The sequence below is a fragment of the Bos indicus genome, chromosome 2 (assembly GCF_029378745.1).
Source record: "Bos indicus isolate NIAB-ARS_2022 breed Sahiwal x Tharparkar chromosome 2, NIAB-ARS_B.indTharparkar_mat_pri_1.0, whole genome shotgun sequence".
Lineage (NCBI taxonomy): Eukaryota > Metazoa > Chordata > Mammalia > Artiodactyla > Bovidae > Bos > Bos indicus.
Genome location: NC_091761.1, coordinates 118,140,824 through 118,413,837, shown reverse-complemented (window position 1 = coordinate 118,413,837; position 273,014 = coordinate 118,140,824). Strand labels below are relative to the sequence as shown.

General features: G+C 42.6%; 3 protein-coding genes across 52 annotated transcripts; 1 reads left to right on the top strand and 2 right to left on the bottom strand.

The window, feature by feature from the left end:
• Window positions 1-1,115: 1,115 nt before the first annotated feature.
• On the bottom strand, window positions 1,116-128,814 carry SP100 (SP100 nuclear antigen). Of its 20 annotated transcripts, none has more exons than XR_011562107.1 (22): window positions 128,582-128,812; window positions 119,549-119,708; window positions 118,287-118,455; window positions 116,065-116,139; window positions 114,631-114,690; window positions 112,061-112,210; window positions 110,239-110,379; window positions 109,450-109,533; window positions 108,784-108,939; window positions 107,513-107,602; window positions 106,258-106,311; window positions 42,945-43,028; window positions 36,184-36,237; window positions 23,355-23,402; window positions 21,992-22,096; window positions 19,136-19,278; window positions 16,191-16,225; window positions 9,543-9,658; window positions 3,937-4,057; window positions 3,596-3,667; window positions 2,940-3,083; window positions 1,116-1,409 (listed from the first exon to the last, which is right to left on the bottom strand). XR_011562107.1 is itself a non-coding variant. In XM_070773644.1 (22 exons), exons 1-22 carry the CDS (start codon window positions 128,611-128,613, stop codon window positions 1,308-1,310), a joined length of 2,157 nt encoding a protein of 718 aa, XP_070629745.1. In that variant the 5' UTR covers window positions 128,614-128,814; the 3' UTR covers window positions 1,116-1,307. The 20 variants fall into 20 exon arrangements, 19 of the variants coding, with proteins under 19 accessions (XP_070629745.1, XP_070629740.1, XP_019833917.2 ...); XM_070773644.1 differs by having other exon boundaries at window positions 16,191-16,229; window positions 22,034-22,096; window positions 128,582-128,814; XM_070773639.1 differs by having other exon boundaries at window positions 16,191-16,229.
• Window positions 128,815-140,990: 12,176 nt separating this feature from the next.
• LOC109571642 (nuclear body protein SP140-like protein) lies at window positions 140,991-222,184 on the bottom strand. Of its 25 annotated transcripts, XM_070773563.1 has the most exons (31): window positions 222,063-222,154; window positions 220,294-220,417; window positions 217,366-217,517; window positions 206,669-206,846; window positions 205,137-205,305; window positions 202,799-202,882; window positions 200,497-200,580; window positions 200,018-200,101; window positions 196,922-196,990; window positions 195,822-195,893; window positions 190,855-190,938; window positions 189,792-189,872; window positions 185,322-185,405; window positions 184,160-184,240; window positions 181,893-181,973; window positions 181,413-181,500; window positions 173,685-173,800; window positions 172,647-172,700; window positions 162,196-162,252; window positions 160,364-160,450; window positions 156,454-156,522; window positions 154,952-155,053; window positions 154,738-154,842; window positions 152,638-152,780; window positions 151,453-151,500; window positions 147,871-147,915; window positions 143,942-144,057; window positions 142,937-143,045; window positions 142,596-142,673; window positions 142,005-142,148; window positions 140,991-141,407 (listed from the first exon to the last, which is right to left on the bottom strand). In XM_070773563.1, exons 3-31 carry the CDS (start codon window positions 217,395-217,397, stop codon window positions 141,315-141,317), a joined length of 2,637 nt encoding a protein of 878 aa, XP_070629664.1. In that variant the 5' UTR covers window positions 217,398-217,517; window positions 220,294-220,417; window positions 222,063-222,154; the 3' UTR covers window positions 140,991-141,314. The 25 variants fall into 25 exon arrangements, 23 of the variants coding, with proteins under 23 accessions (XP_070629664.1, XP_070629672.1, XP_070629578.1 ...); XM_070773571.1 differs by lacking the exon at window positions 220,294-220,417 and having other exon boundaries at window positions 222,063-222,184; XM_070773477.1 differs by lacking the exons at window positions 220,294-220,417; window positions 222,063-222,154 and adding an exon at window positions 217,623-217,832.
• SP110 (SP110 nuclear body protein) lies at window positions 222,165-271,809 on the top strand. 7 transcript variants are annotated; one of them, XM_070773599.1, is made up of 20 exons: window positions 222,165-222,296; window positions 224,310-224,457; window positions 230,795-230,963; window positions 234,273-234,539; window positions 236,384-236,467; window positions 239,031-239,108; window positions 242,151-242,279; window positions 244,556-244,705; window positions 246,683-246,769; window positions 247,838-247,891; window positions 250,192-250,257; window positions 252,078-252,296; window positions 259,946-260,044; window positions 260,506-260,648; window positions 261,411-261,455; window positions 267,953-268,065; window positions 268,775-268,883; window positions 269,166-269,237; window positions 270,027-270,167; window positions 271,463-271,809. In XM_070773599.1, the coding sequence occupies exons 2-20, from the start codon at window positions 224,320-224,322 to the stop codon at window positions 271,574-271,576; spliced, it is 2,277 nt and encodes a 758-aa protein (XP_070629700.1). In that variant the 5' UTR covers window positions 222,165-222,296; window positions 224,310-224,319; the 3' UTR covers window positions 271,577-271,809. The 7 variants fall into 7 exon arrangements, with proteins under 7 accessions (XP_070629700.1, XP_019833867.2, XP_019833888.2 ...); XM_019978308.2 differs by having other exon boundaries at window positions 267,950-268,065; XM_019978329.2 differs by lacking the exon at window positions 244,556-244,705 and having other exon boundaries at window positions 267,950-268,065.
• Window positions 271,810-273,014: the final 1,205 nt, after the last annotated feature.

Sequence of the window (273,014 nt, the reverse complement as noted above, 5' to 3'; positions counted from 1 at the left end):
TGATGAAAGTGAAAGAGAAGAGGGAAAAGTTGCCTAAAACTCAACATTCAGAAAACTAAGATCATGGCATCCAGTCCCATAACTTCATGGCAAATAGATGGGGAAATAGTGGAAACAGTGACAGATTTTATTTTGGGGGGTTCCAAAATCACTGCAGATGGTGACTGCAGCCATGAAATTAAAAGACACTTGCTCCTTGGAAGAAAAGTTATGACCAACCTAGACAGCATATTAAAAAGCGGAGACATTATTTTACCAATAAAGGTCCATCTAGTCAAGGCTATGGTTTTTCCAGTAGTCATGTATGGATGTGAGAGTTGGACTATAAAGAAAGCTGAATGCTGAAGAATTGATGCTTTTGAGCTGTAGTGTTGGAGAAGACTCTTGAGAGTCCCTTGGATTGCAAGGAGATCCAACCAGTCCATCCTAAAGGAAATCAGTCCTGAATATTCATTGGAAGGACTGATGTTGAAGCTGAAACTCCAATACTTTGGCCACCTGCTGTGAAGAACTGACTCATTGGAAAAGACCCTTATTATGGGAAAAATTGAAGGCAGGAGAAGGGGATGGCAGAGGATGAGATGGTTGGATGGCATCACCACCGACTCAATGGACACGAGTTTGAGTAAACTCTGGGAGTTGGCGATGGACAGGGAGGCCTGGTGTGCTGCAGTCCACGGGGTCGTGAAGAGTTGGACACGACTGAGCAACTGAACTGAACTGAACTGAAAATAAGAAATGACTAGGTCCTGTGTGGTCTTTCCTGGTGGCTCACTGGTAAAGAATCTGCCTGCCAATGCCCAAGATGCAGATCCGATCTCTGGGTCAGGAAGAACCTTGGAGGAGGAAATGGCAACCCATTCCAGTATTCTTGCTGGGAAATTCCATGGACAGAAGGAGCCTGGTGGGCTATAGTCTATGGGGCTGCAAAAGAGTCGGACACAATGACTAAACAATACCAACAAGTCCTGTGTGGGGAGGAGAAAAGAAGAGAAAAGTTTACTTAAGAACCTAATAAAGATTTAAGTGAATGGAAGCACAAAATATGATCCTTTATAGAAAGACTTGACATTTCCCTTTGTGAATTTCACCCCTTATTACCCAGTAAGAGAATCTGAAAATTTTTAATTTTATTTAGAAAAATAAATGAGCAGGAATGTCAACAACAACAAGTTTGAAAAAGAAATGTGTTATTTGCACGGAAACAGGCAGATGGTCAGTGAGGCCACAGGTACAGTCTTGTGTAGCTGCTGGAGGCTCTGGAGGGACGACTAGAATTGGGCTCCATTATAAAAGAACGGCTCAAACTAAGTGCTGTTTGTACTTATTTCCTGGATGCCAAAAATGTCTTTGAAATCATTCTCAAATTGGGTCTCTAGTTGAAGTCCCAGACCGATGAACTTACTGTCCTGAAAAAGCAAAGACAGAAATAATAATAGTCATAGACGGCTAATGAGCTTAGACACCTGATGTTTCGGTTAATCCAGAGCTTTATTTTAGACTCCCAAATGTCAAGTAAGAATTGATCCCGCTGAGAGTAGTTTATGTTCCCTGATAGCTGGATTGTTTCTCTTTATCTGGAAGATGTAGGAACAAAAACGGCACTGTATTGCAATCTAATTCTTCATCAGAAATTTGTTGATTAATTAAAAAAATTCTAGCTATTTGATTTTGAACATAGCCCATATTCCACGTGACAGTATGAAAGTACAGAAAGGTCTAAGGTCAGTTTATGGTGTCTTCCTTTATTATTCATTCCCACCCCTTGAGATAATTCCTATTAACTTTTAGATACAGCAGTAGGAAATGTGAATATAAAAAGATCCAAGATTTTTAAATTTGAGAAAAGTGATCTGCTATCTTCCTTTAGAGGAGAGAGGCACAAGTTGCCTTTAAAACGTGCTTCTAGGGACATTCCTGATGGTCCAGTGGTTAAGACTTTGCTTTCCAATGAAGGGTGTGTGGGTTTGATCCCTGGTAGGGGAACTAAGATCCTAGATGCCTTGAGGCCAAAAAATCAATACACAAAACAGAAACAATATTGTAAGAAATTCAATAAAAACTTTAAAAATGGTCCGTGTAAAAAAACATCAAAAAATATTTGCTTCTTGCTGATGAGAGACCTGACCCCACTTCTGTATGAGCACCAAGGCCATGAGAGTTCTGTTTTCCATCCAGAAATGCTGGAAATAGGGAGATGCCCAGGTGTTGGGGGGAGGCCCCTATACACACATTTCTGAGGGCCCAGATGCCAGAGGGCAAGTGCACAGCAGCAAACTGCTCATGGTCCTAGGATGCCTCAGCATCGAGACTCCCCAGGATGGTCTCCAAGTCTGGGATGAGTGAGGATAGAAGGGACTATGAGGATGACAGGGACTTCTGAGGCGCACACAGTACTGCCAGGTCCAATTAAAAAAAAAAAAAGTACTTCCATTTCCTGTGGAAGGTACTGGGTCTGCAGTCAACTTTTGCTTGGGCTTCCCAGGTGGCACCTTGGTAAAGAATCCGTCTGCTGATGCAGGAGACACAGGAGTCTTGGGTTTGATTCCTGGGTCGGGAAGATGCCCTGGAGTAGGAAATGGCAACCCACTCCAGTATTCTTGCCTGGAAAATCCCATGGACAGAGGAGCCTGGCAGACTGCAGTCCATGGGGTCACAAAGAGTCAGACATGATTGAGCAGAGCACCAGTGTTCTTTATGGGCAAACTGAAGAAGGAGCTATGGAGAAGAAGTCAACTCTGAGGTCCAAGGGTCATGCTTCCAGTGATCCCTTCTGATCTGTTATTATGTTCCCTACCATTGCCCACAGGGCTTGTAGAATACTGCCAGACTTTTTACTTGGGTGAGCTTGAGGGAAATTGTAACATTTACTTGATACAAGAAGTTGAAAGGCAAAATGACTTAACTGAAGAAGAATAGAAGCAGGAAGAGCCACTTACCCTGTAAACCATGTTGTGGTTCTGGAAAATGAGACGCATGTCCCGCACAAACTCCCACACTTGGTAGTACAAGGTCATCATCAGCTTGTCCTTGATTTTGTTTAACCACATGGGCTCCTCAAGGTCCTGAGAGGCGTCTCTAGTCTGTTGACAAAAGTGCCAAATGGTAGGCATGGTTCCAAGTTTCCCTTCTATCGATTCCCACTGCTAAGGACCGAGTGCTTGTATCCCCAAATTCATATGCTGAAATCCTCACCCTCTACTTAGGATGGTCTTAGGAGGTGGGACCACTGGGAGATAATTAGGTAATTGTGAGGATGGGGCCCTCCAAATAGGATTAGTGCCTTTACACAAGGGATCCCAGGGACTTCTCTCTCCCTTTCCACCATATGAGGAGGACAAGATGAGAAGTGGCTGGCTGCAACCTGAAAGCAAGCCCTCACTATGGCCTGACCATGCTGACACCCTGATCTTGACCTTTCAGCCTCCAGCCACCCAATCTATGGTAGTTTGTTATAACAGCCTAAGCTTCTAAGGGCTGACTGAGCTGACTAAGACATCCATCAACAAGGCAAAGAGATTGGCGATGTGTGCCCATTGATTCATATCACAAATTTGACAAATACCAGTTTGCAGTTTTTCTTGCTGTTACTTACATAATGTGGTTCTGAGACAAAAAAGGAGCTTTTTGGAGAGCAATAGACCTTCAAGAGGAGAAATTCACATTTCTGCCAAAGATAGACAAGGTTTTTAAGTGATGAGCAGTTTGGAAAGAATGATCAGATCAATGCACAACCCCCAAACCTGCAGACCTCCCAAACAAACACAGAATGGGAATTTTCTGTGGCTTATGGATTTTGGTGTCAGGTAATGTGATCAGAACACATCAAGACACAGCAGTTTGCCTTGGGCACTCCTCCTCCTGCTCCCTGCAAGATGGTGCTCCTTCTCTTGTGTAAACAGAAAGGAGGGGGCTTAGGTTTACATTTCAACTCACCAACTGCTCTCTAGGCAGCATCCGCTTCTGCAGGATCTCAGATTCCTGATAAATTGGCTGGCTTTCTGGGCAACATTTTTTAAGATCCTTTATCTGGCAGAAGATGCAACTCCATGGGTTCCTGAGAAGTCAAATATAAGGTCAACAAAGCCAGGTTCTCTATGACTCAACCATTGTCTCCATAGCTGCTAAAGTCCTCTGTTCAGGAGTAATTGGTAGTTTCCACTTGGACACAACTTCTCTCTGACATCCTTCTGTGCTGAAGCCCCATTTGGGCTTAACTGCCAAAAACAGCTCTCCCATCAGCAGTGGTAGAAGACTGATGGTCTAAGTGCAGTACCACAGTGGGTCAGGACTCTCATTCTCCTCAAAACTTAGGGTTCCTGTCTGAGCTACTGTGAGTTTGGTCATGAACTCTGCCTTTCAGAAGTAAAGAACTGGAAATTGGTATGTTAAGCACTGGAGTCTTGGGCCTTGATGATCCATCAACTCACAGTAAAAATCATTAAATCAGCCCTTCTTCTCAGCTTTGCTGAATAAGCTCAGAGCATAAACCATAGGCATTTTTTTCAGTCATTGCTATCTTTGTGTCTAGAATCTACACTGCGGAAACTTCTTGGAAGGGAAATCTACCAAGAGAAGGCCACATGTTTTTCACGCGCCCCTAGATTTGTTCTCTACTTTCCTCTACAAGGTTCTCTGTCCCGGGGCACTCTTGATAATCTGAGAGGAAGAGAGAGTGATCCAACCTAGAGATGTCATTTAGCATCTCTCCTGGGCCACCCTGGAGGTTGCTCAAGGGGGCCGTTACAGTGCCCATGGTGCAAGGGTGGCCTGACGATACAGAGCTCCACAGAAAAGTGAATTCTTCTACCTCTGCAGAATGCCCAGCTGCAGACATTTATGCTGAATTCCTGTCAGTTCAGTTCACTTCAGTCGCTCATTGTGTCTGACTCTTTGCAACCCCATGGACTGACTGCAGCACAGCCAGGCCTCCGTGTCCATCACCAACTCATGTCCATCGAGTCGGTGATGCCATCCAACCATCTCATCCTTTGTCGTGAGCTTCTCCTTCCGCCTCAATCTTTCCCAGCATCAGGGTCTTTTCCAATGAGTCAGTTCCTCACATCAGGTGGCCGAAGTATTGGAGTTTCAGCTTCAGCATCAGTCCTTCCAATGAAAATTCAGGACTGATTTCCTTTAGGATGGACTGGTTGGGTCTTCTTGCAGTCCAAGGGACTCTCAAGAGTCTTCTCCAACACCACAGCTCAAAAGCATCAATTCTTCAGTGCTCAGCTTTCTTTATAGTCCAACTCTCACATCCATACATGACCACTGGAAAAACCATAGCCTTGACTCGGACCTTTGTTGGCAAAGTAATGTCCCTGCTTTTGAATATGCTGTTTAGGTTGGTCATAACTTTCCTTCCAAGGAGTAAGCATCTTTTAATTTCATGGCTGCAATCACTGTCTGCAGTGATTTTGGAGCCCAAGAAAATAAAGTCTGCCACTGTTTCCCCATCTATTTGCTATGAAGTGATGGGACTGGATGCCATGATCTTAGTTTTCTGAATGTTGACCTTTAAGCCAACGTTTTCACTCTTCTCTTTCACTTTCATCAAGAGGCTCTTTAGTTCCTCTTCACTTTCTGCCATAAGTGTGGTGTCATCTGCATATCTGAGGCTATTGATATTTCTCCTGGCAATCTTGATTCCAGCTTGTGCTTCATCCAGCCTGGCATTTCACATGATGTACTCTGCATATAAATTAAATAAGCAGGGTGACAATGTACAGCTTTGACGTATTCCTTTTCCTATTTGGAACCAGTCTGTTGTTCCATGTCCAGTTTTAACTGTAGCTTCCTGACCTGCATACAGGTTTCTCAAGAGGCAGGTCAGGTGGTCTGGTATTCCCATCTCTTGAAGAATTTTCCACAGTTTGTTGTGATCCATACAGTCAAGGCTTTGGCATAATCAATACAACAGAAATAGACATTTTTCTGGAAGTCTCTTGCTTTTTCAATGATCCAACAGATGTTGGAAATTTGATCTCTGCTTCCTCTGCCTTTTCTAAAACCAACTTGTACATCTGGAAGTTCACGGTTCATGTATTGTTGAAGCCTGGCTTGGAGAATTTGGAGCATTACTTTACTAGCATGTGAGATGAGTGCAAATGTGCAGTAGTTTGACTATTCTTTGGCATTGCCTCTCTTTGCTGAATTCCTGAGGTGGCACAATCTCTGGAAGCTTCATGGGAGCAGATGAGCTACATTAGACTCCTCCCATTTTGGAGGGAAAGTGCTCTGTCCTCATAGGCACGGACATAATCCTGGTAGAGATTCTCCTCCTTGGCCACAGGAATTCTACTACTTCTAGAATGCCTTCGCCTTCTATGTGTTATCTCACATGTCATCACCTCCGACCACAGATACACTTTATCACAAAGGAAATGCAGCAGTGGATTCACACCCACAGAAGTCAGGCATCTTATCCTGAACCCTGAGATTCCAGATCAGCTGACTTGATAAAACTGCGATGATCATCTTCTGAAGGCTCAGAACAGTCCCAGCTTTGTCAGCTTTGTGATATTCCCATTTTGTTGTTGTTCAGTCGCTCAGTCAAGTCCAACTCTTTGCGACCCCATGGACTGTTGCATGCTAGGCTCCTATGTCCATCACTATCTCCCGGAGTTGTCTCAAACTCATGTCCATTGAGTTGGTGATGCCATCCAACCATCTCATCCTCTGTCATCCCTTTCTCCTCCTGCCTTCAGTCTTTCCCAGCATCAGGGTCTTTTCCAGTGAATTGGCTCTTTGCATCAGGTGGCCAAAGTATTGGAGCCTCAGCTTCAGCCTCAGTCCTTGCAATGAATATTCAGGACTGATTTCCTTTAGGATTGACTGGTTTGATCTCCTTTCAGTCCAAGGAACTCTCAGGAATCTTCTCCAGCACCACAATTCAAAAGGATCAATTCTTTGATGCTCAGTTTTCTTTATGGTTCAACTCTCACATCCGTGCATGATTACAGGCAAAATCATAATTTTGACTATATGGACCTTTGTCAGCAAAGTGATGTCTCTGCTTTTTAATATGATGTATAGGTTTGTCATAGCTTTTCTTCCAAGGAGCAAGCATCTTTTAATTTCATGGCTGCAGTCACCATCTGCAGTGATTTTGGAGCCCAAGAAAATAAAATCTGTCACTGTTTCCACTGGGACCAGATGCCATGATCTTAGTTTTAGGAATGTTGGGTTTTAAGTCACCTTTTCCACTCTCTTCTTCCCCCCTCATCAGGAGGCTCTTTAGTTTCTCTTCGATTTCTGCCATTAGAGTGGTATCATGTGCATATCTGAGGTTGTTGACACTTCTCCTAGCAATCTTGATTCCAGCTTGTGGTTTAGCCAGTCCAGCATTTTCCGTATGTACTCTGCATACAAGTTAAATACAAAGAGTGACAATATACAACCTGGTAGGAATCCTTTCCCAATTTTAGACCAGTCAGTTTTTCCATGTCCGGTTACAACTGTTGCTTCTTGACCCGCATACAGGTTTCTCAGGAGACAGGTAAGGTGGTCCAGTATTCCCATCTCTTTGAGAATTTTCCAGGTTTTTTTTTTGGTGATCCACACAGTCAAAGGCTTTCGTGTCATCAATAAAGCAGAAGTAAATGCTTTTTCCTGGAACTCTCTTGCTTTTCCCATGATCCAATGAATGTTGGCAACTTGATTTCTTTTTCCTCTGCCTTTTCTAAATCCAGCTTGTACATGTGGAAGTTCTTGATTCATGTACTGCTGAAGCCTAGCTTGAAGTATTTTGAGCGTTACCTTGCTAGCATATGAAATGAGCACAATTGTACAGTAGTTTGAATGTTCTTTGGTACTGGAATGGAAACTGACATTTTCCAGTCCTGTGGCCACTGCTGGATTTTCCAAATTTGTGGCCATGTTGAGTGCAGCAGTTTCACAGCATTGTCTTTTAGAATTTGAAATAGCTCAACTGGAATTCCATCACCTCCACTAGCTTTGTTCATATTAATGCTTCCTAAGGCTCACTTGACTTCACACTCTAGGATGTTTGGCTCTAGGTGAGTGACCAGACCATGGCGGTTATTTGGTCCATAAGATCTTTTTTGTATAGTTCTTCTGTGTATTCCTGCCACCTCTTTTTAATTTCTCCTCTTCTGTTAGGTTCTTACCATTTCTGTCCTTTATTGTGCCCATCCTTGCATAAAATGTTCCCTTAATATCTCCAATTTATTTGAAGAAATCTCTAGTCTTTCTGATTCTATTGTTTTCCCCTATTTCTTTGCATTGTTCATTGAAGAAGACCTTCTTAGCCCTCATTGCTATTCTCCGAAACTCTGCTTTCAGTTGGGTATATCTTTCCCTTTCTCCTTTGCCTTTCACTTCTCTTCTTTCCCCAGCTGTTTGTAAGGCCTCCTCAGACAACCATTTTGCCTTTTTGCATTTCTTTTTCTTTGGGATGATTTTGGTCACTGCTTCCTGTACAGTGTTACAAACCTTTGTCCATAGTTCTTTGTCCATAGTAGGCACTCTGCATACTGGATCTAATCCCTTGAATCAATTTGTCACCTCCACTGTGTATTTGTAAGGGGTTTGATTTAGGTCATACCTGAATGGTCTAGTGGTTTTCCCTTCTTTCTTCAATTTAAGCCCAAATTTATTCAGATGACCATTATATCTACCACTGTGAGCAAAATTCCCTTAGGAGGAACGGAGTAGGACTCATAGTCAATCAAAGGGTACAGAATACAATATTTGGCTCAATCTCAAAAACAACAGAATGTTCTTGGTTTGTTTCCAAAGCAAGCCATTCAATATCATAGTAATCCAAGTCTATGCCCCAACCATTGATGCCAAAGAATCTGAAGCTGATTAGTTCTATGAAGACTTACAACATCTAGAATGAACAACAAAAAGGGGCGTCCTTTTCATTATATTGGATTGGAATGCAAAATTAGAAAGTCAAGAGATACCCAGAATAACAGGCAAGTTTGGTCTTGGAGTACAAAATGAAGAACAGCAGAGCCTAACAGTTTTGTCAAGAGAACATGCTGGTCAAAGCAAACACCCTTTTCCAACAACCCAGGAGATGACTGCACCCAGACATCACCAGATGGTCAATACTGAAATCAGATTATGTTCTTTGCAGCCAAAGATGGAGAAGCTCCTATTATATCATCAGCAAAAGCAAGAGCTGGAGCTGACTGTGGCTCAGATCATCGGTTCTTTATTGCAAAATTCAGCCTCAGATTGATGTTTCCACAGCAGTGGTACATGTTTTAAACCAGCAGCTAATATAGGGTGTCATCACCCCATCAAAATGCATGGGTCCAGGAATCAAGTGAGGGAAGCGAGGGTAATTCCTTTCTCTATTATACCTAATCACCACTTGAAGAGTTTTCTTCTCGTTAATCTACTGCTACTAGCACTGTTAAACAGCTATGTATCTTATTTCTGAATCCGGATACATAAGGACTCTGCTTCTGAATCAAGACACATACAACAAGAGACAACTTTGCAGTCTGAGTGTGCATGATGGGAGAAACATAAGAAGGAAGGGCAGGAGGGAGCCAGGTCTCACTCACTTGGTAGCAAGTTTAGGTGGAATGTGGCAGTTCCCATGAAAGAACCTTGGACACGTATCACAGGATAACAGCGCTTTCTCTCTACTGCACACCTCGCATTTATTTGAGTCTTCTGGCTAGAAGAGGAAATGATGTAGACATCATTGGGATCAGCAAGACTCTGGAAAGTCAACCCTGTGGTTGGCACTGTAGACACACAGCCTTTACTCGTACCCAGGCGCTACTTGGAAACCATTCTCAAAATGGTTTACAAGAGTTCAGGGAGAAGACAGTCTGGTCTGCAGTGAAGTTCAGGAGGAAGTGGCTCTGTGTTAAACTTTCAAAGTTTTCTTTATAGAGACAGATATTCTGAAAAGTCTTTCAACAACCACATAAAAGGATAAATTAAAGATAATCTGAGAAATTTATTATTCTGAAGGCAAAATCTGTCTCAGGAATACAGTGTCTCATCTAGTTGTCTACACTGCATCATTTACATTGACTCATTGAAGAGTGATTTACTGAGATTTTTTTTTTTTTTTTTTGTCTTTTGGTCGTGTTGGGAATCTTAGTTCTCTGACCAGGGGCCGCACCGGCACCACCCGCTCTGGTAGCAGTGTCGTAAGCCAGGAAAGTCCCAACTGAGACTTTACATGGTAGGATAAACATCTGAGAGATCACTGCATCCCACTTTCCTTGCTCTAAGTTCTCTGTGAATTGAAGGACATTCCTGGGCTATGGATTTTGTGCTGGAGAGCCCCTGAGCCTGCAACAGTGCCTCTGGTTGGAAAGACAATGGGCACAGGTAATCAGGTGTATGCCAGGGCAGACAGACCTCTCTGGTTCTGAAGCCTAGGGAAAGCCATCCTTAGCTTGGCATCTAGGTGTGGAGGTGCCATCTCTCAATGGCTGGGAACTGTGGTAATGGCAACCACTGGAGTTGAAGGCCAAGGTCTTACCCTAATTTTTTGAGCCCATGGAAGACCTGATGCTTTGCCTGTGTAAGGAAGATGGAAGGGCCCACAGTCAACTGGTGTGGGATTTTTCACCAGGCTCAGTATGTGGGGCCTTTAGCCAGATTTTATTTCATTCAGTGACATACTAAAGGGGTGGGATGGAGTGGGAGGTGAGAGGGAGAGTCAAGAGGGAGGGGACATGTGTATAGCTATGGCTGACATATATAGACCTATGACTGACTCATGCTGATGTATGGCAGAAACTAACACAATATTGTAAAGCAATTACCCTTCAATTAAAAATAAATAAAATTTATTTTTTAAAAGAAAAAATTGACAGTGTTTGCATCTAAGTATTGTGGAGTAACAAGTAGCACATGTTAAAACTACAGAATTTATGAGGACTTCCTTGGCATCCTAGTGGTTAAGACTTCCCCTTCCAATGCAGGGGGTGCAGGTTCAACCCCTGGTTGAGGAACTAAGATCCCATATGCCTCACGGTCAAAAAACCAAAACATAAAACAGAACCAATATTGTAACAAACTCAATAAAGACTTTAAAAGTGGTCCACATAAAAAAAAATCTTAAAAAAAAAAAAACCTATAGAATTTATAGACCAAAATAAGAATGATCAAGGAAGGAGCCCATTGGTGGGCAAGAAGAATTAAATTTCTTCCTTTTAATTTTCGGTGATAATCTATGTGGCAATAACATGTGAATCTCTATATACTATGATTTCTATGTATGAGGGTCATGTGTCTGTTCTGCAGAAATGCCCAGAGAATGGGCACCTGGTCCCTCTCCTGGGCCACCCTAGTGGTGGGAAGCAATTCATCTAATGGATAGCACCTCTTCATCTAGATGAAGCTACCCTTTCTACACCACGGGCTAGAAGAAGAAATTCACACGACAGTGCTTGCATGACAGTCTAGGTACAAAACAATCACAGATTTGGGGACCGGCCCACCTGGTGATGGGTAGCTGGGACTCTGGTGGGTGTTGAGGAAGTGGGGAGGTGGTGGGGAGGGCCATTCACCTCTTCCTTCTAGAAACACTCTTTATGATTTGTTCTATGACACTCCACTCTCTTTGATTTTTCTAACATGTTTCTTCTTTCTTTTCAGCTTCCAAACCTGGAATGTTGGAATTCTGCAGGGCTCTGTCCTATTGTCCCCTGCCCATTTTCCTCTCCTCAATTCGGTTCAGTTCAGTCACTCAGTCGTGTCCGACTCTTTGCGACCCCATGAATCGCAGCACACCAGGCCTCCCTGTCCATCACCATCTCCCGGAGTTTACTCAAACTCACGTCCATCGAGTCGGTGATGCCATCCAGCCATCTCATCCTCTGTCATCCCCTTCTCCTCCTGCCCCCAATCCCTCCCAGCATCAGAGTCTTTTCCAATGAGTCAACTCTTCGCATGAGGTGGCCAAAGTATTGGAGTTTCAGCTTCAGCATCATTCCTTCCAAAGAACACCCAGGACTGATCTCCTTTAGGATGGACTGGTTGGATCTCCTTGCAGTCTAAGGGACTCTGAAGAGTCTTCTCCAACACCACAGTTCAAAAGCATCAATTCTTCGGCACTCAGCTTTCTTCACAGTCCAACTCTCACATCCATACATTGACTACTGGAAAAACCATAGCCTTGACTAGATGGACCTTTGTTGGCAAAGAAATGTCTCCGCTTTTGAATACGCTATCTAGGTTGGTCATAACTTTCCTTCCAAGGAGTAAGCATCTTTTAATTTCATGGCTGCAGTCACCATCTGCAGTGATTTTGGAGCCCCCCAAAATAAAGTCTGACACTGTTTCCACTGTTTTCCCATCTATTTCCCATGAAGTGATGGGACCAGATGCCATGATCTTAGTTTTCTGAATGTTGAGCTTTAAGTCAACTTTTTCACTCTCCTCTTTAACTTTCATTAAGAGGCTTTTTAGTTCCTCTTCACTTTCTGCCATAAGGGTGGTGTCATCTGCATATTCCTCTCCTAGATGATCACAACTACTCCCATGACCTACCACATTCATCCCTGGGCTTTAAGACCTGTGTCTCTGGTCTCCTGGTCTTTTTTTGAGTACCCAAGTATCCAAATGCTACTTTTTTTTAAATCATAAAATTACATGTCTTTCATCATGTCTAAAACCCACTGTGCCCCAGACCACAGTCCTTGTCTTTCTGTCTTGAATGTGCTCCTCTTCTGGTGCCCCCTCATCTCATTAAGAACCCAGGAGACTGGAAGTGGACATGGATTCCTTCCCTTACCCCATCCCAGACATTCAACCCATTACCAGTCCTGCCAATCTGAATTTTTAAATACTTCATCTCATTCTCAGTGCTTCTTTGAGGTCTGTTGCTACAAGAATGCAGAGCCTCTACTTATAATATAGTATTATGAGCCAAAGCAAAATGGCCTGATATTTCCAAAGCATAACAGTCAGAATATTATCCTTGAGCCCAATGAGCTGAGGTGAATTGGAGCACATGTTGACTGGTAGATTCTTTGCATGTATAACTTCAATATAAGAAAAAGAGACACAAAATTCACACATTGGAAAGGCTGCAAGGCATGTCTTGCCCATGTGCTCCCTGTCAACAGGAGAGCTTGAGGAATGGCCTGTTAAGGACATCCTTGGGGACATCCCTACCTGTGTTTGAGAGGTCCTGGCTTGGGGCCATGTAACCACATTTCCTTCTTCTCAGCCTCATGGATGCTGACCATTATTTTTAGGCTACTGGGTCAGGCTTTCTTATGTCGTTTGGTGCTAAGAAGACACAAGCAGCAGAAGCCAAGGGGCTAGAGAAGGAAGAGATGCTCTAGAGAGACCCTTCAAGAATTGAGGCGGTGACACCCTCTGAGCTGTAAGCCCAGAGGAAACCAAGAGAGGGCATCCGTGATGAAGGGTGGGAGAAGATCAACTAATTGATTAACCCAGACTGAATTATCCTTGACCCCCTATGACTACGGCTTCCCCAGTGGCTTAGTGGTAAAGAATCTGCTGGCCAATGCAGGAGCCAAGGAGACATGGGTTCGATCCTGTGATCAGGAAGATCCCCTGGAGGAGGAAATAGCAACCCACCCCAGTATTCTTGCCTGGGATAATCCCATGGGCAGGGGAGCCAGGTGGGCTGTCATCCATGGGGTTGCAAAAAGTCGGACACAACTGAGCATGCGTGCATAGCCTAGCATTCACTCCCTAGGACTAGGTGGAAACACTTGGTCTTAATGAACAGTGCAAATAGCATCTCTTTCTCCAGAAAACCCAGTGGATGCAGATCCTAGTTACTGAATCTTTAGCGTATAGTCAGTGGAGCAGGTATCCCCAGAAACCAGCTTTGTGAAGATCATGACTTCCTGGTTTGGCAGAGATGGCCAAGGTTACCTCTGCTGGAAGTTAGGAAAATGGAAGCTTTTCTATTTCATTTTTTTCACCTCTTAGCTTCTCTCTCACACACTGTCTTAGAGAGGAAGACATCAACTATCTGATGCCTTCCCCAGAATCCACACAACACAGACAGTGCTGGTCCGTGAATGTCACGTTACTTTGTTTTTTAAATTTAAATTTATTTATTTTAATTGGAGGCTAATTACTTTACAATATTATATTGGTTTTGCCATACATCAACATGAATCCACCACGGGTGTACACGTGCTCCCCATCCTGAACCCCCCTCCCACCTCCCTCCCCGTACCATCCCTCTGGGTCATCCCAGTGCACCAGCCCCAAGCATCCTGTATCCTGCATTGAACCTGGACTGGCAATTCGTTTCTTATATGATGAATGTCACATGTTACTTTGAAGAACAGAATTTGCCTTCATAGGCGGCACTAAGGTCTGCAAAGCCCCTCTCTGATGGGGTTGAAGGGCCTCTCCACAAAGGAAAAGATTTTCCAAGTTAGCAGCCTCTTCTAAAGGGCACCCCTGCGTCCCAATCACTCTATTCTTTAAAGTGTCATCTCCATGAAAGAAATAACATTTACCTTGAAAACAAACCCCCTGAGGCAGGACTCAGTGTGAGTGGCTGTGTGCATGTGAAGAAGAGGTTTTGTTTTGTTTTTGCTTTACCAGGTGACATATGGCTATATATTCATTCCAGAGGGGATTTTTACATTAGGTCTATACTAGGTCAGCTAGAGTGACAATGAGATGTTTCTATTTTGCTCAATCCTTATTTCATTAAAGCCAGAACCCAGAAAAGCCAATGAAAATACAGTCAATGTTGCAAAAGCAACCATCATTAAACACACTTTTTCTGTGCCTTCCCAAATCATGCTTTTCCACCTCTAGCTCCATCTTTTATGTCTAATTTTAAGACAGTATGCCCACTGCAGTGGCCTATATGGGAAAAGAATCTAAAAAAATAAAACAGTGTATATATGTATATATATAACTGACTCACTTTGCTGTATACCTGAAACTAATACAACATTTAAGTCGACTGTACTCCAATAAAAACTTTTTTAAGAAAGACAGTACAGAAACTCGCCTGTCTCCTAATGAGCTCCACTCCGAGAGCATGTTGAAAGTCCAATTTGTTGGTTAGTCCAACAAAGTTAGGCTAGGTACCCAGCTAACACAATCAACTCTATGGTACTGTACTGTAATAAACTTGTAACACTTCACACAAATAATACAGAAAAAGCAAACAAACACAAAGAGTAAAGTAAACATTTTTAATGTACAGTTAGAGTACCTTGAGAAGTGCAGGAGTACAGTACAACAGCTGGCATCGAGTGAACAGGCAAGAAGGGTTACTGGCTGGCGGAGGGACAGGAGGTGGACGACGGTAGAGCTGAAGGATTGTCAGCAACAGGAGACAGAGGGCAAGCTGCAGTTTCACTCACGCCTGACATTGATGACACCGGTTCCAGTTCTTTGCTGGATTCAATTCTGTCTACTCTCTTTAAAAAATGGTCCAGTGATGTCTGGGTAGTGACTCTTTTTTCTCATCGTGATGACACGGTAGCACCCGACCGCATTCTGAACAGCTGCTACAACCTTCATGTACCGTTCCATGTCCGAGTCCTGTGCCTCAGACACCAAGGCTGCCTCTTCAGATAAATAAAATCCCCTTGCCATTTCCCGCCTCGTGAATCTCTTCAGTTCTGCAGTTACTTCCTCTTGTCCCTCTTCATCCTTCCTCTGGGCCTCCAATTCCTGGAGTTTCTTAGCCGTACCAGCTACATCACTGCCACTTTTACAGTTGCTTCCAGACACCCTGGATTTGAAATAAAGATACTGTACTACTCTCCTCTATACTGCACTGTACAGTAAAGTACAGTATCTTTATTTCAAATCCAGGATGTCTGGAAGCAACTGTGAATCAGCTGTGGAGGATTCACATACATGACAACACATGCCAGACACGTGAACTAACTTATGTGACTGACCATGCGAATGCATATTCGCATCTTTGAAAGCTTGCAACTTTAACATTCATATATAGGGGACTTACTCATTTATTTTTCTAAAACAAATGTACAAGGTCAGTTCTGCCTCGTTATCTATTTTTAAGGATTATCTCCACCCTCTATCTCAAATATTTTAAAACTCAAAGACGTTCCAGTTTCACATACATAAAGGTTTGGAAGTAGCAAAAACACCATACTATAATGTCAAGCTTCATTATAAATGGTTAATTTAGAAACTATGAAATAAAGCCAGAGAGATGGAAAATCAACAATATGGTAGGTGAGACAGAAGATAATAGTTACCTTTTTCCTTTTTCTTGATGGGTTTGGTAGGAATCCTTTCTGAAAGAAAAATGAGATTCATGCTGTGATGGGTCCTTGTTTCTGCTTTGTGAGCTCAGTAATTCCAACTGCCTTTCATTCATGTTCCACTCTCAACACAAGTTCGAGGGATCTTCATGGGAAATAATCTCCCTCTCCAAGTCTGTAACACGCTGCTCTCTTTTACCCAGCCTCAGATTTAAAGTCGGCTTTAAAAACTGCATCCTCAGTCTTGCTCTCCTTATAAAGTCTTGCCAGAATTTCCTTTACAACCACTTCTGCATCTGTCACTTCCTTTCCATCCCCCAGTATCCCTCTAACTTGTGTATTTATACCTCGAGTACTATAGCTACTCCATTGGTACATATCTAGTGAGTGATTGACAAGTGACAGGCCTTATCAGTGGCCTTGAACACACACTCTCTTTGGGGAGACAAGTGGGAAAAGCTGGCACAGAATCAGTAAGAATGATAAAGTTTAAACCGTGCTCTCAGAATATTTCAGGATCCAGAGACGGGTAAGTGTAGTAGGCTAAATAATGTCCGTTGTTCCCCACACTCCCCCACCCCCACCAAGATGTTCACATCCCAGTCCCCAGACCCATGAATGTGCTAACTTATACAGTAAAAGGGACTTTGGTCCCTATTAGAGGGGACAGGAGGACCAGAGTCAGTAGTAGGAGATGTGATGACAGAACAAGAGCTGGAGTGATGTGAGGAAGGGGCCACAAGCCAAGGAATGAAGGCTGCTCCCAAAAGCTGAAAAAAGCAAGGGACAGATTCTCCCTGGAAGGCTCCAGGAAGAATCAGGCCTGCTGAACCTTGACTTGAGTCCTGTGAAATGGATTTCATGCTTCTGATCAGCATAACTGTGTGATAATAGATATACGTTGTCTTAAGGCACTAAGTTTGTGGGGAATTGTTACAGCTGCAATAGGAAGCAAGCTCAGGGAATTTCCAAGGATTCCAGCGGAGTGTGCTGTTTGAGCTGGGCCTTGTAGGGTGAGTGGGGTTGATCAGGTGGGAAGGTAATGGAGGTCATTTGACGTCTCCATGGGTTAAAGTTCCCCACTCTGTAATCTATCTTGCATTCCCTGATCAGATTCTTACCTCTTACAACACTCTTTCAACTTAGTCAGTCCCAAACCCAAACCTCCCACGATTGCCCCATGATTAAATGAAGGGCTCACTCTTTTGTCTTGGGCCTCAAGGCCTCTACAATCAGCCCTGTTCATGTAGGAAGACTTATCACCCACAACTTCTCGACGAGTCATACCATCCTTTCTATGCAGAGTTTCTCAGTCCTACCTTTATGCTTGTTGGAACTAGTCTTCTTTTAAGACCTAGCTCAGTGCAAACTGTTCCGTGAAACTGGCCTCAACTTCAAAGACAGAAACAACCTTCCCTCCCCTGAGCTACCGTGTCTCTTCCTGCCAGTGAATCTCATTCTCCTACCCTTGAGCTGTGCCGACCTGTGCTTATAAATGAGTAGTTGTCTTCCTGGTTAGGGGCTGGGGGCCACACTTTGCAGTGGCTTTAGACGTATTCAATAACTATCTTCTCATCATTAGAGTGGCACAAGGAAGGACCATCTGGGGCATGTGGTACAGAGCCAGGAGGCACGAGTTCATCTGTGACAGAGATCTGGCCTGTTTTGTTCACATCAGGGGCTGATATGAGGATCAAAGAGATATTTTATTTTAAAATACCCTTTTTCAAGAATGAACTTAATAAATCTATCTAGAAAACACTCACTCTGATGCATTATTTTCAGATACGCAGTTCTATTTGTTATTTTAAACATTCCCCCTACAAAGTCTAAGATCTTCCCTTACCAAATTAAATTCATTAAATTTAATTTACTTTCTTGTGACCAAATTACACAATGGCAATTATTAGTGGCAGCGCCAAGGTCACAATTTTTACTGTTTTACCTCCAAAATTGTAAGAGTTTGAATACTACATAGAAAAGAACAAAATTTTGCCATTTGCAGCAACATAGATGAACTTGAAGGGCATTATGCTAAGTAAGCCAATGTCAGACAGAGAAAGACAAATGTAAGCGTGGTATCACTTATATGTGGAATCTAAAATATATATATATAACAAACTAGTGAATATAACATAAAAAAAGCAGACTCAGAGATATAGAGAACAAAACAGTGGTTAACAGTGAAGTGGGGAGGGGAACGACATAGAGGTAGCGAAGTGGGAGATACAACTAGTGGGTATAAGACAGGCTCAAGGATGCATTGCACAATATGGGGAATATAGCCAATATTTTGTAATAATTGTAAGTGGAAAGTAACTTGTGAAGTAAGCCAGAAAGAAAAACACCAATACAGTATACTAACGCATATATATGGAATTTAGAAAGATGGTAACAATAACCCTGTATATGAGACAGCAAAAGAGACACTGATGTATAGAACAGTCTTTTGGACTCTGTGGGAGAGGGAGAGGGTGGGATGATTTGGGAGAATGGCATTGAAACATGTATAATATCATATATTAAACGAGTCGCCAGTCCAGGTTCGATGCACGATACTGGATGCTTGGGGCTGGTGCACTGGAACGACCCAGAGGGATGGTACAGGGAGGGAGGAGGGAGGAGGATTCAGGATGGGGAACATGTGTATACCTGTGGCGGATTCATGTTGATATATGGCAAAACCAAGACAATATTGTAAAGTTAAAAAATAAAATAAAAAAAGAAAAAATAATTTAAAAATTTAAGTGTAAAAGTTTACACACTTACAGGATTGAGTTGTAATGAAAACCAGAGAAGATAGCACCCACATGAACTATTAGGGATAATATATGCATTGTGACCTAGGCATTGTGATTTTCTGGAAGTGTCCTGCTAAAGCTTGAAACCGGTGACCCATGGCACAAAACTCTTGATGCAGCGCTTTGACGCTAAAATACCTGAATCAAGATTTTCAGGGGCCATCCCCCACAGCGCACACTCTGCTTCCAGTTCTTGGAGGCTTTGTGGTCTCCTTCATCTTCAAACTCCTTGAGGGTGAACCACTTTCCATTCTTATCCTTTATACACTTTTCTGAGGAGCCTGTGAGACCAAGACAAGGTGAGCTCCTTTTCTTGCCAGGGCATGCACCAGACTGTGAAAACCCCAAGACTTGACCTCCCACCGCATGAATCTGGGCCACCCATTTTGGGTTCAGAATTGGCAAGAGGAGAGCAGAGTCCCCTCTTGGGGACCCAGAGCAGTCTGAAAGGCAAGGGTAGGAGCCAACTTCCTGTCCAGTGTGCATACTTTGACCTTCATGCAATGAGAAGGACAGTAATTACTACCCGGGAGCGCGTTCTAACTCACTTCAGGCGTGTCCGACTCTTTGGGACCCTATGGACTGTAGCCTGCCAGGCTCCTCTGTCCATGGGATTCTCCAGGCAAGAATACGGGAGTGGGTTGCCGTTCCCTCCTTCAGGGGATCTTTCTGACCCAGGGACTGAACCCTCATCTCTTATGTCTCCTGCATTGGCAGGCAGCTTCTTTACCACCAGTGCCACCTGGGAAGCCCCCAGTTACTACTCACATTTACTGAAAAAAATATTTCATTATGTTCAAAAGAGAAAAAAAAAAGAATGAAGCTAAAGATGAGTGGGGAAGATTCTTTCTCTTCCCTTCTCTGAGACCTGAGATACAACCAGGCTGAGTTTCTGAGGGGGCAAGTGAGGTCACACTGGGGTCACCACAGCTACATCTGCCTTGTCTTGTACAAAAGTTGATCATTTCAGCTAACAGCAAGCACCTATTTCTCATATTTTGAACTCAAGCTATTTTATGTTAAAAGAAATTAGGAAATGCTATAAAGTGGGAAAAGTTAAATTATGTATGTGCTATGGCCACCTGATGCGAAGAACTGACTCATTGGAAAAGACTCTGATGCTGGGAAAGATTGAAGGCGGGAGGAGAAGGGGATGACAGAGGATGAGATGGTTGGATGGCATCACTGACTCAATGGACATGAGTTTGACTAAACTCCAGGAGTTGGTGATGGACACGGAGGTCTGGCGTGCTGTAGTCCATGGGGTCACAGAGTCGGATGCAACTGAGCGACTGAACTGAACTGATATGGTCATTAGGCAAACATTTATATATGGACTTCCCTGGTGGCTCAGACGGTAAAGAAGCTGCCTGCAATGAGGGAGACCCGAGTCTGATCCCGGGGCCAGGAAGATTCTGTGGAGAAGGGAATGGTTTACCCACTCCAATATTCTTGCGTGATGAATCCCACAGACAGAGGAACCTGGCAGGCTACAGTCCATAGGGTGGCAAAGAGTTGGACATGACTGAGCAGCTAACATGAACATAAAAGCAAAAAATCCATTTATATTGGATTGGCCAAAAAGTTCATTTGGAGTTTTCTGTAAAATATGGAAAACTTGCCTAGTGGCTCAGATGGTAAAGCGTCTGCCTGCAATGCAGGAGACCCAGGTTTGATCCCTGGGCTGGGAAGATCCCCTGGAGAAGGAAATGGCAGCCCACTCCAGTATTCTTGCCTGGAAAATCCCATGGACTGCACAGCCTGGTAGGTTACCGTCCATGGGGTCGCAAAGAGTCGGACACGACTGAGAGACTTCATTTTCACTTTCTTTTCATGGAAAACTTGAACAAACTTTTTGCCCAACCCAATACTTGTTGGTACCGAATGAACTATATTTTGGGAGGAGGGAATCAGTTATGATAGATGAGCAAGATGAGCATTTGTACTATAACAATTGTAATTTACAAGCTATTACATCTATTATCTCGCTTTTTTCTCATAATATGGTGAGGCAAGTTTTATTATTATTCCCATTTGGGTGAAGACTAAGTTCAGTATGAGAGATACTACGTTGACCCACACAAAATAGACACTCTTGGTACAGCTGAAACTCGAATCCAGGTCTTCTGAGCCTAAAGGCTGTGCTCTCTTTCAGTGAGCAAAAGGCCAGACAAACATTACAGGGAATTGTCTGTGAAGGTTGTTGTTGGGCTTCTCAAACGTGTACATCTTCCATCCTGTTATTGAACCACGTGCCCTTGTATTGGGTGCAGATGGGAACCTGTCGGCACTTTCTATGGCAGGAGAGGAGACGGCCTCGTTACCTAATGTTCATTAACTTAAAAAGTGTGGAAATGCCATCTTTCCTCCAGCCTCTCTGGGATGCTGTGTGGAAAAGAGCCAACAGAGAATAATTGAGCCTGCTCTCTTCAGAAAGTCTGTTTGCCAGATGGCCCTTGCTGGCATCTGGGAATGTGGTCTTGGGAAGGGGTCTCACTATTCCCAGAACTTAAGTGGCTCACTGTGCCTGAACTGTTGGTATAAACGATATTGAGTGTGCGGAATGCCTGCTTTCCTTCCAAGAGTTTGGAATTTTGGCATGTGCTAGTCAGAGGGCACTTATGTAACTAACCCTTGATAAAAACCCTGGACGCTTAGGCTCGGGGCAGCTTCCCTGGCAGACAACACTGCATATCGTTGTTGGAGAATTAAGTGCGTCACGGTGACCCCTCTGGGAGTGGACTTTGGAAACTGACATCTGTACTGCGTGCTTTTTCCCCTTGCTGATTTTTTTGGTGTGCTTTTTCAATAGAATAAATAACAGCCGTAAGTTCAACAATATGCTGAGTCCTTTCAGTCTTCCTAGTGAACCACCAGACCTGGGGACAGTCTTAGAAACATGTTCCTCCCCTCAACAAGGGTCCACGACCTGTACAATATATTATTCACATGGGAGTTTTCTAACTGAAAAGTGTAGAATATTGTGAAGCCCACCTTTTATCATTTTCTCCTTATATAAAATCCCCTTCGCCTCACCACAAGTCACGGGAAGCTGATCACGTCGAAAATCCATATTTGTATCTCTGGGAACTCTTGGACCTGCAAGGAAGCATGTGGTTTTTTCATTCCATCTTGCTCTAACATGGTCTCTCCTCCCCCATCTTGAGATCCTTCTTTATAACTTGAAATGTAATGGGAGGATTTCTCCCATGAATTTAGATACATATCTAGGTCTTTCTTTTATGGCAGGTTAGGTCCATAAAGCTAATATCACTTTATATCCCAATCCTCTGAAATCCTATACACACACCTCTTGAGGAAGGATATGAATTCCCAAGCTTGCCAGCCCTAGCTACCTATTGCACGATCATTTTCTTCCTGCTGTTTTGAAGGAAGATTTATAGTCATATCATTGCTTTGAAGTTATACAGATGGAGAAAAAGCCTCAATTTTTCATTTTTTCTCCCTGTTTGAGGGCTCAACTGAGGCAATAAAGCAGGATTGCAATGGGCCCCCAGAGGGTCAGTTCCATCTTCCTGCTTTGGTTTCTGCTTTGCTTCACTTCTCCTTCATGCGACCTTTCTCTGTGGCTAGAATGTAACTTGCTCTAGAAGAAACCACAAATTGCTCAGGGAGAGGGCCTCTGTACGCCCTTGGGTGAGGGTGCTGAAGTCTGATTCCTCTGAAGCAGGTGCTGAAAATCTTAGAAAGAATGTCAGTAGTAGGAACACTTTCTCTTGCCCTCTGGCTAGCATTGAAGGGGATCCATTAAAGACTGATGTTGGGGCTTCTCTCTGGATGGGGAGGGTAGGCTGTGGACAGTCCTTCCAGAGTCAGTTCTATTAGAGTTGGGTGGGCATAGGAGGCCAGTCAAATTCACCTGCCACCCACCAATTTACAGAGGAGGAAATTGAGGCCAAAAAAATGAGTGACAAGCCAAAGTTATACAATCAAAGAAATTTTAGGAATTTCTTTGGTAACAGGTCTCATTACCACTCAGAGTCCCCTTTGGTGGCTAGCCTATGGCTCTCTATGTAGGCAAGAGAAGAATGAGCTAAATATTACATGAGTCATACTCTTTAGATACATTTCTTCATATTTCCCTCCTCAAAAGTTATCACTGTGGTGAGGGGAGACGTGCTCAGGAAGCCTGGGGTCTCTCACAGATCAATTGACTAATCAATGAAGTGGGTGCCTGTCATGTTGTTGAAACTGACCAGGACCAAGGACTATCCTAATGTTTGTTACTGGCTCTATAAGTCCATTAAGAAAATTGATTGATCACTAAAAACATGAATTATAAAATAGAAATTTGCATTATTTTAGTTAAAAATACATTAATCATTTATTTTTTTACCTCTTTTTCTGCCTCTTTTCAAAGGCTCAGTGCAGACTGTTTCTATCCCTGGGAGAAAGTAGAAAAATAACATAAATGTGTCTTTTTACAACATTATATTGCAAATAGTGTTTTGCAAAAATACCATTCAAATGTCACTTTTCAGGAATCTGTCTAGTACATCAAGAAAAATGTTAAATGCCTTGATAAGGAGTTAGGAGTTTTTTCTGTAAAGGGCCAGGGAGGAAAATATTTAAGGTGCTATGGACCACAGTTCCTTTTGTGATTACTCAGCTCTACTATTTTATTGTGAAGGCATCCATAGACGATTCATAAATGGTAAGATGTGGCTCTGGCTGTGTTCCACTAAAAATGTATTTATGAAACAGTTCATGGATTGAATTTGCCCTGTGGATCTTCGTTTGGGGGAACTGTGGTCTAGACTTAGTTACAAAGATGAGGCCTATCTGAGATATATCCTGTGTTTCTTTTACTAACATTTCCTAGTCATTCCAAATAAAATTGAAACCACGCCTTACACATTTCCCAAGTAACAGAGCAGCAACGTGAGTAGAATAATGAAGCTGGACATCTGTCAATCTTTATTGTGCGCCAGGAACGATCCTTAGAACCTGTCTCTATTGATTTACTTTATCCTTAGAGCAAAATTATCAAATAAGAACTAATACTATCCTCATCTTACAGATGAGAAAATTGATGTGCACAACTAAAAATACAAATTAAAAGCACTGAAGATTTACTTTTACAAAGAGGCAGCAATGAAAGGCAGCAATATTAGGTCTCAAGGAAAACTTTACGCTCAATTGTGTAGGTCAGATAACTGCCACAAAACTAAACTTGAAAAGTTTTTGACCAAAAATGGTGGCAAAAATGAGCAAGGACTGAAAAAAAACTAGTTCAATGGCCCAAAGAAGGGAAGCTTATAACACTGATTGTTGTTTTTGTTGCTGTTTTTCCATCACTAGGTCATGTCTGACTTCGTGACCTCATGGACTGTAGCATGCCAGGCTCCTCTGTCCTCCACTATCTCCCAGAGTTTGCTCAGAATCATGTCCATTGAATCATTGATGCTGTCTAACCATCTCATCCTCTGCTGCCTCCTTCTCCTTTTGCCGTCAATGTAAAATTGATGCCTAAGTTCCTGAAGTTGTAGGTAGGGTTAAATATAGCACAGAATGTTGACTTGGATATTTCAGAACAATGTAGTATCTGATTCAGTTGCTGACTGCATCCAAAGAGCTGAGGCATGTCCACGTGCACGTGTAAGTCTGTATCATTCAGCAGTGTCTGAATGTTGAAGTCAGGGATGCTTTCTAGCTAAATGTCTGTGCCCATCATTCAGTTCCCATGGCTAGAATCCTAGAGTACTAATTTGATAATGCTGGTTCCAGGAGAAAACAGCTCATAGATGAAGCTGAGGTGGGCCTTGCTGGCCAGTTAGTCTCTATTATTATTTCACTTTACAGAGGAACAAACTCAGGCAGAAGAGGCAATGTGACAGACCCAAGTCCACAGGATCACCTCAAGGGGGTGGGATGTGGGGCAGGACAGTTTCATCACTTGTGAGTTACACAATGTTTTATAGCTACAACTATTTCCAGCCTCAAAAGTTATCAGTTCAGCACCGCAGAAGCCCTTGGGCTTTGGGTTCTGGTTGCAGATTCCACCACCATGCTACTTGTTTGAGATATCATCTTTGTCTCCCTGTCATGTTTTAGAAGTTGACTAAATCTGGTATATTTCTCAATGGTTAGTAGCTACAGAAAGTAATTAGAGAAATAAGTCTATCAATAAAAGTGTAGAATAAAACATAAGAATTTAGACATTTAGTTATTAAACATTTATTTATATATTTATTTCCTCTTGGTTTGCCTCTTTGAGGCTCTGTTACTCAGAATCTCAATTCTATGTCTTCCCCCTCTTTCTGAGAAAATAGAAAAATATAAAACAGATGCAGCTGAAAAGTTGCATTGCATGTAATAATACTTTAAAAAATTCCATTTTACTGTAAATTGTCAAGATCCTGCTGCATAAAGAAAAATAAATACTCCATAGCCTTGCACTTACCAAGCCTTTGATGGTTAACCTGGGTTCCTAGATTTTATGTTGTTTACTCTCACACTAATCCAGATACATTTACATCTACATTTAAAAGAACTTAAGGCAAGTTTTATTTCTTGTATCTAAAGGAACACTTTGAGAATGATAATAATGAAAGCTGAAAATGAAGGAGAGTAAAAAAAACTGGCTTAAAACTCCACATCCAAAAAACTAAAATTATGGCACCCAGTCCCATTACTTCATGGCAAATAGATGTGGAAACAATGGAAACAGTGAGAGACTTTATTTTTTGGTGCTCCAAAATCACTGCAGATGGTGATTGCCACCATGAAATTAAAAGATGCTTGCTCCTTGGAAGAAAAGCTATGACCAACCCAGATGGCTTATTAAAAAGTAGAGACATTATTTTGCCAGCAAAGGTCCATCTAGTCAAGGCTATGGTTTTTCCAGTGGTCATGTATGGATGTGAGAGTTGGACTATAAAAAAAGCTGAGCCCCAAAGAATTGATGCTTTTGAACTATGGTGTTGGAGAAGAGTCTTTAGAGTCCCTTGGACTGCAAGGAGTTCAAACCACTCAATCCTAAAGGAAATCAGTCCTGAATATTCATTGGAAGGACTGATGCTGAAGCTGAAACTCCCATACTTTGGCCACCTGATGCAAAGAGCTGACTAATTGGAAAAGACCCTGATGCTGGGAAAGACTGAAGGCAGGAGGAGAAAGAGACAACAGAGGATGAGATGGTTGGGTGGCATCACTGACTCAATGGACATGAGTTTGATCAAACTCCGAGAGTTGGTGATGGACAGGGAATCCTGCTGTGCTGCAGTCCACGGGGTCGCAAAGAGTTGGACACGACTGAGCCACTGAACTTAACAGTTGTTACATGCTTATTATATGCTAGACACGGATTAAGATCCTTACATTTACTAATTTATCTTAGGGAGTTTTACTATCCCCGTTACCTATAAAGAAACTGAAGCATCCTGAAATTAAAAAAATTAAGTTTAGCAATCCAGATTTCCTTTGCTTGAGAGGCAGAATCAATGCAGCAATGCAAGAATTTGAATTATCTAGGGATATGTGATGGTGACCTACACAAATAATACATTGGCCATCATCTTAACCCTGAGTGAAAGCTTTTGGGCTGAAAATATGAAAGAAGCAGAAGAGCTTGTTCACATGGGTTTGGGCAAAAAATGATCTAAAGAATTAACCAAGAGAAATTGCCCAAGTGGAATTTGTAGAAATATAATTTCAAGTCATAGAAAACCTTAGGGTGAGAGATATCAAAAAAGGTTGATTGAAACCCTATCTCAGGCGAATAGGCTCTCAGATATAAGAGGTGATGGGTTGTGAGAGGACAGATGAGGGGGCTTGTGTCCGTGAATTTCTTGAATGCCGTGTTCAAACATGTTGATTCCCAAGGCAGGGCCATGGAATGTGCACCTGTCCTTCCCTTCTTCTTTTATTCTTTGTTTCCATTTCTTCCCTTCATTCTTTCCCCTTTTCTCTCTTCCTTCCTTTGTTCCTTTCTCTTTCTTGCACTGGACTACAGTTGGGGCCTGTTTAACCATAGGCTCTTAGGCAAATGAAAAATATTTTCTGTTCCTCTATGTTTTTCTCTGGCACTGCTTGATTAACCTTCCTTCAAACCTGTTAGGCCAAAAAAATTAAAGATACAAAAGTAGTCTGGTTTAGCTTAAGAGTTCTCCTTACTGGGAGAGTTGGGGTTTAAGTCCAGGTAATAATTGTTCTTTGTGAAGTTTCTCTCTCAATATACCACAGGAAGTAGAGTGGTTGTTCTTGGGTTTCCTATTCAAATAGACTATCTATTGGCACCAGAGACTTGCTATAGAAGTTCAGTGTTCCCCTGCCCTCAAGGCAAGTGAGGAAGCTTCCAAGATAATTAATCTGTGTCTCCAAGGGCTTAAGGGAGGCAGAGGTGTTTAAAGACTCAAACCTGGAAAGTCTAGAGAGGGGTCTAGAAAGTCTGAAGACCATGAAGAGGCATGAGCCTTCCCTGGAAAGGGAGAGGTTCAGTTAATTCTTGAGAGATACTGTGTCCAGGAGGCCGTTTTGGATGAAAGAGGTGACCCTAGGAGGGGTGTGGACCTCCTGGAAGCTGAGAGACTAGGAAGGAAGTGGTAAGCCATCGGTTGGATTTCCTGCATCAGGGGAACTTCAGTTGAGAAATTCTCCCTGAAAGGGGAGGATCTCTGAAGAACCCACAAATGTGACTCATGCATCTGCCATTTCTGGGAGAAGTGAAGGGTTTATTGCTGGAGGGCCATTCCTGGTCTCGACTACTTCCTTCTCTCCTTCCTCCCCAATTTGAATTAGCCAAAAGCAGTAGATAGTGAATGGCATTAGAGAGGATGTGTAGATGGTCGAAGAGGCTGGTCTTACCCAATTTCCCCCCTACCTATTTTACAGTTTTAATATTATATCAGCTCAGTCTTTTTAATGTTGAGTGAGAATATCACTGCTGCTGAAAAGGATTAACACAACTCTGGGGCTTATTTAAGACTTCATCCTGTGGCATAGAAAGAACTATTTAAGAGAACAGGTTTGATAAGGAAGGAAGTAGGAGAAGGAACAAATATGATCTGTGCTTAGACTTCTCATTCCAACTATTAAGTTAAATATGGCAGTGAGATTTCACAAAAACTCAGAGGACAAAATTCTTAGACCAGATAAGTATAACCTGGGAAATAAACAAGATGCTAAAGATAAGTATGGGGGGCTTCCCTGGTGGTGCAGTGGTTGAGAATTGGCCTGCCAATGAAGGAGACATGGGTTTGATCCCTGGTTGGGGAAGAAGATCCCACATCCTGTGGAGTCACTAAGCCATGCGTCAAAACTACTGAGCCTGTGCTCTCGAGCCTGGGAACTGAAACTTCTGAGCCCACACGCTGTAACTGCTGAAGCGTGCACAACCCAATCCAGTTTTCTTGCCTGGAGAATTCCATGGACAGAGGAGTGTGGCAGGCTACAGTCCATGGGATCACAAAGAGACATGACTGAGTGATGAATACTACCACTACATTGTAAAATATATTTAATATATAATAATACTATATTCAAATATATATACAGTATTAGAAACAATCAGAAGAAATTGAAAGGATTTCTTCCAAATGAAAGAAATGTATATCCAAATATATTTTCAGCTCCAGAAGAAAAATCTTGTCATCTCTACAGTGCCATGTAAACCCAACAGCAGTGTTTTATATGATATGATTTTAAAGAATGACCAAAAGAAATAAAGTAGAGAAGAAAAACATTAGTAGAATGGGAAAGGAGCAGGAAAAAGAAGGGAGATAAAGAAGAGAATATAAGGAATGAGGTAGAAACGAAAATCACAGAACTCAGTTCAGACAATGGGGTGTCGCTTGTCTCTACGGCACCAACAGTGTGGTGTGTGCTCTGAGTTTGGTTTAAGTAATTGTGTGTATATTGGGCATAGATCTGATGTGATACCAGTCTGGCTTCTGCTTAATTGATTAAATTCTCTCTTGTCTGTTTCTCCTCATTCCGTTGAGAGCTGTGTTCATCAGTTACAACAGAATTTTCTAACACTTTCTTCCTTATTTTCCACTCAACGCTAACTTGTCTCTGGCCACCAAAGCTCTGGGTTGCATCCACATTCCAGCTCCTTTTATTGCCAAAGTGCCTCAGGTAACAACAAGGCCAGCCTTGAACCAACAGAGTTTGACTTTGCCTCTTTGAGGAAATCAGGGACTTGGGAGGAAAACGTGGAGAACAAGTAAGCAGATTGCTGTTTGTCACCCATAAGTATTCTCTCTTTTCTTTCATAGGACGCTTGGCTGCCTGTAGCCTCCCCTAGCACTTAGCTCTGGCCATGTGAGTAAGTGTGGGCTAATGGGATGTGAGAAGAATAGTCTGGGTCTTTCCATTAAAAGAAAAATGTGGGTGATATCCCTATCAACAGAAAACAGTGAACAAATCCTTAGCATTCTTGAAAAAGAGAACCAAAGTAACAGAAGACATAATTGAAGGTAAGTTCAAGAAAAAATTTTCCGAAATTATTAAAAAAAAATGAAATATATTTTGCGTAAGTACATGTATTTTCACTCTATAGCAGAGAAAATAGATTCCAGTCAACCCTGAAATATATTCCAGCAAACTTACTGGACTTTAAAGATAAAGAATTGAATGGGCAGCCTGGGCTGAAAGACCAAGTCATTTTCAAGGGAGAGGAATCTCTGGCTGTAGAATTTTCTATAGCAACACTGAATGCCACAGAAGGTTTCAGGAAAATCCTACAAGACAGTTCTAGAAGTAAAGAACAAGCAAATTATTTTCAGGTATAAATAATAAAAGCAAGTACTTTTGAATAGGGACATTTTGGAAATATTGGTCCTATGAGTACTTATTGAGAAAACTGCTAGAGGGTCCACTTTAGCAAACCAAGACAGGACTGAGACATTTTGGCAAGAAGATTAAAATAAAAATGTAAATGAGGTGAAAGACCAGAGTTTTAAGTGTATATGTCCTGAAAATATAGATATAATGTAATACCAAAAAAATTGCAGAGGAAGGCAGAAATACGAGTGGTAGAGCAAGGTCATTATTTTACTGTTGGGAGTCAAGGGGTATTATTTGGATAAATAAAGGATAAATATAAAGCACTTTTTATATATGAGAGGTAAAAAATAAAGGGAATGTGCGGCCTAAATTGGGTGGGAGAGGAAAGAGACTGGACAGAGAAATATAGGACACATACTAATTTTGCAAATCTACCAGGGTGAGGGGGAAATTAATGGGATCTGTCTACAGAGAGGATCAAAGGTGTCATATAAAGGTAATTCTAAGAGTAATTACTACAACAAAAGAATAAACCTTTGTAAATATCATAAGTATATACTCCCAACCAAAGGAAATACGGGAAATGAACAAGAACTCAATTCAATTTCTTTTAAAGGAAAAACCCAGAAGTGGCTCATGTTTCTCCTACTCAGGAGAAATGTGGCAGAGCTAACTGCAAGACCAGTTGGGAGGGTTAGTCTCAGCTAAGCAATCCTATGCTCAGCTTTAACCACTACAACCAAAATGCAAACCTTCCTAAGTATCACAAGTACACAGATGCACATAAATGCATTGAAGACAGAATGCAGAGTGTTGACATTTTTAATATCCAAGACACTAGAACAAGATGAATCATCAGTACAAATTAACATGACAGAAACAAGTTCAAACATTTTGGTCCTAACAATAACAGGACATGACTTAACTCACTTATTTAAATAATATATTTTGTAATTAAATTACAAAGTAAATCCCAACTTTTAACCATATACAAAAGACTGAAGTAAAAACACATTTTTAAATGCTGAAAATCAATGTACAGGCAAAGGTAATTTTGGCATACATCAACAAAAAGAAACCAGGGAATCCTGATCTGATTATCAAACAAAGTATAATCCAGGACAAAATGTTTTAAGCAAATAGAAATTACAGGAAATATCATAAGAGGTAAAAACAGTCTACTAGTAGACACTCTTATTTTTTATTACCCTCAGTCCACAGATGATCAAGTGGACAAAATGAAAAGGCTCTGAAAGACCCAAATAATACGTTTTAACAAGGTTGATATTATTGATACACATTCAACTTCATATCTAGAAAATGGAAATAGAGAATGTACATTTTCTCCCATGCTCTCTTAAGCAACTCTTGGGTCAGAGAGTAAATATAAATCCAAATTGCAGGCTGTCTGGCAAGCAACAATAATAAAATATTGCCTATGAGAACCTATGTATTATTTAATTTAAAAAACTAATTCTAGAAAGAATGAAAATGTGTATATATACAGCCAATCTTCATTACTCACATATTCCACATTTGTGAAGTCACCCACTCTCTAAAATTTATTTGAAACTCCCGAGTCAGTTCTCATGGCGCTTCCATGGTCATTCATGATGGTGCGCACAGCAGTGAAAAATTTGTGTTGCCAGACACACGTGTTCCCAGCAGAGGTTGAACAAGACAAAGCTCTGCCTCCTTGTTTCAGCTTATTTTGTAAACAAGCATCCTTTTGCCATCTACTTAATTCCATGTTGTTCTCATTTTGTGCTTTTTGTTGGTAATTATGCTGCTTAAAATGGCCTCAAGCCTAGTGCTGAAGTGCTCTCTAGTGTTCTTAAGACTGTGACGTGTCTTATGGAGAAAACACATGTGTTAGATGAGCTCCAATCAGGCATGAGTTATAACGCCATTGGATGTGAGTTCAGCATTAATGAATCAACATGTATAATAAATTAGGTGTCTTTAAACAGAAACATTCATGAAACAAAGATCTATGTTTATTGGTTTACAAAAAGGACCAGAGGCTCACAAGAACCAAACCCTCTATTTCTTTTGGAAGCAAAGTTTTACTATTCGCTACTTTGTGTTTGGGGTGACTTCATACAACCTCTATACCATGAATAATGAGAACTGGCTGTATTTGTATACACATGCACACACACACAATGTATTTTCAGAGTCCACCCAATTTTTCCATTGTTTTTGATTTCAGATATTATACTTATTTCTATTTGGTTCTTTTTTTTTTCTTAAATATATATAGTTTTGAAACATTTTGTGAATGGATGTGGAGGGACTAGGGAAAAAAAGAGGAATCAAGCACATTTTTCTATATTTTTGACTCAAGCAACCGAGTAGAAATAATGTCATTTAGTGAGAGAAAGGTGGTGGATGACAGGTTTGGGAGTGAAATAAAGAAATGGGTTTCATGTGTCAAATCTGAGACTCCAAGTGGAAGTTTGGAGTCAGAAGTTGAACTTATGACTTGGCAGTTCAATAGAAGGACCAAAGGAGGTGAAATAAAATTGGTGGTCATTAACATATGGATAGAATTTATGGCTACCAGACTGGATGAAATATCTAGGGATGCGATCTCAGCTACACTTCAACATGTAGATACAGGAAGCCATGAAGGGACCATCACCACCAACAGTACCACAGCTATCAACTCTCTGATCAACATTACCAACAAATGACCAGGAAGGAGCTATAAGCAAGTAGGAGATCATGATACTTAAGCAGACAAGAGAGTGCATCAAATTCTCCCAGCTTACTCACCTGATCACAGTGATGCCAAGACCCACCAGGTGTTAGGAAGCAAGAAGCAGCCAACAACCTCCCAGTCAGAAAGACTATGATCAGATCTCCCTCTGATAGGCCAACCGGCTTCATCCTCTTGACTGGAGAAACCAGCTTGTTAGAAAAAGATTCCTTCAGGTCTAAAGCCCAGGCTCTTGGGAGGAGGTCTGCCTCCTCATCCTCAATGCTCCCCACGCCTGCTGCCTACTCCCGCCTCACCCATGAGGTCAGCAGAGCTGCTTATCTGTGGTCAATCTGTATAGTCTTCTTGGGAGCATGTGGTGTAGAGGCATCCTTACTATCGCAATGAGATCTACAGAGAATCTTCCTTAGCCAACAACACTGATTACATCACTGTACATGACAAAGAACCAACAATGAAAACTGACCAACCTTCTAATTTGTGGTTTCCTAACATGTCCTTATCCCTCCCTTTATTTCAATATTTTTACCCCCAGATTTAAGTATACAATTATATACTTGGATTAAACTTTTCACAGACTGATAGAATTAGTCATTTAAATTACTCTTCCAACACATTCTTGGATGCATCAGTATACAGAAGCTTAACTAGTTCTAATGCAGAGTTTCTTCTCACCAGCCACATGGCGCTAGTACTTTTAACCTGGGCCAAGGATGGTTGGAGGCATAAATCACTCCAAGTATTTGGGGTATGGCACTGGCTTAATCTTGTGGAATTAGCCCTTCTTGGTTTCATCATGGTGGAAAAATATGGAGGTTCCCACCTTACATTTAGCACCTAAGGTTGCTGGATTGTGAGGCTGTGTCAATATGTATATTTGTCACTGGGAACCTCTATTGTGACCAGACCACGGGCTATGTTGCAAATGAGACTCCTGACTCTTTGCCTCTGGGTGAAACTCAGACTTTTTTTTAAAAAGGGAAGCTCTGAGTTCACTTCTTTATTCTGTGGAAGTAGGGAATCATTGTAAATTATCCTGCCATGTTCTATAGGATGAGCTATAGGAATTTTATCTACAGCCAACAGCAACTCAGTCGTTAGCATGAGTGCAAGCTTGGCCAAAGTCTTTCAAAATCTTGGAAGCCTTCTATACCTTTGTTTTTGGGGACACCTCAAATCTGGCTTTTCCTTCACTTTTGCTAAATTCCCACACAACACCAGTAATAATGCTCACTTTTGAAGTCTGTTTATATATCTTTACCCAAAATGAGTACCATGAGGAAAGAATGAGTTTCAGCAGCCATTAGTAGAGATGTGGTCTGATTTTTCAGGAAGGAGAAGTTGTAGAAGGGTTGAGAGTGTGAAATTGATAAGTTGACAGGTGTGGAAATGGGACAAGGCCCATAAGGATGAGGTCTGATAAATAGAAGGTGTATAAAGAAGGGTCCTCAGTATTTGGAGATCAAAGAACATTACAGAAAATATTTTGACAATGCTGAGAATAATAACTAACCTGTAAGCAGTAAATACTTATTAAATACTATATGAGAGAGAGAGTCTTAAAAAGGATGTTGCATATATCCTCACTTAAATCACTGAACAAATCATTTACGTTATATATTTAGGTGAAGACAAGAAAGGAAATCTGAACAGAAAAAAGATAAAGGATCTCAAACTAGTTCAGATTTAGCAACAAGATTGGAGACTGTCGTAGAAAAATCTATATTCATCATATTTTACTGTTTTTAGGTAAGATTCTTTCCAAATACTTTCTCTATTTCTGCCAACAAAATCCAACTCTGTGGGTCTGTGTTTTGTATAAGGCTAACTAATCAAATTCCCGAGACCAGACTTTTTAAATGTAAGTCTTCGTACCTCACAAAGAATTAGACAAAGAGAACGAGGGGAAGTCCTCTCAACCCACAGCTTTAGAAGGAGAGACAGAATTCTCTACCATAAAACTAACGCAAAGAATTGCCTTACATGGGAGACATGTCCCACATAAAGCATATGAATGGAGGGGACATATGTATATCTATGGCTGATTCATATTGATGTATGGCAAAGACATCATAATATTGTAAAGTAATTGTCCTTCAATTAAAATAAATAAATAAATTCAAAACAAGAATTGCCTTGACAGTATTAAATTGAGAATTTTCATAAGAAGGTAAGACATGTCTGTTTGTAACCATTACCAATTTGTTCTGTTCTCTGTAATACAAATTTGCCTTGAAAGAGTTATTTGGAAGGGTCTTGTAATACTCCCCTCATTAGAAACTATTGTCACTTATTACAAATTTCTTAAGAAACTTAATTCTGGTTGGTTGTCTTGATAATTTGGAGGCCTGGCCCTAATATTTTAAGTGACAGGTGGATCCTTAAACTATTATATAGATGCTCCTAAGATTTTATATTAAATCAGAAAAAGATCCCTGGCATTCTGATTTCCTCATATGCAATAAAATGACCATAGATTTCCTACTTAAAAAGATTTTGAGAGTCTTATCTCATTTAAATTTATTCCAGCTCTTTTGTAATGGGAAAAAGATATTCATAGATGGAAACAAATGTGTACAGTATATAATTTTTTTTAAAGTGTAAGAAAATTCATAGTGGAAGAACATCAAATAAGACATAAACAAATGGGTATGTCTCTGTTCTCCCTAAACTATTCTGCAAAATCAATGTATTTCTAATTAGAGTTTCCAAAGAACTTGGGAAGGAGATGGGGAGGGAATCTTCTTGAGCTAATTCAAAAATTCACCCCTAGCATCAGTCTGTTGCTACTTCTGAGCTCTCCCTTTTCTCCTGCAATGTTTTTATAAAATAAAAACTAATATTCAGACAAGTAAAAGGTGCTGTGTGATCAAAGTGCCTATATACAAATAGGCAAAACTCATGGGATTTTGACGGAAATATTAAAAATTATCAGGTACTTCAAATATTCTAGAATCAAATATAGAGCAATATTTTGAAAAATCTAGAAATGGCTATTATAAATATGATAGGAAACCAAAGAACTAGAGAGAAAAAGGCTAACAAATTTGATCTCCTAAAAATTTATAACTTCTTTAACACAAAGTATTCCGTTAACAAACCTAAAAGAAAAACAACAAATGGGACAAAATATTAGGAACATATAGGACCAAGATTTAGTGTGCATGTATCTGATACAAAGATTTCTATAGTCATGCAGTATAGTAAGAAAAAGAAAAACACCACAACAGCAGACACTGACCGAGCATCCCATGACAAAGCATTCTGTGAGGAAGGAAAACAAATGACCAATAACAAACGGAAAATACTCAACCACACTAAAAATGAAAAGAGTGCATGTTAAGGCATCCTTTAAAAAAGGTTTTTTGTAGTTCAATTTAAAATGTTATGTATTTTAATTTTCTAGGTCTGATATAATTTTTAAGAGAGAGATATGCATAGAATTACTCTATTTAGATAAAACTGTATTACAAAAGGTGTTAACGCATGCACAGAAAAATTCTGGAAATGTATATGTTAATATTTATAAGAAACATTTTAAAGCAAGAATAAAAAGCAAGATATTCACATGAAGATATGAGCATTTTGAAAAACAATTAGTTTAAAAGGCATTAATCTTTTTCTTATTAAAGGTACGGAAAATATAATAAATTTTAGCATTAAAAAATCGTTCATTTGTAACATGAAAATCGAGTAAATTCTTATGCAGTCTTACTTCTTTTCCCACTGTGTTTTCCCAAAGTAGAATTGCTTCCAATATCCGTGGAATCTAGAAAGTAACAGGTGGTGGTCAGAAACTTAAAAAAACTGTAAACCTGAAAAATCTCTTCACTACTTATGTGCATTGGTTTCCTCATTTATGAAACAGGGATAGCAACACGTATGCCACTCAGGTTTTACATTTTTTGTGAAGATTAAATAAGATCTTATTTGCAAAAGCTAATGAGAAATCACTATATAAATCAGCAACATGTTAGAAGGCCTCCTCCAAAACTATCTAATGAGTTTACAAATAGTTGTCTGAGGTCTTTTTTTTCTGATAGGGTAAAGGATTGTTTGTCTTTTGAGGTCTTTCCAAGGTTGTGACAAAATGACGCTATTATCTTCCAGCAGAAGAACACATTTCTTTGCCCCATGATATTGTCAATTTCACCAGTGATTTCAACTACATCATCCAGGTATAATCAGTTGGCCATTCTGTTAAATAGAATTCTTTCCTCCCTGCAGTTCCCCGAAGGGTCAGGTCAGGTAAGTGCAAAGAATAGGGTTGTGACGTGGACTGAGTGCACTCCCTGTCAAAGTGTGTTTACACTCGAGTGCATCAGGAGTGGGAGCTCTGATTTCAGACTCCTGACACCCTGCAGCCCAAGGTCCTGTGACCTGCACCTTCTGTAACTGGTCCACCCCCTGTTGGGAGCTGCTTGAGGTTCTCCTTGAACACTGATCACCTTCCACAGCTACTCCTGGGTCTGGGGTATCTATTCAACCACCTCTATCCCGACCTTGGGTGGCCTTACCCATCCTATCAATGCTTGGTGACTTTCAGTCATTGCTTCTTGGCCTCTTGAACACTTTTTGAAGAATACATGACACAGGAGCACTTCTAAGTCCTTGGAGCTCTGCTCCTAAGTTATGGCTTGTAAAGAAATTTTCACTTACACCTCCTCCCCTCCTCTTTCCCTGACTCCTACATCACAGGGTGACTCTGCCTCTGACATCTCTTTCTCTTGTTGCTGCTCCTCACTGTCCTTGTCCCTTCCTTTTAGTCTGTTTTTACTCTTCACCCAAAATACGCATTTTTATTTTTCTATTTTTTTCTTTATATACTTCTCCAATCCACTCATTGATGACATTTTTACATACATTTGTACTTACTTTTATGTGACATTATTCTTTTCTAAAAATACTGTTTGTTACATTAATATGTATTCAGTTCAGTTCAGTTCAGTTGCTCAGTCGTGTCCGACTCTTTGCGACCCCATGAATCTCAGCACACCAGGCCTCCCTGTCCATCACCAACTCCTGGAGTTCACTCAGACTCACATTCATCGAGTCGGTGATGCCATCCAGCCATCTCATCCTCTGTCGTCCCCTTCCTCTCCTGCCCCCAATCCCTCAATCAGAGTCTTTTCCAATGAGTCAACTCTTCACATTGAGGTGGCCAAAGTATTGGAGTTTCAGCTTTAGCATCAGTCCTTCCAAAGAACACCCAGGACCGATCTCCTTCAGAATGGACTGGTTGGATCTCCTTGCAGTCCAAGGGACTCTCAAGAGTCTTCTCCAACACCACAGTTCAAAAGCATCAATTCTTTGGCGCTCAGCTTTCCCCACAGTCCAACTCTCACATACATACATGACCACTGGAAAAACCATAGCCTTGACTAGACGGACCTTTGTTGGCAAAGAAATGTCTCTGCTTTTTAATATGCTATCTAGGTTGGTCATAACTTTCCTTCCAAGGAGTAAGTGTCTTTTAATTTCATGACTGCAATCACCATCTGCAGTGATTTTGGAGGCCCCCAAAATAAAGTCTACCGCTGTTTCCACTGTTTCCCCATCTATTTCCCATGAAGTAATGGGACCAGATGCCATGATCTTCGTTTTCTGAATCTTGAGCTTTAAGCCAACTTTTTCACTCTCCTCTTTCACTTTCATCAAGAGGCTTTTTAGTTCCTCTATACACATATTCAATTGTTAAAGTAACTTTAGTATTCTTATATAAATACTGTAATAAATGAATTTTTGCCAGACAAATGTCCAAATGTTGAAACCCAGAAGGTAGACTTTTTTTTTCTGTTCACTCAACAAGGTTGCTGAGCATCTCTCACATGTCAGATGCTGAGGTGAATGATGGTGATGATGCAGGGCAGAAGACTACTGAAGCATCAGTGCTTATCAATCTTATGAGCAACCAGGGAACTGATGCATAAAGAGGGATGCACACTGGTACACAGAGACTGTTAAGACACAGTATACAGTCTACTTTGGGGATGCAGAAGGCAAGAAGAACTAGCCTGGTTTGAAATGAGGGACCTTTTCTAGTGGAAGAATCATGGAAGCAGTAGGTAAACAGATTAGGGAGAAAGGTGACTAAGATAAAAGCCCCAAATGGATGGAAGCGCACATACAAAAGTCTGGATTCAGCAAATGCAGGACACCAAGAAGAGTTCAGTGGGTCTGAACACTGAGTGAGACAATGAGAGGCAATGATGAGGATGGAGAAAGATGCAGGGGCCTCAGGCAGGGAGTTTGGAAGTCACTCAAAGAAGAATTAATTTATTCCAAAGGAAAATTAAAGGACATTCGGCTATTACATAGGACAGCAGCATGAACACATTTGCTTTTTTGAAAGATCAGCTTAGCTAAATCACTTAGACTGTGTTTGGTGGGAACAATGTTGGAAGAAGGAGAACAAACAGGAGCCTGTAGAACTAGATCAAGTGAGAAGTGATACAGACACGGATAAGGGTACTGACATGGAGATGGAAACAAGTGGACAGGCTGGAGACATTTAAAAGGAATAACTGATAGAGTTAGGTGACAGACTGTTGTTGTTTAGTTGCTAAGTCATGTCTGATTGTTTTGTGACCCCCATGAACTGTAGCCCACCAGCCTCGTCTGTCCATGGGATTTCCCAGGCAAGAATACTGGAGTGGGTTGCCATTTCCTTCTCCAGGGGATCTTCTTGACCCAGAGATCAAACCTGCATCTCCTGTCTTGGCAGGCGAATTCTTGTGATCCCTGAGCCACCAGGGAAGCTCAGGTGACTAGATGGGTTATGTCAATTGAGATGTCTCTGTCATGGATGACTGAGAAGTTCAAGTTGAAAGAATGAGTCAGTAAGTGTTTTAGAGGTACAGAACATTGGAGGAGCAGATACTGGTTTTCAGGGGAAAGATGATGTGCTCAGTTTTGAGTATTGAGTCTGAAGGTCTTTGAGAGATAAGTGGAGAAGTCTAAAACCTTAGGACTTTGGCCAGGTCTTTCTGATACTTGGATAATTGAGTTTGAAAGCACAGAAGACAGAGTCAGGCTGGGCTGGAAATGTGGGTTGAGGAACAATTTGATTGTAGATGGTAATTGAAGCTCTAAGAGTACGTGAAACTCCATTGGCGAAGTCTCTTACGAACTGCGTGAGTTACAGGAGCCATTTTGATACCTGGGGATAACTTACCCTAAAAACTCACTGCCATTGTGAACAATGTTGCTTTGGTCTCATGAGCCTCTCAGATCCACAACTTCTCCATTTCTCTCCTCTCTTTCTTTTGCACTGTCCCGCTTCTCTCTCTACCATTTTTTTCCCCTCATCTTTTAACCGTTTATCTCTTTGTTCAGTTCAGTTCAGTCGCTCAGTCATGTCTGACTCTTTGCGACCCCATGGACTGCAGCACGCCAGGCTTGCCTGTCCATCACCAACTCCTGGAGCTTACTCAAACGCATGCCCATTGAGTCAGTGATGCCATCCAACCACCTCTCTGTGCCTCATCTTTATCCCCTCCACTGGTTACTTCCTGTATGTATCTCATTCCATCTGGTTTTCTATGCTTCTGTCTCTGGAGCTAGTGTTATTATTGAAGTGATCCCCTCTAATCTGGCACATCCCTTTCTAATTTTTCTTTTCTTTCAATTTTACCTTGATCTTTGGCTTTAAAATATTACAGTCTTTGCATTTATCTATTTTTTCTTCAATGACATTTAGCTTCATCTCGCAGTTTACCACTTTCATTGTCACCATTTGCTTGCTTTTTGGACACTGGCCACTCTATTGATTATTATTACTTCTGCCAGTTCTCTACGAGTTTCCTACATCAAAGGCCTATCAATCACAGACTTTATTATCATGTTTATGGTAAAGTTCCTAGAGATACCTTGAAAATTACCCATCTTCCTCTATAAAACTTCCCGATCTGGTGACATTTGGATCTTGTGAAACTTGAAACATACTCAAACATCCACAACTCAGATGGGCTGAGGAGAAACACACCTGCTCCAATGACCACTCTTCATATCCAACAGAGATTTGCTCTCTTTCTACCTAGCCACACCTCCTCTTTCTCTTCCTCTTTATGGTCTCCTTAGAAAATTTATCTCCATCACTTTGATTCTGTGAGCTTCTCTGCCCCTGATTTCTCTTGTCTTCTGTGTTGATTTCTCTCATTTCATCAGTTATACTCTTTTTTTAAAGAATTATTCATTGTTTATTTGAAATTCAAATTTGATTGCAGGTCCTGTATTTTTAATGTTTATTTATTTGGCTGCATTGGGTGTTAACTGTGGCACATGGGCTCCAGAGTGCCTGGGCTCAGTAGTTACAGCACGCAGACTTGGTTGTTCCACGTCATGTGGGATCTTCCTGGATCAGGGATCGAGCCTGTGTCTCCTGCATTGCAAGGCAGACTCTTAACCACTGGACCACCAGGGAAGTCCAGTTATATTGTTAACATCTGTTTTTTAAAAAAATTTCTCTGTTCATCCTTTTTTGTCTTATCTTTTTAGGTGTTTTGTATGCCATATAGCTGGTTCCATTCCCACCCAATTTGTTTATGGTTTTTGCTTTTTGCCTCTCAATCTGGATATACATATTTCAATATTCACACTAATAGTGGTGGTTAAATATATTCATCAATATATACATATATATTCATATATGTGTGTATATGTGACATATACACACATACATATATACATATGCATTTATTTGTTGTTCAGTTGCTCGGTCATGTCTGACTCTGCAACCCCATGGACTGCAGCACACCAGGCTTCCCTGTCCATCAGCAACTCCCGGAGTTTGCTCAAACTCCTGTCCATCGAGTCAGTGATGCCATCCAACCATCTCATCCTCTTTCGTCCCCTTCTCCTCCTGCCTTCAATCTTTCCTGGCATTGGAGTCTTTTCTAATGAGCCAGATCTTCACATCAGGTGGCCTAAGTATCAGAGCTTCAGCTCCAGCATCAGTCCTTCCAATGAACATTCAGGGTTGATTCCTTTTGGATTGACTGGTTTGATCTCCTTGCAGTCCAAAGGACTCTCAAAGAGTCTTCTCCAACACCACAGTTCAAAAGCATCAGTCCTTCCATGCTCAGCCTTCTTTATGGTCCAACTCTCACATACATACATAACTACTGGAAAAACCATCAGTTCAGTTCAGTTCAGTTCAGTCGCTCAGTCGTGTCCGACTCTTTGCGACCCCATGAATCGCAGCACGCCAGGCCTCCCTGTCCATCACCAACTCCCGGAGTTCACCCAGATTCACATCCATCGAGTCAGTGATGCCATCCAGCTTTGACTATATGGACCTTTGCTGGCAAAGTAATGTCTCTGCTTTTTAATATGCTATCTAGGCTTGTCATAGCTTTTTTTCCAAGGAGCAAGTGTCATTTAATTTCATGGCCACAGTCACCATCTGCAGTGATTTTGGAGCCCAAGAAAATAAAGTCTCTCACTGTTTCCATTGTTTCTCCATCTATTTGCCATGAAGTAATGGGACTAGAAGACATGCATTTATTATTGTTAAATATACTTTCTTGCATCAGACACTGATACACTCCCTTGTGACTATGCCAGATCCCTGTATCTCCTCTTTGGACTCTGATCATGCAACACAGCTCTTATCTTTCTGTTACATAAAATAGTCACTCCTTTTTATCCTTAAACATTTGTACATCCATTAATATTTCCTCATCCCAAAATGGGGAAGCAATAGCTAGCCTGCCTAAGTCTTAAAGACTTTGTGATGGCAGAGTAAGATCTTATTTGCCAAGGGAATTTAAAATACCATCAGACAATCTAAACACAATATGTTGAATATCTGACAAAATCTATACTAAAGTTTTAGAATGGTTGCTCTTAAGCTTTTATTTCTGTCTATAATTACACAGCAGGACCAGTTGTCTTTTGATGTGTTTATAATTACAAATGGCATTAGTGTCAACCAGTATACCACTATAGAAATCTAGGATCTTGGTGTTAGTAGACATGACAGTAAGTGCTTAAAAAGATACCATCATTGTGGTAATTGTTTCTGCTAAACTAGGAATATAAAAGTACACATTTAGTTACTAGGGGTTCCCAGGTGGTGCAGTGGGAAAGAATCCACCTGCCAGTGCAGGAAATGTGGGTTCAATCCCTGAATCGGGAAGTTCCCTTGGAGTAGGAAATGGCAAACCAGTCCAGTATTCTTGCCTGGGAAATCCCATGGACAGAGGAACGTGGCAGGCTACAGTTCATGGGGTCACAGAGTTGGACATGACTGAGCACACACACATTATTATATTATTATACTCATTTTGTTAAGCGTGAATTTATAATAATTCCCTGCCTCCTTCCATTTTCTAAAAATCCCAGAAGTAGTTTCCAGGATTAACTGGATACAAGGTAGTCAGGGAGCTCAGAATGAAATGCATCTGGAAGCAGTAGCTTTAAATTCAGACTCCTGACATGCTGCAGGCCAAGGCTGGACATCCTAATCTTCTTTACCTGACCCATTTATTAGGGCTGAACTAGATGTTGCCTGAGGCTCTCCTTCGTTACTCAAGTCTGAAGAGTCACCACCGCTCATCCCTGCAGAAAGAAATAAAAGTCCTTTACAATCTCAGTCTGTGTCCTAGGACCAACCAATACAGCATGGAATTCTTTAAAAGGAAATTTGGAAAAGGGAAGCTTGTGTAAGAGGGTTAAGGATAATTCTCCCACCAGGCACCCCCCGTGGCTCCATCTGATCTGGTGGTCAAGGTTGCTCCAGGAACCACCCCCAAGGCTGGGAGTGGCCAGGACTTTGCTAAGGAAGGCACTCCCTTTGGTCACTAGCTTTTACCCTTTCCTCTTGTCTGCACATATTAACATTCCTGCTTTCTCTCTGTTTCTTATCCAGAGAGACCGTGGAAGCAACAATTTCAACATCAGAGCCTCCATCAGCTGGGCCCTCAGTGAGCACCCCTCCAACCTGGGAACCACTTTATCCTTTTATATGAGTGAAGAATAAACTTGTATTGCACTGCAACCCTCAACTTCTTGAGGTCTTTGTGTTACATCAATTAGCCCAGCTCACCTAATTCAAAACAAATGTGAATCGTCTAAAATACTTATAAATTTATCGCTTCATTTTCAATGATATAACCAAAAAGTTGAAGGGGGGTTTTGTAGCAAAGAAAGATATTTGTTACTGCAAGAGTTTTAATTGTTCTTACGTCTCTTCCTACTGCTCGTTCTGAAAATAGATGTGCTTCCAATGGCTGATGGATCTAGTAAGCAAAGGAAAATACAACCAGTAATCTATATCGAAAAGAGTTATGAACTTATGAATACTCACATTACAGACAGGATGTAGGCTATAAAGATGCAATGATGAACATTACTGTCTCTTCTCATCTAAGGGAAAAAGATCACTACCAAATGGAGTGAAGACCCCCAATCCTTCAATCTTAGTTGCAAAGTCAAAGAAGTTTTGAAAACCAGTATTTTTTCATAGGCTTGCAGCTAACTAATTTGGCAACGAACCTGGACTTTGGCAGCCACGAGTTCAATAAAATATTTATCACAGTTGATGTGAATTCACACAATTTGCTGCAGGAACACTAACACAGTCTATTTGAGAATGAGATTCTGTCCCAAACTTATTGGGTTGTCTTGTAAGCTATAGGATATACACCACACTGCCTTTCTAAAATAATGAAGCATTATTATTTTACATCTGGCTTTAAAATTTTTATCAGTTTTTATTGGGGTATAGTTGCTTTATAACGTTGTGTTAAAGATTTTGAATAAAGGATTACAAATGTTTCCTAAGAGTCCAGATTGTTAGTTCTGTCCTTCTGGTAAGTTTCTGTAAGTTTCCATGTATGATGTGTAATGGGCTTCCCTGGTGGCTCAGATGGTAAAGAATCCACCTGCCAAGGAGGAGATGTGGATTCAATCCCTGGGTTGAGAAGATCCCCTGGGGAAGCGAATGGCTACCCACTTCAGTATTCTTGGGGCTTCCCCGGCGGCTCAGGATGATAAAGAATCTGCCTGTAATGTGGTAGACCTGGCTTTGATCCCTAGGTCAGGAAGATCCCCTGGAGAAGGGAATGGCCACCCACTCCAATAGTCTTGCCTGGAGAATTCCATGGAGTGAAGAGCCTGGTGGGCTACAGTCGTTGGGTTCATACAGAGTTGGACATGACTGAGCAACTAACACTTTCACTTTTATCCATATGTGTAAAAGACCCTTAAATGTTTATGTGCTGGAGTTTTCTCATCTGTGAAATGAGGGAACAGCAGTCTTCTGACTGATATTTTAGGCTGTTATGAACATAAAATGATACTTCATTTCTGAAGATATTTTGAATATGACTATAGGTCAGTGTCACGTTGCAGGTATGTCATGTCGGAGTCCTGCCCAGTCCGGCCTTGTACTCTCCATGTGAATTCATAAAAAATAACTTGTGAGTGCTTGCATGCGTGCTAAGTCACTTCAGTCTTGTCTGACTCTATGTGACCCTGTGGACCATAGCCCACCAGGCTCCTCTGTCCATGGCATTCTCCAGGCAAGAATGCTGGAGTGGGTTGCCATGCCCTCCTCCAGGAGATCTTTCCTGAACCTGAGTCTCTCATATCTCCCCCATTAGCACGTGGGTTCTTTACCACTAGGGCCAACTGGGAAGACCAAAAGACCCTCAAACATTACCAATTCCAGTTGCCTCATCTATAAACCTGGGAGAACCTGGTTACCCTCACTCTCTGTTAAGGTTTTTGTAAAAACAAAATGAAGCTTTATTTACAAAAACCCTATGAGAAATCACTGTTGGCCAATGGTTTAACTATAATTAGGGTTTGAGAGTATTTGGTCTGAAGCCATTTTCCATCAATAATTTAACAGAAGCACAAATTACTCTGTGAAGACTTTCTAAGTTGGGGACTAAAGATAATATTAACAACGAATAGAGGAATACTGTGCTTGGTATGCTCTATAGAATAAAAGCATGCTGGAGAACAAGTATACTATTTCCACTCTTTAGCATTAATAGCTGTTATAGTGTGTACTAAAAATATCATTTTACTAGCATATTTTTACTACAGTTTCAATATAGCAACTGATTGGGCTCACCCAGTTAAAAAACAATTTATATATAATACCTTCTTGCCTCTTTCCACTTCCCAACATAGCCAGAGAAGTTAAATGTGGAAAATGATATCCTAGAAGTAATTAAATCAAGGCATATGGAGAATGGTCAGAATAAGATTCATCAGGAAAACAGAACTCTGATTTAGACTCTGGATATTTGTGGTCCAGGGCTGCAATCCTGATCTTCCTACTTGAGCCATCTGGGATGGAGAGACAGTGGCTTATTGGGCTTCTCCTCCCTCACTTGATCCTAAAGACTAAAGGTTATTGGCCTCTGCACAAAGGAACTTCTTGAGGAGTCTGGGTGTGTGACCAAGGAACCCACGGAGCAGGAAATTCCCTAACAAGAAAACTCACAAAGTCTTGAAAAGCCAAGGGAAGTGTGGTGTGTTCATGTAAGTCACCCGCCATTTAGGTTAGTGATGCTCCATCCCCTATCCCCACAGCAGAGACAATTCAAATGTAAGGGGAGACTTCGCTCTGCTTGAAACTTAACCATCCTACCCTTCTCTGTCTTCTACTTCTGACCCCTTCTATTGTCTTTTTCACACGTCACTCATCTGCTGTTTCCCTGTTCAAGACTGAGTCTCCTCTTCTCACCTCCTCCCACCCCCTGCCAACCTGGTGTCCTTGAACTATTTGCAAGCCTGGAAAATAATCTTCTCATGCGTTTGAACCATAGATATGTTTTGGGACTATCTTTTAGAGCCATTTACCTACTCAACTAAGATGAAAGTAGAAGGTGGACTCCCCAAAAACTGAAGTCAATTTATATTTCACTTGGGCTTCCCTGGTGGCTCAGATGGTAAAGACTCTAATTGCAATGCGGGAGATCCCTGGGTTGGGAAGATTCCCTGGAGAAGGGAATGGCAACCCACTCCAGTATTCTTGCCTAGAGAATTCCATGGACAGAGGAGCCTGGCAGGCTACAGTCCATGGAGTTGCACAGAGTTGGACACAACTGAGCAACTGAACATATACTTGATAAATCTAGTGAGTAAATAGATTGAATGTTTTATTTAAAATATTACTCTTTTGCAGTATCAAGATCAAGGAATATTTTTGCTTCTTTTTAGGACTTTTCCTAGTGTGTTTCTATAAATAGGTACGTTTCTAATATTGTCTGGGTCTAGAAAGTAGAAAGGGAGGAAAAAAATCACTGATTTGTACACTACAGAGATACAGATCTTATGGCAACACTGGCTGCCGCCAGGACTGAGGAAACAACATTTAGATAATCATTTGGAGCTCCAGTTTTACAAAGGAAATAATGTAGAATCCAGAACGCCAGCTTTGTTATTCCCTTTCATCTCTCATGAGACTTATTAGAGACCTTGAAACATTTATATGATTGTGTTTTCTCATCTAGAAACAACGATAGCAATGTCTGTCCTGCTCACCCTTTAAGGTTGTAAGATTGTTTGCAAAGGTCCTTTGAAAAATCACTGTATATGCCATGACTTGCTGAAGAATTGTCAAAAACACTTTGGGTTTCAGAATACCTTATCTGAAGTCTTTATTTCTGGTAATAATAGATAGCTAGATGAGTTATCTGTGACACGGTAACTCATCAAGTTTGTGATCAGATAATAACATGAAAGTGAAAGTGAAGTCACTCAGTCATGTCCGACTCTTTGTGACCCCATGGACTACCAGGTTCCTCTGTCCATGGGATTTTCTAGGCAAGAATACTGGAGTGGGTTGCCATTTCCTTCTCCAGATAATAATATGAATTTCCAATAAAGGAATACAGTTCATACTTGAACGATATGGATTTGAGCAACACAGTTCCAGATGAGACTCAGATTTTTTTTTTCATAGTAAACACTAGTTTACTACATCACTTGACAATCCACAGTTGGTGGAATTCATGGATTGAGAAACTGAAACTCGAGTACTTCGGCCACCTGATGTGAAGCGCTGACTGATTAGAAAAGGCCCTGATGCTGGGAAAGATTGAAGGCAGGAGGAGAAGGGGACGACAGGGGATGAGATGGTTGGAGGGCATCACCACTGATTCAATGGACATGAGTTTGAGCAAGCTCTGGGAGTTGGTGATGGACAGGGAAGCCTGGTGTGCTGCAGTCCAAGGGGTCACAAAGAGTCGGACACGACTGAGTAACTGAACAACAACAACGTGGATGAGGACCTGCGTATGTGGAGGCTGAGTGTAAGTGAGAAGGAGATTTTCAACTGCACTGAGAGTTGGTGCACTTAACCCGTGCACTGCCAACCATATTAAACTTTCTGTTCTTGGTAGAAATCACCATATAAATCCAACATTTTGGGGCTTCCCTGGTGGCTCAGTGGTAAAGAATCCATCTGCCAAGCAGGAGACTTGGGTTCAGTCCCTGATCCAGAAAGATCCCAAATGCAGCAGAGCAACTGAGTCCACGTGCTACAGTTGCTGAGCCCGTGCTCTAGAGGAGCCTTAACTACTGAGCCCCTGTGCCACAATTACTGAAGCCCACATGTCCTAGAGCCTGTGCTCCCCAACAAGAGAAGCCACTGCAATGAGAGAAGCCTAAGGACCATCACTAGAGAGTAGCCCCTGCTCGCTACGACTAGAGAAAAGCCAAGGCAGCAATGAAGACCCAGCACAGCCAGGAATAAATAAGTAAATAAATAAAATTATCGAAAAAAATCAGGCAGCAATGAAGACCCAGCACAGCCAGGAATAAATAAGTAAATAAACAAAATCATTGAAAAAAATCTAACATTTTATAGATACAGCAACTAGTAGTTTTAAACACACTCATTACTTTTAAAATTTATTCCTTTATATAATAAAATAGAAAACACGTATTAATTAATGGAACCCATCAATTAATAGTGGAGAAAGAAATAGCAACCCATTCCAGTATTCTTGGCTGGGAAATCCCATGGACAGAAGAGCCTGATGGACTAAAGTCCTTGGAATCACAAAAGTGTTGGACACGACTGAGCAACTAAATGGCAACAACCATCAGTTAATAGACCTCATCCTCAGATAGAGATTTCATATCATCCTGCATTTCCCATAACAGTAAAATTTAGAGGATACGATTCCAAGAAAAATTGGGTCCATGGTTCATAAGGGGCTCCGAGTAAGATGCTCCAGAAACAGTAGCTCTCGTGCAGATTCCTGCAGCCCTGGCCTTGCTCTCCCACTTCCTTACCAGTTATCCTTCCTGGTGTTGACGTGGAGGGTTCTGGGAACTCGTCTCCATCACTGGATTCTGCAGAGTCCTCACTGCTGATCACTGCACAGAGGAACAACTCCCCCTTAGGATCTCAGGGTGGAGCCCACGCAGCAGGAAACCCCAGAATGAGAGCACCGGGGAGACCTAGAAGCTAAGTTAATTCAAGGCACGTGGTCTGTGCTTGAATGTGGGTGAGCTGCAGGTTGCTCCCGGTCCTGCATGAAAGATGATGACGCTCACACGCAGAGGGCGGCTCCGCCCATCCTGCCCGCACTCCCCTCCCCCACCCTCCTGCTACCCCTCACCCCCACCCTAGATCTACCTCTGACCCTCTACTCCATTCTACCTCTTTCTTTCATTCTCATTTTACTTCTTCACTTTCCTCTTGGCCCCTTTTCCTTACTTATGCCTCTCATTCCAGGGACGGTATCTCTTGATACCTCACTTTGTCTTCATGTGTTTCTTTTCCATCTACTCTCTTGAATATCTTGGCTCTCTATTTTTACCCCCATTTTCTTTCTTTCTTATACTTTCCTCTCTTACTTTGGAAATAGTCTCCTGGACATCAATATTTATTACCCATCATCTGTCTTCTGATATTTTTCGGGTCCCTGGGGAATCTCTTCTGCTAAACTCACAGCACAGGGTGCTGGTTCCCTGCCCTTCTTTCCTCTGCCCAAAGCCACCTGAACTGGCTGGCTGGACCCTGATGCCCCAGCCTCTTGCCTGGTTCCCGTGACCCCCGCTCCACTTTATCTCTGTCAACCTTACCTATTATGTCAGACACTCGGTTATAGCCAGTCCTTGCTCGGGCTTGCAATTGAACTTCTGAGTTAAAAAATGGCTTTTCCTTCTTTATATCCACTAGATGGACAGAACAGGAATTGATCTGTAGTCCATGGTTGGATGGCTTTGCTCCTGGATCAAATTTTAATGAATGAAAAATTTTAATTTGTCTCCCCAAAAAGGAGCTCACTAGCATTAAGAAGTCTTCTTCCTGTCATCTTACTGCAGAGGGAGGCTCCACCCCACCCTTTTCCCGTTTGCTGCTCAACTCTGTCCCTTCCTTCATGCCCCTCTCAACTCTAAGTGGAATCAGAGCTTCCCTAGTGGCTCAGATGATAAAGAATGTGCCTGCAATGCAGGAGTCTCCTGGAAGGTCCCCTGGAGAAGGGAATGACAGCCCACTCTAGTATTCTTGCCTAGGAAGTCCCTTGGAGAGAGGAACCTGGTGGGCTACAGTCCAAGTGGTTGCAGAGTCCGACATGACTGAGTGACTAACACTCTTAAGTGGAATCATTCACTCTCGTTCTGTCTGTTCTTTTGGGGGCAGGGTGGATATGGATTTAGCTTCTTTTATCAACATTATGTGTGCAATAGTCATCTGTATCCAGTTATATACATTTTCTCACTGCTGTATAACATTCATTACAGAAATTATCCATTAAAAAATAAAACTAAAAAATCTCCATTTGTGCTGGCTCAAGTTTTAGACTATGACAAATAATGCTATGGTGAACAATCTTTTGTGTGTGTGGTGATAATATACATTTCTATTGATTTGTTGAAGAGTGTAATTGCTAAGTTATAAGCTACCTGTATTTTCTACTTTGGAAGATTATACAAAACTGTTTTCCAAAGGCATATGAAAAGGCAGGGATGGTTGAGAGAGCTTGTCAAATTTAAGTAACTAAAAGGAGTTTGGTGTGATGGGAATGTAGTATGATGGGGAAATACACATCTGGTAGGTATGTGTCAGTACTCCACACCTGCAGCTTTGACTTCATGCCGAGGGCCACAAGAAGGTGCGTGCGTGCATGCTAAGTCATGTCTGACTCTTTGCAATCCCAGGATCCTCTGTCCATGGGATTTCCCAGGCAAGAATACTGGGGTGGGTTGCCATGCCTTCCCCCAGGAGATCTTCCCAACCCAGGGATGGTATTGGGCTTTAAACAGGAAAACCTTATGAACTGGTCTGCATTTTGGAAAGGTCTACTGAGCTAAAATGCAGAGAGTGAATCTGAAGGAAGTGAGACAGGAGGGAAGAAATGAGCAGGAGACTGTTCTATTTGAAGTGAGAAGTGGCAGGACGTGGATTATAGCAAGCCTTGTGGTAAAGAACTCGCCTGCCAATGCAGGAGACTTATAAAAGACACTGATTCAATCCCTGCGTTGGGAAGGTCCCCTGGAGGAGGGCATGGCCACCTACTCCAGTGTTCTTGCCTGGGAAATCCCAGGGACAGAGAAGTCTGGCAGGCTACAGTCCATGGGGTAGCACAGAGTCGGACATGACTGAAGCAACTTAGCATGGGCACAGCAAAGACTGGAGAACAATTGGACAAGCTGGAAAGATTTTAAAGTTAGAATTGATGGAAGTGAGAAGGAAAACCATGATTGGTTTAATCCGCTCAGTTTTGTGACTGTTAGTTACACAGCAATAGATAGTTACACATATGGCCTCCGAATTGAGATGTCCAACAGACCTTTTTTTTTTTTTTTGGCCATGCTGTGTGGCAGGTGGGATCTCAATTCCCCAACCAGGGATCTAACCTTCGCCCCCTGCAATGGAAGCACAGAGCCCTAACCACTGGACTATAGGGAAATCCTTCTAACAGATCTTTGAATAAAGATCTCCAGGCACTTGGTGGAATGAGTCTAGAGATCAAGTGTAGGGTGAAGATGTACGTCCAGGAAACAAGAGCTCATGGGTGTTATGGAGACCGTGGGGAGGGTGAAGATGACTGGGGAGACGTCTGTTTTTATCTGGGGGGTTCCAGGGATATTTTGATCATTACAGACTCTTTGTGCCTCCTTTTTGATGACAGTCTCCTCTAATGGGATAGCGTCTTGATTTGTCTCCTCTCTCTGTATGGTCCACTCTCTACCAATTTTTCATTTGTTATCAAGTTATCCTCTTTGTGCCTCTCCCACCTCCAGTTTTCTGTTTTTTTGGTATTCTTTTTCATTGGTATCTTCCTCTATTCATCTCTTTTCCTCTGCATTTTAAAAATCACTGTCCCCAAGACCTAGCAGTGTCTAGGATGAGGCAAAGGAGGTGCCCAGGACTCACGAAGGTGCCAACAGTAAGACAGTCCTTAGGTGTGCCCCAGGGTCTCACCCTTGGCCTGACCCTGCAGTCCTCTACTTGCTTTTTCAATGTATCCATTCTCTATTATGTTCCCTACTTTCTCCTATTCTCCTATTCTCAGAGGTCATATTAATATGACCTCTGTATGTCTCCTCTGTGTCAATTTTGTCATTCTATATATTTTCCTCATTTAAGCTCTCAGATCATCACCAAAGTTCTCCCTGTTTCGCCAGTGTTCAGCGCACCACATCCCTCTACCTGTCACTTTCTTTCTAGCCCTTCATCTGAGCTTCCTTTCATGCAAATCTGACCTGCAGCATCTTGTGTGATTTCCGTGTTTTTGCTATAACCTCTGAAAAGGAAGTTGCAACTTAATTCTTTTCATCAACTCCACAACATGGCATTATTTGGATTCCATGTCAATGTATCTAAAATCTATCTCATTCTTGTACTTTGTTATTTGATGCTCCCCAGTCCACCTTTTCCTATTCTTCCTTTTTGCACCTTCTTCCCAGGGACACCCTGTCCACCAAAGAGTTCAGCTTTCCTTCTCCATTGCAATTTACACCTGCTAAGTCAGCTAGAGTTTGTGGGTAAGGCTGCATTGTCTTGGATGGTGTTAGGATCTTGAAGGGGTGAGGTAGTATGGGATAGCAAAGGAAAACAAAGATGTAATTAGAAAATTGGTAAGATACGACACTTCCCTGGCAATTCAATGGTTAAGACTGCATTTCCAATGCAGGGGACATGGGCTCAATCCTTGTCCAGGAAACTAAGATCTCACATGCATGTAACATGGCCATTAAAAAAAAAAAAAAGGATGAAATAAAAGTTAAAAAAAGAAAGAAAATAGGTAAGGTAAGTAATAATTACTGTCTTTGTTAGAAGGCAACAGGTCGGGTGTCTCCTCCCCGTCATCTGAATTATTTGATTGAATAGGTGCTGGTTCACAGAACTCTGAAGATAAAAAAGACCACAGCTGACACACAGCAGAGCTTTGCTTTGCCCTATTTCCATTTTCTCGCCTCTTCCCCGACTTCTCTTCCCTTCTTATGTGTCTACTTTCAGCCTGTCTGCACTTATTGCTACCTTCACCCCATGAAAGTGCCGCGCTGCACTGATTCTGGAGCCAATCTCTCCCTGACTCTTGTTTCTGTTTCTCTTCCTCGCTGGGTCTGGGACACTTCACCCTCTTAGTTTTTCTTTTTTCACTTTCTTCCTCCAGGTCTTTCCCATCAGTACATTAGGCTCAGTTCCTGCCCTCAGTGTCTGTGTAATTTCCCCTTTCTTTGTTAATAGATGTTTCCTTGAGTGGTGCATGAATTCATTCTCTGTCACCAGTCAGGCCCTCTTGACCCCTTTAAGAGGGTAAGGACTGAATCCCTGGGCAAACCACTCAGGACCAGCATGTCCTGGACGTACCCTTCCCCCGTGGTAAGCATCTCTACTCCCCAGGCAAAGCCAGACAGCCAGCCTTACCTGCTGGTTCAGATTCTTGGTCACATTGTTCATTTGCTTGTTGGCTTTCCAGTGCATCGTTCTGGTTGCTGGGTGTATCATTCCTCTTTGCATTTATCTCTTCTGTTTCACTGAGGTGATCTGAGAGTCTGTTTTCAGGGGAGGCTGTACCTAAACCACATTTTGATTTATAAATATTTTATAAATATTTTATTTTCCTCCAACATCCAGCAGAATCCAACAGGAAAATACAAAGCACTCTAAGTTTTTAGAGCAGAGGATATTTAACCCAGGGATTGGCTACACAGCTGATGGAAGAGCACAGAAGATCAAGTGGAAAAATGTGGCAACATAAAGAAGGGTCAACAGGAAGCTATGGGAGGGATAGAGGATGAGATCACGGGCTGAGGTCGCTGGGCAGGCAGAGGCTAAGCCATGATTTGCCTGCTTTGTGGAAGGTGCAGTCGAGGCTGAGCTGCGGCTGCTGCCAGAATTGCGGCTGGAGGCAGTGATGGAGAAACACCCGGCTCCTCCCTTACTCCCACTCTCCTGCCAGGGTCTCCATGCTAGGAACCCAGCAGGGAGTCAGCAGCAAGGGGAGCTGACAAACAAGTCTGCAGGGGCCAGTGGCCAGAGACAGAGGGCCGAGCAGAGCAGGGGAGGGGAAGGACTGAATCCCCGGGCAAACCACCCAGGACCAGCACACACGCCCTTCCTCCATGGCAACCATCTCTGGTCCTCACTGATTCCATCAACCCCTCCCACTCTGTTCCCACCAGCCTCAATAATGTATGAACACATAGACATATTTTTCACTGCAGTTTGGATTTTTCTCTCTTAGTGTTATTTTTCTGAACAAAGTAATTAACATGAAGCATGATTTAAAATTATTTCCCAAAGTTTTAGTATGGAATGTGGCTCCTGGGTTTGTTTTGTGCCTCTTCCTCAGGACTGGGAGCCTCCCCTTGGGGTGGGGGCCGGGCGTGAGACACAGCGCTCCTCTCACCTGGGCACGTCAGCCCACCTTGTCAGGTCAGACACTCAAACACATTTACTGGTGACTTGCTGTGTATCATTTGAGTCCTAGCTTGAAGTTTCTCTCTTTATTCCTTGCTCCCCACCATCAAGATGCTCTGGGATTTCATTTTCTGGTAAGGGTGCTCCCAGACCACGCTGTGAATTTCAGAGAACTTCATTGCCTCCTCCCTCCATATCCCCCCCCCCACATGCACACATACACTGAATCCTTTCTCTTCTGCTCATTGCTTGTCACAATTCCATCCGCTTATCCTTTCCTGTTTCCATCAGCTGTACTAGCAGATGAATGGCTAATATATATTCATCCATATGTATTTTTAACTCTTAACGTTTTGAATAAATGTGATTTGTTAAAAGTATTACTGTGTTTTTCAGCAAAGGAAACTATAAACAAGAATGGGAGAAAATAATCTCAAAGGAAACAACTGACAAAGAATTAATTTCCAAAATGTACAAGCGGACTTGTATACAACTCAATACCAGAAAAGAAAACCCAATCAAAAAATGGGAATAAGACAGAAACGGACACTTCTCCAAAGAAGACATGCAAATGGCTAACAAACATATGAAAATATGCTCAACATTGCTCATTATTAGAGAAATGCACATTGAAACTACAATGAGATACCACCTTACACCAGTCAGAATGGCCAACATCAGAAAGTCTACAAACGATAAATGCTGGAGTGGGTGTGGAGAAAAGGGAACCCTCTCCCATTGCTGGTGGGAATGTAAATTGATACAGCCACTATGGAAGACGGTATGGAGATTCCTGAAAAAGCTAGGAATGAAACCATCATATGACCCAGCAATCCCATTCCTAGGCATATACCCTGAGAAAACCAAAATTGAAAAAGACACATGTATCCCAATGTTCATTGTGTCATTTTTTACAATAGCTAGAACATGGAAGCAACCTAGATGTCCATCTACAGATGAATGGAAAGAAGCTGCGGTACATATATACAGTGGAATATTACTTGGCCATAAAAAGAAATGCATTTGAGTCAGTTCTAATGAGGTGGATGAACCCAGGGCCTATTATACAGAGTGAAGTAAGTCAGAAAGAGAAATATAAATATTGTATACTGACACATACATATGGAATCTAGAAAGATTGTACTGATCAATTAATTTTCAGGGCAGCAAGGGAGAAACAGACATATGGACATGGAGTGAGGAGGAGGGAAAGGATGAGATAAAAGAGAGAGTAAAATGGAAACTTACAATACCATATATAAAATAGATAGCCAATGGGAATTTGCTGTATAACTCAGGGAACTCAAATGGGCTCTGTGACAATCTAGAAGAGTGGGATGGGGAGGGAGATGGGAGGGAGATTTGGGAGGGAGGGGACATGGGTGTACCTATGGCTGATTCTTGTTGGTATTTGACAGAAAACCACAAAATTCTGTAAAGCAAATACCCTTCAATTAAAAAAAGCTAAAGTAGCAAAAAAGTATTACTGTGCTTTCAAAAATCACTTTGAAAGTTCTTCTTTTATAAAAGCATATTACTAATTTAGAACATTCTTTTTAAAATAATACATCCCTAAGGGAAGCTACATATAAGAGCCTTTCATGTTGTAGGTAGTTCCCTGAGACTCCTCTATGTTCCTTCCTTACTAAGGTGAGTCATGGAATAAAGACTTAAAATGTGTTATAGAGTAGTGTGCTGTAAGCAGGGAAAACTATGACCTTCAATTTATCTTCCTGGGCCAGAAGGTGGCATTGCTATTCTCACTGCTTTTCCAGCTGGGGAATCAGTAAATCCAATGAACACCTATGAGAGAAAAAAATCTCAAACTGTACTACGAATGTAACAGTTAGAAGCATGGACTCTGGCAGTAGACACAAATAAAGATGATGATTAAAGGTAGTAATAACAACAAATGCGTGGAACACCGATACAGCCCCAGACAAGGCTGTGAAGGCTTTACATGATGTAACTTGTTTAAAATCCATCACCCTCTGAAATAGGTGCTATTATCATGTCCATTTTACAGATGATGAAACTGAGGAACAAAGAGGGCTAGTCACTACCCCAAGATCTTGAGGCAGAAGCTGAGGCCAGGCTGTGGGCCCCTGAATTCCTGCTGTGACACTGCGTAGAGCAGCGCTCAGTCCTGATTTTCAGCTGGGTGAACTTGTACAAATAACCGAATTCTCAAAGCTGATTCTTTTTTGTCTGAAAAACAGGGATAATATACACACATTTTCAGGTTTGGGGGAAGATTAAATAAACTACTGGCTGCATCAATATGTGGGATGAAAGTGAAAGTGAAAGTGAAGTTGCTCAGTCGTGTCTGACTCTTGGTGACCCCATGAACTGTAGCCTACCAGGTTCCTCTGTCCATGGGATTCTCCAGGGAAGAATACTGGAGTGGGTTGCCATTTCCTTCTCCAGGGGATCTTCCCAACCCAGGGATCGAACACGGGTCTCCCTCATTGCAGGCAGACGCTTCACCCTCTGAGCCACCAGGATACCATGACCAAAAAAATCAAATCGTTATGACTAATGTTTTCAATGAACAGTATATTTTTGGTACCAGTACTTTTTATTCAGGGAACAAACATGTACTGAGTACCTTGTTGTTGTTTAGTTGCTAAGGTGTGTCCTACTCATTTGCAACCCCATGGACTGTAGCCTGCCAGGCTTCTCTGTCCATGGGATTTACCAGGCAAGAACACTGGAGTGGGTAGTCATTCCCTTCTCCAGAGGATCTTCCTGACCCAGGGACTGAACCTGGGTCTCCGGAATTGCAGGCAGATTCTTTTTTTTTTTTTAATTAATTTATTAACTTTAATTGGAGGCTAATTACTTTACAATATTGTGATGTTTTTTGCCATACATTGACATGAATCAACCATGGGTGTACATGTGTCCACGATCCTGAACCCCCCTCCCACCTTCCTCCCCACTCCATCCCTCTGGGTTGTCTCAGAGCACCAGCTTTGAGTGCCCTGCTTCATCATTGAACTTGCACTGGTCATCTGTTTTACATACGGTAATACACATGTTTCAATGCTATTCTCTCATACTGTCCCACCCTTGCCTTCTCCTCCATGGTCCAAAAGTCTGTTCTCTACATCTGTGTCTCTTTTGCTGTCTTGCATATAGGTCATCGTTACCCTCTTTCTAAATTCCATATATATGCATTAATATACTGTATTGGTGTTTCTCTTTCTGGCTTTCTTCACTCTGTATAATAGGCTCCAGTTTCATCCAACTCATTAAAACTGACTCAGATGTGTTCTTTTTTTATAGCTGAGCAATATTTCATTGTGTATTTGTACCACAACTTCCTTATCCATTCATCTGCCGGTGGACATCTAGGTTGTTTCCATGTCCTAGCTATTGTCAGCAGTGCTACTGAGCCACCAGGGAAGCCCAGTGAATACCTAGTGACTGTTAAATGCACTCCCATCCTTGTTCCATTTCATAGCCTCATGACAATCTGCCTGTAATATCCCTATATTACAAATGAGAACGCTGAGCAATAAAATTTAAATAATAAGAATGTTAAGAATTAAGAATATCATTAAGAATGTTATGGGTTAATTGAAGTTATGGGAGGACTCCCCCTCCCCCCCGACCCCCACCCCCTACCCTGAGGAATGCCCATCACCTGCTTCTTCCACCACTCTGGTTGTAGCACTGGTCTCTGCCAGACATGACATCGAAGCACCAAGATCACTGCCTGACCAAAAAAACAGAACAGAAAACAGTGAAGCCAGATGCTGGGGCAAAACAATCAGGCCCAGAGTCTTTGGGGACTGGCAGCAAGTGCATTTAAGGAGCCCAGAAGCAGCGACCTTCCCAGCTACTCAGAGCACTGACCCTTGGAGAAACTGCAGATGCAAAGACTGACAAATTTCTGACACAAAGAAGCAGCCGCTCTGCGCCCCGCACAGCCTAGAAGGGGACACAAGCTTAGCAAAGCATCACAGAACAGAGTCAACAACAGACCATCATAAGATGAGGATTCTCCACCAGACCAAGTCAGGCCTCTAGAAGTTCCTAGGGGGGAAAATTAAAAATTTATTTCAGAAATTGAAGTAGGGACTGTGCCACCCTCCCCTAATTCCCCTTTTCTTTCTTTTCTTTCTTTCTTTTTTTTTTTTTAATAAATAAGAAGCTTGAGACCCCCAGTAGACAACAATACAAAGACCATCTGAGCCTGATGGATCTCATCCAACTCTTACAGCCTGACCCCAAATTCTCAAGTGGAAGGTAGGTCAGGGGCACTCCTGGCTGAGAGGGCTTTGGCCAGGCCATCTCACTGCATGATCTCCACCAGCCATTCAGTACCTAGCAATGGCTTATCTTGACTTCCACAGCCATGGTGAACCGGCCTTGGTCCCTAGAGTTGCCCTGACTGGTGACCTTACCTTACTTCCTACAAAGTCCCCACCCCCTCTTCATCTACTCCCTCCCTGTACAGGTCTGTTTAATCTGTCTTGTTAGCCTCTCCCTGAGGATTCAACGTCTGATTCTCCTCCACTTTCTCCAGAATGGCAACCCTCTCCAGTATTCTTGCTTGGGAAATCCCATGGATAGAGGAGCCTGGTGGGCTACAGACCATGGAGTCGAAAAGAGTCGGACATGACAGAGTGACTTTCACTTCACTTCCCTCTTTGTATATTTCCCTCCTTTTGTTTCTGGGTTTTGTCTGTCCCATTAGGCTACCAGGGAGTATCCAGGGTTGAACACACAGGCTCTGGGTTCAGAGTGCCTGGTTCCATCCTTGCTCATTTGATCCCAGGCCAACTACATACAAGGTCTTTCTAGATTTCAGCTTCCTTATCTGCAAAATGGGCCCATGAGTGATAATACCGTCCAATGGCAATAAACCCACAACTGCCAGAAGAAACTTTCAATCAAGTGAGCTGTTATTAACTTGCTTGTTTTTGTTGTGTCCTTAGACTGCAAGGAGATCCAACCAGTCCATTCTGAAGGAGATCAGCCCTGGGATTTCTTTGGAAGGAATGATGCTAAAGCTGAAACTCCAGTACTTTGGCCACCTCATGCGAAGAGTTGACTCATTGGAAAAGACTCTGATGCTGGGAGGGATTGGGGTCAGGAGGAGAAGGGGATGACAGAGGATGAGATGGCTGGATGGCATCACTGATTCGATGGACGTGAGTCTGAGTGAACTCCGGGAGTTGGTGATGGACAGGGAGGCCTGGCGTGCTTAGATTCATGGGGTTGCAAAGAGTCGGACACAACTGAGCAACTGAACTGAACTGAACTGAACTGACCTCTTTCTCCTTTCATTTCTTCTTTTTCCTCTCCCCTCTCTCTCAAATACCCACATCTTCTCCTCTGCATCTCTACCATTCCTCACCACTGAATCCATATGACCACCTTTCTCCTTGAATATTCCTGCTCTTGAACAACCTCCCCCACATTTAAATCAGTCCTTTCTTCTGCCATCATCAACGGCCTCCTCTTTGACATTGACCTTGGGCCCATAGTGATTAGCCCATCACAACTTCACATTGATCTTCTCCTATAGGATTCTTTCTAAATCACAATGACTTCCAGGCAGCCATTCTCTTTAAATCTGGTTACTGACACCTTGGGTTCCTCTTCCTTTGTCTTGGTATTTGGGGCAAAAGCCTCTTGTCATAGCCACTCCTCCAGGACTTAGCCTCTGCTTAGATGTTCATACAAATATCCCTGCCTAACTTCTCCGTGGTCCTTCATCGTTTCTTCCCTGATTCTCAATCTTTGCTCAGGACTCGGGCCTCTGCCTCCCCTTCTCTTTTTCCTCTTAGCAAGGGAGAATTGGTTTGTTCTTGGTCTCAATCACCTTGCTCAAGGCTCAGTTGGATGGCAGGCCTCTCCTCCCTCTCTTCTCCATCAGTTTCTTCATAACTAAGTCTCTCTTGGATTGCTGAAGAGAAAACACAATTAAAGTTCTCCACCAGAGACCAGGAACATCATCTCAGAATTACACATTTAGGTATTTCCAGCTCTCGGGTCACTCAGAGCTCAGTGGATCCCAACCTGCATGGTAAAGTTCCCCCATCTTCCTTGGACAGAAAAGAGAAACCCCAGCAAGGGAGCAGCTATGTTCCCTGCATAGAAATGAGCCACTCAAATATAAGGACAAAGGAGTCCTGGGAACATCCTGAGGCTGTCAGTCATGTACAATAAAGGTCACACCATGTGGACAACACATGTCAAAATAAATAAGGGGAGTGAAATGTGTTAACTGCATTGTTCAAAATGTAAGAAAGAAACAAATTTCTTCTGAAGCACGACTAGGATCCTAGAGAGGGGTGTGTGTGTGTGTGTGTGTGTGTGTAAAAGAGAAAGCCCAAAGGCTTTAAAGAAGGCTCTAGATAAGAGGAGGTTTGGGCTTAATTGTGTTGGGGAGGATGCTCATCTTCCAAAGAGACAAACCAGAGGGTGTGGGGAGCGTGGTGGGGTTGCTAGTCGGAGCTCCAGAGCGGTCCAGATCCCACAAAAAAGGAAACTCTGAAGCTGCACACAGGGATTGCCTATTGCGGTACTGCAGGGCATCCCCACGACTCCTGGACCATGGACCCAAGAGGCTGCCAACAAGAGGAGGCCAGGACACCAGCCCAGAGACCCTGCATGTAAGTAACTTAGCAGATGTAGGAGGAAGGAAATAAACCAAGGAGCCTAGTGGGTAGATCACTGCCAGGAGTCTAGGAAGGAGACATGGTGGGAGGCTGCCTCAGAGCTGATGGCAGGAGCGCCTCCTGGGAAAATGCCCAGTAAGGGGTGAGATGAACAGGACTGTGGGAGCCACGGGTACTACTTTGTCTTCCCCAGAGCATGGGTCAAGTTCCAGCAAAGTCAGCTGGCAGGTATGAGGAGGACAGTGGCCCAAAGCCCAGAAAAGGTGAAGGAGGCCTAAGGGCGGAAGGACTTTAGCACACGAGACAGGGATGAGGGCGGAGCCTAGAAACAGGAGAGGTCCTAGAAATAGGACCACAGTCCCCATCCTCTGGAGTTTAGTCACTGACCCAAGCTCTTGTGGACAGCAGTGACCTCTGCCAGGGGCAGGGGGTTGGCAGCAAGTGTAGATGTGAGTCACCAGCATTTAAAAAGGATAAATTATACCTTCTCGGGAAAAAGTCAACATTTAGTTATATGTGGCACCAAAAACAAGCCCTGGAAGAGAATAGCCTTTGTGATTATTTGAGGAGAAAATATGATTAAAACCATTTTTCCGTTAAGGGAAAATTTGATATAAGTTAACTTTTGTGCTAATTACTCTAGAAATCTGATGAACGTGGCCTTTCTTCTGTGTTACCAGGTCAACCCTGGGTTTGAGGGGTTAAAATGACCTGGACTGGGAGAGTCTACCTACGGACTGTTCTTGGGTCTTCTTTGAATCACCACATTCTTGGGTTGTGGTGATTCTTATAATCTGGCTTGTCCCTCTAGGGGACCCTGAAAACCTATGATTCTGGAGTTGTTGAGATACTGACCCTGTTGATCTGTTGTTTCTAAGCCAAGATGGATCCTATACCCACAGCTAAGCTTGAGATGGGTAGTAATCAACTCAGTGGACTTCTGTGTAGACCACTGCTGGCCTGTTATTTGTCATCTAAATCAGATGCCACTGTGGCTCTGGTCCTCCTGTGAGTCTAAGTATCTGGTTAAGCAGATCTCCAGGTTGGTGGTGTACCATAACCTTTATAACATGAGCTTTGAGAAGAACTTGGTGGCTCAGATGGTGAAGAATCTGCTGAAAATGTAGAAGACCTAGGTTGGATTTGAGAAGACTTAAGTGTGCTTTGTTAGCTGTTATATCCCCACTGCTCAGCACCAGTTATGGCACGTGATGGGAGTTCAATATATACTTGTTGAACAGAATTGACCTTGAACATCAAAAGGTAGAAAATAAGCTAATTACCATTTTCAAAGCTTTTACGAACATGATTTAAATCAGGATATTCCTGCATGTTGACGTCGCTGAACAATGCTTCCAGAAGCGACTGGTTAAATGTCTTTTCCAGCTCACTGAGAACATTGTACACCACTTTTGGTACAGGGACCAGGTTTCTACAAGAATCTTGACAGTCCTTAAAAACAATGAATGAAGAAAAGTATAAATACAGACTTCCAGGTTACAAGAGAGCCCTAGAAAGAGATTTCAAGTTAACGTATTCCAATTTCCATACATAGGTGTCTTTTCACGTAGAGGTTTAGCATTTCTGTATATTTGTATGACTACTAAGTGAAACAATAAATCCCCTCTTCTTAAAACTATCCATTTGTGAATCTGATCTCCTCACCCTAACTTACATTAGATGTAAGAAGGCACAATTCTGAAGGTTAAAAGAGGGTTCAAAGTTAATGAATATGTAGCTAAGAGCCTGGTCAACTCTTTGAGGGATAGACTTGGCAGGTGACGAGCCACTATTCTGTTGACTGGACAACTCCTGCCCCTTCACCAATCCTGACTTGGCCTGGAAGAGCTCAAGGAAGCCAGGGGACAGTGCTTCATTTTGTGAACTTGGCCACAGGGAAAGCATGTTCAGAGGACAAGCTGAAGACCTGCACCCCTGTATCTCCAACAATGCCTATTACTAAAATTAACTCAAAGTCCAAGACTCCAGAAAGAGCACAAATAAATACATAAATAAGGAAATAAATAAATGGAAAAAGAAAAACCCCTGTTGGAGAAAGAAAACTGTCAGAGAAAGAATAGCAAGCATCTACTCCCAAATTTGTCCTAACAAGACATCAGTTCCCTGTGGGTTTTAATGTTCTCAGATCTAAATTGGTTGCTTTAGTCACTAAGTCATGTCCAACTCCTGTGACCCCATGGACTGTAGCCCACTAGGCTCCTCTGTCCATGGGATTCTCCAGGCAAGAATACTGGAGTGGGTAGCCATTTCCTTCTCCAGGGGATCTTCCCAACCCAGGGATCAAACCCAGGTCTCCTGCATTGCAGGCAGATTCTTTACCCACTGAGCTATGAGGGAAGCCCAACTGTTTAAATTGATGTTTTTCAAAAAGAAATGCTGTGTCAATTATTATTTCACTAAATCATCTCATTTAAATTATTCATGAATTTATTACACTTACTTTTAATTCTTAGTTTATGCTGTACTAAACATCTGTGTATTAAACATCTGTGGAGCACAACTATTTTAGATCCAGCCTGCCTGACTCCAGTGGCCACCAAGAGCACCGTCCCTTTGATCAGAGGAAGGACTGTCTCCAGTGATGCCTGGTTCCATTCTCTTTCTCCCTTTCTACCTCACAACAATACTTGAACATTTGCAACAATAGTTAAGAAGTCTTCTATTCATAGGACACTCCTCAGTTAGCTAGCTGTGCTCAGGATATAAAAACATAACTTAGTTTGGGGCTGGTTTACCAAATGGTGACATAAGAAACCTCACTTACTTCATACATTTTATTGGTGATGAGTTCGCGGTCACGAAGGCCCTCAAAGAAAGGAAATGTCTTTTTAATTGCAGTTGAAATCTCCACTTTATGTCTTTTGAAGTGCCTGAATATAGTCTCAAAGACAAGCCTGTCTTCCGTGTTCTGATTTTCTGTGGACATCCTAAGGAAGAAGAATATCATGTGAAAATGGTCATCAAGATTCCGAGATGCTTATGAAGGCTGTAACATTTTATATATAACGAATAGATTGTGAAGAACCAACATATATAAAATAAGTGGTTTCAGTACAGAAATAAAAGCAATGGAAACAACAAACAATGATATAGTTGAAGAAAAGTGTGGAAGTTAAGAAAGACTAAAGTACAGGACTAAAGAAGTCCATTCCAGTCTGTCCCAATCAAAACCATTATAAAGATATCCACCTTTGTCTGATATATTTGGGTACTTTTCAGTACCCAAAATGCATTGGGGAATAATCACTTTATTGCATCAACATCCTGTAAAAAATGTTTCTGGTTAAATACTGCCAATTAAAGAGAATCATTTATCTTCTTTTTATTATTGCCACCACTTTCCACTAAAAATGCTAATAAAGGGATTGGATTCACAATGACAAGGAGAATGGCAGGGGGCAATGAGGAGATAAGAGAGTTCTACCAAAATTTATGAGACAAAAAGTGATCAGATCAGATCAGATCAGATCAGTCGCTCAGTCGTGTCTGACTCTTTGCGACCCCGTGAATCGCAGCACGCCAGGCCTCCCTGTCCATCACCAACTCCCGGAGTTCACTGAGACTCATGTCCATCGAGTCAGTGATGCCATCCAGCCATCTCATCCTCTGTCGTCCCCTTCTCCTCCTGCCCCCAATCCCTCCCAGCATCAGAGTCTTTTCCAATGAGTGATCAGAGGATCGCTAACCACTATTGTAGGTGGAAAATACTCCCAGAGGTCAGGAAAGCAACCAGTGAGTCCTGCAGAACCCTGGAGACCCAGTGGAGATCACAGGGGAGACATGTTGTGGAAAACTGATGTGTTATTTGAAAAATTAAGAACAGAACATCATACCTTCCACCCTCAGTTTGCATCCTGACCACTTGCACCCAGACAGCCGCTCAGAGGGAAACAGCGCTATCCTTTTTGTAACCATATGTTAATTTTACTTGTTACTGAACTTCACACGGTCTTCCCAGGTGGCAGTAGTGGTAAAGAACCTGTCCGCCAGTGCAGGAGATGCAAGAGGTGTGTGTTCAATCCCTGGGTTGGGAAGATCCCCTGGAGAAGGGCATGGCAACACACTCCAATATTCCTGCCTGGAAAATTCCATTGACAGAGGAGCCTGGTGGGCTATCATCCATAGGGTTGCAAAGAGTCAGACATAACTGAGTATGCAGGCATGATTGGACTTCATATTCCCTGGTGGCTCAGATGGTAAAGAATGTGACTGCAATGCAGGAGACCTGGGTTGGGAAGATCCCCTGGAGAATGGAATGGCTGCCCACTTCAGTATTCTTGGCTAGGAAATTCCATGACAGAGGAACCTGGAGGGCCACAGTCCGTGGGTTTGCAGAGTTGGACATGACTGGGTGACTAACACTTTAACACTGTATACATGAAAAAACTACATCACGTATGCTTTGTGCCTGACTTCTTTTGCTCATCATCCATGTTAGATGAACAGAAATTTGGTTCTGTTATTGTTCAAGATATTCCATTGTGTGGACCTACCACAATCTACTTATTCATTTTCCTGTTTATGGACATTTGGGTGTATTCTGGTTTGGGACTAGTTTGAATAAAGCTGTGGTTTTTGTACGTTTTTTGGTGACAAGATGTTTTAATTTCCCTTCGGCAAATAACTCGGAGTGGAATTGTTGGGTCATTGTGTAGGAGTATGTTTAATAGTTTTAGAATCTGTCAAACTATTCCAAAGTCTGTTAGAAATAAGCTTTCTAGTTTTAGCCATTTTAGTCTATAATATATAATATGGTATTTCATACAGTTTTAACCTGTATTTTTTTAATGACTGATAATATTGAGCACACTTCCATATGCTCATTGGCCATTCATAATCTTCTTTTTTGAAGTGCCTTTTCAAGCCTTTGGCCCATTTATACTACTGGGTTGTCTTTTATTATTTATTGATGTGTAGGAGTTTGTATATATTATAAAATAAATGTTTTGTTTAATATACGTACTGTGAGTGAAAAAGCTGGCTTAAAATTCAACATTCAAAAACTAAGATCATGGCACCCAGTCCTATAACTTCATAGCAAATAGAAAGGGAAACAGTGGAAACAGTGACAGACTTTATTTTCTTGGGCTCCAAAATCACTGCAGACAATGACAGCAGCCACAAAATTAAAAGACGTTTGCTCCTTGGAAGAAAATCTATGACAAACCTAGACAGTGTATTTAAAAAGCAGAGATATGACTTTACCAACAAAAGTCTGTATAGTAAAAACTACGGTTTTTCCAGTAGTCATGTATGGAGGTGAGAGTTGGACCATAAAGAAGGCTGAGCATCAAAGAACTGATGCTTTGAACTGTGGTGCTGGAGAAGACTCTTGAGAGTCCCTTGGACTGCAAGGAGATCAAATCAGTCAATCTTAAAGGAAATCAACTCTGAATATTCATTGGAAGGACTGATGCTGAAGCTGAAGCTCCAACACTTAGGCCACCTGATTTGAAGAGCCAACTGATTGGAAAAGACCCTGATGCTGGGAAAGATTGAGGGCAGGAGGAGAAGGGGGCGACAGAGGATGAGATGGTTGGATAGCATCACTGACTCAACGGACATGAGTTTGAGCAAATTCCAGGAGACAGTGAAGGAGAGGGAATCCTGGCATGCTACAGTCCATGGGGTCACAAAGAGTCGGACACGACCGAGCAACTGAACAGCAACAGAAATGTGTTGTGAACATTTTCACCCATTTTGTGGTTTGCCTTTATTTTCTTAACCATGTATTTTGATGAGGAGAAATTTTTAATTTTGACAAAGCCAAAGCTATTTTTTTTTTCTTCTGTGGCTAACAAATTTAGGGTGCTGAGAAATCTTTGTCTCCCCCAAGCTAATTAAAATATTCAAAAATTAATTTAAAGTGTAAACCTGGTTCTACTTCTAGATTTTCTACTCTGTGCCATTTGTCTGTTTGCCTACCCTTGTGCCAACAGTATATTGATCTGAATCGACAGCGTATAGAAAGACTTGAAGCCAATCAGGAAAATATTACCTTGGATTTTCTACGTCTTTTGGTTTTCCACATATCTTTTAAAATTGATTTGTCAATTTTTACAAGAAAAGCCTTTTTGAGTTTTATAGGGTTTGCATAGAACTTTTAGATTCATTTGGTGTAAAGTGACATCTTAACAACACTGAGTTCAACCCATTTATTTAATTTTCCTTAATCTTGCCAGAAGTGTTTTTAGCTTTCAGTATCAGGGGATGCAGTGGTAAAGGATCTGCTTGCCAAAGCAGGAGATGCAAGAGATGTGGGCTTGATCCCTGGGTGAGGAAGATCTCCTGGAGTAAGAAATGTCAATCCACTCCAGTATTCTTGCCTGGGAAATTCCATGGATAGAGGAGCCTGGCGGGCTACAGTCCATAGGGTCGCAAAGAGTCAAACATGACTGAACACACACACATGCACAGGAGTCATACACTTCTTTCCTTAAACTTATTCTTAGCTATTTTATTCTTTGTGGGGCTACTTTAAGTGATTCTGCTTTTTAAATTATTTCTAACAATTGTATGCACATAGAATTGATTTTTAAGAAACAGTAACCATGTATTCATGACCTTTCTAAATTCATGTATTCTAGTAAAGTATTTGTAGACTACTTTTGGATTTTATAGAAAAAATAACCATGGCATCAGAAAATAAAACTCTTCTGCTTCTTCCTTTCCAAAAATTGTTTCTTTTTTCTTTCTTCCTTACATTGTTTCTAGCCTTAGAGAAAATGCATTTAATGTATGCATCAAGTATGATGTCATACACACGCAGATACGCACACGTGACAGAGGAAGTTTCTGTTTGTTACTAGTTTACTGAGAGTTTTATCATGGTCAGATGTTGATTATTATGAAATGGACCTATTGAGGTGTTCATATGGTTTTGTTAGGGGAAGCACACTGATTGAAACCTTCCACCTTGGCCAGGCACCGTAGTAACTATTTACATAAGTTGTTTTACGACAGGAGGTCCTGGTAAGGAACACGGAACTAATAAGCCTCCATCAACCATAAGAGTTTGGGAAAGGTCAAAAGGAGACACCACAGGTCCGACCACCTCCCAGAATCCTCTCTGGCATCCATCTTGGCTCAACAAGGCCTGCACCACCAGGAAGGACTCTGAGTCAGAATGATTGGCTAAAGACAACCCGGAAACTAATCCCATCACCATAAAATCCGAGACTGCGAGCCAGAGCAGTTCTCCTGGGTTCCCTTACCCTACTGCTCTCCACCCGGGTGCCCTTTCCCAATAAAATCTCTTGCGTTGTCAGCACATGTGTCTCTTCAGACAATGCATTTCTGAGTGTTAGAAAAGAGCCCAGTTTCGGGCCCTGGAAGGGGTCCCCCTTCCTCCAACAGTTTTCCTTCTTTATTCTTTAATTTGGTGAGTCAGATGCATTGATTTCCAGAGCCACCTCTTAAGTAGAAACAGATAACCACAGTTCAGCAGACTTTTGAGGAAATCCTCCAACTTCAGGAAGAAAGAATAACACTAAAAAGAGAAAAAGGTTACCCCAGGAGAAACAGAGATATTGTAGGAGAAACTTTCAAAACCTCTAAAATTTTTATAGAGATTTGAGAACACACATTGTACTCTTGTTTACAAAGAAAAAGGAAATAACAGAGAAAGAGATAGTGGTATTAGATGTTTTTAAAAAATTGATTTTTAGAAATTTACTAAGATTTACTAAAATGGTTGTAAAATAAAGTTGGGGGAATTCCCCAGAAAATTAAATAGATTGTTGTTCTTGTTTAGTTGCTAAGTCATATCTGACCCTTTTGTGACCCCATGTATTGCAGACCGTCAGGCTCGTCTCTCCAAGGGATTTCCCAGGCAAGAATACTGGAGTTGGTTGCCATTTCCTTTTCCAGGGGATCTTCCTGACCAAACTACATTGTAGGCAGATTCTTTACCACTGAGCCAGCAGGGAAGTTCAAAATAAAGCGATTAAAAGAAAAAAAAAAATTCCAAAAAAAAAGAGATTAAAAGAACACAAAAGAGCAAATTTGAGAGACAATACCGGAGTCTAGGGCTCCCGGTGTAACTCAGCTTTTAAAGAATCCACCTACAATGCAGGAGACCCTAGGTTTGATTCCTGGGTCAGGAACATCCACTGGAGAAGGGATAGTCTACCTATTCCAGTGTTCTTGCCTGGAATATCCCCATGGACAGAGGAGCGTGGAAAGCTATAGTCCATGGAGTTACAAAAAGGCACAGCACAGCATATAGGAGTCCAAGATTACTTTAGAGGCCTAACAGCAACCTTATTAGAGTCAAGAAAGATACTCAAGAAAATGCAGAGGAGGACCATACCAGAATTATTTAAGGAGATATGATCTCTATAGAGTAGAATGACATGGATTTCTTTAAAGGAGTTAGAAAAATGAATTTTAAAAGAACCAAACCAGAAGCTACCAAGAAGCCCACACGCCACAGAGAAGACCCAACACAGTCGAAAATAAATAAATAAATAAAATTTTAAGAAAGAGAACCAAACCAAGGCACATAATGATGAAATGCCAACACCTAAAAAAACAGAGAAGAACTTAAAATATTCCAGAAGGAATTAAGAAATTGGTCACTTATTGAGGATGATGGCAAGAATAACTTGAGACATCTCATCAGTAACAAATCTAGGCCTTCAAAATGCAGAGTGAATCAGGACAACTCCAGACATGCAGGGCTGAGAAATTTCACTCTACAAACATCCATTTTGAGTGTTGTTCCTAAAATTTTCTTTATTTCCTTTATGCTTATGTCAATATATAGAGTTAAGGTTTAAAAACACAATTTACACATACTCTAAAATTTTTATGCAATCATTATTTTCCTTTCCATTCACACCACTGTGCCCCTGGGGAAGCCAATACAGATAAGGGCCATGAATGACAAAATGTCATAAGCGAAGGGAGAAGGGAATTGCATATACTCTGCTATAAGGTACGTGTGCTACAGAGGAAGTGCTATAAAATGTGTATTATAATCTCTAGACAACCATCAAAAACATTTTAAAAGAAGTATAATTAATATGCTAATAGAATACTAAGATAGAATCATATAAAATGTTAATTAAAATTAGAGAAGGCAGAAAAAAGAGTGGGGAAAAAAGAGACACAAAACAAACAAATACAATAAATAAAGAAGAGTTAAAACATGGTAATGTAATCCAGTATATCAATAATTACTTTCAGTGTGAATGGCCTAAATATTCCAATTAAAAGCAGAGATAGTCTGTAAAGCACAGGAAGCTCAGCTCGGTGCTCTGTGATGACCTACATGGGTGGGAAGGGGAAGGTGGTGGGAAGAAGGTCCAGAGGGAGGGGACATATGTATACATATGGCTGATTAACTTCATTGTATCACAGAAACGAACACATCATTGTAAAGCAGTTATATTTCAATAAAAAAATAGATTGTCAAAATGACTGAGAAAATGAGACTGACTTTATCTTATATTGTCAATAAGAAAAAACCCATAAATATAAAGACACATGCTAAGAATGGAGAAGGAGGGACCTCCCTGGTGGTCCAGTGGTTAAGACTTCACCTTCCAAGTAGAGGGTCGGGGTTAAATTCCTGATCAGGGAGCTAAAATCCCATATGTCTCATGACCAAAAAGTTGAAACACAAAACAGAAACAGTGTTGCAGCAAATTCAATAAAGACTTTAAAAACAGTCCACATTAAAAAAAAATCTTAAAAAAAGAATGGAGAAGGAGATACCAAGTCAACACTAATCAAAAGAAAGAGTAGCTATATTATTTCCAGGGAAAAAAGGCTTTAGGACAAGAAAAAATACTAATTAAGAGAAAGGGAGCATTACAAGAAGACATAACAACCCTTAACATGTTATTTACACATGGTAAACACATAGCATCAAATTGTGTACGGTAAAAATTGACAGAACAGTGACAGAAACAGACAAATCCACTATTTCAGTTCGATACACAAACAGCACCCCCCCCCTTTTGTAAGTAATTTATAGATCAAGCAGGTAGAGAAGCCGTCAGAATATAGCTGACCTGAACATCCATTACCAATCAACTTGACCTAGTTGATACTTTTAGAATACTCCATGCAACCATAGCAGAATATACATACTCCTCTGGCTGATTCATGTTGGGGTTTGGCAGAAAACAGCAAAAATCAGTAAAGCAATGATCCTTCAATTAAAAAACTAAATAAATTTAAAAAAAGATCACATGGAATAATCACCCTTACCAAGAGAGAATCCACTCTGGGCTGTAAAATACATCTTAAATGTAAAAGAATAGAAACCATAAAAGTACATTCTTAGACAAAAAGAAATTAAACTACAAATAAATAACAGAAAGAAATGAAAAATTCCCCCCAATACTTGGAGAGTTAAAAATACATCCAGGTAACACATAAGTCAAAGGAAAAGTCTTAAGAGAAATTTTAAAATATTTTGAACTGAATGAAAATAAACCTACAACTTATCAATATTTGTGGAATGCTGAAAAAGCAGTGACTACAAAGAAACATATTCCATTGAATATACGTTATTATGTATATATTAGAAAAGAAGACAGTTGTAAAATCAGTAATATGTTTCTCCAACTGGAATGTGGGGGAAGAAAGCTTAAGCCTAAAACAGTAGAATAAATGAAATAAAGGAGCAAAAATCAATAAATTGGAAATAGGAAACAAAAGAGAAAATTCCACAAAACCTAAAGCTTGTTCTTGGAAAAGATGAATAAAATTGATAAACTTCTACCCAGGCTAACTAAGGAAAAGAAGAGAAAGAAATCACAAGTTACCAATATTAGAAATGACAGTAGGATTTTCACAACTGATTTATGAATATTAAGAGGATAACAAAGGATTAGTATGAACAAATCTATTCCCACTAATTTGGTAAACATTGAAAATTCGGAATTTGAAATGCAGTAAGACAACACCTAGACAGCATATTGAAAAACAGATATTACTGTGTTGGGTCAAAGGCGATGTTTTGTGGTTTAGAGGTTATTTTTTTAAAAAGTGGAAGAAAATGGAAAATAGTACACTGAGAATAAGTAAAAATAGTTTAGCATCAGGAAATCTCTTTATGCAATTTATTACCTCAACAAACAAAAGGAGAAAAAGTATATAAATATATCCATAATAATTTTAAAAGAGAATTTCTTAAGACCTAACAGCCATTTTGTGAAAACTACATGAAATATACAGATACTGAACACAATATGAAGTCTACAAAAATAACAAATATTACAGTAGACATTGAAATGATGAAATAATTTTAATAGAAAAAAAGACAGGGATGCCTACTACTACCATCATTGTTATATGTATATTATATATATACATATGTTTAGAAGTTTTGATAAGAAGATGAAGTGATTGGTATAAATATTAAAAACATACATATATAGAAACCCCAGAGTTCTAACTAAAGTCTGTAAGAACTAGAAAAAGAATTTGCCAATGTGCATGAATAAAATTTATAGATGTTATTTGGAACACCATAAATTGAAAAGAAATAAAGTAATATTTCAAATGTAATAGCAAATATATATGTGTGTATAAACACTGGAAAACATGAAGAAAAACTATAAAATCTTATTATTGATTTATATAAAATATTATAAGATTTATATAAAATCTTATTGAAGGTATTAAAACAAGACCTAAATATATAGAGATAATATAACTTGCTTCCAATCAGGAAAGCATAGTAATTTTAAAATGTCAATCCTTCCAAAATTATTGTAAAAGTGTGGTACACTTGCAACTTGTAATCCCATTGAAATTGTATGTGGTTTAAATAGACACTTCTCCTAAGAAGACATACAGATGGCCAAAAGGTACAGGAAAAGATGCTCATCATCACTATTAGAGAAATGCAAATCAAAACTACCTTGAGGTATCACCTGACACTGGTCAGAATGTCCATCATCAAAAATCTCCAAATAATAAATGCTGGAGAGGGTGTGGAGAATGCAACTCTTGGTGGAAATATAAATTTGTACAGCCTCTATGGAGAACAGTACAGAGGTTTCTTGAAAAAACTAAAAATGGAGCTACCATATAATCTAGTGATTCCACCCCTGGGCATATATTCAGAGAAAACCATAATTTGAAAACATAACATTGCAGCACTATTTAAATAACCAGGACATGGAAGCAACTTAAACATCCATCAACAGAGGAATGGATAAAGAAAATGCAGTATATATATATACACACACATACACACACACATACACACATTTGTATGTACATATATGTGCATATACACAATGGAATATTACCCATCCATTAAAAAGGACACAGATTGCTATATTGAGTGAAGTAAAGTCAGACAAAGATACCTACTATATGATATCAATTATATGTGAAATCTAAGAAAATGGTACAAATGAACTTATTTACAAAACTGAAACAGAGTCACAGATGTAGAAAATAAACATGATGCAGGGAAAGAGGGGAGGAATAAAGTGGGAGATTGAGATTAACATATACAAATGACTGTATATACAGTAGAAAACTAATGTGTGTTTTTGTGTATGCTTGGTCACTCAGTCCGTATCTGACTCTTTCTGACCCCCTGGACTGTATCCCAGCAGGTTCCTCTGTTCATGGAATTTTCCAGGCAAGAATACTGGCGTGGGTTGTCATTTTCTACTCCAAGGGACCTTCCCAACCCAGGGATCAAACCCACTTCTCTTGCATCTCCTGTACTGGCAGGCGGATTCTTTATCACTGGGCCACGTAGGAAGCCTAGATAACTAAGAAGGACCTACTGTGTAGCACAGGGAACTCTACTCAGTTCTCTGTAATGACCTATTAATATATGGGAAAATAATTTAACAAAGAGTGGGTATGTGAATATGTATAACTGATTCCCTTTGCTATACAGCAGAAACTAACAACATTGTAAATCAACTCTATCCCAATAACAATTAATCTAAAAAAGAAAGTAGAAAAAGATTTAATACATTTAAATGTAAAAAACAATATAGACATTAAAATACAATGTATAAATATATTTTCAACCAATATGACAAAGGCTTAATATATATGATATACAAAGGCTCCAGCCTATTGATAAAATGACAAATAATTCCAAAGAAAATGGACTTGGACAGCTTAGAGAAGAGACAGTAAAAACCTCCAATAAACATATGAATACATACAAACTAAAATGGTAATGAGAAACCATTTTTTACCCCTTAGATTGGCAAAAATAACTTCTTAAATGACATTGCAATGTGGGAAAAGATTCAAAGAAACATACATGCATTGCTGGAATGAGCAAGAATTGCTATAGCCTTTTCAGAAAAGATTTAGCAATATCTAGGAGAAGGCAATGGCTCTCCACTCCAGTACTCTTGCCTGGAGAATCCCAGGGACGGGGGAGCCGGGTGGGCTGCCGTCTATGAGGTCGCGCAGAGTCGGACACGACTGAAGCGACTTAGCAGCAGCAGCAATAAATTTTAAGACGCATAGATTGACCCAGAAGTCCATCATACTGTTGGAACCTATCCTGTGAAAATAAAAGCACCATTATGCATATTAAAAGCTCCACAACTTTCAATGGCTCCCTACTTCCCCCAGAGTAAAAGCCAAGTCCTTACAGTGTTAGAGGACCTAAAATGATCCAGCCCTTCTCTCCTCTCCTGTGTCTCACTTCTCTCTGGGGTACCTCACTGTCCTCTTTGTTATTTCTTGACTATACCAGGCATACTACAGTTCTAGGAATGAGATACTGGCTCTTTCCTCCATGTGGTATGTTCTTTGTCCAGACATCTATATAATGAATGACTCTCTCATCTTTTTGAAATCCTTATTCTGTGTCACTTCAATTAGGACCATTTTGATCAACCTACTCAAAACCATAACCACAGCCCTCCTACCCAAACTACATACTCACAACCTCTTAATCTGGCTCTATTTTTATTGTCCATGTCCTTATCACTCCCTAACATACTAAATTACTTATTTATTTTAACTAGTGCTTATTATCTTATTCTCTGACTGTCTTCTCCCAAAATACATATGCCACAAGCACAGGAATTTTGTCTGCTTTGTCCTTCAATTTTTCTCGAGTATCTTATGCACATAAAGCACTAATAACAGCAAGAATAAATACAAACACACTGGTGGTCAAAATAAATTTTAATGTAAAAACTGACATAAAATATAGAAATATGTATGCAGAGGAGAAAACAAAATCCAGTTATATTCTATTTTTAAGGGACATGTGAAAATGAAACCACTCAATGCGATTCAAGCCCAAGGGACTGGAATAGATATACCAAACAATTACAAAGCTAAGGAGCATTGAGTATTGAGTAGAGTTCCCTGTGCTATACAGTAGGTTCTCATTAGTTGTCTATTTTATGTATAGTAGTGTTCATATGTCAATCCCAGTCTCCCTATTTTATCCCTTCCCCTCTTTCCCTTTGGTAACCAAAAGTTTGTTTTCTGTATCTTTGTTTCTGTTTTGTAAATAACCATTTGATATTTTTGAATGCTCACTATTAACACTCTTCTAAGTGCTTGGTATGTGGTTTAACACACTTTAACTCTTCTCTGCAATGGGTACTTTTTTTGAACTGCAACATTTTACAGGTAGGAAACTCAGGCTGCCCTACCTCCACAATGGCAGACCTGGGGTTCAAAACATCCCTCCCCACCTTGTACCTATCCCTTCACCTTCTACCCTTCCTTCTATCTGGCATTAGATACTACACTATTAATCATTATGCAATACTGTCTTTCAAACACTGAGAGGCCTCAAAGATGACGAGCATTAGACTACAAAAGAAATAACAAAAGACTATTAAGTGAAAAAATCTTAATCATACGTGAAAAGATCAGAATAAGTACCTTGACAAAGAAAGACCTCTCCTAATCCATCCTCTGAGAAATTGTCAAAGCTCCTCCTCAACAGTCCTTAGCTGGGAGCTCAGCTTTTGCTCTGTGATGATTTAGATGGGTAGGATGTGGGGAGGGTGGGAAAGAGGTCCAAGAGGAAGGGGATATATGTATACATATAGCTGATTCACTTCACTGTACAGCAGAAACTAACAAATCATTGTGAAACAACCATATTCCAATTTTTAAAAAAAAGTTAAAAAGAAAATAAAAATATTAATTACAGGGATTTCCGTCGTCCAGTGCTAAAGAATCCGCCTACCAGTGCAAGGGTCACGGGAATATCCCAAATGCTAAGGGGCAATAAGTCGGTGCCCCATGACTACTGAGTGCCCAGAGCCCATGCTCTGCAGGGAGAGAAGTCACTGCAATGAGAAGTCCGCACATTGCAACTAGAGAGAGCCCACATGCAGCAATGATGACTTAGTGCAGCCAAAAGTAAATAAACAAAATGAAATGAAATTTCAAAAATATATAAGTTACACATGATTGAGCAATAAACGCCGATGAAAACAATATATACAAAACCACAAACATACTCAAAGTGGCACAAAGGTGAACATTCATGACCTAAAATGCATTTATTAAAAAATAGGAAACACTGCATACTAAGTTAAACTTGATTTTTTTGAAATTTTTATTTTGTATTGGGGTATAGCCAATTACTGAACTGAACAACTGAACTGAACTGATAGCCAATTAATATTAATTAATTAATGTTGTGATGGTTTTAGATGAACAGCGAAGGGACTTAGCCATACATATACACATATGCATTCTCCCCCAAACCCCATTCCCATCCAGGCTGCCACATAAAATTGAGCAGAGCTCCCTATGCTATGCAGTAGGTCCTTGTTGGTTATCCATTTTAAATACAGTGGTGTTTACATGTCCATCCCAAACTCCCTAACTATCCTTTCCCCCAATCCTTTCCCCGGCAACCATAAGTTCATAAGTCTGTCAGTTTTTTTCTGTCTTTAAGTAGTTCATTTGTATAACTTCTTTTTTAGATTCCACATACAAGGGATGTCATATGATATTTCTCCTCTATTGAGAAGTAAATTAAACTTTAAATCAAGGTGTTAGAATAAGAAATCAAGATAATCCCCCAAGAAAGCTGAAGACTAGAATAAAGAAGAGAAAAATATATAAATATAATTTTTATAAATATTATTTTTAAAAACAGTATTTAATTAAATCTCAAACAAAAAATAAGAGTAATGAAACTAAAAGAATCAAAAGGTTCTTGGATAAGAACAGCAAAATGGAACATTTGATCAAGAGAATGAAAGAAAAGTCATAAATGAACAATGCTAGGAATAAGCAAAGGGATATGTCTTTAGTTAAAGATAATCAACAAGATTAAAATTTTATAAAAGAAATTCTTATATAATTTCCTACCAATAAATTGACAATCTAGGAAAAATTGTTACTTTTTAATAAAACAGAAATGATCAAAACTGAGAAAACTTGAGAAATAAATAGAACTAAAACGAATAGGAGAAATGTATAATATCCTTCCAGACCTGTCCTAAACCTGCCCTCTCCCCATTTCCCTCTCAGAAATCAGTTTCAAAGAGTTTAATGAGAAATTTCCAGTCATCCTTCAAAGATCAGAACATATTTGTCTTAAATCATTAAGATAAGTTAAAAATTTTAAATCACCACAAATCATCATGAGGCTGCTACATTTCTGCTATCAAATTCAGATAAACACAAGATAAGTGATAACTATAGGTTAATGTTGCTTATAAACATGTAATATTAAATCCCCTCATAAGATATTAGTGAGTTCAGTCCAAGAGTAGATGGAAAAATAGTGTGATATGACCACATAAGAATCATCTCAGGAATTCTAGGACAGAACACGTTAGAAAATCTTTCTATGCTTTTGGTTAAACCTGGCAGATTGAACATACCTGCATTATGTCCTTCTGACATGAAATCATCTGTCAGAAAGTGACATGACAGAAAGCAAGGACGAGAGAACAGAAGGAAGGAAGGACACTGAACACATGTTAAGCAGACAGTTCTGAAGATGAGGGGTGAATGTATATTGTTGTTGTTTAGTCACTCAGTCGTGTCCAACTCTTTGAAACCCCATGGACTGTAGCCTGCTAGGCTCCTCTGTCCATGAGATTTTTCAGCAAGAATACTGGAGTGGGTTGTCATTTCCTTCCCCAGGGGATCTTCCCAATCTAGGAACTGAACCCTGGTCTTCTCAACATCTCCTGAATTTCAGGCAGATTCTTTTACCACTGAGTCACTGGGGAAGCCCAAGTGGTAGCCAGTTTCATGGAGTGAAGGGATAAGAAACCTAATTGGACTTCTCTTACCATATACAAAAATTAAGTCAAAATTGATTAAAGACTTAACTGTAAGACCTGAAACTATTGCAACATAGAGCATGGGGACTATTGATAATAATACTGTACTGTATACTTAAAAATACTAAGAAAGTATATTTTCAAGTTTTCATCACAAGAAAAACATTTGTGGACTTATTGTGGTGATCATTTCATAATATATACAAATATCAAATTGCTATGATATACCCCTGAAATTAATATAATGTTATATGCCAATTATATATAAATTTAAAAAATCTATAAATAATTGCCAAAATTTGAAAGCAACCAAAATATCCCCCAGGAAGTGAATGGATAAATAAACTGTGGTACAGAAGAGAATACTATTCAGGCCAAAAGAAAATACACATTATTAAGTAAAAGAAGATAGTCTGAAAATCTATTTCCCATGAAGTGATGGGACAGGATGCCATGATCTTTGTTTTCTGAATGTTGAGCTTTAAGCCAACTTTTTCACTCTCCTCTTTCACTTTCATCAAGAGGCTTTTTAGTTCCTCTTCACTTTCTGCCATAAGGGTGGTGTCATCTGCATATCTGAGGTTATTGATATTTCTCCTGGCAATCTTGAATCCAGCTTGTGTTTCTTCCAGTCCAGCGTTTCTCATGATGTGCTCAGCATATAAGTTAAATAAGCAGGTATGGGAGGAAGAGAAGTGTCATAGAAGACTGCAAAGGTTCTAGCCAAAGAAACTAAAGGATAGAGTTGTCATTTACCTAGATGGCAATATTATGTAATGATTAAAGGGTCTAGACTCTGGTCCAAAGCCTCATTCTGTTCTTTAGTAGTTATGTGGCCTTGCAGATATCTCTTAACATCTCTGTACACTTGTTTCTTCATCTGTAAAATGGAATGATAAGAGCATATACCTCATGTGGGCAAATAGATGGGGAAACAGTGGAAACAGGGTCAGACTTTTATTTTTGGGGGCTCCAAAATCACTGCAGATGGTGATTGCAGCCATGAAATTAAAAGATACTTACTCCTTAGAAGGAAAATTATGACCAACCTAGATAGCATATTAAAAAGCAGAGACATTATTTTGCCAACAAAGGTCCGTCTAGTCAAGGCTATGGTTTTCCCAGTGGTCATGTATGGATGTGAGAGTTGGCCTGTGCAGAAAGCTGAGCGCCGAAGAATTGATGCTTTTGAATTGTGGTGTTGGAGAAGACTCTTGAGAGTCCCTTGGACTGCAAGGAGATCCAACCAGTCCATTCTAAAGGAGATCAGCCCTGGGTGTTCTTTGGAAGGAATGATGCTAAAGCTGGATGCTAAAGCTCCAGTACTTCGGCCACCTGATGGGGAAGAGTTGACTCATTGGAAAAGACTCTGATGCTGGGAGGAATTGGGGGCAGGAGGAGAAGGGGACGACAGAGGATGAGATGGCTGGATGGCATCACCGACTTGATGGACGTGAGTTTGAGTGAACTCCAGGAGTTGGTGATGGACAGGGAGGCCTGGCGTGCTGCGATTCATGAGGTCGCAAAGAGTAGGACACGACTGAGTGACTGAACTGAACTGAACTGTATTAAGTGCTGGGAATAGGGTGTCAGGAAATATTTGTGGATGAATGAATCAAGTATTAGTATAATATATAGGAGAATGTGGCTAGAATTCTGAGTGTATGAAGTAAGGAAGTTTTAGTTGCTCAGTTGTGTCCGACTTTTTGTGACCCCATGGACTGTAGCCTGTCAGGCTCCCTCTGTCCATGGGGATTCTCCAGGCAAGTATACTGGAATGGGTTGCCATTCCCTTCTCCAGGGGATATTTCTGACCCAGGGATCAAATCTGGGTCTCCTGCATTGCAGGAGAGTCTTTACTGTCTGAGCCACCAGGGAAGCCCAGTATATGAAAGGCATTTTTAAACAAGACACAAGGAGGATAACCTTGGTAGACATGAGTATATGGACATGGATACACACACCTTAAGGTTCATAGCAGCATTATTTACAGTTGCCAAGACATGGAGTCAACTTAAGTGCCCATTAGCAGATGAAATAGGATGAAATACACACACACACTAATCAGAATATTAGTCATTAAAAATTTTGCCATTTGCAACACTGTGAATGGACCTAGAGAGTATTACGCTCAGTGAAATAAGTCAGAAAAAGACATAAACTCTGTGTTATCCCTTATACCTGGAATCTAAAAAATAAAACAAACGGATGTATATAACAAAACAGTAACAGACTCATTGATATAAAGACCAAGCTAATGGTTACCAGGGAGAAGAGGGAAGTAGGGAGAGACAAGATAGGGATATGACATTAAGAGACACAAACTACCCTGTGTAAAATAAATAAGCAACAGGGATATATTATACAGCACAGGGAAATATAACCATTATTTTATAATAACTTGAAATGGAGTATAATCTATAAAAATATTGAATCACTCTGTTACACACATGAAACTAATATTATAGTGTAAATCAACTGAACTTCAATTTAAAAAAATTAAAAACTCAATAGCAGGATTTAGCAGAAGACTGAATTAAAAAGGCAAAATTTGTGAACTGGCTTACTACAAGTCAGACAGCTAAATAAAAGATATGCAATCAAGGTACAGACATTTAAAAAGTAGGAAAGTGCAGAAAAACATGAAAGAAATATGTGAGAAACTGTCAAAAGGTCTAGCATAATCTTTTTAGTCCTGGAAAGAGGGGGGAGGAAGCTGGGGGGAGGGCAGAAGAAATATTTGAAGAGATAATGGCTAAGGTTTTCCAAAAGCGATCAGTCACAAATTAAAGCAGACATCAAGTCACAAATTAAAGTGACCGTGAAAACGCCAATAGGATAAATGCAAAACAAAAACAAAATGCAAACAAATTTAGGCTCACTGCTGTTTAAATGCTAAGAGAAAAATCTTAGAAGCAATCAGAGGAAACTTCATAAGCCACAATCCAACCTCAAGCCATAAACTTTGAAAACTGGCAGTTAACCAATTAATCAATCCTTCAATCAATGACAGCAAGTTTCTGGTGTGGTGGAGCAGGATTCGAAACATCTGTCTCCCACCAGCTCCCACACGGAGAAGGCAATGGCACCCCACTCCAGTACTCTTGCCTGGAAAATCCCATGGACAGAGGAGCCTGGTGGGCTGCAGTCCATGGGATCGCTAAGAGTCGGATACGACTGAGCGACATCACTTTCACTTTTCATTTTCATGCATTGGAGAAGGAAATGGCAACCCACTCCAGTGTTCTTGCCTGGAGAATCCCAGGGACAGGGGAGCCTGGTGTGCTGCCATCCATGGGGTTGCACAGAGTCAGACACACTTGAAGTGACTTAGCAGTTAGCAGCTCCCATAAGCAGTACAGTGTTCTGTTGAAAAAACTTAGGAGTTGGAAAGAGCATTTTAAAATGTTATCAATCACTAAAGAGATGAAACTGCAGTAAGGATTTGCCAGCAAAAGCAAAGAGGGAGGGACAAAGCAGAGAGGTAAGCAAAGCACAGAGACACTTTTGATTTGAGGGTATTTGCTGATCCCAGAAAATCAGAACCTCAGGTTTGACAGCCTTAAGGGGTCAGATGGACAGAAATAAAGTCTAGAGTCCACACAGGGTGCAAAGTCCAATGGGAGTCCAGTTCCTGACCTTGATATCTTCATAGAGAGAATAAAGTGAAGAAGGAACAGCTCTGGATTTACTGAATTGCATTCCCGGTGAAATCACCTGGATTCCTCCAGGTTCTCTCAGTCTCTGAGCTTGTACCTAAGAGATCCCGGAGGGGGTGCCTTGAGGCACCTGGATTTAACAAACAGAAATCTTTTCCAAAGCCTAGTACCTTCACTGCGGCCCCAAATTTTACCTATAAATAATTTTCCAAATATAGTGCTAGTATACAGTCCAAGATAACCAGCTATATAAGCAAAATAATCCTGTGAATAGAGCATAAAAAGGAAAAAAACTAGTAACTTGATAGGTGGAGAAGCCTGGCAAACACCACCTAATTCGAATGATCAGTGTCAACACCCCTGGTGATAAGTCAGTTGACATGTTCCCTGATGGGATGTGATGAAAAGGGCATTTCATCTCTGTGGTTTTCTTTCATAAAACCTGTCACCCCAGCCTACTTCTGAGGAAGACATCAAGACCAACCCAACTTGAAAGACATTCTACAACATGCCTACTCGGTGCTCTTCAAACTGTCAAGGCCATGAAAGACAAGAAAAGACTGAGAAACTGTCATAGACCAGAAGAGAACAGGGGATGGGACAGTTCAATGCATTGTGGTGCCCTGGATTCAGTCCTGCAGCAGAATGTGAACACTGGTGGAAAAACTGGTGAAACTGGAAAAAAGTCTGGGCTTTAGTTAGGTATATTTAGTGTTGACGGTCACTCAGTCATGTCTGACCCTTTGCGACCCCGTGGGCTGTAGCTCTCCAGGCTCCTCTATCAGTGGAATTCTCCAGGCAAGAATACTGGAATGGGTTGCCGTTTTCTTCTCCAGGGGATCTTCCAGACCCAGTAATCAAACCCGGGTCCCCTGTACTGCATGCAGATTCTTTCTCGTCTGAGCCACCATGTTTAGTTAATAGTAACCTAATAACCTAATCTGGAATCAAGATTGCCAGGAGAAATATCAATCACCTCAGATATGCAGATGACACCACCCTTATGGCAGAAAGTGAAGAGGCACTAAAAAGCCTCTTGGTGAAAGTGAAAGAGGAGAGTGAAAAAGTTGGCTTAAAGCTCAACATTCAGAAAACGAATATCATGGCATCTGGTCCCATCACTTCATGGGAAATACATGGGGAAACAGTGGAAACAGTGGCAGACTGTATTTTTTTGGGCTCCAAAATCACTGCAGATGGTGACTGCAGCCATGAAATTAAAAGATGCTTACTCCTTGGAAGGAAAGTTATGACCAACCTAGATAGCACATTGAAAAGCAGAGACTACTTTGCCAACAAAGGTCAGTCTAGTCAAAGCTATGGATTGTGAAGAAAGCTGAGCACCGAAGAACTGATGCTTTTGAACTGTGGTGTTGGAGAAGACTCTTGAGAGTCCCTTGGACTGCAAGGAGATCCAACCAGTCCATCCTAAAGGAGATCAATCCTAGGTGTTCATTGGAAGGACTGATGTTGAAGCTGAAACTTCAATACTTTGGCCACCTCATGCGAAGAGTTGACTCATTGGAAAAGACCCTGATGCTGGGAGGGATTGGGGGCAGGAGGAAAAGGGGATGACAGAGGATGAGATGGCTGGATGGCATCACTGACTCCATGGACATGAGTCTGAGTGAACTCTGGGAGTTGGTGATGGACAGGGAGGCCTGGCGTGCTGCGGTTCATGGGGTCGAAAAGAGTCGGACACAACTGAGCAACTGAACTGAACTGAACTGAATAACCTATCAGTGTGGGGTTTTTAGTTTTGATAGGTGTACCACAGTAATATGAGAGGGGAACATCACAGGATATGAAACTGGGTGTGCAGTGTTTAGAAACTTCTGTACTACCTTTGTAACTTTTTTGTAAATATAGAGTTATTCTAAAATAAGTTTACTTAAAAACTGAAATTTGTGAGTGAGAACTGGCAGAAACAAGAGAAAACAGGGCCACAAACGCTTCATATATGGAAAGTGTCAGATGTCAAGTATAAAACTTCTTTAACCTGTGTAAGCATTTTTATTAAAAAAGAAAACCTACATCAAACATCATTCATAATTGTACAATGATAAAGGCCTTCCCTTTGGGACTAGAATCAAAACAGAGATGATTACTGCTACTACTTGTATTCACCATATCCAAAGTCCTAGCCCACACAGTAAGGCTAGAAAAAGAAGTAGGAAGAATAAGGATTAGATTAGAAGTAACAAAACCATCATTGTGTATATGTTTTATAAGTTTACATCCATACAAAAGTATATATCTCCATACAAGTTATTAGAATTAGAAATTTTTGGCAAAGTTTCCATTTATTTTTATATCTTAGTAACAAGCAGTTAGAAAGTTGATTTTGAAATTACATAGATATTATTGCAGAAAGATGTCACGTATCTATGAATAAATCTAGCAGAAGAAGTGTAAGACTTCTAGGCAGAAAATTTTATTAGAAAATATTTTTAAATTAATAACATACAAATGCCATATAATGACATAGAAGACAATATTGACCTACATATTCAACACAATCCTAAACAAAACCTCAACAAGATTTTGACAAGCTGATTTGGAGATGCTAAAACCAAAACACTTTGGAAAAAGAAATGAACATGGGAAGATTTACTCTACCATTTTCAAGAGTTCATGTGAAGCTTTTGTTACTATGACAGTATGGAGACATATAAGGAAAGCCTGCCATAGGTCAATGGCAGAGAAGAGAGAGCACATAAGCAGCACCCTGCATATATGGCCACCTGGCTAGTGAGAAGTGGAGCACAGCAGATCAGTGGGGAAAGGGATGGTTCCACCGATCAAAGGATTCTCAGACTGAAATTGACAAGAATTAAAGTAGACGCTTTATCAGACAGAAAGTAATTTGTTCTCAGATATCTAAAGAAAATATGGGTAAAAAAACAAAAAACATTTACTCAACTTGAGACTGTGGGTGACAAGCGAGCTGTCCACGTCAAGTCGGAGTGAAATGGGCTGTAAATCCATGGCAGGCACATGGACAAGAAAGTTAAACAATGCGTGAAACCAAACTGCAAACAGAATCAATCTGGAAAGATAACCCAGACGATGAAGAAAACATCCTCAAAGCCCTGAACATCACACAAAGACCTGAACAATAAAGCAAGAGCATGAGATGAGGTGATAAAACAATAAAATGTTTCAAGTGAGGAGAGCTGTAGAAACAAATTAAGATCCCCCAAATAAACACAGTCAACTTAAAAAAAAAACAAAAAAAAAACAAGAAACCAGAAACCACTAAATATTAAATAATTCTCATGAAGAAAAGTTTGAGACAACCAGTATGAGCAGAAAGCAAAATGCTAAAGATATAAAAGTTGAAAGACAGATAAACACTACGAAGGCTAAAACTGCTACAATGAAAGAATAGTTTTATCCAAAAATTGAAAAAGAAAATAATTTTGGATATACTAGAAGAGAACCTTACCATAAAGGTAGAATTGAATTTATCACCTTAAGAACACAAGGGCTATGGCTAAAGATAGTGCATATGGAATTCATCAGGAACTTTCTGAATGGCTTTATTTATTCCAAATAACAAGGGTGAATCTATTTTATAAAATCAACAGAATAAGAAGTCTATACTTGAAGTTTAAGCTTTAATAAGAAAAAAGTCTATAGATTCAATGCAATCCCTATCAAGCTACCAACAGTATTTTTCACAGAGCTAGAACAAATAATTTCACAATTTGTATGGAAATACAAAAAAGCTCAAATAGCCAAAGCAATCTTGAGAAAGAAGAATGTAACTGGAGGAATCAACCTGCCTGACTTCAAGCTTTACTACAAAGCCACAGTCATCAAGACAGTATGGTACTGGCACAAAGACAGAAATATAGATCCATGGAACAAAATAGAAAGCCCAGAGATAAATCCATGCACCTATGGACACCTTATCTTTGACAAAGGAGGCAAGAATATACAATGGAGAAAAGACAATCTCTTTAACAAGTGGTGTTGGGAAAACTGGTCAACCACTTGTAAAAGAATGAAACTAGAACATTTTCTAACACCATACACAAAAATAAACTCAAAATGGATTAAAGATCTAAACACAAGACCAGAAACTATAAAACTCCTAGAGGAGAACATAGGCAAAACACTCTCCATCATAAATCACAGCAGGATCCTCTATGACCCTCCCAGAATATTGGAAATAAAAGCAAAAATAAACAAATGGGACCTAATTAAAATTAAAAGCTTCTGCACAACAAAGGAAACTATAAGCAAGGTGAAAAGACAGCCTTCAGAGTGGGAGAAGATAATAGCAAATGAAGCAACTGACAAAGAACTAATCTAAAAACTATACAAGCAACTCCTACAGCTCAATTCCAGAAAAATAAACGACCCAATAAAAAAATGGGCCAACGACCTAAACAGACATTTCTCCAAAGAAGACATACAGATGGCTAACAAACACACGAAAAGATGCTCAACACCACTCATTATCAGAGAAATGCAGATCAAAACCACAATGAGGTACCATGTCACGCCAGTCAGAATGGCTGCGATCCAAAAGTCTACAAGCAATAAATGCTGGAGAGGGTGTGGAGAAAAGGGAACCTTCTTACACTGTTGGTGGGAATGCAAACTAGTACAGCCACTATGGAAAACAGTGTGGAGATTCCTTAAAAAACTGGAAATAGAACTGCCTTATGACCCAGCAATCCCACTGCTGGGCATACACACTGAGGAAACCAGAAGGGAAAGAGACATGTGTACCCCAATGTTCATCGCAGCACTGTTTATAATAGCCAGGACATGGAAGCAACCTAGATGCCCATCAGCAGATGAATGGATAAGAAAGCTGTGGTACATATACACAATGGAGTATTACTCAGCCATTAAAAAGAATACATTTGAATCGGTTCTAATGAGGTGGATGACATTGGAGCCTATTATACAGAGTGAAGTAAGCCAGAAAGAAAAACACCAATATCGTGTACTAACGCATATGTATGGAATTTAGAAAGATGGTAACAATAACCCTGTATGCGAGACAGCAAAAGAGACACAGATGTATAGAACAGTCTCTTGGACTCTGTGGGAGAGGGCGAAGGTGGGATGATTTGGGAGAATGGCATTGAAATATGTATAATATCAAATGTGAAACTGTATAATATCAAATGTGAAACGAATCGCTAGTCCAGGCTCGATGCACGATACCGGATGCTCGGGGCTGGTGCACTGGGATGACCCCGAGAGATCGTATGGGGAGGGACGTGGAAGGGGGGTTCAGGATGGGGAACACGTGTACACCCGTGGTGGATTCATGTTGATGTATGGCAAAACCAATACAATATTGTAAAGTAATTAGCCTCCAATTAAAATAAATAAATTTATATTAAAAAAAGTCCCCATGAGCAAAGTTAAAAGGCAAGAAAAGTATAATCATAACTTTCAGAATATTTAGTGAATTCTTATTGTTAAAGAAAGAACGATCACCTGAACTCACATTGGCAAAAAATTACCAGTAATTCATAGAAAACACAAAAAATTTTCAATCTTTCATGTAATTAGGAGAATCAAGTTAATAAGAGATAGAGATACCTGGAGTAACAGGCAAATTTGGTCTTGGAGTACAAAATGAAGCAGGGCAAAGACTAACAGAGTTTGCCAAGAGAACACACTGGTCATAGCAAACACCCTCTTCCAACAACACGAGAGAAGACTTTACACATGGACATCACCAGATGGTCAACACCAAAATCAGATTGATTATATTCTTTGTAGCCAAAGATGGAGAAGCTCCATACAGTCAGCAAAAACAAGACTGGGAGCCGACTGTGGCTCAGATCATGAACTCCTCATTGCCAAATTCAGACTTAAATTTAAGAAAGTAGGGAAAACCACTAGACCATTCAGGTATGACCTAAATCAGTTCCCTTATGATTATACAGTGGAAGTGACAAACAGATTCAAGGGATTAGATCTGATAGACAGAATGCCTGAAGAACTATGGAGGGAGGTTCATGACATTCTACAGGAGGCAGTGAACAAGACTATTCCCAAGAAAAGGAAAGGCAAAATGATTGTCTCAGGAAGCCTCACAAATAGCTATGAAAAGAAGAGAAGCTAAAGGCAAAGGAGAAAAGGAGATATACCCATTTGAATATAGAGTTCCAAAGAACAGCAAGGAGAGATAAGAAAGCCTTCCTCAGCAATCAATGCAAAGAAATAGAGGAAAACAATAGAATGGGAAAGACAATAGTTCTCTTCAAGAAAATTAGAGATACCAAGGGAACATTTCATGCAAAAACGGGCACAATAAAGGACAGAAATGGTATGGACCTAATGGAAGCAGAAGATATTAAGAAGAGGTGGCAAAAATACACAGAAGAATATACAAAAAAGATCTTAATGACCCAGATAACCACAATGGTGTGATCACTCACCTAGAGCCAGACATCCTGGAATGCGAAGTCAAGTGGGCCTTAGAAAGCATCACTACAAACAAAGCTAGTGGAGGTGATGGCATTCCAGTTGAGCTATTTCAAATCCTAAAAGATGAGGCTGTGAAAGTGCTGCACTCAATATGCCAGCAAATTTGGAAAACTCAGCAGTGGCCACAGGACTGGAAAAGTTCAGTTTTCTTTCCAATCAAAGAAAGGCAATGCCAAAGAATGCTCAAACTAATGCACAATTGCACTCATCTCACGTGCTAGTAAAATAATGCTTAAATTACTCCAAGACAGGATTCAACAATACATGAATTGTGAACTTCCAGATGTTCAAGCTGGGTTTGGAATAGGCAGAGGAACCAGAGATCAAATTGCCAACATCTGTTGGATCATCAAAAAAGCAAGAGAGTTCCAGAAAAATATCTGCTTCTTCTTTACTGACTACGCCAAAGCCTTTGACTGTGTGGATCACAACAAACTATGGAAAATTCTTAAAGAGATGGGAATACTAGACCACCATACCTACCTCCTAAGAAATCTGTATGCAGGTCAAGAAGCAACAGTTAGAACTGGAAATGAAACAACAGACTTGTTCCAAGTCGGGAAAGGAGTACATCAAGGCTGTATATTGTCATCCTGCCTATTTAACTTATATGCAGAGTACATCATTATGCAAAATGCCAGGCTGGATGAAGCACAAGCTGGAATCAAGATTGCTGGGAGAAATATCAATAATGACATATACGCAGATGACACCACCGTTATGGCAGAAAGCGAAGAGGAACTAAAGAGCCTCTTGATGAAAGTTTAAGAAGAGAGTGAAAAAGTTGGTTTAAAACTCAACATTCAGAAAACTAAGATCATGGTATTCAGCCCCATGACTTCATGGCAAATAGATTGGGAAACAATGGAAACAGTGAGAGACTTTATTTTGGGGGGCTCCAAAATCACTGCAGGTGGTGACTGCTGACATGAAATTAAAAGAATACATTTGAATCAGTTCTAATGAGGTGGATGAAACTGGAGCCTATTATACAGAGTGAAGTAAGCCAGAAGGAAAAACACCAATACAGTATACTAACGCATATATATGGAATTTAGAAAGATGGTAACAATAACCCTGTGTACGAGAGTGACACAAAAGAGACAGTGATGTATAGAACAGTCTTATGGACTCTGTGGGAGAGGGAGAGGGTGGGAAGATTTGAGAGAATGGCATTTAAACATGTAAAATATCATGTATGAAACGATGCACGATACTGGATGCTTGGGGCTAGTGCACTGGGACGACCCAGAGGGATGGTATGGGGAGGGAGGAGGGTGGAGGGTTCAGGATGGGGAACACATGTATACCTGTGGTGGATTCATTTTGATATTTGGCAAAACTAATACAATTATGTAAAGTTTAAAAATTAAAAAAAAAGTCATAACCAACTCTAATATAAATAAATAAATAAATAAATAAAAGATGCTTGCTTCTTGGAAGAAAAGCTATGACCAGCCTAGACAGCATATTAAAAAGCAGACATTACTTTGCCAACAAAGGTCCATCTAGTCAAGGCTATGGTTTTTGCAGTAGTCATGTATGGATCTGAGAGTTAGACTATAAAGAAAGTTGAGTGCCGAAGAATTGATGCTTTTGAACTGTGGTGTTGGAGAAGACCCTTGAGAGTAGCTTGGACTGCAAGGATATCCAACCAGTCAATCCTAAAGGAAATCAGTCCTGAATATTCACTGGAAGAACTTGATGCTGAGGTTGAAACTCCAATACTTTGGCCACCTGATGCAAACAACAGACTCCTTTGAAAAGACCCTGACTCTGGGAAAGATTGAAGGCAGGAGAAGGGGACGCCAAAGGATAAGATGGTTGGATGGCATCACTGACTCAACGGACGTGAGTTTGAGTAAGCTCCGGGAGCTGGTGATGGACAGGGAAGCCTGGTGTGCTGCAGTAATGGGGTTGCAAAGAGTCGGGCAGGACTGAGTGACTAAACTGAAATGAAGTTAACAAAATGCCACTCTTTATCCACCACATTTGCAAAGTTTGGGTGTGGGGAGATGGCTTGTCTAATTTTGGGGTTTTTTTAGTCGCTAAGTCGTGTCTGACTCTTTTTCTACCCCATGGACTGTAACCCTGAAGGCGTCTCTGTTCATGGGATTTTCCAGGCAAAAATACTAGAGTGGGTTGCCAGTTCCTTCCTCCAGGGGATCTTCCTGACCCAAGGATTGAACCTGCATATCCTGCATTAGCAGATGGATTCTTTACCACTGAGCCACCAGGGAAGCCTAACTTTTGGTAGGAAGATATATTGGTTCAGCTACTTAAGCAGTTTGGCAGAATCTATAAACAGTTAAATATGAGTGCCCTTTGCCTCAGCACTATAACTTTTTTGGTTATTGACACAACACAAACACTTGTATATGTGCAAAAAATATAAAGAAATAAATTATCTTTGTTATTATCATAGCTTGTTGGCAAAAGCGAGCAATTGAAAATTACCTGAAGGTCTGTCAGTAGAGTGGTGGAGTGGTTTAAAAACTATGGTGTAAGTCAGAATGGCCATCATCAAAAAGTCTACAAATAAATGCTGAAGAGGGTGTGGAGAGAAGGGAATCCTACACTACTGATGGGAATGTAAATTGGTGCAGCCACTATGAAGAACAGTATGCTGCTGCTGCTGCTAAGTCGCTTCAGTCGTGTCCAACTCTGTGAACCCATAGACGGCAAAAACTAAAAACAGAACTACCATATGATCCAGCAATCCCACTCTTGAGCATGTGTACAGAGAAAACCATACTTCACAGACATACATGCAACCCAATATTCACTGCAGAATTATTTACAGTAGCCAGAACATGGAGACAACCTAAATATCTATCAACAGAAGAACGGATAAAGAAGATGTGGTATATACATACAACAGAATATTACTCAGTCAGAAAAAAATGCAATGCCATTTGAAGCAGCGTGGATGAACCTAGAGATTATCATATTAAATGAAGTAAGTCAGAGAAAGACAAATATATATCATTTATATGTGGAATCTAAAAAACTGATACAAATAAACTTATTTACAAAACAGAAACTGCCTCACAGACGTAGAAAACAAACTTATAGTTTCCAAAAGGGACACGTGGAGGGGGGCATAAATTAGGAATTTTGGAGTAACACATACACACTACTATATAAAACAGACAAATAACAAAGACCTACTTGTAGCAGAGAGAACTTTACTCAGTATTTTGTAATAACATATATGGAAAAAGAATGAAAAAGAATATGTGTATATCCATATATACGCATATATATACAACTGAATTATTTTGCTGTACACTTGAAACTAACACAATATTGTAAAACTATTATACTTCAGTTAAAGAAATAAACAAACAACAACAAAATAAAACTATGGTGTGTCCATTCCACAGAACAGTATTATATATGGCTGTTAAAAGGAATAAGGCAAGCCTATGGTTATTAAGAAGATGTCTATGATTTTCATTATTAAACTAAGTGAAAATGCAAAATGGTATTTACAATATAATTCCATGTTTTAAAAAACAGGGCTCACATTATGTATTTAGGAAAATAAGTTATATGCATAAATGCATAGAAACAAATCTGGAGGGTTACGCCTACAACTCTAACAGGATCGGGATTGGAAGCTCCGAGGGGGTGAGTGGTGAACAGGACTTTTTCCCTGTCTCTACTTCCGTATTGTCTGAGATTTTATGAGCCAGACTGCTTATGTATTTCTTTTGTATTAAAAAAATAAAAAATTTAAACTATTAAGTAATGTTATTTCTGACCCATTACTAGAGAAAGATAGAAACACTACTTTTTTTCCTTGTAGAGATGTAACCTGTTCCAGAACAGAAAATGAAACCAAACGTAAAATTATTCAGCCTGCGCTAGCCCTGGGCAGTTCGGGGCATTTCTCTTCCTTTTGTTTCTTTGCTCAGGATGGCTGGAAGAGGAGCCCAGGACCCCCAGTGAGAAATGAGATTAGTTCCGGAGCTGACAGAGGTGTCATCCACAGGACAGATGTGAGCCCACACTACCGGGTTTCAAAATAAGTCAGGGGTTTACCCTGAATTTCATGTTTTCTAAACTACCTTCTTCAAAACGATCTATGCAAAGGTAGAACTGACAAGAGGGAAAAGAGACTGATCTGGGGTCACGAGGAAATGAAGCGTCATACAGGACAAAGGTGCCTTCAGGCAGATGGGCCAGGGGAGCAGTAGTTGCAAAACAAGCAGTCATGTGTGTTGTGGCAGCAGGACTCAACCAGCAGGCGCCCTGCTGCAGTCTGAAATCCCATCTCCTCGTCACACATTCCTGTCCACCCTTATACGGCAGGTGAAGGTTCCCCTACACCAGGTGGAAAGCAAAGGTTCAGTGCAGAGTCCAAAGACAGCACTGAACAGCACCGGGCCACGGGGAAAGGCGGAAGGAACGGGGAGAAAGACTGACCTGGTGCTGAGCTCGCTGCCCTCTCCAGCCATTTTCCCGCCCAGCCTGGCCTGGGCCTGAGCTTGGCCTCCGATTCTTCCAGTCTCCCCAGCCTGGGTCCGGAGAGGCCACCAGAGCCCTGAGCCCCGAGCAGGAAGTCAGCTCTGGGTCTCATCCAGGGCTGGCGGCTCCGCCCATGGAGGGGAAAAGAGAAGTGAAAGTACTTGCCAGTGAGCTGTGCTTGGCAGACACCGGCTCCCTCCCTCCACCCGCAGCTCCCTGGTGTTTGCAGCCATCAAGACACGTGGTCCCAGGGATGCAAGACAAGGAGTGACACGCGGGGCCAGAGGGCAGAGGGAGGGGCAGGGTCAGCCCCCAGGGGTCCACCTGTTTGTGCAAAGACAGCAATGATATCTGTGCGACCCCAACTGTCTGCAGGCTTCTGCCTTCTCAGGGTGGCTCAGAGTTTAGTATGGGGTCAAGGGCAAACTCAGGTGTGCCCCTTCCCCTTTGCTGAGATGGTTGTCAGGGGAAGAGGGAAAGACAGAGACTTCAGATCCTCTCTCCAGCCTGTGGGAGAGCCTGGACCAACCGAGTTAGGTTCCAGCATTTGGACACCCAGCAGGAGTGAGCCCAAATGCTCGGCTTTATAAAGTGGGGAGAACATTTTTAGCGTTCCTGGAAATCAGCCAGGGGTAGGAGAAGAACTCCAAGGCCCTGGGGCCAGAGAGTGGAGCCCAGTTGGTGATGAGGGTTGACATCTTAAGTGCAAGGGTCTAAGGTGCCCTGACTACAGGATTGCTTCACCGGCGTAGCCAGGGGTGACAGAAACCTGGGACACTGTCATGGGAATGCAGAGGCAAGAGGCTTCTCTCCAGACGGAAGTGGAGGTTAGAACCCAGATCATGTAGAAATGAATGAGCAGGTAACCCCAGCTGAGGGGGTGACACTTGGCCCTGGAGTTGTGTCTGTCCATAGATTTTTCACGCAGATTCTGTCATCCTTCCACAAAGGATCAGAAGTGACCAGATCGTGAGTCAGCATGAAACCAAATCATGTGTGAAGATAAGAGGAGGGTTTCTACTCTTTGCTCACTTCTTTCTTTTCACTGTGGTCAGCACAGACCCCAGGACTCCAATGAGGACTTCTTTACCAGTGGGCTGGGTCTCAGTCGTACCAGGTCCTGCACACATGTGGACCCCTCTCTCGTCCCCCTCAGTCTAGCAGGTTGCAGGACCACTGAGCTGAGCCTCGTTTGGGCAGGACTGTCCTCCGCTCCTGACTCCGTGGGGCACAGGGTCCACACAAGGCTGGCACAGACCATACCTGCCTTGTCTAGGGTCCCCTCTCTCTCCTCTCTGTCCCTGGGCAGCTGGTGGCCAGGTCATCGCTGTGCTGCATGTTGACATAAACATGCCAGCTTTTCTGTGGGGTCGCTTTGGGCCACCAAGATGAGAACCTGGAGTCAGAAGCCGCTTAGCTGAGGTTGGACCATCCACAGGACAGACACTCCCGAGCTGGGGCTGCTCCTGGTCCCTGGAGGAGACCTTCCTGTGGGCCAGAGAAAGCTGGGCCCGCACCACACCCATGAGAGCAGTGGGGGTCTGAAGCATCCCCAAGTCCTCTGTGGAGAAAGCAGTTTCTTTGGTCCAGGAAATAACATCAGACTCACTCAGGTTTGGGAAAGGAAAGGACCAACTTAAGATGCTGGTTGGTCCTATGACAAACCATAATGGAAAAGAATATATACATATGAGAATGTATATATAAACAGGCGTCCCTAATGGCTCTGATGGTAAAGAATCCACCTGCAATGTAGGGACCTGGGTTCGATCCCTGGGTTGGGAGGATCCCTTGGAGAAGGCAATAACAACCCACTCCATTATTCTTGCCTGGAGAATCCCATGGACAGAGGAGCCTGGTGGGCTACAGTCCACGGGGTCACACAGAGTCGGATACATCTGAGTGACTAACACACTTTGATATACGTGTACAATTGTATCACTTTGCTGTAAGGTAGAAATTAGCACAACATCACCTATAACTTCAATTAAAAAAAAAAAAAAAAGAAGGATGTTGAACTCCTACAGACTCTACTGGAGTGATTGAAGGAAATAAGGAGACGCCTGGGGCATGTTCTGTGGCTGTGAGGAGCACTGAAGCGGGAGCCTTTCTGCTATCACAGGAGGAGCCCAGTTATCAGATCTGGAAGCCCACAGAGCAGGAGAGGCCGTTGTTGAGGAGTGACCACGGGGCACAGGATCTGCCAGGGCAACAGGCTTCGCAAGCTTCACCAGGAGCAGCTTCCGTTCAGACTTGAGTAGTGGGGGTGGTCTCCACACTGGGAGAGCCCAGTGGGGACCCGAGGCCTGTCCCTGAGACGAGACAGTGGGATCTGGGATTTGAACCTGCAGCGCAGGAGGAATCAGCAGCCACCGTGGTCCCTGGGGCCAGAGGATCAAGACCCCCGGCTCCTCCATGAGAGCTGAAGTGGACAGGGGTGGGCACCTGGGACCCATGGCTACACTCAGGCTGGCTCCAGGGTCCCCTTCCAGGGCAGCCCCTCAGTCAGCAGGGCTCTCCTGGACTCTCTGCTCCTCCCCACTCCTGGGAGACTCTGGTTGGAAGTGTGTGGAAGGGGTGAGTCTGCTCCTTGCTGGGTCTCCCTAGGCTCATCCTGCCTGCAGAGGCCAGGGCTCTGTCAGCCCCTCCAAGCTCAAGTGCACTTGGCCAGGGGCTGGAGGAGTGAGGTGGGCGTGGGGTGTGAGTGCTTGGAGCTGTGTGATGCTGTATGGATGAGCCCGATTCTGAGGTTCAGTTCAGGGATCTCTTTTTCTGCCACACACTAAGCCACAGGACTGGGCTTCTCAGGTTTCTCAGTGGTAAAGAATCTGCCTGCCAATGCAAGAGACATAGGAGATGCATATTCGATCCCTGGATCAGGAAGATCCCCTGGAGAAGGAAATGGCAACCCACTCCAGTATTCTTGCCTGAGAATTCCATGGAGAGAGGAGCCTGGCAGGCTACAGTACATGGGGTCTTTAGGGTCAATTGGATACGACTGAGCTTACACACGACTGAGCGACTGAACTGAACTGAACACACACACACACACACACACACACACCACAACTCTAAGCCTAGTCCAGCTTTTATCATGAAGAAAGACGGTATTTTGAATTCCTCACTTTTTTGCCTGTCTGCAGGTTTGGAACTCAGGTGAGAAAAAGGGATGCCCTTTTGGGGTCTCTATCTCATCTTAAACTGGGTCCAGCACGTGGGTATATGTCTCCCTCCTTGGGTTTCTGTTCATGTGTGCCCTCGATGAGTGGAGAAGCCAGGAGCGATGCCCCCTTGCAGTTGTGGTCATGACACAGTTATCCCTGAGAGGGCTCCGTGGCCATTTGGTGGCGTTATTTCAGTTTTTAGAAACTGGGGTGAGGTGCAGCCCCCTTCTCTCAGTGACTATGCTAAGGGGTGGAGCTGTGGACTTGTGAGGCTGCAAAGTTTTTCAGAAGCCAGAGGAACTGTTGGGCTGGAGATGTGATCCTTTCTACGGGGAAGACAGCGAATCCTTGGAAAGTGGGATGGGCAGAGGCATCTAAGCAGAAGAAAAGACTTAAGGCTGAGGGTCGTGGGGAGTGAGGAAGAGAAGGGGACCACTGGGCACCACTGGAAATCCATCTGGGCCTCTTTCAAAAGGTCTGGGGGCCATCTGTGAGAAACGCCCCCGAGGAAACCCACAGTCCTTGTGCATTCCTAGCAAGGAAGAGGCTGGCCCAGGGCGCGGTCCTGTCCACAGTTGCAGTTGGCAACATCACCCACAGCCCTTCAGCTGGAGTCCTGGGCCTGAGCTCCAGGGAGGTAGTTGATGTGGCATCAACAGCTCAACAAAGACCGCTTTCCCCTGTACCCTGGTTACATGTGAGCAGCGCTACACTCTCTGCAACCCACTGAACCCACCTCATACCTCTCTGCTATGACCACCCAGCTCCAGACACACCATGTGAACACAAAGCAAGGAAGGAGCCTGTCACTGCCTTCACCTTTCTCATTTCAGCACCCAGGGTCTGCATCCCCTGGGACTGGGTACCCTTTTCCTTCCTGACTTGGCTCTAGCTGGCTGCACTCCCCACCTAGTGGTCTTGCCTGGTATTACAATCTCCTTGGAACAGTTTTGTTGCCTATTCAGAGAAACTGCAGCCCTGAAATTAAAAGACACTTGCTCTATGAAGAAAACTATGACAAACCTGGACAGCGTATTAAAAAGCAGAGACATTCCTTTGCCAACAAAGGTCTGTAGAGTCAAAACTATGGTTTTTCTGGTAGTCATGTGTGGATGTGAGAGTTGGACTGTGAAGAAAGCTGAGTGCTGAAGAATTGATGCGTTTGAACTGTGGTGTTGGAGAAGACTCTTGAGAGTCCCTTGGACTGCAAGGAGATCAACCAGCCAATCCTAAAGGAAATCAGCTCTGAATATTCCTTAGAAGGACTGATGCTGAAGCTGAAGCTCCAGTCCTTTGGTCACCTGATGCCAAGAACTGACTCACTGGAAAATCCCTTGATGCTAGGAAAGATTGAGGGCAGGAGGAGAAGGGGACGACAGAGGATGAGATGGTTGGATGGCATCACTGACTCAATGGACATGAGTTTGAGCAAACTCTGGGAGATGGTAAAGGACAGGAAAGACTGGGATGCTGCAGTAATTGGGGTCGCAAAGAGTTGGACACGACTGAGCGACTGAAACACACCAGCAGAGAAACTGAAGCAGAAAATCTCATCTCAAATTGTAACTAAGTCCCTTGAAATTAGTAGTAGAAACACCATTATTTCCTTCCAAATAAAGGTGAACTGACTTAAGGACTGGGTCCTGAGATATGTTTGATATTTGACGGTTCATGAGCACACAAACACATTTATGGTCTGGACAGGAAAGTCTTGGCTTAAATGGTGAGGGAAGCCCTGAGACTTTGTCCTTCCCATTCCCTTGCAGCCCCTGTCTTCCTAGAGAGCTGCATTCTGTCCAGGCGCCTCAGGGTGACCATGCCCTCTTCACCTCCCGGAGGAGAACTGCTCAAAACTGCCCCTCCTCACCTGAGGCTCTGTTCTCATGGCCTGCAACTGTGGCAGAAGCTTCCTGAGGTCTCTCCTGCACATGTGAACCTCACTCCATAGTGAGCAGTTGAAAGCAATTCACATTATTAAACAAGCTGCGAAAATGAATGGCATGGGATGAATTGTTAAGAGACAATATGACACTTTAAAGAAGTTTTGTGTTTCACAAGGAGTTCTGCTCAATGCTACGTGGCTGACTGGATGGGAGGGGAGTTGGGGAAGAATGGATACACATATATGTATGGCTGAGTCTCTTTGCCGTCCATCTGAAACTATCACACCATTGTGAATCAGCTATACTCCAGTATAAAATAAAAAGTTAAAAAGAAGAAAAGAAGTTGTGCATTTCAGGCAGGCAACTTCATGCCCTGGACCCTGGGTGTTAGTGGAGTTGTCGTCACCTTCCTCCACCGTTATGATTCTCTGCTGCCAGGAGAAGGGGAACCCAAGTCTTAGCTTAGTCTTAGCTTCATTGAATGGCAACACTGAATCAATGGACATGAGTTTGAGCAAATTCTGGGAGATGGTAAAGAACAGGGAAGCCTGGAATGCTGCAGTCCATGGGGTCGCAAAGAGCTGGACACAACTTAGTGACTGAACGACAACAGCTTCATTCAGCTATGGTTGACTTAGAAGCCCAATCACTTAGCAAGGGGTGGACCTTTCACGGGTTTGCCATGTCTGATATTCTGGAGATAGCTGGTGGGATCTCCATGCCTCCTGAGCGAGTCCCTGATGGCACTGGCTGCCATCCCTGGCAGATCTGGGATCAGGCAGTTCCATACTGGACTTGCCGCCCCCAGGGGATATGGCTGTAAGGGTCTGCCCTGCACTTGGGAAGCGGGACGAACGTTTCTTGGAATCTACCTTGGTATGGGGTCTCCCAGGGAGCTCCAGAATGTCAGCAGGGCTGGGCACCACAAGGAGCTAGGGTGGACCAGAGAAGGAAACGGTTGAATGAACAGCGAGGCTTGTGCAGATTTCCCACTTCTATTAATAATATTTCTGCAAATCCCTCCACATGACAGCCTTTGCTTCTTTTGTCTTCTAAGTGGATACTTCTATCAAAGGGAAGATCCATGGCGGGGAAATCAGTGCTACTATACAGAACAGAAGCAGTGTGATTGGAAAGAACAGCTTCATGAAGGTTCAATGGTTGTAAGATAGGAGGTGGATTGTAAGGAGGCTTCACCATGGGAAGAGGATCAGTTAACTTGTCCCTACCCAGAGGGGTCAGGGGCTTCCCTGGTGGCTCAGACAGTAAAGCGTCTGCCTGCAATGCGGAAGACCCAGGTTTGATCCCTGGGTCGGGAAGATCCCCTGAAGAAGGAAATGGCAACCCACTCCAGTACTCTTGCCTGGAAAATTCCATGGACAGGGAGGCTTGTAGGTTAAAGTCCATGGGGTCTCAAAGAGTAGGACACAACTGAGTGACTTCACTTACTTCAGAGGCGTCAGAGGGATGCACACACGGAGGGATGCTGAAAACTTGGAGAGGGTTTATACACAGAATCTGAGGTTCTTCTCTGTGACTCTCTCCTGTGACTTCCCCGCCTCTCTCCAGAAAGCCTGGTTGCCCTGGGCTTCTTTCCTGGTTCTGCTGACCAGAGAGAAGGTGGGCTTCCTACCAATGTTTTGGCCACCCCATGTAAAGCTATGGCTGCTCTCAGAGTCAGCTGACAATAAACAGGAAACGTTTTGCTCTGGCAGCATCCCCTGAGTTTCAATTTTCCTCCAAACCAGCCTACTTTTGTTCCCTTTCCAGAAACCTTAGGCGGTTGCGTTTTGAAAGCTGTCCAGAGTTTCTAGCTGTTACCCACAAGAAACCGGTTGGTTGCAGCTCACTCTTGGGATTTAAAGCAGAACTCCTGGTCCTCCTCCCTGGCGGACCAGTCCTGCCCACTCCCTGGCCCAGGCCTTCTTCTGGCGATGTCAGTGGTTCCAGTGCCCCCTCAGCCCCCTGCCCACCCAAGGAAGGGGTGCTGCTGTGTGGTATGTCAAACAGAAAACACACCTATGTTAGGATACGCAAGCCCAGAACTATGCACATTCTGTACCTCTATGCTCACGGGAACACAAACACCTGCCTTCTTAGAGTATGCTTGTATTAACAAACGAAATAACATAACAAATAACATGCCTGGGGGAAGGATATGGATAATTCTAGGATCCCAGTTGGAGTTAATACTCAGCTATACAGATGACACATACAGGGTGTTGCCAAGATGACTAAGAATATCTTTTGTTGTCATTAAAGGAGGAAATTGAGTGATCGTTATCCAATCTGGCTTTGCTCTAAGGACTTATTTACACCACCATTTGTCTCCAAGGGCTTTGGGCCACAACTTTCCCACTGCCTTCTTCTTGCTCTAAGTTCCTGTGCATATAACTAAGAAAGGAAGATCACCTAACCTATGTGTATATAAGTAAGAGTTCCTCATAATAGGAAACACAGATAGCTCAGTCCCTAGATTCTGATCTGGGTCTTGGGAGGACTCACAGGGACATTTCTCCGCTCAGTTTATAGAGAGAGAGCTGGAGGATGCCCATCCACTCCCTCCAGAGGAAAGGTCCTTCTCTCCAGCTCAGTGGAGCACAATGTCCACCCCAGGAACCGTACTAGGAGAGGAAACACATTGACTGACAGCGAAGGGTTGGAAAAGCTATTACAAGCAAATGGTAACCAAAAGAAAATAGGTGAAACTATATTTATACCATAAAAATAGACTTTAAACAAGAAAAGTCAGTTCAGTTCAGTCTCTCAGTTGTGTCTGACGCTTTGCGAACCCATGGACTGTAGCACGCCAGACTTTCCTGTCCATCACCAACTCCCAGAGTTTGCTCAGACTCACGTCCATTGAGTCAGTGATGCCATTCAACCGTCTCATCCTCTGTCGTCCCCTTCTCCTCCTGCCTTTGATCTTTCCCAGCGTCAAGGTCTTTTCCAATGAGTCAGTTCTTCGTATCAGGTGGCCAAAATACTGGAGTTTCAGCTTCAGCATCAGTCCTTCCAATGAATATTCAGGACTGATTTCCTTTAGGATTGACTGGTTTGATCTCCTTGACAAAGGGGTTCACATTGGAAAGTTCAGGCTCAGGGGTCATTACCAAGTGGCCCAGGACCTCAGGAGCACCTACTCTCCTATAACTCCCAGGGACACAGGCACACTCCCCCCAGGTAAGGCCACAGCCAGACTCCTTTGTGACCAAATGGCTCACAGATATGGACTCTTTCCTTAAAGCTAAAGTGAGTCTCTTGTAGACAGTACATACCTGGATATTATTTATTTTTTTAAATATTTATTTGGGCTTCTTGGTTTTTGAGCCAAAAAGAATCTCAAAAGTATCCACTTTTGAGCCACAAAGATCTCCTGGAGAAGGAAATGGCAACCCACTCCAGTATTCTTGCCTGGTAAATCCCATGGACAGAGGAGCCTGGTGGGCTACAGTCCATAGGGTCACAAAGAGTCAGACACAGCTTAGTGACTAAACAACAAGTCTTATTAGTTGCATTCGGGATCTTTTTGTTGTGGCACATGGACTCTCTAGCGTGACACTTGGGCTCAGGAGCACGTGGGCTCAGTAGTTGCCATGTGCAGGCTTAGCTGCTGTGCAGGGTGTAGGAATCTTAGTTCCCTGACCAGGGATCAAACCTTCATCCTCTGCATTGCAGGATGAATTCTTTACCACTGGACCACCAGGGAAATCCCTAGATCTTATTTTTTAAGTTTATTCATCTATTCTATGTCTTTTGATTGGAGAATTTAATCCATTTACATTTAAAGTAATTATGATAGGTAAAAACTTACGACAAACCTAGACAGTGTGTTAAAAAGCAAAGACATCACTTTGCCGACAAAGGTCCATAAAATCAAGGCTATGGTCTTTCCAGGAGTCACATATGGTTGTCAGAGCTAGACCATAAAAAAGATGAGAGTGCCAAAGAATTTATGCTATTGAACTGTGCTGCTGGAGAAGACTCTTGAAAGAGCAAGGAGATCAAACCAGTCAATCTTAAAGGCAATCAACCCTGAATACTCTTTGGAGGGACTACACTGAAGCTGAAGTTCCTATACTTTGATCACCTGATGTGAACAGCCAACTCATTGGAAAAGACCTTGATGCTGGGAAAGATTGAAGGCAGAAGGAGAAGAGGGTGACAGAGGATGAGATGACTAGATGGCATCACCGATGCAATGAACTTGGGCAAAGTCTGGGAGATGGTGAGGGACAGGGAAGCCTGGCAGTTCATGGGGTCTCAAAGTGTCGGACATGATTGGGTGACTGAACAAGAAGAACTTACTATTGACATTTTGTGAATTGTTCTCTGACTGTTTTGTGCATACTTTACTCCTCGCTTCCTCTCTTGCTGCCTTCCTTTGTGGTTTGGTGACTTGTAACAGCATGCTTTGACTCCTTTATCTTAATATTTTGTGTATCTACTACTGGCTTTTCTTTTGTGGTTATCATGAGGCTTACATAAAATACCTTATTATTCTTATTTTCAGCTGATAACTTAGCTTTAAAACATTAAGAAACTTTACACTTTTACTTTTCTCCCCTCACATTTAATCAGTGATAAAATTTGCATCTTTTAAATATTGTGTATCCAATAACAAATTGAAGTAATTATGGTTATTTTGAATATGTTTGTTTTTTAACATTTAAGGGGAGTTGTGGTGAATTACGTATAACCATTACAGTATCAGAGAATCTGACTTTGTGTATTTACCATCACTAGTATTGCGTATTCACGTTTCCATGATGTTAATTAGTATCCTTTCATTTTAAGTTGAAGAATGCCTTGTAGCATGTCTTATAAGGCAGATATAGTGATGATGAACTCCCTTGGCTTTTGTTTGTTTGGGAATGTGTATTTCTTCTTCATTTCTGAAGGACAACTTTGTCAGGTACTATTCTTGATTCACGGTTTTTTTGGACTCCATGATTAGGTATGAAATTAAAGGACGCTTGCTCCTTAGAAGAAAAGCTATGACAAAGCTAGACAGCATATTAAAAAGCAGAGACATCACTTTGCCAACAAAAGTCCATAGCATCAAAGTTATGGTTTTTCCGGTAGTCATGTATGGATGTGAGAGCTGGACTGTAAAGAAGGCTGAGCACCAAAGAAGTGATGCTTTTGAATTGTGGTGCTGGAGAAGATTTTTGAGAGACCCTTGGACTTCAAGGAGATCCAACCAATCGATTCTAAAGGAAATCAACCCTGAATATTCATTGGAAGGATTGGTGCTGAATCTGAAACTCTGATACTGTGGCCATCTGGTGTGAAGAGCTGAGTCATTGGAAAAGACTCTGATGGTGGAAAAGACTGAAGGTAAAAGGAGAAGGCAGTGGCAGAGGGTGAGATGGTTGGATGGCATCACTGACTTAATGGACATGAATCTGGGCAAACTCCAGGAGATAGTGGAGGACAGAGGAACCTGGTATGCTGCAGTCCATGAGGTCACAATGAGTCAGACACAACCTAGCGACTGAACAACAACGACAGCAATTAGGTAAGGCTACAAGATGGGCTCTGCCATAGCTCCTGGTTGGATAGAGTTTCAGGTTATGCTGCCAGCCTGATGGTGCCACTGGCTGGACTCCATAGTTAAAAGAGGCCACAGACAGGGTTATACTGCCAGCTGTTCCCTGCTGTGGGGATGATTTCTTGCCAAGCTCTCTGGCTGAGGGGGCTCCAGCAGTTTCCTGCAGTTGGGTGGGGGTCAAAACTGCTCCACATTCAGAGTGTGGCTCTCTAGGTGCCCTCACTGGGTGGGGCCACAAATTTTGTTCCATGACTACAGTAGATTCACTGGTTAGGCTCCCTGCATGGGCAAGATCACAGGCTGTATTTGGCAACTGAACAGGGCTCTGTTGCTGGGCAGGGCTGTGGAGAGGGCTCTGTGGGCAGGTGGCATCATAGGCTTGTTTCTGGGCTACTTGGATTACCTAGCCAGACTTTCTGAATGACCAAAACTGGAAGCTACACTCAGCAGATGGGTGAGGTTACAAGTACACTTTGCCACCTGGGCCGGGTGGTAGAACCTGCTGTTTGGGACCCAAATCAAGCAGAACTGCCAACCGAGCTCTCTGACCAGATGGGACCACTGGCTTTAGCTCTGCAGAAGGGCAGAGCCTCTAGCTAGGATCTTTATTTAGGCCCCACAGCAAGCAGGAATATGATTTACCAAGACCCGAGTATTGCTTTCCATAAACCCCAATCACGTTAGGTTTATAATAGTCATGCAGTAGCCATGAACCTCTGGTGGTTCAGAGGGTAAAGTGTCTGCCTGCAATGCGGGAGACCTGGGTTTCATTCCCGGGTCAGGAAGATCCCCTGGAGAAGGAAATGGCAACCCACTCCAGTACTCTTGCCTAGAAAATTCCATAAACGGAGGAGCTCCTTAGGCTACAGTCCATGAGTCACACACGACTGAACAACTTTGACAGGAGCTATGAACCATGTAGCTTTTGCAGATGTCAGAAGACCAAACCAATCTTAAAGGAAATCAGTCCTGAATATTTATTGGAAGGACTGATGCTGAAGCTGAAGCTTCAATACTTTGGCCACCTGATGCGAAGAGCCGACTCTTTGGAAAAGACCCTGATGCAGGGAAAGATTGAGGGCAGGAGAAGAAGGGGGCAACAGACAATGAGATGGCTGGATGGCATCACCAACTCAATGGACATGTGTTTCAGCAAACTCCAGGAGATAGTGAAGGAGAGGGAAGCCAGGTGTGCTGCAGTCCAAGGGGTCGCAAAGTCAGACACGACTGAATGATTGCATGACATAACCCCTACATCCTTAAATTTTTCCATGTGGCATTAATCTATGTTATCTTTTCATTTCTCAGGAATGAATATTCCTTCCAACTTTCTATTTTACCATGAGAAACTTTAGTTTCAGAACTTTCTACTTGGCCGAACGCCGAAGAATTGATGCTTTTGAACTGCGGTGTTGGAGAAGACTCTTGAGAGTCCTTTGGACTGCAAGGAGATCCAACCAGTCCATTCTGAAGGAGATCAGCCCTGGGATTTCTTGGGAAGGAATGATGCTAAAACTGAAACTCCAGTACTTTGGCCACCTCATGTGAAGAGTTGACTCACTGGAAAAGACTCTGATGCTGGGAGGGATTGGGGGCAAGAGGAGAAGGGGATGACAGAGGATGAGATGGCTGGATGGCATCACTGACTCGATGGACATGAGTCTCGGTGAACTCCGGGAGTTGGTGTTGGACAGGGAGGCCTGGCGTGCTGTGATTCATGGGGTTGCAAAGAGTCGGACACAACTGAGCGACTGATCTGATCTGAAGATATCATTGTTATTTCATAGATAAGAACTATGGGTTAAAGAACCAGTTAAGCAACTACTGTGGCTGTCTTGATTATACATTTAGGAACTTGGGTAATGACTGCCCAGTGACCCCCTGGATTGAGTGGACTCACTGTTAGATGGACATTACCTTACGTCATACACTCCACTCTAACAGGGACCATGACAGGGCTTTGGGCCCCCAGGTTCCAGCATCAACTCAGATCTTATATCAACAAATTTCCTGCCTGATTCCATTTTTTAAAATGCTGAAGAAAGTTCCAGGACAAACAAGACACAAGGTCTTCAAAATCGTGGCGTTTCAGTCCTGACATGCTGCAGGCCAAGGCTGGACATCCTAATCTTCTTTACCTGACCCATTTCTTAGGGCTGACCTAGATGTTGCCTGAGGCTCTCCTTCATTACTCAAGTCTGAAGAGTCACCATCGCTCATCCCTGCAGAAAGAAATAAAAGTCCTTTAAATCTCAGTCTGTGTCCTAGGACCAATACAGCATGGAATTCTTTAACAGCAAATTTGGAAAAGGGAAGCTTGTGTAAGAGGGTTAAGGATAATTCTCCCACCAGGCCCCCCGCGCCCCCCTCTCCGTGGCTCCATCTGATCTGGTGGTCAAGGTTGCTCCAGGAACCACCCCCAAGGCTGAGAGTGGCCAGGACTTTGCTATGGAAGGCACTCCCTTTGGTCACTAGCTTTTACCCTTTCCTCTTGTCTGCACAGATTAACATTCCTGCTTTCACTCTGTTTCTTATCCAGAGGGACCGTGGAAGCAACAAGCTCAACATCAGAGCCTCCATCAGCTGGGCCCTCAATGAGCACCCCTCCAACGTGGGAACCGCTTTATCCTTTTATGTGAGTGAAGAATAAACTTGTATTGCACTTACGACACTGAACTTCTAGAGGCCTACCTGTTACATCAATTAGCTCAGCTCATCTAATTTAAAATGAATAATATGAATTATTGAAAACACCTAGAAACATATCATTTTATTTTCAAGGGTATAGCCAAAAACCTAAATGAAGCTTTTGTAGCCAAAAAAGGTATTTGTTACATCAAGAATTTTTAATTGTTCTTACATCTTTTCCTATTGCTTCTCCTGCGGATCGATGTGTTTCTGATATCTGTAGGATCTAGGAAGCAAAGGAAAATAAAATCAGTAATCTGTAACTAAAAGAGTGGTAAATCTTGTGATTACTCACATTGTAGACAGGACATGGGCTATAAAGATGCAATGATGGTCATTTCTGTTTCTCCCCATCTAAAGGAAAGTGATCACTACCAAATGGAGTGAAGATCCCTTATCCTTTAGCCCTGATTGCAAAATCAAAGAAGTTTTGAAAACCAACATTTTTTGTTCCATAGGCTTGCAGCTAACTAATTTGCCAATGAATCTGGACTTCAGCTGCCAGGAGTCCAATAAAATATCACAATTGATGTGAATTCACACAATTTGTTACAGGAACACTAATATGGTATATTTAATCATGGGATTCTGTACTGGGGTGTTTTGTAACATATAGGGTGTACACCACATTGTCCTTCTAAAATAGTAAAACATTGCTATTTTATATCTGGCTGTAAAGATTTTGTTTTAATGTTTAATTTTTTTGGAGTCTAGTTGCTTTACAATGTTGTGTTAAAGATTTTGAATAAAGGATTGCAAATGTTTGCTAAGAGTCCAAGTTGTTGGTTTTGCATCTTCTGGTAACGTTCTCTGTGTGATGTGTAAAAGATCCTTAAATGTTTATATGCTGGAGTCTCCTCAACTGGGAAATGAGGGAACCAGTTTTCTGAGCTACCTTTTATAATAGGTTGTTATAAACATAAAAGGATATTTTATTGGAGAAAATATTTTCAAATATTATATAGACCAATGCCATGTTGGCGGGGGGGGGGGGCAGTCATCTGCCAAAAGCTATAAATGAAATTTGATAGTAATAACCAGAAGCTTTTGCTTCTGTCAATACTTGGGGAGTATGGCCAGAAGCTTCTGAGTTTTGAATAGACAAGTAATGAATCAAGCAAAGGCAGGCTACTTCACTTTGCTCTCTGCAAACAGCAGGTAGGCAGAGGCAGAAATCACTGTATAACCGAATACTTTGTGGGGGAATACATCTGAGAGCATGCAGTAAAATGACCATGCCATTCAACTAGAGCCATTTTGTTCATCTGAATTTATAATGGTTTCTTTGCAATTTTCAGAATAGTCACAGGAGTAAATGCAGAGGATGGGCTCTGAAGGGCCACTGAACTATTGGCTGCGGAGTGTGCTCAGAGTAAATTGCACTAGAAAACTCCTGATGTCTGGAGTCCAGGGATGGCAGTCCTTACCCTTATCAGGATCACTTCTCAGAGCTGAGCTCTGTGTTCCCCAGGGCGCCTCGTCCTCGCTGGACTCTAAAGACTCTTCACTCCTTATCACTACAGAATGGAGAAAATGTCCCTTGAAGTTCTCAGTGTGTGACAAAGGTACCAATATAGGAAACAACCTGGGAAGCTCTGAAAACCAACGCCTAGAATGTACCTCGATCAGACCATCATGATCTGTCTTTTATATTCACATGATCTGTAGGCCTGTATTTTATTCCTTTACATTGCCTGCACCTGAGAAAACTTTACTCCCAGGGGGCTTCACTGCTTTGTATTGGCCCTTTATCATCATCTTCTTCTTCTTTTAAATATTTAGCTGTGCTAGGTCTTCATTCAGAGAAGGTGATGGCACCCCACTCTAGTACTCTTGCCTGGAAAATCCCATGGACAGAGGAGCCTGGTAGGCGGCAGTCCATGGGGTCGCTGAGAGTCGGACACGACTGAGCAACTTCACTTTCACTTTTCACTTTCATGCATTGGAGAAGGAAATGGCAACCCACTCCAGTGTTCTTGCCTGGAGAATCCCAGGGACAGGGGAGCCTGGTGGGCTGCCGTCTATGGGGTTGTACAAAGTTGGACACGACTGAAGAGACTTAGTAGCAGGTTAGCAGCAGCAGGTCTTCATTGCAGCTTGCAGAATCTTTAGGTGAGGTTTGCGAACTCTTAGCTGTGGCGTGTGGGATCTAGCTCCCTGACCAGGGATTGAACCCAGTCCCCCTGCATTGGGACCATGGAGTCTTAGCCACCGGACCATAAGGGAAATCCCAGCCCTCAACTTCTTTCACCACAGTCTTTCTTTTTTCCCGGCCCATTATAGATTTGTTGTTGCTGTTTTGGTGTCTATGTCTGTATTTATTTTTAGTGTTGCTTCTCTCCCAGGGCAGTCTTGAAGAGACCAAGTCTGGTCTTGAAGAAGGTGGATCTCCCACTTGGCTATTCCAGCTAGACTACTTAAACAGACTCCTTTCCCCTCCGCACCCACCCCCCTCCCACCATCTAAAACTCCTTGCAATGTTTACTTGACAAGAAATAAAAATTCTATGGTTTTTGAGTCCTTGACTTCTTCAGGTTTATTTCAGTAACTAGCCTAACTGATGAATACAAAAGCTAAATATGAACCATCTTAAATTAGAGTAAGTTTATATTTTACTTTGAAGGGTATAGCAAAGAATTAGAATGGGTCATTTGACACTGCTTCTTTACAACAGTGGTGAGATTTTATTTGCTCTTACCTCTTTGCCAAACCCTTTTTCTGGATGTGGTTGTTTTTCGGAAGTTCCTGGGCTCTATCTTAATCGGGGTATTTTGGCTTCCCAGGTGGCTCAGTGGTAAAGTATCCGCCTGCCAAGGAGGACACTCGGGTTCGATCCCTTGGTCAGGAAGATCCCCTGGAGGAGGAAATGGCAATCCACTCCAATATTCTAGCCTGGGAAATCCCATGGACAGAGGAGCCTGCCAGGCTTCAATCCATCGGGTCTCAAAGAGTCAGACACGACTTAGTAACTGAACAACACGGTCTCTATCAAGTAAGAGGAAGAAACAGTTATCTATTCCCCAAAGTCTTATAATTTCTATGAAAACTTGCAAGGCAGATGGGCTTCCAATGGTAACAATGTTTTTTGTTTTGTTTTTTAATTAGGTGTTAGTTGCTTACAATGTTGTGATAGTTTCTGCTGTACAGGGAAGTGAATCAGCTATATGTATATGCATATCCTCTTCTTGAACCTCCCTCCTGCCCCCCACCGTCCCACCGCTCTAGGTCACCAGGAAGCACTGAGCTGAGTTCCCTGTGCTATACAGCAGCTTCCCACTAGCTGTCTAGTTCACATGCAGCAGGGTGTCCATGCAGCTCTCCTGCAGATTCCTGCAGCCCTGGTCTTGCTCTCCCCATTCCTTACCAGCCGCTCTTCTTGGTGTTGGTGTGGAGGGTTCTGGGAACTCGTCTCCATCACTGGATTCTGCAGAGTCCTCACTGCTGATCACTGCACAGAGGAACAAACCCCCTTAGGATCTCAGGGTGGAGCCCACGCAGCAGGAAACCCCAGAATGAGAGCACCGGGGAGACCTAGAAGCTAAGTTAATTCAAGGCACGTGGTCTGTGCTTGAATGTGGGTGAGCTGCAGGTTGCTCCCGGTCCTGCATGAAAGATGATGACGCTCACACGCAGAGGGCGGCTCCGCCCATCCTGCCCGCACTCCCCTCCCCCACTCTCCTGCTACCCCTCACCCCCACCCTAGCTCTGACCCTCTACTCCATTCTACCTCTTTCTTTCATTCTCATTTTACCTCTTCACTTTCCTCCTGGCTTTGCCCATTTCCCCTACTTACACCTCTCTTTCTGGGAACTGTATCTCTTTATGCCTCCCTCTGTCATTTTTTTTCTTTTCCATCTCCTCTCATGAATATCTTGGCTCTCTGATCTTTCCCTTTTCTTTATCTTCTACCCCCCTACTTTCCTCTCTTACTTTAGAAATAGTCTCCTGGTCATCAATACTTATAACCCACCATCTTCTGATTTTTTCTGGTCCCTGAGGAACCTCTTCCGCTAAACTCACAGCACAGGGTGCTGGTTCTCTGCCCTTCCTTCCTCTGCCCAAGGCCACCTGGACTGGCTGGCTGGACCCTGATGCCCCAGCCTCTTGCCTTGTTCCCTTGATCCCTGCTCCACATTCTTTCTGTCAGCCTTACCTATTATGTCAGACACCTGGTCAGTCCTTGCTCGGGCTTGCAGTTGAACTTCTGAGTTAAAAAATGGCTTTTCCTTCTTTATATCCTCTAGATGAACAGAACAGGAATTGATCTGTAGTCCATGGTTGGATGGCTTTGCTCCTGGATCAAATTTTAATGAATGAAGAATTTTAATTTGTCTCCCCAAAAGGAGTGAGCACCATTCACTAGCATTAAGAAGTCTTCTCCCTGTAATTGCACTGCTGGGGGCCCACCCTTCTCCTTCCTGCTGCTCACTCTGTCCCTTCCTGTGTGTGTGCGTGTGTGTGTGTTTTAAAACCTTATTTCAACATATTTATACTTACAGAAATATACTCATATCGCTTAACAGAATGCAATTTAACTTGGCCTATGCCATCTGAACCAAAAAACTTGGTACATGGTTTGCTTAAAAAAGAAAGAAAACAAATTTGCAAACTGGTTTATTTTTATCAATTACAAATGTATATAAAAGATCCTCTATCGAATGCTGCTAAAACAAAAAGCATGAACCTGACAAATTAAACTTTACTTTGTCTCTGAAAAATAGCACATATTGAACTGAAAAAGTTTATAAAATTGGTGCAACAAAACATTGTTGTAATGTTTCAAGGCCAGTTCACAAAGTTCAATAACTGATGGACATTGACAAGGGTGAGGTGATCCTCTGTGTACATATGAAAATATAAAAGCTATCTGATCTAGTTAATATTACAGATAGATCCCAAATCTACTCAAACCAAGATTCAGATAATGTCTTAAATCTGAATAAACACTATCAGTCCAGTTCATCTGCTGAGATCAAAAAGGAAAGTCTACACAGTAGCTGTTTTTCTGATTTGTGCAAAAAAAGAAAATGAAGTTTCTTCCCCCAGCTTTTCAGTCTAGAGCTGAAACTACAAGAAAGGTATTCCTTCTATTGTCTACATTCCTGGGATGACATGGGATGACTCAAGCTTAAATCTGAACTAGCACTCATATACAAAAGAGTCCCTGAAGTTTAAGACCACTTTGAAAGTGACTTTAGACTTTAGAAGTGACTCTAGAGGAGCAAAGGAAGGGACAGGGAATCCACAAAACCTCTTCCCCAAACTGATTCCATGTTTTCCTTTGTTCCTCCCTCAGCTCTGGGCTTTTGGCGTTTGTCTTTCCTTTCCTGGGGAGAATCTTATTTTTATCTGAGGGGTTACAGGGCCATTTGGATCACTGAGAACACCTTATCTTTCTCAGTGGTGTTAGGAACAGCCCCTGTGCCTGCATTCTGATGACTGCCTCCTCAAACGGGACAGTGTCTCCCTTTCTCTCCTTCCTCTCTGCTTGGTCCACATTGCTCTTTACTCATCCTCTCTCTGTGGAGCTCTCTTTGGGTGCTTCCTCCATTTCCCCCTATTTTTTGGTATTCATTGTTCTTTGTATTTTTATTTATGCATGCTCTTTTCTCTACATTTTAAGTCAGTGTCCCACAGGGCCCAGCAGGGTCTAGAGTTGAGGCAAAGAAGGTGCCTAGAATGAGATGGTCCTCACATCTCGTAAGAAAGGGTCTCCCTGCCTCATCCGAGGCCTGGCCCTGCTGTCCTCTACCTAGCTGCTCAGCTTATCCACTCTCTATTATACTTCCTACCCTTCTCTTCTTAATTATTGACACGACTGGTATATGCCTCTTCTATACCAATTTTGTCTTTCTACGTTTTCTTCATCTCAAGCATTCTAATCGTCACCAAAGGCTTCACCTTTGTCCACACACCAAGTCCCTCCACTTTCCTGTTCCCCTCCACACTTGTCAAGCCCAGTCAGTCGGTCTTACCTGCTGGTTCAGACTCTTGGGCACATTGTTCATTTGCTTGTTGGCTTTCTAGAGCACCATTTTGGTCACTGGTTCTATCTTTCATCTTTGCATTCATCTGCTCTGTTTCACTGAGGTGATCCGAGAGTCCATTTTCACGCGGGGTCATACCTAAATCATGTTTTGATTCATCAAAAATTTTTTTTTCCTCTCACATCCGTCAGCATCCAACAGGAAGATATAAACCACTCTAAGCTTTTAAAGCAGAGGGAATTTAATCCAGGGATTGGCTACACAGTTGATGGAAGAGCACAGAAGACCAAGGGGAAGAATGTGACAACATAAAGAAAAGTCAACAGGAAGCTACGGGAGGGATAGAGGATGAGATCACGGGCTGAGGTTGCTGGGCAGGCAGAGGCTGGACCATGATTTGCCTGCTTCGTGGAAGGTGCAGTCAAGGCTGAGCTGCGGCTGGAGGCAGTGATGGAGAAACACCCGGCTCCTCCCTTACTCCCACTCTCCTGCCAGGGTCTCCATGCTAGGAACCCAGCAGGGAGTCAGCAGCAAGGGGAGCTGACAAACAAGTCGGCAGGGGCCAGTGGCCAGAGACAGAGGGCCGAGCAGAGCAGGGGAGGGGAAGGACTGAATCCCCGGGCAAACCACCCAGGACCAGCACACACGCCCTTCCTCCATGGCAACCATCTCTGGTCCTCACTGATTCCATCAACCCCTCCCACTCTGTCCCTTCCAGCCTCAATAACGTATGAACACATAGACATATTTTTCAGTGCAATTTTTTTCATTTAGTGCTACTTTTGTAAACAAATTAATTAATGTAAAACGTGATTTAAAATTATTTCCCAAAGTTTTAATATAGACTGTGGGCCCTGGTGCCTATTCTGTGCCACATCCTCAGGATTGGGAGCCTCCCCTTGGGGTGAGGGGGATGTGAGACACAGCTCTCCTCTCATCTGGGTATGTCAGCCCTTCTTCTTGGGTAAGACTCTTGGACAGCTGCACTAGTAGATGAACAGCTAAGAGTATGGATTCATGCATGTTGTGTTTTTTTTATATTCTTAAATGTTAACTTTTTGAATAAATGTCACTTTATAATAAATGTATAACTTTTTAATAAATGTATAACTATGTTTTCAGTAATCACTTGAAAAGTTTTTTTTTTCTTTTATAAAAATGTAATAATAACTTAGAACATCCCTCCTTAAATAATCTATCCCAACTGGAAGCTATATAATAAGGACTTTCCACGGTGTGAGAAGTTCCCTGAGACTTTTCTACATTACTAATTTTCAAAGGAAACTCATGGAAGAAAGACATGAAATTTATTATAGGCTAGTGTGCTCTATGGGTGGGGAGACTGTGCCTTTCAATTTATTTTTCTGGGTCAGGAGTAGGTGTTGCTTTTTTCACTGGAATGGTCACTCTAATGGTTAAAAGCTTGGACTCTGCACCAGACCCAAACAATGATGCTGATTAAATGTAGTAATAATAGCAAATGCATAGACACACTAACGCAGCCTCAGGCAAGCTTGTGAGCGATTTATATGACAGAACTTGCTTAAAATCCTCACCCTCTGAAGTAGCTACTATTACCATGTCCATTTTACAGACAGTGAAACTGAGGAACAATGAATGACCACTACCCCAACATCTCGAAGCAGAATCTGAAGCCAGGCCACGGGCCCCTGAATTCCTGCTGTGACGTTGCACACAGCAGCACTTAATTCTGATTCTCAGCTGGGTTAACTTGTACAAATAACCAAACTCTCTAAGCTGATTCTTTCTTGTCTGAAAAATGAGGATGTTATATACCTCATTTTGGGATTTTTGAGGTGGTTAAATAAACTATTGTCTGTATCACTATTTGGAATATTGTTACTGATCTGAAAAACGAAATCATTATGGTTAATGTCTTAAACTGATATTAATCTTATTAATTTAGTATCATTATTAAGAGTGTTATGGATTAATGGAGGTCAAGTGTTGTAAATAGTGGTTACTGGTTGTAAAAATACCAAAACATGTTTCTTGGAGGCCTGTCTGGTGTTTGGAGGGCAGCTCCTGGTCTCTGTCCCAGGTATGATGGGAGAGGGTTTGTATGGGGGTCATGTGGTGTCCATGGTCCATGTGAGGGACTAGCAGAGGAAGAACCCTTCCCCCCGAGGATCACCCATCACCTGCTTCTCCCTCCCACCTTCTGCCCGCCGCCCCCCCACCCCCACCCCCATCACTCTGGTTGTAGCACTGGCCTCTGCTGGATGTGACATCAAAGTACTGAGGTCGCTGCCAGACCAAGCAGGACAGAGCAGAACACTGCAAAGCCAGGTGGCTAGGCCAAATGTCCAGGCCCAGAGCCTTCAGGGATTGGCAGCAAGTGTGTTTAAGGAGTGGAAGGAGTGACCCTCCCAGGCAACTCAGAGAACTAAGACTCTGTTGTCTAAATCCTTGGAGAAAATGCAGATGCAAAGACTGACAATTCTGTGCAGTCAGCAACACAAAGAAGCAGGCTCCATAGCACATCCCCAAATGGGATATGACACCAAAAGATCACACAACAGTCTCCAGGAACAGACCATCATGAGACAAGGGAACTGCCTGTGAAGAGGAGGTCGGGCTGGAATGACCGCCAGTTCCTAGGGGGCAGAAAGGAAAAGTTTATTTCAGAAACTGGAGTATTAGCTATGCTATTTTCCCTTATCCCTTTTTAGTCTTGATAAAGATGAAGTTGAAGATTGGTGGCTCAGACAGTAAAGTGTCTGCCTGCAATGCAGGAGGCCTGGGTTCGATTCCTGGGTCAGGAAGATCCCCTGGAGAAGGAAATGGCAACCCACTCCAGTACTCTTGCCTAGAAAATTCCATGGACTGAGGAGCCTGGTAGGCTACAGTTTATGGGGTCGCAAAGAGTCTGACATGACTGAGTGACTTCACTTTCTTTCTTTTTCTTTCTTCTCCAGATGTCTAGATGGAGACCATCTGGACCATCTGGGAAATTCCAACTAACAGGTGTGTCAGATCCTAGAGACTGGGATCAGCTTCACCTCTGGTTGAAAGTGCCTCAGACAGGCCATCTCCTCATGTGACCTCCACCAGCCATTCAGTGACTAGCAATGGTTTATCTTGACTCCTACAGCCAGAGTGAACCTGCCTTGGTCCCCAGAGCTATCCATGACTAGTGACGTTCCTGCACAGTCCTGGAGTCTCTTCCCCACCCTCTGTTCCTCCACTCCCTCCCTGTACAGGATCTGTTTAATCTATTCTGTTGGCCTCCCCATGAGGATTCAATGTCTGATTCTCCTCCACTTTCCCCAGCCCTTGTTTTCTTTTTTTCTGTATCTTTCCGTCTTTATGTATTTCCCTATCTCCCAGGTGGTACTAGTGGTAAAAAAAATAAAAAAACAAAAAAACAAAAAAACCCACTGGCCAGTGCAGGAGACATGAGACTTGGGTTCAATCCTTGGATTGAGAAGATCCCCTGGGGTAGGAAGTAGCTACCTTTTTATTCTCCCCTTTCTCTCAAACACCCACATCCACTCTTCCACATCTCTACCACTTCCTTACCTCTGAATCTATATGACTGCCTTTTTCCTTGAATATTCTGCTCTTGAACAACCTCCCTCACATTTAAATCAATCCTTTCTTCTGCCATCATGAAGGGCCTTCTCTTTCACATTGACCTTGGGCCCATAGTGCTTAGCCCATCACACCTTCACATTGATCTTCTTCTATAGGATTCTTTCTAAATCACAATGACTTCCAGGCAGTCCTTCTGTTTAAATCTGGCTAATGACACCCTGGGTTCCTCTTTCTTTGTCTTGGTATTTGGGGCAACAGCCTTTTGTCACAGCCAGTCCTCGAGGACTCAGCCTCTGGTTAGATGCTCATACAAACACTCCTCTCTGCCTTCTCCGTGGTCCTTCAACATTTCTTCCCTGATTCCCAACCTTTGCTCAGGACTCGGACCTCCACCTCCCCTTCTCCTTTTCCTTTTTGCGCTTGGTCTCAATCACCTTGCTCAAGGCTCAGTTGGATGGTAGGCCTCTTTTGTCCATTACTTTCTTCATAATTAATTTTCTCTTGGATCACTGAAGAGAGGGAGAGAGAAGACAATTAGAGATCTCCACTAGAGACCAGGAACATCATCTCAGAATTGCACATTTAGAAATTTCCAGCTCTTGGGTCACTCAGAGATTAGTGGATCCCAACCTTCATGATAAAGTTCCCCCATCATCCTTGGACAGAAAAGAGAAACCCGAGCAAGGGAGCAGTTATGTTCTCTGCACAGAAATGAGCCACTTGAATGTAAGGATAAAAGAGTCGTGGGAACATCCTGAGGCTGTTGGTCATGTATAATAAACGTTACACCGTGAGGATGACACATGTTTACATAACTAAGGGAAGTGAAATGTGTGTATTGAACTGTTCAAACTGTAAGAAAGAAACAGATTTCCTCTGGAGAAGGGCTAGGATCCTAGAGAGATCTGTGTGTATAAAAGAGAAAGCCCCAAAGCTTTAAAGATGGTGCTAGATAAGAGGAAAGTTGGGTTCATTGGGTCCTGGGGGAGGAGTGGATTGCAAAGAGACAAACCAGTAGATACGGGAGGAACTCTAGACACCTCCTTGGCGGTGCCCCAGATCCCAGGACACAAGAAGGACACTCTGAAGCTGCAAGCAGGGAGTGCCTATTACAGCGCTGCAGGACGTCCCCATGACTCCTGAACCAGGGACCCATGAGACTGCTAACAAGAACAGGACGCCAGCCCAGAGCCCCTGCGTGTAGAAAGTGAAAAGTGAAAAGTGAAAGTGAAGTCGCTCAGTCGTGTCTGACTCTTTGCGACCCCATGGACTGCAGCCCACCAGGTTTCTCAGTCCATGGGATTTTCTAGGCAAGAATACTGGAGTGGGTTGCCATTTCCTCCTCCAGGAGATCTTCTCGTCCCAGGGATTGAACCTGGGTTTCCTGCATTGTAGGCGGATGCTTTTACTGTCTGAGCCAGATGACCTGGCAAATGTTGGAAGAAGGAAGTAAACCAGGGATCCTGGAGGGTAGGTCTCTGCTGTGAATCCAGGGAAGGGATGGTAAGCCTGGGCTGCCCCAGGGCTGATGGCAGGGGCTCCTCCTGGGGCAATGCCTGTAGTATCTCTTTACTGTCAAATTGCTTACCTTTAGATTTAAGACCTTTCAAGATCTTTTTTTCAAACACGTCCCTCTGGAGTCAGCTCCCCCAGTCTGCTTCTCACTCTGAGTGACACCACTTGACTGTGTCCTTTTCCAGAAACTCTAGAACCCTTCTCACTCTGTGCCTGTTCCCATAGCACCCTCTCTCCTAGGTTCAGAGAGTCATTTTTCCTGTGAAATCTCCATCACTCTTGGGAAGTCTTAGTTGAGACCAAATTTTTCGTGTGAAGTCAAAACAAAAAAATCTTGGCAGGACACCTTCCTTACATAGTACCAGGTATAAGCAGTGCTTTCTCAGGAAAAAGTGGTGAACCAAAGCTTTAGTTTTGTGTAGCATCAAAAATAGACTGCAGAGCAGTAGGTTTTATGGTATTTAAGCAACGTTTTGTTTTACTCCTTTGTGGAGCAAGTTAAATAAAACCATTTCTCCTGAAGGGCAAATTTGATCTTGAGTTAACATTCAGTTAATTACTTTGAAAATCTGATGAAGGTGAACTCTTGTCTGTGTTACTAGGCCAATCCTGGGTTTAAGGTTAAAAAAATGACACGTGAGTGGTAAATTGTGTGTAGACTGGATGGGACTCTCTATGGACTATTCTTGGGTCTTCCTTCAGAGCGGTGACTCTTGTCTCTCATGGGGTCCCTGAAAGTTATAACTATAGAGTTGTTGAATTTTTGATGCCCATAGACACGGTGCTGCTACTCCAGGATGGATCCTGCACCCACAGCTAAGCTTAAACTGGGTAGTAGTCAACTGTGTGGACTGCTGTGTAGACCACGGCTGGCCTTTCATTTGTCCTTCTATCTAAATCGGATGGCACTGTGGCTCTGGTCCTCCTGTGAGTCTAAGTGCCTAGTTAAGCAGGCTTCCAGGTGGGTGTTGTACCATAGCCATTATAACATGAGCTCTGAGAAGACTTAGGGTATGCGTGTTTTTTTACCTGATATATCCCCACTGCTCAGCACTAATTATGACACGTGATGGGAGCTCATTATATACTTGTTGATCAAAATTGACCTTGAACATCAAAAGGTAGATAATAAGATAATTACCCTTTTCGAAGCTTTTATAAATGTTATTTAAATCAGGATATTCCTGCATGTTGACCTCACTGAACACAGCTTCCAGAAGCGATGGGTTAAACGTCTTCTCCAGCTCACTGAGAACATTGTACACCACTCTTGATACAGGGACCAGGTTTCTACAAGAATCTTGACAGTCCTTAAAAACATTGAATGGGAAAAATAGAAATACAGACTTGCACATTACAAGAGAGCCCTAGAAAGAGATTTCAAGTTAATGTATTCCAATTTCCATAAATAGGTATCTTTTCACATAGAGGTTTAGAATTTCTGTATATTTGTATGGCTACTAAGCGAAACAATAAATCCTCTCTTCTTAAAACTATCCATTTGTGAATCTGATCTCCTCACCCTAAGTTACATTAGATGTAAGAAGGCACAATTCTGAAGATTAAAAGTGGGTTCAAAGTTAATGAATATGTAGCTAAGACCCTGGTCAACTCTTTGAGGAATAGACTTGGCAGGTGACGAGCCACTATTCTGTTGACTGGACAACTCCTGCCCCTTCACCAATCCTGACTTGGCCTGGAAGAGCTCAAGGAAGCCAGGGGACAGTGCTCCATTTTGTGAACTTGGCCACAGTTTGAAAGCATATCTGTAGGTCAAACTGAGACTTGCATCTCTGTAACTCCAGAAACACCTATTGCTAAAATTAACTCAAATTCCAAGACTCAAGAATACCAGAAAAAAAGAAAACTGAAAACTGTTGGAGAAAGAAAATCCTGCATCTACTCCCAAATTTGCTCTCACACGACACTGTCTCAGTGGGTTTTAATGTTTTCAGATCTAACTATTTAAATTGATATTCATTGAAAAGAAATGCTCTGTCAATTATGATTTTTATCAAATCAATAAATTAAATTTATTCATCAGTTCATTGACATTAATTTAATTTATGCTGTATTGTGTGCATTCCTACAAGGTAGTAAATATCTGCAGAGAACACCCACTTCAGATCCAACCTGTCTCCAATGTTATTCACCCTGACTCCTGTGTTCACTACGAGTACCACCCCTTCAGTTAGAGACAGGACTGCCTCCAGTGATGCCTGTTTCTGCTCTCTCTTCCCTTTCTGCCTTTTAGGATCACTTGCATCACTACTTGGAAATGTCCCCCTCTCACTGGAGACTCTTCAGATGGCTAGTCATACCCTGATATTTGGGTCCAGGATGTGAAAGTTAACCTAGTTTCAGGCCAGTTTACCAGATTATGATGTGATAAACTTCACTTACTTCATACATTTTACTGGTGATGAGTTCGTTGTCATGGAGGCCTTCAAAGAAAGGAAATGTCTTTTTTATCGCATTTGAAATCTGCACCTTGTGTCTTTTGAAGTGCCTGAATACAGTCTCAAAGAGCCTGTTGTCTATGTTCTGATCTTCTAAGGACATCCTAGGGAGGAAGGATACCATGTGAAAACAGTCATCCAGATTATGAGATGCTTATGGAAGCTGTAAGATTTTGCATATAAAGGACAGGTTGCAAAGAACAAACACATGTAAGATACTCATCCTGAGTAGAGACCAGTTATATATATATCACTTACCTGGTACACTATTTTAATAAATTTAAAAAAAAAATTGTAACAAAACCCAAATAGAGTAAACAAAAAAGTGAAAAACAATGAAATAAAAATTTAACCTTGAAAATGTTTCTTTATTAACTAAGAGAAAATAAACCACAGAAAGATAAAAAATAGTATCTCCCCTCTGCATAGAGCTATTAAGAGAAACACCATCCTACAGATGGCCAACTGGCCCATGAAAGGCTGCTCAACATCTCTAATTATTAGAGAAATGGGGAACACATGTATACCTGTGGTGGATTCATTTTGATATTTGGCAAAACTAATACAATATTGTAAAGTTAAAAAACAAAACTATAATGAGGTACCTCCTTACACTGGTCAGGGTGGCCACTGTTAAAAATGTCTACAAATAACAAATGCTGAAGAGGGTGTGGAGAAAAGGTAAACCTTCTGCACTGTTGGTGGGAATGTAAGTTGGTGCAACCACTATGGAAAACAACATGGAGCTTCTTTAAAAAACTAAAAACAGAGTTGTCACGTGATCCGGCAATCCTACTCCTGGTCATACCCGGACATAACCGCAGCTCAAAAAGATACATGCAGCCCATGTTCACTATTCACAACAGCCACAGTGTGGACAAATCCTAGACGTCCATCGACAGAGGGATAAAGAAGATGTGGCACTTATATACGATGGAATACTACTTAGTCATGAAAAGAGTGACAATAGCATTTGCAGCAGCGTGGATAGACCTAGAGATTATCATATTCAATGAAGTAAGTCAGAAAGAGAAAGACAAACATCATATGATACCACTGATATGTAAAATCTAAAATACGGCATAAACGAACTTATTTACAAAACAGAAGCAGACTCACAGACATAGAGAGCAGACTTGCAGTGGCCAAGGGGAAGGAGGGGTGAGGGAACGATTGATTGAGAGTTTTGGATTAGCAGATGCAAACAGTTACATATAGGATGGATAAACAAGAAGGTCCTACTGTATAGCACATGGAACTGTATTCAATATCCTCATAGTAGAAAAGAATATGAAAAACAATATATGTATGTATAACTGAATCATGACCACAACATTGTAAATAAACTATACTTCAATTAACATGCTTTTTAAATTAAAAAAAAGAAATTTCATCCTATGTTAGAAACTGGTTCATAAATGATAAGATGTTTTCATAATAATATAATAAGGTATAAATTGGGAATTTCACAAGAATATCAATCATTTCTCCTGGGACTTCTACTATGTGCTAATATAAATTTCTCTGTGCTATTGCAATATGAAGTGAATGTTTTTAGACATCTCAATTTTAAAAATAGCAGTTCTTTCCTAGCAGTTCTTTCCTTCAAAACTTAATTTTAAACCTGAGTCTATAATTTGGTTCTTAGTTGTTATATAGGTCTGATATTTATGTTTAATCAACATTTCACATTTTTAAATGTTATGAAGACCCATTTTTAATGTTAGCTTTCTTAGTCAAATCAAAAGAGAATTATTGTCACTTACTAGTACCCAAAATCATCAGGGAAAAGTAATGTCACATTACTGTGTTGAGTTTTTCAAGAAAAAATTTCTACTTAAAGATCTCAGATTGAAGAGAAACACTTATCTTCTCTTTTATTAAGCCCCCACTAAAATTTTAATAAAGGGGTTGGATTCACAATGACAAGGAGAATGGCAGGAGGCAATGAGCAGATGAGAGATTTCTACCAAAATCTGTAAGATGAAAAGTGGCCAGAGGATTGCTAATCACTGTTTAAGGTGGAGTATGCTCCCAGAGGTCAGGAAAGCAGCCAGTATGTCCTGCAGAACCCTGGTGGGGCAGTGGAGATCCCAAGGGAGACATGGTGTGGAAAGCTGATGTGTTATTTGAAAAATGAGGAAGAGAACAGCACACCCTATACCCCTCAGCTTGCATCCTGAGCACTTATACCCAGACAGCCTCTCAGACGGAAGCAGCACTGTCCTTTCTGTCCCCATATGTTAATTTTATCTGTTACCTGACTTAATATACATGAAAATAATACATCACATGTGCTTTGTGTCTGACTTCTGCTCGTCATCCATATTGTTGGATGAATAGAAGTTTGTTTCTCTTATTGTTGAGGATATTTTATTGTGTGGATCTAGCACAATCTGTTCATTCACTTTCCTTCCGAAAGACATTTTGAGTTGATTCCAGTCTGGAACTAGAATGAATAAAACTGCTGTTCTTGTACAGATCTTTTGGTAGCAAGTTGTTTTCATTCTTTTGGGTCAATGATTAGAAATGAAATTGTTGAGTCATTGTATAAGAGTATGTTTAATCATTAAAAGAAAACTACCAAACTGTTTTTAAACTTCTGTTATAAATGGCCTTTCTAATTTAGCCATCCGAGTATGTGTGATGTGGTATCTCATTTCAGTATTAACTTCTATTTAAAATGACTAATAATGTTATGCACATATTCATATAGTTAGCAATTCATTGGCAATTTATACATCTTCCTTTGTGGAGTGGCAAAGCCTTTGGCTCATTATCCATTTATATTACTGGGTGTCTTCCACTTACTCATGCATAGGAATTTGTTATATGTTATGGGTAGAAGTGTTTCAGCTGATCTACGTATTGTGAACATTTTCTCCCAAGTCTGTGGCTTGAATTTCATTCTCTTAACCATGTCTTCTGATGCAGAGAACGTTTTAATTTTTATGATCCAGTCTATCAGTGTGTGTGTGTGTGTGTGTGTGTGTGTGTATGTGTGGTTAGTGACTTACATGTACTATCTAGGAAATCTCTGCCTACCCCAAGTTAATAAAAATTCAGAAAGCAATTTATAGTATAAGCATGGGTCTTGTTCTGGATTTTTCTATCCTAGACTGTTTCTAGATTTCTATTCTATATCATTGACCTGTATGCGGATCAAGAAGCAACAGTTAGAATTGGACATGGAACAATGGATTGGTTCCAAATTGGGAAAGGAGTACATCCAGGCTGTGTATTGTCACCCTGATTATTTAACTTATATGCAGAATACATCATGTGAAATCCTGGGCTGGATGAAGCACAAGCTGGAATTGAGGATTCGGGGAGAAAAATTAATAACTTCAGATATGCAGATGACACCACCCTTATGGCAGAAAACGAAGAGGAACTAAAGAGCCTCTTGATGAGGGTGAAAGAGGAGAGTGAAAAAGCTGGCTTAAAACTCGACATTCAAAAAACAAAGATCATGGTATCTGGTCCCATCACTTCACGGCAAATAGATGGGGAAACATGGAAACAGTGGCAGATTTTATGTTTTGGGGGCTCCAAAATCACTGCAAATGGTGACTGCAGCCATGAAATTAAAAGATGCTTGCTCCTTGGAAGAAAAACTATGATCAACATAGACAGCAAATTAAAAAGCAGAGACATTACTTTGCAGATAAAAGTCTGTACAGTCAAAGCTATGATTTTTCCAGTAGTCATATATAGATGTGAGAGTTGGAGCATCAAGAAGGCTGAGCACTGAAGAAATGATGCTTCTGAACTGTGGTGTTGGAGAAGACTCTCGAGTCCCTTGGCCTGCAAGGAGATCAAACCAGTCAATCCTAAAGGAAATCAGTACTAAATATTCATTGGAAGGACTCACGGTGAAGGTCTAATACTTTGGCCACCTGATGCAAAGAGCTGACTCACAGGAAAATACTCTGATGCTGGGAAAGACTGAAGGCAAAAGAAGAAGGGGGCAGTAGAGAATGAGATGGTTAGATAGCATTACCGACTCAATTGACATGATGAATTTGAGCAAACTGGAAGACAGTGAAGGATAGAGGAGCCTGGCATGCTGAAACCCCTGGGGTCACAAAGAATTGGATACCACTTAGCGACAGAACAATAGTTATAAAATAGGTAACTCCTGAGGATATAAGCTACAGCAGCATAGTGACTACAGATGACAATACTGTACTGCATATTTGAAAGTTGCTAGGAGAGTAGACGGAGAAGGCAATGGCATCCCACTCCAGTACTCTTGCCTGGAAAATCCCATGGATGGAGGAGCCTGGTAGGCCGCCGTCCATGGGGTCGCTGGGAGTCGGGCACGACTGAAGCGACTTAGCAGCAGCAGCAGGAGAGTAGAACTTAAAAGTTCCCATCACAATAAAAAATTTTGTGACTAAGCATAGTGATAAATGTTAACAGACTTATTGTGATAATTATTTTGCAATATATACAAATGTATACAAAATATTCAGTCTTTATGTTGTACACCTGGAACTAATATAATAATATATGTCAATTTTACTTCAACTGAAAATGAAGTTAAAGATCTTGAGAGGGGAAGATTAGATTATTTCGGATTATTTAGATGAGCCCAAAATATTCACAGGAATCTTTATAAGGATAAGAAGAAGGCAGAAAAGTTAGTCAGAAGAAGATTTGGTGATGCTATGTTGCTGGATTTGAAGATGGAAGAAGGGGCTCTGAGCCAATGAATGCAGGGAGCCTCTAGAAGCTAAAAAAGGCAAGAAAAAGAGTCCCTTCTAGAGTCTAAGGTAGAGCCACATAATTATAAAGGTGAAAAATCTCTAATATTCTTAACATTAAAGTGAATAAAAATGAAAAATACTTAAAAGCATATACAATATAGTCTTTTATTAAAAATGAGAGCACAAATTATATATTTAGGAAAATGAATTATATATGTAAATGCATAGAAGATCTTAAAGTTATACCCACAACTCTAAAAGGATTGGGGTTGAAAGCTTCAATAACTGTTCTCTGTATCTATGTGTTTGTTTTTGTTTGATTTGGTTTGTTCATTTATTTTGTTTTTTTTTTTTCATTTCTTTTATATCCCACATATGAATGAAATCATATGGTATTTGTGTTTCCCCATCTGACCTGTTTCACTTGGCATAATATGCTCAAAGTCCATCCATGTTGTCATGGCTGGCAAAGTTTCATCCTTTCATGACTGAATAGTATTCCATTGTATATGTATGCTACGTCTTTATGCGTTTATTTATTAATGAGAACTTTGTTTCATATCTTGACTGTTGTAAATAATGCTTCAGTGAACATATGAAGTGGTTAATATTACTTTTAAAATGTATTTTTTAATTCTTCAGATAAATAAGTACAATTGGAATAGCTGGATCATATGATAATTCAATTCTTAATTTTTTAAGGAGTCTTAATACTGTTTTCCACAGTGGCTGCACCAGTTCATATTCCTATCAACAGTATAGTGTTCCCTTTTATCTACATCCTCTCTACTCTTGTTATTTCTTGCCTTTTCAATAATAGTCATTCTAACAGGTGTGAGTCGACATCTCATCGTAGTTTTAATTTGCATCTCCCCAACGATTAGTGATTTTGAACACTTATTTTTTTTGTATGTCTGTTGGCGATCTTTATGCCCTCTTTGGAAAAAATGTCTATTTAGTTCTGTCCAATTTCTAATCAGGTTGTTTGTTTTTGTTGTATGATTGTATGAGTTCTTTATGCATTTCACCCCTTATTAGATATATGATTTGCAAATATTTTCTCTGTTTGACAGATTCATTTTCATTTTGTCGATGGCTTCCCTTGCTGTGCAGAAACTTTTTAGTTTGATATAGCTCCATTTGTTTATTTTTGCTTTTGTTTCCCTTGCCTGAGGGAACATATCCAGAAAGGTAATGCTAAAACCAATGCCAAAAAGTGTACTGCCTCTTTTGGCCTAGAAGTTGTGTGCTTTCTGGTCTTGCATTCAAGTCTTTGACCCACTTTGGTTTTTGTGTATGGTGTGAGATAGTGGGATTTATTCCAGGAATGCAAGAATGGTTCAATATCCACAAATCAATCAAAGTGATACATCATATTAACAAAATGAGAGACAAAAAATCATATGATTATCTGAATAGACACAGAAAAGCATTTGAGAAGACAACACCCATTTATGACAAAAATTCTCAATAAAAATGTGTATAAAAGGAATGTTCCTCAACATAATAAAGGCTATGCATGTCAAACCCACAGCTAATATCATATTCAAAGGTGAAAAACTGAAAGCTAGCCCTCTAAGATTAGGAACAAGACAAGGATGCCTCCTCTTGCTGCTCTTATTCAACATAGTACTGGAAATCATAGCTAGATTGATTAAGTAAGAAAAAGAAACAAAAGTCCTCCAAATTGGAAAGGAAGAAGTAAAACCATCACTATTTGCATATGACATAGTTTTATATATAGAAAACCCTAAAGACATCACCAAAAAATGACTGGAAATAAGCAAATACAGTAGAGTTGCAGGGCATAAAATCAATATACAAAAATCTGTTGTATTTCTGTACACTAACAATGAGCTAGTAGAAAGAGAAATTAAGAAAACAATCCCATTTGTATCCAACAAAAACAGCAAAATACCTGGGAATAAAGGTAACAAAAGAGATAGAAGACCTGTACACTGAAAACTATAAGACATTGCTGAAAGTGAAGACAGACAGATATTTTGTGTTTGATTACCTAAGGCAATCCACAGATTTCAGTGCAATCCCTATCAAAATCCCAGTCACATTTTTTATAGAAATAGAACAAAAATCCTAAAATCTACGTGGAACCACAGAAGATCCAGAAGAGTCAGAGTAATCCTGAGAAAAACAGCAAAGCTGGAGATATTACAAGCCCTGATTTCAAAGTTATTGCAAAGCCATATTAATCAAAACAGCAGAAAAACAGACACATATACCAATGGCATAGAATTGAGAAGCCAGAAATAAACCCACACATATATGGACAGTTAAGACTATGCCAAAGCCTTTGACTGTGTGGATCACAATAAACTGTGGAAAATTCTGAAAGAGATGGGCATGCCAGACCACCTGACCTGCCTCTTGAGAAACCTGTATGCAGGTCAGGAAGCAACAGTTAGAACTGGACATGGAACAACAGACTGGTTCCAAATAGGAAAAGGAGTACATCAAGGCTGTATATTGTCACCCTGCTTATTTAACTTCTATGCAGAGTACATCATGAGAAATGCTGGGCTGGATGAAGCACAAGCTGGAATCAAGATTGCTGGGAGAAATATCAGTAACCTCAGATATGCAGGTGACACCACCCTTATGGCAGAAAGTGAAGAGGAACTCAAAAGCCTCTTGATGAAAGTGAAAGAGGAGAGTGAAAAAGTTAGCTTAAAGCTCAACATTCAGAAAACGAAGATCATGGCATCCGGTCCCATCACTTGATGGGAAATAGATGACGAAACAGTGGAAACAGTGTCAGACTTAATTTTTCTGGGCTCCAAAATCACTGCAGATGGTGATTGCAGCCATAGAATTAAAAGACACTTACTCCTTGGAAGGAAAGTTATGACCAACCTAGGTAGCATATTAAAAAACAGAGATATTACTTTGCCAACAAAGGTCTGTCTAGTCAAGGCTATGGTTTTTCCAGTGGTCATGGATGGATGTGAGAGTTGGACTATAAAGAAAGCTGAGCACTGAAGAATTGATGCTTTTGAACTGTGGTGTTGGAGAAGACTCTTGAGTCCCTTGGACTGCAAGGAGATCCAACCAGTCCATTCTGAAGGAGATCAGTCCTGGGTGTTCATTGGAAGGACTAATGTTGAAGCTGAAACTCCAATAGTTTGGCCACCTCATGCGAAGAGTTGACTCATTGGAAAAGACTCTGATGTTGGGAAGGATTGGGGACAGGAGGAGAAGGGGACAACAGAGGATGAGATGGCTGGATGGCATCACTGACTTGATGGACATGAGTTTGGGTAAACTCCAAGAGTTGGTGATGGATGGGGAGCCCTGGCGTGCTGCGATTCATGGGGTCGCAAAGAGTCGGACTTGACTGAGCGACTGAACTGAACTGAACCTGCAATAAAGGATCAAAGAACATACAGTGGAGAAAGTATAGCTGCTATAATAAATAGTGTTGGGAAAACTGGACAGACACATGCAAAAGAATGTGTCTTGAATGAGACTTTTCCCCTCTATATTCTTATCATATTGTTTGAAACTATGAATCAGAATGTACAATGTATTTCTTTTGTATTAAAAGAACAGAAAATTAAATAGATGAAGCAATGTTATTTCTGAACTGATTACTAAAGATAGGATTTTCCTTGTAGAGGAAACCTAGTCCAGAACAGAATATCAGAGCAAAAATAAAAACACTCAGCCTGGGCTAGCCTTGTGCAGTCTTGCGTCTTTCTCTTCCTTTTACTTTCTTTGCTCAAGATTGCTGGAGGATGATCCCAAGCCCCCAGCCAGAGGTGGAAATAGCATCAGAGCTGACGGAGACCCCGTCCACTGGACAGGCATGGGACCACACCACCCAGGGCTTCAAAATAAGTCAGGGGTTTACCCGAATTTCATGTTTTCTAAACTACCTTCTTTGAAATGACCTATGTCAAGGTAGAGGTGACCTGAGAGAAACAGGAGTGCTACAGGGTCACAGGAAAATAAAATCTTCCTGCAAAGGCTCGTACAGGACAAAGGTGCCTTCAGGCAGACGGGCCAGCGGAGCAGTAGTTGCAAAACAAGCAGTCGTGTGTGTTGTGGCAGCAAGACTCAACCAGCAGGCGCCCTGCTGCAGTTTGAAATCCCATCTCCTCGTCACACATTCCTGTCCACCCTTATACGGCAGGTGAAGGTTCCCCTACACCAGGTGGAAAGCAAAGGTTCAGTGCAGAGTCCAAAGACAGCACTGAACAGCAGCGTGGCCACGGGGAAGGGCGGAAGGAACGGGGAGAAAGACTGACCTGGTGCTGAGCTCGCTGCCCTCTCCAGCCATTTTCCCGCCCAGCCTGGCCTGGGCCTGAGCTTGGCCTCCGATTCTTCCAGTCTCCCCAGCCTGGGTCCGGAGAGGCCACCAGAGCCCTGAGCCCCGAGCAGGAAGTCAGCTCTGGGTCTCATCCAGGGCTGGCGGCTCCGCCCATGGAGGGGAAAAGAGAAGTGAAAGTACTTGCCAGTGAGCTGTGCTTGGTAGACACCGGCTCCCTCCCTCCACCCGCAGCTCCCTGGTGTTTCCAGCCATCAAGACACGTGGTCCCAGGGGTGCAAGACAAGGAGTGACACGCGGGGCCGGAGGGCAGAGGGAGGGGCAGGGTCAGCCCCCAGGGGTCCACCTGTTTGTGCAAAGACAGCAATGATATCTGTGCGACCCCAACTGTCTGCAGGCTTCTGCCTTCTCAGGGCGGCTCAGAGTTTAGTATGGGGTCAAGGGCAAACTCAGGTGTGCCCCTTCCCCTTTGCTGAGATGGTTGTCAGGGGAAGAGGGAAAGACAGAGACTTCAGATCCTCTCTCCAGCCTGTGGGAGAGCCTGGACCAACCGAGTCAGGTCCCCACATCCAGCCAGAGGGCTGGTGAAGTAGACATCTGCTAGAGCAATGGTTTCTGCTCCGTGGCCCCTAAGTGTAACTTCCTCCAGTTGTGAGTAGAGTTCTCACCCAGCAACATTTGAAGATGAAGGGAGGAGTTTCCACCTTTTCTCTCACTTCTGATGTTTCTTTCCCCCAAAGGAACAAGATACACAGTGGTCAGGATAGACCCCAGGACTAGAATGAGGACTTCTTTACCAGTGGGCAGGGTCTCAGTGGTACCAGGTCCTACACATATGTGGACCCCTCTCTCGTCCCCCTCACTCCAGGGCATAGCAGGACTACTGAGCTGAGCCTCATCCGGGCAGGACTGTCCTCTGCCCCTGACTCCATGGGGCACGGGGTCCACACAAGGCTGGCACAGACCACACCTGCCTTGTCTAGGGTCCCCTCTCTCTCCTCTCTGTACCTGGGTGGCTGGTGGACCAGGTCAGTGCTGTGCCATGTGTTGACATAAATGTGCCAATTTTTCTGTATTCTGTTTAGGACCTTCAAGGTGAACACCTGGAATTAGAGACCACCTAGCAGAGGCTGGGCACACAATACACAGGACAGACAGTCCTGAGCTGGGGCTGCTCCTGGCCCCTGGTGGAGACCTTCCTGTGGGCCAGAGAAAGCTGGGCCACACCCAGCACCACACCCACAAGAGCAGTCGGGTGGGGGGTGGGGTCTGAAGCACCCCAAGTCCTCTGTGGAGAAAGCAGTTTCTTTGATCCAGGAAATGATGTCAGACCCACTCAAGTTTGGGAAAGGACAGGTTGCAGGTTGGTCCTATGATAAGCCATAATGGAAAACTATAGAGAATGTGTATATACAACTGCATCACTTTGCTGTAAAGTAGAAATTAACACAACATTGTACATCACCTATACCTTCAATTAGAAAAGAAGAAGGAGGAGGAGGTTGAACTCTTGGTACAGACCCTGCTGGAGTGACTGAAGGAAATAAAGAGACGCCTGGGGCATGTTCTGTGGCTGTGAGGAGCACTGAAGCGGGAGCCTTTCTGCTATCACAGGAGGAGCCCAGTTATCAGAACTGGAAGCCCACAGAGCAAGAGAGGCCCTGCTTGAGGAGCAACCATGGGGCACAGGATTCGCCAGGGCAACGGGCTTCGCAAGCTTCCAGGAGCAGCTTCTGTTCAGACTTGAGTAGTGGGGGTGGTCTCCATGCTCAGAGAGCCCAGTGGGGACCCCAGGCCTGTCCCTGAGATGAGACAGTGGGATCTGGGATTTGAACCTGTAGGGCAGGAGGAAGCAGCAGCCACTGTGGTCCCTGGGGCCAGAGGATCAAGAACCCCAGCTCCTCCATGAGAGCTGAAGTGAAGGGAAGTGGGCATCTGGGACCCATGGCTACACTAAGGCTGGCTCCAGGGTCCCCTTCCAGGGCAGGACCTCAGTCAGCAGGGCTTTCCTGGACCCCCTGCTCCTCCCCACTCCTGGGAGACTCTGGTTGGGAGTGGGTGGAAGGGGTGAGTCTGCTCCTTGCTGTGTCTCCCTGGGGTCATCCTGCCTGCAGAGGCTGGGGCTCTGTCAGCCCCTCCAAGGTCAAGTGCACTGGCCCGGGGGCTGGGGGGAGTGGGGTGGGGTGGGGTGTGAGTGCTTGGAGCTGTGTGATGCTGTGTGGATGAGCCCGATTCTGAGGTTCAGTTCAGGGATTTCTTTTTCTGCCACATGCTAAGCCACAGTGCTAAGCCTGATCCAGCTTTTACCATGAAGAAAGCCGATATTTTGATCGCCATCTATCTCACCTTTTTGCCTGAGAGTTGATTTCAAACACAAGTGGGGAGGGTTTATACTCAGAATTTGGGGTTCTTCTCTATGACTTTCCTGGGATTTTCCCCCTCTCTTCCCAGAAAACCTGGTTGCCCTGGGCTTCTTCCCTGGCTCTGCTGACCAGAGACAAGGTGGGCTTCCCACCAGAGTTTCAGCCGCCTCATGCAAAACTGGGGCAGCTCTCAGAGCCAAGTAATAATAAACAGGAAACAGTCGTCCTGCCTGCTTCCGGAGAGTTTCAACGTCTCTCCTTCATCAACCTGCTTCTGTACACTTTCTAGAAGCCCTGGCAGCTGTTCTTTGCCTACTGTCCTCACGGGAACGTCCTCCCACCCAGTTTCCATGAGAGAGGTGAATTTTGTTCTCTCTTCCAGACAACAGGGTGGGTGCTGATGCCCTGGGGTCCACACTGAGAGGTTCGGGCTGAGGGGTCATGCCCAAGTGACCCAGACCCCAAAAGCACCAGGTCCTCCTGCAGTTTCTGGGGACACAGCCATGCTCCACCCAGGTAAGACCACAGCCAGGCTCCTCTGCAGCCAGCATCCCACATTTGCATGCAGGTTAATGGAACAGACAGAGGTGACAGGCTTAGTGGCCATCCTTGCCCTTGGCTGTCCAAGGGAGTGGAGTGGATGCTCTCAGCCTTAATCTCCAAAGCACAGGCGGTGGAATCACAGTCAACCTGCTCTGTTTGATTCCAGGAATGTGCCCCTCACTCCCAGTCTCTGCAGCCTCTCTGACTGGCCTGGACCACCCCATTCTTCTCCTTAGACATCAGACTCCACTAATGGTCCCTGAGTTGAATTCCGCGGGTCAACTGTGTTATCCTTGTTCGTCCAGCCCACTCCACCACTTTGTAGACAGACCTGGATTCCTTTGGGTGAGGACTTCCCCTCTTTGTATGTAGGCATAGAAGGAATGTTAATCAAGACACTGGCCATTGAGCAAGCTGGGCCAGCCAGACTCCCTTCGGGGAGTTGAGCTCTCAGGTGAGGTTTATTAAGGAGCTCAAATACAGTTGGATAACATTTGTTCAGTGGCAGCTCCTTAACAAGACGGAGGAGATGTTTACTGTGTGTGCATGTGTGCTCCGTCTTGTCCGACTCTTTGTGACCCCATGGACTGTAGCCACCAGCCTCCTCTGTCCATAGGATTTTTCAGGCAAGAACACTGGAGTGGGTTTCCACTTCCTCCTCCAGGGGATCTTCCCAACCCAGGGACATCCTGTTAAGTGCCAGACCACTTAACCCCTAAAAACTTGCCTATATGACATGTCTTCAAATCTTAAAAGGTTTATGTCTCATCACTGGGAGTGCGTGTGACTCAACTAGGGTTTTAGAACACTCAACACTTCTTGCTCATCAGGTCCAATTAACATACTGTCATTGTGATAGTTAATGATATGTGTCAACTTTACAGGACCATGAGATGTGCAGATCACCCCTAGACGTCTTTGAAGGTGTTTCTGGATGACATCAGTATTTGAAAATGTGGGCTCAGTAAAGTAGATGGCCCTCCTCAAGGTAAGCAGGCAGCATCCAATCTGTTAAGGGCCTAAATAAAAAAAAAGTGAAGGAGGGACATTTGTTCTCTTCTTGCCTGCCTAGTTGGGCTGGGACAGGTGTATCCAATGCTATTGGATTGGAAGTTATGCCTTTGGCTCCCCTGGTTCTTGGGCCTTCAGTCTTGGACTGGACTTACCACTGTTACTGGGTCTCTGGCTTGCAAATGGCATCTCATGGGACTTCTCAGCCTCATATTCACATTAACCAATTCCCATTTCATATATATAAACAAACATGTATATGTGTATGTGTGTGGTCAGTCGTATCCTACTCTTTGTGGCCCCAGGGACTGTAGCCTTCCAGGCTCTTCTGTCCATGGAATTTTCCAGGCAAGAATGCTGGAATGGGTTGCCACTTCATACTCCAGGAGATCTGCCCAACCCAGGCATTGAACCTGCTCTCTTGTGCTTCCTGCATTGGCAGCTGAATTTTTACCACTAGTACCACCTGGGAAGCATATATATATATATATATATATATATATATATATATATATATATATATTCACACATATACATATATCTTTCAGCGTCATATATTTTTGCCTTTTCATACTGTTCATGGAGTTCTCAAGGCAAGAATACTGAAGTGGTTTGCCATTTCCTTCTTCAGTGGACCACATTTTGTCAGAATTCTCCACCATGACCCATCTGTCTTGGGTGGCCCTACACAGCATGGCTCATAGTTCCAATGAGTTAGACAAGGCTGTGGTTCATATGATCAGTTTGGTCAGTTTCCTGTCACTGTGGTTTTCATTCTGTCAGCCCTCTGATGAATAAGGTTAAGAAGCTTATGGAAGCTTTCTGATGGGAGAGACTGAATATGGATGTGAGAGTTGGACCATAAAAAAAGCTGAGTGCAGAAGAATTGATGCTTTTGAACTGCGGTGTTGGAGAAGACTCTTGAGAGTCCCTTGGACAGCAAAGAGATCAAACCAATTAATCCTAAAGGAAATCAGCCCTGAATATTCATTGGAAGGACTGGTGCTGAAGCTCCAATATTTTGGCTACCTGATGCGAAGAACTGACTCATTTGAAAAGACCCTGATGCTGGGAAAGATTGAGGGCAGGAGGAGAAGGGGATGACAGAGGATGACATGGTTGGATGGCATCACCGACTCAATGGACTTGAGTTTGAGTAAACTCCGGAAGTTGGTGATGGACAGGGAGGCCTGGCATGCAGCAGTCCATGGGGTTGCAAAAAGTCGGACACGACTGAGTGACTGAACTAAACTGATATCGTCATTAGGCAAACATTTATATATGGACTTCCCTGGTGGCTCAGATGGTAAAGAATCTGCCTGCAATGAGGGAGACCTGGGTTTGATCCTGGGGTCAGGAAGATTCTGTGGAGAAGGAAATGGTTTACCCACTCCAATATTCTTGCCTGATGAATCCCAAAGACAGAGGAACCTGGCAGGCTACAGTCCATGGGGTGGGGTGGCAAAGAGTTGGACACGACTGAGCATCAGTTCAGTTCAGTCGCTCAGTTGTGTCTGACTCTTTGTGACCCCATGAACCACAGCATGCCAGGCCTCCCTGTCCATCACCAACTCCTGGAGTTTACTCAAGCTCATGTCCATCGAGTCGGTGATGCCATCTAGCCATCTCCTCTTCTGTCATCCCTTTCTCGTCCAGCCTTCAATCTTTCCCAACATCAGGGTCTTTTCAAATGAGTCAGCTCTTCGCATCAGGTGGCCAAAGTATTGGAGTTTCAGCTTCAACATCAGTCCTTCCAATGAACACCCAGGACTAATCTCCTTTAGGATGGACTGGTTGGATCTCCTTGCAGTCCAAGGGACTCTCAAGAATCTTCTCCAACACCACAGTTCAAAAGCATCAATTTTTCTGAGCTCAGCTTTATAGTCCAACTCTCACATCCATCCATGACCACTGGAAAAACCATAGCCTTGACTAGACAGACCTTTGTTGACAAAGTAATGTCTCTGCTTTTCAATATGCTACCTAGGTTGGTCATAACTTTCCTTCCAAGGAGTAAGCGTCTTTTAATTTCATGGATGCAGTCACCATCTGCAGTGATTTTGGAATCCAGAAAAATAAAGTCAGCCACTGTTTCCACTGTTCCCACATCTATTTGCCATGAAGTGATGGGACAGGCTGCCATGATCTTCGTTTTCTGAATGTTGAGCTTTAAGCCAACTTTTTCACTCTCCTCTTTCACTTTCATCAAGAGGCTCTTTAGTCCTTCACTTTCTGCCATAAGGGTGGTGTCATCTGCATATCTGAGGTTATTGATATTTCTCCCGCAATCTTGATTCCAGCTTGTGCCTCCTCCAGCCCAGCATTTCTCATGAAGTACTCTGCTGCTGCTGCTGCTAAGTCACTTCAGTCGTGTCCAACTCTGTGCAACCCCATAAATGACAGCCCACCAGGCTGCCCTGTCCCTGGGATTCTCCAGGCAAGGACAATGGAGTGGGTTGCCATTTCCTTCTCCAATGTATGAAAGTGAAAAGTGAAAGGGAAGTCGCTCAGTCGTGTCCAACTCTTAGTGACCCCATGGACTGCAGCCCACCAGGCTCCTCCGTCCATGGGATTCCCCAGGCAAGAGTACTGGAGTAGGGTGCCACTGCCTTCTCCGCATGATGTACTCTGCGTATAAGTTAAATAAGCAGGGTAACAATATACAGCCTTGACGCACTCCTTTTCCTATATATACAAGCATCAATATAGTGGACCAACGTAACATACTGCAGAGTGTCCAGACGGACTTTGCCCCTTCAGCATATACTGTGCCAGAGAGCAAGAGAATTCACGTAGCCCTGGGGCCAGACTGTAAACACGTACTATTGTCCAGTCCCTGTGAATGTGAAGTGCCTCTTATCCTACTTCCCACTGGATATTTTTAAAGTACATTTTGCATACTGATAACTGCATGATACGTACCATAGGCCATGCTGATCTGCTCTAAGATAGCATACCTATTAAAAGCACAACGGTGTAACTGGGGCTGCTATTGGTTAGTTTCTAGTGGTCATTTAGCAGCTTTTGCAGAAGCCAGACTGCTGTTCAAAGAGGTAAAGAGGACTGGAGCCCTGCATCCTTAAATCTTCGCCTGTGGCACTCATCCTCGTGATCCCCTCATTCCCCAGGAATACAGTTTTCTTTCTACTTATTTTCACCAAGGGAAACCTCAATTTCAAGGCCTTCTGATTGGCCTCTCCTAAGACAGTCATTGCCATTTCAGAGGTTAAAGACCCAGCTCAGCTAACTGCTATGTATGTTCTCATCATCCTCACACCGAGGAACTGGGGTGATGATGGCTGGGTGGCTCTGTGGATTGAGTGGACTCTGTTAGACGGACATTACCTTACTGCTATACTCTAACAAGAACTGTGATGGTGCTTTGGGCTCCAGGAACTAGCATCAACTCAAATGCTGTAACAACTGTTAAAAGATCTGTGCATTTTCCTTTGTCTGCCATATGGATACTTGCATAAATGGCCTTAGGGCATTTTGGTGAAGAACTCAGGGAATGACCACATTTGCAGTTTGTTATGAGACCTGCCCTCATTTCCATGGGCAGGTCCTAGATTTGGCTCAGGTCTGGAAACTGGGCAAGGGATCTTTATTTTTGATTGGGGCAGCTGATCTCAGCAATCTGTTCATCCATTTTTAAACTCTTTGCAATATGCTATTGGCTGCCCACCTGTCTATAGGCTTAAGGTGTACAGCATTAATGATTTGATCTATATAATCACAAAGTGATTATCACAATAAGTTTAGCATTCAAGTCCTATTAACTATCTTCATAGACATCTATGAGCCAGGGCCCTCACTGTCATTCTAACCTCACTACACGTTACAATTAGAGTTTCATCTTGCTCTGACACTTGCCATCTTGCTGCCGCCTGGTATCTATCATTCTGGAATCCTATCCCTTCCATTGCTACTTGGGAATCCAGTTCTGTAAGACATTCCTCCATTATGGCAACCTACAGAGGACCAGAGGACAGCCTACGCTGAGCATTGCAAGGATGCTGGCGCCCTCAGCTGTGTGCTCCTCCTCACCTTGTTGGGTTAGTGTCTGTGAGGCCTCTTGAGAAGCATAGGCACCTGGTGGAGGGGTTTACATGTTGTAGGAAGTAGAGCTGTGCCACCCTCCTAGGCTTTTGGATCTTCTTTTCCTGGTAGGTCTGGTATCCCTGCCTCCACTACACCCAGTGTGTACCGTGGTTTACACAAAGTCTTGTTTTAATTAAAGATTTTTTATTAGATATTTTTCTTCCAGCTTTATTGAGATATAATTGACATACAACACTGTATAAGTTTAAGTGTACAGCATAATAATTTGACTTATATATATATATATATACATATATCATGAAATCATGGCCATGATAAGTTTAGTGAACATCCATTATTTCATAGAAGTACAACATGAAAGGAACAGAAATGCATTCCTCCCTTATGCTAATCTATGGAGGAGAGCCCCAAACATCAGTGCAAGGATACTGGTGCCCCTCAGCTGTGTGCTCCTTATTACCTTGTTAAATTAGTGCTTTATATATATCAGATCAGATCAGATCAGATCAGTCGCTCAGTCGTGTCCGACTCTTTGCGACCCCATGAATCGCAGCACGCCAGGCCTCCCTGTCCAGCACCAACTCCCAGAGTTCACTCAGACTCACATCCATCGAGTCAGTGATGCCATCCAGCCATCTCATCCTCTGTCGTCCCCTTCTCCTCTTGCCCTCAATCCCTCCCAGCATCAGAGTCTTTTCCAATGAGTCAACTCTTCGCATGAGGTGGCTAAAGTACTGGAGTTTCAGCTTTAGCATCATTCCTTCCAAAGAAATCCCATATACACATAAATATATATACATATATATACACACACATAATGATTTGACCATATACATAGTAAAGTGATTGCCACAATAAGTTTAATGACCATGTCCTAGTAACTATCTTCATAAACATCTATGGGCCAGGGCTCCAGCTGTCATTCGAACCATGTATGTGTGTGTGTGTGTGTGTGTGTGTGTGTGTGTGTGTGTGTGTGTGTATATATATGCCCCTGGTGGTCCTTAAAGGCATACATATATGTCTGTGTGTATATGTGTGTGTATATATATATACACATACGTGTGTGACACACATATACATATACTTACTTATATGTATGCCTTTAAGAGCTGCTAGGAACATACTTGAATAATCCCTTTTGGCCCTTGCCAGGGTAATTAAACTTCTTGGCACAGAGGAGTGCTTCTGTATTAACAATTTTTCCTTTTCTTGTTTCATATTCCCCTTCTTCGCCCAGGATTCACCCCTAGACTCCTGGTACCTGCTGTACATGTTGGCCAGTCCTGCAACTCCGCTGGGGTAAATCCTTGCTGCAGCTGGCAAGAGGACCCAGGACTTTCCCAGTGGGGTCCTGCAGAGAGGACTCTGAAGAGTCTTCATTCAAGCAAGATTAGGGTTGGGGAAGGGTGGGATCTGTCTTCCAACCAGTGGGAAGGGACTCTTCTGTAGGGCCCATGCATTCAGGGAGACCTGAGGTTCAAAGTTCTCACTTGCATCTACCTGGGAAGCCCAACTCTGATTCAAGGGTCACTTCTTTTTCACTAGGGCTCTGCCTTTGGCGCAGGAGCCCATCTTAAGTTTAGGCTTCAATCTGCCCCCATGTTCTCCCATTCTTAAAATTAGAGTCTGTGTCAGGACTTCCTTACTGTCTGCCTTCCAGCTGTAGGTATGAGGGTCTGTTTGCTTCAGGTGGTGATTAAGAGATTTTGTCCTTTTTGCTATAGGGGACTGGAATACAAAAGTAGGAAGTCAAGAAACACCTGGAGTAACAGGCAATTTGGCCTTGGAGTACAAAATGAAGCAGGGTAAAGGCTAATAGAGTTTTGCCAAGATAATACACTGGTCATAGCAAACACAACACAAGAGAAGACTTTACACATGGACACCACCAGATGGCCAATACCAAAATCAGATTGATTATATTCTTTACAGCCAAAGATGGAGAAACTCTATACAGACAGCAAAAACAAGACTGGGAGCTGACTGTGGCTCAGATCATGAACTCCTTATTGCCAAATTCAGACTTAAATTGAAGAAAGTAGGGAAAACCATTCAGGTATGACCTAAATCAAATCCCCTATGATTATACAGTGGAAGTGACAAACAGATTCAAGGTATTAGATCTGATAGAGAGCCTGAAGAACTATAGACAGAGGCTCATGACATTGTACAGGAGGCAGTGATCAAGACCATCCCAAAAAAAATGAAATGCAAAAAAGGCAAAATGGTTGTCTGAGGAGCCCTTACAAATAGCTGTGAAAAGAAGAGAAGATAAAGGCAAAGGAGAAAAGGAAAAATATACCCATTTGAATGCAGAGTTTCAAAGAATAGCAAGGAGAGATAAGAAAGCCGTCCTCAGTGATCAATGCAAAGAAATAGAGGAAAACAACAGAATGGGAAAGACAAGAGATCTCTTCAAGAAAATTACAGATACCAAGGGAACATTTCATGCAAAGATGGGCACAATAAAGGACAGAAATGGTATGGACCTAACAGAAGTAGAAAATATTAAGAAAAGGTGGCAAGAATACACAGAACTATGCAAAAAAGATCTTAGTGACCCAGATAACCACGATGGTGTGATCACTCACCTAGAGCCAGACATCCTGGAATGTGAAGTCAAGTGGGCCTTAAGAAGCATCACTACAAAGCTAGTGGAGGTGATGGAATTTCAGTTGAGCTATTTCAAATCCTAAAAGATGATGCTGTGAAAGTGCTGCACTCAATATGTCAGCAAATTTGGAAAACTCAGCAGTGGCCACAGGAATGGAAAAGGTCAGTTTTTATTCTAATCCCAAAGAAAGGTAATGCCAAAGGATGTTCAAACTACTGCACAATTGCACTCATCTCACACACTAGTAAACTCAAAATTCTCCAAGCCAGCCTTCAACAGTACATGAACTGTGAAATTCCAGATGTTAAAGCTGGATTTAGAAAAGGCAGAAGAACAAGAGATCAAATTGCCAACATCAGCTGGAACATCGAAAAAGCAAGAAAGTTCCAGAAAAACATCTATTTCTGCTTTATTGACTATGTCAAAACCTTTGACTGTGTGGATCACAACAAACTGTGGAAAATTCTTAAAGAGATGGGAATATTAGACCACCTGGCCTGCCTCCTGAGAAATCTGTATGCAGGTCAAGAAGCAACGGTTAGAACTGGACATGGAACAACAGACTGGTTCCAAATCGGGAAAGGAGCATGTCAAGGCTATATATTTTCACCCTGCTTATTTAAATTATATGCAAAGTACATCATGCAAAATGCCAGGCTGGAGGAAGCACAAGCTGCATTCAAGATTGTGGGAGAAATACCAATAACCTCAGACATGCAGATGATACCAGCCTTATGGCAGAAAGCTAAAAACTAAAGAGTCTCTTGATGAAAGTGAAAGAGGAAAGTGAAAAGCCTGGCTTAAAACTCAACATTCAGAAAACTAAGATCATGGCCTCTGGTCCCATCACTTCATGGCAAATAGATTGGGAAATAATGGAAACAGTGGCTGACTTTATTTTTCTGGGCTCCAAAATCACTGCAGATGGTGACTGCAGCCATGAAATTAAAAGACACTTGCTCCTTGGAAGAAAAGTCATGACCAACCTAGACAGGATATTAAAAAGCAGAGACATTACTTTGCCAACAAAGGTCCATCTAGTCAAAACTGTGGTTTTTCCAGTATGTATGGATGTGAGAGTTGGAGTATAAAGAAAGCTGAGTGCTGAAGAATTGATGCTTTGAACTGTGGTGTTGGAGAAGACTCTTAGGAGTCCTTTGGACTGCAAGGAGATCCAACCAGTTCATCCTAAAGGAAATCAGTCCTGAATATTCATTGGAAGGACTGATGTTGAGGCTGAAACTCCAATACTTTGGCCACCTGATTCAAAGAACTGACTCATTTGAGAAGATCGAGATGCTGGGAAAGATTGAAGGTGGGAGGAGAAGGGGATGACAGAGGATGAGATGGTTGGATGGCATCACTGACTCAATGGACATGAGTTTGAGTAAACTCTGGGAGCTGGTGATGGACAGGGAAGCCTGACATGCTGCAGTCCATGGGGTGGCAAAGAGTTGGACACTACTGAGCAACTGAACTGAACTGAAGAGATTTAAGCCTGCCATTTACTCTTTTCAATATATTAGGGGCACTCAATGATAGCCACCAAAATCCAGTTTTTTAGTCACCATTTATTCTTTTGTAAATGCCAAAGAATTTCACCCACTGTATACCTTCTTGCCTTTATCTCATCCAGTTTCCTACAGGTGAATGTTTAGCAACTGCACAACTAGAGCACGACCATCAATACACTACCTAACAGGCTGTGATCCAGCTTCAGAGCCCATTCTTAGCCTGCTTGCTAGGACCATGATCTTAAGTTGAGTTCCCTAGAAACAGACTCTGCAATAAAGTCTCTTACGTAAGTAATTTATTTTGTATTTCTTTGCTAGAAAGGAATGAGGGAAGCAGGACAGTATTGGGTCAAAAGCTAAGGATGGATATTCAGACAGGCTCCAGCCTGATCCCATGGGATGCACAGAGCATCAAGGTTGGGTCGACTGGAGGCCGGCCCCCAGGCCAAGGACGTGTCACCTCCAGGTGAAGTTGGCTCCACTTGGCTGAAGGCAGCGCTATGGGGAGGGGTGGCATCAGCAGCCAACCCTTCATGCAGCTGGGGAATGAGACATTTGGCCAAAAGAGGAATTTCCAGGACACCAACAACATCCATTATTCCATTATTCATTTGTTTCCTGAAGAGCAAACACTTCCTTGAAATTCTTCTCAAATTCTGCCTCCAGTCTAAGCCCCATTTGGCCAAAATCATTGAACTGGAAAAAAATAATAAAATGATAAAAAAAATAATGATCTTTATTATCAATATCACTGGATACCCTGCAACTGAGGATGATCAAGGCTCTTTTATCTTTGACATCCTGAGTTATGTGAACCAGGTTATGCTAAAAACTCATGCAGCCCAGAGTAACTTATGCTTTCTTAAGAGCATGATTATTTCATATTAACAGGACAGGAATGGAAAATGATGACCACACTTGGGAGCTCTTACTTATTTGGCTGGGTTATTGATTTCAGTGAGAATCAGAAAAGTAATCTGTTCTTTGTAATAGTGCAAATAGTACAGGGTGGCTGTGTTAGTTCAGTGAACTTCCTTTCCTGTTGCCATGAAGCCACTAACCCTGTGTGCTGAGTACTGAAACCCATGCGCCCAGAGCCTGTGCTCCACAACAACAGAAGCTACCACAATGAGAAGCCCCCATGCTGCAACTAGAGAGTAGCCCCTCACCTGCCTCAACTAGAGAAAGCGCTTACATAGCAACGAAGACCCAGTGCAGCCGAAAACAAATAAAATAAAATAAAATTTTAAGAAAGGAAGAGAAAATGAAATGGAAGCAGAGAGAGCCACTTGCCTTGAAAGATGCCCTGTGGTTCTGAAAGATGAGACGCATGTCCCACACAAACCCTTCCACATGGGAGTAGCCCTGCTCATTCAGCCTCTTCTTGATCTTGTCCAGCCACATGGGCTCCTTGAGGTTTTTAGAAGCCTCTTTCATCTAGGGAAAAACAAAAGTCACTGGGAGCATTACTGGCAGAGTTCAACGTGTGCCTCTTGTGGATTCCCATCAAATCTGGTAGAAACACAAGGTAACGATAACAGGAGCTCACTCTCTTGCTCCTGTGGGAGTCCAGCCTCGACTATCACAGGTGCCGGTTTCCAGCTGGGGGAACATCATGGCACCTGTGATCACTGTTGGTCGTGATTACTTATGATCAGTGTGCATCTCTGTGTGCTCAGTTGTGTCTGATTCTTTGTGGCCCCCTAGACTGGAGTCCACTAGGCTCCTCTGTCCTTGGGATTTTCCAGGCAAGAATACTGGATTGGATTGACCTTTCCTACTCCAGGGGATCTCCTCGAACCCACATCTCCTCTGTGTCCTGCATTGGCAGGTGGGTTCTTTACCATTAGCACAACCTGGGGAGCCCTTGTTGTGGTTACTTACATAATAATAATAGGGAATCCTCGCAAAAAAGGTGCTCTCTGAATGGCAATAGACCTTCAAGAGGAGGAACTCACATTTCTGCAAAAGAAGGAAGCTGTCAACAAAAAGCAGCTTGGAGACATTGAGCCCCATACACATCCCCAGGCCAAACATGACTCATACCAGTCTCTGGAAGTTTCCCCAGATGGGGATGGCTCTTGGACACAGACGTGCAATGGCTGCAAACAAGTCCTGGTGTGACTTGAGTGTGACTGAGTCATGGCTCACCCTGTGGTTGCCTTCCCCCTACCCTGTGCTTGACTTTTCACACTTGGGAAGGCTTGGGTTCCCGTCTGACCTACCAGCTGCTCCTCCGACTGCATCAGCCTCGCCAGGACCTCAGATTCCCCGAGACCCTGCTGGTTTCCTGAAGACTCCTTCATCCTGCAGAAGGTGCAACTCCACGGGTCCCTGCGGGGCCGGGAATAAGTGATCGAGGACAAGGTCCCCAGAAACACCTGCCACTCCCATGTCTGCCACCGTTCTCCTTTCAGGAACATTGGTGGGCACAGCTCTGGGAGGAAGGGGGAGGAAGGAAGACCTCCAGAGTCTCCAAGACTACCATACGGGGTCTGAGTCAATGACCCCCACTACAGTGTGTGGAGCTGGTGTCAGAGTCAGTGGGGGGCTCTCCTTTCTGTGCCCACTTCTGGGAGCACAAGGAATCCTGTCCGCCCGGCCTGCGTGTCAAAACTGGGCCTTACCCCTGGGGTCCTCCGGCTTCCCTCAGCCCATTAATAATGTGACAAAATGAGGGAACCAGCCCATGCTTCCTTTGTTTTCTGAATAAGCACAGAACAGCCAACTCATTGGAAAAGACCCTATGCTGGGAAAGACTAAAGGCAGGAGGAGAAGGGGGCGACAGATGATGAGATGGTTGGATGGCATCACCGGCTCAATGGACGTGAGTTTGAACAAACTCTGGGAGATGGTGAAGGACAGGGAAGCCTGGGTCGCAAAGAGTCGGACACGATTGAGTGGCTGAACAACAGCAACAACAACACTAAACAAGTGTGTTTCCACCCCTGTGACCAGGAGTCAGGTTGGAAAACTTCTAGCAAAGGACAGGAGCTTGGTGGACAAAGGACCTGGCTACCAGCCTCAGTGTCCTAGAGGAGACTGAGTGGCAAAAAGCATCCACCTGCCACTGCCTGCATCTTGAAGCAGCTCTCTGCATCATACCGCTGGACCCTGTACCCATGGGCCCACTCTTTCCCCATCCAGACATAGTAAGAACTAGGCAGGGAGAGTGGGCGTGGCCAGAGGGAAGGGCCCCAATCAGAAGGGAGGGGCAGCATCTCACGCACTTCTCAGTTTCCACGGGCGGGATGTGACAGTCCTCGTGAAAAGACCTCGAACAAGTGTCACAGCAGAACAGCTTTCCTCCATCCCGGCAGGTCTCACACACATCTGAGTTTCCCAGCTAGAAGGTAAAACAACATCTATATCCCCAGTGAGACCCCAGAAGGCCAGCACTCTGGGAGTCAAGAGCCCACTGCCTTTGTATGAACCTGAATGGACGCATGTGGTTCTCCCTGAGACATTAAAGAACAGCATGGTGTTGGCATTTCAGAAGAAGAAAATGTGCTCTGCAATGAAATTGATGAGGAAGAGCCTATATGTCAGACCAAAAAAGTCTTCCCTGTAAAACCAGAGAATCTAACACTGAAAGACTAGCAGCAAAACAAGGTAATTTTATGGGAATTTATTACCTTGCAGATGAGAGATAAAATAAAGTCCGGAAATAAAGTGCTACATGTGTTTGCCTATACCACAATAATTAAATTGACTGCTGGGAGGGTGATATATTGAGAACTTAATACGGTGGATTAAACTTCTTAGTGTGGAAAGTAGTACAAGATTATTTTAACAATTATTTTGAGTCTTATTCTGGGCTTTTGCATGAAGCTACTTGTGTTGGGTGAATTGGGATTCTGGCCATTTCTTTTGTTTTTGAAATGGCCATACATGAGGAAGTGCTAGCCCCAAGGACCATCTTGCCTAAAGCTCCCTTTCAGTGTTCTGGGGCATCCTCAAAGACATCCCCAACTGGGGACTGAAACTGCTCTGGCATGGAGCCACGGGACCATGCTTCTTCCCTTCAGTGTAAACACTCACAGATTGCCATCATCATTCCCCAGAAAGTAATGACCCCTCTCCCCAGAGGAACAAGGAATAACAGATATAATCAATGTCTAAGAACCTCGTGTGTGCTCAGTTGCTCAGTCATATCCAACTCTTTCTGACCCCATGGACTGTAGCCCACCAGGCTCCTCTGTCCACAGAGTTTGCAGGCAAGAAGACTGGACTAGATTGCCATTTTCTTTTCCAGGGGATCTTCCCGACCCAGGAATCGGACATGCATCTACTGCGGGATTCTTTACTACTTTACTACAGATGGATTCTTTACTACTGAGTCACCAGAGAAGTCCCTAAGAACCTCACATTTGTGTATTTTTTAGTAGATTTATCTACCTCTTTGTTTCTAGACCAGTTCCACATTAGAACCTTCACGGCGGTGTATATAAAATATTAATGTCCTGGTCCCAGTGCCAGAAGTCTGAATCAGTTTGTCCAGGTGGGGCACAGCTATTGGTATTCTTCTTTAATTCATAGAATGGGTAATTTTGTGTATCAGAATCATCTGGGGACTTTTAAACAATCCTGATGTCCAAGTCTTAGCCTAGACTGATAAACAGAATTTCCTCTAAGTTGGAATCCCAGCAATGCTATTTTCCAAAGGTCTTCAGTTCAGTTCAGTCACTCAGTCGTGTCTGACTCTTTGCAACCCCATGAATCGCAGCACGCCAGGCCTCCCTGTCCATCACCAACTCCCGGAGTTCACTCAGACTCATGTCCATCGAGTCAGTGATGCCATCCAGCCATCTCATCCTCTGTCGTCCCCTTCTCCCCCTGCCCCCAATCCCTCCCAGCATCAGAGTCTTTTCCAGTGAGTCAACTCTTTGCATGAGGTGGCCAAAGTGCTGGAGTTTCAGCTTTAGCATCACTCCCTCCAAAGAACACCCAGGGCTGATCTCCTTCAGAATGGACTGGTTGGATCTCCTTGCAGTCCGAGGGACTCTCAAGAGTCTTCTCCAACACCACAGTTCAAAAGCATCAATACTTCGGTCTTAGTTGCAGCCCAAGTTGAGTATTAGTCAGAGCAAAGTCTGTTATTAAGGTATGGGGTTTAGGTCAATGCTGAACTGTCCTGTAACATCAGTCCCAGAGACATCACTTTGCTGACAAAGGTCCGTCTTGTAAAAACTGTGGTTTTTCCAGTAGACATGTATGGATGTGAGAGTTGGACCATAAAGAAGGCTGAGCACTGAAGAACTGATGCTTTTGAACTGTGGTGTTGGAGAATACTCTTGAGAGTCCCTTGGACTGCAAGGAGATCAAACCAGTCAATCCTAAAGGAAATCAACCTTGAATATTCATCAGAAGGACTGATGCTGAAGCTGAAGCTCCAATATTTTGACCACCTGATGTGAAGAAGTGACTCACTGGAAAAGACCCTGATGCTGGGAAAGATTGAGGGCAGGAGGAGAAGGGGACCACAGATGAGATGGTTTGATGGCATCACCAACTCAATGGACATGAGTTTAAGCAAGCTCTGGAAGTTGGTGATGGACAGGGAAGCCTGGCATGCTGCAGTCCATGGTGTCGCAAAGAGTTGGACACAACTGAGTGACTGAATAGCAACAATCAGTCCCAGGAAAACTGAGTAGCAGCAGTGAGGGTACTCTTGCTGGAACAGTTGCTTCCTCTTCCCTGTGGACTCTTGGCCATGGGCTGTGAGACCTGACCCTCTGTACCGATGTCCATCCCAAACAAGCCACACAAACACTGGACTCCAGCATTGTTTAGATGACTGAAGAATCCTTCAGTTGGCCAAGGGTCAGAAAGAGTGTAAATAAGATCTAAATCTTGTTGGGGGCATTATTTTGGAGGTAAAGTATATGTAAAGCTATTTGACTATCCCTCCTCTATTGGATGCCATGCATCAGCATTACTGCGTACTTTCCCACCTGAGTGCTGCCCCCTGGAGTTGTGCAAAGGTGACTCTGCTGCAAATGTCCATGTTGTTGCAGCGAAAGGAATCAAAAGGGCTTTCCATGTGGCTCAGTGATAAAGAATCCGCCTACCAGTGCAAGAGATGCAGGTTCCATCCCTGGGTTGGGAAGATCCCCTGGAGGAGGGCATGTCAACCCACTCCAGTATTCTTGCCTGGAGAATTCCATGGACAGAGGAACCTGGCAGTCTACAGTCTATAGCGTTGCACAGAGTTGGACATGACTGAGTGACTGAGCACACACGGACACACAAAGCAGCCAATCACATGGTACCAGTTTGAGTTAAAATGCCCTGTGATTTGCTAGATGGTGACCAGCTCAGCACCATGATGGTTCCCTCAAGACTGGATGCAGGGCTTCCATAAAGAACCCGCTAGCCCCAAGTGCATTTCTCTGAAGGATCCATACTGCTGCTAAGTCACTTCAGTTGTGTCCGACTCTGTGCAACTCCATAGATGGAAGCCCACCAGGTTCCCCTGTCCCTGGGATTCTCCAGCCAAGAACACTGAAGTGGGTTGCCATTTCCTTCTCCAGTGCATGAAAGTGAAAAGTGAAAGGGAAGTCGCTTAGTCATGTCCGACTTGTAGCGACCCCATGGACTGCAGCTTACCAGGCTCCTCCATCCATGGGATTTTCCAGGCAGGATCCATGACAGTGTTTAAACCTTAACCTGCCAGCTTCACCTGGCCTGTTCCTTCTGGTTGATGCTTAAAACCATCACGCTCTCCCTGTACCTTGGAATAGAAGTTTGGGATTTTTCTTCCCTTCTCTATTGCCTTCTTTAAAATGCTGCTCTCCCTCTAATTTCCTCCTTACCCCCCATCTGCAGGGCAGCTGTGCCCATTACTACTTCAAGCCCAGGCTCTAGAGACCCCAGTGGTCTCAAGCTCTGTCTCCTATTTGCACTTTCAAGGGGAAAAGAGGAAATGGGAAAGTTTCTACTGCGCAAATGGAAAGGATGCTTTCATCCTTTAAGACACCCAATGCCAGAACCATGTATCTGAGGTGGGCGATGTATTTGCTGTGCCCTGCTCATCACACAGGGCGACACACTCCACCTGAGTGTGAGCGTGCTTCAGGGAAATGCGGTGATGACTCAGAGAAGGTGCCGAGGGAAAGGCCTGCTTTAGTCTGGCTCACAGGTGGGAGTTAGTACTTACACAAAGGTTATCTAAGGTGTTGTCAGGAGACTTTGGTCCTCTTTTCTGCAGAAAAGAAAGATTAAATGACAATACTGAATGTGATGTATGCATCCGTCACTTATTTAAATACCAGTCACTGGAGGGATTCAAGCCATTGTTCACCCATTACTTCACACCTGTTTTTGTGGATACATGTATCTAAAGGAGATCAGTCCTAGGTGTTCATTGGAAGGACTGATGCTGAAGCTGAAACTCCAATACTTTGGCCACCTCATACGAAGAATTGACTCATTGGAAAAGACCCTGATGCTGAGGGATTGGGGGCAAGAGGAGAAGGGGACGACAGAGGATGAGATGGCTAGACGGCATCACTGACTCAATGGACATGAGTTTGGGTAAACTCCGGGAGTCGGTGATGGACAGGGAGGCCTGGCAGCTGCGATTCATGGGGTCGAAAAGAGTCAAATACGACTGAGGGACTGAACTGAACTGAACTGTATCTACTTGGAAAATAAAAAAGTACTAAAGGACCACTGTTCAGCCCAATGCAAGTTCTATTCCCTGGCTCTTAGATGCAAGGTGGAGCCATCTGGGGACTTTAGCCCTGGTTCCCACAGATGGAGTTGGTGGAGCTCTGTTGGTTTTCTTACTTCAAGAGGCCCTTGGGCACTTTTCTCTGCATTATAAAATGCCATCCCACCAAAAGGAGCTGCAGTGAGAGTATCAGGCCGAAGATTCATCATCAACAACCCAGGTGACCACGGGGCCCAGAGTCCTGGAGTTCATGCAAACGTCTCAGAGGAAAATGCCACTGCCTGTCACAGGTCTCCTGGGGCACAGCCTCAATGATAAAATGTACCCAAACTTCCCAGGGCTATAGCTCTTCTTCCAGAAGGTCACCCTTCTCTCCCCTCCCTTCAAATCCCAAGAAGTCAGCTAGCTGACTCTTCAAAGGTAACTGACTACCACCCACTAGCTTTACATTGCTTTCCAATATTCAATAGAATGACCTGGCCTCCATCCCTCTTGGGCAGGGGTTCCCAACCTCTGGGATCTAATGCCTGATGCTCTGAGATAGAGCTGAGGTAATAATAATAGAAATAAAGTGCACAATAAATGTAATGCACTTAAATCCTCTGGAAACCATCCCTCCTCCCTAGTTCATGGAAAAATTGCCTTCCATGAAACCAGTAGCCTGGTACCAAAGAAGTTGGGGACCACTGCTCTAGGACACAGGCAGCCTCAGCTTTGAGCTCCAGCCCAGGGCAGAGTGGTCATGGACAAGTGTAATCCAGTGTCAATGATCTGAGAGGTGGCTATGTCACTGCCCATCTTTCTATTGCCCATTCTAAACTCACTGCTTCCCAAGTGGCTCAGTGGTAAAGAATATCCCTGCCAAGCAGGAGACGTGGGTTCAATCCCTGGGTCAAGAAGATCCACTGGAGGAGGAAATGGCAACCCATTTCAGTCTTCTTGCCTAGGAAATCTCATGGACAGAAAAGCCTGGTGGGCCACAGTGCATGGGGTCACAAGAGTGGGACACAACTTAGCAACTAAACAATAACCCCGTTAGTTATTCTTCCATGTTAGGCAATGAAGTTGAAACAATCCTTGAGGTCAAGGATATTGTTTTAATCTTCTGAAGACCATTGGGCATTTAGTAAGCATTCAATAATTGCATGTTGGATAAGTGAATAAATGAGTATCATTTCACTTAAGAAATCCCTTGGAGGGGGAAATGGCAACCCACTCCAGTATTTGTGCCTAGAGAATCCCATGGATAGACGAGCCTGGTGAGCTACAGTCCACAGGGTTGCAAAAAGTCAGACACGACTGAGCTATTAATACTTTTTTTTCCACTTAGGAAGAGATTACTTGCTATCTCTTAAGCAAATTTTTTTTTTCTTAAGCAAATATTACCCAACATTAAAAAGATTGTTCTAGAGGAATGTTGTTGTACAGTTGCTAAATCATGTCCAACTCTTCATGATCCCATGGACTGTGGCACGCCAGGCACTTCTGTCCTCCACTATCTCCTGCAATTATTTTACAACACTGCAATTGTCATCAAAAGGTGTTAGTGACCTTTGTCAGGAGCCAGGAAGCCATCATGTAGTGCTGAGAGTGACACTGAAGATTCCCAAAGCTAAGGAAAAAAGAGGTTCTGAGAAACACAGAAGACCCATGGGAGTAGTAATGAGTCCTGAGGTTTGCCACTTGGGGAACATCTGCTGTTGTGCAGAGGGAGATGCAAAATGAAGAGGTAACTGCAGGTTGCTGCCAGAAAGTGCTGTACCCATGACTAAGGGTAGAATCTATTGTTAAGAAGATGCCAGCTTACTCGGGTAAACTAACTGAGTAACTCTTAGCACTTGGGGAATGATACAGATGCTGGTCTTCAAGATACTCACTAAGTAGGGCAAATAATAGTTCCCTGTAGGAAATCCAGCAGGTGAAATGTCCCAAGGACTTAGAGTTTCAACTGTCCAGAACCTCAGATAACGTCAGGTCCTGGATCTCACATTCCCAGTGGAAAATGAAGTCCCATGGGCCAACTACGTGTGACCTGTCTTAGAAGTTCTGTGAATGTCTTGATTGGCCATTTCTTTTTTTCAATTATTTTGTCTGCACCATGCAGCATGTGGGATCTTAGTTTCCCAACCAGGGACTGAACTCATGCCCCCTGCACTGCAAGGGTGCACCTAATCACTGCACCGCCAGGGAAGTCCCTTGAATGGCCATTTCTATGTGTACATAAGAACGGCACTTCTCACCTCCATCTTGTTTTCAAGTTCTCATTCATAGCCAAACTTGGAAAAGCCATCTCCGTGTCCTGAATCTACACTGCACCTTACATATTTGTTGTCTCCATAGAGGAAGGAATCACTTTCACAGACAGAAGGGAGGTCTGCACAGCAAAAGAGTGGCATCAAAGTAACCAGTTTTCTTGGCCAGCCCTTCCTATACAATCCACTGATCTCCCAAGAGCTTCCCACCCTACAGCACCATCTTCATCAAGGGCAAATAATGGCCCCCTGAAAAAGAGTATGTATGTGTGTAGACTATTAAGGGGTGGAAGGGGATACAAATGATCAGAAAAGAAATATGTTTCTTGTTGCCTATCTTACAAAATGGTATATGGACCAAGATAGACAATCTTAGACTGGGATTCTCTGAATGACTGTGAACATGCTTTCACTCCATTAGATTTCATTAAAGTTAGGAAATAGTAATACTGATTTTAAAAATCTGGGTTTGATTTGAAGACGACCTTATCACCCTCTTACAATACACTTCTGCATGTTCCAGAATCATGCTTGCCTTTACAATTTTGACAACATCTGCATCTGTAGCTAAAGCACATCCATGAGGCCTATTTTGATGGCTCCTTATCACTTCTATTTCAAATGGTTTGCCATCAAGAAGACCTTGCCATCCAGAACAACATAATGTTCAAAGAAGCAACACTGAAGGCATATGCCAAAAGTTTTTTAAAGGTGGGAGCAGGGTGTTACACAGTTTAGAAACCACAAAATAACACACTGTGCATGCAAAATCGATTATGTGATGGGAATTTCTAGAAAATTATGTAATAATCACCTTTTTTCTCCTGCCATATTTCCTTGGAGGATTATGGAGAAATCTTCTCTGAAAGATAAAAAGATCCAAGTATATGGTTTGCCTATGAGTCTGGCACTCCCAACCTCTTCCCAAATATTTCTACCTGGATGCCCCACTGTCGGCCCAAAGCCATGGTATCTAAATGAGAAATCATCTCCCTCTCTTCACTTGTATTTCTCCTAAATTCAATCAGTGGCACTTTAAAAATCATCTTTAGAACATTCTTCCCTTCTTGTGCTTTTCCCCTTAAGTTTTAAGAGGTTTTCCTTTATAATCTCTTTGACACCTCTCTCCCGCTCTCCATTCCTACCAGTCACTCAAGCTTGAGTCCATATACCAAGGCTTGTCAATCAATATACACTTATCCCATGCCTACTGGGTGTCAGATATTCTCAACAATCTTGGACACACAAAGATGGACACAGAAAAAACAATGCGCGAAAGGATAAGAGTAAAACTATAAGAAGATCTTAGTAATGGGCTGAGAAAGCTCAGGGAAGAAGTGGTCGGGGCCAAGTGGGTCAGGGAATATTCAGGGAAGAAGAGCATTTGAGTTGAACACTGCGTGTTGGGTGTAGGTTTCTTGAGTTGAAAAGATGCTGGAGTCATTTCAGTGTCCCTTGGCCATATAAGACACTATTCTAAACATGTCATTTCATATCTCAGAAGACTTCATTGATTCTGCATTGTCTATGAGTTTAAACACTTTAGCCTGGCATTAAATTCGTCTACAAACAATTGCAATTGAATTGATGGATTATGCCTTATTATATACAGTATGTCTATCTCAACCCACTAGGCATGGTTCTGGTTTTCACATCATTCCTTCTCAGGAATACCTTTTTCCTACCTGTTTGATTGTAAACTGTCTTCTTCTTCCAGTGCATAAAGTTGACTACATTCACCTGAGTCAGAACGATCCTTCCCTCCTCCAAACTCCTATTCCATCCTGACAAACGCAGTGGAATTTCCTGCCTCTTTCACAGCAATGATGTGCTATGTTGTACTGAGGTTAGGAATGTGGAACACTCTCCCCAGGTGAGAGGATAAACTCAGAGGCATCTGAGCTTTCGTGATAAGTCAACAAATATTTTGTGAGCAAATAGTGACCTTATTCTTGGGGAACAACAAGGAAAGTCACATCTGTCCTGGCCCCCAGAATACCTCCATCAGCCATAGCAGGGGCCTCCCTCCACAGCGAACACTTATCTTCCAATTCTTTGATCTTCCGTGGCCGCCTCTGATTTCAAATTCCCTGGGGGTGAACCAGTCTCCGTTCTCACTCTGTATACACTTCACCCAGGATCCTGTAAGACCAGGGTAAATTCATCTTCAGCCTTCCTTGTTTTCAGAAGGCGGGCTCCCACCACACTGGATCCTGGACACACCCAGTTTAGGCTCAAGATCTAAAACAGAAGAGTCTGGCCTCCCCTTTCAGGCTTCAGAATCCCCACATCTAGCCTCCAAATCCCCTCACAGGAGATTCACTGCCTTGTGGCAACATTTCTTTAACGGATGTGCAACAACAACAACAAAAATGATAATTACCATCAAAATCAAGCTTTTAAAAGTATTTCAAAATCACCTAAAAAGGAAAAGCAAGTGACTTTGAAGTGAGAGAGCATTTCAATTTGCCAGGGAGAGGACCTTGAGCCCATGGGAGCAGAAACTCGGGTTGAGACTGAGATCTCCGATGGGTACCTTGTGGCTCAGAATGGCACCATAGCAGCATCTGTGCCCTTTATCACACTTTCTACCCAGTTCAATGGCATTGTTGAGCAGAGATTTCCCATCCCCAAAATCATGGATAGCTGGTATTAAAAGTAACTGTGAAATGCTATACAATGGAAAATTTAGGTTATGTTATAAAAGATAATCATATGTTAGCGTCATTAGTCATTACAGAAAAGCACAGCTAAACCATGAGATACCATTTCACATCCACTAAGATGGCTGTCTTAGAAAAAAGAGACAATAACAAGTATTGGCATGGAAACAGAGAGATTGGAACTCTCATACACTGCTGGTGGGAAGATGAAGTATTACAGCCACTGTAGAAAACATTTTGATGTTTCCTCAGTAGGGTTAAACATGGAATTATCACAGGAACCAGCAATTCCACTCCTAGGTATATACTGGAAAGAATTAAAGACTGTTCACACAAAAACTAGAACATGAATGTTCAAAATAGCATTATACGTAATAGTAAAAGAGTGGAAACAATCCAAATTGATGAATGCTGCTGCTGCTAAGTCGCTTCAGTCGTGTCCGACTCTGTGCGACCCCGTAGACGGCAGCCCACCAGGCTCCTGCGTCCATGGGATTCTCCAGGCAAGAGTACTGGAGTGGGTTGCCATTGCCTTCTCCAATTGATGAATAGCTAAACAAAATATGGTATATCTATACCATGGAATATTATATTATGTGGCAATAAGAAAGAATGAAGTACTAATAATGCCATTACATGGATGAACCTTGAAATTGTCATCATAAGAGAGAGAGCCAGTCACAAAATGGCACACATTACCTGATTCCATTTTACATGAAATACTGAGAATAGGCCAATTTATGGAGCAGAAAATAGATTAGCCAGTTCAGGGTTGGGTGGTGGGGTGAGTATGAGACTGGGCATTGATTACTAAGAGACATGGAGTTTCCTTTAGTGGGAAAGTATTCTGACAAAAATATTCGATTGTGGTGATAGTTACACCATCTTGTGAATATACAAACAAAATTCAACATTGAATTGTACACCCTGAGTGGTGAATTGTATCTCGGTTAAGTTGTTTACTAATACTTTATATCAATTATGTAAATTAATTCCTGATAGCTATACCATGAAGTAGGTTTTAACGATTTCTTTTTTAGATGAAGAATTTCAGGCTCAGAAAGGTCCCATTCTCTACTCAGATGAATCAGTTCCTCTTGGCACAGGAGAGGCTGGGACTCACGTTATCTGATTCTGAATTCTTTGCTGGTCCTCATTATATCAAGCACCTGCCCTGGTGATAATCATCCCGAGGGAGAAAGGACATGAAGGTAGGGACTGAGAGCCTCGTCCCTTGTGGACATGTCCACGTGGGAATGAGCACCTAATGTGTGTGATTTCTTAAAGTATGAAAATATTAACCTAGGTATCCCTTCCTCCTTCTCAAGCGAAATGGTGGCCCCCATTCCTTCAACTATGTGTAATTCACATAGGTAATCCCATGACTTCTCAAGATTCCCTCAGATAGGCGTTGCATAGTAGACCTTAAAACTCACCGTGTTTCAATTTCTTCTTGTGTAACTTTCCCTTCACCTTACCACAGGTCACAGGAATTATCTGAGAGTGAAAATCCACACGTTCATATGTGTACTTTCTTTTCCCTGAAAGAGAAGATTCCTTCATGGTCTCATTTTCAGTTGCACCTGTACCACTTCTCCCATGTTGAGTTTGTTCTTATAAAGGTATGAAGGGATGTAGAAAGCTTTATACCACAAATCTCCAGAGTCAAGGGCTTCCCTGGTAGCTCAGTTGGTAAAGAATCCACCTGCAATGCAGGAGACATGGGTTTGATCCCTGGGTCAGAAAGAGCCCCTGGAGAAGAAAACGGCTACTCACTCCAGTATTCTTGCCTGGGAAATCCCATGGATAGGGAAGCCTGGCAGGCCACAGTCCATGGGGTCTCAAGAGTCAGACATAACTTAGTGACTAAACCACTACCACTAGAGTCAAAGCCTTTCTTCCAAGTGACATTTTCGATACATGACTACAGAATATCCACCTCTAACTCATCCCTCAAGTTTCACACAAAACTGAATGTGTTAGTAAAAAAATCAGGCTTCAATAAAACTCTTAGCTCCCAATCCAGTCAGCCTCACTGATTCTCATACAACAATGAAGCATATAGCTGCCTCATGTTCTGAAGGGAGCCATGGGACGTCCCTGGCAGTTTAACTGTTAAGACTCTATGCATGGGACACAGGTCCCATTCCCAGTCCTGGAACCAAGATCCCTCATGCCTCAAGGCCAAAAGGAAAAAAAAAAGTTCTTTCTTTCGTCACTGAAGGGAATCCTCCAACTATTTCACCACAGTTACGTAGCTGGAGCAAAATGAGAGCCTACTTGCATCTCTCTATGTCAGGTCTGGCTGAGTGAGCAGAGAGGGCAATGATGGGGGAACCTAGTGGAGGAGACGTCTGCCTTCTCTTTGTGTTCTCTGCTTTGTTTCACGCTTCTTTCTCATATCAGCACTCTCCTTAACTAAAAGAGGAGTTCAGGAAGCTCTAGAATAATCTGCAAGTTACATGGGGAGAGGGCTGCTGGAGACTGAGTCCACAGAAGCGGGGGTGAAAGGTCTTTGAATAAACTAGCTCAAGGAGGCTGTGTAACTGATCCTGACCCTGCAAGTCGATGTTTTAGAGCCATGGTGGGAGGAGGGGGAGCTGTCCATGGTCCAGTTTTGAGATAGTAGACTAGGAGACCTGGGATGGGCTGTGAAAGATGGCTGGCCTCATTCACCCTCTTAGTTTACAGATGAAGAAACTGAAGGGAAAGCAGTCAAGTGACAGGCCCAAGCCCACACAATCAGAAGAGGATGACAGACTTCTGACCACCACTCCAGGCTATCCATGGTGTGCAACCTCTGACTTTCTGTGTAGCAAGAGAAGGGCCGGTTAAATTATGTGTGGGTTGTGTATGTGCCCTTTATGTGCAAACAGACTATTTCCGGCTTAAAAGTGATCAGTTCAGTGGGGAGAACATCACTGTGATAGCCCTTGGACCCACGGGGTCTGGTTTAGATCTGTCACCAAGTTTCTTGTTTGTGAAATTATCTTCTTTTTCATCCAGGCACATTTTGAACCAAAGCGTAAACTTTTCCTGTTAGTAAAGCTGCATAAAGCAATTAGGGAAATGGATTTATCAATAAAAACACAGTGCAAAACAGGAAATTAGCTGCCTAATTATTGAGACAATATTTCCTTTTTCTTCCTTACCTCTTGACTTAGCTCTTCTCTGTGGGATTCTGTTATTATGAGTAAAGCGGGGTCTGCCTCTCCTTTTCCCTGAGGAAATAGAAAAACAGAATCATACAGAATCAACACGCAGCTCCATTGCATCTATTAGTACTTTTCAGAATTTCCACTGAAATGTAATTTCCCAGAAGCCTATCTAATGCACAAAGAAAAATATATCCTTCCTAATCTTTAAGCTACCAAGAATTAGATGGCAAGTTTTAGACTTATATTTTACTTTTCATTGTCACACATTAGTAAAACAAACAAGAAATTGATATCAGCATTTTACTTATATCCCAAGCAACCATGTGTTAACTGTTTAATGCACAATTAAGGGAAATGAGTTCTAGGAAACCCTATGGCAGGCTTTGCAGGTGAGACACATGTTACACACATCACCTGGAATGAAGCTGTTTGTACATTTAGTGTACAAATAGTGTTAGTAATGTAACCAAGAGTTTTGTCCACCTGAGCTTAGACAAAGATATTGGAATCTAAGAAACTAAGAAAGAGAAGAATGCTAACCAAGAGTCCTCCAAAACCTTGATTTCACATAGTAACTAAGAATGGACTCAGTAAATATTGCAGCAGAGACTGTCCTGCCATTTACAAGTTAATTGGCTGTGGATATGTATCTCAAAGTTTGCTATCATTCACATGTGCTTTATTTTCTAAGGTAGGAAGATAAATTCATTTCCTTCTTTCTGAGTTCAGTGCCCACCATCCAATGACCGCCATCTGGTGGGAAGGGTAATTCAGACTCCAAGAAGAAATATTTTCCAGGCTACTCCTTCCTAAGTGCAATAAACTCTAAGCAGATTATGAGCATATATCAGACCAGCAAAGTAAAAAGACTCTTTCCTTCAATCAAACCCAAAGTGGATCCAATGGTTGGCAGAATAATTTTACTTTCTGGTCTTAAGACTAAGCAGTTACTGAAAAGATTTTCAATTCCTCAAGATCAAAATGGCCCTATGGGACAAATCTTGATGATTAGACTTTATCAGAAGGTCTACAACTTACAACAACCTTGCAAGTGGTCACCTGTTATTATTTAACAGGATAATATGAGCTCAAGGAAGAGGCCTACAGAGATTTATAAACTTGTGTAAGAAAGTATTGGGTTGCCCGAAAAAGTTCGTCCAGGTTTTAAATGTACAGAAAACCTTGAATGAACTTTTTGGCCAATCCAATAGAATAAAAGTAATAGCCATGGGCCAGGGAGAACCACTAAAAAGGTAGAAATGGGGTTCTTAAAGAGGTGGATTAATCTTTTGACTTCCTCTCACTTTCTCCCTCTGGAAGGTGGGTCCACCACACAGCAGAAGGCCATCCAGCCAGGTATGGCTCTCAAGGCTCTCCTCACCTCCTCGCTCACCCAAGGTGCCAAAGAAAGAAAGAAAGAAAGAAAGTGAAGTCGCTCAGTTGTGTCCAACTCTTTGTGACCTCATGGTCTGTAGCTTGCCAGTCTCCTTCATCTACAGGATTTTCCAGGCAAGAGTACTGGAGTGGGTTGCCATTTCCTCCTCCAGGGCATCTTCCTGATCCAGGGATCGAACCTGGATCTCCCGCATTGCAGGTAGACTCTTTACTGTATGAGCCACCAGGGAAGCCCTTAAGATGCCAAAGTGGTAGAATACTCTAGAAAACCAGGATATTTCTGGCCCTCTTTCTCATTCCTCCCTCCTCTTCTAAAGGTCCATGCTCACAGCCCAATGAGAAGAGATCAAGATATCTCATCCTTGCCTCTTCTGTATTCCAGCTCAGCTTGGCACTAAAGCTCTAATCACAACCTTAGACAGTCCAGCAACTGTAGAGCTCTTTCTTTCTCTCTGTCTGTCGCTCACTGGTTATGCCTTTCCTGGATAATGGGTGTGTTATAGTTGTGTGTGTGTGTGTGTGTGTAAGTCGCTTCAGTCAAGTCCTATTCTTTGTGACCCTATGGACTGTAGCCCACCAGGCTCCTCTGTCCATGGGATTCTCCAGGCAAGAATACTGGAGTGGGTTGCCAAGCTCTCCTCCAGGGGATCTTCCCCAGCTAGGGATCGAACCCAAGTCTTATGTCTCCTGCATTGGTAAGCGGATTTTTTACCACTCGCACCACCAGAGAAGCCATCAAATCTGTCAGCCTACTATCTGTAAGGAGAACAATAAAATACACTGCAGTCCATTCTAGTTTTTAGAGCTTCTAGTAAAAGGAAATTTTGAGCTTAAAACCCACTGCTTCATAATATAACACTACTGTATTTTACTTTCAAAACAGATTGGCTGATCAAGGCAGGATTTAACTATTTCTATGTCCCCAGGGTATAGTACCCATTTAATAACACTGAAGCTCTATAACAAGCCCTAATATATATTCTAGCAGTCAGGTTATAATCTAGGTCTATAGCCATACCACTCTGAACACATCTGATCTTACCTAATCTTGGAAGCTAAGCAAGGTCAGGCCTGGTTAGGACTTGGATGGGAGATTATAATCTAAAGTTATTATTATTTTTAATTGTTATGGTTAGTATTGGCTTCCTTGGTGGCTCAGTGGTAAAGAATCTGCTTGCAATGCATGAGATGTGGGTTCAATGCCTGGGCTGGGAAGATCCCTGGAGAAGGAAATGGCAGCCCACTCCAATGTTGCTGCCTTGGAAATCCCATGGACAGAGGAGCCTGGAAGGCTATGTCCATGTGGTCGCCAAAGAGTTGGACACAACTTAGAGACTAAACGGCAACCAACCAAACGGCTGGTATTAACCCCTAGAAGTAAATGTGATGATTTTTAATCTAATACTGTTTTCTCCAAATCTTAGTAGTACTAAGACCCAAAAGTTGAGAACAAATTACTAAGTGCCGAAAAGTATGACCAAGTGCCCCAGTTTATTCAGGACTAAGGGGCACCCAAGATGTGGGACTTAAAGCGGCAGAACTCGGAAGGTCCTCAGCAAACCGGGTTGAGTTGGTCACCCTACTTCCGAGCAGGAAGATCCCCACATCCGAAGGCAATGGACTGAACCAGGTAGGTGACATCCAAAGTTTCGATGGAACAGGTTATGGAGGTACTAAATCTGCCTTCATATACAGACTATATTTCTTTCCCAAAACTTCAGGCTCATGGCCTGACCTCACCTCTTCCCTCACCACCAATTGATGAAAGCATCTCATGGAGAAAAGAGCTAGTGATTGTGGGCTTTTCTCCACAGTGTCAACTCACAGCTGTGCCTGCCGGGTAAGATGCTACCACATCTGATCTCTCCTCTCTCATCCACTTTCCTAATCCTGAATGACTCAGACTAGCAGTTCCTGAGCAGGAATAGAGCCAAGAGAGAGTGAGAAAAGACCGCAATTATGCCGCCTCTTCACCATAGGTATTTCAGACCAAGCTTACTCAGGAGGAAAGAGTGGAGGTGCTTTGAGTTGGAGAAAAAACTAGTCTTAATACAAGGCTAGAAAGGACCTTCAATAACTGTAAAAGACTTTTATTCCTGTTAAAAGGGAACACGAAAGCTCTATGACCTGCTCCCAAATATGAAAAACTTAACTAATAGAAGATTGATTTGAAAGGGCAATGAAAGAATGAACTTGCTTTCTACTTACAATTTATAAAGTCTAACCATTTTAATAAACCAAACATGTGAGATAAAGGAATTTTTGTGAAAACAGATAAAACTAAGAGGAAAAAAAATTTAGATCCTGGGCAGATAAGAGCTATGATATAAATGCAAACAATTAATAAAGCTGGCTTCAAATGGGCTTGCTTTCTAGATTTCATGGTGGTCAAATTGACTGGTAAGCTTGAGTAGGAAAAAAAATGTGCGGGGGAGGATCTGTGTTCCTCAAAAGCATAGCAAAATTTCTATTGATCCTTCAGGGCAAAATAGAAGTGTCACAGTCTTACTCCTGATCTTGGCAGGTTTCTGCAGACTCATTTTCACCTTCTTTCCACGTGGGGCCGGTTGGCCAGGAGCTTTGCTGTTGTCTAGGGCTAGGCAGGGGAAAATACAGAGTTAAACAAAAAACAGCTGACATGTGAGATGAAAAGCAAGTGAGAAATGTTACGAGAGAGAGTATAAGACAGTGGGGAAAATGCCAATTAGGAGCCAGAAACCCATGAAAATCCATTTAACTCTCTCTGTCTCTTCCTGCATAACATAGATCTGCTACTCTTATTCCGTCTCATCACAGAGTTGTTGTGAAGGTCAAGTGTTAAAGTTTTTCAAAAGTGTTCTATAAGTTGTATATTACAAGCTACCATACCTTATGGCTGTCTAATTGTAAAAATACATTAAAACGTATCAATCTACTATTGACCGTGTGTTGAAAACAAAAAGTTCAATTCAGAAGTATCCAAAAAGAAAAGCAACGGGTAATGGTTTTAATTCTGAACCCCCCTGAACTGTGCACTCAGACAAGAAAGAAAGTTATGGCAAGGGATCTCAAGCAGGTGTCCAGAGCATTTTTTATTTATGAGGGATGACTTTTAAATTGTGTACAAGATTTCACTACACTTAGGGGAAAATGTGGTTTAGAATTGATCTGTGGACACAAAGACCTAAGTGAAAATGTTAAAAGGATTAAATACAGATATTTAGTGTTTTGAAAATAAATCATTCTTAAAATGGATGCAACCACTTTTTTTTTCTTTTTGAACAATATTATACACATTCACTAATAGGGCAGCCATGGAAATTGGCAAGAACATAAGATATATAGATTGGTGACAAATAATAAATTTTCACTGGACTCTACATAGACCTACTGACTCAAATATTGGAAATCAGGGACTTCCCTGGCAGTCCAGTAGTTAAGACTTCAAGCTTATAATGCAGTGGGTGTGGGTTTGATCCCTGGTCAGGGGAGCAAGATCCCATATGACACAGGGTGTGGCCAAAAAAAGCCTTGGAAATCACATGGAAAATGAAGTCTAGTCCTCATTGTCTAGAGAAAGAGTGTTCCTTAAACTGCTACTAAGATAAATAAGATTTCATGGGTCTGATGAGAAGTAATACATATACATTACTGAAAACTCAGAAAATAAAAATGGCTTCAAATATCACCATCTGGAGAAAGCCACAGTTACCTTGTTCAAAGATATCCTGTTAGACCTTTCTTTTTGCATATTTTGCTGTTTAAATGACACTTCCATTACAATAGTTGAACATGTTTAATATTTTGAATTTATACATATAACTTTAAAAAACATAAAACTAGAAACATCACCTATATTCCAATGACTACTGCATATGTTCTTCTGGATGTACTGACATTAATTTTTCCATGTATCTATATCTGTCTCTCCCTCTATATATAGATTGATAAATATGTATAAATAAGGATTTATAGAGGTATAAAAACTCATAATGCTTATACATATATTTAACACACACACACTTGCACACACATACACATATAGTCTGCTTTGTTCATTTAGGCTTCTTTGGAACATCTCTCCAAATTAATAATAATTTCTTGACCTAGGAAAGAAGCCATATATTGAGGACAGCAGTGTCTGTACTATTTAGCTCTGCACTACTGCACACGTGAACTAGAAACTGTTTCGTTGAAGCCAACATATATGGCAGTCTCTTTGTTACAGTGCCCTGGCCTGTATCCTAACTGACACATAAGCTAGAAAACTATTATTGTCCTCAAGAGACTGAAGGCTGCAAGAATACGGGAAGCAGGGCCTTATGAACTAAACAGGTGTGACTACTTCACTTCACTGCTTACCTTTTCGATGTACATTTCTCCTTGGTCTTCTTGTCCAGGAATGTCCTTTCTTTTTTTCTTAAAAAAATTATAAAGTTAATTACTTAGAGCTGTAAATATAATTTTCAAAAACTTATATATCAGTAATTTTCAAGTATTTTTTGAGACATTAGTTCACAAGACTGGGGCAAACTTCTTAACTCCCAGTGTAGCAGTGTGAGGTTGATTCTGAGCTATATTTCACTTTGGTAGACTATAGGAGATGATCCTCTTTTGAAAATTTTTTTAAAAATTAGAAAATAAACTTCCACTGGTGCCTTAGACTGAATGATTATTGCTGTGGTTATATATCAATTTATTCCCTTTTCAAGTATTTTCATGTAAATTCAAATGTGCACATGGATAATATACTGTGCCCAATTCAGGAGGCATTCTCAACTTTGATGTGGAGAGTTGCCATTAAATAATCTCTGTACTCTTGCAGTTGTAACAAAACCCTCTCACTTATATTTAATATAATGCCTGAGCGACTATAATGCCCAGGTGCCTGATCTGCCTGGTGGTCCAGTGGCTAAGACTCCACGCTCCCCATGCAGGGCACCCGGGTTTGATCCTTGGTCAGGGAACTAGATGCCACAACTAAAGACCCTACACGCTGCAATGAAGATCAGAGATCCCGAGAGCCACAACTAAGACCTAATGCAGCCAAATAAACAAATATTTTTTAAAAATACAGCACCTGAAATTACCAGAGGAAATTAAGGAACCACACGGGGTTTTGTGTTGGGTTTTGCTTTCCTGTGAGAGATGTGAAAATGTGTGAACGTGAGACCATTGGTCTTGGGTAAGTAGTTCAGTCCTGACTTACAAGGCAGGAAGGACCAAAAAGCCTTGCTCTTCAAATGGAAATGGTATATTCAGGAATGCTGGCGTTCAACCCCACTCCTGGGCATATACCCAGAAAAGACGAAAACTCTAATTCAAAAAGACACAGTGTTCATAGCAGCACTATTTACAATAGCCAAGACTTGAAAGCAACCTAAGTGTGCATCAAGAGATGAATGGATTAAGAAGTGATATATATACATATATAGTAATATACATAGATATAATGGAATATTACTTATCCGTAACAAAGAATGAAATAATGACACTTGGCAGCAACATGGACGGACTAGAGATTGTCATATTAAGTGTAGTAAGTCAGAGAAAGACAAATATCATATGCTATCACTTACATGTGGAATCTAAAAACCGGATACAAATGAACTTATTTATAAGACAGAAATATACTCATAGACATAAAAAACAAACTTATGGTTACTTATGGGATTAACAGATACTATTATATACAAAATAGATAAACAGCAAGGATTTACTGTATAGCACAGGGAACTCTACTCAACATCTATAACGGAAAAGAATATTCTTATATTATCTGAAATATATATAACTGAATCACTTTGCTGTACACCTGAAACTAACACAATACTGTAAATCAACTATAATCAATTAAAGGAAAGAATGCAGGGACTTTGCCAGAAGCACCTCGGCTTTGTACTCTACTTCACAGCTTAAAGGAAATCTCAGCCTCGTTGGGGTCTTCAGTTCCCCAAGACTCCCCGGAGGCTTGGTGCCCTGGCGTGTGGCTAAGCTGACAACCGAAGTGCACTGGGCTGCTGTCTCAGAGCCAGGCTGGCAGAACCAAAGTGGCTGTGGTCACTCCTCTGGCCGGAGGAAATCAGATGACTCGGTTCCTCCACGTAAGTACACTCTTGGTCTGCCATGTGGAGAACTACAGACTCTGGCAGAGTGGGAACACCAGTCTCCGGGCCAGTGATGGTGGAAATGAACTGTGGCGTGATTGACCTGCCCAGGCCCCTCAGGGAAATTCCCAGATGCCTGATCTCTACCAACAGAGGCTGACACCATGATTTTGATGCCAGCGTTATGGTTGACAGTCAGGCTCATGACTCCTGACCCATTTGTTTCACATGAGGGGAGCCACATTTAAGGGGTTATGCCTCTGCCTGCTCCTGGCCGATTCTGGCCACACCACACACCCTACAAACTCAAGGGTATCTTGAGCCCAGCTCCCTGGACCACTGCGCTCTGATAAAGATGCGCCCTCTATCAAAAAATCTCTTTACACTATATTGACTCTCTGGCCCACATCCCTCATCTCCTCCTGTCCACACACCTCTATAAGGCTCTTTGGTTACTGCTGTCTCAGAGCCAGGCTGGCAGAACCAAAGTGGCTGTGGTCACTCAGAGCCAGGCCCCTCAGGGAAATTCCCAGATGCCTGATCTCTACCAACAGAGGCTGACACCATGATTTTGATGCCAGCGTTATGGCAGCTGTCCTCAGAAAGGGCTCAGCTCCTTCCTGGATAATGATCAGGACAAAGGCGCTGACGGATTAATGCGGTTAAACATGTCAGTTCTGAAAACTCAGGATTCTGTTCCAACACTCTAGAGCACAATGCCTCATTCTTTCCCCAACCAGCCTGGAAGGCACAGCCTACATTGGTTGGATTAATCGGGATGGCTGATGGAGTGTTATCTCCTTGGGGAAATTTGCCAGAATCTGATGGGTAAGATGGGGCTTCCCCAGTGGCTCAGTGGTAAAGAATCTGTTTGCAATGCAGGAGTCACAGGAGTCGCAAGGTCGATCCCTGTGTTGGGAAGATCCCCTGGAGGAGGGCATGGCAACCCACTCTAGCACTCTTGCCTGGAGGATCCCATGGACAGAGAAGCCTGGTGGGCTACAGTCCATGGGGTTGCAAAGAGTCTGACACGACTGAAGCGACTTAGCATGCACATATGCATGATGTGTGAGGTGAATTTGTTGTGGGGGTGGGGATTCTCTGTGGTATTTCCACACACCTCAGTCTTTCCAAGGATGTTTGAACAAACAGCTTTGCAAGCTAGAGATAATGTAGCCTTCCAGGTCAGAGGGCAGATTTGTTTCCTAACCGATAACAAAACAGAGAACGTCTCCCTCCTTAGAAGTATTCCAAGATAGTAAACTTTGCTTCAATTCCAGCTAATAAGATAATGTCTCCCTCTTGGATAAGTTCTGTGCAGTTTGGCTAGTAGCTCCTTTCTAAGGTTAGACAGCACCACTGATTCAATGGCCATGAATCTGAGCAAACTCCAAGAGATAGTGGAGGACAGAGGAGCCTGGCCTGCTACAGCCCATGGGGTCGCAAAGAGTCAGACACAGCTTAGCGACTGCACAACAACAAACCCTTCCAAGGCTGGGGGGTATTCTTCAGCTTGGGCACAGCTTGTGTGTGCCATACTACTAACTCCTCAGTGGCTTTAGGGAGATGAAAAAAATTGATGCACCTATTCTGTATCTTAGCAATTTCATTTATAGGAATTTATACGAGCGTTATAAAGACGTAGAGCCACTGAAAGATTTCTACAACAGTGTTCATTGCAGCTTTTTCACATTAGCCAAAAACTGGAAACACTAGTGATCTCCATCAGAAGGAGAGAGTATATACAAAATATGGTATAGTCATACAATGTAACTTACTTTGTCACAAACTGATACAAACTACTTATACATTCAACAATATGGATAAATCTCAAAAACACTCTGCTGAGTGGAATAGACTTCTACCAAAACAGAATATGCTCCAAAATCACATATCATGTTGATGTATGGCTGCCGCCGCTAAGTCGCTTCAGTCGTGTCCGACTCCGTGCGACCCCATAGATGACAGCCCACCAGGCTCCCCCGTCCCTGGGATTCTCCAGGCAAGAACACTGGAGTGGGTTGCCATTTCCTTCTCCAATGCATGAAAGTGAAAAGTAAAAGTGAGTTGTGTCTGACTCTTAGTGACCCCATGGACTGCAGCCCACCAGGCTCCTCCATCCATGGGATTTTCCAGGCAAGAGTACTGGAGTGGGGTGCCATTGCCTTCTCCGTGATGTATGGCAGAAACCAGCAAAATATTATGAAGCAAATATCTTGCAACAAAAAATTTTCTTTAAAAAGAAGACAAAATAAGATGATGGGTCCTACTGCAAAATATTTCTGCCTTCATGCACGCTAATATCTGAAATGCTACCACTGAATTTTAGCCTTTGTGAAAAATATCACACCACCCCTAAAGTCTTTTGTGGGGGGCGGAAACAAAATATCTTGGAAACAATAAAACATTGTAACAAAAAAATAAAGTTTTAAGGCAAGCCAAATTATCATCTTCAAAAAAAGAAGAAGAATGGTTGTCACTGATGAGTAAGGGGTAAGGATATCCCAGAAAGAGCTTAAGGGTTGTTTCCAGGGTGATGGCCATGTTCTGTATCCTGATAAGGATTTGGATAATATGGGAGAACTGAATCTATTAAAACTCATTAATGGTACACTTAGTATTTGTACATTTTATTATACACTTTATTTCAAAAGAAAAAAATTAAAGAACTACAAATAAATATGGAACTCTGGTTAATGATGTACATATTAAAGTATTTGGGGGAAAGAGTACTGACATCTGTATCTTTGAAATGTTTCAGATTTGAAGATGGCTTAGTGGATGTAAGGAAATGGATAAATTGAAAGAAATGTGATAAAGCAAGAACAGTACAATGTCAATTGTGAATCTATATTAAAGTATTCTGGTGTATACTATAAAATTCTCCCAAGTTTTCTCTAAATTTAAATTTTCCATGACTCAGTGTTGGAGAAAGAACTTTTAGAGAGAAAGCACAGATTATTTACCAAGAAATGACAATCACAACAAGAGAAATTTTCATTAGTCACAAAACAGATTCTAGAAGACAATGTAGTAAACACTTTATTGTACTGATGAAAAATAAATGTCAACCTAGAATTGTTAACTTCATGAAAAAAATTCTATTAAAATAAAGACAAATTTGCACATACAACACTTGAAAAATTTACCACTTATAGGGCTTCCCTGAAAGCTCAGTTGGTAAAGAATTCCCCTGCAATGCAGGAGTCCCTGATTCAATTCCTGGGTTGGAAAGTCCCCTGGAGAAGGGAAAGGCTACCCACTGCAGTATTCTGGCCTGGAGAATTTCACGGACTGCATAGTCCATGGGGTCACAAAGAGTCAGACACAACTGAGCAATTTTCACTTTCACAGACCATTCACTAAAAGAACTAAATGATTTATTTCAACTAGACAAAAAGCAAAATCAAAGAAAAGAAACAGTGGTGAGTACGTAAAATGACTTTTAAGTGTTTAAATAGACGTCAACTGCAAAAATCATAATAGTCTCCAAATTATAATTAAAAGAAAATTTAAAATAAAATGTTAAATAATAGCTAAATAGTAGAGATGGATGGTCAGTCTTCAGTGAATCCATGCTAAGATCCTTGTCATCTTTGGGGGATGGGATATGATCAAAAAGATTACAGAAATTTCATCTCTAATCTCTAAACCAGCAGAGAAAAAAGATGGAATATAGAATTCTATCTCAATCCATTTGAGTGTAGGAAAGAGACACAAAAACACAGAAAAATAAAAATGAACAGTGATATACAAGTCGATGTATATCAGGAATCAGAACAAATGTAAACAAATAAAATTTAACTATTAAACGGTTAGGATTTAAAAAAAGATCAGAGAAGATTAGAAGAAGCTAAGTGTTGTTAAAAGAGGCATAAAACAAAGCTGCAAAAATGGGCTTAACATAAAAGAAGTAAAAAGCACCAAAAAGCATAAAACATTAAAGTTCACATTACACTATCAGCACCCAGAAAAAGAGATTTTAATATTAAAAGCATTAGTAGGGATAAAGAGAAACACTGTATAACAATAAATGGAAAAGATTCATTAAGTCATATAGTCATGAATACCATCAAAATATTTAAAGTAAAACAATAGACTAGTGAGGAGTCAAATACACAGAGTCATGTGGGAGCGTTTACCACACTTAAATACAAACCTGATGGAACAAATACAGCCTAATTTAGGAGATGCAAGAATTAAACAACAAAGTTGTATTTAATAAAGACTATGTAAATGGGAAGAAACCAGACCCCAACAAATAGTTCAAATACAATTTTTAAGTGTCAGAGAACATTCACAAAGATTGACCATAAATTAGGATGCAAAGGAGCCTTCAACAAATTCTAAAGAATTGATGAGGTCAGTCTGTTAAAACTTACCCAGTCATACCTTAACAGTGATAAATACTATTATATGAAATTATAGGTCAATAAAGCTATCTAGGAAAGTAAAAATTGGCAAGATCTATTTACAAAAGCTAAAACTTTGTTGAAGAACATACAAGATGACCTGAATAAGTGAAGAGCTCATGCTCCTTGTAAAAACCTCAGCTCTACCCAAACTAATCTCCAAATTCAATATATTTTCAAAGTTCCAATGCAGTTGTGGAGGTGTGGGGAGGAAATCTTGACTGATTCTAAAGTTTATGCATAATGAGTGAGCCAGATTAATCAGACTTCTGAAATCCCCTTTTCTGTTGCTCCTCACTATATTTTTTACTTTTTTCTTTGAAAAAAAAAAATATATCAAGTAGGAATAGAAAATTTTACTTTAAAATATTATAATTAAACCAACTTGGTACCACATTAAAACTAAATAGACCAGCATCTCAGAGTAGAATCAGACACAGATCCATGAACACAGAAAAGAGGCAAAAGGGCATTCAAATCATGAAGGAAATAGTGTTGGCATCCACTGGCACATGAAAAGATGTTCAACATCCCTGATCTCCAGAGAAATGCAAATCAAAACCGTCTCGCACCTGTCAGAATGGCTCTCATCAGAAAGAACACAAATAGCAAGGTGAGCAAAAGCATGGAGAAAAGGGAAGCTTCACACACTATTACAGGAGTGCAAGTTGGTGCAGCCACTGTGGAAAACACAGTGTTGGGGTTTTTCAGAAAACTAAGCATAGAATTACCATATGACACAGCAGTCCCACTCCTGAATGTATAACCAAAAAACACAAAAACACTAATTTGAAAAGATACATGTACCCTAATATTCATAGCAGCACTTTTATAATTGCCAAGAAATGGAAGCAGTGTAAGTGTCCTTCAAGAGACGAATGGGAAAAGAAGATGTGGTAGACAGATAGATAGACATAGACAGATACATATGGAATATTACTCAGCCATAAAAAAGAATGAAAATTTTTCCATTTGTGTCAACATGGATGGATTTGAAGGGAATTATGCTAGGTGAAATAAGTCAGATAGAGAAAGGCAAATACTGTATGATATAACTTCTATCTGGAACCTTAAAAATACAACAAACTAGCGAATATAACAAAAATGAAGCAGACTCACAGATAAAGAGAATAAACTAATGCTTACCAGTGAGGAGAAGTAAGAGGGGAGGGGCAAATTAGGGGCAGAGAATTAAGAGGTATGAACTACTAGGTATACAATAAGCTATAAGAATATATTGTATATCATGGGGAATATAGCAAATATTTTATAATAACCATAAATGGAGTATAACCTTCAAAATTATATACCTATAACATATAATATTGTACATTAGCATATTTCAATTTTTAAAAAAGTTGGTGTTACTCCCTGTAATTACTATTTCACATTACACACAAAGAGGTGAGTCTTTTATGAATAATAAATTTAAACATTTAAAAGTATTAAGTACGTCAAATATTTTAGAAGCATATATAAGTATTTTTAAAATTTCAAGTTGGAAAACATCTTTATATATTGTAAACAAAACCTAGATGCCATAAAGGAAAATCCTGATAGATCTTATTATATAAAATTTCAAATTTCTCTAGGACAAAATATGTTATAAACAAACCTAAGAGAATAACATCAAATGAAATAAAATACTAACAGTATACATAGGCAAAGTTTAATGTATATATAAATATTCCTATGTTTGTTCAGTATGGTTTAAAAAAGACAGCAATACTGGTAAGGCATACACATTATCCATTTTTAGAAGAAGGAAAATAAATAACCAATAACAAATGAAAAATGCTCAACCACAATAAAAATGAGAGCAACGCAAATTAAAGCAGAATAAAAGAAAACTTTTTACAGTTAAGTTGGCAAAATGTTAAATGTTTATAATCTCTTGTGCATGACATACTGATTTTAAAGTAAGGGAAATGTAACAGTATAAATAGATTTATGATATAATGTGTTAGTGTATGATGTAAATATCTCAAAACATGCACAGAAAAATCTGGAAAAATACATATCAATCAAAATTTATATGGATCATATATTTTAAAATTTTGAAAACAACAAGGTTTGAAAAACTATAAATTGCTATTTTAAAAAATGTAACTTAATGATATAAAGGTGAAACTCAGGATTTTTGTTTGTTTGTTTCTGTTTTGTCTTATGAAGAGTATTAGTTCTCTATTGTTACTATTATAAATTACCACACACTTCTTGGCTTAAAGCAACACAAATGTTTTATCTTGCAGTTTGGAAGATCAGGAATCTGACACAAGTCTCACTGAGCTAAAATCAAGGCATCTAGAGACTTTGTTTCTTTCTGGAAGCTGTAGGGGATATTTGATTTCTTTACCTTTTCAAGCTTCTGAAGGCTGCCCACATTTCTTGGCTCACTGCTCCCTGCCTTATTCTCCAAAGCCATTCACACTGTATCTCCTTTGACCATTATTCTATAGTCACATATCCCTCTCTCCATAGCAGAAAAGTTTTCAGATTTTAAGGACCCATGTGACTTGATTGGGGCCACCCAGATAATCTAGAAAAATCTCCCCATCTAAAAATCTTTAATTTAATCACACCACCAGTGTCTCTTCTGCCAGGTAAAGTAACAGATTACAGGCTCTAAGGACTAGAACAAGGACATCTCTGTTTCTGTTGGTATGAATGTCTTAAGAATCTTCTATATCTCCCATATATGTCATGAGAATCTCATCCATTAGACGAGCGTCTCCTCCACAAATCTTTCTTGTAGACTCACATATCCATTTTTCACTTCTGCTGCGATGGCTGAGGGTACCTATGGGTCACAAACTTAATCTCTTTGAAGAACAATTTGTGTGACTGAATACTTTGATGTTTCACTGCTTCTGGGACATTCGCAAAAAGTTAAATAGTGACACTCCTGGTTGTCGCTGCAGAGCATGTTTTCCTGACAGTGACTCTCCTAACTTTAGCATTTTTGCAATCTGAATAGGCTAAAAAAATTTTAAATCATCAAGTCCTGATTCCTTTTGTTTAGCAGCTCTTCCCTTGACTTACCTCTTTCCTTTCGCAGTTTACTCTAAGCAGCAACATGAAACCAGCTGCACCTTTTGTAATTAGGAATCTTAGCTATATATCCAAAAAATTCTGCTTTCCACATAACTGCAGGATTTAATTTTGCTGAGCTTTCTGCCACTAAATAGTAAGGATTCCCTTTCATTTTCAAAAACACGTTCCTTATTTCCTTCATGACACCTTTAGCCTCCATATTGCTGCTGCTGCTGCTGCTGCTAAGTCACTTCAGTCGTTTCCGACTCTGTGCGACCCCATAGACGGCAGCCCACCAGGCTCCCCCGTCCCTGGGATTCTCCAGGCAAGAACACTGGAGTGGGTTGCCATTTCCTTCTCCAACGCATGAAGTGAAAAGTGAAAGTGAAGTCGCTCAGTCATGCCCGACTCTTAGCGACCCAACAGCCTTTTCATAATGATTTACATATTCTCCAAAACGACATAGATTTTTCCTACCATGCTCTTCACTTCCAAGTCCTCACAAGCAGTCTTCAGCACCACATTTCTACTAACTGTTCAAAGCAATCTAGACATTTTTTATTGTTCTACTTAAAATTCTTATTACCCAAATTCCCTCTGCCCGTTGCCCAAATTCAAAGCCACTTCCACATTTTTAGGAATGAATTTTGGCTGCATCCCACTTCCAATAACCAAAATCCATATTACTCTTTTATTGGTACCATAGCAAATGACCACAAATTTAGTGGCTTAAAACAGTTCATTATCTTATAGTTATGTTGGTTAGAAGTCTGACAAGGGTCACTCTGGGTTAAAATCAAGGTTTCAGTAGGGCTTCATTCCTGTCTGGAGGCTGTAGAGGGAAATCTCTTTCCTTTCCTTTCTCACTTTCTGTTAACAGAAGCCATCAATATTCCTTATTCTTTCCTTCCATCTGCAAAGCTAGCAATATTGCGTCTCTCTGTGACTGTCTTCCATAATCACTTCTTCCTCTCTTCACAGTCAGGAACAGTTCTTCATATTTTAAGGCCCTCTTGATGATACTGAGTGCACCCAGAAAATGCAGGATAATCTCCAATGTCAAGGTCCTGATCTTAATCATATGTATAAAATCCCTTTTGCCACATAAGATAACAGATTACAGGTTCCAGAGATAGGATATAGACACCTTTATGGGGTTTTCATATTATTAACACATTATTATAAATAATAATAATAATGAAACTGGCATTAAAAACTCCTTTTTAGTATCAAAAGCAAATAAAATTGCATGCACTCTTACTTCTTCTCTTCTTGGGTTTTCTCACAGTAGAGTTGTTCCCAAGATCTACCGTATCTAGAAAAAAACACAAGGTGTGGAAACAAAAATAAATAAATAAAAGTTACAAATCTTAAGATGATTCATACTGCAGAAGGCTTGAATTTATAAAGACGTTTGGGTTGTTATCTCTCTTTCTCGTAAAGGAATCAAACCTACTGAATCGAGACATGGGAGCCCCGGACCCTGGGTCTTCCATTATTTCTTAATGGGACTTTGAAAAACATTCTTCAATATCCATAAATTTCAGTTTACTCAGGGATATTTGTCTAGTCCTTAAGAATTTTGTTAGGATGAAATAAGACCTTATATGCAAAAGTGAATAGTATCACTATATAAACAAGTGACATGCTGGAGAACATTTATCAAACCTATGTGCTGGGTTAAGAATAGTTGATCTGAAGTCTTTCCTTCTGACAATTAAGTGGCAGGAGTAGCTATCTTTTGAGACCTTTCTAAGATTGTGACAAAATGACAGTGTTACCTATTAATGGACATACACTTGACTTTCTTGGGTGACAGGGATAGAAATCACTGGAAATCACAAAGCTTTGTTAGTAATACACTGATGGAATAAACAATAAACTGCCACTTTAAAGAGTGTATTTCTCTTTGCACCACCATGGACTGTAGCCTGCCAGGCAAGAAAACTAGAGTGGGTTGGCATTCCCTTCTCTGGGGGATCTTCCCAACATAGGGATCAAATCCATGTTGCCTGCATTGCTGGCAGATTCTTACCATTTGAGCCACCAGGGAAGCCCAATTAATATATCAACCATGTATAATCAACACGGGCCATCCCTTAAACACAATTTTATAATGATCTCTTGCTTCCCTGCTAGTCCCAAAAGGATCAGGTCAAGCAAATGCAGAGATCAGGATACTGGGATAGACTGGAAGCCAGCCATATTCCTTATTCCTTCCTTCCATCTGCCACCACCCTACCTAGGTCTGTGTTGCCAGTGGAGCCACCCCCATCTCACCACCCTCAGGTAGCCTTACCTAACATGTCATCAGCTTGCATACTTTCAGTTCTTCCTTCTGGATCTCTGGGCACATCTTTCGAGAAGCACATCACACAGGAGCACTTATTTCCAAACGTTGGTAGCTCTGTACCTGGGTCAAAATCAAGGCTTATGAAGATTTTTTATTTCCCCAATGATCCTCTTTTATGAACCCCTTTTTGTTGATCCCCCTTTTCTACTTCTTCCTCTGATTTTCCATACATCTAACTGTTTCTTTAAGTCTCCCTGTTTCCCTTTCTTATCTCTTTATCTTTACCAGAACTTTGTTTCTGTTTTTTTTTTTTTTTAATTCATAATTACTTTGGCTATCATAGGATAGTGGGCTAGAACCTAGCTCCTCTGAATCTTCTTCTGTATTCATCTGGAGAGTTTCTAGTCTGCCAGATACTGAAGGGAAACAAGAACATTACAGATCCTAAGACAGTGATTAGGATACAGTTCCTGGTGCTTTCATGCTGCACACTGATATTCTGAGCTAAGATAAACTGCTTTCTGGAAAAAAGTACATCTGCTCCAATAATCACACCTGAGGTCCAATAGAACCATGTTTTTTCCCATCTTTTGTACCTCATTCTGCTTTCTCTTTAGCTAACAAAGGTTTGTCTAGTTAAGGCTGTGGTTTTTCCTGTAGTCATGTATGGATGTGAGAGTTGGACTATAAAGAAAGCTGAGCACCAAAGAACTGATGCTTTTGAACTGTGGTGTTGGAGAAGACTCTTGAGAGTCCCTTGGACTGCAAGGAGATCCACCCAGTCAATCCTAAAGGAATTCAGTCCTGGGTTGAGAGGGTAACAGGCAGGAAGGCCAGGGGTCTCCAAACGGAGGAAATAGCCTGCAAGTGTCAGACATTTTTATCTCTCTTAATCGGCTGCTGCTGCTAAGTCGCTTCAGTCGTGTCTGACTCTGTGCGACCCCAGAGACGGCAGCCCACCAGGCTCCCCCGTCCCTGGGATTCTCCAGGAAAGAACACTGGAGTGGGTTGCCATTTCCTTCTCCAGTGCATGAAAGTGAAAAGTAAAAGTCAAGTCGCTCAGTCGTGTCCGACTCTTAGCAACCCCATGGACTGCAGCCTACCAGGCTCCTCCGTCCATGGGATTTTCCAGGCAAGAGTACTGGAGTGGGGTGCCATTGCCTTTTCCATCTTAATCGGCAGGAGGAAACAAACTAGCGATATTTTTTTCTTCTCTATATAAATTTAAAAGGAGATTTCTCTTAAAATACTGTGTTGCCATAAGAACACCTGGTTTCACCTGAAGTTAACTATTCTCAAACCTAGAGATAACCAATGCCTTTTTCTTATAAAATATTTGTCTTAAGCTATGCTAATGTGCTATGCATTTACCCCAAACTCTGTCCTCAAGTCCGTTCGCCTCTTGGCTCAGAACGTACTTGACAAACCAGTATGTTATACTCAGATATTGTTCCCCTAATCTATGTAAATGAAACTATTTGTATGGTAGTCCGCCCTTCTTCAAGATTCAAGTTAATCATTTTATGGCCCAGGATAAACCATTTGGTGCCAAGATTATCCCAAAATGCATCTTATGGGTGAGCGGCCTGGTGCCATTCTGAATTTTAAGACATTCCTTTCTTTCATTAACAGACTGCTAGTGACTATATAACAATCCAGCTGAAGACTAGCAGGGGGGTACTCTTTCTGCCCTCTTCTGATGCCTATGTCAGAAGCTTTCTCTATCTCCTTTATACTTTAATAAAACTTTATTACACAAAAGCTCTGAGTGATCAAGCGTCGTCTCTGGCCCCGGATTGAATTCTTCTCCTCCGGGGGCCAAGAATCCCGGTGTATTTGCGTGATTCAACAACAACCTTTCAGGGTGTTCATTGGAAGGACTGATGCTAAAGCTGAAACTCCAATACTTTGGCCACCTGACGCAAAGGGCTGACTCGTTTGAAAAGACCCTGATGCTGGGAAAGATTGAGGGCAGGAGGAGAAGGGGACGACAGAGGATGAATTGGTTGGATGGCTCGAGTTTGAGTAAACTCCAGAAGTTGGTGATGGACAGGGAGGCCTGGTGTACTGCAGTCCACGGGGTCGCAAAGAGTTGGACACAACTGAGCGACAGAACTGAACTGAATTGCTTTCTCTACTTTTCTTTTTCTACTTTAAGCTTTAAGAATAAAATATAAAGATCTTATTCTTCTGGGAAAAACTGTCTTGAAAATTGCAAACCATAATTACCAGAGCCAGTTTTAAATTTATCCCAATTGGCCAATGACTGTTTACATCACTAGCCACATTTAAATCCAGCCAATTAAGGGTGTCCTTACACTTATGAAAATCAGCCAATCAGCAACAGACACACTTCAGCAAGCCTGAGTGTGGCTAGATGCTAACCTAGTTATAAACACTCCTGTTTCTGAAAATCTGCTGTTCCTGAACTACATGCTTCCTAAAACTGTAAATAAAAACACAACATTGCAAATCTAATATACTGCAATAAAAATTAATTAAAAATAAATAAATAAAATTTAAATAAAAATAAATGAATAAAATAAATAAATAAAATTATTTTTTGAAAGACACTGAGTCCCATAAGCACAGTGCCTCCTCTTGCCATGTGCCTTGCCAGCTTTAGCTTCAGATATTGTATGATGACTTCTGCCTTCAAAAACAGAGCTCCCAGCAAGATCATCACGAAGACTTGTTTAGGGGTGTCTTTTGAGACCCTTGAACCAACAGGTACAAACCTACAGCTTTTTGTGCATGACTCAGATTGTCTTCCTGATCCACTTCCAAGTGAAGCTGTCCCAAGAACAACTTGAGCTCTGACTTGTTTCTTTGAGGTTTTACTGAATTTATTTTAGTATTTAAAGATATGTGTGAAATTAGATACAAAATCATTGGATCTTTTGGTTTGGCAGCACAGCATTTAACAAATATTCTGTCAATGTACTTATTCTTCCACTTCTTCATTTACTCTCTTTTCTTCTGTCTATTTTTTAAAAAGTCTTATCTCATGTGTTTGTGTATTCCTGAATTTCCCATGCTTTTTAATTATTAGAAGATAGTGATCCAAAGCAAATACATAGAGACACAGACTTGATAAATCCCCAACCCATGCCAGCCCCAAAGACTAATTAATGGGTGGGGCTCCAGTAGACCATAGCCAATTTGTGCAAATATATTTGGTCACATTTGTCTTGAGTCTCTCACCAAAACCTTCATGAGGATATTTGACATTGTATTAATTTGTGAAAGAAAATCACTTTGTTTAGTACATAACTATTATCATGTATTTGATCATATGTCTTCTTTCTCATCTCTGTTTGGTTGATGAGTTCAATGCCTCATTTACGAGAAGGACACTATTCAATACTTATGACTGGGTGTAGTGGCCTCTTTGTTTGTCATGGGTTTGTCTCTACCAAAGTCACAAGCTCCCACTGGCAGAATTTCCACTTCCTCTTTGTACTCTCAGTATGAGTCTAAACTCTTGCACTTAAACAGAAAATTTTTACAAAAGATATCTTTGGGTTTCAGTGGGGAATTTTTGGTATGTCAAAAGTAAATGACAAATTTAATAATATTTCCCTCAAAGAAACTCCTAAAAATGTAATAGGTAGGGCTTTATCCTGCAAATGAAACTATATTAAATGTATTAAGAAGTACTAACTTGCACTGGAGAAGGGAATGGTAAACCACTTCAGTATTCTTGCCTTGAGAACCCCATGAACAGTATGAAAAGGCAAAAAGATAGGACACTGAAAGATGAACTCCCCAGGTCATTAGGTGCCCAATATGATACTGGAAATCAGGAAAAATAACTTAAGAAACAATGAAGGGATGGAGCCAAAGCAAAAACGACACCTGGTTGTGGATGTGCCTGGTGATAGAAGCAAGGCTTGATGCTGTAAAGAGCAATATTGCATAGGAACCTGGAACGCTAGGTCCATGATTCAAGGCAAATTGGAAGTGGTCAAACAGGAGATGGCAAGAGTGAATGTAGACATTCTTGGAATTAGTGAACTGAAATGGACTGGAATGGGTGAATTTAACTCAGATGATCATTATATCTACTACTGTGGGCAGGAATCCCTTAGAAGAAATGGAGTAGCCATCATGGTGAACAAAAGAGTTCGAAATGCAGTACATGGATGCAATCTCAAAAACAACAGAATGATCTCTGTCCATTTCCAAGGCAAACCATTCAATATCACAGTAATCCAAGTCTATGCCCCGACCAGTAATGCTGAAGAAGCTGAAGTTGAATGGTTCTATGAAGACCTACAAGACCTTTTAGAACTGACACTCACAAAAGATGTCCTTTTCATTATAGGAGACTGGAATGCAAAAGAAAGTCAGGAAACACCTGGAGTAACAAGCAAGTTTAGCCTTGGAGTATAGAATGAAGCAGGGCAAAGGCTACTAGAGTTTTGCCAAGAGACTGCACTGGTCATAGCAAACACCCTGGTCCAACAACACAAGGGAAGACTCTACACATAGACATCACCAGATGGCCAACACACTCAGTTGTGTCCAACTCTTTGCGACCCCATGGACTGCAGCATGCCAGGCCTCCCTGTCCATCACCAACTCCTAGAGCTTGCTCAAATTCATGTCCATTGAGTTGGTGATGCCATCCAACCATCTCATTCTCTGTCATCCCCTTCTCCTCCCGCCTTCAGTCTTTCCCAGCTTCAGGGTCTTTTCCATGGGGCAGTTCTTTGTATCAGGTGGCCAAAGTATTGGAGTTTCAGCTTCAGCATCAGTCCTTCCAATTAATATTCAGGAATGATTTCCTTTAGGATGGACTGGTTGGCTCTTCTTGCAGTCCAAGGGACCCTCAAGAGTCTTCTCCAACACCACAGTTCAAAAGCATCAATTCTTTGGCGCTCAGCTTTCTTTATAGTCCAACTCTCACATCCATACATGACCACTGGAAAACCATAGCTAGACAGACCTTCATTGGCAAAGCAATATCTCTGCTTTTTAATATGCTGTCTAGGCTGGTCATAGCTTTTCTTCCAAGAAGCAAGCATCTTTTAATTTCATGTCAGCAGTCATCACCTGCAGTGATTTTGGAGCCCCCAAAATAAAATTTCTCACTGTTTCCACTCTTTCCCCATCTATTTGCCATGAAGTGATGGGACTAGATGCCATGAGCTTAGTTTTCTGAATGCTGAGTTTTAAGCCAACTTTTTCACTCTCCTCTTTCACTTTCATCAAGAGGCTCTTTAGTTGTTCACTTTCTGCCATAAGGGCGGTGTCATTTGCCTAGCTGAGGTTATTGATATTTCTCCCAGCAATCTTGATTCCAGCTTGTGCTTCCTCCAGCCCAGTGTTTCTCATGATGTACTCTGCATATAAGTTAAATAAGCAGGGTGACAATACACAGCCTTGATGTACTCCTTTTCCTATTTGGAATCAGTCTGTTGTTCCATGTCCAGTTCTAACTATTGCTTCTTGACCTGCATACAGATTTCTCAAGAGGCAGGTCAGGTGGTCTGGTATTCCCACCTCTTTAAGAATTTTCCACAGTTTGTTGTGATCCACACAGTTAAAGGCTTTGACATAGTGAATAAAGCAGAAGTAGATGTTTTTTTGGAACTCTCTTGCTTTTTCAATGCTCCAATGGATACTGGCAATTTGTTCTGTGGTTCCTCTGCCTTTTCTAAATCCAGCTTGAACATCTGGAAGTTCACTTCCATACTAAATCCTGACTTAATATTATTTGATGATAAATATTATCTCTAAAATAAAAATAAAAATTGAGACAAAAGATAATAACGAAAAATAGATCCCAGGCTGGTTATGCAATGACTGCTTCAGATTTCCTTGTAGAGTTCATTCCCTTACAGAAAGCAAAATTATCTCAAGCAACTGAACATAGAACCTTCTCTGTGGTTGTTGTTGTTAAGTTGATAAGTCGTGTCCAACTCTTTGCGACCCCATGGACTGTAATCCACCAGGGTCCCCTGTCCATAGGATTTTCCAGGCAAGAATACTGGAGTGCATTTCCAGTGCCTCCTCTAGGGGATCTGCCCAAACCAGGGATTGAACCCATGTCTCCTGCATTCCGCATTGCAGGTGGATTCTTCATCGCTGATCCATTGGGGAAGCCTGGGGCTTTTTCTAGGATATGTCAGATTGCTAAAACCGAAAGCTATTTTGTTTTTGGAGTAGATCATAACATCTGAATACAATGGAAACAGATTTTAAATATCTTCAAGAACCCATAGAAAAATGGATATTAAGTGAATTCCCAAAGATTCCCAGAACATAGAGACAATTCCATAAGGTAGAACTGCTTCCACTCAAGATCATCAAAGTAAGGTTTTCCTGGATGTCTAGCTTGTCACACTGATTGTCACATTCTTCTTCACATTTTTTATCCTTTATCCTTGCTATTTCAGCTTTTCAATGTACTCATTTAATGTTTGAAGCCTCTGACTTCCTCATAATGTTATCTTTACTGCTAATAATAACATTCCAAGACTGACACACTTATGATCACCACCCTAACTTTTAATTTAATTCTTCTACAGTATTTCTAGTAGAGCCAATTTTAAGAATTTTTGAATACACTGTCATCCCAAACCAACTTCTTAAAAAACATTATGACTTCAGTTGCAATTATGCTTCTAAAATCAATTTTAATCCAGAAAACAGCCTTAAGAAACATCAGTCTGGCAGCTATAGATTGCCATTTAGGGCAAGGATGCTACAAACCATTTATATCAAGACCATGACTTAGTCATGAGAATCAGCTTAAACCCAGTTGTACTTTGTCTTTGAGAGTTATCCATGGAGTAGGAAAACACTAAAACCCCCAAAGAACCTCAAACATTTGAAGTCATGAGTTATTCCCATAGTAAGATCAAAAGTTCAAACATTTAGACAAAGAAACCATTGATGGTGATATAAAACATGTCACACCAACTTAAGCAATAAATTAAGTCTCTATAGACAACAGATAAATGAAAGGTTATGTTCCTGTGCTGAAAGAGGTGAATGTAAATATTCTTCGGGGATACTAAATAGATATAATGTACTAACAGTTTCACTAAAAATTAATCACATTTTTGTGCAGCTTCTTTGTTCTTTTTCCTGTGTGAGATTGTATCTACTACAAATGGATACATGGATACTTACTATCAAACAGCATGACCTCCTAATTGTGGAGTTGCTCAAGGTTTCTTGTCCCTTGCGTTTTCCCGAAGAGTCAAGGTAAATGTGAAGACGGTATTTGAGAATTAACTGAAACTTTCATTGTGGAGTATTCCTAGAGTACAATACCTCAGGAAACATCATCCTCCTGACACCCTGCAGCCCAGACCATCCTTATCTCCCTCACCTGGTCCATGCTTTGGTGGTGGGGGTTTCCGCAGGTGGCTCAGTGGTAAAGAATCTGCCTGCCAGTGCAGGGGATGAAAGAGACATGGGTTCAATCCCTAGGTGGGGAAGATCCCCTGGAGAAGGAAATGGCAACCCACTCCGGTATGCTTGCCTGGAGAATCCCAAGGACAAAGGAGCCTGGCAGGCTGCAGTCCATGGGGTCACAAAGGGTTGGACACAATGGAGCACAGCACGCACGAAGTCCTGGCATTTTCCCAAAGAATCAAGGTAAACGTGAAGACTGTATTTCAGAATTAACTGAAACTTCCATTGTGGGGTATTCCCAGAGTAGCATCCATTAGGAAACACCATCCTCCTGACGTCTTGCAGCTCAGACCATCCTTATCTCCCTCACCTGGTCCACTTTTTGGTGGTGAGCTCAAGGATTCCTGAGTCTCTTCTTCATCACATATTTCTAAACAGGTGCCACTGCCTTCTGATAAATAGAATGAAATCTCTTAGAAACCCAGTGTATGACCAATGGAAACCATAGTAGGAAAGCCCTACCAGAAACAACCAGGAAGACTATGGTGGCTAAAGAATCTCCAAGGTGGGAATGTCCCAACCCATAACCCTCCTGCCTTTGAACTCAGCTGACCTGGAGGTTAACAAGGCTCCTGACACTATCACCAGAGGCTGAACATAATCTCACAACAAACCCATCTCACTCCCTTCTAATACAACTAATTTCCTCCGTCTTTTTGATTCTTTCCACGTGGCACCTTGTATTTCTTCTGTGTGCGCATGTGAAGAGGAGTAGAGTAGATCTTCCTCCCCGTAGACAGAAAAAGATTCAATTAGTTACATAGGAGTTGAAGTCATGAATACCTTCTCCATCCAGTGGTTGACTGGGCAGCTCCTCTTGTTCTTCTTTGTCAGTCATTTGGGAAGCTTCAGGATCACAGGACTCTGAAAAGAAATGAGGAATGGTATAGAGGAATTTATTTCCATGCAGGAATAGAGATACAGATGTACAGAATGGACATGTGGACACAGGGATAGGGAAGGGGGAGGTTGGACTAATTGGGAGATTAGGATTGACCCGAATATACTACCATGTGTAAAACAGATAGTGGGAAGGTGCTGTATAGCTCAGACAGCTCAGCTCTGTGATGACCTAGGCTGGTGGGATGGCGGGAGGCAGACATGGAAGGGATGTCAGAGAGGGGACATATGTATACATATAGCTAATTTAATTTATTGTACAACAGAGACTAACCCAACATTGTAAAGCAATTATACTCCACTTAAAAAAAAAAAAAAAAAAAGAAAGAAGGAAATGAGCTGAGTTAGGAGGTTCAGAGCACAGGTGAGCTGCCCTTTGGGAAAAAGGACATCTGCTCCAAGGACCACACCTGAGATCCAATGAAGCCTGTTCTGCCTCTGTTTCCACTTCATTCACCTCATTCTCCTGCCCTCTGCTTCTCAGTTTCCTATCTATAGACCTGCCTCTAAACATTTCTGCTTCTGCACTAGGAGAATAATTGTGTATAATTATGAAGATGTATCTTTCATTTTGTGTGCTCTCCCCCCCGCCAACATCTCCTATCTTTACATTTTTTCCGCAGTGATGATCTTGAACTCTCATTATTTTGCTTATTCTCTCCAGCTCTATTCCTCTAGGTCTTTCAAATCCTATTGTTGTTTAGTCACTAAGTCATGTCCAAGTTTTGTGATCCCGTGGGCTATAGCCCACAGTCTCCTCTGTCCATGTGGTTTTCCAGGCAAGAGTACTGAAATGGGCTGCCATTTCCTTCTCCAAGAGATCTTTCCAACTCAGAGATCGAACCTACTTCTCCTGAATTGGCAGGTGAATTCTTTACCACTGAGCCACAGGGGAAGCCCCCAAACCCTGTAGCAGGATTCATTTCTTGCCTCACTCTCTCTCTCTTAATTTCTTCCACTCCCTATCGACAGTCTCTATTTGAGAAGTGGAAGGCTCTCTGGTTTGGGTTCTGTTCTATCGTGATTGAGATGTTGCAGGTCTGCCTTTGGACTCCCATCATGTGATGACACTGACTTCCTACAAGCCTCACACAGCCACCACCTGTACTGAGATACTCAGGACACTGGTCTTCACCCTTCCTCCTACTTTGATCTCAAGGGAAAAACAAATATTCTTTTTTCTGTGCTTCTGTATTCTAATTGCTAAGGAGGGATAATAATGGTTTCCCTGGCTAAGAACTAAAATTCTGTGAGGAAATCTCATTTGCCAAAGTACTTTGAAAAAGAATAAAGCACTAAAAGTGTAAGTCAGTCATATCTGACTCTTTGTGACCCCATGGACTATACAGTCCATGGAATTCTCCCAGCTAGAATACTAGAATGGGTAGCCATTCCCTTCTCCAGGGGATCCCAATCCAGGGATCAAACCCAGGTTCCACATTGCAGGCAGATTCTTTACCAGCTGAACCACAAGGGAAGCCCAAGAATACTAGAGTGAGCAGCTTGCCCCTTCTCCAGCAGATCTTCCCGACTCAGGAATTGAACCAGAGTCTCCTGCATTGCAGGTGGGTTCTTTACCAACTGAGTTATCAGATAAGCCCAATAAAGCACTATATAATCCAATAATCTGATGAAGAATATGTGGCAAAAACTGTTTGTGGGCTTAGGGTCATTGGTCTCTCTTTCTGACAAGTAGATATCAAGGACCAAGTTTCTTTGAAACTCTATCCAAAGTTATAACAATATAATATTACTATTAAACACTAGATAAATACCTACCTTTTATTCTTTATAGGAAATAAGAGGTGCACAGGAGTTAAAATCACAATATTGAGTCTTTAGTGTAAACAAGCATAAAGATTGTGGAGGAAAAACAGACTATTTCTTTAGGACTGATCTACTATAACAGAGGACTAGATGGTTGGATGGCATCGCTGACTCAATGGACATGAGTTTGAGCAAGCTCCGGGAGATGGAGAAGGACAGGGAAGCCCGGCTTGCTGCAGTCCATGAGGTCACACAGAGCTGGAGACAGCTGAGTGACTAAACAATAACTACAACATGAGCAGGGAACCAGGGTCATGCTGTTCAGCTCTGAATTCAGACATCTGACACCTTGCAGCTCAGGGCTGACAATACCCCTTCCTTACCTGGCTCACATCTTGGTGGGGAGCTCGGGGCTTCCTGGGGATCTTCTTTCTTACAGATCACACAACAGGCATTGTTATCCTCTACAGAAAGGAATGAAATCCCTCAGAGGTCTCAGTATACAACCAGGGGAAATCATGGCAAAAAAAAAAAACCTCATGGTGACGACACAGGAGGCCCAGTTCTCCTGGGTGGGGCTGTCCCTGTCCCAGACCATCTTGATCTGCCCTTGGAGTTCCCCTGGCCTGCAGGGTAACTCCCTCCCATCATTACCACCGGAGGCTGAGAACCAGCCACCTTCTCCCGCACTCCCTGTACATCTAATTCTCTTTCTCCTTCTTCCTCTTCCCATTGACTCTGCATATTTTTCTGTCTGTGGCCTTGTTTCCTCTGCCAGTGTCTCTAGATACTTCTCTTTGTTTTGGTGTGTGCTGTCTCCTCTGCTCCTGTCTTTTTTTTTTCTTCCTCTTTCAGCCTTGACACTGCTCTTTATTGCCTTTCCCCATCCCATTCTTCCCTCCATTTTTCACATGGACCACAGGGCCCAAAAGCTTCCCTTCATCAGCTTTAGTCTAAGAATCCTACATCACCTTTCTAAATTGCAAGCCTACTCATCATTCACAAAACTTATTTTCGTGTTCCTAGGACTTCCAGAAGGAAGGTGAAAATGATTTCCTTGCCTCAGTGGCCATAACCTGCTGACAACTGGATTTTTATATGCAGTTAAAGTCACCCAAGTTCAATCCCTGGTCGAGAAGATCCCTTGAAGGAGGAAATTTTCCAGTATTCTTGCCTGGAAAATTCCATAGACAGAGGAGCCTGGTGGGCTTGAGTCCATGGGGTTGCAAAGAGTTGGACATGACTGAGCACACACACACACACACACACACACACACACAGTCACCCAGGCACTCCTACCTCGGGACCTCAGCCCACCTTTGGCACATCCTGGCCCCCTACCTTCTTCACCCAGGGGTGCTGTCCTCACCCAGCTCCACTCACCTGTATCCTTAGCCTCTCTCACAGTTTGGGGAAAAACAAAAGAGAAAATCAACACAATTTTTTGTGTACATAAGTGAATATGAAGAAGAGAATGGCAAGATGAGAGAAGAGGAGATTTTTTTCCCATTTATTGAGGCAGTTGGGAATTTCAGTCATAATTACCTCCCCCCTCTGCTGATAGTAGGCTAAGCACCTCCTCGGCTTCTCCTTCAGGAGGCATTTGGGGAGCTTTGGGATCCCAGGTCACTGCAGAGAAACAAGGACACGATGGACGTGGAAGGCGATCAGAAACAGACCTCAGTGGGCTCGTGCCAACACCATGGGACACTGATATGTCTGCTCCAAGCTCTGCTCCTGGGAGCCACGGGCTGGCTGTTTTTTGCCATCTACTCACACCCCTTCTCCTTTTCTCTCCCTCTCAGTGTCTTATCCACAGTTCCACCTCCACGCAGCTCTAGCTGTGCATCCATTTGATTGTCTGGGTTTCTCTCCTCATGTCTTGTTTTCATGTCTTGGGGTTTCCTGTTTCCTTGTTTTTCAGTGATAGTGTGTCTCTTTTCCTCTATTATCCATTCTAGTTTTCTTACGCTAGATCACTTACAGTCCAAGTGGTTGGTCCATTTCCATGCTCCCTGTTTCTCAGTGATTTCCATTCCCTCCCCACCAGCATTACTTTCTCCTTAACTAAAACCTTCTGGACTCTGGTTCACTCCTTCAAGAACCTGCAGAACTCCTTGGGTTTCCTCTTCCTCTTCTGACCACACGACCTCACCCTGACTGCCAGCTGGCTTCGCACACCGCTGTCCTCGGGGACACACCCAGGATGCTGGTGCCCACCCTTCCTTTTCTACCTTGCCCTTGCAAAAATAACTGCCGTGCCTTTCTGTGCTTTATTTCTGCGGCCATAAAATAGAGGTTATGACAGTTTGCACACCTGTCTTTTGGTTTTGTGAAGCTAAGAGGGGGGCTTGTACAACCCAGTAATCTGATTTGCATACATGGTTTCCCAGTCTCATTCTCTTTTTCATTCTCGCGCTTTTCATGCATCTCTGCTTCCTCTGTTTCTACCTCAGTCAGTGTGTTGCTGTTGGAATGTCTCGCTATTTCCTTTGTCCTGATTTGTTTCTTTTCCCATGTCTGTTCCCACCTACCTTTTCTCCTCCTTCCTTCCCTGATGCTGATCCTTACATCCTCACCCCATCTCTCAAACTGCTGTTTTCTAAAACGAAGGATCCAAAAAGGTATCTCTGAGATGGTATATAACTTCCATGTGAGGGATTCCGTGGTGGTCCAGTGGTTAAGAATCCACCTTCTAATGCAGAGGATGTGGGTTTGATCCCTGGCCGAGGAACTAAGATCCTACAAGCCAAGGGGCCACTAAGCTCATGAGCTGCAACTACAGAGCCCAGGTGCTCTGGAGTCCAAAGGCCACAACTAGAAAGAAACCCAAACATTGCAATGAAGATCCCATGTGCCACAAGTAAGATCCAATGCACTCAAAAATATATAAATAGATAAGTAAATATAATTGGCATGTGGTTTCACCAATTAGTGAGCAGATTAGACAGTGGAATGGACCAAGAAAACTGTTCCCAGCACAGGGCTAAGTGTGTGCAAAAGGCTCAGATGAGAAAAATTCATCAAAATTAAAATTACTGCAAAGTTTTACATGTACTTTAAAAGTCACTGCAGGAGAGGCACACATGTGGCTGGAGCCATGGAAAGGAAAATAAGGGAAGGATTTACTCCTTATGACAAGAAGAAGTACTGATTTAAGGTGTAGGCACGTGAGATAAGCCAACTTGCCTTTTCAAAGGGTCATCTAGGTGAGTTGGAGAGGATGGATGCAGGGAGAGGGTGATTAGGGGAAGGTATGAGACTAGACAGAGACTGTTGCTCTGGCTCTGGTTCCAGAGAGAAGAGAGATCTGATGAGCGCTTTTGTGTTGAGAGCGGCAAGCAATGGACGAGCAGGAGACATGTTCAAGGTGTAGTTGATTAAACTGGATGATTGATGGGTTGTGTGAATTGAAGGAGGGGGAAGAGACATTGACGATTCCTAGGTGTCTGCCTGAAGAACGGAACAACAGAGTTCCATACTGAAACAAAGAACACCAGGAAAGGAGGCAGATGCGGCATCAAGAAAGATGGTCCATACAACTAAGGAAGTGTCTGCTACTGAAGTTTCCCAAAACCACCCAAATGGGGCAGTCTCACAGATTCCTGTACAAATAAATCCAGACACTTAGATGAATGAGCTTAAAAGACAAGTCTGGGCCAGAGATAGGAATGTGGGGACCATTAAGTTATAGATGGAAGTAGACAAGAATGGCTGAGGAGAGGCCCCTTGCCTCAGAGGCTATTACAGGTGCCACTTTGATCATTGGGGTAATCTGAAATCAGTCCTGAATACTCATTGGAAGGACTGAAGCCGAAACTCCAATACTTTGGCCACCTGATGTGAAGAACTGACTCATGGGAAATGACCCTGATGCTGGGAAAGATTGAAGGCAGGAGGAGAAGGGGATGACAGAGGATGAGATGGTTGGATGGCATCACCGACTCGACAGTCATGAGTTTGAGCAAGCTCTGGGAGTTGGTGATGGACAGGGAGGCCTGGCATGCTGCAGTCCATGGGGTCGCAAAGAGCTGGACACGACTGAGTGACTGAACTGAACTGAAGTGAAAACTCATTGTTAACACATTCAGCTCCTGGTTTTAGAAGTTGCCTCCATGCAGCAACCCTTCTTTCAGTTCCTACAACGTCCTCAACGGTCTTCTCCATCCCTTGTACATGGTGTTTCCTGTCTACAGATGTTTCACTCATTCTCCTTTATCTTTTCCTCTGTGTATAACTGTCATGCTTTCCTCCACTCTTTCTACTTCTTAGCACTTTCCCTTTTAGGGTCTTTCTCTTCATATCAGTTTCTCTACCTGTTAAACTCTGTACCTTGTTTGATTATTGAGTTTAACTCCTTTCTTCTGGGGAACTCATTTCCTTGCTTCTGTCTCTTCTCTCTAACTGTTAACTTTCTGTTTGCAATGTTTCCACCTAAAATTTAAATCTAAAAGTTAAAATTCCAGCCTTTCTGCTTACTTTGTCCATCTCACTTTGTTCTCACATCTTACTTTGTTCCTTCTCCATATTGTCAAAGTTCTCATCTTCTGCCACTGACAAATGAGCAGGAATCTTTCTTTCCCCTTGGCATGCTAATTTCAAATGTCTTTCACATGAATTTTCTGTATTATGATTATTCTCACTATGTCCATGTTCTTGGGACAATCTTAGCAAAAGCAGGTTGAAAATTATCTCCCTTCCCTGATAGCATATTGCAGCCTGGTTCTATTTAGATTTCATATCCATTTATTTCTTAATTTTTATTGGAGTATAGCTGATTTAAAACATTGTATTAGTTTATGATACCCAGGAAAGTGAATCAGTTATACATATACATATATCCATTCTTTTTTAAGATTCTTTTTTCCATATAGGTCATTATAAAGTATTGAGTAGAGTTCCCTGTGCCATACAATAGATTCTTGTTAGTCTATTTTATATCTGGTAGGTGGCTCTAGTGGTAAAGAATCTGTCTGCCATTCAGGAGGTATAAGAGACGAGGGTTAGATCCTTGAGTCGGGAACCCGCTCCTGTAGTCTTGCCTGGAAAATCCCATGGACAGAGGGGCCTAGCGGGCTACAGTCCATGGGGCCACAAAGAGTCAGAAACAAATGAGTGACCGAGCACACACACATATGTCGATCCCAATCTCCCAATTCCCTGTGTGAGGCTGAGCCTCGCAGAGCCTCACAGAGCCACTACCTGCAGTGGGATACTCGGGACACAGATGAGTCTTTGTCCTTCCTTCTACTTTGATCTCAGGGAATAACAAGCATCATTTTTCTATGTTTCCATATCCTAATCTTTAAGGAGAAATAATAACTGTTTCCCTGGCTAAGTCCTAAAATTTTGTAAGGAAATCGTGTTTGCCAAAGTACTTAGAAAAGAATAAAGTGCTATATAATCCAATAGATTGATTAAAAAAATATGTGGCAATAACTGTCTTGTGAGATTTTGGGTCATTGATTTTTTCTTTCTGACAAGTGGATCTCAAGGACCATATTCCTTTGAAAGCCTATCCAATGTTATGAAAATATATTATTAATAGTATTATTGTTAAACACTAGATAAATATCTATCTTTATTCTTCATAGGAATAAAGGGTACTCAAGAGTTAAAACCACAATATCAAATCTTTAGTGTAAATAAACATAAAGATTGTGGAGGACAAAAGACTTTCTTTAGGACTGGCCTACTACAACATGAGGACTTCCCTGGTGGCTCAGATGGTAAAGAATCTGCCTCCATTGCAGAAGACCCGGTTCTATCCCCAGGTCAGGAACATCCCCTGGAGAAGGGAATGGCAACCCACTCCAGTGTTGCCTGTGGAATTCCATGGATAGAGGAGCTTGGTGGGCTACAGTCTATGGGTTTGCAAAGAGTTGGACAGGATGGAGCAACTAACATTTCACTCTAAGTGGGAACTCATCTGTTATAACCAGGGTCATGCTATTCAGCTCTGAATTCAGATATCTGACACCCTGAAGTTTAGGGCTGACAATACCTCTTCCTTACCTGGTTCACATCTTGATGGGGAGCTCAGGGCCTCCTGGGGCTCTTCTTCCTCACAGATCACACAACAGGCATTGTTATCCTCTGCAGAAAGGAATAAAATCCCTCAGAGGTCTCAGTATGCAACCAGGGGAAATCACGGCAAAAAACAAACAAACAAACTCATGGTGAAGACACAGAAAGCTCAGTTCTCTCCTGGGTGGGGCTGTCCCTGTCCCAGACCATCTTGATCTGCCCTTGGAGATCCCCCAATCTGCAGGGTAACTCCCTCCCATCATTACCACCGGAGGCTGAGAACCAGCCACCTTCTCCCGGCACTCCCTGCACATCTAATTCTCTTTCTCCTTCTTTCTCTTCCCATTGACTGCATATTTTTCTTTCTCTGCCCTTGTTTCCTCTGCCAGTGTCTCTAGATGCTTCTCTTTGTTTTGGTGTGTGATGTTTCCTCTGCTTCTGTCTTTTTTTTTTTCTCTTTCAGCCTTGACACTGCTCTTTACCACCTTTCCCCACCCCATTCTTCCCTCCATCTTCTCATGGACCACAGGGCCAGAGAGCCTCCCCTTATCAGCTCTATCCTAAGAATACTACACCACCTTTCTACATCACAAGTCTATCCATCATTCACAAGACTTATTTTCGTGTTCCTAGGACTTCCGGAAGGAAGCTGGTGATCTCCTTGCCTCAATGGCCAAATTGGATTTTTTAAATTAATTAATTTATTTTGATTGGAGGATAATTACTTTACAATATCATGGTGGTTTTTGCCATATGTCAGTGTGAATTGTATATGCAGCTGAAGTTACCCCGGCACTTCTACTTCCGGATCCCAGTTCACCTTTGACACATCTCCACCATGTCTCCCTACCTCCTTCACCCAGGGGCGCTCTCCCCACCCAGCTTAGTTCACCTTTATCCTTAGTCTCTCTCAGTTTGGGGGAAAAAAAGAGAAACTGACACAGTTCCATGTGTACGTATGTGACTATGAAGAAGAGAATGGCAAGATGAGAAACATGGAGGATTTTTTTTCCCATTTATTGAAGCAGTTAGGAATTTAAATAATAATTACCTTCTCCCTCTGCTGGTAGTAGGCTGAGCACCTCCTTGGGTTCTCCTTCAGGAGGCACTTGGGGAGCTTTGGGATCACTGGTCACTGTGGAGAAACAAGAGCATGATGGACATGGAGGGTGATCAGAGACAGACCTCAGCGCACTCATGCGAACACGATGGGACAGTGACATGTCTGCTCCAAGCACTGGTCTGAGAGCCACCCTGTCTCCTGTTTCTTTGCCATCTGCTTGCGCCTCTTCCCCTTCGGTCTCCCTGTCAGGGTCCTACCCACAGTTCCGCGGCCACGCAGCTGTTTCCTAGCTGTGCATCCATTTGATTGTTTGGGCTTCTCTCCTCATCTCTTGTTTTCAGGTCTTGAGTTTTTTGTTTGTTTGTTTGCTTGTTTTTCAGTGATAGTATATCTCCTTTCCCCTGTTATCCTTTCTACTTCTCTTAAAGCTCAAATGATTGGGTCCATTTCTATACTCCCCATCTCTCTGTGGTTTCCTTTCCCTCCCCACCAATATAAATTTTTCCTTAGCTAAAATTTTCTCCTGGACCTGAGCTCACTTCTTTAAGAACCTGCAGAACTCCTTGGGCTTCCTCTTCCTCTTCTGACCATGTGACCCCACCCTGACTGCCAGCTGGCTTTGCACACCACTGTCCTCAGGGGCACACCCAGGATGCTGGTGGCCACTCTTCCTTTTCTACCTTGTTCTTGCAAAAATAACTGTCATGCCTTTCTGTGCTTATTTCCCCAGCCATAAAATAGAGGTTAAGACAATTTGCATGCCTGTGTCTTACTGTTTCATGAAGGCGAGAGGAGGGCTTGCACAATCCAATAATCTAATGGAGACTCTAAGGGACCTTGCACATTTTGTCTCCCGATCTTGTTCTCTTTGTCATTCCCAGTCTTTCCGCACATCTCTGCTTCTTCTATTTCTACCTCAGCATCTTGCTGTTGGAACCTCTTGGTACTTCTCTTTGTCCTGATTTGTTTCTTTTCTCATGTCTGTTTCCACCTGCCTTTTCTCCCCCTTCCTTCCTCGCCCCATTTCTCAGACTGTTACTTTCTAGAACTAGGGATCAGAGAAGGTATCTTTGAGATGGTCTATAATTTCCATGTAATTTCACCAGTTAGTGAGCAGAATGGAGAGTGGAATCGACGAAGAAAACTGTTCCCAGAATAAGACTAAGTGTGTACAAAGGCTCAAACAAGAAATATTCATCAAAATTGAAAGTACTGCAAAGTTTTACATGAACTTTAGAATCATTGCCAGAGTGGCACGCATGAGGCTGGAGCCATGGGACGAAAAATAAAGGAAAGATTTAATCCTTATGATGACAGGAATTATTGATTTAAAGTAGGCAAGTGAAATAAGCCAACTTGCCTTTTCAAAGGGTCATCTAGGTGAGTTGAAGAGAATGGATGTGGTGGGAGGATGATTGGGGGAAGGTATGGACTTCCCTGGTGGCTCAGATGGTAAAGAATCTTCCTGCAATGCAGGAGACCTGGGACTGATCCTTGGGTAGAGAAAATCTGGAGAAGGGAAAGGCTACACACTCCAGTATTCTGACCCGGAGAATTTCATGGACTCCATGAAATTCCATGGGGTCTCAAAAAGTCGGACACAACTGAGCAACTTTCACTTGCTCTTCTACATCTGCAACTTTATTTCTGCTGAGTAATTAAGTTTGTGTTTTTAGATTCTACATATAAGTGATGTTGTATGTTATTTGTCTTTCTCTGTCTGACTAACTTCACTCAGCATGACAATCTCTAGGTACACCCATGTTGCTGCAAATGTTTTTACTTTGCTCTTTTCTATGGCTGAGTAATATTCCATTGTATATAAGCACCACATCTTCTTTATCCATTCATCTGTCGATGGACATTTAGGTTACTTCCATGTCCTGGCTATTGAAAATAGTGCTGCTATGAACATTGGTGTGTATGTATGTTTTTGAATTATGGTTTTTTCTGGATATATGCCCAGGAATGGGATCATATAGCAACTTTATTTTTTGTTTTTGTTTTTGTTTTTTTAAGGAACCTCCATACTGTTCTCCATAGTGGCTATACCAATTTATTTTCAATTATTTATTTGGATTTGTTGGGTCTTAGTTGTGGCATGCAGGATCTTCGTTGCATTATGCGGGATATTTTTGTTGAGATGCACAGAACTGATTCTTTGGAAAAGCCCTGATGCTGGGAAAGATTAAAGGCAGAAGAGGAAGGGGATAACAGAGGATGAGATGGTTAGATGGCATCACTGACTCACTGGACATGAGTTTGAGCAAGCTCTGGGAGTTGGTGATGGACAGGGAAGCCTGGTGTGCTGCAGTCCATGGGGTCACAAAGAGATGGACATGACTGAGCGGCTGAACTGACTGACAGGTTCTCTAGTTGTGGCACAAAAGTTCCAGAGCACTTGGGCTCAGTAGGTGTAGCACGTAGGCTTATTTGCTCCATGGCATGTGAGATCTTAAGTTCCTCAACCAGGGATCGAATCTGTGTCCCTTATATCACAAGACAGATTTTTAACCAGTGAACCACCAGGGAAGTCCCTCCAAGTGGACATACCAACTTACATTCCCACCAACACTGTAGGAGGGTTCTCTTCTCTCCACACCCTCTCCAGCATTTATTGTTTGTAGGCTTTTTGATGATGACTATTCTAATCAGTGTGATGTGATACCTCATTGCAGTTTTGATTTGCATTTCTCTAATAATTAGTTATGTTGAGCACCTTTTCATGTTTTGTTTTGGGTTTTTTTTTGGCTATCTGTATGTTTCCTTTGGAGAAGTGTCTATATCTTCTGCCTATTTTATCACTGGGTTGTTTGTGCTTTTGATATTGAGTGCATCAACTGCTTGCATATTTTGAAGATAAATCCTTTGTCATTTGCTTCTTTTGCAAATATGTTCTCCCATTCTGAAGGCTGTCTTTTTGTTTTGTTTATGGTATCCTTTGCTACACAAATACTTTTACTTTTACCAAGGGCCCATCTGTTAATTTTTTTTTTGTATCTGTTAATTTTTAAAATTAATTTATTTATATTAATTGGAGGATAAGTACTATACAATATTGTGATGTTTTTTGCCATACATCAGCATAAATCAGCCACAGGTATATATGTAGTCCCCACATCCTAACCCCCCTCCCAGCTTCCTCTCCACCTTGTCCCTCTGGGTTGTCTCAGAGTACTGGCTTTGGGTGCCCTGCTTCATGCAACAAACTTACACCAGTCATCTATTTTACATATGGTAATGTACATGTTTACTTTTGTTCTTTATTTTCATTACTCTAGGAGATGGATCAAGAAAGATCTTGCTGGGATTTATGCCACAGAGTGTTCTGCCTATGTTTTCCTCTAAGAGTTTTACAGTATCTGGCCTTACATTTAGGTCTTTAATCCATCCCTGTTTATTCTTTCATTCACTTCCTCTTTGTCTCTGCTATTCTTAGTATTTCATTAATCCTATGCAATCCTGGAAAGCAAGTTTATAATGACTGCTCTCTTCTAAACTCCAATTTGGTAGTATTTAGATGTCATATGTGCATGCGGCATGCATGTGTGTTTAGTTGCTCAGTCACATCTGACTCTTTTCAACCCCTTGGACTGTAACTTGCCAGACTCCTCTTTCTATGGAATTTCCCAGGCAAGAATATTTGAGCGGGTTGCCATTTCCTCAACCCAGGGATTGAACCCGTGGCTTCTGTGGCTCCTGCATTGGCAGGCGGGTTCTTTACCACTGAACCACCCATGAAGCCTTAGATTCCACATACTTTTAAATAATTAGACCTACTTAGGCAACTCCCAAAGAAGGCAATGGCACCCCACTCCAGTACTCTTGCCTGGAAAATCCCATGGACGGAGGAGCCTGGTAGGCTCAGTCCATGGGGTCGCTAGGAATTGGATACCACTGAGCGACTGATCTGATCTGATCTGATCTGAGTGACTTCACTTTCACTTTTCACTTTCATGCATTGGAGAAGGAAATGGCAACCCACTCCAGTGTTCTTGCCTGGAGAATGCCAGGGACGGGGGAGCCTGGTGGCTGCTGTCTATGGCATCGCACAGAGTCAGACACGACTGAAGTGACTTAGCAGCAGCAGTAGCAGCAGGCAACTCCACGTGGTGCCCTCAATCTACATTTTTATTATTCTGTGCCCTTAAATTCTCTACCCAGAAGCCCTTCCATTAAGGTTGTTAGCCCCTCTTTCCCCCTTGCCTCCCTTACATGGAAGAAAACAATCAGAGGCTGAGTAAATGGGTGTATCTGTGTTTGGAGGGAGGAGGAACATGTTCCTTGCATACAGACATGTGAACAAATCAGTGAGATCATTGGTCACTTAATTCAGTTCAGTTCAATCGCTCAGTCATGTCCAACTCTTTGTGACCCCATGAATCGCAGCACATCAGGCCTCCCTGTCCATCACCAACTCCCTGAGTTTACCCAAACTCATGTCCATTGAGTTGGTGATGCCATCCAACCATCTCATCCTCTGTCGTCCCCTTCTCCTGTCTTCAATCTTTCCCAGCATCAGGGTCTTTTCAAATGAGTCAGCCCTTTGCATCAGGTGGCCAAAGTATTGGAGTTTCAGCTTCAACATCAGTCTTTCCAATGAACATCCATGACTGATCTCCTTTAGGATGGACTGGTTGGATCTCCTTGTAGTCCAAGGGACTCTCAAGAGTCTTTTCCAACACCACAGTTCAAAAGCATCAATTCTTTGGCGCTCAGCTTTCTTTATAGTCCAACTCTCACATTCATACATGACTACTGGAAAAGCCATAGCCTTGACTAGACGGAGCTTTATTGACAAAGTAATGCTTTTTAATATGCTGTCTAGGTTGGTCATAACTTTCCTTCCAAGAAGTCTTTTAATTCATGGCTGCAATCACCATCTGCAGTGATTCTGGAGCCCCAAAAAAATAAAGTCAGCCACTACTTCCATTGTTTCCCAGCTCCCCGTTTACCTGGCTTCAGTTTGGGCATCTCTTCAGAATTGCCTTTGCTGGTCCTTTGGAGAGATTTGTGCTTAGAGGAAACTGAAGAGAAACACAGAAAAGACCAACCAGACATTGTGATGGGGGAACAGACCATGGATGATGCTGAATTCCGATGTCCAGTGCTCGGGTAAGCTTCTCCTTGGGAAAACAAAACTTGTTCCAAGGACTTCACTTAAGACCCACTGGAGCCTTGCTCTGCCTGTTTTCCTTCTCTTTAGCCCCCAGTCACCTTTCTTCTCATTTTTCTGTCCTCACACATGGTCGTTTCTGTGCCATGAAGGATCACACACCTCCTTTACCCTCTGGGCTTTTTCTTCTTTGCCCTTCAACATTCTTTAACAGTTTTCCTACTCGTGACAGTCTTTCTTTCTAGGTTTTAGCTGCCCTGACTCTCCGCCAGCCCTACACAGCAGTCACCACTCTGAGTCATTGAGGATGCTGGTTCCCTAGCTTGTTTAGCTTGTTTTGAACTCCTAAAAGACCCTCACACACCTCAGTGCTTCTATTTCTTTACTTATACAATAGGAAGACGTAACAGTCCATCTGTTTACACCCATAACTTTGTGGAGATAAGAATGATGCCTTGTTTGCCAAGATTCTTTGAAAAATAATAGTCACATAATAAATAATATTATTGGTTGACAAAAATTGCACTTTAAACTTGGAAGCAATTGATCTGGAGGACATGTTTCTTTAGGGAGAGAGGTTTCCAAAGTTAGCATTATAAGCAAACATAATATATAAGCAAACAACATATAACAAAATAATAGCATTATAAACAAACAGAAAAATACTGAGGTTTTATTCTCTAGAGAAGATAAAAGGTGGGTAGGTATTAATGCAAGTTTTTACTGTTCATAGCTGTGAGAGACATCCCTTTTCTCCAGCATATTGCTGGCAGAATGCACTGGGAATATTTGTGCTATCTGTTATGTTACTTATGCTGTTATGGACTCATGGGATTCTAGGACACTCTAGATCTTTTGACTGTGAAGTACACTCAATAAACACCTGCTGTGAATTCAGCCACCTGACACCCTCGGCTGGCAGTTCCTCCCCATCCTTACCTGGCACATATCTTGGTGAGAAGCTCGAGGCTTCCTGGGGCCATTCTTCATCCCAGGCGTTGCTGTTCTCTGCAGAAAAGATTGCAATCCCATAAGCATTTCAATTTATGACCAAGGAAGAATCACAGCAAGAAAATAACTGGAAAATCAAGAAAGGCTGAGAAACTGGAAAGCCCTGCTCCCCAAAACAATCTGCCATGCCATGCCATATTGCACTCAAGTCATGTCCAGCTCTTTTGCAACCCCATGGACTATAGCAAACCAGGCTCCTCTGTCCATGAAATTTTCCAGGCAAGAGGACTGCAGCGGGTTGCCATTCCCTTCTCCAGGGGATCTTCCTGACCCAGGGATTGAACCCATGTCTCTTGTGCTTCCTGCATGGACAGGCAGATTATTTAACCACTCCAGCACCTGAGAAGAAAATAACCTGATCTGAAGGTTAACTTTGCTTCATCAGGTTTCACTACGGGATGAGGAATTCACCCACTGTGGGACAATCTTCCTTTTTTTATACTGCATTTTCTTTCTATTTCTTCCCTTTCCATCGATTCTGTGTGTTTTATCCATCTCTGCCTCTGTTTCTTCCTGCTGGTGTCTCTTGGACTGTCTGTTTCTCTTTTCTTGCAGCTTTTTCTTATTTTTCTGATGCTGCTCCTTCTCTGCTATTCTTTGTCTCTCAACTGTTTTTTCCTAACTTTCTCTAGAAAAATGTCTCTGAGATAGTATGTTTTAAGTAGGCTTTAGCCAGAGTGAGGCGGTTAAGTGGAAGATAGTGGAACGTGAAAACAGTTCATAATAAGGTAAAAAATATATGAAAAGGCTCAGATATGAAAGAGAGATTTAACAAGTAAAATTATCATGGGAGTAAGTCAGAGAAAGACAAATATCATATGATATGGCTTATATGAGATCTAAAAAAAAATAATACTAACGAACTTATTTACAAAACAGAAACAGACTCACAGACATAGAAAACAAACTTATGGTTACAAAGGGGCTATGGGGGAGGGATAAACTAAGAGTTTGGGATTAATATATACACTTTATTATATATCAAATAGTTAACAAGGACCTACTATATAGCACAGGGAACCAAAACCAAATATCTTGTAATAATGTAAAATTAAAGAACATGTAAAAAAGAATATATATATATATATATATATATGGGCTTCCCTAGTGGATCAGTGGTAAAGAATCTGCCTGCAGTGCAGGAGACACAGGAGACCCGGGTTTGATCTCTGGGTCAGGAGGATCCCCTAGAGGAGAAAATGGCAACCCACTCCAGTATTCTTGCCTGGAAAATCCCATGGACAGAGGAGCCTGGTGGGCTACAGTCCATGGGGTCACAGGAGTTGGACACAGCTGAGAGACTGAACACACACATAGATATGTACATCTGAATCAGCAAAGTGATTGGCTGAAACTAACTCAACATTGTAAATCAACTATAAATCCATAAAATTTTTTAAATGAAAAAGATACAAATTAAAAAAATAAAATTACTGGGGTGGGGGGAGTTTATCCTATATTGAATTAACAATGTAGGAGGCAGGTGATGAGGCTGGGAAAATAGACGTGGGGCTCACCTTGGGTGACCGTGGATGCCACTCAGAGGAACATATGTTTAATCCTAGTGTAGTAAGAAACTACACTATGTAGGAACACAATCTAATTTTCATTTTCAAATGTCCCACGTAGTTGAAGTAAAAATGACACATTTGATGGGAGTAAGGTTAGAGGAAAGTTATGAGTAGAGCCTGTTTTGAGAACCGTGACAGAGATCTGGATTCGAGACTTGAGGGTGTGACAGATTGGACAGGTGCGAGTTATTCTGGAAGAGAGATGACTATGCTGGATGAGTAATGGGCATTTATTTGAGAGTAAGAGGAGTCCTGGAGACACCTAGACACCCAATGTGAAAACCCATGAGACAATAGTGACCCGTCACTGAGACATGAATGATCAAGAGGAGTTAGATCTAGCTTGAGCAATGAAGAAGCTATATTCAGTCCTGAAGTGCCAAGTTCAAGGTTCTTGAAAGAACTCAAGTGCTGATGTCTAGCAGATGATGGTCTTTGAGTCCATGGATAAATACACTCTGAAGACAATCTAGGGTGGTGATTTGGTCTTAGGAATCATTGGAATGTTCAGGGAGAGGACTTTTTCAATCTGAGTATTTTACAAGTGCCACTTCGGTGATTAAGGACAGTTTGATCTGAAAATTCACAGCTGATGTTGCCAACCCTTGTGCCCTAAGTTGCTTACACCCAGTGCTCTTACCTCAAGCCTGCAATGTCCTGATCTCTTCCTCTCTTTTATCCTCTTTTCACTCAACCTGTTTTCCATCCATTCTCCAGCTATTTCTCTACACAGTTGCCCTTGTACTTCTCTCTGACTTTTCCCAATTTTTAGCATTGATATTTTCCTCTTGCTCTTTCTCTTTCCATACTTTTGGCTCTCAAATTTTATCTCAGATTCTTTGGAGATTTTTCAGTTTATCTCTCCTCTGCTGTGTCTTACACTTGCTCCCCTTCCATTTCTGTTCCTCCCACTTTACTTTGACCTCTGTCTCTCAGTGCTACTCAACTTCTGTCTTTCTGTGTGATTTCATCCTCCAAGTTCTGCCCTCTCATCATCTCCAAATCTCTCCTCTTGGACTCTGATTACAGTCCCAGGGACCTCCAACTGGCCAGCTCTCCCACGTGAACCTCACATGGCATGATGTTCCCCAGTTTCTCATAACTATTCTGTGAACCTAACTGAAAATTATCTCCTATCTCAGCCTGGAAGGGTAGGATTTTATGTTCCTTTTGGAAAACTGGATCCATTCTTTTAACTGGTCACATATTTACACTTTATATACTTTTTCCATTTTCTCTTTTTATATTCCCTATCTATGGATGCCCCACCTACTCAGGAGTTCAGTTTCCTTTTCTCATTGTCTCTGTTCCATCTATGAGCAGGTAAGCGCAGGTAGAAGTGGGATCTGGCAGAGGCTTAGGATAGGAGGTAGAAGGTAGGCTTTGCTTCCATGAAGACAAGAAAACAAAGATTTGATACAGAATTGAAATTGACAAATTAAATGATAGTTACCTTTCCTATTATATGGCAGTAGTCTGGGCATACTTTCAAATCCTCTTACACTGTTCATTTGGAGAGGTGAGTGTTCCAAGGACACTAAAGAGAGCAACAAGGAAATGTGTCATTTTTACTTCAACTATGTGGGACATTTGAAAATGAAAATTAGATTGTGTTCCTACATAGTGTAGTTTCTTTCTACACTAAGGATTAAACATATGCCACATCAATATGATCACACAGTCCTTCTGTAACTTGCTTCTTTTTCTCAACATGTTTCTGAGATTCATCCTTGTGGTTACCTATATCAGTAGTTCATTCCTTATATCGCTGAATAATATTGCATTTAATAAATACATCACAGTTTATTCCCTCTCTTATTGATGAAAATTTGAATTGGTTTCAGATTTTAGCTATTAGGAATAAAGCTACAATAACATTGTTGTACAAATCTTTGTATTTAATTTGAAATTGACAGATTAAATGATAGTTACCTTGCCTATTATATGGCAGTAGTCTGGGCATACTTTCAAATCCTCTTACACTGTTCATTTGGAGAGGTGAGTGTTCCAAGGACACTGAAGAGAGCAACAAGGAAATGACAGAACTCAGGCAGTATCCAGAGAAGAGACTTGTCTGTAGGGATGCTCACGTCAATATGATCACACAGTCCTTCTGTAACTGGCTTCTTTTTCTCAACATGTTTCTGAGATTCATCCCTGTGGTTACCTATATCAGTAGTTCATTCCTTATATCGCTGAATAATATTGCATTTAATAAATATATCACAGTTTATTCCCTCTCTTATTGATGAAAATTTGAATTGGTTCCAGATTTTAGCTATTAGGAATAAAGCTACAATAACATTGTTGTACAAATCTTTGTATGAACATATGTTTTCATTCCGTATGAAAATATACTTAGGAGTGGAACTGCTGGGTGGTGAGTTATGTTTAACTTTATAAGAGACTGCTAAACAGTTTTTCAAGGTGGTTATATGACTTTATATTCAAACCAGCAACATACATAAAGGAGTTCTAGTTGCTCCACAGGTCCCTCCAGCATTTGGTGTTGTCAGTATTTTTAATTTTAGCGATTCTAATAACCAAATGGTAGCTTGTTGTGGCTTTTCCCCAACAACTAATGTTCACTTCACTTATGTCCTTATTGGCCATTTTATATCTTCTGAGTGAAATGTCTCTTCAAGACTTCTGTCACTTTTTTAAATTGGTGGTGTGTTTTTTTTTTTTATTATTCATTCATAGGAATTCTTTGTACATTCTCCATCACTCTATGTGATGAACCTTTTACTCTTTACTAATAACTGTTATAAATCCTTCCACCACCCATTCTCATTTCCACTATTCCCAGTAGTAGATGAATCTCTAAATATATTTTTTACATACTTTGTACTTTTTAATGTACATTTTATACTTTTAGCAATTGGTCATCATTCAAAAGAATAAGTATTATTAAATACATCAAAATGTTACATAAATGTATTAATGCATGTCTAAAACATGTAATCTTTGAGGTATAAATACAAATTAAAGATACATATTCATGGTATTCTGCAAAGCCATTCTGTGGTTTTTTCTTGCACTGGTCATTTCCAAGGGAAAAAAAAAAAAAAAAAAAACCCAACATTTAACAACTAATTAAATTTACTGTTGACCATTTGGCTTAAGGATGGAGACAATTTTCCTGGGTTTCAAGGGAGTTTTCACTCACTAAATCTCTAGCTACCTTCACACCTCTGTTTCTTCTCCTGAAAAATGGGAGTAACAAAACCCTTATGACAGGATTGTTATGAGAATTAAGTGAGATGCTCCTGATAAAGAAATATTTGAATTACAGTAACTTAGAAAGAAACAATAATTTTCAATTAATGTCTTAGAATGAATAACTATTAGTAATAATATGAATGAAGTGATTAAAAAGTTAGAAACCGTGCATACTGGCTACAAAACTACATATTGCATATGTGAGCATTAAGCGAGTTGATCCACATCAATTGTTGACCGTGTGTCTACTGGTTCATGGATGTTGTGTGTTGTAACTATTGTCAGAAATTTATTACTGCCCTTGCTTCTCTTCTTTCCTTTTTACTCCTTCCCTTTTCCTTTTCTTCTTTGCTACAAAACACTATTTCCTCCACATTTTCTTCTGCATACAATTACTCCTTTTTCTCTTCCTCTCTTTTATTATGAGCGAACATTACAATAGTTCCTTCTTTGGACACATCAGTGGCTTCCTCTTTGGACTTCTCTATCTCTGTATGTTACACACTCGGTCGTGTCTGACTCTTTGCAACCCCGTGGACTCTTGCCCACCAGTCTCCTCTGTCCATGGGATTTTTCAGGCCAGAATAATGGAGTGGGTTGCCATTTCCTCCTCTGGGGATCTTGCTGACCCAGGGATCAAACCTGGGTGTCCTGCATTGGCAGGTGGATTCCTTACCATTTAAGCCACCAGAGAAGTCCAAATAATACCAAACCCTTATTCTTTCCCAGGTCCACTGAATTCCTAACTCATGGTTACTGCTATCAGTTCTTCCCCTTAATTCTGCCTCACGGTTAGTGAGACCTCTCTCAGATTTACGTTCTGCCTTCTTGGTTGTCACAGCTGCCTGGTAATATTCTTGTATTCCAAATCTGGTTGCTTTACTTGAGCCCACACACACACTGCTGCTCTGGTTTCCTCATCTCCTGCTGCACCAAGAGCTCGGTCTCCTGACCTCTGATCTCCTTCTTTCTTAGCAGATGAGAAAACAAGCTTCTGTCAAGTCAGAATTACCTTGTTCATGGTTTAATTGTGAGTTGAGCATCTCCTTTGTCTCTCCTTCATCAAGGATTTGGTAATAGAATTTGTCACGAATCGCTGAGAAGAGAAAGACAAGTAGAGATCTCAGATGGGGACCACGAGTTGCATCTCACAGCTATGCATCCAGGCACATCCTTGACTCCCACAGTTCAGGGAAAACCTCCCAGCCCTCAGGAAACCCTGGGCTTCAGTGGGTCTCTCAAGTCCTGTGAGACTTGATGTTGCCCCTGTAATCTTACAGCTGTTCCACACTGAACACACCTCTCAAGGTTTAAAAAAGAATAGATAGTGGAAAGTTGTAAACAGGGGTCAATCCCCTTTCCAAATGATCAGGAAACAATGAAAGCCAATTTAAAATAAATAATAAATGTGGAATGTGCTTTGTAAATTCTATGTGCAACTAAGACTAGGGAAGAAGCAGAAGGATTTCTTCAAGAGAAAGGTGATGTTTTTAAAGAAATAGACCTATGTTATAGAAGAAAAGCCCCAACGTCTTTAGAAGATGAAGATTTTAAAAAGAAGAGAAAAAGGAAGGAAGGAAAGAATGGAGGGAGGGAAGAAGGAAAGAAGGAAAAAAGATCTTGAGCCACGGAAGAAGATCTGGTTATAGAGACACAACACTGAAGAGAAACTCTTATTTCCCTGGGGTGGGATGGGTGGGGAGAGATCCAGGAAACAGGGAAAGACCCTGTCTGAAAGACACAGACAGGAAGCGACTATTTTATGAACGGCACAAACAGGAAGTAAACATTGCCATAGCTGTACCAGTGACCCAGGAGACGGTAACAAGCACGAGAAACCAGGCCAAGGCACCCTTACATCAAAACTGCATTTCAAGGTGACTTAGCACACATACTTGGAAAAGCAAGACTCACAAGATATGAGGAAAAAACACTCAAGAAATAGAGAAAGACACTCACAGAAGATGCTGCTAGAAGGATGGATGGCAGGAGCACACCTCACGGGGCGGGGGGTGGGGGGTCAATACCCACTGAGGGTTCAGGGCAGTAAGAGATACTTTTTCCATCTCCAGGACACCTTGACTTCATGCCCGAGCCAGCTTTGGAAGAGGACATGGGGGGCAAGTGCTGTGTGGGTGAGAGGTTTTAGAAATGTAAGGAGGCTCCAGAAGCAGGCATTTCAGTGATGGGAGTGGGGGTGTTTCTCTGACCCCTCCTACCAGCATCTTGGCTCCGGGCTGCAGATCCTAAGCTCCTGTGGACAGCTGGGCCTGGACGGTACCAGCAACAACCTCCTCTGGGGGCAGGTGGGCAGCTGCATTACACCAGGAGCTTGGCAATGGCAAGCCTGGTGGGTAGGACGTCTCAGCACAGGAAGCCCCAGAAATTAACACACGTGATGTGGGTGCTGGGGTCCAGGGAGAAGAATCCTTACAGTATTGGGAGAAGGTCAGAGCCCCTGAGATGTGGGCAGTAAAGGTAACCACCTTTCCCTTCCTACCCGTGGCCTGAGGACACCATGGTTACAAATATAGTATTAACTTGAAATTTGTGGCTTTTCTTTATTTCTTTTTTGGGCTTCGATATAGCACTGTGGAAATGAGATAGCTCTTATTTTACAAGACATAATTTTCACAAATAAACACATCCCATTCTTTATACTGACTTCTTTTACTTTATCTCTGCTCAAAAATCTTATATTACTTCTTTATTTCTCAAATAATAAATTTCAAATTCCTTAGCACAGGATGTCCAACCTTCAAAAATCCCCTGCAACTCCCCTTTCCAGAAGGGGCTTCCAAAACCTCCCGCCCACACTCCCTTTTGTAGCCACATGGTTCTGCAAGCCTACTGTCTCTTTTTCCTGATGTAGCTTTCCCATGCTGCCCCTCCCCAATGCATGGGTAGGTGCTGGCCTTCTCCTGCAAGTTCTCCACTCTGTTAGGGGAAGAAGTTGGCATGCGACTGCCCCGAATGACACATTTTTTCCTACAAAGAAAATCGTTTTGTCTTTGAGCGTGTCTGCAAGTATTAGGGAAGGCTCCCTCCTTTCCAACAAAAGGGCATAATTCATGCCTCCCTCCAAAAAAGTAGAGACTCAAATCCTATGCTTCTCAGCTTCAAATATAGATCCTGGCTGAGCAATCATTTGCGGCATTACTGGGTTAAGGTGTCACCCCTATTACGAGTAAGCTCCATGGAGACCCAGATGATGTGTGTTTTCTTTCCCATTTTACCTGCCACTAGGTAGTCACTCAGTAAAATAACTTGCAAATATATGAAAAGTGAATGAGCGAATCAGTGAATGAAGCAGACTTGAGTCCCCAAAAGTTGTTGAAAGCTCTAATTACCGTTTTGGAAGTTATTGCAAATCTGAAGTAAATCAGGATAGGCCTTCAGGTTAACCTTGCTGAACAGGGCTTCCAGAACTGTCTTGTCAAATTTCTTCTCCAGCTCATCGAGAGCGTTATACGCCACTCTTTCCACAGGGACCAGATTTCTACAAGCTTCTTGAAAATCCTTAAAAAATATTGAATGGAGAATTATGTAGCTTTGAGTGTATGGGTTATGGGAGACTCAGATCAGAAATAAACAAATTTGTTCCCTGGTGAAGTGTTAGAATGTTACATATATTTGGACTGGTTCCCTGATAGTTCAGTTGGTAAAGAATCTGCCTGCAATGCAGGGGAGACCCCAGTTCAATTTCTAGATTGGGAAGATCCCCTGGAGAAGGAAATGGCAACCCACTCCAGTATTCTTGCCAGGAGAATCTCATGGACAGAGGAGCATGGCAGGCTACAGTCCATGGGGTCACAAGAGTCGGACACATCTTAGCAACTAAACCACCAGCACCACTGTCCACTCCAGTATTCTCGGGCTTCCCTTGTGGTTCAGCTGGTAAAAAATTCACCTACAATGCAGGAGACTTGGGTTCAATCTGTGGGTTGGGAAGATCCCCTGGAGAAGGGAACGGCTACCCACTCCAGTATCTGGCCTGGAGAATTCCATGGACTGTATAGTCCACAGGTTTGCAAAGAGTCGGACACCACTGAGCGACTTTCACTTTCGCTACATATATTTGGATGACATCTAAAATATCCTCCATTGTAAAAATAGACTCTTATTTTGTTAACCTGCCTCTTTGACACTGATGTCCATTTAAGAGAGCAATTCTGTAGAATAAAAATAACTTCAAAGTTGAAGGTGGTGTGGGGACTTTAAGAGCCTGGCCAGGACACTTCAGGAGTGGTCCTTACTGGTATTGAGCAGCCATTTTGTTGACCAGACAATAAGCACTGCCCTCGCTTCCAGGAAACCTGGCAACCACTCTCCACTCCTATGAATACGGCCAAAGGGCGAAGAAAAATCACAAAGACAAAATGATGACTTGCCCCCAGATTCCCAGGAAGGCCCAGAGCGCATTCTGCATCCAGAAATGTCTAAAGAACAACAAACTGTCAGCAAGAGACAGCAGCAAGCACCGTGTTCCGAATTCATCCTAGCGTGACACAACTTCCCTGTGAGTTCACTCACTTTAGATTCAAGCGTGTAAAAGAAGAGGGCTTTGTGATGAAATGTTGCCCAACTCACTTCTTCACTTTAATTTTGTTATTGTTATTACATTGTGTCAGTGGATCTAAGACGCTCCCACCTGTGTCTCATTCCCATTTCCACTGTTGCCACATTTCCATTGCCATGGCCCTCTCCCATTTACGACAGAAGAAGGAATATTGTCTGTGATGCTGCTTCTCCTATCCCCTCCTAACTGGCAGGATGGCGAAGGTCCTTGTTCAAAGGAGGCCCTTTAGCCTGTTCATTGCATTTTAAATTTGGCAGAAGATAGTGTGGGTCTGGTTATCAAGAGGGAATTCCCCTCACTTACCTGGTACATTGGCTCAGAGATGAAGCCCCGATCTCGCAGGCCCATGAGGAAAGGAAATGGCTTTAGTATGGCACCTGCGATCTCCACCTTCTTTTCTTTGAAGAGCATGAATATGAACTCATAGCAGAGCTGCTCCTCTAGGTGCTGCTCCTCCAGGTTCTGGTCCTCTGTGATCATTCTGAAAAACAAAGACATGATATGAAAGCTCAGTTCAGTTCAGTTCAGTCGCTCAGTCGTGTCCAACTCTTTGCAACCCCATGAACCGCAGCACACCAGGCCTCCCTGTCTATCACCAACTCCCGGAGTCCACCCAAACCCATGTTCATCAAGTTGGTGATGCCATCCAACCATCTCATCCTCTGTCGTCCCCTTCTCCTCCTGCCCTCAATCTTTCCCAGCATCCGGGTCTTTTCAAATGAGTCAGCTCTTTGCATCAGGTAGCCAAAGTATTGGAGTTTCAGCTTCCAATGAACACCCAGGACTGATCTCCTTTAGGATGGACTGGTTGGATCTCCTTGCAGTCCAAGGGACTCTCAAGAGTCTTCTCCAACACCACAGTTCAAAAGCATCAACTCTTTGGTGCTCAGCTTTCTTCACAGTCCAACTCTCACATCCATACATGACCACTGGAAAAACCACAGCCTTGACTAGACGGACCTTTGTTGGCAAAGTAATGTCTCTGCTTTTTAATATGCTGTCTAGGTTGGTCATAACTTTCCTTAGATTTTATTTTCTTTTTTTTATAGCTTCTGAATGCTTTATATATGAAATGGTATACTATAATGACGATTCTTTTTTCTACATGAATATTCACTGCATGTATTTTTATACAATTTTTCAAGGTTACATTCTATTTACAGTTATGACAAAATACTATCTATAATTCCCCATGTTGTACAATACATCGTTGCAGCCTATGTTACACTCAATAGTTTGTATCTCCCAGTCTTCCACTCTAAATTCCCTCTCCCCCATTTCTCCCCACTGGTAATCACTAGTTTGAGTTCTAAATCTATGAATTTGCTTCTTCTTTGTTATATTCATTAGTTGATTGTAGTTTTTAGATTCCATATGTAAGTGATATCATCCAGTATTTATCTTTCTCTGTCTGACTTACTTCACTTAGTATCCATATATGTTGTGGCAACTGGCAAAATTTCATTCATTATTTATTGCTGAGTAGTATTCCATATGGAAAAAGAAATGGCACCGCACTCCAGTATTCTTGCCTGGAGAATCCCAAGGACAGAGGAGCCTGGTGGGCTACAGTCCATGGGGTCACAAAGATCGAGTGACTAAGCACAGCACAGCACACAGTATTCCATATACATATGGAATATATATATATATATATGAAAAGAAAGTTAATATATATATATGAAAAGAAAGCTAGTCACTCAGTCATTTCCGATTCTTTGCAACTCCCATAGACTGTAGCCCACCAGACTTCTCTGTGCATGAGATTCTCCAGGCAAGAATACTGGAGTGGGTAGCCATTCCCTTCTCCACGGGATTCTTCCTGACCCAGGGATTGAAGCCGAGTTTCCTGCATTTCAGGCAGATTCTTTACCATCTGAGGCTCCAGGGAAGCCATATATATATATAAAGACAATGGCAACTAATGCTGCTAGAAGAACTGGGGTGCATATATCTTTCAAATTGGTGTTATTGCTTTATTCAGATATATACCCAAGAGTGAAATTGCTGAGTCATATTGTATTTTTAGTTTTTTGAGGAAGTTCCATATTGTTTTCTACAACGGCTGCACCAATTTACATCAGCAATATAGGAAGGCTCCCTTTTCTCTACATCCCCACCAACATGTGTTATTTGCCTTTTTGATGATAGATACTCAGTGGAGAGTCCACATGGATAAAACTATGCTCTTGTGGAAGGGCCAGAATAGATGGAATCTACTTAGAGAATAATCGAGGGTGTAGTGGAAGAACACCCTGGGCTTAAGGAAGACCTGAACCTTAAAGAGCTCACCCTGTGCTACTTACAACTACCGTAAAGAGACTTTCACCCAAACTCTCTTTGGAAAACACTGAAATTTAAAATGATAAAACTTTATAGGAATTTATAATGATATTGTGACGGTTAATTTTAAGTGTCAAACTGGAGGGATTGGGAGGATAAGACTACTATTTTACGTTAAATTGGTGAAATTTGAGTAAGCAGTTTGCCCTACATAATGTGAGCTGGGCCTCATGCAATCAGTTGAAGGCCTGAATAAAACAAAAAGACCAACCTCCTTGACTAAGAAGGAATTCTCCAGCTGACTCCTTTCAGAGACTCTGCAGGGTCTCTGGGCTGCTGGCCCATAGCAGACTTCGGACTTGCTGGCCTCCATTATTGTGTGAGACAATTCCTTATTAATAGATCTCTCTCTCTTTCCACACACACACACACACACACACACACACACATACACACAATACAGCCTATTGGTTCTGTTTCTCTGAAGAATTCTGACAAATACACATCATCAAAAAAAAAGTTACAAAGAAATAAAAAATAAACTGAGATAATACTACAGAATCTACCACTGAACTGAAAGTCTTCTTAGTTAATAACAAATAGAAGAAATCTCTGGAAGGTATAAGAGAAATAAACCACTCCCATCTGTAACTGCAGAGGCAGGAATGGCATTCCACATCATAACATTAGGTCAAAGACTTTTATCTGATAAAGTTTCAATTAAATGTTGAGAATATGTCGTTCTCTTTGGTCTAATATAGAGGTGTGTATGAATATTCAAAACTAGGACAGGGTTGTTCTGTATCTTAACCTGTCTGTGGAAGTGTTATATGCACTAAGAACTATAAGAGCTCTGGATTTCAGACATAACCACATCTCTGAGAAGTAATTTTAGTACTCGAAAAGCTTTGTAATTCTGATTCTTGCTTGATAAATTGTTTCCCTTGCTGATAATTTCTTAATCCACTTCTTGGTGTTGCTAAAAGGTACATAGACTCATAGGATATTTTTTATCCCACTGTAAGAGGGTCACTGGAATTTCCCATTCTCCAAATACACATCATGATAGAAAAAAATCCATTTCTTCATTGAATTCCTTAAAAAATGAAAAAGACTTCTGGTTAAAGATAGTTGATTGAAAACAAGTGCTTTTCCTCCTCTCTCGCTAGAGAGTCCTATAAAACATTAGTAAAGGAATTAAAGTCATAATGACTAAGATAAAAGGATTAGATGGGATACTTAAACCAAAGTCTGAAAAAGTGGTCAGAACGTTCATCACTATTACTGGTGGTGGATGCTCCCAGGGGTCAGAGAGAGGCCTAGTGTGCCTTAGAGGCCCCTGGGGAGGTAGAGCAGGCAGTGAAGAAGACACAAGAATGAAAACAGAGGGGTTGTTTGAAAGGAGAAAATATAAATCAATGTGCTCCCTTACTCCTCCCTGACCCCGACATAGAACTTCTCCATCTAGGCAGGAGACTAGAGGTTCCTTCTTAAGGAAACTGCAAATGACTCAGGGAAAAAACTTCTTCGCCTTTGGCCATTTGGGATCCACCCAGAAAAGCCACAAGTTTTCAAGCCCATCTCATTAAACGGAGTCCCAAGCTAGCTTATCAGTGCCTTGCCCTTAAGAATGAACAATTATAGACCACAGCCGTTCATGGAAACCAACAGCATGAAAGGGTGGGACCAAGATGATCAGAGAGCAAAAACTACTCCAGCATAAATAGAAATGTTATAGGAAACAGAGTTTCTTTAAAAAATACACAGAAGAGATGATATTATGTCCAGGATGCCAAGAAGAAAAGACCAGAAAATAAGATAATGGGCCTGGAAATTTTAAAAGATTACTGAATTTTTTTTTTTTTTTTTTAAAGTTTAACTCAAATGATCATAAAATAAAGACAACAGAATTTTTCCAGAACATAGCTGGAAAAAAATTGTAAAGGAGAAAGGGAAAGCAAATTTGAAACATCTGACTGTCTAAAATAGTTATGCTAGTGTGTAGATTCAGAATTAAAAGGAAATGAGTAAAACATATATGCCCTGTTCAGTCATTCGTGTGTGAAATGTGAAGGAAAAATAGCTGTACCAAGGCTCAGAAAACACATCACTCGCGCGCGCTCTGTGTTGGTCACACAGTCTTCAGTGTTCAATATTCTGTGTGTGTGTGCTTAGTTGCTCAGTCGTGTCCAGCTTTTTGTGACCCCATGGACAGTAGTAGCCTGCCAGTCTCCTCTGTCCATGGAATTCTAGGCAAGATACTGGAGTGTGTTGTCACGCCCTCCTCCAGGGGATCTTCCCAACCCAGGGATCGAACCCAGGTCTCCTGCATTGCAGGCGGATTCTGTACCATCAGAGCCACCAGGGAAGCCCTCAAAGTTCTTTCCTTCTGGGCAAAGGTAGGGTTGCACCTTCTTGCCTTCTTGTGCTGATGGGTGTCACTTTGGAGAGGAATTCGGAGCCAGCACATGAGTCATGCTCACCGTACCTCAGCTTGCTGTGATGGCTGTCATTTCAGATGGTGGCTCTCCACCAGTCGGAGACAGTCCAGGATGAGGAGTCCCTGAAGCAGCCAGGGACCCGTGAGATTTTTAGAACTGTCTGTTCCAAAGGAATGTGCTGTGGTGCTTAGTCGCTCAGTCGTGTCCCATGCTTTGCAACCCTTTGGACTGTAGCCCACCAGGCTCCTTGATCCATGGGATTTTTTTCAGGCAAGAATGCTAGAGTGGGTCAGTATTTCCTCTTCTACGGGATCTTCCCAACCCAGGGATCGAACCTGCATCTCCTATGGCTCTTGTGTTGCAGGCGGATTCTTTACCCGCTAAGCCACTGGGGAAGCTCATTACAATACAATAATCTACTCCAATCTTACTGACACATGGTCTGGGACAAATTATTTGCTGATGTTTATAATAAGAGAATCAGGAAATCAATACCAGCAAGTTCTGTTATACAAGAAGTGGAAGGCATTACTAAAAACAGCTAAAATACTAATGTCTAAAAACTGTAAATTTCATTTGAAAACAGAAAGTACATCTCAAAATTATTTTACAACAGTAATTCTCAAAGTGTGATCTGGGGACCCTGGGGATTTTGTGCAAAACCCTTTCAGGTGTCATCAAAGCCAAAACTATTTTCATATAAGATGTTATTTACCCTTTTTTCTCTCATCCTCTTACAAATGTATAGTAAATTTTTCCAGAGAATACATGGCCAGTGGTATCACAAGAGATTGAATGAAGAAGCAGATAGGAGAATCAAGCTGTTCTCTACAGAATCAGCTATTAGATTTGCAAAAATGTGAACATCGCTAATCTCACCAGTTTATTTTAGAAGACATAGTTATTTTTCATAAAATATGTCATTTATGTTAGCAAGTAATGAGTTCTCACCATCATTATTATTATTAAATGAATGAGTAAATAAATATATTTAATTGTCCAAAGTTCTACTTTCTCATACAGTAAATATTAATAGGTATAATCTACATGAGCAAAAGCTAATTCTTTGGAATTCCTAATAATATTTCAGAATATAGAGGGTTCAAAAACAAAAAAAATTTCAGAAGACCTATTCTAGAAAGAGAGGATATATATTGCATATAGTAATAAACGCAGTAAACTTACACTAAACTTAGAGTAAACTTAATAAAAAACTTCAGAGTATATTAAAAATTTTAACAAACCAAATATGGGCAAGTTAAAAAACTGTGTTAAATTATTTATTTCAAAGACACTAAACTCAAATGGGCTGGCTTCACATTTGATGTGTTGAATTAGAGAAACATATACTTGAGAATTAATTAGAAATCATAAGGGTAACAAATAGAATGAAAATGAGACTATAAATCTTACAAAAGATAAAAGTAAAGAAAACATACAGTGTTTCTTAAATGGAGAAAAATGGAGAAGCATTAGATATTAAAAGTTCCCTCAAAATTTATAAGCAAGAAGATATGCGTCATTTTATGTAGATGAAATTTTCATCTGTCAAAGATACAATTTAGCTGTGATACAACTACCAAAGATACAACAACAACAAAGTGACATTAAAAATGTTAAAAGTAAAAAAATGGGCAAGTGACTAATAGTAAAGAATTGCAAACAAGACAGAGAGCAAAATTCACAATATCTGTATTTTAATAACATTTAAGACTACCAATGGGCAAATCTTTCAAGGTTGTTAAAAATTTTTACTTTAAATTTTCAACTCCACAAGTGTATTTTAAAAGATATATGGGATATAAGTTTTTAAAATTGCAAAATATATGTATTAATAACTTGGTCATAAACACAAGAGCATACCAAATATTGGGCCCTGAATTGATCTAAATAAATAATAATAAGGAGATATTAAATAGGTTGCATGTTCTGGCTATAAGATAATATTACAATAGAACCAAAATTTTAATATAAAAGTTTTAAGGAAAAAAATCTAAGTTGTAGTGGTTTTAAAAGTTCAATTTTTGGTTTCAGTTCTAACAATGCAAAGACCTAAGAAGTCATCACTGACATCCTTACAAAAAGAAAAAAGCTAAACAACCTGAATATCAATGCATTTCATGTACACACAGGAAAACTGAAGTGATAGGGCAAACTGTCACCCCCAAAACTGATTGATAGACAAATCCAGGGAATTACAGATGAAATCAGCTATCTGGAATAGAAGCCACTTAGAGTCATAGACCACAGAAACACTTAAATGGTAAGTTTAAATGGAGACTGAATGTGGATTTACATGAGAATGAGAAACTCCTGGGGACCCAGGGGAAGGGCAATTACCTCAAAATCCAGCTCCTTCTAGGCTTCTATATCATTTAATGGAGTGAGGAAAGAGAAAATATCTAAGAAGTCGTTCTGAAAATTACAGTCTAGGAACACAGTTCCTCTACAAGATTGGAATTTAATCATAAGACTAAAGAATGTTTTCTCTGTACCTTACCTCTTCATCAAGAGGGCTCCAGTATAATAATAAGTGAGGATTATACCAGACCACCTGATCTGCCTCTTGAGAAATTTGTATGCAGGTCAGGAAGCAACAGTTAGAACTGGACATGGAACAACAGAATGGTTCCAAATAGGAAAAGGAGTTCATCAAGGCTGTATATTGTCACCCTGTTTATTTAACTTATATGCAGAGTACATCATGAGAAACACTGGACTGGAAGAAACACAAGCTGGAATCAAGATTGCCGGGAGAAATATCAATAACCTCAGATATGCAGATGACACCACCCTCATGGCAGAAAGTGAAGAGGAACTCAAAAGCCTCTTGATGAAAGTGAAAGTGGAGAGTGAAAAAGTTGGCTTAAAGCTGAACATTCAGAAAACGAAGATCATGGCATCCGGTCCCACCACTTCATGGGAAATAGATGGGGAAACAGTGGAAACAGTGTCAGACTTTATTTTTCTGGGCTCCAAAATCACTGCAGATGGTGACTGCAGCCATGAAATTAAAAGATGCTTACTCCTTGGAAGGAAAGCTATGACCAACCTAGATAGCATATTAAAAAGCAGAGACATTACTTTGCCAACAAAGGTCCATCTAGTCAAGGCTATGGTTTTTCCTGTGGTCATGTATGGATGTGAGAGTTGGACTGTGAAGAAGGCTGAGCACCAAAGAATTGATGCTTTTGAACTGTGGTGTTGGAGAAGACTCTTGAGAGTCCCTTGGACTGCAAGGAGATCAGCCATTCTGAAGGAGATCAGCCCTGGGATTTCTTTGGAAGGAATGATGCTAAAGCTGAAACTCTAGTACTTTGGCCACCTCATGCAAAGAGTTGACTCATTGGAAAAGACTCTGATGCTGGGAGGGATTGGGGGCAAGAGGAGAAGGGGACAACAGAGGATGAGATGGCTGGATGGCATCACTGACTCGATGGACGTGAGTCTGAGTGAACTCTGGGAGTTGGTGATGGACAGGGAGGGCTGGCGTGCTGCAATTCATGGGGTTGCAAAGACTCGGACACGACTGAGCGACTGATCTGATCTGATAGCTGAAAGAGCTGAAAGGCTCTATTTAATAAATTCTTAGGGAAATACAAAGAAAATAGGAGAGACAAAATATGTTAATGTATAGCACCAAACAAGAAGCAATATAGCTTAATTCAGAGTAGATACGGTTAGTTGTAAATATATATTGCAAACTCTAGGGAAACCAATAAAATGTTCTAAAAGAAGTATATTTGACGGACTAAGAGAGAAGAGAAAATAAAATCACAAAATGCTCTATAAAATGTTCAATTAAACAAACAGGCAGAAAAAGAAAGGGGAAAAAATGGAAGCAAATAAGCACAATGAATAAAAAACAGTTACAAACATGATAGATTTTAATCCAACCACAGGAATAATCACTTTAAATATAAATGGTCTAAATACACCAATTAAAAGACAGAGATTGACAGAGTGAAAAAGTAACACCCAACTATATATTGTCTTTGAGAAAGGAATCTTAAACATAAAACACAGATGGGTTAAAAGTGAAGGGATGAAGAAGTGCCATGCCAGCATTAATCCCAGGAAAGTGGTATTAGCTATACTAATTTCAGAGAAAACCTCAAGTAAGGAAAATTTCAGAGACAAAGGGAAGTATTGTATAAAGAGAAAATTTCTCCAAGAAGAGTTAGTAATCCTTAATGTGTATGCAACTCATCTAAGTAGCATCAAAATACGAGACAAAATTTGATAGAACTACAAGAAGAAATAGACAAATCCACTTCTGTTGTTGGAGAGTTCAATTCCCCTCTTTTAGTAATTGATAGAACAAGGAGGCAGAAAGTAAGTAAAAATATAGTTGACCTGAACAGCACCACCAATCTGATTTACTTGACACTTAAAGACTATTTATTCTACAGTGACAAAATATACACACCACTCATGCTCACCTGAAATATTTACTAAAAGGCACCACATTCTGAGCTGTAAAACTTATCTTAACAAATTAAAAGGAAAATAAATCAGAAAAAATTATATTCTCAGACAGCAATAAAAGTAGAAATAACCTGTAGAAAATATAAAAGTAGAAATATACCTGTGTATTTTGAAAATTCCAGAATACTTAAAGACAAAACAGCCTATTTCTAGAATTAAAGAAGTCTCCAGGGAAATTTAAAATTATTTAGAACAAAATTAAAATGAAAACACACTTTCACAAAAGTTACAGAATGCAGCACAAAGGTGCTTAGAGAAACATGTGTGGTGTTAAAATGCATATTAGAAGAAAGATCTAAATCAATAACACAAGCTTCCATCTGAAGAAACTAGAGAAAAAGGAGAAATTTAAGCCTACGTCAAGCAGAAGAAATCATAAAAATCAGGTAATAATTAATAACACTGAAACAGGAAAGCAGAAAAAAACCAATGAAACCAGAAGCTAATTTTTTTAAATTGATAAACTTCTATCTAGACTAATAAAGAAAATGATGGCAGAAATTACCAATATCAAAAACAAAACAGGGCTCATCACTATTAACCCTGTGAACATTGAAAGGATAGTAAAGAAATAATACTACAGATTACGCTGTCCCTACAAATTTGATAAAATGGGCAAACCTTGAAACAAACTGCCGAAGCTCACACAAACAGATAGCTCATCTGAACAGGTCTGTATCTATTAAAGGAACTGAATCAATAAATAATAGCCTTCCAAAAAAGAAAGCACCAGGCCCAGATGGTATCACTAGTGAATTCTACCAAACCACTTCAACTATAACCTCTTCCAGAAAATAGAAGCAGATGTACCCCCTCCTAGCTCATTCTGTGAGATCAGCATTACCCCACCTCAGAGCTTTTCTTTTCCTGCCTGGAAGCCAAAGGCTAGTTGGACTTCAAGCTCCACTGGCTCATTCTCCCATCTCTCAGGAGCAAGTGGGAGCAGGGATGCAGTCAGCCTCCAGGAGAAAGGGCGCTGGGCACTAAGGACCTGGCAGGCTGCACCACAGCAGGTAGAAATGCTGGGGCCCAGCTAGTGCCAGAAATAGCCCCCAGCTTGGCAGCCCAGGTTAGAGGAGTTATGATACACTTTTACATTGCTGAAATTGTTTACCACTAAAAGTAGATTGATGGTTGACAATAAGTCTTCTCTTTTTCAAAGACAATTTCCCTCTTTCTCTAGCCCGATGTGTAAAACCTCCCAGAATAGAAAAGACAGCTGCTCCCTCCCTGCCTGTTTGCATTCATTCGTGTTGAGCCCCATCTACTTTCAGTTCCTCCTAGCGAGTTCCTGAGTTGACTCTCAGACTCAGGGCTCTGACAAAACTGGGACCCCTCACCACCCAGAAACCGCGCAACATTTTTAACAACAGTTGGGCCATCAATTTGGATGTTAATTTTTCTAAAAAGATGCTTCCTGGACAGAATTGTCTTTGGAGGTAGGGATGGAGAAGGCACTGGGGGGAATGAGAGGGCTCAGAGGGCACGAGGACTCACCCAACCTTGCTGCAAGCCTCCGAGGGGCCGGGGAGTTCCAACAGGGCCCACCCAGCTTCATGGCAGTTACAGGGAAATAAGAAGGGGGCATCAGTCAAGGTGTCCTTCAGCTTTCCCCACGGCTAATCCACCGCCATTTGTGAAATCGCCTCCACTCATTAACTGATTGATTTGTCATCTCATTCTGTTTATGCCTCAGGCTGAGACCGGGTAGGCAGAAACAACGAGCACGGGCGCCAGGACATGCTCTCTCCTTAGGAGAGGCGCAGGACACAGGAGGCCAGGACTAACCTGCAGTTAGAGGGGCTGCCTGCACTTGCCATCTTCTTCTTAGACCATGGAGCCAGCCCCAGATCACTCTTGCTTAGATTTTCATTGCCTCTGTCCTTTCCCGGAGCTGTGACGAGAAAGTCTGCCCATCTATCAGCCCCTGGGTTCGGCACCTAAAGGATAAAAGCAAAGTGAAACAGCTGAACTGGGTGCCTTCAACACGCTGGTCTTTCCTCCTCCCAGTCTCAGCCCCCAGGGAGGAGGAACAGAGCACCCACAGAAGAGAGGGAACGCCTCGCTCCTGCAAAGAGGAGAGGGCAGGAAGACTCCTTGAACTCAAACAGATCAGACGCGTTTTGAGGTGAAGTGGCACAGTGCTGACTAGGAGGAAGAAACCACGTTTGCTCCTGCCCCCTGCCAAGGTGGCTGTGAGAAGCAAAAAAAGGAAAGTCAGACATTTCAGATTTTCTCATACGCCATACGCCCATGGGCTGACCCGGCACAGTCGTGAGCCTGGATTGGATGAATCAGACCCAGTATTCAGATCCAATATTCAGACCCAGGACTGGAGAGAACCGAAATGCTGGAGAAAATATTCTTCAAAATTTCTGGAAAGCAGCCAGAGGCCAAAAAGATCTCTCCCAACTCCTGCAACCAGAAGGAAGAGCTAAGTTTGGGCAGAGAAGCCTGATGTGCAATTCTAAGTTTTCTTGAATCTATGGGCACTTTTCAAATGCAGCCAGGAGTGCTTAGGAAAAAAATTGAGCTTCAACTAGTCTCTGAAATCTCAAAGTGACAGGCTTTTCATTGGATGGGAGCAGGGTTTAGCACTAAGACTCCCTACATCTTAAAGGACAAAGTGATGATGCTAGCAACAAGTGTGTTACATTTATGTTTGTACATCATTTTTTCATTTATAGCCAGCTCTCATTTTGTAAAGGATTTGGAGCAACTTTGGAAAAGTTTGATGGAGCTAGTGGTAAAGAACCCACCTGCCAATGCAGGAGACATAAGAGAAGCTGGTTCCATCCCTGGGTCTGGAAGCTGATTCCATCCCTGGGTCTGGAGGAGGGCATGGCAACCCACTCCAGTTATTCTTGCCTGGAGAATCTCACAGACAGAGGAGCCCAACAGGGTCTCAAAGAGTCAGACAGGATTGAAGCGACTTAACAGGCACTCAGGAAAAGCACACTACATCAGCGTAAAGTTGAAAGATAAAGGAACAGGGGCAAAGCACAGATAAATAAGTAAAACCAGACGAATAGAAATCCAGGCAGGACAATGGGGCAAAGATAGAGGTGAATGGCAGTCAAGGTGTCTGTAGATTCCAGGGTCTTGGTGAGAGTCATGGGCCAAAGTAGGTGAGAACTGGGGACCTCCAAGTAGTGTTTCCGAAGTATGTCTCACTGAATCCCAGTGCTTCTGGCTCACTATAGGTATGCTCGAAAATCTGCATAAATATGTTTTCCAAGTATGGGGGCAGAAGATTTCTACCTCTCTACCCTCGTCTGTTCTCTTTCCCCCAATCAGGTGCCAGGACGTGATGAGCCCAGTGGGCAGGGTCTGTGTGCCTACCAGGTGCTGACATACCTGGGACTGCCCACCTCTCTCTCTCCCTCACTTTGTTGGCAAAGAGGCTAGTAAACCCTGCCTCTGTCGGGCATCGTTGTCCTTGGTTTTTGAACTCCACTGAACACAGTGGCCCCAATAAAGTCGGACACAGACTAGACCAGCTGGCATAAATATGCCGCCTTTTTTGCTTATAAGCACAGGGTCTTTGGTGTTCCTCAGCTGATGGTAGTAAGATTAGGGATTAGGGGGTATTTATGCCAAATTTACAAGAAAATTTAACTTGGCAATATTCTGCATTAGCCAGATAATGATAGGAACTTTAGCTTCTGTTTTCCCACTGCCAGTTTTCCTCTGTGTTCACTAGGGAATCAGTGTCTCTAGGATAAGATCAGGGATGTCTGGTGCAAGCCCACTGATGACCATCAGATGGTCCCTGGCTCATAATGGAGGGGTAGCGTTGTCTCCTTCTTCTTCCATATGACCTGGGGGATGAGGAGATTCTGACCTGCCTCCTTGCTCTTTTCTCCCACCCAGACTTAGGTCAAGTAGGTGATAATCTTTGAAAGCAAGTTAATACTTTCTTTCTCCCTGAAAAAATGTCTCTCCGTTTTGTTAAGTGTGCTAAGATCTGACATTTAGAATAGATGTGTGAATTGCAGAGTCCTGATCACAATCCAATGTTATTAGTTAATTTGCTATTAACTTACTGACGTCTACTCATCTTTGAACACTATTGGTTTATTTATTTATGTTTTTTTTTAAATTATTTATTTATGTCTAATTAGGTCAGATAACCCATCTCAGATTGATGACATTTCTGTGAAGATCTGTTGCCCACAATTCACTCTCTGCTACCAGCTTTTTGGGTGTCTCAGTGGTAAAGAATCTGACTGTCAAGCAGGAGACATGGGTTTGATCCCTGGATCAGGAGGATCCCCTGAAGTAAGAAATGGCAACCCACTCCAGTATTCTTGCCTGGGAAACCCCATGTACAGAGGAATCTGGTGGACTATAGTCTATGGGTTCAAAAAAGAGTCAGACATGACTTGGCAACTCAAAAGCAACAACCAACTTTTTAATTAGTTGGGATGTGGGGGTACAATTAACCAAAACTGACTCAGACTAACTCAGGCAGAAAATCAATTTCTTAGAAGTATATTGGGTAGCTCAAAGAATTTATAAGAAGGCTGGAGGACTGGAATAAGAAAATAGGCAGTCTAGGCAGTAAGATCCCCAGCCCAGGCCATGTATGTGGCCACTGATTTGACAAATATATTCTTTCCATTCTGATTAAAAAGGGGGATCAGAAACTTTTTATTCTCACAGGACAGATAAGATTATTCATTCACAGCTTTTCTTGAAGTTATATTAACTCACCTGTCCTTTGTTATAACACAGTCAAAACAGATCTGGATCACCTGGGCCTCTTAAAGAACATTACACAGATCGATTATCTTGGTGACATGGTGGTGATCAGATAGGATGAGGTGGGGCCACACACCTAAAGAGGAAAAAAATTACTGGCCCTTCAACAACAAGGATGAATCTCAAAAGCACTGTGATTCAAAAGAAGCCAGACACACAAAGGTGCATACTGGGTGTTTCCATTTATGTAAAACTTTAATACAAGCAGAACAAATCTATAGTCAATAGAAAAAGTAGATCAGTGATTACCTGATGCTGGGGTCGGAGAGGAGGGAACTTTCTGGGGTGATAGGCTTGGTCTGTATCTTAATTGTGGTTGTAACTCTATTTGTAAACACTCATCATATGCACACCAACAATGGATGTATTTTACACCTCAATAAAATTGAGCTCTTGCCCATGTAGGTTAACCTTGGTTTCAAGGATTCTTAGACCTTAGAACTGTGTTTCCCATTTGTTTTGTTTTCTTTTTTCTGAGGGATAGGACACCATATGTGTCCTGGTAGGGGAACCCATGGACTGAATACATTTGAGCATCAGTGATTTCAGTTCAGTTCAGTTCAGTTCAGTCGCTCAGTCGTGTCCAACTCTTTGCGACCCCATGAACCGCAGCACACCAGGCCTCCCTGTCCATCACCAACTCCCCAAGTTTACTCAAACTCATGTCCATTGAGTCAGTGATGCCATCCAACCATCTCATCCTCTGTCATCCCTTCTCCTCCCGCCTTCAATTTTTCCCAGCATCAAGGTCTTTTCAAATGAGTCAGCTCTTTGCATCAGGTGGCCAAAGTATTGGGGTTTCAGCTTCAACATCAGCGCTTCCAATGAACACCCAGGACTGATTTCCTTTAGGATGGACTGGTTGAATCTCCTTGCAGTCCAAGGGACTCTCAAGAGTCTTCTCTAACACCATAATTCAAAAGCATCAATTCTTCAGTGCTCAGCTTTCTTTATAGTCCAACTCTTACATCCATACATGACTACTGGAAAAATTATAGCCTTGACTAGATGGACCTTTGTTGGCAAAGTAATGTCTCTGCTTTTTAATATGCTGTCTAGGTTGGTCATAACTTTTCTCCCAAGGAGTAAGCAGTGATTTAAAGAAAGTTAAACAGATTCCCACATTAAAGGATTTCTCACAGACCCTACACAACATTGCATATTAGAAATCTTTAACGGGCTGTACAGAGCGGGCATTCCCTGCCTCCCTGGAGGCATCTCCTGGCCCCGACTCTGCCCTAGATCTGGGTTACACACGCTCTCAGCTCCCACCTGCCAGCCTGTTCAAAGACACTTTGGTGCCTGGAGGTCTGCCTGCCACCGCATGATTTCAGTTCATGTTCAGGCTGCCTTTGATTTCAATTTTCTTAGGTAGTAATTTTATCCTGACAAAGTACAGGCATTTCTGAGTCACCTCACCTCTGCTTTGTTTCTTTCCCTTAAATTTGATAATCTCTAGTAAATTTATTCAGTTGTGTCACGATCACCACAATTCAGTTTGGGTACATCTTCATTACTCCAAAAAGTATAGAAGGAAGAGGAGTCCTGGGGAAATATAGAGGTGGGTAGGGAGGCAAACAGACGGCAGATTCCCAGTTCCTGGGGACCCTGGGGCTGACCCCTGGGCCTCCTCCCCTCTGTACCCGCCTCCCAGGATGGTACCGATAAGCAGCAATCCTCGCAATCCCCCTCCCCAGCCCCGACATGCCCGGGAATCTCACCTGTTTCCGGAGGTAGAGGGAGGCTGCGGACACCGAGGCAGCTCCGCAGGATCGGCCCGAGTACTTTCACTTTCCTTTCCTGGAAGCCAGGCCCTCCTCGTGTGTAGCAAAGCAGAGACTTCCTGTTTTGCCGACTGGTATCTCTCTGCCCTTTTCTCAGTCTCCCAGGAGCCACCCCAGACCAGCCCCTGGATCTGGAAGGGGGCACGAACACGTAGCCATCTCAGCATCCAGGTGGGTTTTTGTCTAGTCTGCTTTATTCACTTTGGGTGATTGGCTTTTACCGTTCATGTCCTGGCAGCAGCTGCAGCTGCTGCATAAAACTAAACAATTTCAACTGTGACTCTTTCTTTGTAAAATAGTATTTTCCAAAGAGTCAGAGAGGGGACTGTAGGGTTTAAGAGGAGACAGTTAAAAAGAAGACAAATGATGAGGGGAAGCAAACACAGCTCAGTCCTTTATTCCCTAAATTCTAGTTTGTTTTTGTGGTTGGAACTCAAGTTTTGCTCTTCATTGTCCATGAAGGGTGATCCTGCACTCTGCCCCCAACGGGCAGCTCATTCATTATTCACAAGCGACCAGAAGTAGCTGGGAAGCAAGTGGGAAAGAGAAACTCAAGAGAGGATATTTCATTTCTGCTCTAGTGTATTGACTTTTCAATACTTTTTCTTGAAGCACATTCATGATTATTTTCTTGAAATAAATTCCCAGGAATGGAATTTAGGACTCAAGGGGGTATATATTTTAGGGTATTTGGTACTGGTTACTAAATTAATCTCCAGAATGTTGGGACCTGTTTGTATCTGGACCAGGAGTGTCTGTGATTATTGCTTTTATTTGTATCTTGACCAACTTGACAGGCAAAACTTACAAAGTTGTCTTTGCTCACACGGCTCTGATTACTATAGAGTTACCATGTTTTTTACATATTTATTGTGCATTAGACTCAGTTGTCTGTATATGTCTTTTGTCTTGTTTTTCCCTTACTGGATGTTTGTCTTTGCTCATTCATTTTTAAGACCCTTTTACATAATATGCACATGAATACTCATCTATGAGATGCCTGCCATATCTTGCACTAGTGAGAAATGGGACCTTGGTCAGATGAGTTCTGCTTGGCCACCAAATACTTTATGCTAGTTATTTAACCTCTCTGTGCCTCAAGTGCTTCCTTGGCAATCACAACAGATGAAGAGTGAGGAATATGATGGATGTTCTGTTCTGAATGATGTGGTATAGTTAGTCATTCAGGCCCCCTTCCTCGTCCTAGCAAGTGGTCGTTCTGGTGCTTTCTGGCTCTGTGCTGATCTTTGCCATATCCTTCCCCTACGCAGATGGTGAACAGTTAGTTAGTTCCTTTCCCACTGGTTCTCTATCTTCTAGGATTTCTTCACATTATCCTGATAGCATCTTCTCTTATTTTCTAGTACTGTTGTGATGATTGTTTTTTGCAACATATATTTTTTTTCTGTTAAACTTAACATATTTGGGAATGAGGAGAAAGCGACAGAGGAGCTCAATCTGCCACTAGGATTAAATACCTAGAAAATCATTGTGCAGGCATGCTCAGTCGTGTCCAACTCTGCAAACCCATGGACTACAACCCACCAGGCTCCTCTATCCATGGAATTTTCCAGGCAAGAATACTGGAGTGGGTTGCCATTTCCTACTCCAGGGGATCTTCCCGACCCAGGGATTGAACTTGAATCTCCTGTGTCTCCATAATTACAGTTCAATTTTCTCTTCGATACAAAGTTGGAAAAAAAGATCTGTGTTCATTTTGTGTTTTTTTTTTTTTTAATCTCTAGGTGATTGAATTTTTTGTTACTGCTTCCCTTTTCTCAACAATTTGTCAAGAATATCAAAGCTGCATTTTCTTCCTATTGTAACTTATTGATATTTTGCATGGCCTATAAATGGTCAACTATTGTGATGTCCCACGGCCATGTCTGTTCTGAGATGTGAAATGGACACAGGAAGCACTCGGTACATAGTGGCTCTGTTTATTACCAGCTGCCCCTTCGGGATTCCTGCGTCACATTGTGGGTCACCTTGCCCTCTGTGTTGCTGAGCACTGTCACTGCTTCCTAAGCCCATGAGTCTTTTCAGCAGAGGTGGCTTTGTGGACCGCTAAAGGATGCCTTTGGGACCAGAATGCCTGTCTCCAGATGCCTGTGCAACACAGAGAGTGGCTCCCCTAACTCTGCAAAATCTTTACTCTCCTTTCTTCTTGTGCCCCTTTTGTAGGAGAGACACCATGACCAGGGCCTTGGAAAAGGCTCTTCTTCAGCATTTTATACAACAGAAGCTGGAGATCGCTTATGCCATCAACAAGCCATTTCCCTTCTTCGAAGGCCTCCGAGACAACTTCTTCATCACTGAGAGACTGTACAGGGTGAGTCACTTGGTGCTTTGCCATGGCAACCCACCCCGACCAAGAACGCCCGACCACCGAGGTCTCAAACCACAACACTCCAGAGCTTCTAGATTTGAAAGTTCCAGACTAAAATGGTCGTTACCAGGGAGAGAAGGTGTCCAAGGTAGGGGACTTCAAACTCAGTTCAGTTCAGTTGCTGAGTCGTGTCCGACTCTTTGCGACCCCATGAATTGCAGCACGCCAGGCCTTGTCCATCACCAACTCCCAGAGCCTTCTTCACAGTCCAACTCTCACATCCATACATGACCACTGGAAAAACCATAGCCTTGACTAGATGGACCTTTGTTGGCAAAGTAATGTCTCTGCTTTTGAATATGCTATCTAGGTTGGTCATAACTTTCCTTCCAAGGAGTAAGCGTCTTTTAATTTCATGGCTGCAGTCACCATCTGCAGTGATTTTGGAGCCCCCAAAAATAAAGTCTGACACTGTTTCCACTGTTTCATCATCTATTTCCCATGAAGTGATGGGACCAGATGCCATGATCTTCGTTTTCTGAATGTTGAGTTTTAAGCCAACTTTTTCACTCTACTCTTTCACCTTCATCAAGACGCTTTTGAGTTCCTCTTCACTTTCTGCCATAAGGGTGGTGTCATCTGCATATCTGAGGTTATTGATATTTCTCCTGGCAATCTTGATTCCAGCTTGTGCTTCTTCCAGCCCAGCGTTTCTCATGATGTACTCTGCATATAAGTTAAATAAGCAGAGTGACAATATACAGCCTTGACATGCTCCTTTTCCTATTTGGAACCAGTCTGTTGTTCCATGTCCAGTTCTAACTGTTGCTTCCTGACCTGTATACAAATTTCTCAAGAGGCAGGTCAGGTGGTCTGGAATTCCCATCTCTTTCAGAATTTTCCACAGTTTATTTTGATCCACACAGTCAAAGGCTTTGGCATAGTCAATAAAGCAGAAATAGATGTTTTTCTGGAACTCTCTTGCTTTTTCCATGATCCAGTGGAGGCTGGCAATTTGATCTCTGGTTCCTCTGCCTGTTCTAAAACCAGCTTGAACAACTGGAAGTTCACGGTTCATGTATTGCTGAAGCCTGGCTTGGAGAATTTTGAGCATTACTTTACTAGCGTGTGAGATGAGTGCAATTGTGTGGTAGTTTGAGCATTCTTTGGCATTGCCTTTCTTTGGGATTGGAATAAAACTGACCTTTTCCAGTCCTGCGGCCACTGCTGAGTTTTCCAAATTTGCTGGCATATTGAGTGCAGCACTTCCACAGCATCATCTTTCAGGACTTGAAATAGCTCAACTGGAATTCCATCACCTCCACTAGCTTTGTTCCTAGTGATGCTTTCTAAGGCCCACTTGATTTCACATTCCAGGATGTCTGGCTCTAGGTCAGTGATCACATCATCATGATTATCTGGGTCATGAAGATCTTTTCTGTACAGTTCTTCTGTGTATTCTTGCCAGCTCTTCTTAATATCTTCTGCTTCTGTTAGGTCCATACCATTTCTATCCTTTATCGAGCCCTTCCTTGCATGAAATGTTCCCTTGGTATCTCTAATTTTCTTGAAGAGATCTCTAGTCTTTCCCATTCTGTTGTTTTCCTCTATTTCTTTGCATTGATCGCTGAAGAAGGCTTTCTTATCTCTTCTTGCTATTCTTTGGAACTCTGCATTCAGACGCTTATATCTTTCCTTTTCTCCTTTGCTTTTTGCTTCTCTTCTTTTCACAGCTATTTGTAAGCCCTCCCCAGACAGCCATTTTGCTTTTTTGCGTTTCTTTCCCATGGGGATGGTCTTAATCCCTGTCTCCTGTACAATGTCACATACCTTAGTCCATAGTTCATCAAGCACTCTATCTATCAGATCTAGTCCCTTAAATCTATTTCTCACTTCTGCTGTATAATCATAAGGGATTTGATTTAGGTCATACCTGAATGGTCTAGTGGTTTTCCCTACTTTCTTCAATTTAAGTCTGAATATGGCAATAAGGAGTTCATGATCTGAGCCACAGTCAGCTCCTGGTCTTGTTTTTGTTGACTGTATAGAGCTTCTCCATCTTTGGCTGCAAAGAATATAATCAATCTGATTTTGGTGTTGACCATCTGGTGATGTCCATGTGTAGAGTCTTCTCTTGTGTTGTTGGGAGAGGGTGTTTGTTATGACCAGTGCATTTTCTTGGCAAAACTCTATTAGTCTTTGCCCTGCTTCATTCCGTATTCCCAGGCCAAATTTGCCTGTTACTCCAGGTGTTTCTTGACTTCCTACTTTTGCATTCCAGTCCCCTATGATGAAAAGGACATCTTTTTTGGGTGTTAGTTCTAAAAGGTCTTGTAGGTCTTCATAAACCGTTCAACTTGAGCTTCTTCAGCGTTACTGGTTGGGGCATAGACTTGGATTACTGTGATGTTGAATGGTTTGCCTTGGAAATGAACAGAAATCATTCTGTTGTTTTTGAGATTGCATCCAAGTACTGTATTTCGAACTCTATTGTTGACCATGATGGCTACTCCATTTCTTCTGAGGGATTCCTGCCCACAGTAGTAGATATAATGGTCATCTGAATTAAATTCACCCATTCAATTCCATTTTAGTTCGCTGATTCCTAGAATGTCGATGTTCACTCTTGCCATCTCTTGTTTGTCCACTTCCAATTTGCCTTGATTCATGGACCTGACATTCCAGGTTCCTATGCAATATTGCTCTTTATAGCATCGAACCTTGCTTCTATCACCAGTCACATCCACAACTGGGTATTGTTTTTGTTTTGGCTCCATCCCTTCATTCTTTCTGGAGTTATTTCTCCACTGATCTCCAGTAGCATATTGGGCACCTACTGACCTGGGGAATTTCTCTTTCAGTATCCTATCATTTTGCCTTTTCATACTGTTCATGGGGTTCTCAAGGCAAGAATACTGAAGTGGTTTGCCATTCCCTTCTCCAGTGGACCACATTCTGTCAAACCAGATGGCTTAAAACAAAGAAATATGTTCTCTCACAGTTCTGAGGTCCAGAAGTCCAAAATCAAGGTGTTGTCAGAGTTGATTCCTTCTCAAGACTCTGAGGGACAATCCATTCCCTGAATTCCTCTGTCCTCTCCTACTGCCAGCACTCTGAGGTGAATCTGGCTTATAGAAACTTCGCTTCACACGTTCTTTCCATTTCTACCCTGCCTTCTCTACTGTGCCTCTCCCTTTTTCTTCTCTTACAAGGACACTTTGTCACTGTGATTTAGGGCCCACCATAATCCAGGATGGTCTCATTTTAAGATTCTTAATTATACCTGCAAAACCCTTTATCCAAACACGGTCTCGTTCACAGGTTTCAAGCAGACATATCTTTGGATAGGAGGCATCATTCAATCCATAAAAGTTTCTCACTCAAAGTCCATTCTGATGTGAAGCAAGGCAGACAGTGGGAGATATGGTTATGTGGACAAAGTGAGATTCTTTTCATATAATTTAGGTTGCTTAAAGCATTTCCTGAGCCCCTAGAGTCTGAGCCCCAGAAAAGTGCTAGCAGTGGTGGGACAATCTTCCCCCAGTCTTGGCCCAGTTGGATCCAACCCCTTTTCAGATCATGATCAGGGTGTCACTGATAGCTTACAATGAATGATGTTGGATTTGTGATCTCCAAAGAAGGAGATTTAGCTTCAGGACCAGGCACCAGGCTTGATCCCTCAAGAGCTTTTGTGTAGCAGAGTTTTATTAAAGTGAAAAAGAACAAAGAAAGCTTCTGACACAGACTTCTGAAGGGGGACGAAGAGTGCCCGGTCCACGACTCTTATCAAGGCCTTATATACTTTTACCAGACCCACTCCTACAACATATATCTTAGATTAACAAAATTAGAACTAACAGTGGAAAGGTCTTACCAGACCCACTCCCACAACATACAGTCTTAAGATAACAAGATAAGTCAGAAGGTTCCTTTTAAGAAGGGGAAACATAAGAATGAAACTAGAACACTTTCTAACACCATACACAAAAATAAACTCAAAATGGATTAAAGATCTAAACATAAGACCAGAAACTATAAAACTCCTAGAGGAGAACATAGGCAAAACACTCTCTGACATACATCACAGCAGGATCCTCTATGACCCACCTCCCAGAATATCGGAAATAAAAGCAAAAATAAACAAATGGGACCTAATTAACCTTAAAAGCTTCTGCACATCAAAGGAAACTATCAGCAAGGTGAAAAGACAGCCTTCAGAGTGGGAGAAAATAATAGCAAATGAAGCAACTGACAAACAACTAATCTCAAAAATATACAAGCAACTCCTACAGCTCAACTCCAGAAAAATAAATGACCCAATCAAAAAATGGGCCAAAGAACTAAATAGACATTTCTCCAAAGAAGACATACAGATGGCTAACAAACACATGAAAAGATGCTCAACATCACTCATTATCAGAGAAATGCAAATCAAGGCCACTATGAGGTACCATTTCACACCAGTCAGAATGGCTGCGATCCAAAAGTCTACAAATAATAAATGTTGGAGAGGGTGTGGAGAAAAGGGAACCCTCTTACACTGTTGGTGGGAATGCAAACTAGTACAGCCACTATGGAGAACAGTGTGGAGATTCCTTAAAAAACTGGAAATAGAACTGCCTTATGATCCAGCAATCCCACTGCTGGGCATACACACTGAGGAAACCAGAAGGGAAAGAGACACGTGTACCCCAATGTTCATCGCAGCACTGTTTATAATAGCCAGGACATGGAAGCAACCTAGATGCCCATCATCAGATGAATGGATAAGAAAGCTGTGGTACATATACACAATGGAGTATTACTCAGCCATTAAAAAGAATACACTTGAATCAGTTCTAATGAGGTGGATGAAACTGGAGCCTATTATACAGAGTGAAGTAAGCCAGAAAGAAAAACACCAATACAGTATACTAATGCATATATATGGAATTTAGAAAGATGATAACAATAACCCTGTGTACGAGACAGCAAAAGAGACACTGATGTATAGAACAGTCTTATGGACTCTGTGGGAGAGGGAGAGGGTGGGAAGATTTGGGAGAAGGGCATTGAAACATGTAAAATATCATGTAAGAAACGAGTTGCCAGTCCAGGTTCGATGCACAATACTGGATGCTTGGGGCTAGTGCACTGGGACGACCCAGAGGGATGGTATGGGGAGGGAGGAGGGTTCAGGATGGGGAGCACATGTATACCTGTGATGGATTCATTTTGATATTTGGCAAAACTAATACAATTATGTAAAGTTTAAAAATAAAATAAAATTAAAAAAAAGGAGAAACATGTCCTCGAGCAAGATACATTGTTGTTATATAATCCTTAGTAGAGAGTTCAAGATGAGTTTTGTTGTGTAATCATTAGCTCTGAACTTAAAGAAAATAACATCTTATGTGACTAAGACAAAGCAATGTAGAAAAAACCATTTGTCCTTTTCTCCTCCTTGAGAGCCCCAGACCCCTTTCTCCTTTTCAAGGGCGGCGGACCCCTTCCTCCTTGAGGGCCTTGGACTCTTTATCAATCTACCTAAGAATTAACTCTCTCATCACTCCTCAGAGAGGCATCCTTGGCCCACTCATCTAATTAAGTCCCCCTCAGTATTCTTCCTCATAGCAAATTACACTTTCCTTCATAACACTGCTTTTGATAGGAATTGGGTATTTATTTAATTTGTGTTTATTATTTGATGCCTATCATTTCAACATAAAGCACCCCTCCCCCAACATGGTAGCACCATGTTGGTCTTATCTGTTGCTAGATACCCAAAGCCAGCCATTGCTCACCAAACCAAGTCATTGCTCAACAAGTATTTTTCAGTCAATTCTCTCCTGCCATGTTTCTCCTCTTGGCCAACCTCCCAGGAGGATATCTCTGATTTCCCATTTAGGGCATTTCAAGTTCATGAGAGAAGGAAAGAGAGAGCAGAGGCTAACAAGAAATCCACAGAATTGCCACTTGTGACCAGTTCATAGGTCCACAGCTAAAGAGTCCTGGCCAGACTCCTGGAGATTAGACAGGAGTAGTCTTTGTCTCCGCTTTTCTTCCTTAACATTCGTCTCTTCCTTCAAATGTACCTAAAATAAGGTTCACGAGAGAGACTTATTTTCCAGAATACTAAACTCCTATGACTAACCACCCAAATATCAGTATGTGTGAAGCTCCGAATGTAAACATACAGAAATGTGATTTCTCTCTGTTAGGGAGTTTGGCTACACAGCTTGCATTAAATTCCTTAAGAGAGCAAAAATCGCTTTCTTACAGCTTAGAAAACCACAAATGTGTAATAAATCTCCATTCTGTTTTAAAATGATGTATAATAATCCTTATTCTGCTTTTTAAGGAATCTATGGAAGCCTGCGAAAATCTGGTCCCTTTATCCAGAGTTGTGTACAACATTCTTACCCAACTGGAGAAGACATTTAGTCTATCATTTCTGAAGATATTGTTCAGCCAAATTAACCTGAATGAATACCCCAACCTGATAACGACTCTCAATAGCTTCACAAGAGGTATGAGGCTTCTGTTTTTAAAATTGTATTTATTTATTATCATTTGGTTGTACTGGGTCTTCATTGCTTTGAGCAGGCTTTCTCTAGTTTCAGTGAGCAGGGCCTAGACTTTGTTGCAGTGCTTGAGCTTCTCAATACAGTGGCTTTTCTTCTAGAGGATCACAGGATCTAGGGCACAGAGGCTTCAGCAGTTATGACGCGGGGGCTCGAGAGCACAGGCTCAGTAGTCGTGGTGCATGGGCTTGGCTGCTCTGTGGCATGTGGGATCTTCCCAGATCAGGGATCAAACCCATATCCCCTGCATTGGCAGGTGGGTTCTTGACCCAAGGACCACCGGGGAAGTCCAAGGCTTCATGAATACCTTTGTGGCTTTAGGAACACGATAGAAGTTGTCATGCTAAAAGTTCAAACTGGCTTTCTGCCTTCAGGAATATGCACTTTAACTCCCTACTTTCTCTTTGGGAAGAGATGGACCATTCTCTCTCATGAGTGTGGCAGGAAAACAGCCCCTGGCTCTGGTTCTCTAAGGTGAATTTCCAGATGACATAACCATTTTCAGTCTTACATGTTCTATGGGGTGGGAGAGGGGAGGGGAGGTGACTGTACAATTTAGCATACTGGACAGTCTCTAGGGAAGGGAACACATAAAGTGACAGAAGAGACCTAGCCTGACAGAAGGAGAGCCAGAGAGGAAGAAAGATGGATACGGATGAATAATAATAAGCATCTTTTTCTTTGTTGAAGTACAGTTGATTAACAATGTTATGTTAGTCTTAGGTATATAGCAGAGTGATTCAGTTATATATTTATATTCCTTTTCAGATTTTTTTTCCAATATAGGTTTTACAAGATATTGAATATAGTTCTCCGTGCTGTACAGTAGGTCCTCGTTGCTGGGGTTTTTGGGTTTTTTTTCTGAGTGCTTACTGTGTGCCAGACATTATCCCAGGCACTTTGTATGATTATCTTATGTCACCTTTAAAACAATCCTTTGAAGTCATTCTTGTCCATGTGACATATAAGGAAATTAAGGCTCAGAATAACTTTCCCAAAGTTATTTGTCTGCTAAGTGCAGAGCCAGGAGTCCTACTTGGATCTCCTAATACTAGGGTCCAAGATTTTGATTACTATTTTTTTAATATAAGATTTATTTTTGATGTGGACCATTTTCAGAGACTTTATTGAATTTGTTACAATATTGCTTCTGCTTTATATTTTGGTTTTTTTTTTAGCCATGAGGCATGTGGGATGGATCTTAGCTCCCTGACCAGGGATGGAACACACACTCCCAGCATTAGAAAGTGGATGAAGTCTTAACCACCAAACTGCCAGGGAAGTCCCTTAATCACTATTCTAAACAATCTGCTAGAGGGCAGATTATAAAGCTAAATGAGGAAAGAAAATCAGCTAAAGAGGAAGGGAGAAGGAATTGTGGACACAGAGATAAAAAGAGAGAGTATGAGTAAGAAGCAGAAAATGAAGCTCCCTGAGAAAGAGAGGAACTGAATTAATAAAGTGGAATTAAATGAGCAATGACATTGCTGGGAAGAGAGAAGCAAGAGTCAGAGAAGCAGGCGGTTAAATCACTTATTTAGTCAAAGCATATGGTTCGTTTATCTGAGAACCACAAGGAAAGGATCAGCAAATCACACTGAATGGTAGCATTCTTACTACTGGAGTCACCATTGTTGACAGCTCTCTGACACTTTACCATCAAGAGGCTCCTTCTCAAAGGGAGAAATGATTCCTCGAGCTAAAAGGGCAGCAGAAGATAAGAGACCTCCCCCAGGCTGGCACAGCTGCACACGCGCCTGAGATCACAGCAGCGACAGGGCAGTTCTGGGAGAAACAAGTTCTCAAAGGCCAGGCCAAATAAGCGTAAGAGTCAAAGGGATGCACACACAGAATATACTCCTAACCCACTCCCCACCCCCAGCCTGACTGAGCTCTAGCATCTTTCTGGATCCAACTCTGTGATTTTGTTCTAGGATCCTCTCCAAAATCTGGCCTTACTTTCCTTTTTTTGTTCACTGATTGAAACAAAATGGAGAAGAATCATAAAAGAAACCCAGCCCTGGACATGCAGGGGAACAGCAGGCAGAAAGCCCAGGCCCTGGGGTTGTGGGATGGGAGAGTTCAGTGTGGCCAGATCACAGGGTGCAAGGCAAGGAGGCATGGAAACTGAGCCTGCAGAATTGAGCAGAAACTGGAATATAGGGGTCCTAGTACACTGTGCTGGTAAAGAATCCACCTGCAATGCAGGAGACCCTGGGTTGATCCCTGGGTTGGGAAGATCCCCTGGAGGAGGGCATAGCACCCACTCCAGTATTCTTGCCTGGAGAAACCCATGGACAGAGGAACCTGGTGGGCTACAGTTCATGGGGTTGCAAAGAGTTGGACACAAATAAAAACATACACTGTGCAGTGGAATTATTGTTGTTGTTGTTTAGTTGCTAAGTTGTGTCCAACTCTTTCGTGATCCCATGGACTGTGGTCCACCAAGCTCCTCTGTCCATGGGATTTTCCAGGCAAGAACATTGGAATGGGTTGCCATTTTCTTCTCCAGGGGTTCTTCCTGACCCAGAGATCAAACCCACATACATCTCCTGCATTGGCAGGTGGATTATTTTACTACTGAGCCACCAGGGAAGCATGAAGGAATTTATATTTTCTCTTATTTGCTCCAGAGATGTGTGAGATGTTTATTTCTTAAAACAAGGACAACATTTAAAATTATAGCATTAGACATAATTGTCTAAATTCTGAAGCCAAAACTAGAGAGAAACTAAAGGAAATTAAATCCCTAGATACAAAACCAATCTCAACTCCATGTGTGTAAACCACTCTGGTGTCACATCAGAGGTTAACAGCTGTATCGCACTAAATGGCCACATCAAAGAAAGAAAATCTACCGGGTCCGCAAATGCATGATGGATTCGTTCTACACATCTGTGAGAGAGTGAATACCTCCATGACTTTGTCCTACTGAATGTGAAGTATAAAGAAATCTCTTCCCAGTTTGGGACGGACATGTACACACTGCTGTATTTAAAATGGATAGCCAACAAGGACCTCCTGTATAGCACAGGGAACTCTGCTCAATGTCATGTTCCCCTGGAGGGGAGTGGGGTTTCGGGGAGAATGGATACAGGTATCTGTGTGGTTGAGTCCCTTCACTGTTCACCTGAAATTATCACAACATTGTTAATTAGCTATACCTCGATACAAAATGTAAAGTTAAAAACAGAAAAGAAATCTCTTCCCCAAACAATTCCAACGTACTTATGTGTGGTCCTTCACCAATCCCAGTTGTCACTTCCCATGGAGGCTGGAGCAGAATCACAACCACCCTTCTCGAAGCCCCAGCCAACCCAGCAGGAAGGAGCTCCCCGAGGACCGTGCTATTGCCGCGTCTCCCCTGCCGACAACCCCTACGGAGCCTCCCACCCTGTGGACCCAGTGTCAGCGAGCGAGCACCCGCCCAGCGTAGCTCTGAGGTCCTGCGTGAGCTGCCCAGCCGCACCGGCCTCACCGTGACTCTCCGGGAAACCATCCAGAAAGGAAGGCTCAGTCCAGGTGAGACACAGACTCCAACACCAGTACCTCCCCAGCCTAGGGTGCCGGTGGCCCTGGAACCCCAGGGTCCCGTCTCTTTGTTGACCTGCTTCTTCCTGAGCTCTTACTACCACACACAGCTCTTTCCAAGAAGGACTGTGGGCACTGCCAGGAGCCTGGGTAAGGCCTGGAGCCCAGAACACCAGCTTCTCACCCCTAGAACAGCCCAAGCCTCTGCTCTTTGGCTCTTGTACTCTGCTGGCTCCTGGCATTTTAACTGTTTGCTCCTCTCCCTGACATCCTGTCCCTGTAACCTACGATGGTTTTCTTCCGGCTTCCCTGGCAGCTCAGACCGTAAAGAATCTGCCTGCAATGCAAGAGACCCAGGTTCCATCTCTGGGTCAGGAAGATTCCCTGGAGAAGGAAATGGCAGTCTACTCCAGTATTCTTGCCTGGAGAATTCCATGGACAGAGGAGCCTGGTGGACTACAGTCCATGGGGTCGCGAATTGGACATGACTGAGTGACTAACACTCAAACACATAAATGATCAATGACAACACTCCAAATAAGTGATAAATATTCATATAGGATGCCCACACTCCCCTGTCCCTGTTTAGAGAAATGTTGCTTGGAGCTGACTTGCCCGGGTTCAAGGTGGCTGTGAAGGGAGAACACTTGCCTGTAAGTCAAGAGGGCTGTAGCAGGAACCCCAGGAAAAAGAACTGGTGTGACAAGGAAAAAGAAGCAGAGGTCAATGCACTTGACCTCTTGTCAGGGATGCTGTCACAGCCATTTGACACTGTGATGTCCAAGAGCCCTGCCCACCCAGCACTCAAAACACACTGCTCTGAATTGACAAGTAACTTGGGCAACAGACAGCCTCAATGCTTTACAGATTGCTCACCCTCTGACTACAGGGACATCTGTTTAAACCAGATTCATTTTCGTATAGCTTGGATTCTACGAGGGATGTTATTGAAGTTATTAGGAAAGATGATCAAATGTTTAAAGGTTGCTGGGCCTGATTTCACTTCTACCGTTATGTCATTTATCTCCCCCAACCATCATGATAAAGCACTTTGATTATGTAAAATGTTAACTGTGGAATATTATTGGCCACTGTTAAAAATGGTATCATGGATTCTGAGGTCTCCCATACTGGGAATAAAGGGTCCTATTTGGTCCAAAAGTTTTCTCCACTCATCTAAAACTACCATCAAATACGGTTAACACTGGGGCTTCCCAGGTGTCACAGTGGTAAAGAATCTGCCTGCCGATGCAGGAGCTGCAGGAGATGTGGGTTCATTCCCTGGGTCAGGAAGAACCCCTGGAGAAGGAAAATGGCATCTCACTCCAGTATTCTCGCCTGGAGAATTCCATGGACAGAGGAGCCTAGTGTCTATAGTCCATGGGGTCGAAAAAGACACTACTGAGCATGCATGCATGCACACGAGGTTAACATAATCACGAAGCCAATGACAAGAGTCCATCCTCTAGATTTAAAACAAAATAAGTGCTATTTTTACATCAGTAAGAGACTAATTGAAAGGAAACGACTGGGGAATTGCCTGGCAGTACGGCGATTAAGACTCAGTGCTTTCATTGTCATGGGCCTCGATTTGATCCCTGGCTGGGGAACTGAGATCTCTCAAGCCGTGCAGCAAGGCCAGTAGGTGAGGGAGGGGGAGAAAGAAAGAAAGGAAATGATTGTTCTCCCTCCCTGCCTACCCCGCCCTCGAGGAGTCTTGGTACTCAGCTGGCCCATCATTTTTACCTGCTAGAACAGATTGTTCTTGTTCCTCCCATCTCTGGTTCCTGCTGGTGGGTCTTGGGATCTGAAATTTATTTTCTTTCTCTGCGCAGTGTCCAGTGACAATCTGACCCCTCAAATAAAAGATAAAGAAGACACTCAAGAGATGCCCTGCACTTCCTCAGATCCTGTGCCAGGTAATCTAGATTTGAACTACTCAGCCTTACCTTGGGGCTTCGCTGGTGGTTTAGACAGTAAAGAATCTGCCTGCGATGCAAGAGATCCAGGTTCCTGGGGGCAGGAAGATCCCCTGGAGAAGGGAATGGCAACCCACTCCAATATTCTTGTCTGGAGAATCCCATGGACAGAGGAACCTGGCGGGTCCATCAGGTCACAAAGAGTAGGATATGACTGAGCAACTCACACACACACACACACACACACAGGTTCACCTTAACTTTTGTGTCTTCCATGAGGAAAAGCCATTCGGAACATCCAGGCCCAGGGCTCTTCTCTCCACTCTCCATCACCATCATGGTCCAGCTTTCCCACTGCTGCTCGCTCCCTGCCCTCAGGAGCTCGAACAGACAAGAAACCAGAGCTCCTGAAAGGAGACAGAGTCCCAGGGGCGGGGATGGATGCTGGAGTGAGGGAGATGGGTCTGGGAAAGGTGGACAGAGAAGGGACACCGAGGGTGAGGGACAGGAACCCCACTAGTACTTGCCGGACTGAAGCCGATTCCAGCCTCTGTACCCTGACACCGAATTACTGATATAGCTCAGAGACAGAGCTTTGGATGAAGTAGAAAAGAATAGCTATATTGCTTTGCCAGGCAAAAGGGACCAGGTTAATGTCCTCAAAACTGTGTGTCCCAGTTTGGACAGAGTAAGTGAGAAGTTTTATATTAGTGGTTCAGAGAGGGTGTGATCAGCCCATGGATGTTCTTCTGATTGGTCGGTGGTGAGTTAATTGGGAGACAGCATCATCAACTTCTTGTTTCTACCATTCTGGGGCCTCTGTGCTTATGGGCAGCAAACTGTTCATTTCTCCCTCCTGGTGAGGGTTTCAGTATCTGCAAAACAGCTCACGATATTGCCATGTATATCCCTTGAGGGGGAACACTGGACCTTGCGGGAAGGCTGTACTATTGTTCCTTCCTCCCTTATCTCCACACCCCACTCCCTACCCTAACTAGCATCTGTTTGAACCTCCTGGTTGGAACTTAGGGAAGGCCTTGGAGGTCAGATGAAGCCTATTTCCTGTATTCAAGAAATGGGGGACAGAGAAAAGCTTTTGTGCCCAGGAGCCCCTCAGGGTCCTGCACAGTATCAAGACCTGGATTCCAAACACCACTAAGGAGTCTGCAAACAGAGAACATTCCTCTGCCAGGTGATGTGTGAATCCCAGTGGAGAAGGACTATTTGGCTCAGCAACTCCCAGAGGCCACTTGAGTAGGTAAAACTCCAAACTGCTGCATCAAAATGCAAAGCAAAAGCAATTATTCTCCAATTTAAAATAAATAAAAAAAAAATGGTATTCCTCAGTGGTCCAGTGGTTAAGACTCTTCCTTCCAATGCAGGCAGCACGAGTTCAGTCCCTGGTTGGGAATTAAGATCCCACAGGCATCGAGGGGTGGCCAATAAATATGTAAAAAGACACCATCCTTCTGCCACTATGGCAAGTTTCAACTTTTGTGCCTTTTTTTCTCCCTTGCAATTTACTCTTTGAAATTAGGTCATTTACCCCTTATATTTACACAGGTTGGGTTTTGCAAATTGCATTCCATGACGCTGTTTAACTTGTCCATCCAAACTGCTCAACTCTCTGAATTGCTTCTGGAAAAATAAACTTCCCTGTATCAGCTATTTTGGTTATCCTGAGCTATAGCTTGAACAGTAAAGGAAAACCAGACAAAAAAGAATGCAAAGCAAACAAAAATACTATGTGACTGAATCAGTGCCCCAGACGTGGACGGTCCTCCTTTCCAGCCCCGACCTTGACTGTGAGAACTTTCATTTTCAAATTGTATCCTTTTTTACATCATTTGGATTTTTAAGGTATTTAAATAATTTGAAGTGCAACAAATCATTTTTAAAGTCTGAGGACTGCTGGCTAGGTGCCTCCGTTAGCTAATCCTCTGTAGGCTGGAACTTGACACAGATCTCATAGCACTGTGGAAGCAAGATGGTGACTGCCATTTGTGAAATGAGCCCTTATCTGATATGGCTTCAGGTCCTTCTGTCTTTCTTAGGTCAGCAAAAACTAGCAGAATTTTGGGTATTCTTGCGGCTAACAAATGCTGGCAAGCACAAGCTGACTCCTGCTTTCTTCAATAGCAGATAGATGGACGTGTATAAGACACTTAGTTCTTCTTCATTATTTCTCAAGATGAATAATCACAGATACAGCAGTTTAAAAATATCCCATCACAGATATCTAAGCAATAGCATGTACCTTTCATATGGCAAAGGCTGGCTGCTGAGAGTCTTTGTTCTTCTTCTTCCACTGGGAAAGGGAAATCTCTCTAAAGAGCTCAGACTGAGTCCTCCTCTGTGGGACAGTTGTTTCAAGTTCACTGTGATAATCACACAGGGAGCAGTAACTACAAGTTGATCAAACCCAGGCCAAGCCAGGGAACCTGGTGAGTCCCCAGACCTGTGCTAGGGGTGCTCTCCACTCTCTGCTTCTCCCACCAGAATCCCTCGGCACTTTCTCATCAACCCGCTCTGAGTTCTAAAATGAATTATATTTTTTTGTCAGTGAAAAGAGATGATGTCCCTGAACCAAGCAACCCAAAGGAGCTCCAGGAGGCATCCAGGACACTCCCCAGCAAGAAAGGTAAGGATTGCCTTTCTCCTGCAGATCTCAGGAGGGTGGGTTTGGGGCTGCATCTTGTCATGAGCACCCACTAGGTGCCTGTAGATATCATGCCCAACAGAGTTTGTTTCCAGTTCACTACGTCTTCCTCTAAGGCCTTCATAAAAATTATAGGGAAATGAGAAGGCATTTGGGGCCATTGAAATACACACCCACTGGAATTGTTCCGAAATCATCAAGGTCTCCTACATACACAACTTCTTATAGGGTTAGTTACATTTCCCTCTTTCATGGAAAGTTGGTTCCCCAAGAGGACACTGCTTCCTCTTAAGACAAGACTGCATATTCTCTGCTACTCTCTTCTCATGTAGGAAGGTAGGTTGAATGCCACCCCTGGCTACCCACTGCCCCACCCAGCCCCTTGCTCCCCATCCTCTCCTTTGAGGCTTAGCCATCAAGAGAAGGGCTCACTCCCTTTTCATCACTGTCATACATTGACTTCCCCACCACTCCCTGGAGGACCTCAAGGCTGACTTAGAGTCTCTCTGTCACTTCCAGTCTTGCTATCCCCCTGGACACCTGCAAGGTCCATGTGAGTAACAGACCCATCCGAGACTCTGACTCTCAAATCCTTCAACTCCTTATTTCCAGTGACTTTTCCCCCAACCCATTCTTGGCCTCCTGAACCCAAAAGTGACCCACGGGCCTTTTCATCATGTGAATCCGGCTCATCTTCCCAATAATTTGAGATTTCCTTGTTTTGACATTCAGTGCTTGAAATTTGTTCCTTCTATAGCCTATTGCTCAACTTCTGATCTCTCCTTCTCACCCCAGTCTATAAAAATGAATTCAAAAGTATCCCTCTTTGATTTCTTCCTTACAATTTCTTCCTCTGCAGCTTTCTTTCAATATCAGTTGGGTGAGCAGTCCACTGACCTTTCCCTTCTCCATTCAGTCCTCTGCCTTTCTTTTATTTGTTTATTTATGTATTTATTTTTATCTGCGCTGGGTTTTCCATGCCATGTTCCAGCTTTTCCATAGTTGTGGCGAGCAGGGTCTACTCTTCATTGCAGTGCATGGGCTTCTCATTGCAGTGGTTTCTCTTGTTGGGGAGCATGGGATCTAGGGCATGAGGGCTTCGGTAGTTGTCAATCCCAGGCTCTAGAGCATAGGCTCAGTTGTTGTGGTGCATAGGCTGAATTGCTTCAAGTCATATGGGATCCTCCCTGACCAAGGATGGAACCCATGTCTCCTGCACTGGCAGGCAGATTCTTTACCACTGAGCCACCATGGAAGCCCTATCTGCCTTTCTTCATAACCCTTCTTACCAGTTTAGAGTGCCAGATCCATTGTTTCAGTAACCTACTGCTATCTTTACCTGCTTTGCTTCTTTTCTTTTCCTAGAACTTGGGGGAGACTATTAGCTGCTTCCAGTGCACTGTACCAGAAATCAGGCACAGTTGGAGAGAGGCACATGGCTGGGCAGCGTGTTCTCCCTGTGTCTTCATGACTCCAGCATAAATGACCCCCCACACTGCGTGACCACTCCACTTCCTGTGATCCTCTCAGTTCAGTTCAGTTCAGTTCAGTCACTCAGTCGTGTCCGACTCTTTGCGATCCCATGAATCGCAGCACACCAGGCCTCCCTGTCCATCACCAACTGCCAGAGTTCACTCAGACTCACGTCCATCGAGTCAGTGATGCCATCCAGCCATCTCATCCTCTGTTGTCCCCTTCTCCTCCTGCTCCCAATCCCTCCCAGCATCGGAGGGATTCATTTCCCAATGAGTCAACTCTTCGCATGAGGTGGCCAAAGTACTGGAGTTTCAGCTTTAGCATCATTCCTTCCAAAGACATCCCAGGGCTGATCTCCTTCAGAATGGACTGGTTGGATCTCCTTGCAGTCCAAGGGACTCTCAAGAGTCTTCTCCAACACCACAGTTCAAAAGCATCAATTCTTTGGCACTCAGCTTTCTTCACAGTCCAACTCTCACATCCATACATGACCACAGGAAAAACCATAGCCTTGACTAGACGGACCTTTGTTGACAAAGTAATATCTCTGCTTTTGAATATGCTATCTAGGGGGGTCATAACTTTTCTTCCAAGGAGTAAGCGTCTTTTAATTTCATGGCTGCAGTCACCATCTGCAGTGATTTTGGAGTCCTCCAAAATAAAGTCTGACACTGTTTCCACTGTTTCCCCTTTATTTCCCATGAAGTGATGGGACCAGATGCCATGATCTTCGTTTTCTGAATGTTAAGCTTTAAGCCAACTATTTCACTCTCCACTTTCAAGATCCTCTCAAATCTAAAAAAAACAGTTTTTTATTTTCAAACCTCTTATACCTCACTGCTTCCCTTTTGCACATCAGATGACCTTTCCTCCTGTTTCATACAAAAGCATCAGATGAGAATTCCCTCTCTTCCCGCTCCCACCCAGTAAACCCTGCATCTGCCCCCTCCTTTCCAGTTTCTTCATTCTCTCCAAAGCAACCCTTCCACCTCTCCTGACCATCTCTATGGTCCCTCTCTTTCTTGAGAATTCAGCATCTCCCCCTGGTGACTCAGATGGTCGAGAATCTGCCTGCAATGCAGGAGACCCAGGTTCTCTGGGTCAGGAAGATCCCCTGGAGAAGGGCACAGCAACCCACTCCAGTATTCTTGCCTGGAGAATCTCATGGATAGAGGAGCCTAGCGGGCTACATCCATGGGGTCACAAGAGTTGGACATGACTGAGCGACTTTCACTTTCTCACAAGGATATTCATTCAACCAATGCCCAATCCTATCACAGTTCATAAAAGGAATTTTCTCTTGATTCTCCTCTCACGTCATCCATCGCTCTCCCTTCTGTTTCACAATGAAACTTCTAGAAATGAGTTACCCAAACGTATTGTATCCATTTCTTTACATCTCTCTCTCCTCTGCTGCTTTAGAATTTCAGCATCACCAAAGATCACCAATGACCTCCTGGCCACTGTGATTTGAAGCTAAGCATTGTTGACATATGAGGTTGATAGATCAATGTTTGTAGCTATAAAAGATGATCTGTATCTTTTCAGGAAAGAAAAGAAAAAGATGTATCTGGGCCACCTCAAAGAAGAGACAGCAGAAAAATAGCCACCAAGGAAGTAAGATGAGAAAACAAGAAGGGGCTGGAGGCCAGAGACAGCTCATCCCTGTTGACCAAGGTGTGGGAGATGGGATTTTATTCTAAGTGCAGTAGGGAGCCACTGAAGAGACCTAGTCTGTGAAGTGACATCATCCAATTTTTTTAACTTTTTATTTTATATTGGATTAGATAGTCAATTAACAATGTTGTGATAGTTTCAGGTGGACGGCAAAGGAACTCAGCATCCATTCTCCCCCAAACTCCTCTTCCATTCAGGCTGCCACATAGCATTGAGGGGAGCTCCCTGGGCTGTACAGTAGGGCCTTGTTGGTTATCCATTTCAATATAGCAGTGTGTACATGACATGATTCAATTTTCACCAACAAAAAATTATGGTGTTATGTAAAGAATGAATTGGAAATAGAAAAGATATAGGGCACCCCTTTAAGGGGCAGATGCCGTGGGAGCTGACAGCAGCCTGGATTCACATCTGGCAGACGTTGGAGAGAAGGTCTATTCAAGATCAGTTTGGAGGTAGAGTTGACAAGATTTGGTAAATTGGAAGCTGAGAATGAGAGAGAGAAATCAAGGCTTGTTCTTCAGTTTCTGGCTTAAACGGCTGGGTGAATGGTAGGTGATGCTGTTGCTGAGAAAGGATGCAAATATATTGAGGGAAATTTTTAGAATTCAATTTTTGACTTGTTCATTTCAAGATTGGTGCTAACTGTCTATGCGTGTGTGTGGTTTGTCAAGAACCACGGGATTACCCCCTCCTACAGAGTGATGTTCTTTAGAAATATGACTATTATAAAACCACAAAGCACCTGGGTCAGGGAGAAGAATTCTTTATTGATATTCACAACCAGTTCGACATTGTAGCATTTCTCATACGCAGACCCACAGGAACGAGGAGGGAGCTGATGGAATCTTCTGTGTGAATGCAGATTACATCCTGTAGACACAGGAGAAAGAAGGATGGATTTTCTGTTTGTATACAGGACATCCTCTTCTGCTCCTGAAAAGAGAAAAGCAATTTTTTTTAACTGCTTTGAGATAAGATTGAAAAGATCCTGAGTCTTCACCCTAATTTGGGAGAATGTAAATGCCTCTTTCTAAGAGCCAAAGAAACCCCAGGTGTCTCCAGCTTTTACTAAAGAGTCTCCAAGTTCTGGGCTCCATCCCTTTTGACATGTGAACACCTAGGGATGGAGTGTTCCATGTCCCTGGTACTGTGGGACTTAACCTAGGAGCCTAGCCCTGGCCACAAACATTTGATCATGACCAGAATGAGAAGTTTTATCACCTCTTTGGATCAGGCAGTAATTAACTAGCTAGAGATTTAATTTCGATGGTATGTGAAAAGTGAAATAATTCTAGGGGAAGTGAAAGAAGACATCTCCTATTTTTATATATTCTTTTGTGTCTCAGGAAGCTAGAGCTTTTCACAGAAGCACTGAGAAATCAAGGAGACAATTTCCCCACAGTACACCAATTTGAAAATGCAAGTCACTCAGTCATATCTGACTCTTTGCAACCCCATGAACTGTAACCTGCCAGGCTCCTCTGTCCATGGGATTCTCCAGGCAAGAATACTAGAGTGGGTTGCCATTCCCTTCTCCAGGGGATCTTCCTGACCCAGGGATCAAACCCTGGTCTCCTGCCTTGCAGGTGGATGGATTCTTTACCATCTGAGCCACCAGAGAAGTCAATGTGGCACTCAGTAAAAAAATCTAGTCCAAAAATGTAAATACAAAATCCACTGGCAAAATAAAGGGAGAAGAGAGCCCCAGTGCTAACACTCCCACTCCCACTCCCCTTCATCCTCTGGGTCTCAGCCTCACCCTCCACTGCAGGGCCCCTGCCTCTCAATTCTTTGATACCTTTTTGCCCTTTCCCTACTAGAGGCATCCTGGGTCTCTCCTGTCTCCTGTATCACACATAGGCCCTAGGGAACCTGGAAAAGTGCTTTACAAGACCCCTCCTCTGCTGAAACAGACCATCTGACCATGTTTATTTGGATGTGGCACTTTCTGGCAGTCGGGGTCTGAAGCCAGGAAACAGGAAATCAGCCCCAGTGCTCTGGGATTCCCCCAGATTAATCTGATTGATTTCAACAAGTTGCACAGAGAGTAAGAATAGACAGTAAGTTTTCAGGGGAAAGGAAAGTACATACAAGAAAATATATATATATACATAACTACAAAGAGATAGCAGGAGAAAAGTGAGGTGCAGAGCAGGGGTACCAAGGTCTCACAGTGGGGAGACTAGGGGTGTGAGAAGGCAATCACTATTCAGGGAAGGAGGAGGGCCACTGGGATTCCAATTAAAACTGTACCCAAATCACTGTTTGGCCAGGGGCAGCCTTACCTGGGCATGGGATCCAAAAGACACTCCAAGGACTGGATCAGGTGACTCATACAGAGGACGACTCAATCAGGAATACAAAGGTCATGACAAGGACACAAAAGAGAAGGACAGAATGTGCCCAGATGCCTAAATCAGAGGGTAAGGCTGGTGATGGAATTTGTCAGCTGGAAGCTCAGTGTGGAAGGCTCTCTCCTGCAACCCACAATAGACCAATAACTCATTACCATAAATAATATATTTTTATGGAAAATAGCACACTTTTCTTTTTTTAATATAAATTTATTTTAATTGGAGGTTAATTACTTTACAATATTGTATTGGTTTTGCCGTACCTCAACATGAATCCGCCATGGGTGTACACATGTTCCCCATCCTGAACCCGCCTCCCTCCTCTCTCCTCGTACCATCCCTCTGGGTCGTCACTTTTCAAATAAAAATATTAGTTAGGTGAGTGGTATCATTTTACATTTTTGCAGCTCTCTTTAATGTCTACCTTAATCAAAGCTGGATTCTTCTAAAAATTTTTATTAACTATCTTTTCAATGTGCTTCTTCAATATTTTTGTACATATCTTTACTGTATTATATTGAGAGCTGAGAGAACACTTTTAATAACACAGTCTATACCCTGTTAACAATTGCTTTCTGTTTTTAAAGCTTCTTTAAAATTTTTTTTCTTTCATTGAAATATGTTTGGTGTACAATATTATGTTAGTTTCAGGTACATTACATAAGGGTTTCATTTGCATACACTATAAAATGATCACCACCATAAGTCTAGTAACTTATTAACTATCCCCATTCAAAGTTATTACAATATTATTGACTTTATTTCTTATACCGTATGTTACATCCCTTTGGCTTATTTATTTTATAACTGGGTGTTTGTACCTCTTAATCCCCCTTACCTTTGGTTGAATCATAGGAAGAAAATCCAGCGCCACACAAATCTGTAGCCAAAAGGGGGGAGTACGTTAACAGTCTTTTGAGATATCTATGGTTATTCACATTTGATACTACACCAAAACTCCACAAGTGATAGTTTCTTAAAGGTTTGCTGTAACCAGAGTCTGAAACCATATCAATGAGCTTTTCATACTCCATTGTAGTAAGATGTTTCACACCATCTTGTGTTTCAAATGAATCTCCTACTCATGCCAGACTTTATAATAGCATATACAACTGGAAAGTATTGGTTTACTGGATTTTACAGTGAGCTTACAACTCAATCACCTGAGTATTATTCTTGAGACAATCATGGTACTTCAAGACGCAACAAACTACTTTATATGTGCTCCCCAATTTTTCACATAGACTTTTTTCCTTTTGGCTGCATCGGGTCTTAGTTACGTCATGCAGGATCTCTCATTGCAGTGCACAGACTCTCTATTGTGGAGCGCAGGCTTAGTCACTCCACAACATGTGGGATCTTAGTTCCCTAATCAGGGATCGAACCTGTGTCCCCTGCACTGCAAGGCAGAGTCTAAACCACTGGACCACCAGGGAAGTCCTCACATAGACTATTAAAAAGAAGTGTTCTCAAGGGTAGAAATTTAATACAATTAATAATTTTAACTGTTTCATCAAGAACATTCTTAAATGAAACTGCTGTTTGTTTTTTTCATGTTGAGTAAGTGGTGGTGGAGAACGCAATAGGTAATTCTAAGATTTGGGGACTTTATTTGTACTGAAGCACCAGAGTTTTTACCTGCTTTATCTGTGCAAAAGCCAACATAGCAAAAAAAGGCAAAGAACATCTCATTATGAGAACAATTTTGACCTGGAAGGTCTCCTGAAAGAGTTTTCAGGACTCTCCAAGGGGTTCACAACCTCACTTTGAATCTCTGGTCCAGAGGCTCAAATGACGGCTCCCCAAAGGACATTCTGTTAGTAGTGGAACCATTACTGACCAGCTTTGCTATGGCCCTCCCCTGACTGGCAGACAGATCAGTGGTAGAATTATTCTCAGGAGGGTGTCTTGGAGGCTCAAGCAAGACTGGAACCTCCAGCCTTCAACTCCAGAGTGTTCAAGGTCCTTCCTGGTTCTCTGGGAGATTCCCCACTGACTTTCCAGAGGGGAAAGTGACATGAATGCTGTTTTTTTTTTTTTCCCCAGAGATCAGTGATAATACTTCAGAAATGGATGAAGGGAAGAGACCCCAGGAGCCACCCAGCACACCACCAAGAATCACCCACGGCAAAGGTGAGGGATCGCAAGTCTCACAGTGTATAATCAGGAACCCAGACTTAGAGCTGTTTTACTGAGTCAGTGTTTCTCAGCCATTTGTTCATTATCGCTGCTCCAGAGAGCCCATCTAGATATTGTTTTGTAATCATGAACCCTACCCCCCAGGGTATTTTAATAACACAGGTATATTATACATCCATTTCTGTACTTGATATATTTATTTATGCTTTATACATGAAAAGAGTTAAGTTTTTTCATCCCAAGAAACAATTAGGGGGCAACCCATCACTGTTAAGGCTCCCCTGGTGGCTGAGACAGTAAAGAATCCACCTGCAATGCAGGAAACCCAGTTTTGATCCCTGGCTAGGGAAGACCCCTTGAAAAAGAGAATGGCTACCCACTCCAGTATTCTTGCCTGGCCAATTCCATGGACAGAGGAGACTGACGGGCTACAGTCCATGGGGTCACAAAGAGGTGGACATGACTGAGCGACTCTTTCACTTTCTTTCTCTACCATGAAGAGTTCATGCTCTGAGTATATTCATGGTACTTTATTACACTGCCAAGCCATCCAGTTTTTCCCTAAAACCCCAATCACCATATTTCTCACATGACGTTTCTGGGAAGTGAACAGCTAGTCATAAACGCAAATGTAATACTATACCTGAGCATGAAGCCCTGACTTTGTTGTGTGCATGCGCAGGACTAGAGAATCTTGGTCCCTAGAGCCCTCTTGAGGAGCCTCCATTCTCCATTATAATAAAGTGAAAGTGAAGTAGCTCAGTCATGTCTGACTCTTTGCAATCGCATGGACTGTAGCCTACCAGGCTCCTCTCTCCATGGGATTCTCCACGCAAGAATACTGGAGTGGGTTGCCACTTCCTTCTCTAGGGGATCTTCCCAACCCAAGGATCGAACCCTGGTCTCCCTCATTGCAGGCAGACGCTTTAACCTCTGAGCCAGCAGGGAAGCCCATTATATTAAGGGATAGAAATAATACTGTTAAAGCTTTACCAACTCAATATTGATGGAAATGAATACAAAGATTGCTTATTCAAAAGTTTCTTTCTTATTACTTTCAAGATTCCACGGATGATGACAGTAAACTGTCTTTGGAAAAATCTCCCGGGAAAAAGCGTAAGTGTAAAGAACTTATTTGGTCCCTGGTAGGGTAGATTTGATATTATTTTTAATGATTGTTATGTCCTTAGGATATCCAAGCCAGAAAAAGATGTGTGCTTTTTACAGCAGTAATTTAACTTTTTGCAACATTAAAAAAAAAAAAGTACTATAAAAGCAATACTCTGTGGCCATTAAGACTAACTTGCTGCATGTGACAGAAAACCACCACTTACCCTCCCCCTCCAAATAGTGGGTGAGATAAAAAGGCTTATTTCTCTCTCCTGTACAGAAGTAGGTGGTCGGGGCTGGCACCATACATGGCTCATTCTGGCTGTCACTCTATCATCCTTACCATGCAGCATCCCCTTCACTGGGCTACAGCCCACAAGAAAGGAAAGAGGCAAGATCAAGGAGAGGCACACCTCCTCCACTATAGGACTCTATCTGCAGGTTAAATTTAGTAATTCTGCTACCATTTCCTTGCCAAGCAGCATGGATCTCAGCACCATCCATAGCAGACAGCTGTCCTGGAGACCCCTGTCCTGCAGAGAACTATGCCTGGCAGAGAAATACGCTGTGCAGGTTAAGCCAAGATCTGGTTCAGCTTGTACTGAAGAGTAGCCCATCCTGTCCAGCCCCATGTAAAGTTCCTCATAAAATCTGCCAAAAGTATGCAAAGTTATTAATCAGGAAGTGAAATATCTATTTAATCTGCTTCTGCCACCTTATTTTTGTACCTTACAAAAAGGTCTGCATTCATGTACATATATGTGTGTACATTCTTTACATATATATATTTATATGCATATACATTATATATATGTATATATACACACACATGCTTATTCTGCATAGTCTATTCTATAAACACTTCTAAACATTTTTCTCATTGTATCAATGTTATCCATTATCTATTTTCCTTTTTCAGAAGGGAGGGGATATACAACTCATTACTGCATGAGTAACAATTTATTTCAATAATAACCTATTGGCGGTAAGTTAGGATACTTCCCATTTTTATATAAAAATAGAAATCATATTGCATGTGTTGGTATCTTTACACAATTGCCCAATAATTTCCTCTGAATTAATTTCTAAGTGTAAATTACTTGGTTAGAATCTGTATATCTTAAATTTCATATTTGTTACCAAACTATTCTCCAGAAAATACTGTTTTGCTGTTGTTCCCTTTAACAACACAAGTGCTCATTAACTGCATCCTCATCAACCCAGATATGATAGAGGTTTTTACAAGTTTGGGTATAATTCAAACCAAGCAATGAATTTTTTGGACTTTTGAGGGGGGGTCTAAAGATGCTTTTTAAAAATTTTTTTCATTTGTATTTCTTCTTTTAATTTATGCTTTAATTTAATTTATGTACTTTCAATTCATGCTTTTTGTCCATTTTCTTAGTATGCTATTCATTTTTTATTTTATCTATTAAGGACATTCATCCTCTAATGTTACATATATTCGAATTTCCCAGTTTTATTTTAATATCACATGGATACTTTTTGAAGTATGGGCATTTAAGTTTTTTAAATGGTTAAATCTGTTCATCTTTTACCTTTATGATTTTTGGCCTTGAGTTTGGCTAAGAAGATCATTTATATCTATGGCTTATAACAATCTCTCTATATATTTTCTTCTAGTCTTGAAAAAACTAGTTATTAGAAAAAATGGCATATTTTAATGTTAATAATTTGCCACATCTCTGTTATTCTTTATTCAATCCTTTTTCATTTCCAAGTAGTTTCTTCACATTGGCTCCTGGGTCTCTTTCCTCCCCAAAGTGATAGGAAGATAGAAAAAATTTTACTTAAAAATTTCAAACTTGTAGATCACTATCAGTTCAGTTCAGTTCAGTCACTCAGTCGTGTCCAAATCTTTGCGACCCCATGAATCACAGCACCAACTCCTGGAGCTTGCTCAAACTCATGTCCATTGAGTCGGTGATGCCATCCAACCATCTCATCCTTGTCATCCCTTTTTCCTCCTGCCTTCAATCTTTCCCAGTATCAGGGCCTTTTCTAATGAGTCAGCTCTTTGCATCAGGTGGCCAAAGTATTGCTGTTTCAGCTTCAGCATCAGTCCTTCTAATGAATATTCAGGACTGATCTCCTTTAGAATGGACTGGTTGGATCTCCTTGCAGTCCAAGGGACTCTCAAGAGTCTTCTCCAACACCACAGTTCAAAAGCATCAATTCTTTGGCGCTCAGCTTTCTTCACAGTCCAACTCTCACATCCATACATGACCACTGGGAAAACCATAGCTATAGATAGCCATAAAAGATGATTTTCTTTTCTGTTTCAGAAAAGAAGAGAAAAATACATAACTGGTCAAGTTCAAAAAAAAGACAGAAAAAATGTCTCTCAAAAGGTGAGCAAGAAAGATGAAGTTGTCATTCCCTTGGTGTTCATTAGGGTTCTTCTCTTCAGCCACATGGCCAACTCCACCCCAGTGCCTAGACCATTTCATCAAGGACTATGCCCCACAAAGAGAGAACCATGTTGCTTCCAACAGGCTTCTTTTATCTTAGCACTGGGAAGGAATGAGGCGGAGGTGGACAGGAGGCATCAGACAATTTTGAGATATGGGACTTCCCAGGTGACCCTAGTGATAAAGAACCCACCTGCCAATGCCAGAGACACAAGGGACATGGGTTCAATCTCTGGGTCGGAAAGATCCCCTGGAGGAGGGCATGGCAACCCACTCCAGTATTCTTACCTGGAGAACCCCCATGGACAGAGGAACCGGGGGGGCTGCAGTCTATAGGATAACACAGAGTCGGACACGACTGAGGTGACTTAGCACACACAATGTCCAGTGCAAGTTCAGAGCCAAGAAGAACAGACAAAGCAAAAACCTGAATGTGCAGGCAGGATCCAGATTCCCAGTCCCAAACTGGGGTTAGATTTGTGGTCATCGAGTGTTCAAAGCCACCCGCAGAGATGCTTAGCATGCCATTGACTCCATGCATGACAAAGCATGTTATTTGCAGCACAAGAAAGAAAACTATATGTAACTTTGTGCTTTTCTGGACCCTCTGCTTTATTCCTTTTCATGCTCATCACCTTTTATCCTTTTCCTCTGCACTTTCTCCCTCTTCCCCTGCCCCTCTCCTTTCTCCTTATTTCTTTAGTTCAAGATGTGCCGATTAGTGGGGATTGTCTTGGATTCCCAGCCCTTAGGAGGGAATGTGGCACCCTGGGAGGAAATCTCCTCTCAGCGCCCAAACTGAAATCATGACATGCATTTCACTGCTTTGGACATTTTCCCAATTTTTCTGCTTGTTGCCAATACCCCTCAGTCTTGGGGTCTGACCTGGGAAGGGACCAGAACCTCCTCCCTACCCTTCTCCTCCCCTTGACTCTTTTTCCCAGTCCCCAGCCCCGCTGCCTCCTTGTCACATGCTGAGTTCTCTCTACCAACAACTTCTGGGAACACTTGACATTCAGACCTCTGAGCTTTTCTTGTTGGTGTATAAAAATAATTTTTGGAACATAGAAATCCCCTTTCACTCTTGTGTTTCTGAGATTTTGTGTAGTATCTCCAAAGTGGCCTTGACTGAGATCCTGGGCTAGATTCTGCCCTTTCCCGAAAATTGATTAACTTCATAATTAGGGAACCCTGACCATTATAAGGAGAAGGAAATGGCAACCCACTCCAGTATTCTTGCCTGGAGAATCCCAGGGACAGAGGAGCCTGGTGGGCTGCCATCTATGGGGTCGCACAGAGTCAGACACAACTGAAGCGACTTAGCAGTAGCATACAATGTATAAGGATGAAAAATACATAATTTGAATATTTTCTAAACTATGCTGCTTGTTACACATTCATTCCACAGAGATGCATTGAGCTGAGGTGTGTTCTGGCCACATGCCTTAGCTTCTGAGGACTCAGCAACAAGCAAAACAGACAAGATTCCTGCCCTCATGGAGCTTATATTCTCACTGATACACATGTAATGAAGAGTCAGAAAGAGGAATTGAAGGAGGAAAAGAGAAACAGGGTTTAGGGAGGAGAAGAAAGATACATCCAAGAAAAAGAGAGGAGTGATTATAGAGAAATAGTAAGAGGCAGGCAGGGGTACAAAGGGAACTCAAAGTGAGGGGACTGGGAATGTGAGAGGGAGGTTGCTAACAGGAAGGCCACTGGGACCCCAGTGAAAACTCATCACAAATCTCTATTTGCTCCAGGAGCAGCCTCATCAGGGCTCAGAATCCAAGAGAAGCTCCAAGGGGTGAATCAGGTGACTCAAAAGAAGGATGACTCAACCAGAAAATCAACAGTCATGACAAGAGCCCGAAAGGCACAGGCTGAAGGTGCCCGAATGCCTGCACAAAAGGATAAAGCTGGTGGTGGCACTGGTCACCTGAATGCTCAGCGTGGGAGGGTCTCTCATGGAGCCCGCACAGGTGATGTAGATCTAAAGTGATTACTGGAAGGAGGGAGAAGCATCCGTGAGGCGGCATGAAGACAGAGCAGGGTCTCAGGGTCTGGGGGTGGTTGCTGGGAGAAGTAATCGCGTCCCCAGGGTGCAGGTTGCCTCAGCTGTGTCCTGTGGACCCAGGTCACCTCTCCCAGGTTCTGCTGTTTACATCCATCAGCAGAGTCACCTGCTCCGTGGAGTCTGGGGGCTGCTCTCTGATTCGGGCCGACCCACTGACGGGGGTGGACACATTCTCTGGCTTATTTCTTCATGGTTTGTCTCTGGAGGTGACATAGACTAACCCATGAGTCTGCGTATTTAAAATTATCTCGGGACTTCCCTGCTGGTCCAGTGGTTAAGAATCCACCTAACCGTGCAGGGAGCATGAGTTCAATCCCTGGTCAGGCAACTAAGCTCGCATGCCACAGCCACCGAGCCTGTGTGCCACAAAGATCCGTGTGCCACAACTAAGACCCCACACAGTCAAATGAACAAATAAATATTTTAAAAAGTAGAATTATCCCATACTGGGAAACTCCTGGTCATCCGGTGGTTAGGATTCTGTGCTCTCACTGCCGAGGGCCTGGCTTCCATCCCTGGTCGAGCAACTTAAATCCCATAAGTGGCGTGGTGCGGTGTGGCCAAAAAATTAAATTAAAAATAAAGTAAAATAAATAGTGCCCTACCCAATGATCAGACTGTTGCCAGTTTAGACTCCCATGAATATGGTGTGGACACACTTTCCCCTACGTCTTCACCAGCACTAGAAATAATAAGGACTTCCCTGGTGGCTCTGACGGTAAAGAATCTTCCTGCAACACAGGAGAACCAGGTTCAATCCCTGGGTTGGGAAGAGCCCCTGGAGAAAGGAATGGCTACCCACTCCAGTCTTCTTGCCTGGAAAATACCATAGACAGAAGAGCCTGGTGGGCTATAGTCCATGGGGTCGCAAAGAGTTGGACATATCATAGAAATAACAAGTTGGACACAGAAATAACAAGCCTTTTCCATTTGTTGAACACACAGGCCAAGAGTGATAGTCTGCCAGTGTTTTCCTCGAAACCTCTTTGCCCACTGCGCAGGGTTAAACACGAGGTGGGAGGTCACAGTACTGCTTGCCAGCATCTCAGAAGGTCACACACTCCTGCCTTGTGTACTCAAGAAGGGCCATGTGACTTGGCCAAAGAAATGTGGACAGAAGTGAGAGGGTCACTGCAAGCCAAAGCTTGAAAAACTTTTTCTATAACGGGCCAGAGAGTGAGTCATTTAGGCTCGGCTGGCCATACTGGTTTAGTGCTGCTACTTTAACCTTTTCCTGGGAGCAGGAAACTGGCAGAGGCAAAAACATAACAAGTAGGCCTGGCTCCGCTCCAATAAAACATTCATCGCAGAAACAGACATTGGGCCGATTGGCTCCTGGGCCGTAGTTGGCTGAAGTCTATAATAAACCACTGAGTTCTGGGAGGACCATAAATGACTTCAGCATTCTCTAGCCTCCATTACTAACATCACTGTTTCTATCTGGGGCTTCCCAGATGGCGCTGGTGGTAAAGAATCCACCTGCCAATGCAGGAGACATGAGACACAGGTTCGATGCTTGGGCTGGGAAGATGCCCTGGAGGAGGAAATGGCAACCCACTCCAGTATTCTTGTCTGGAAAATCCCACGGACAGAGGAACTTGGCAGGCTACAGTCCATATGTTAGCACAGAGCTGGACACGACTGAAGACTTAGCACGCACTCTTTTTATTACTTTTAAAATTTTTATCAAACTGTAGTTGATTTACAGTGTTGTAGTACTTTCTGCTGCATAGCACAGTGAATCAGGTATACGTAATATATACATCCACTCCATTTTCGGTTATTTTCCATCTAGGCCATTAGAGAGTATTGAGCGGAGTTCCCTGTGCTGTGCAGTGCAGGTCTTTATTTGTTGTCTATTTTATGTATAGTATTATAGACAGCCCTGCATTGATTCCTGTTCTGGTCAAGCTCATCGCAGGTCGACATCTTGAGGAGCACTGGCATACTGTGCTTACAGAAAAATGCTGGTGCGTAGTATACAACTTGAGGGACTCACACGAAGGAAAAGCCCAGGTGTACCCAACCACCGGGTCAAGAAACAGAACATAATCTACACCCGTATTCCAACCCCTAGCCACAGCCCCCAGGGCCTCTTCCAGCCTGGTTCTCTGAGCATCACCCAGTGCTTCCTGCTCCATCCTGCTCAGGGCCAGCTCCTGTATCTCCTCCCCCATCACACACTCCATCCCCATAGCCAACCCCTCCATCCTCCTTTCTTTGCTACACAGCTTCAGACTCACCTTGAACAAAGCTTCTTGAACCCAGCAGGTACAGTGTTTTTTCTTGGTGGCACTTATCACAAGTATATATATATTTTTTTTTGGATTTTTTTTTTTGGTTCTCTCTTTTTTCGGCCATAACTTGAGGCAAGAACTTCCCCCACCAGGGATCGACCCTATGCCCCTTACAGTGGAAGCACAGAGTCTTAACCACTGCACCACCAGGGAAGTACTCAGATCTCTTTATAAAAAAAAAAAGAAAAGAAGTATAGTTAATTTACAATGTTCTGTTAATTTCTACTGTCCAGCAAACTGACTCAGTTATACCTATACATGTATCCTTTTTCAAATTCTCTTCCCATTTAGGTTGTTAGATAATACTGAGTAGAGTTCCCTGTGCTATACAGAAGGTACTTGTTGGTTATCCATTTTAAATACAGCAGTGTGTACATGTCCATCCCAAACTCCCTAACTATCCCTCCCTGCACCGTTCCTCCCTGGTAACTGTAAGTTCTTCTCTAAGGCTGTGAGTTTGTTTTATCACAAGTGTGATTAACTGTGTACATCCTATTCACTTCGGGAAAGTCAAATGAGGTCAGAAGGCTTTGCTCGTGGCTCCAGCTCTCCTCTGCGCCTTGCACTTTGTGCTTAAATAGCTGTCAGATCAATACATTATCCATGCTTCCTCATCAAGTATGAATACCTATATCAGGGCCTCCATTGACCCATATAAACTAGAAGAGAAACACACTTGACTTATTAATCTGGCAGAGCTGATTCTTGTAACCAGGCCCTTTACTGCCCCCTGCTGGAAAGAGGCAGGAAGTGTGCGAATGATCTATAGCTCTGATGTCACTAGGAGCTCCCCTCCCCACCTTAAAGGGGGACTCTGCTCAATGTGTATTCCACACGACCATACACAGAAGCCCTGCCAACGATATGTAAGTGTGTACATCACTTTACAATTGGCAACTGATTTGTTCTACTTTTTGCCATTTAATCCTCAAATAGGTTATTTTCCAGCCCATTTTGCAGATTCTCTTAGAACATAAAGGACTGCTGCTGCTGCTGCTGCTAAGTCACTTCAGTCTTGTCCGACTCTGTGTGACCCCATAGATGGCAGCCCACCAGGCTCCCCCATTCTTGGGATTCTCCAGGCAAGAACACTGGAGTGGGTTGCTATTTCCTTCTCCAGTGCGTGAAAGTGAAAAGTGAAAGTGAAGTCGCTCAGTCGTATCTGACTCATAGCGACCCCATGGACTGCAGCCTACCAGGCTCCTCCATCCATGGGATTTTTCCAGGCAGGAGTACTGGAGTGGGGTGCCATTGCCTTCTCCACATAAAGGACTGGCATGAGCTAAAACCAACCTAGGTGTTTTAATCTCAAGTCCTTTGTTTACGCTGAGAAATAAATACTCCCCCTCCAGGTCTTTGCAGGAAACCAAGTAGGAGACAAGAGTCTAGGCAAACACTGACAGCTGTCCGTCAGCATCAGTTTCTCCCACCTCCTTAGCATGTCCGCCCACCCGGCTTTGACTTCTGATTTAACACCTTGTCTTGGGGTGGCAAAGAGTCAGACGTGACTGAAGTGACAGGAGGCACACACACACCCTGTGTGGGACAGAAGAGCCTGGTGGGCTACCGTCCATAGGGTCACAAAGAGTTGGACACGACTGAACGACTGAGTATCCACACACACACTCTGCTTTAAACAATGTGGAATCTTGTCGCAGTGTTCCTGATGGCATGAAAAGAGCACACACATAGGGGCTGGCATGTCTGGATTCCAATGCCAGCCTCATCTCACAGTGCGGTGACCGCCAGGCATTCTCTCTCCAAATCTGTGCCAAAGTCCCCAACTCTAAAATGAGGACCACGGCCACTGCCTTCCCTTTCCTAAGGTTGTTGTGCAAATAAACAAGAAAACATGTGTGTGCTGCTTTTACTAGGCTCCTAACCAGTGCTTCTCCAGCCACTCCATCACCACACAGGCCCTTCCTCTACAGATACAGAGGTCCAGACTTTTCCCCAGGCCATGATGGGTTTTTCTGTTTTGATTTTAATTTATTATTATTACTTTTTACTGCACTTGGTCTTCATTGCTGTGAGCAGGCTACTTCCTAGTTGTGGTCTAAGGGCTTCTCACTGCGGTGGCTGCTCTTGTGGTGGAGCAGTCTCTAGGGTGCATGGACTTCAGCAGTTGCAGCTCATGGACTCAGTAGTTGCTGCTCGAGGGTTCTGGAGCATGGGCTCAGTGGTTGCAACAAACAGGCATAGTTGCTCTGTGGCGTGTGGAAGCTTCCCGGAACAAGGATTGAACCTGTGTCCCCTGCATTGGCAGGTGGATTCTCCACCACTGACCCACCAGGGAAGTCCCCAGGCATAGTGTTCACCTTGTGCCTCTTCCCTAGGTTCTGTAAGAATCCCTGGAGGTGGTCTTCCCCATCACTAATGGGGGATTTTCCATTCCGCTTTTCTTTGTCTCGGTTAGGCTTTTCTTTTCATTTTCTCCACCAGGCTTTTCATCTCTATGAACTCCTTTTTTTTTTTTTTTTTGGTGTTATTGCTGTTGCTGTTTCTTGTTGTTTGGTTGATTTGGGGTTGTTTTCTGTTTGTTTGTTTTCTGGCCACGCTGCTCAGCCTGCTGGATCTTAGTTCCCCGACCAGGGATCGAACTCGTACCACTTGCCCTGGAATCACGAAGTCTTAACCAGTGGACCACCAGGGAAGTCCCTCCCTTTGCTCTTTAATTGCTTACTTTTCCTAGCAGGTTCCTCGTCCTTGCTCACATTTACTAGCGGTGACCTAATAGATGTGGGAGAGCTGCACTCAAACCGCCCTCCACCCCTCCAGGCTTCCAACCTTAAACGTCTGTTTACTGAGATGAGAGGTGGGATGGAGCCAAATGAAAGATCATGGGAAGCAGATCAGAAAACTTTCTTCCTCCCTGAGGGTGGGGGTGGGGGGGTGGCTTTGGAAGCATTAGGGACACAAGGTCCCTCCTAATCAGGCAAAGGAGGGGGAGCTGCCCGTGCCCACCACTCTGCACACTGGGCTGGCTGCCCAGAGTTCCCAAAGCCACACACTGCAGCCACATCTGCCTGTGGGCATGTCTGGGATGTCTGTGTCCACTGGACCTGTACTACATCATTTGGTGACACAGATAACTATGGAAGGTCCCTGTTGCCATCCAAATCCCCCTCGGGATTTTCACAGTGATTCAAAGTTACCCATGACTCCGCCTTGTCAGCAAGTTAAGAACCTGTGGTGCAAATGCCCCACTCAGCTTTGATGACATCAGCACACCCTGTTGTAACCTTGCTAGTGAATTGCAGAGCCAGGATTACAAGCCCACCCAGTCTGGCTTCCAGTGCCACGCTCTCGTTCACTGGGTCGTATTTAGTGGGCAGATGCTGGGGGCCAGTGGTGGAGCCAGCCACTCTGTGCAAGAGCACTGGCCAGCTGTTCTTCCCACCAAGGTCTTCCCACCCCTTATTCTTACCTACCTTGCTACAACCCCTGCTCCACAAGGCTGAGCTTCCTCTGGGGTCTGTAGAAGGCAACTTTCGCCTCACTTCTCATTTCTCATCTGACTCTACCTAGCTCATATCTTTCTGAACTATCTCATGGTTTCCTTGCCGTTGATGCTTCTCTGTTTCGGTTTTTTTCCCCCAATGATGCGCTTGCTTTTTCACATGTCTTCCTTTAGATCTTTCTATAAGTGTTTGAGACCAGGGTGAGAGTTGGGCTATATATTCTCCTTGCCTCATTGCAGATGCAACCACGTCCAGTATGAATGCACATCAGCTCTGGGGAGCTCTTTCTCTCTGCCCCACCCCCACCCCAAGAAACAGCTCCCGCGTCTGTCTTTAATGAACTTGCCCACGGTGAGGTTGGCGGGGGATGGGGGAAGCAGGAATGAAGCTGAAACTCCAGTACTTTGGCCACCTCATGCGAAGAGTTGACTCATTGGAAAAGACTCTGATGCTGGGAGGGATTGGGGGCAGGAGGATGAGATGGATGGATGGCATCACTGACTCGATGGACGTGAGTCTCAGTGAAGTCCGGGAGTTGGTGATGGACAGGGAGGCCTGGCGTGCTGCGATTCATAGGGTCACAGAGAGTCGGACACGACTGAGCGACTGAACTGAACTGATGTTGTGTTTGTGCTAAGGCTCTAAAGTCATGTCCAACTCTTTGTAACCCCTTGGTCTGTAGTCCAAGAGGCTCCACTATCCATGGAATTCTCCAAGCAAGAATACTGGAGTGGGTTGCCTTCTTCTCTTCCAGGGGATCTTCCTAATCCAGGGATCAAACCTGAGTCTCTTATGTCTCCTGCATTGGCAGGCGAGTTCTTTATCACCAGTGCCCCTGGGAAGCCTGATGTTTGTTACCCCTTCTACTTTTACAATTCTTTCTCCTGAATCAGAACCCCAGATCCCTACTCTAAGGCTCTGAGTTGCCTACTCTCCATAGGCAATGTGCAGACTAGTCTAGAACTCTTGGGGGTTTTCTTTTCCTCTTACAGGAAGAAACGGGAGAGCAATCAAATTAAAAGGGACAAGACTTAACATTCTCCTCTCAGTGCTAACTGCTTCACTTACCCCCATCTTTGTTTGAATCAAGCCAAAAAAAAAAAATCATAGACAGAGAAATGTTCTCTAACTACATGAATGCAAAGGAATATTCTGGGCTGGCAACTCCCATCAGCACAGAGGGACAAGCAGGATGCTTCTGGAATAAAGGAGCATTAGGTGATAGTGGATTAGTCTGTAAATTTAAACACATTCACACAATTGAAGCACAATATGTTTATTAAAGTATTTTATGTGGTATTGTGTTGGCGGGGGTTGTTTTGTTTATTAAGGACCCCTTGGTACACCCGTGTAGTCTGCCACTCAAAATGGAAGACTTCCTGTGAATTAACCAGAGAATGCTCCCCCAGAGTTCTTTATGTTATTATGGTCACTGCTCTTATTATTAGAATTCATGGAAAATTCAAGGGGGAGACAGAACGAAGACTGAAGAACACTAATGTGTTCTTTTCCTTTTTAATAATGTATTTATTCGGTTTTTGGTTGGGCTGGGTCTTCGTGGCTGCGAGTGGGCTTTCTCTAGTTGTGGTTGGGGGTGGTCTACTCTGTGTCGCGGAGCACAGGCTCTAGGCGCGCTGGTGCACGGGCTTCGGTGGTCGTGACACACTTGTTTTAGTTGCCTGGGACATGTGGCGTCTTCCCTGACCAGGGATCGAAACCACGTCCCCGGCATTGGCGGACAGATTCCTATCCCCTGAACCACCAGGGAACTCCAACCTGTTCTTTTCTACTTTCAGAAAAACCCAAAGATAAAACTATCGATTTTCACTCTCCTGAACTCCCCGTGACCTGTGGGGAGGCAAAGGGGATTTTATATAAGGAGAAAATGAAGCAAGGTGAGTTCCTTGACCTTCTGCCCTTTGGAACCCCACGATGAAGGAATCACTAGAAGGGAAGAGAATATCCGCATGTGTCATTGTTCAGGGCGTGGACCCTGCAAGCAAGGCTGCTTTAGAAAAAGCTGGGCTTGTGATGAAGGGATTTTTCCACCTTTTCAATGTCATTTTATATCTGGTGACCAGGCCACTGCCTTCCCACGTGGAAGTCATCCATAGACCTGTGACACACGTCCTTGCCAAGTGAAAGGCAAATCCTGTCCCAGTCCCTCACCACTCAGGTGGGTTTCAGGGCTTCCTTCAATCAGAGAGGAGGAGTCGGGTTTCCCTGCTCATTCTCCCACCTCACAGGGAGTCTCTGAACCCAGAATGGTAGAGCACCATGAGTAGGGGGATGGAGGTTTAGGGTGAATTCACCGAGGATGGAGGTGGGTGTAAGATGGACTGTCTTTACCTTCCAGGATCCTCAAAGAAGTGTATTCAGAATGAGAAGGGAGTTTGGTTCACACCAACAGAATTTGAAATTGAAGGAAAGCGGAAACATTCTAGGAACTGGAAGCATAGTGTGTTTTGTGGAGGAAAGAGCCTAGGAAAGCTGCTGCAGGTATTGTAATAACAAGAGACACATAGGTGGGGAGTTTAATTCCCTGAAGGATGAGCAGAATTACAATAACAGCAGTGTGAGGAAATTCCCATCAGGATTCCACAGCGGGACTGAGAAAGAGCTAACCGATCATAGAAAAACACTGTGGGTGAGGAAGTTAGGAACCCAGACTGGTGCTGATGAGGGGAAACTTTAAATACAAGATGGAGGGATTTAAGAAGCTTACCCTGCTGTTATGGGAGAGGGTGGGCTGCAAGGAAACTAGATGAAGAGAGAGACCCCTCTGAAAGCTTCCCTGTGCCCACCACCCAATAAACGCCTCCTCAAGACCACAGTCCACGTGGGCCCCTCGGTGAAGCATTTCCAGACCATCCTGCCCATGGCTAGTCCCTCCTCTCCATTTCCCCGGTACCCTGTTCCAGCCCATGGCAACAAACAAGGGCACTCGTCTCTGTGATCCCAGGTCCCAACACGAAACCGCTCCATAGCACTCAGAATGTGATCCCTGAAATGAAATCATAAGGATGTTATCCAGAGAAGAAATGGGAAGGAAAAGGAGTGGGTAGGCTAGCACAGAGAGAGAAGAAAAGGTCCAGAAGAAGACCAATGGGAGGAGGGAGCTAGTTATTCTTCCTGCTCTCTTGGGTTGGAGACCCAGTAGGCTGTCCATGTACAAATATTCATTCACAAGTGGGGACTTGGATATTTACAAAAGAAAAGCCTTCAGAACAGTCCCATTCATTGACCCGTCCTCTCTTGCAGAACGGAATTTTGTTCTGTCCTTCAAGAAAACATCTCAAGACAGAGGTAAATAGCAGGTGAATTCCTACCACATTCTCAGCCACCACGTTGCAGAGTTACCATGTGCCAAGGCTGGCCCGGGCATCCTCGACCTTCCCAGGCCTGAGTCACCTTCCCATTTCAGCACTGCGGTTTCCTGACGACTGCTTTAGCGCACCGATGCTTGTACATGCCGCCTTATGTTCATAGTTAAGACAGGGAAGCAGGTAACTCTTTAAAATGAAGATTAGGTCACTAGCGTGTGTTCTACAAAAAAGATTTGTGTATTGGGATGATCAGCAACCAAATGTGTCAGAAATAGAGTGCTCTAGTTTGAAAAGTAAATATGGTATTGAAATAGACAAGAATAGACAAATAGTAAGAAATAAGAGTAAGAAGATCATCCTTGATTGAACTCCAAGGATTCCTAACTTCGACATGCTCCTTATTGGTAACAGCAGAATGGAATAATGTGTTTGAACTGAGCTTTGTCTCTGCAGGGCCTCCCGATGGCATTCATTCATTGGCTGTACCCACTGCTCCTCCTCAGGTGCCTTTACTTACGTAGATAGGTCTTCTAGTCTCGAGTCCCATTCATGGGCTTCCCATAGATATGGACTTCCAACAGATGCAATGATGCCTCTTCCATCTTGTCCAGGAGGTTAACCTGACCCTTGGCTGGATTCACTCAAAGTTGATAAGGCAATGAGGTCCCCCAAAGGTCCCCCAAAGTTGTTTATTATATAAATTATCTTTTCCATGCTGATTTGAAATACCTTGATATGTTTAGGGAGGTTCCTTGTAATAGCAAAAAAAAATAAGACTATAGATATCCATCAACACTCTAAAATAAACTGATAATCGACAGAATGGTGGTTTTTAAAAATGCTTTGCCAGTGTATATTCATCCTATAGTCATCTAAGGGTTTAAGGTCAGGAAAGCTTCAGGAAGCTCAACCTGGTAATAACATGTACAGAAGGAGCGCAGTATTGTCTATGCGAATGTGTAGGGCTATGACTAAAAAATATCTGGAAGAGTTCTGGGACGGGATGACAAGGGATGTTTGCCTTCCACGTTATATATTTATATACAGGTGGAATTTTTATAATGATCATTTATTACTCTTGTAACCAGAAAGAAATAAAGATTTTTAAAACCCAGATCATTAATTAATGGCCCCAATATTATAATTCCTTCTTACTCATAATGCTCAGTTCAGTTCAGTTCAGTTGCCCAGTCGTGTCCGACTCTTTGCGACCCCATGAATCGCAGCACGCCAGCCCTCCCTGTCCATCACCGACTCCCAGAGTTCACTCAGACCCATGTCCATCAAGTCAGTGATGCCATCCAGCCATCTCATCCTCTGTCGTCTCCTTCTCCTCCTGCCCCCAATCCCTCCCAGCATCAGGGTCTTTTCCAATGAGTCAGCTCTTCGCATGAGGTGGCCAAAGTACTGGAGTTTCAGCTTTAGCATCATTCCTTCCAAAGAAATCCCAGGGCCAATCTCCTTCAGAATGGACTGGTTGGATCTCCTTGCAGTCCAAGGGACTCTCAAGAGTCTTCTCCAACACCACAGTTCAAAAGCATCAATTCTTTGGCGCTCAGCTTTCTTCACAGTCCAACTCTCACATCCATACATGACCACAGGAAAAACCATAGCCTTGAGTAGACGGACCTTTGTTGGCAAAGTAACGTCTCTGCTTTACAATATGCTATCTAGGTTGTTCATAACGTTTCTTCCAAGGAGTAAGCGTCTTTTAATTTCATGGCTGCAGTCACCATCTGCAGTGATTTTGGAGCCCCCAAAAATAAAGTCTGACATTGTTTCCACTGTTTCCACATCTGTTTCCCAATGCTACATGTCAGCAAATGACAGCCAGGGACACACTTGACCTTTCAGTCCCCCCCCCCCACCCCCACCTCATCAGGAGTCGCAGTGAGGTAAAGAAAACCAAGTTTAGTTCTGATCACAAACGGACCAATGCAGGCTCTTCCCCCAACACGCCACTGTCGCTCTGCAGTATACCAAGTCTCTGCTGGCACCTTGCTCAGTTTCTGTGTACCAGCAAGAGACCTGATCCTGATATTGGGTTGGCCAAAAAGTGCATTTGGATTTTTCCATAACATTGTATGGGAAACCCCAAATGGACTTTTTGGCCAACCTAATACTGCAAACGTTTGCTTTGTGGCTGGCCTGCAGGGTGCTGCTCCCAGGACCCCAAGGCAACCTGAGCAGCTGGTGCAGAGAATCAGGGGCTCCGAGCCCGTGAGAATCTCCACCACTGGAAGGGCCCAGTATGCAGACTACAGTTGCTATACAAACGGCATATAGGGTGAAACTGACAGCTTCTGCTTTTGCTTTTATTTTTTTTTCTTTAACTTTTTGAACAAACCCTAGAACTTTTTGTTGAGGAGTCCCCATTCAGGTTAGATAGCAAGATGGCTAGATAGCATCACCAACTCAATGGACATGAGTTTGAGCAAACTTCCGGAGATAGTGGAAGACAGAGGAACCTGGCATGCTGCGGTCCATGGGGTTGCAAAGACATGGCTGGGTGACTGAACAGTAACAACCTGATTCAAGTGGGCTGATTTGCAACCAACAGTTTAAATAAGTATAAGTAAAATCTGCACATGAGGATGGGGTTACTTTCAGAACTCAAAAGGCTTTAAAATGTTGGGCAGTTGTTGTAGGATTGAGTTTTAAGAGGGTCAGTCATTGTTTCTTGACAGTGTCAGGGATAGAGCAGCCTTCAACTGACCAAACAATGCCTAGGAATTTGCTGAGCAGGTAGGGCCTTGTTCTGCATGTGGGGTGATGGCCCTTCCCTTCTCCTGAGTTCCTTCCTGTAGTTGTATATTCTGAATATGTCAAATGAGAAGGGTTGCATCGATGTGGTGTCATTCCTGTGTTCCTGGGGGAAGTTGGCTGCAGCTACAATCTTGTCTGCAGAGAGTGTGTATGATAGCAAAGCTGTCAAGGTACCCCAGGATAGCCAGGTAAAGTTTTGTTTGCCTGCAAAGATGAAGGCCAACCCCAGCAGAGAGGCTGTTGAGATAGGCACTGAACAGAACATAAGAGCCAAACCTGTGAATGTAAAACACTTGCCAGTTGCTAAATGGTTGGGAGTTGGTGATGGACAGGGAGGCCTGGCATGCTGCAATTCATGGGGTCGCAGAGTCGGACACGACTGAGCAACTGAACTGAACTGAACTGAAATGGATGGCATCAGTAACGGCATTAATATTGGCTATATCATGGGGGTCCTTTGTGAGTAATTGCATCCCATTAAATTTAAACAAGGTACCTACTATGCTTTTGGGGGACTTGCCAAACATAAAACAGAGGACAAACAGGTATACCTCACCTTAATGCCTCACCATAACACCCGCTGCTCAAAACTGTCCTGTAGTGGGCATGGATGCTTTGAGCTAACAAATGATGAAGTAAAATAAAATTAAATCTTTGACACAATAGGTTTTACATAATGAAGCCCATGGACCTTCCACTCTGTTAAAATAGTTAATAGAACTCGGTAGAAATTAAAGCAGGGCCTTCAAGAATAGAAATTTATCATGTTGTTGTGTTGTTATTTAGTCCCTAAGTTGTGTCCAACTCTTTTGCAACTCCATGGACTGTAGCCTGCCAGGTTCCTCTGTCCATGGGGTTTCCCAGGCAAGAATACTGGAGCGGGTTGCCATTTCCTTCTCCAGGGGACCTCCTCGACCCAGTGATCAAACCCGAGTCTCCTGCATTGGCAAGTGGATTCTTTACCCCTGAGCCACCAGGAAAGCCCATATAAGATCTATTTAGCGCAAGAGTGATTATCTCTACTTTTCATCCATTTAAATGTCCAATCTGGCCTGTTCTTAAACTTGGAAAGAATGGATGGTGCCTCCTGGTGGATGATGGCAACCTCAGTGCCCAGAAGAGAACAACATAACTTCAAGCATAAGTCAGCAGGGACCTGAGCCAGTTAGCAATCCAAAGAGAGACCCCTAGGTTGGAATGGTCATCCAGACTCCTGCTTGCCAACCCAACTGTCTTGTGGTTGCCTGCAGGTAAGTGAGCTCAGCCCTGCACCAAAAACTGGGTTCAGATGTTGAAACCAATGATGCAACACATGTGCCAAGAGAGAATAAAATATTTATTGCTCATATACAGAGACTTTCTGGGGAGAGGCAAGGCAGGCACCCAAGCTGGCCTGAAAGTGGCTGGAGGGTATGCGTGCTACGTCACTTCAGTCATGTCCAGCTCTGTGAGACCATATGGATTGTAGCCTGCCGGGTTCCCTCTGTCTATGGGATTCTCCAGGCAAGAATACTGGAGTGGGTTGCCATGCCCTCCTCCAGGGGATCTTTCCAACCCAGGGATAGAACCTGAGTCTCTTATGTCTCCTGCAGGGGCAGGAAGGTTCTTTACCACTAGTGCCACCCTAAGAAAGGGTATAGCCCAAGGTTTATTATGGTTAGGGATGTGGCCATGGGCTTCCCTGATAGCTCAGTTGGTAAAGAATCTGCCTGCAATGCGGGATACCTGGGTTCAATCCCTGGGTTGGGAAGATCCCCTGGAGAAGGGAAAGGCTACCCATTCCAGTATTCTGGCTTGGAGAATTCCATGGACTGTATAGTCCATAGGGTCACAAAGAGTCGGACACGACTGAATGACTTTCACTTCACTTCACTTCATGTGGCCGAGGTGAGGGTCCCCTTGCTGGGGCGAGGTCTGTCCGACTTGAACTTCTCACTGTGGCCAAGAGAGGGAGCCCATGAGGTTTTCTTAGCACCTTGCCCAGATATGCCAAGAGGGGAAGAGGGAGGGGTGGATTAGAGAAACCACCAGTCATCAAATATAAAAACCAGAGTCAGATCCTTTATTAGAGTGTGACCATGGGTATGTGTGTCCTTTCTCTGTCATTTCCCTGCTGCATCATGTGTGCTGGAAACTTTCCCTCCAGAACACAGAGGTAGGGGGCAGGGGTATCAGGGCTCTGGGCCCAACCAGGTTCTCCATCAGGAGGAGCAGGTAGGTCTGCACTGGCATCTATACTCTGGACCAGCACAGGCCAGGTATCACTGAGACAAGAATGGCTGTTGGGTGTCAACCCTAAAGACAGAGAGAGGCAGACTAACAGGTTCAGGAGGGGAAGGCCAGAAAGAGTCTTTGACCGTCAGGGTTATGGAGCACTCCTTAGGAGGCCTTGGGGCTTAGGAAGTGGAGAGGGCGCTCAGGAAGCCTCCCCAGCTAAGAGAGATGAGCACCATCCCAGATCAGGAAGACGTTTCCCTTTGGCTGAGTGGCTAGTTTTGCCAATGGACTAAACATTCCCGTCCCTGATGCCCTTGGTCAGGGCCCTCATATTTGTGTTAGGGACAGTGGTGGGTGGTGGCAGGGTCCTTTCCGTGGTTCTAACTGATTCTCAGTTGCTTTGAGCCTTTGCTCCAGCTCCTGGTGGTCTATTTCCTGACCACCCACCATCTGTCTTTCGGGGAGAATACCACGGTGGGGCACAGGAAGAAGGACCTCTCTTCCAGACTCCTACCCTTTGTGCAGACAAAAGGTTCCCTTGTGCATGTGGAGGGCTTCTCTGGTGGCTCAGATGGTAAAGAATCCACCCACAGTGCAGGAGACCCAGGTTCGATCCCTGAGTTGGGAAGATCCCTTGGAAAAGAGAATGGCTATCCACTTCAGTATTCTTGCCTGGAGAATCCCACAGTCAGAGAAGCCTGGCGGGCTAGAGTCAGTGAGTCACAAAGTCAGACACGACTGAGCAATTAACTTGTGTGGAGCCCCACCCTGTCCGTGCTGTAGGGCTGGGAGCAGAATCAGGAGTCCCACCTGTGAATCTTTGTTGTTGTTCAGTTGCTAAGTCGTGTCCGCTGAGTCATGTCCAATTCTTTGCAACCCCATGGACTGCACTATGCAACGCTCCTCTGTCCTCCACTATCTCCCAGAGTTTGCTCAAATTCGAGTCCATTGAGTCCATAATGCTATCTAACCATCCCCTCAGGGTGCTCATATTTGTGTTACGGACAGTAGCGGGTGGTGGCAGGGTCCCCTCTTGGTTGTAACTGACTCTCAGTTGCTTTGAGTGGTGGTCTACCTGACCACCCACCATCCGTCTTGGGGAGAAAGGACCACAGTGGGGCACTTTGGCACCCCTTCTCCTCCTCCTCCTCCTTTCTCTTCAGTCTTTCCCAGCACCACCTGAATCTTTGTCCAACTGTAAGGATCATGCCTCTCACATAGTTACTTGTAAAACTTATTAGGTTACATTTTACAGCCACAAGAAAGACCCCTATGGATCCTCAGCACACACCCCGGCCCCCAACCAAACAACCCATTGACACAGCAGCTCTGTGTCTTTGTGTATGTCCCTCCGTGTGTCAGTATAACCTCAGGGACTGTTCTCAGAGTTGCCCACGAGCTTACCTGGGCCTGCGCGCAGCGGCTGAGAGCATCTCTGGGCCAGGCCTGGGAAGAGGGAGCAACCTGTCTCAGGTACCAATCCCCTTCTAGCAGGAAAACTCCAAGGAATGTGCGGTGTGCTGTAAAGGGGGCTCGCTGCTCCGCTGTGACACTTGCCCGCGATTCTTTCACGAGGACTGTCACATCCCACCCGCGGAGGCTGAGAGGTTAGTGAGACGCAGCCCCGCCGGGTGCGGGCGCCCCGCCAGGGCTCCGCCTCTGATCGCTCATCTCTGGGTGGAAGAGCCGCGGGCCCGAGAGCATCTGGGCATCCTGGGCTCTGCCCGGGTGACCCCGCGTAGCCCCATCGGTCCGTAGCCTGTGTTCCCTGTGGTATCAGTGCCTCTGAGTCTGCGGCTGAGTCACGCTGACCCCCACACTACCTCTGCCCCTGGGAATTGTCCTTTCCCGGTTTCGTAACCTAGACTCCTGTCCAAAGGGCGGAAAAACACCATTTGTGCTCTGTAATTTCTCAGGAAAGGCAGGAAACATGGCCTGCTTCTCCGATTTCCCCCACAGTCTCAACAGGCTGATGGAGCCTCAGTCACCCAGGGGGTTAAGACCCAGTTTCTGATACTCCAGTCAGGTGCGCAATGCTCCTTGTGCTCCTGGGAGGGCAGAGGAGGAAAGGAGAACCCACCTGTCACCCTGACACCGCCCTCCACACTCGGACTGCTTTGTGGCTCTCTCAATGGGACCCCTTCCTGCACTCCACTCCCACCCACCTATCCCCCCACCCCCAACCCCCTCAGCCTTGGGAGTCTTGGAGACTCCGGGAGGTGGCCCCTTCCTTCCCTGGCTGCATCTATCAGGAAAAGGAAACCAGTGGCTGTTTCTGAGGACCTTGTCCTCGCTCATTTATGCCCGGCCCCACAGGAGCCCATGGAGTTGCACCTTCTGCAGGATGAAGGAGTCTTCAGGAAACCAGCAGGGTCTCCAGGAATCTGAGGTTTGGGCAAGGTCCATGCAGCCAGAGGAGCAGCTGGTGAGTGGGATGGGGACCCAAGCCTTCCCCTCAAACAGGCAGAGGGTCCAGGGAAGGGCACCCAAAGAAAGCCTTCAGTGTCTCACTTCCGAGGATGGAGCTTCAGTCCAAACGTGGAGCACAGACAGAATTCAGCATTCACCTCCCCACCACAGCACCTTGGCAGATGCAGTCAGAAGGCTGGTTGTGTCTGGCTGCTTCTATGTGTGGTTTCTGGGCAAAGGCTTGGCCTCACTTTCTCCAAACTGCATTTGCCTTTAAATCCCTCTTCGTATTTTACAGAAATGTGAATTTCTCCTCTTGAAAGCCTACTGTCATCCACAAAGCTCTTTCTTTGCGGAGACCCCATGTAATGTAAGTTCTGTTTGACATTTCTCATCCTCTGGGCATCTCTCTGCTGTTAAACTCATTTTAGAAATGTGGAGTGTGCATCCTGCAGGCATCTCTGTTTGTAGAGGGTGGAAGGTTTAGCTGCAGGCTCTGGAGTGGGGCTGCCTCTTCAAAGTCCACCCCATTGCATACCAGCTCTGGGACACAGTATCTTAGGTTCTCTTTCTCTTCAGTGGGAATGTCTTCCTTACAGAGAGCATAGGGTTGAGGGTGCAGACTCAGGAGACTTGAACTATGGGTTCAATGTAGCTCAACCAGTTTTTAGCTGTGAAATCTTGGATAGGTTACTTAACCTCTCCATTCTCTGGTTTCTCATCAATAACACTGGAGTAATTATAGTAACAATCTCTTACTGTTGTTGTGGAGATCATATATTAATGCATCAGCAGTGCTTAGAACAATGCCTGGCACATAGACATCAGATACCATTATCAGTGCGTACATGTGTGCTCAGTCACTTTGGTCATGCCCAACTCTTTGCAACCCTATGCACTGTAGCCCACTAGGCTACAGGCTCCTCTGTCTATGGGATTCTCCAAGTAAGAATACTGGAGTGGGTTGTCCTGCCCTCCTCCAGGGTATCTTCCCAACCCAGGGGTCGAACTCACATCTGCCTGCATCTCCTGCATTGGCAGGCTGATTCTTAACCCACTAAGCCACTTGGGTATTACCCTGCAAATAAAGGTTGGTGTTGGATCCATTCCAGTGGCAATGCCTGTGCTCACATCACCTCTTTGATGTCTTTGCCCCTAGATTCGAGATTATGGTGAGCCCTTTAGGGAAGCCATGTGGTTGGACCTGGTTAAAGAAAGGCTGACTGAGAAAGTGTACACAATGGCTTGGTTTTTACGGGACATGCGCCTAATATTTCACAACCATAAAACATTTTACAAGGTAAAGGGAATTTCCTGCCTCCCTTTCACATCCTTTCTACTTCCCTCTCATTTCTGGGACAGCAGAGCTTTGCAAGAATCGTGCCTAGTCTTGTCCTGGGGAGAGCTCAAAAAGCAAGGATTATAGAAGGAAACTGTCTCTCAATCTCAGAGGTGGAGAAAGAAACTGAAAGTCGCTCAGTCGTGTCTGACTCTTTGCGACCTCATGGACTATACAGTCCATGGAATTCTCCAGGCCAGGATACTGTCATCAGTAGCCATTCCCTTCTCCAGGGGATCTTCCCAACTCAGGGATCGAACCCAGGTCTCCCACATTGCAGGTGGATTCTTTACTACTGAGCCACCAGGGAAGCCCCAGAGGTGGAGAGGAGAATGTCAAAAAGAACAGCAAGCAGGGTCCTTGTAAATGATACCTGAAAAAAAAATTTCATCTTCAGTCCCAGAAGGACAGGCCACTCCCACTGAGAATGGTCAATTTCATCCTGCCTCTTTGTTCAAATGGGGGGAGGCGGGGCGGGGTGGGGAGGAAGTTTATGCTTACATGGTCCTTCATGCCTCAGAAATACAGAAATTAATTAACCAAGATGAAATGAATTAAACTTTCAGGATGCTCATGCTCGGATTTTTTTACTCTTGAGTTTCCCAGTGGACTCAAATACCCAGATTTGCTCTCAGCTGGTGTTGGTTTCATCTTTCATTGGTAGGAAGAGCAACTGGTTGAACTGTATTGCAATCCAAGGCATTCTTTAGTTTATTGCATTTACTCTGATTTTTTACTCTCACTTGTCCAGATATTTCTTGGGACATATATAAAGCGAATTCTCAGTTCCACCCAGCCTCCTTCCCTCCCTCCTTGCCGCCACTTGGCCTGTTCATGAGCCACAGGCTGTAAACTGGTGTCCAACAATGGAGCTGGAGGGGGGAGAATCAACCCAGGGAGCCCTTCAATGCCTAGCACAGTCTTAGCCTTGGAGAATGGAAGGGGTCATCTTTCCTTCAGAGAGTGGGCTTTCAAGAAAAGTTTTATCTGGTTTGCCCCAAAGTCAGGCATTGCAGGGGTCAAAATCAGCTCTTTGGTCCAGACCACCTGTCAGGTCCAGGTTAACAACCAGGCAGAGCCTCGTGCATTTGAACATCTGAGTGGCGGCCTCTCCCTCCTGTTCTGCTCGCCTGGGGGAGTGCAGCTTTCCAGCAGGGAGAGGAGATCTCCTAAGAAAGCATAAGTGATCTATGATCCTAATTCTCTGTCCTTAGGCCCTGTGTGCTTGCTTTTTTTTTTCTCTCTCTCTCTTTCAGGCTTCCGACTTTGGTCAGGTAGGACTGGATTTAGAGGCAGAATTTGAAAAGGACCTCAAAGAAGTGCTTATTTGTCATGAAGTCAGTGACAACAGCTTCCAGGCTCATCCTTGATCCTGTTCTGGATGGACTAAAAGCATCCCAACTTCAGGATCCATATAATGGTACCCTGGCCATCCTTAGATTGCCAACGACTCTGGGATGCCATTGGCTGCCCTCGTCATTCAAATCCAACTTTACATATAATCATCATGTCCTCCACCTCCTTTTACTCTTCTTGTATTTCACTCCCCCCTCAAAAAAAAATTGAATTGTTTCTTAATACCATTAAATACCTCACCACCGTTCACATTCTCTTCATTGTCTCATAAATCCTTTTCCAATTGATGTGTTTAAATTGGGATCCTAACTACTTTCACACACTGAATTTAGCTAATCTGTCTCTTAAGGTTCTTTTCATCTGTAAATTCCCCACTTCCTTTCTTCCTTGCTGTCTACTTATTGGATAACCTGGTGTCTTTGCCCTGTACAATTTTTCATGTTCTGGAATTTTCTTTTCCTTTCTTTTGGCCACACCGTGCAGCTTGTGGGACCTTCAGTTCAGTTCAGCTGCTCAGTCTCATCTGACTCTTTGCGACCCCATGAACTGTAGCACACCAGGCTTCCTTGTCCATCACCAACTCATCACAACTTGCTCAAACTCATGTCCATCGAGTCAGTAATGCCATCCAAGCATTTCATCCTGTGTTGTCCCCTTCTCCTCCTGCCTTCAAGCTTTCCCAGCTTCAGAGTCTTTTCTAATGAGTCAGTTCTTTGCATCAGGTGGCCACAGTTTTGGAGCCTTGGTTCTTTGTTTTCAATTTTGGCTACGCTGCCTGACTTGTGGGATCTTAGTTCCCTGACCAGACATTGAAGTGAGAGCACAGTCCTAACCACTAGACCGGAATTCCCATATTCTGAGTTTTTCTACATCCTCCTGTGAAAGTGAAAGCTTTGGTCGCTCAGTGGTATCTTACTCTTTGCAATTCTATGGACTATAGACCATCAGTCTCCTCTGTCCATGGAATTCTGCAGGCAAGCATACTGGAGTGGGTAGCCTTTCCCTTCTCCAGGGGATCTTCCTGACCCAAGGATTGAACCTGGGTCTCCTGCATTGTAGGCAGATTCTTTACCATCTGAGCCACCAGGGAAGCCCCCATGCTCTTAGTGGCATGTGTTTTTCTCTCTGGCATTTTTTTTTTTTTTTAGACCTAGAGGTTAGATCTAGAGGCTTACTTGGATTCAGGTTTGGGGGAGGTTGTTTCGAGTTGATTGTTTAGTATAGAGACTTCCCGGAGGGGGGGGGGTCTGTGTATTAATATGTAATATTAAGATCTTACCGGAGAAGGCAATGGCACCCCACTCCAGTATTCTTGCCTGGAAAATCCCATGGATGGAGGAGCCTGGAAGGCTGCAGTCCATGGGGTCGCTGAGGGTTGGACACGATTGAGCGACTTCACTTTCACTTTTCACTTTCATGCATTGGAGAAGGAAATGGCAACCCACTCCAGTA

Coding starts and splice junctions, on each gene's coding strand:
- SP100 (XM_070773639.1), bottom strand. CDS start 128,613: ATGGCTGGAGAGGGCAGCGAGCTCAGCACCAG. Junction 22,097..23,354: donor GAAAAGAGGCAGAAAAAGAG/GTAAAAAAATAA, acceptor GCTTCCTTGCAG/GTCCAAGAGTTCCCAGAGAT. Junction 3,084..3,595: donor TTGTCTCAGAACCACATTAT/GTAAGTAACAGC, acceptor TTTTGTCAACAG/ACTAGAGACGCCTCTCAGGA.
- LOC109571642 (XM_070773477.1), bottom strand. CDS start 217,832: ATGGGCGTATGGCGTATGAGAAAATCTGAAATGTCTGACTTTCCTTTT. Junction 202,883..205,136: donor TTGCAATAACTTCCAAAACG/GTAATTAGAGCT, acceptor TTCTCTTCTCAG/CGATTCGTGACAAATTCTAT. Junction 172,701..173,684: donor GCAAGCTGATGACATGTTAG/GTAAGGCTACCT, acceptor GTTTTTTTCTAG/ATACGGTAGATCTTGGGAAC.
- SP110 (XM_019978308.2), top strand. CDS start 224,320: ATGACCAGGGCCTTGGAAAAGGCTCTTCTTCAGCATTTTATACAACAG. Junction 239,109..242,150: donor GACACTCCCCAGCAAGAAAG/GTAAGGATTGCC, acceptor GTATCTTTTCAG/GAAAGAAAAGAAAAAGATGT. Junction 268,066..268,774: donor CCACCCGCGGAGGCTGAGAG/GTTAGTGAGACG, acceptor CCGGCCCCACAG/GAGCCCATGGAGTTGCACCT.